The sequence below is a fragment of the Stomoxys calcitrans genome, chromosome 2 (genome assembly GCF_963082655.1).
Source record: "Stomoxys calcitrans chromosome 2, idStoCalc2.1, whole genome shotgun sequence".
In the NCBI taxonomy this organism is placed as follows: Eukaryota; Metazoa; Arthropoda; class Insecta; order Diptera; family Muscidae; genus Stomoxys; species Stomoxys calcitrans.
In genome coordinates, this window is record NC_081553.1 from 127,481,893 (window position 1) to 127,769,237 (window position 287,345).

At 39.2% G+C, this 287,345-nt stretch overlaps 2 protein-coding genes and 1 long non-coding RNA gene across 4 annotated transcripts; 1 reads left to right on the forward strand and 2 right to left on the reverse strand.

Annotated features, from left to right (window-relative positions):
* Positions 1-20,043: 20,043 nt before the first annotated feature.
* Positions 20,044-153,402, reverse strand: LOC106083518 (uncharacterized). Of its 2 annotated transcripts, XR_009397197.1 has the most exons (3): positions 153,200-153,402; positions 20,634-20,766; positions 20,044-20,323 (listed from the first exon to the last, which is right to left on the reverse strand). It is a non-coding gene; the product is annotated as an uncharacterized LOC106083518 (long non-coding RNA). The 2 variants fall into 2 exon arrangements; XR_001220673.2 differs by lacking the exon at positions 20,634-20,766.
* Positions 32,225-41,211, reverse strand: LOC131995142 (uncharacterized). The gene is made up of 2 exons (XM_059363196.1): positions 41,124-41,211; positions 32,225-33,220 (listed from the first exon to the last, which is right to left on the reverse strand). The coding sequence occupies exons 1-2, from the start codon at positions 41,132-41,134 to the stop codon at positions 32,317-32,319; spliced, it is 915 nt and encodes a 304-aa protein (XP_059219179.1). The 5' UTR covers positions 41,135-41,211; the 3' UTR covers positions 32,225-32,316.
* A 124,469-nt stretch (positions 153,403-277,871) lies between the features above and the next one.
* On the forward strand, positions 277,872-283,971 carry LOC106083944 (nucleosome assembly protein 1-like 1). The gene is made up of 6 exons (XM_013247272.2): positions 277,872-278,052; positions 278,105-278,271; positions 278,346-278,472; positions 278,539-278,770; positions 283,510-283,589; positions 283,658-283,971. Exons 1-6 carry the CDS (start codon positions 277,969-277,971, stop codon positions 283,841-283,843), a joined length of 876 nt encoding a protein of 291 aa, XP_013102726.2. The 5' UTR covers positions 277,872-277,968; the 3' UTR covers positions 283,844-283,971.
* Positions 283,972-287,345: the final 3,374 nt, after the last annotated feature.

A 287,345-nucleotide genomic window follows, 5' to 3' on the forward strand; every position in this document is an offset into this window, starting at 1 on the left:
TTGTCGTGATTGGTCTAAATATATGTTTGGTAGGTTTTAGGGTGGGGCAGACCCCTAGGTACCCCATCCGAAATTTGGATACCAAAATTTTTTTTAGGGTACTATATAAGAGCACACAAAATTTCGCTTAAATCGCACCACTCATCTCCGAGATCTGACGTTTCTGAAAATTAGGGTAAGGGGGAGGGTCCGCCCCCCTTCAGATATCAAAAAATGTAGTACCCTATTTTCACCACGGGGTCATTATGCACCATCTGTGAAAATTTCAAGAAAATCGGTTCAGCCGTTTCTGAGTCTATAAGGAACACGCAAACAAAGAAAGACAAATTGATTTTCATATATAAAAGTTACACCTCTTTGGGGAAAATTTCTTATATGACAATGCATGGCATTGTACGTCGCACAGCATTGTAGCACCACAGCTTTGCCAGATGTTCTCGCCAGGATTCGAACGCGTTCAGCGCCATAGGCTACAATTGCACGAATTCGATGTTCGCAATCAGGGCGAAGTGTCCCCACCCTAAAAAGATATTACATATTAGAGAGTTAAAGAAGGCGCAGCGGAGCTGGCCCGGTTTGGCTAGTGAAGTAAAGAGTGATTTTTTTGAGGTTAGGATTTTCATGCATTAGTATTTGACAGATCACGTGGGATTTCAGACATGGTGTCAAAGAGAAAGATGCTCAGTATGCTTTGACATTTCATCATGAATAGACTTACTAACGAGCAACCCTTGCAAATCATTGAATTTTATTACCAAAATCAGTGTTCGGTTCGAAATGTGTTCATTCACCGTTCAGCGATGAGGCTCATTTCTGGTTGAATGGCTACGTAAATAAGCAAAATTGCCGCATTTGGAGTGAAGAGCAACCAGAAGCCGTTCAAGAACTGCCCATGCATCCCGAAAAATGCACTGTTTGGTGTGGTTTGTACGCTGGTGGAATCATTGGACCGTATTTTTTCAAAGATGCTGTTGGACGCAACGTTACGGTGAATGAACACATTTCGAACCGAACACTGATTTTGGTAATAAAATGCAATGATTTGCAAGCGTTGCTCGTTAGTAAGTCTATTCATGATGAAATGTCAAAGCATACTGAGCATCTTTCTCTTTGACACCATGTCTGAAATCCCACGTGATCTGTCAAATACTAATGCATGAAAATCCTAACCTCAAAAAAATCACCCTTTATATATATTCTTTATCGTCTTAAAATTCTAGGTCCGTCTGTCAAAGTCACACAGTGGTACAACGAATTAATCCGATATATGGAAATTTTGCACAGATACTTTCTAATGAGGTAGGTTGTTGGAGATTACAAATTGGACATATCGGTTTAGACTTGGAAAATGATCCCACGCAACATGTCGCCTCGACTTGACTTCACGATTAGGGGCTCAAGAAGGCAACTATTATCCGAGTTGGCTGAAATCTTTAATATACGAATCGTATGTAATTTTTATAAATACCAAGAAATATTCTCCATCATTTCATCATTTGAAACACTGTGACCATGCACATGCTGTTACGAATTAATAAGAAAGAATCACAAAATGTCCTCCGTAAATGTACAAAATAAAGGAGCCTAAGATGGGCAAATGGTGAAGGATGCGGCAAAATAAAATCCACTGGCTGTTACTTGAGTAACCAAAACTACCACAGACCATATTCTGCAGCACACCACCGCCCAAATGAGAACACATGACATGCAGACTGTTGACCACATGTCAGCAGCATAAATGGGACGCGTTTATGACTCGGCCGCAACTTAAATTTGTATCTTGAAAATTAATGTCAGGTTGAAGTTGGTGTACGAACGAACGTTGAACGTGAACAACACAGAACAGGACACCTAATATGAAAGCAATACGCTTGTGGCCTACCGAGCAAATGTCTGCTGCAATTACCTCCAAAACAGTGAAATTAAGCCTCAGCATAAATTTGGTCAAATTTTTGTGGAGCAAATTATAACATTTGTGTGCCAAATTACTTCACAAAAAGCTCATTTTGTCGTCGTATATGACTTCATTGGCCGCAAATGCAAAATGGACTCATAAAAGAGGACTTTCATAGCCACACGCCAGATAAGTACTTAAGGGAGATATAAATGAGTAAGGACGAACCACACTGCTGGTATCATTTATTGCTGCCTTTTTTGGTGGTATGGTACAAGCACAAAAATATTTTAATTAAACATAACATACCTTTAAATGAGAATAATTTCTTTCGGATATGAGCAAATAATAAAAGCTAGAAACGCAACAAAAATCGCGCTTGTCAAGTTTCATGATGATTTTTCCCCACAGGCAGAAACATAGAATTGAAAAATTCCTAACGAAGACTATTCTTAAATATAACGTTAGCCTCAAATCGTTCCAACAGCTGTTCCAAGTTTTATTTTGTATTGCTCCATTACTTGATATAGCTCACATATAAGCCGATCTCCCGATTTCTTCAGCCACTAAAGAGCGAAATGTTCATCTGATTTGGCTAAAAAAATTGCCTCCAACTGTTTAAACAGCCCGAACCATTTTTATACCCACCACCGAAGGATGGGGATATATTCATTTTGTCATTGCGTTTGCAACACATCGAAATATCCATTTCCGACCCTATAAAGTACATATATTCTTCATCAGCGTAAAAATCTAAGACGATCTAGACATGTCCGTCCGTCTGTCCGTCTGTCTGTTGAAATCACGCTACAGTCTTTAAAAATAGAGATATTGAGCTGAAATTTTGCACACTCTTTTTTTGTCCATAAGCAGGTTATGTTCGAAGATGGGCTATATCGGACTATATCTTGATATAGCCCCCATATAGACCGATCCGCCGATTAAGGGTCTTAGGCCCATAAAAGCCACATTTATAATCCGATTTTGCTGAAATTTGGGACAGTGAATTGTGTTAGGCCCTTCAACATCCTTCGTCAATTTGGCACAGATCGGTCCAAATTTAGATATAGCTGCCGTACAGACCGATCTTTTGGTTGAACAATGACTTGTACTTATAAGCATTTGGTCTAAATCGGATGATATGTCTACATAGCTGCTATGGGGCATAAGGTATGCATTTTCACTGGATTTTGACGAAAGGTTATTCACATATATACCCGAGGTGGTGGGTATCCAAAGTTTGGCCCGGCCCGGCCCATTTTTATGAAGCCCCTTTTTGCCCCTCCTTTTACTATAGCCATACTTGCAATATATCGAACATCGATTATCAATAAAGAGTGATTTTTTAGCTATTATCTTTTTGTCAACACTGGTTTAAACAGCTCACGCATGTTTCGTGTTTGGTTTCACGGTCAAACATCTTCAGTTTGGTCTATAATTTAACCATGAATGTCTTACAAACGAACAACTGTTGCAAAATATTTTATTTTATGATAAAAATGCGAGCTCTGTTAAGAAAGTTTATCGCGCGCTCATTTGTTCTCTCATGTGTTCAGCGACGAAGCTTATTTTTGGCTCAATGGGTACATAAAAAAGCAGAATTGCCGATTTTGGAGTGTAGATCAGCTATAAACATTGCAGAGGCACCAATGCATCCAGAAAAAGTTATAGTTTGGTCCGGTTTATGGGCTGGTGGCATCATTGGACCATACTTCTTTAAATATGATGCTAATCCTAACGTAACTGTGAATGGTGAGCGTTATCGTGAGATAATATTCAACTTTGTTTCACCCAAAATGCAAGAGCTTAACTTGTATGACATGTGGTTCCAGAAGACAGTGCCACATGCCACACAGCACGCGTAACTTCGCCACCGGTAAATTGGCCGCCTAGATCATAAGATTTAACGCATTTAGACTATTTTTTGTGGGCTATGTTAAAGCTCATGTCTATACAAAAAAGCCCGCTTCAATTGACGCATTGGAAAACAACATTGAAGTCTTTATTAGTGAGATATTGGCCGAAATGTTTGAATTTGGACTAAGCGGAGGGACCATTTGAGACGCAGTCACGGTTAAAATTTGCGTGAAATAATCTTCAGATATTAAATTATATGGACCGTACTATCGATTCAAATAAAGATTTCATGCATATTTCTGAATTTTATGTGTTTTATTTTTGTTTTGAAAAATTTTCCTATCACTCTTAAAAAATCACCCTTTACTTGTCAAAACACTTTCGGTGAAAATGATGTAAGCGACATAACCCAAATTTTACAGGAGACGGTTTTTACTGAATAACGCATCGTGTTGTGCCCTTGTGGCTTTCGCCCTGTTGAAGAGTTTTCTGCGACCCTTCCTTAAACCAACCAGTTCTGGGTTTTGCCACAACTTAGGACCCCCGATATTGAAAACAAATGTGAATAAACACTTTTTCCTCATTCCAGCTCCGAGTCCTGATTTTCCATTCGCTAACTCTGTTTACTGCAAGTGTAAGCAGCAGCCAAAATGTTTTCCCATTTGATAAAAAGTACTGTACCACTTTTCCTGATAGAATCGATTGGAACTACGATATCCCTGATAATAGAAAGTACATAGACTTCTATATGGATGGTTCTAAATAAGGTGGGCTTTGGGGTGTACGTTACCCGACCACTGCAGTGTGTGTCAAGCGGAGATCCTTGCAACTAAGGAAGTGGTGGAATGGCTAAAATTTAATGTCATAAAGACGATTGGCATAAATATCTTCTCAGACAGCCAGGCAGCCATCAAATTCCTGGTGAACGTATTTCTTAACACGAAAACCGCCCTCGACTGTCTCAGATATCTCAATGAGATGGCTGAACAGTTCAAAATTCACCTGTTCTGGGTACCGGGCGACAGATATTTCCTAGGCAATTGTAAAGCAGACGAGTTTGCGAGACCAGGAACTATCGTACATATTCAAGGGAAACTGGAATCTGTGGGTATGCCCCTAGCGACATGTAAGCTTAGTTTTCAGCACCAGGCCCGGAGGACAACGAAGGATAGATTGTCACAAAGAGGGAGCTGTGAGCATTCCAAATCTAAGTGGCCTAATCAAGACTTGAAGAGGTCTACCGTTTAGCTGTCACTGGCTAGAACAGACTTCTCAGTCATTGTCTCCGGCATGGCAGGTCACAGTCTAATCGGAAAACATGCTGACAGACTAAAGGTTGCCAGCAGCGACATTTGCAGAAGCTGTGAGGACATCGAAGAAGAAGTGACTACAGAACACCTTCTGTGGGTATGTGTTCCGCACTGGCAGGAGTTCCACCTAAGGTTCTCATTTCTTTGAGAATCTGTTTGATTTAGTGTAAACGTTGGCAAGTTGTTGGGCTTTTTAAACAATCTGGATGGTTCGATGGTAGGAACTAGAAGACATTTTCCTTCTTCTGTTCCTATGGTATCACAATGAACGAAACCGTCTAAGGGAGTCTGATGGCAGACTGCCCCTTAAACCTAAGGGGTCTGATGGCACTTACTTTGACTTCAGGCTCAATGAAAAAGATTGAAGAGCGGCTATCGATAGTCACATCTGCCCACACCATCACTTCTCTTACGTGCTCTCGGCTAGCTTAACACTATAATTTAGATAGTTTACGATTTACTCGGTTGGGAAATTTTTCTCGTCAGAGAACGCGATATTCATTGCATTGATAACTTATCGAAATATTGAACTGAGAACCAGCAAAGTAAATATACATTCTTCATTAATCTCCCAAGGGGGAGGGATACGGGCTGTAGACTATGAGAATGAATATAACTAGAATGAAAGGTTTTTATTGGTTACAGAAAACAAGTAAAACGGCGTTAAGTTCAGCCGGGTCGAACTTTGGATACCCACCACCTCGGGTATATATGTAAACCAACTTTCATCAAAATCCGGTAAAATTTGCATACCTTATGCCCCATAACAGCTATATCGAAATATGTTCCGATTTAGGCCAAATACTAATAAGTTCAAGTCATTGTTCAATTATGTATAATAAAATATTGATCTTTTTAGTAGCTATATCTAAAAATAATCCGATCTGAACCATATACGGATGTCGAAAAGCCTAACATAAGTCACGTTGTCAAATTTCAGTGAAATCGGATTATAAATGCGCCATTTATGTGGCCAAGACTCTAAATCGAGATATCGATCTATATGGCGGCTATATCCAAATCTGGACCGTTTTGGGCCAAGTTGCAGAAAAATGTCGAAGAGCCTAACACAACTCACTGTCCCAAATTTCGGCGAAATCGCATTATAAATGCGCCTTTTATGGTACCAAAACCTTAAATCTAGATTACGGTCTATATGACATCTATATCCAAATATTTACCTATCTGGACCAAATTGCAGAAGAATGTCGAAGAGCCCAACACAACTCACTGTCCCAATAGCCCATCTTCGAACTTCGCACCTGCTTTTGGGCAAAAAAAGAATCTGTGCAAAGTTTCTGCTCAATATCTCTATTTTTAAAGACTATAGCGTGATTTCAACGGACAGACGGCCGGACGTGGCTAGATCGTTCTAGATTTTTACCCAGAACAAGAATATATAACTTTATAGGATCGGAAATGGAAATTTCGGTGTGTTGCAATCGGAATGACAAAATGAATATAGCCCCATCCTTCGGTGGTGGGTATAATAAATCGCCAGACAAACAGGCGGAATGGACACAGACAACACACCACTGGCGGACATTTCGGATGCCTGGTTAAGTTCCCATCATCACTGCCATAGTATTCACTTTCTTCCGTACGACGGCTCACAGTTCTTGGCGTGCTTGTCTCTGGTATTTAAGCTTAAAATACAAAGGAGATTTCCTATGTAAATATGTAGCCATGTCCGTCCTTCCAGTTGTCTGTATGTCGAAAGGACGCTAACCTTCGAAGGAGGACTAGAGATAGTCGCTTAAAATTTTGCACAATCGCTTCCGACCCCATAAAGTATATATATTTCGGCTCGTCGTAAAATTCCAAGGCCAAATTGAACGGCTTAGATTGGATCATATTTGGATATAGCTGCCATATAGATAAGCTGCTGAAATACCACAGGCCGATCTGCCGTAAAGGGTCTGCATCCCGATTTCACTGAAATTTGAAATAGTTAGTTGTTTGAAGCCTCCCGACATATGACTTATATATAGTTCAAATAGGACTAGGTTTAGACTAGGTCCCATATAAACCGATCTATCAATTTGGGGTCTGAAACCCATCAAAGCTGCATTTATTACCCGATTTTGATGAAATTTGAAATAGTGAGGAGGTTCAGATCGAACTATATTTAGATATAGCTGCTATATAGACCGATCAGCCGGTTGTGGGGTTGAAGCCCATAAAAGATGCATTTATTACCATATTTCCCTGGAATTTGAAACAGTTTTGAAACAATAAGTTGTTTTAAGCCTCCCGACATCCGACCTTAAGATTAAGGGTCTGAAGCCCATAATAGCTTAATTTATTACCCAATTTCGCAGAACTTTGAAAAAAATGATTTTTTGTTAGCCTCCCGACATCTGCCCCAAATATGCGTAAGATATAGATGCCAAAAAGAGAGATTTTCCTATTAAGGGTCTGAAGCCTATAAAAACCTTGTTTGTTACCCGATTTCGCTGAAATTGGCGACATATGACCCAAATATGGTTCAGATCAGAAATGTTTATATATATCTACCATATAAACGGATCTGCTGACTAATGATCTGAAGCCCATAAAAGATTCATTTATTTTGTTAAGCCTCCTGTCATCCGACCCAAACGTGATTCAGATCAGCTTATAAATGCTAAATAGACCGATCATTTTATTTAGGGTCCTAGTCCCATAAAAAGCGGATTCATTGCCTGATTTCGCGGAAACTGCGACATGCAAAGGAGTTCTCGGGACCTCAATAAAACATGATCCAGACCCTTTTAAGAGAGATCCAGCCCCTTTTAAGATATAACTAATGATATGTAGCGGAGTTATAATAAACAAGTAAAAGCGTGCTAAGTTCGGCCGGGACGAATCTTATACACCCTCCACCATGGATAGCATTTGTCTAGTTCTTTTCCCGGTATCTTTTTTTAGGCAAACATATGATAAAAGAAAAAAATTGCTATGATGTTGGAGCTATATCAACATATGGTCCGGTGGACCTGACCATAACTGAACCGAATATTGAAGACCATAGTGGAAGTCGTCGCCCTTTAGGGGCTCAAGAAGTAAAATAATGAAGGAAAATTAAGGTCATAAGAGAATCCGTCGTACAAAATTTTAGCCAAATCGGATAATAATTGCGACCCCTAGAGGCTTAAGAATTCAAGATCCCAAATCGGTTTATATGGCAGCTATATCAGTTTATGGACTAATTAAAACCTTATTTGGCACAACTGTTGGAAGTCATAACAAAACCCCTCGTACAAAATTTCAGTCGAATCGGATAGGTATTGCGCCCTCTAGAGGCTCAAGAAGTCAAGACCCAAGATCGGTCTATATGACAGCTATATCAGGTTATAGACCGATTTGAACCACGCTTAGCACAGTTATTGGAAATCATAACAAAACACCTCATGCAAATTTTCAGCCAAATCGGATAAGAATTTCGTCCTCTAGTTGGAGAGTATACCAAATAAAACCGTGCTAAGTTCGGCCGTGTCGAATCTCATATACCCCCCACCATGGATTGCACATTTCAAATTCTTTGAATGACTATTTCAATATATATGAACTATATCAAGTTTTTGACCGATGTAGACCGTACCTGTCATGGCTGTCAGAAGTCGTAAAAAAATATAACCACCAAAATTTCAGGCAAATCGATCAATGTTTCAAATTGGGAGATCGATTTATATGACAGTTATGGTTTAAATCAGTTGATAACCTGATATTAACTGATTTAAACCATACTTGGCACAAATGTTGAAAGTCAAACCAAAACGACATATATGAAAAATTTAACCAAATTGGATAAGAATAGCGCCCTTTTGAGGCTCAAGAAGTCTAATCGGGAGATCGGTTTATACAGCCGCTATATCAGGTTATGGATTGATTTAGACCATAGTCAACAAAGTTGTTGGAAGTCATTCCTCAACGATATGTGCGAAATGTCAGCCAAATCGTTATAACTTCCAATAACTATGCTAAGCATGACGCAAATCGGCACATAACTTTATATATCTGCCATATAAACCGATCTGGGATCTTAACTTCTTGAGCCTCTAGGGTGTGCAATTCTCTTCTGATTTGGCAGAAATTTTGTACAACGGCTTCTCCCATGACCTTCAACATACGTGTCCAATATGGTCTGAATCGATCTATAGCTTGATACAGCTCCCATATAAAAAAAAACTCCCGATTATGCTTCTTGAGCCCCTACAAGGCGCAATTCTTATCCGAATGGGCTGAAATATTACCCAATGTCTTCTACTACAGTCTTTAACTTTCAATTCATTAACAGTCCGATCCGGACTATGACTTGATAAATAGCATAACAATTCTTATCTATTATTCTTTGTTTGCCTAAAAAGAAACAACGCGCAAAGTACTCGACAAATGCGATCCATGGTGGAGGGTATATAAGATTCGGCCCGGCTCCCATTAAGTAGGGATGCGTACACCCCATAGTTTGAACTAAGGAGGGTTAGAAGACGCTTAGGATAATACTGGCTACAGAAATTTCAAAGCCAGTTAAACACTATAGTAAGATCAACATCTAAGGCAACATGGATATTACACAACAATGAAAGGACAATAAGATGAGCAGTCTTCTCTGGCAACTTCTACAACAAACTTCAGACGAAGGATCGATTTCTTCATTACATGAATAGGATCGGCGAAGGATATACTATTATACAATTTGTTATATACATCACACAAAGAGCGAAACGGATTGTTTAATTCGTAATTAGATCTCACCAAAACTAGTCTAAGAGGTATGTAATGCCGAGTATTTTGCAGGGAATTACGCCACAAAAATATGTCTATGTTTAATGACATCTTTCAATTGCATTTCTTTTGAAAGCCTTTTTCTTTATTGCTTTATTTGAAGAAAAAAGAATTGTTCCAAGCACTAAAAAGCACCTGGCCATGTTGGCGGTATCTCACCATATGAAACTAAATAATTCACAAAAATATCCTTGCAACATACCACAACACGTGTCGCCGATAAAGTACAATAACACTCTTCAATCTTTCATGACCATGTTTTTGCGGTGGCTCCACACACTTCGAAATGAGGGAAACACCTCATGCCCGCACACACACATACATATTATGCATCCACACCCTCAAAAACAATAAACCAAAGAAAGTCCTGCCACTATCACCGACTAATCCCCATTGTTACTGGTTTTGCGTTAGTTTGTAGACTCGTTGTTGTGAAGCTAAACAATATGCGGACTATCAACGTTGCACAATGAAATTTAATCGGCCATTGTCCTTTTATTTAATGCACGTAACCCGATTTAACTGTCAGCGATAGTGGAAGAAAATTAACAAGTTATAACACGCCGAAGTCAATATTTAATGAAGTGTAGCGAATGGACTCCATTCTTGAATACAGTGGATGTAAAATATGAAAACCAGATTGCTGTACTGATGAAAGGTCAATGAAGATTTACTTATCCGATACTTTTTTGCCCGCCATTACAGAATGTGGATATACACCTATTTACAAATAGCGAAAACAGGTAAGTATTTGGACTTATATAACATTTTTATTTGCTCAACCGTTATCGTGAATTCGGGAATGAAGCGGATAAATATATGGAAATGGCTAGATGAATATGGAATATTAAGGGGTTAGTATACCCCAATCCTATGGTGAACGGTAAACTCAAAAAATTGTTGTCCTTATTTTAAAGATTTGAGCCAAAGATTGGCAACTTAGTTTAAAGATAATCAAATTTTCAACATTTTGATGAAACTTTCCCTTTGGTGAAAAATATATTCCTTCATATTAAGGATTTTTATTGTAAATGGAAGGTTTACAAATCTTTCACTTTGCATCTTGTTATTAAAAACACAAATCTAAAATAATGGTCAAAATGTCGTTGAAAGTTAGGAAATTGGGCTTGGGTCAAGACTACAGTGAACCGTAGCTAAAGACGTAAAATAGCCTTACAAATAGGAGCGTCTTTAAATGTTAAATTTTTATACCAACAACCATAGGATGGGGGTATACTTATCTAGTTATTCCGTTTGTAACACTTCGAAATATTCGTATAAGACCCTATAAAGTATTTATATTCTGGATCGTCTCGATATTCTGAGTCGATCTAACCATGTCTGTCCGTCCATCTGTTGAGATAACTAACCTACACTAATGGGAAGGATTTGGGCAAAATTTCAAGCGACTAGCTTAACTCCTTCGAAAGTTAGCGTGCTTTCGACAGGCGGACGGACGGACATGGCTGGATCGAGTTAAAATGTCACGGCGATCAAGAATATATATACTTTATGGGGTCTTAGACGCATATTTTGAGATGTTACAAACGGAATGATGAAATTCATATACCCCCCATCCTATGGTGGAGGGTATACAAATAAGTACCATCTACGCCCTTTTAGTTTGTATCTCACGAAAAATGGAAGGGCTTTTATTCGATCGTATGGATAAATTTGTTGCTTAAACGGGGTAACAAACTCAAAGTTTGAACATCAAACAACTCATTTTGTTAACTGCAACGCAAAAACCCATCCGTTCTAATGCATTTCAGTGTGTAGCAAACACATTTCAAAATTAAAGCCAAAATGTTGGTTTAACCCCCAACCGATTAAGGGGGGCCTAAAAGGATGAAATGTTGTGTGCTCCTTTCTTTAATGTTTTCTCCAAAATGGAAAATGGCCACGATTGCTAATGCCATCCCTTTTAAAAGTATCCCCATTATACTGGCTATGCCATCACTTCAGTCCCATTCTATGCGTTAAGCCCTGCAATCAGTTTGGAGTCAGCGACTTGCGTGGGATTCTGAAGGGATTATGCATCTTTGTTGCCTGTCCCTTTGTCTTCCCCATTGGCCCTTTACAACGAGATCTCGTTGGTCTAGCCTCCCTTATTTGTCTGGCATGTAAACATGCTTAGATGCTGACAACCATAAATATTTTTGACTTTTTGTTTGTAACGTATTGTCCCCATTTCTTTTCATTCATTCTTTTGGCGAGTTTTTAGAAAAGAAAAAGAATATAGAGAACTGACATAGAGGAGAATGGACACTAAATAAAAACGCACGCAATAAAGCTTTAAATGCCCGCAATAGTGTACGTATGTATATTTCCTTTTGTTATTGTTATATGTCGTTCAAAGAATATATTACGATAAAAACAAGTAAAAGCGTGCTAAGTTCGGCCGGGCCGAAATTTATGTACCCTCCATCGTGGATGGCATTTGTCGAGTTCTTTTCCCGGCATCTCTTCTTTGGCAAAAAAGGATAAAGGAAAAGATTTGCTCTGCTATTGGAGCGATATCAAGATATGGTTCGGTTCGGACCATAGGTAAATTATATGTTGGAGACCTGCCAATTCGAATAAGAATTGCTCCCTTTGGGGGCTGAATGAGTAAAATAGAGAGATCGATTTATATGGAAGCTGTATCAGGCTATAGACCGATTTAAATCATAAAAAACACATATGTTAATGGATCCGCCGTACAAAATTTCAGGCAAATCGGATAATAATTGCGACCTCTAGAGGCTCAAGAAGTCAAGTCCCCAGATCGGTTTATTTGGTAGCTATATCAGGTAATGTACCGATTTAAACCATATTTGGCACAGTTGTTGGATATCATAACAAAACACGTCTTTCATTCTAGTCGGATAAGAATTGCGCCCTCTAGAGGCTCAAGAAGTAACCGATTTGAACTTAACTTAGAACAGCTATTGGAAGTCACATCGAAACATGTCGTTCAAAATTTCATTTCAATCGGATAAGAATTGCGCACTCTAGAGGCTCAAGAAGCCAAGACCCAAGATCGGTTTATATGGCAGCTATATCAAAACATGGACCGATATGACCCATTTACAATCCCAACCGACCTACACTAATAAGAAGTATTTGTGCAAAATTTCAAACGGCTAGCTTTACTCCTTCGAAGGTTAGCGTGCTTTCGACAGACAGACGGACCGTAGGTTGGACGGATGGACGGACGGACGGATGGACGGACGGACGGACGGATGGACGGACGGACGGATGGAAGGACGGACGAATGGATGGACGGACGGACGGATGGACGGACGGACGGACGGATGGACGGACGGACGGACGGACGGACGGATGGACGGACGGATGGACGGGTGGACGGACGGGTGGACGGACGGACGGATGGACGGACGGACGGATGGACAGACGGACGGACGGATGGACGGATGCACGGACGGACGGACATTGATATATCGACATAAAATGTCACGACGATCAAGAATATATATACTTTATGGGGTCCCAGATGAATATTTCGCGTAGTTGCAAACAGAATGACGAAATTAGTATACCCCCATCCTATGGTGTATGGGCAAAGACAACAACACTTAATAGGTTCTTGAATGCTTTTTGTTTGGCCATAGTTACAGTTAAGTGCGTTTAAGTAGCACTATTTAACTGAACAAACTATATAGCACCAAAAACGATGATCTTTAGATCTGCGAATTTGCCAGGGGAATTCCGGAGCTCTCTTTATAAAAATTGCATTGTCCGAGCTCTCTATGAGAGCTCTTCATGGAGATGGGTGGTGCGATTTAAACGAAATTTTGTGTGCTCTCATATAGTACCCTAAAAATAAACATTTGGTATCCAAATTTCGGATGGGGTACCTAGGGGGGCTGCCCCACCCTAAAACCTACCAAACATATATTTAGACCAATCATGACAATATGGGACTCAAATGAAAGGTATTTAGGGTAGGAAAACGTATCTGATATCCAATTGTCGGACCAAGTGCTTGGGGGACCACCCTAAGCCGCAAAACACCCCTAAATCGGCCATTTTTACCGACGATGGCAATATGGGACTCAAATGAAAGGTATTTGCGAGTAGAATACGAATCTAATATCCAAATTTGGGACCACGTTTCTGGGGATCCAGCCCTTCCCAAAACACCTTTAAAGTGGAACACGAATCCGATATATTTTTTCAAGGCCAACTCACTGAGTGGCCGCCCATCCCCCAAAACACCCCCCAAGCCGGTCATGTTTGCCGACGATGGAAATATGGGGCTCAAATGAAAGGTATTTGGGAGTAGACCACGTATCTGATACCCAAAATAGGTTATCAAATTAGTTTTCTAATCTCAAATACCTTTCATTTGAGACACATATTAACATGGTCGAAAAAATTTTTCCCTTTGGGGGTGTTTTAGGAAAGGGGTGCTGCCCTAAATACATGGTCCTATATTTGGATATCAAATTCGTATTCTACTCCCAAATACCTTTATTAGAGCCTCATATTGCGATGGTCAAAATAGCTGTTTGTGGGGTATTTTGGGGAAGGGGCAGACTCCCAGAAAATTGGTTCCGAAAATGGGTATCAATTCTTGCTCTACCCCCAATACCTTTCATTTAAGCTCCTCATTAACATAGTCGGTTTTGGGGTGGTCCCTCAAACACTAAGCCCGAAAAATATATCAGCAACGTGCTCTATTCTCATATACCTATATGTCATTTATTTGAACCCCATATTGCCATTGGCCTCAAAATTGGATATCAAATTCGTTTTCTAATCTCATTTAAACTCCTTATTGCAAAAGTCAGCAAATATGTCCGGTTTGGGGTATTGCCCTAAAAACTATAAATATTTAATTCTACTCTCTTTAAGTCCCAAATTGTTTTGGTGAGCAAATACGTCCTATTTGGGGGTTGTTATGGTGGTGGGACGTCGCCTAGACAGTTGGTCCCCAATGTTGATGTCAGATACGTGGTCTACTCCCAAATATCTTTAATTTGGCAAACATGACTGGCTTGGGGGTGTTTTGTGGGATGGGTGGCCACTCAGTGAGTTGGCCTTGAAAATATATATCGGATTCGTGTTCCACTTTAAAAACCCACTTATTTGAGCCTCATATTGCAAAAGTCAGAAAATTCTTACTATTTGGGTGGTGTTATGGGGGTGGCGTGGCCCCGTAGACACTTTTCCCGAATATTGATATCAAAGTCGTGCTTTACTCCCAAAGACCTTTCATTTGAGCCCCTTATTGCTATGGTTGTAAATTTATCCCCTTTGGGTGATGTTTTTGGTGAGAGGCGGCCCCCAAACACTTGGTCCCATATTTGGATACCGGATTCGAATTCTACACTCAAATAACTTTTATTTAAGCCCCATTTTCTCATGGTCAGTAAGTAAGTTCTGTTTGTGTTTGGAGGAAGGGGTGGACCCCCAGAAACATGGTCCCACATTTGGATATTAGATTTGTATTCTACTCGCAAATACCTTTCATTTGAGTCCCATATTGCCATGATCGGTAAATATGTCCGATACGTTTTTATACCCACCACCGACGGATGGGGGTATATTCATTTTGTCATTCCGTTTGCAACACATCGAAATATCCATTTGCGACCCTATAAAGTATATATATTCTTGATCAGCGTAAAAATCTAAGACGATCTAGACATGTCCGTCCGTCTGTCCGTCTGTCTGTTGAAATCACGCTACAGTCTTCAAAAATTGAGATATTGAGCTGAAACTTTGCACAGAGTCTTTTTTTGTCGATAAGCAGGTTAAGTTCGAAGATGGGCAATATCGGACTATATCTTGATATATCCCCCATATAGACCGATCCTCCAATTTAGGGTCTTTGGCCAATAAAAGCCACTTTTATTATCCGATTTTGCTGAAATTTGGGACAGTGAGTTGTGTTATGTCCTTCAACGTCCTTTGTCAATTTGGCTGAGATCGGTCTAGATTTGGATATAGCTGCCATATAGACCGATCCTCCGATTTGGGGTCATTGGCCTATAAAAGCTACATTTAGTATCCGATTTCGCTGAAATTTGGGAAAGGGAGTTGTCTTGGGCCCTTCAACATCCTCCGTCAATATGGCTCAGATCGGTTCAGATTTGGATATAGCTGCCATATAGACCTATCCTGCAATTTAGGATATTAGGCCCATAAAGCCACATTTATTATCCGATTTTGCGGAAATGTGGGGCAGTGAGTTGTGTTAGACCCTTCAACATCCTCTGTCAATTTGGCTCAGATCGGTCCAGATTTGGATATAGCTGCCATATAGACCGATCTCTAGGTTTTAGGTTTCGGGGCCATAAAAAGCGCATTTATTGTCCGATGTTGCCGAAAATTTGGGACAAAGAGTTAAGTTAAGCCCTTCCACATATTTCCGCAATTTGGTCTAGATCGATCAAGATTCGCATATAGCTGCCATATAGACCGATCTCTCGATTTAAAGTCTTGGCCCCATAAAAGGCGCATTTTTAATCCGATTGCACTGAAATTTGACACACTGACTTATGTTATGCTTTTCGACATCCGTGTCGTATATAGTGTTTTGTTATATACAATTGAACAATGACGTTTACTTAATAGTATTTGGTCCAAATCGGAACATATATTGATATAGCTGCTATGGCGCATAAGGTATGAGTTTTGCACCGGATTTTGAAGAAAGGTGCTTCACATATATATCCGAGGTGGCGGGTATCCAAAGTTCGGCCCGGCCGAACTTAACGCCTTTTTACTTGTTCAGATACGTTTTCTTATCCTAAATACCTTTAATTTGAGTCCCATATTGTCGTGATTGGTGTAAATATATGTATGGTAGGTTTTAGGGTGGGGCAGCCCCGCTAGGTACCTCATCCGAAATTTGGCAGCCATATCTAAATCTGAACCGAATTCCATGAAAAATTCTTCCTTCTCGACATTGCTAATTTAGATATTGCTCCCATATGTTATATATTTCACCCGATTTTCGATTCTAAAGCCACTGCAAGCACATTTATTCACCAATCTTCCCAAAATTTTGATCAACGTTTTTCTCGACGACTACCACGATATCTAAATAGATAGGTTGAAATCAGTTTAGATTTAGATATAGCTCCCATATATATGTTCGTCCGACTTTGAGTAATTTGCAATAATGTGGTCATTTGTGGCCAATTATCACGAACATTTTTACATATAATTCTTTTATGACTACTGACATTTTTGTCAAATTTTATCAAAATTGGTTCAGATTTTGCTTCTGTTGGGTTGCCCAAAAAGTAATTGCGGATTTTTCATATAGTCGGCGTTGACAAATTTTTTCACAGCTTGTGACTCTGTAATTGCATTCTTTCTTCTGTCAGTTATCAGCTGTTAATTTTAGCTTGCTGTAGAAAAAAAGTGTAAAAAAGTATATTTGATTAAAGGTCATTCTAAGTTTTATTAAAAATGCATTTACTTCCTTTTAAAAAAACGCAAAACTATTTGGGCAACCCAATATATGCAAATGTACATCGTCCGTAGCTAGTACGATTTTGAACGCATTTGCTCGCAATTTTATACAGATGGTTCTATTCAATCCATTTATTCAGTAATATTGGTTGTTTCTTACATTGGCAATTAGTGAGTAAAGAGTTATTGTTCCTTTTCTACTTTATATTTTTATACCCTCCACCATAGGATGGGGGTGCACTAATTTCGTCATTCTGTTTGTAACTCCTCGAAATATTCGTTTCAGACCCCATAATGTATATAAATTCTTGATCGTCATAACATTTCGATGACATGTCGATTTAGCCATGTCCGCCCGTCTGTCCGTCCGCCTGTCTGTCTGTCAAAAACACGCTAACTTTCGAAGGAGTAAAGCTAGCCGCTTGAAATTATTCACAAATACTTCTTATAGGTGTAGGTCGGTTGGGATTGTAAATGGACCATATTGGTCCATGTTTTGATATAGCTGCCATATAAACCGATCTTGGATCTTGACTTCTTGAGCCAATACAGGGCGAAATTTTTATCCGATTTGGCTGCAATTTTCATGAGGTGTTGTCTTATGATTTTCAACAACTGTGTCAAGTATGGTTGAAATCGGTTTATAACCTGATATAGTTGTCATATAATCCGATCTGGGGTCTTGACTTCTTGAGCCTCTAGAGGGCGCAATTTCTATCCGGTTTTGCTGAAATTATGCACGACGTGTTTTGTCGTGACTTCCAACAACTGTACCAGGTATGATTTTAATCGGTTCATAACCTTATATAGCTTCCATATAAACCGATCTTTAATCTTGACTTATTGAGCCTCTATAGGGCGCAATTATTATCTGATTTGGGTGAAAATTTGTACAACGGCGTCTTCTTCAACATACGTGTCAAATATGGTTTGAATCGGTCTACAACGTAATACAGCTTCCCTATAAAACGATCTCCCTATTTTACTTTTTGAGCCATTAAAGGGCGAAATTTTTATTCGATTTGGCTGAAATTTTACACTTCTACTGTGGCCTCCAACATTCTTTCCATTATGGTTCGAATCGGACCATAACTTGATATAGCTCCAATAGCATAGCCATTATTTTCTTTTATCCTTTCCTTTCCTTTGTTTGTCTAAAAAGAGACACTGGGAAAAGAATTCGACAAATGCGATCCATGGTGGAGGGTATGTAAGATTCGGCCCGGCCGAACTTAGGACGCTTTTACTTGTTTAAAGTTGTTTTCGTCAAAATTTGCATATTTTTTATTAATTCAAAGGAAAGAAATTTGGGCTGGTTACACTAATCTCCACACTGTCTGAGATGTCGGACTTCATATCAAGGATAACATAGTGAACTGATTAAGAGCTTCCTCAATCTAACGGCAGTAGTCACAACAAGGCATTAAGTGTAGTAACAAATTCAGTACGTCAAAAGGTGACGTCCTCAGGGCCGCTATGATGTCATTCTTTCGAATCGATTCAATGTGAAACAGAAGATTGTTCTTAGAAGTGCTGTTGATCAGATCACAACGCCATATAACATTCACAACCTTTCCACAAATTCCAAGCCCACCATTATTTATCTTTTAGTCATTTATTGATGCTTACCTACGGTAGTATTGATACATAGAGTTATAGGCTCTTTGACACTCTGAATGTTAAAATATATTGTCTATTCCTTGACAGCGTTCCCTATCGCTTTATTTTTTAACGATTTCGCGACATCTGTATCGAATATGGTCCAATTAGTATTAAAGTTGGACCTAGGTGCTATATAAAAAATTCTCCAGGTTGAGAATTTTGCTCATTAAAAGGGGTTTATACCCGATTTTTTTTTCAAATTTCAAAGAATGAGAGAATTATCCCGGATCGCCCTGGTGTTGCCATATGGCAACGCAAAGTTTTTAATGAGTTTTTACAGTATAATTTTATAGTTAAAATTGCAAAGACATAATTTTACATGTTTTTGACAGGTGAGAAGTGCGTCTCATGAAGAAGTTATAATTTGTTGTTTTTGGAATAGTTTATGTCCAAAGCATAAGTCGCTGAAATAGAAATCGCTTAAGTTTATCAAAATTTACCAAAAAAATTGTAGGGCGATTTAGGTTAAATTAATTACTATTCATGCATTGCATCTTGGTCTTGTTTGTTAATAACTTCTGATAACAGCTATAAATTCGACTGGTTAATTTTTTAAATCTAGGTAGATAATAAACAGCAGTCATGCATCCTAAACTTCTTTCGAGTGGTAGATCCATCATGCATACCCAAATCTTTATAGGTGGATGGAGCTCATTCTTCGAGCTCATTGTTTCATATATGGGAAATAGTGTAAATTGTATTCTTTTTCCATAAGCATGTTGTGGTTTATCATTACACACACTAAAACATAAAGCAACACATACCCACAACCACACATGCAACTCTCCCGTCTTCTCTTGTTTCCATTTTCGCTTCCACCACAATAGCATCAGATAAACTCGGAGTGTTGTAGTCATAGACTCCAACTACTCCTTGGATCGCACACTTAAACCGACCGAAACAATACGCAGTTAAAATGGATTAGTTACATTGTTAAGTGTGGCTGTATATGTGTGTGGGAGTGTAAGTGTATTTGTGTGGGTGCCAAAGTAACTAGTCTTCGGACAGGAGGCAGACGAGGGGCGAAACTCATAGTAATACATACAACCACCAGAGACGAGGCTACAAACACATCGGCATTCACACCGATGTCTGCCAGACAAAGGAAGAATAACGGACAGCTCCATGAGCAGTGCTCTTTTTATTAAAACATTACCAAAGGAGCATAAAAGCAAATTTATATTTTTACACCAGAAACTCGTTCCAACACAGATTTCACCGTCTAAGTGAGTTTTTTTTTTTTTGGTTCTCTCTGACGAACTCTAGTCAGTCCTGGGATTCCGTCGCTCGGTTGCCAATGTGGCCAGTGGGTGTTAATGGTTTTATGAAGAGCCACCATTCAAGACCCATGTTTTCAGTCGCTTGCTCGACGGCTCTCGAGAGGCGGACAATAAAGAAACCACTGTAAACGAGAGCAAATTAAAATATGAAGAACGGAAAGCGAAAGTTAAAAGTTTTATTTTAATAAAACGAATAGAAGAACATCAATTACGAGGCAACTAGGAGAAAGGATGCGCAATGGAGGGTGTAAACGCTTAAGAGGCAATAACTGACAAAATTGGATTATTATCAATGGAATGAATGAACCAAATGAAATTTTTGTCACAGATTTGTATAAGCGATAGTGAAAGGCACAATGGGTGAAGACATTTTCAACATGGTTGTATTTTAGGAAGATGAAAGAGTTGTATGAGCAAAAGCACAGGTCTTACCATTAGTTTTGGAGGTGAATGTATTGGCGATGTAAAATATGGCGTTGCATAGTAAAACATTTTTATACCCTTCACCATTGGATGGGGGCATATTAATTTCCTCATTCCATTGGTAACTCATCGAAATATTGATCTGAGACCGCACAAAGTATTTATATAATCTTAATCGTCTTGACATTCGTCCGTCCGTCCGTCTATCTGTCGAAGCCACGCTAACTTTTGGTGGAGCAAAGCTAGGCGCTTGCAATTTCGCTTGGTTATATCGCTTGATGTTTCGATATAGCTGCCATTTAAACCGCTTATGGATTTTGACTTCATGAGGATCTAGAGGGCGCAATTCTTATTCAATTTGCCAAAAACATTTTGTTAGATGTTTTGTTATGACTGTGCCAAGTATGATCAAAATCGGTTCATAATCTGATATAGCGGTCATATAAACCAATCTAAGATCTTGACTTCTTGACTTATTAGATTTGGCTGAAATTTTGCTTAAAACATTTTGGTTTGCTTTCAGTAACTGTGTAAGGTATGGTTCGAATCGGTTCAAAACCTGATATAGCTCCCATATAAACCCATATCCCGATAATAATACTTGAACCTCTAGAGGGCATAATTCTTATTCGATTTGGTTGAATTTTTGCGGTGGCTTTTTTTTACCATTATCATATGTCTTAAATATGATTTAATTTGGATCATAATCTGATATAGCTCCCATATAAACCGATCTCCAGATCTTACTTTACTGCGTAAATCGTATCCGATTTGGCTGAAATTTTGCACAGTGACTATTTTTATGACCTGTTACACTTATGCCAAATATGGGCTAAATCGATCTATAATCTTACATAGCTCGCATAAAAACCGATTTTCCGATATTATTTTTTGAGCCTCTATGAGGCGCAATTTGTATCCAAATTGGAGTGGCATCTAAATATTATGGACTCCAACATCCAAGCCAAGTATGGCTCGAATAGGTTCATAACATTATATAGCTCCAATAGCATAGCAATTGTTATCCAATATCTTTTTTGTCCAGAGATGCCGGGTAAAGATTTTGATATATGCGATCCATGGAGAGGGTATAAAGACTCGGCCCTGCCGAACTTAGCTCGCTTTAAAACTGTATTTAGACATGTGCTTTTAAAAGAAAGACATTCCTCCTCCCAATATCATTTCTAGTACCACCGTCTGGAAGATTGATAAATTGAATGAGGATGATGGTAATCGGAGACAAGCAGTATCCGTACTTAACTCCGGCTGTCTCTCAGGGGATGGAAAGTCGTTGACAAGGGACAAGTTCTGTGTGGGTGAGTCATCCCTTTGAATTTGGTCAGGGTATGCGCCAGCGGGATAGGACAGAACTCAAAAGTTACTTCGACAGCAGCAGCAAGTGAAGCATCTAAGGAGGGATCGTCCAGCGCCCTAAGAAGTAGTGGTTCCAATGCTTTCTCAACTACCCTTGCATGCGTAAGGAAACTCATCATAACAAGTTCGAACGAATCTTGTGAGGATGAACTCCTGGCGGACTTAAAATACGAGGCAACAGTGGTGAAAATTATGAACCCTGAATCACCATTCGGACCGCTTCGACAGCAATAAAAGTCATTTGGATGGCAAAAGAATTTGACGTTGTTCTTACTCAGGAAACATAGGGGTTGAAAAGTGGTTTATGGAGTACGAATTTCTGGATTTAAACTAGAAGAGTATACGGGAAATGGGAAACACAAAGCCAGTATTCTTACAAATTAACTACTCGAAATATTCGTCTGAGACGCCATAAAGTATATATATTCTTGATCGCCGTGACATTTATGGCGATCTAGCCATGTCCGTTCGTCTGTCTGTCGAAAGCACGCCAACTTTCGAAGGAGTTAAGCTAGACGCTTGAAATTTTGCACAAATGTAAATGTAAATGGGATTATAAATGGGCTATATCTGTCCATGTTTTGATATACAACAGCTGCCATATAAGCCGATCTTGGATCTTGACTTCTTCAGCATCAACAGGGCGCAATTCTCATCCGATTGGAATGAAATTTTGCACGACGTGTTTTGTTATGACATCCATGCCAAGTTTGGTTAAAATCGGTCCATAACCTGATATAGCTGCCATATAAACCAATCTTGGGTCTTGACTTATTGAGCCTCTAGAGGGCGCAATTTTTATCCGATTTGACTGAAATTTTGCACGTCGTATTTTGGTATCACTTATACTGGGCTAAGTATGGTTCAAATCGGTTCATAATCTGGTATAGCTGTCATATAAACCGATCTGGGATCTTGATTTCTTGAGCCAATAGAGCGCGCAATTATCATCCGATTTGGCTGAAATCTTGTATGAGGTGTTTTGTTATGTCTTCCAATAATCGTGCTAAGTATGGCGCCAATCGGAATATAACCTGATATAGCTGCCATATAAACCGATCTTGAGCCTCTAGAGGGCGGAATTCCGATTTGGCAGAAATTTTGTACAACGGCTTCTCTCATGACTTTTAACATACGTGTTTGATATGGTCGGAATCGATCAATAGCTTGATACAGCTCCGATATAAACTTATCTCTCGATTTTGCTTCTTGAGCCCCTAAAATGCGCAAGTCTTATCCGAATGAACTGAAATATTACACAGTGACTTCCACAGTGTTCAGCATTCATTTATGGTCCGAATAAGACTACAACTTGATATAGCTCCAATAGCATAACATTTCTTATTCAATATTCTATGATTGTCTAAAAAGAGATACCACGCATAGAACTCGACAAATGCCCGACCGAACTTAGCACGCTCTTACTTGTTTTTTATACCCTCCACCATAGGATGGGGGTATACTAATTTCGTCATTCTGTTTCATTTTAAGTCGATCTAGCCATGTCCGTCCGTCTGCCCGTCTGTCTGTCGAAAGCACGCTAACTTTCGAAGGAGTAAAGCTGGCCGCTTGAAATTTTGCACAAATACACCAATTAGTGTAGGTCGGTTGGTATTGTAAATGGGCCAAATCGGTCCATGTTTTGATATAGCTGCCATACAAACTGATCTTATGTCTTGACTTCTTGAGGGTGTAGAGGGCGCAATTTTTATCCGATTTGGCTGAAATTTGGCACGTCGTGTTTCGGTAATACTTCCAATAACTGTGCTCGAGCCTCTAGAAGTCGCAATTATCACCAAATTTGGCTGAAATTTTGAACAACGGCTTCTCCCATAACCTCCAACGTACGTGTCAAATGCGGTCCGAATCGGTCTATAGCCTGATACAGTTCCTATATAAACCGATCTCCGTATTTTACTTCTTCAGCCTCTAGAGGGCGCAATTCCTATCCGATTTGGCTGAAATTTTGTTCAACGGTTTCTCTCATTCCTTCAACACAAGTGTCAAATATGGTCTGAATCGCTCTATAGCCTGAAACAGCACAACAGAGATACCAGGAAAAGAACTTGACAAATGCGATCCATAGTGGAGGGTATGTAAGAATCGGCCGAACTTAGCACGTTTTTACTTGTTTTTTATCAGTTTTCATTTGGTCATTTTGTCCATTTCGAAGAGTATTTAGGAATTTAGTTTCACAAAAAAATTGTTTAAACAATTATATCTTAAATGCAAATTCTGAATTGATCATTTTTGTTCCCATAACAAATTCAAACGAATCTGATAAAGTTTTATAGCTCTCTTAAGGCTGTAGTATGGTCAGACCATGTCCGCTACCATCCCAAGGTAGGATACGGCTCCAATGCTCTTTGGAACTGTTTCAAGACGAGTTATGGAATTTTCTCAAAGAATCAATCTCAGTAAAGCGAAGATTGTGAGATAGGAAACAGTCACATCATGGCTTATAAAATACAGTAAGAAAAAACTGCCTGCCGGGAATGTAAAAAACAGATAAACTAGCCAAAGCTGGATCTTCTTCTTACAAACTCCAGAAGGCGAAACCCGCAACGCTGCTGGTAGTCGTGTAAAGGGTCAGCGATAAGCCTGAAACATGTCGTTCAAATATCTTCATTACACTAAAACATTTGGACTCAAATATGTTGCTCTGCACGCACTTAGATCCACCCCAATACGTATCATGCTTACTTTGCGGAAATATAAAGTATTTAAGAAAACTTTCTAAGAAATTAGATCTTCTAGTGTTCAAAATCATCATTGAAACAGAAATGTTTACAATAAAATTTTAAAACTTTCCTTGCAATCGCAAACATTCTTTCCCATTCCAGGGCCACCCCCAGAAAAACAAAGGTAGACATCAGGGTATGAATCAAATAAATCTTACTACTGCTCAAAGAAATGAAAGAAAAACAAAACTCAAATCTACAGGTGGCCCTGAGGGTATACTGCGCCACTAAATCTTCAACAAAAAGCACTCACTCCACCCACACCTGAGAGATGGGAGAAGGGAGGGAAATCCTCTTAAGAAAAGGTTAAAATAAATACATTTTCCAAAAGAGCATCTCATATGAAATGCGGGGGGAATTCAAATACTGAAAAGTTTTGCTTTCGCAGCGACCTTGAAGATTGCACAACAAACATTCGACTAACTTCATATCATTTGGTTTCTCATGACATGGGTAAGTCAGAGGCAGAGTGGGCTATGCAGGTCGTGGGGCTGGTGGTTTATTTTACCCCCAACCGCCAGGTAACAAATAACACGATTAGTGGAGTATGAAACAGCATTTAAATATTTACGCATTCATAAATCACAGTAAGGAAAAATGTAAACACAATAAAGATTTGCGTAAGACACCGAAGTAAGGAAACAACTTTTTTTGCCACATCCTCATGCGGACAAAGAAGAGTGACGAAATTGGGGCAAATGGCAAAGTAAAGTTCACGTTCGTTCCGCTGCAAACGTGAACTCATTCAATCACGTTGGCGGCAGGTGTTTTTTTGCATGACTGCTGGTGTGCGGTAAGCGCTGCTGATGATGACTTAATTCCATCCATGCCAGCAGCAAGGATATCTGCCACGTTTGTTGCAAAGATTAGATTTGTAACAAGCATATCCACAACTTCAAAAATAACAAATGTGAATCCTTTACATTTTCATTTCCATGGCAACCACACAAACACACACACATACACTCATATAAATCAAAGATTTAAGCACTTCCTAAGTAAATGAAACGTTTGAAAAATTCATGGAAATTGGTTTTGAATGAAATGGTGTTTTGGTTTATGTAATTAAATACGATTTGAAATCTAAAACTAAAACGCTATTCTATTTAGATCTGCATTTTAAGCAGAGAATATTCGGAGCGGAGCGGAGCAGTCCTATTTTTTGTCGAAGCGGGAATGGAGCGGGAGCGGGCCGGTTTCCAATCTAAAAAACCCGCTCCGCTCCGACAAAAAATCTTTTAAATACACACCACCACCGAAAAATGGGGGTATATTCAATTTGTCACTCCATTTGCAACACATCGAAATATTCATTTATAATGAACTAGCTGACCCGGGCCCGCTCCACTGCGCCTTCTTTTACTTTATATGAAACAAAAGTTTCCTTGGAATATTTATTTTCGACAATTAAAGATCTTTTAATGAAATACCATGCTACGAAAATAGTATATCGCTTGACTAACAGTTTAACAATATAAGTGTCTTTATGAGAATCCCATATGATCTTTATTGATCTACGAATTAAGTTTGGATGTAAGGTGTACTCCATTTTGATTTAGTGGTGTTTTCGGGGGAAAGTGGTCCCCCACATACTTGGCCCTGAAAAAATATCAGCATCGTGCTCTTGTCTCAAATACCATTTATTTAAACCCCATATTGCCATTGGCTGAATAGGATGAGGCGTCCCCCAAACACATGACCCCAAAATAGGTTATCTAAATCCTTTTCTAATCTCAAATACCTTCCATTTGAGCCACATATTGCCATGTTCGAAAAATTGTTTCCCTTTGGGGGTGTTTTGGGAAAGGGGTGATGCCCTAAATACATGGTCCTACATTTGGATATCAAATTCGTATTCTACTCCCAAATACCTTTATTTGAGCCCCATATTGCGATGGTCACTAAAAAATTGCTGTTTGTGGGTATTTTGGGAAAGGGGTAGACCCCCAGAAAATTGGTCCCGAAAATGGGTATCAATTCTTGCTTTACCCCCCAATACCTTTCATTTAAGTCCCACATTGACATGGTCGGTAAATATGCTCGATTTAGGGGTGGTTTGGGGATTGGGGTGGTCCCCCAAATTCTAAGCCCTGAAAATATATCAGCAACGTGCTCTATTCTCATATATCTATATATCATTTATTTAAACCCCATATTGCCATTGCCCTCAAAATTGGATATCAAATTTGTTTTCTAATCTCATTTAAACTCCTTATTGCAAAAGTTAGCATATATGTCCGGTTTGGGGTATTGGCCCTTAAAACTTTAAATATTTAGTGTCACTCCCTTTAAGACCTAAATTGTCTTGGTGAGGTGGGACGTCCGGTAGACAGTTGGTCCCTAATGTTGATATCAGATACGTGGTCTACTCCCAAATACATTTAATTTGAGCATCATATTTCGATAGTCGGCTAACATGACCGGCTTGGGGGGTGTTTTGTGGGATGGGCGGCCACTCAGTGAGTTGGCCTTAAAAAAAATATACATCGTATTCGTGTTCCACTTTAAAAACTCTCTTATTCGAGCCTCATATTGCAATAGTCAGAAAATACTTACTATTTGGGTGGTGTTGTGGGGGTGGATCCCTCAATTACATATCAGATTCGTATTTTACTCACAAGTTCCTTTCATTTGTTTCCCATATTGCCATGGTCGGTAAATTGTTTTGTTTGTTTTAGGGTGGGGCAGCCCCCCTAGGTACCCCATCTGAAATTGGATACCAAACTTTTATTTTTAGAGAGCACACAAAATTTCGCTTAAATCGCACCTCCCATCTCCGAGATCTGACGTTTCTGAAAATTAGGGTAGGTGGGAGGGTCCACCCCCCTTCAGATATCAAAAAATGTAGTACCCTATTTTCACCACGGGGTCAATATGTGCCATCTGTGAAAATTTCAAGAAAATCGGTTCAGCCGTTTCTGGGTCTATAAGTAACACACAAACATACAAACAAACACAAATTGATTTTTATATATATAATGAATATATATTCTTGATCAGAGTAAAAATCTAAAACGATCTAGCCATGTCGGTATGTCTGTCCGTCCGTCTGTCTGTCCGTCCGTCTGTCCGTCCGTCCGTCCGTCCGTCTGTCCGTCCGTATGTCCGTCCGTCTGTATGTGCTACAGTTTTGAAAAATGGAGATATTGAGCTTACACTTTGCATAGATTCTGTTTTTGTCCATTAGAAGGTTAAGTTCAAAGATAGGCTTTGTCGGACTATATCTTGATTAGCCCTCATATAGACCGATCCGCCGATTTAAGGTCTTAGGCCCATGAAAGCTACATTTATTATCCGATTTTGCTGAAATTTGGGACAGTGAGTTGCGTTAGGGCCTTCGACATCCTTCGTCAATTTGGCCCAGATCGGCCCAGATTTGGATATAGGACCCATATAGACCGATCCGCCGATTAAGGGTCTTAAGCCCATGAAAACCACATTTATTATCCAATTTTGCTAAAATTTGGGACAGTGAGTTGTGTTAGATCATTCGACATCATTCTTCAATTTGGCACAGATCGGTCCAGATTTGGATATAGCTGCCATATAGACCGGTCCTCCGATTTAGGGTCTTAGGTCCATAAAAGCAACATTTATAATACGATTTTGCTGAAATTTGGGACAGTGAGTTGTCTTAATCCCTTCGACACCTTTCTTCAATTTTGCTCTGATCGGATCAGATTTGTATATAGCTGCCATATAGACCGATCCCTCTAATTAAGGTTTTGGGCCCATAAAGGTGCATTTATTGTACGATGTTGCCGAAATTTGGGTTAGTGAGTTAAGTTTAACCCCTTGACATACATTTGCAATATGGCAGAGATCGGTCCAGATTTGGATATAGCTGCCATATAGACCGATCTCTCGGTTTAAGGTTTTGGGGGCCATAAAAAGCGCTTTTATTATCCGATGTCGCCCAAATTTTTGACAGTGAGTTGTGTAGGGCCTTCGACATCCTTTTTTAATTTTACACAGATCGGTCCAGATTTGGATATTGCTGCCATATAGACCGATATCTCGATTTAAAGTCTTGGCCCCATAAAACGTGCATTTATAATCCGATTTCACTGAAATTTGACACAGTGACTTATGTTAGGCTTTTCGACATCCTTGTCGCATATGGTTCAGATCGGTTTATTTTTAGATATAGCTACTAAAAAGACCAATATTTTGTTATACACAATTGAACAATGACTTTAACTTATAAGTATTGGCTCCAAATCGGAACATATTTCGATATAGCTGCTATGGGGCATAAAGTATGCATTTTTCACCGGATTTTGACAAAAGGTGATTGACATATATACCCGAGGTGGTGGGTATCCAAAGTTCGGCCCGACCGAACTTAACGCCTTTTTAATTGTTTTAGTTTTCTTGGCGAAGGATAACAAACATTTAAAACAATTTGTCGGAAATTCGATAACGATGTCTGCGTGTCTGTCCGTCTGTTGTAATAACGCTTCAGTCTTCAAAAATTGAGATATTGTGCTAAAGTTTGGTGGAGATTCGTAGATTGTCTAGGTGAAGTTTTTGAACGAGCAAGATAGCATCATATTTAGATACAGCTTCAATATAGACCCATCTCCCGGTTAAGAGTCTTAAGACAATAAAATCAGTATTTGTTATCCGATTTCGTTGAAATTATGAAACGCGAGTTCTACTAAAGCCCCCCATATCCCAAACGAAATAGTCCATATCGGGCCATAATTAGATATAGCTACCATATAGATCGACCTACCGATTTAAGGACGCGCTTATCACCAAATTTTGTTGCCATTTAGAACAGTGACATTCTGTCGGCATTCGCAACGAGTTTGGTCTAGCTGCTATATGTACCTATCTGCCGATTAAGGTTCTTAAAAACATTAAAGCCCCATTTTTTACCCGATTCTCTAAAACTTTTAACAGTGAGTTACACTAAGCCTCTTGTTGTCCCACTCGAACATGGTCCAGAACGGACCATATTTACATATAGCTGTCTTATAGACCTATCTGCCAAATTAGGGTTTTAAGCCAATAAAAGCCCCATTTGTTTCGCGATTTCGCTGAAATTCAAAACAGTGTGTTGCACTAGGCCTCCCATTGTTCAATCTGCATATAATCCAAATCGGATCAAATTTGAATATAGCTGCCATCTACTGCCCGATCTACTGATTTAGAGTATTAAGCTCATAAAGAAGCCATATTTTCCTATTTTGATAAAAATTTTGAAAATAGAGTTGCACTAGGCCACCCGATATCTGTATCGCGTATGGTCCAAATCAGACCAAATTTGGATATATTTGCCATGTGGACCGATCTGCAGACCTAGCATCATAAGCCATAAAATCCTCATTTATAACCTGATTTCCTTAAAGTTTTAAACTGTGTCTTATATAAACTAATGGCTACCTGAACCGAATATGAACCAAATCGGTCCATTCTTGGACATTAATATAGATATAGTAGGTTTTTAATAGTGAAGGATAATAAATATATCTATTGTGATGGATATCCAAAGTTCGCCGCTACCTAATTCAATACGTTTTTACTCGTTTTTTATACCCACCACCGAAGGATGGGGTATATTCATTTTGTCATTCTGTTTGCAACACATCGAAATGTCCATTTCCGACCCTATAAAGTATATATATTCTTTGATCAGCGTAAAAATCTACGACGATCTAGCCATGTCCGTCCGTCTGTTTGTTGAAATCGCGCAACAGTCTTTAAAAATAGAGATATGGAGCTGAAACTTTGCACAGATTCTTTTTTTTGTCTATAAGCAGGTTAAGTTCGAAGATGGGCTATATCAGACTAAATCTTGATATAGCCCCCATATAAATCGATCCGATTTAGGGTCTTAGACCTTTAAAAGAAACATTTATTATCCGATTTTACTGAAATTTGGGACAGTGAGTTATGCTAGGCCCTTCGACATCCTTCGTAAATTTGGCCTAGATCGGTTCAGATTTCGATATAGCTGCCATATAGACGGATCCTCCGGTCTAGCGTCTTAGGCCCATAAAAGCCACATTTATTATCAGATTTTGCTAAAATTTGGGACAGTGAGTTGAGTTAGGTCCTTCGACATCTTTCGTCAATTTGGAACAGATCGCTTCAGATTTGGATATAGCTGCCGATGGACCGATCCTCCGATGTAGAGTCTTAGGCCCACAAAATTTGGATATTGCTGTCATGTAGACCGATCTCTCGGTTTTAGGTTTTGGGGCCATAAAGGGCGCATTTATTATCCGAATTCGTCGAAATTTGGGACAGTGCGTTGTGTTAGGCTCTATGACGTCGTTCTGCAAATTGGCCCAGATTTGAATATAGCTGCCGTATAGCCCGATCTCTCAATTTTATGTTTTGGGCCCATAAAAGGCGCATATATTGTCCGATTTCGTCGAAATTTGGGACAGTGAGTTGTGTTAGGCTCTTCGATATTTTCCTTTAACTTGGCCCAAATCGGTCCAGATTTGGATACTTTTACTTGTTTTATTTCTTATAGCTGAACCCGGCCCGCTCCGCTGCGCCTTCTTTTACTTTATATAGAACAAAATCAAAAAAAGCGACCCCAAACACTTGGCCCCAACAATTGATTAGGAAATTAGTTTTCCAACCTCAAATACTTTTAATTTAAGCCACATATTACCATAGTTGGTAAATTTGTTCTCTTTGAAGAAGGGGCGGTGCCCTCAATACATAGTCACACACTTGGATATCAGATCCGTATTCTACTCCCAATTACCTTTATTTGAGCCCCATATGTGAAAGGGGTAGACCTCCAGAATATTGGTCCCGAAAGTGGGTATAAATTTTGCGGAGCTCTTAGCCCTAAAAACTATCAGCATCGTAAAATACTCTCAAATGTCGTTTATTTGAACCCCAAATTGCCATTGGTCTAAAAATTGGATATCAAGTTCGTTTTCTAATCTCAAATACCTTTCATTTAAGAGGTATGGGCCCTAAAACTGTCAAAAGCGAGCTCCACTCTCTTTAAGACCCATATTGTCATGATGGGATAATACGTCCTATTTGGGAGTTGCTATGGTGGTGGGACGTCCCATTGACAGTTGGTCCCTATTGTTGATGTGAGGTTCATGGTCTACTCCCAAATACCTTTTGTACAAGTCCAGTAGATCCTTCTGTAAGAAAGTGGACTGTATTTAAATGTAGAGTGAATCTCCCAGACAAGTAGCAGCAGAGGAAAAAACCAAGAAAAGAAAAAGGCCAAGTTTCAGTTTTTTTGGTGTTACAGTGTATTTGGGTGTGTAAGCTCTTACCGCCTTGGATGGTTTTGCACAAGTGTTTTAGGCAGTGTTAAAGGCAGCATGGACATAATTAATGCCTAAACATAAAATTCTATTTCAGCATATGCAATTGATGGGGAAGTGAGACAGATAGGGGTGCAACTTAAATGATTAGGGTAGCCAGGTGTCAGATTGCAATCTGTTATACTAATAATTAATTTCAAATAACAATTCAGGAATTCATTAACTTATATCTAAAGTGGTAGGTATAGTGGTTGAAGATAGTTGTTGTTGAACCGGGTTGAACTAGGTTCAACATGCCGCCCGCCTTGCAAGGATGCAATTTCAATATTGACAAGCTCCAGAGATAGTCCAGCCAAAAATTGTACTCTGCGCAATGGGCATGTTAGAGGAGGTTTGGATCATTCCTGCTCGCAGAATCTTAGGTATATTGTCGTTGGCCAATATGATTTCCACATTGGAAGGCTTGTAGAAGTGAGGGTCAGCTAGATTGGTGAGGTGGTTATAGATACTTTGTAGTTTTGGCGTATCGGTTATCGATGGTAGAGTTGTACGAAAACTCTTTTGTACTAAACCAACTATTTGAATTTTGGCTTGAGCGTCATAGTAAGACTCGAGATTTAACGTACAATATTCCTTATTGTCTCTGCGCGTAGTGCGCAGGTGTAATCGATCCACTAAAGTCTTTAATATCACCGTCTGTGCCTCTCCAGAATTCAGTAGTAGCCTCGCCTTTTCTGGATCGGTTGAGGTCTGGACCCGGGCAAGAGCCGTTGGTAAAAATATGTGGGCTCGAGCTTTGTTGCTCAGCCGTTCCTTAAAATGCGTTCGAGGTCGACCGAACGTAGAGCTGGGTTTAGATTGTGCGCGTCGCTGCGTTTGGTTTCTCTCCTTATAATTCTGCGAACGGGAGCCTGAACCATATCGTTCAGTTGGGTCTGGAGATTTTTTAGATGATTTTAAACGGTGTTGATGTGATGTTTTAGGGGAATCAAGTTTGTCCATATGAACCATGGTATGGTGGTTTAGCCGACAGACCATACATTTATTTCTGGACGGGCACCAGTTGCGTTTGTGTGCTGTACATAGACAGTTAAAACAAAAACCCTTTTCACGTATGACATCTCTGCGTTCTGATACGGTCATTCTTTGGAAAGTTGGGCAGTTTTTTAAGAAATGTCGGTCTTTACAGATGCGACATTTTGGGATGCCAGATTTGGTAAATGAGCTGAAAATGTAAGGGTTATTGGTTATGTGAACAGATTTTGTTGATGCTAATAACTAGATGCAAGGCAGTATACACAGCTTGACTAAGGGGCGTGTCAAGATTCCGTTCTGTGTGCGTATCTCAGCAACACGAACGTTTGAATCCTGACCGGTGAAAACTTTCACCACCCTCCCCAGACACCATTCAGTGGGGGGGAGGTTGTCATCTTTGACAATGACAAAATCGTCTTCGGCTAAGTTCTGTTGAGCGGATTTCCACTTATACCTTCGTTGTAACTCGCACACATACTCATTCTTCCATCTCCTAGCAAACAATAACTGTATATTTTTAAGTCGCTGCCAGCGGTTCATCAATGAAAGGTTATCCGTATATTCCTCAGGAATTGCCATCAAAGGAGCACCTCTGAGTAAATGGCCAGGAGTCAGAGGAATCAAGTCATTCGGATTCTCACTGATCGGAGAAAGAGGTCTTGAATTCAAAACACTTTCGATTCGGACTAACAGGGTGGAAAACTCTTCAAATGTAAATTTAAGGTTAGAGGCAACTTTCCTCAAATGAGCCTTCATGCTCTTAACTGCAGCCTCCCACAAACCACCCATGTGTGGAGCGTGAGGAGGTATAAAATGCCACGAGAAATTATGCATCCCATACTTTTCGGCAGCGGACTTCTCAGCAACCTTCAAAAATTCTCTATACTGAGCCATAAGCGATCTGCTTGCCCCTACAAAGTTAGTCCCATTGTCAGAGAAAATCTTTTTCGGAAATCCACGTCGTCCGACAAAACGATTAAGGGTGGACAAAAACGCCTCAGACGTCAAGTCAGAACAGACCTCCAGATGAACAGCCCTGGTAGACAAACAAACGAAAATTGCCGCATATCCCTTTTGCAACTTTGCATTCCGCAGTCTAGACGTTTTCAATTCGAAAGGACCTGCAAAGTCCAGTCCGGTGTTGGTAAAGGGTAGGGAGAATGTGCACCGTTCCGAAGGTAAAGCAGCCATCAACTGATTCCTTACTCTGTGTTTATACACGGTGCATATCTTGCAGTTTCGGATACAGAAGCGGATAGCACTTTTCACACGAATTATATAAAATTCCTGCCTAATTGCGCGCAGCATTGTCTGATGTTCAGCATGTAGTAAGATTCTATGAGTATATTCAATGAAAAGTTTGCAAAATCTCGAGTTTTCTGGCAGTATTAAAGGAAATCTTTCATTATAACTCATATCGGAATTAGCCAAGCGGCCGTTAACCCTGAGCAATTTGTTCTCATCGAGGCAAGGGTTAAGCGTTAGAAGTCTGCTTTTAGAACTTATAGGCTGACCAGATTCAAGTGCTCGGTATTCAGCGGGAAAATGTGAAATCTGTGCCAGTTGGATCAGCCTTAACTTGGCGCATGTAATTTCTTGGGGAGTAATAAACCCTTCTTGTACTTTGGTGTCGTTGATTTTTCGGCAATTTCTAACGAATCTTAATATGAAACAAACAACACGAAGTGCTCGGTCAAGAGAAGAGAACCGATCCAAAACATCTTCCAGTTGAATCTGTGTCTGACAGACTGTGATTTTCTTCTCTAGGGCTGGTTCCTTGTATGTGGTTTGTTTCGGCCAAAATTCAGCGGATTTGAGTAACCAGTGAGGACCTTGCCACCATAGAGAATTTTTTTCGAGTTCAGCAGCGGTGCATCCCCGAGTTCCAATATCAGCCGGATTTTCATTGGTTGGAACATGCCTCCAATTCACATTCCCCACGTTGTCTAATATCTCCGAAACTTTGTTTGCCACAAAAGTCTTCCAGTGAAATGGCGGCTTCTGCAACCAGGCCAGCGTTATGGTAGAATCTGACCACAGGTGAATATCAGATACGGTCAAGGGCATATTGCGGCAAACAGACTTCAACAATTTCGAGAGTAAGGCTGCCCCGCATAACTCTAGTTTCGGCAAGCTTATAGTTTTCAATGGCGCAACCTTGCTTTTTGAAACCAATAAAAACGATGTAGTAACATTCTCAGAAGTAGAAAGGACATAAATGCAGGCACAGTATGCTTTTTCCGAGGCATCACAAAATCCATGAATTTGAAATTTGCACTCGGGCGAGTAATGAATCCAACGAGGAACTCTCAGATTCTCAATATCAGAAAAATTCGATATAAATGTATTCCATTTTTCGGAAGAATGTTCTTTGACCTCTTCATCCCAGTCTGTCCCGTCTATCCAAAGTTGTTGCACTAACATTTTTGCCACGACAATAATTGGGGCTAACCAGCCCGCTGGATCGAAAATTTTTGCCACAATGGATAGAATCTTGCGCTTGGTAATAGGTGTGGAGGGAACAGTTATGCTTGATACTTTATAGAAAAATTGATCTGTCATAGCATTCCAGCGAATGCCCAATGTTTTTGTGTCGCTGGCTTCCTCAAATTTAAGGAAATCTTCGGTTAGAAGATCCTCGGGGGGCAAATGTTTCAATATTTGCGGATGATTCGCAGTCATCTTTTTGAAAGGAAATCCTGCAGTGGCCAACAAATCTATCAGTTCCAGGATGTATGACCTGGCTTCAATTACAGTGTGTCCACCGGAAAGTATGTCGTCTACGTAAATTTGGTTTTGTAAAATAGAAGAAGCCGCAGGATGAGTATTTTTTCCATCCTCGCTTAATTGTAACAATGTTCGTATGGCCAAATATGGTGCACAGTTCACACCAAATGTAACAGTTTTCAAGCAATAATCAGAAATTTCTTCAGTTGGGGAAGTTCGAAACAGTATTTTTTGAAACGATCTGTCATTCGAATGAATATAAATTTGGCGGTACATCTTCTCGATGTCGCCGTTAAAAACGTATTTGAAAAAACGCCAGCGAAGAATGACATTCATCAAATCATTCTGTAGTGTTGGACCAGTATATAGAATGTCGTTTAAGGAAATGCCGGTGGAAGTTTTCTTTGAAGCATTGAATACCACTCTAACCTTAGTGGATACACTTTCAGGTCTAACCACAGCATGATGTGGCAAATAGAAAGAACAAAAGCGAGAGTTTTCGCAGATTTCAGTTGGTTGCGTAGGTTCCATATGATCTAATCGTATATATTCAGCTAACACTTTTGTATACTCTGCTTCTAATTCTGGAAATTTCCTCAAAGTCTTCTCCGTACGTAGATATTGTCCTAATGCTGCACGGCGTGAAGATCCCAGTATCACTTCAGATGAAAGCTCCTGTCGGAAAGGCAATCTGACTTCATACTTCCCGTCTGGTAGACGCTTCGTTGTCTTTCGGTAGAACTGTTCACAGTAAGCATCCTCTTCCGTAATAGGAATTGAGGTAGGAACTTCCTCGATTTCCCAGAATCTTCGTAGCTCTTCGTTCAGTGTGTCAGGAGAAGTCACCCAGGTAGCAGACGCGGTTACTGTGCGCGTTCTGAGAGGACCACTAATTAACCAGCCAAATGCGGTCTCTTGCGCCAACAGATCCCCTGAAATGTTAGGTTTAACCCCAGGCCTAATAATGGACGGTAACACGTCACTTCCCAGAAGCATATCTATTGGACCTGGTTTAAAAAATTTCGGATCCGCTAGATCCAGATGGTTCAAACCAGACCAGTCCGAAATTGGTGTAGGAAGACCTGGCATTAAATGCTTCAAACTCGAAACAACAATAACTGATGTGCTCAGTTTAAAATCAGAAGTGCGAGCCTTTAACGTAAGGGAGCATAGCTTGGAGGAGTTTTCGAGTACAGTACCTCCCAGTCCTGAAATCCTCGTAAAGGATTTCTTAGTCGGAATAGACAGTTTGTTAACTATTCTGTTTGATACGAAAGATTCCTGTGATCCTTGGTCCACAAAAGCTCTGATAGTGAACAGAGTACCCAAATGTTCTATGTCGACCAAGGCAGTGGGCAGGACAGTTTCCTCCCCCGATTCTGTGAAATGTGACTGGACATTGTACGTTTCATCATACGCGGCGTCAGATGTCGAAGGCTGGTCCTCGTATTCTGTATCTATATGAAAAGTCTCCGTTCGATATTGAGTAGTTGCGGTTCCTGCCTTTATTGGTCCAGGATTTCGCTCATGGCTTGATGTATTACCGGAGTCAGGATGCAGCACTGTGTGATGTTTCTGTTTGCACTTCTGACATACATTCTCACTTTGACAGCTATTGTCAACATGTCCGTAAGAAAGACAATTTGCACAAATCTTATTTGCAGTCACGAATTTCATCTTTTCATTATGTGGCCAGGACTTAAATGTAGGACAGCCCCGCACTGCATGGTTGAGGCGACAGACTCTACAAGGACGATAAGTGGCATCGGTCTTAGCGTGGAAACTTTGAGTTTTCTGTGTACTGGAAGACGCATTGGAAGGTTTTCTCATATCGGAAATCGATTCCAACATACTCAACCGTCTTGATATGAAGTCATCCAATTGAGACCAACTGGGCATCTGTTTATGATCGTGAATAGAGTTCTCCCAGGCAGCTAAAGTTTCCTCGGGTAGTTTGGAGGAAACCCAAAAAACAAGAAATGGGTCCCATGATAAAACGGAGATGTTATACGTCCTTAGGACTGCAAGACAATTATTCATGGTATATTGCAGATTTCTCAAAGCTTTTCCTCTCTCTGAGGAAACATTCTCGATTTCAAAGATTCTCCGTAGTTGGTGGTTGATGAGGATGCGTTTATTCTCATAACGCAGGCGCAGAGCCTCCCAGGCCAAGTTAAAATTGTCATCGGTTAGAGCGAACTGTTTAACGATCTGATTAGCTTCACCCCGAGTTTTTGCCCTGAGGTGGAACAGCTTCTGAGCAGGGGATAACTTGGGGTGTTTGGTATAAATGGCGGTAAACATGTCTCTGAAACTGGGCCACTTATCGTAGCCGCCACTAAAGCATTCGGTATCACACGGTGGAACTTTCAACGCAAAGCCGTTGTCATTTACTATTCCTGCCTCCGGCATCTCGCGTGGTCTAGCCTTTTCAAGCTTTTGTCGTTCAATCTGAACTAGATCGAGAATCGAAGCTTTACAATTCTTGTACGATTTACATGATTCCAAAAACTTGGCATGAATTGATGCCCGAATAGTTTCAGTGTCTTCCGGTTTCTCGGAAGTCATTTCCGTCTCATAAATCTGGACTAGTTGGCGCCAACGACGCTCCAAATCGTCGAGTTCGACTTGTAGACTGGAAGACGTATGGTCCTCAATGGGAATATCAGCAAAATTTGCACAGAATGTGACCACTTGGTCCGAAAAAAAAATGAACTTCTGCGAACTCATTTCAATAAATTCAGAAGCGGAATACAGTAAACCTCAATTCACCAAGGAATTAAAACGGGGCGAAAGAAAACAACTAGCAATTCAAGTACCCAAATTTCAAGGTAATTCAATGGCCATACAGATAGTATCCTGATTAAGAGAATGCCAATCAGCTATCCGACTATCCTCTTAAATGTAGCAATAGATGACAGTCCCACAAATGCCTCTGGTACCTAAGGATTGGTGCACGATTCCTAACACGAATGAGAGAGAAGTCGCTGAATTGCTCGGGGAAAGGGAATGTGTCTAGAGTTGGAGAAAACAATGGGCCAGACTTGAAACCGACGTAGGCAATTCCCTTACAACAGGAATAAAAGGGATTCTGAAAATTCCAACTTATTCGTCCGAACCTTTTTCTATATAGGATCCCCACCAAATCCAATGCGACTAAAATCCATATGCGAATCTCGCAATATATATCTCACAATTGTATAACTCTATCAAAATTTTAATAAACCAAAATTCCAAAGATAGATATGAATTCAGAATTTAATATTCAACATAAATATTAGATTTACAGATGACATAAATCCATGCATACATATATAACTCCACTCTCCCTTTCAATCGCAGGTGAGATGGGCATAGAAAGCAATTCCAAAGATCTTTCCTCTCTTAAATTCTTAGGAGGGTAGGAACAAATAAGAAGTCCTAATAGGTTCTCTCCTATAGCCTCATAAAATTTTATTCAGTTATGAAAAGGATGCAGTTTTCCTGGTTTTTCTTCAGATAGAAATTCACAAAATTAATTCCTATAACAGACATTCACGAGCATGCGATACAGTAGGGTAAAATTCCAAAAATATTAAAATTGTAACAAAGTATTAAAATTGCAACAAATAATAAAATTCCAAAATAATAGATATTTCCGAATATGAAAAAAAAGGAACTCAGTCTTTGTGTATAATCAGTAGGAACGGTTTTCTAGCTCGTCTCTTTTTTAGACACAGAGCTGATATAAACATTCATCAACCTTTCGAATTCCATGCATGAGGTATTTAAGTACAATCAAATAGGTATGTATTCAAATATAAATCTGGATATAATTTCCAATAAATCTCGATATAGATCAGGAGTCTGTATTCCTTAGATTGTGTGATCCATAAAGCTGAGTATTCCTATACGAATATCTTAGAGGGTTTTTTTTTTCTTAGCCACCAGAACTAATTCCTCTTTAAACCTACCGCTTTATGTGCATTACTTTTTTTAATTTGGCCTCTTCTACTTTGTCACAAATACATGCACTCACCATACCAATCGCCTTTTTAGAACAGGTTTCAATCACTCCTCCCAGCCTTCGTCTTCGCACTGAACGCCTTCAATACCATGTGAACTCCAACGTGCTTCTTTGCACCATTGACTTTAAATCTCTGCCCAGATTTTAATTCGAATTTGTGCACAAATGATACTCGAATTTTGTTAAAAAATTATCACTTTTTGATAAATCAACTTTCCTTAAACCAAGTGGTCTTAAATCTTATTCGATATTATTAACAAATTCTCCTTCTTTTTTTTTTTTTTTTAAAAAAATATCACATTCCAATTTCATATTTTCCTCTTATATTCCTGTCATGCCAAATTCATCTTTGTTTAATAACTATTAATATCGTAGAACCAGTATATTTCAACAATGTTTCCTGTAGAAATTTTTCACTTATTTTCAGTTGTTCGATTCCAAATAATTTAAATTCTTGTTGCTGTAAACAATATGCATTCATTACATGCTTCTTCGTACACACTTAGACTAGAATGATGGGTCGATGACAAAATTGCATGTAGCTAACCTGTTCCTCTGATAGTCGAAACAAGTTGTTTGTTGGTGGAGCCAAGAATTTGGAGAGTCAATGCGTCAAAGCATGCGTGGGTGAATCGAATCGATCTTTATCCCTATAAGCGGATAAAAGAGAGTCTCGTAGAGTCAACTGCGATGTCCGGGCGCTGCAGCGGCAATGTTGGTATTTGCAGAACTCGTCGATGTGCCTTTGACTGCGGCGTCGTTGAGATAGCAGTCGCGCCGGTTAGATGAATGTTAGTGATGAGAGCCACTAGATTATGACTCCAAGAGTACATAGAAGTCGATTTTCAAAGAGACAGTTCTGCAGGGAATTTAAGTGCTATGAACTTATGCAGAGTATTCTGTTTCAAGAGTACAGACACTCTTTTCTCATAAAATGCATATGCAAAGTAAGTATTTACAACGAACCATAAAGCAAAGAGAGATGTAAACCAAACTTCGGTCTTCGTCTTTCCCCCTTCCTTCCTTGACGCAATTATTTCAAGGTTATGCCAATAACCATGTAAAATGTAATCATCATGCTCGTGAAGCAATAACGTTATTGTACTTCTCGATCAAATAGTGTCAAAGCGCTTTCGTGAAAAGCAGATCTTGTACAAATCGAATAGACAACAAAAACTCTTACTCTTACAGAAGCTGTGCCAGCTCAAGGCATAAATATGGGGATACCGTGGCAAAATTCCCCAGAGTAGAAACAAAATCTATTTCCTTCAAACAGTTCTCCAAGTAAAAGATTTACTTTCAATCGAAATTCTTACTTAACACAACCCTGTCTGTTCACACACCAAAAACTCTTACATACCTGTTTTCCATAGTAGTCTTTTTAGAATATGCGAAAGGTGTTTGTTTTTTTTTTTTGCGGTGGACGTGATCCGAATTACTTCATTCGCTGATTGAAAATCCGGTTCGAAGGACCATGTACAAGTCCAGTAGATCCTTCTGTAAGAAAGTGGACTGTATTTAAATGTAGAGTGAATCTCCCAGACAAGTAGCAGCAGAGGAAAAAACCAAGAAAAGAAAAAGGCCAAGTTTCAGTTTTTTTGGTGTTACAGTGTATTTGGGTGTGTAAGCTCTTACCGCCTTGGATGGTTTTGCACAAGTGTTTTAGGCAGTGTTAAAGGCAGCATGGACATAATTAATGCCTAAACATAAAATTCTATTTCAGCATATGCAATTGATGGGGAAGTGAGACAGATAGGGGTGCAACTTAAATGATTAGGGTAGCCAGGTGTCAGATTGCAATCTGTTATACTAATAATTCATTTCAAATAACAATTCAGGAATTCATTAACTTATATCTAAAGTGGTAGGTATAGTGGTTGAAGATAGTTGTTGTTGAACCGGGTTGAACTAGGTTCAACACCTTTCATTTGAGCCGCATTTTTCCATAGGGGCGGCCACTCAGTGTCTTGGCTTTGAAAATATATATCAGATGCGAGTTCTACTCTGAAAAACCTCTTTTTTCAGCCTCAAATTGCAATGGTCAGCAAATACTTCCTGTTTGGGTGGTGTTATGGAGGTGGGGTGGCCCCATAGACACTTTTCCAGAATATTGATATCAGATTCTTGCTTTACTTCCATAGACCTCCCATTTGAGCCCCATATTGCTATGGTCGAAAATTTGTCCTCTTTGTTCTCGGGGATGGGCGCCCCCAAACACTTGGTCAAACATCTGGATATCAGATTCGTATTCTACACTCAAGTACCTTTTATTTAAGCCCCATATTGCGATGGTCAGTAAATAAGTCCGTTTTGGGGAAGGGGTGGACCCCCAGAAACTTGGTCCCACATTTGAATATCAGATTCGTATTTTACTCGCAAATACCCTTCATTTAAGTCTCATATTGCTATGGTCGGTTTATATGTCCGATTTGGGGGTGTTTTAGGGGTTGGGGTGTTTGGGTTTGGGTGTATATATATATGTGGTAGGTTTTGGGGGTGGAGCGCCCCCCTAGGTACCCCATCCGAAATTTTGATATCAAATTTTTGTTTGTACGTAACTATAAGAGAGCACCACCCATCTCCGAGATCTCGCGTTTCTGAAAATTGGGGTTAGGGGAAGGGTCCGCCCCCCTTCAGATATCAAAAAATTTAGTACCCTATTTTCACCACGAGATCTGTTAAAATTTCAAGAAAATCGGTTCAACCGTTTCTGAGTCTATAAGGAACACACAAAAAAACAAACAAACATACCTACAAACAAACACAAATTGATTTTGATACCCTCCACCATAGGCATTCTGTTTGTAACACCTCGAAATATGCGTCTGAGGACCCCATTTTAAATCGATCTAGCCATGTCCGTCCGTCCGTCTGTCTGTCGAAAGCACGCTAACTTTAGAAGGAGTAAAGCTAGCCGCTTGAAATTTTGCACAAATACTTTTATTAGTGTAGGTCGCTTGGGATTGTAAATGGGCCAAATCGGTCCATGTTTTGATATAGCTGTCATATAAACCGATCTTGGGTCCTGACTTATTGAGCCTCTGGACGGCGCATTTTGAACGTGGAGTTTTGGTATCACTTCCAACAACTGTGTTAAGTATGATTCAAATCGGTTCATAATCGTGTATAGCTGCCATATAAACCAATCTGGGATACGGACTTCTTGAGCCCATAGAGTGCGCAATTCTCATTCAATTTGTCTGAAATTTTGCACTAGGTGTTTTTTTTTTTGTGACTTCCAATAAATGTGCTTAGTATGGCGCAAATCGGTAGATAACCTGACATAGCTGCCATATTAACCGATCTGGGATCTTGACTTCTTGACCCTCTAAAGGGCGCAATTCTCATCCGATTTGTACAATGGCTTCTCTCATGACCTTCAACATACGTGTCTAATATGGTCTGAATCGATCAATAGCTTGATACAGCTCCCATATAAACCGATCTGCCGATGTTGCTTCTTACCCGAATGAACTGAAATATTACACAGAGACTTCTACAATGTTCAGCATTCATTTATGGTCCGAATCGGACTATAATTTGATATAGCTCCAATAGCATAACAGTTCTTATTCAATATTCTTTGTTTGCCTAAAGGAGATACTGCGCATAGAACTCGACAAATGTGATCCATGGTGAAGGGTATACAAGATTCGACCCGGCCGAACTTAGCATGCCTTTACTTGTTATATATAAGATAAATATTTACAAACTTTTAAATACATGTTGCCTTATCACATCTTAATGCTTTAAATTCACTTGCCAAAGTTAGACATCAAACAAAGAATTATTTCAATTTCACACTGTTTTCAAATGAAAATTTCATTCTGCCATCTCTTTCTCCCTCCAGCATTGAATAATCTCGTCTTGCCTCACCACATGCAGGATATCGGACCAAAAGAAAGCCCGCGCTGAAATAACAACATGTTGTCGAAAAAGTTTCCACGAAAAAAACATGGAGAATAAACTCTAAATTAAATCAAAATAACAAAACCCCTTAAAAAAGGAAAATATCATATTTTTTATTCATAAGTTAAATATTGCGTAACATGAGAGACACACGAACGATGCCAGAACTGAAAGCAAAAATCATCTCAACATGAAAATGAAATCTATGCGACCAACTGCCGTGGGAAATTGTTTGTTGAAAGCAAAAACCATCAGCGAAACTGAAGCGTCGCAAAATTGGAATGACACAAAAAAGGATGACAAACAATTTAACAGAAGTTTCGAGGGAAATATGGAAGGTAAATGACCGTTCTGACTGCAGGCAAACGAAAACAACAGAAACAATAACAACAATAGAGATGTCGGTAAAAACAAAAATAAATATCCGGGTAGCAGAGTGCGAACAATTCATGGGGCCTTTTTTTTGGGGAGAATGTAGTAAACCTTCCGACCATATGACATTCTATGTAGATTTAGCGAAGTCTGACCGTCAGACTATCTCTCTGTTAAAAGAAAACCAACACCAAGACTAAGATGTTATGGGTTCTTCATTGACCGAAAAACAGATATGTTTATTGGTAGCTTCTAAATAAACAGATCAATCGATTTGGATTCTTGTGAATCTCAAAATGGGGAATTCCAATATTATTTGGATTAAAGTTGAAAAGCGGTGGTTCTTCCTACATCCATAATAGAAATAAAATAAAAAATAACTAAATAAATACAATGAACTGATTTTCCACTTATGAGTAGTTTTGAGCCCCTATTCCTGTCCGATTTGGCTTGAGTTATAGGTTGAGTTATGTTATGACTTTCAAGATCTACGCTTCAACCACGTTTCAACATTCACACTTACTATTTTTCCATCGATCACTAACCTTGTTATTTTATACTGATGAAGGTTGGCAATACATATAATACTTTGGTCTCCTTCTATTCTTTAAATTTTAAAAATGTCAAGGCCTGCCAAATTTCTCCGCTGGTTACATAAACATGAATGTCGGTGCCTTTTTGGGAAATACGAATGGGAGTTTTTGTGTGGTTGACGCAGTCGAAAAGAGCACATAGCAAACCACCATATTTGTAGGCATTGTTAATGCTTGTCAAATTAAATAAACTCTGAACCGATTACGAAAACGTTGTATATGTTCTTCATAAATCATCAATTTAGGAGCCCATTGTATAATTCATGAATTTTCCGCAATCAAGTGTCAAAAATTACGTGTTAGACGTCTTAAAAATTCAAACAAAAGAAAGGCTCTGGGCAATTCAACTTGCGCTGTAAAGTTATTATATTGTGGGTTGAACATTTTTATGTGAATGAACTTAAATGTGCTCAAGAACAATTATATTTCATTTTGTCCCACAGAGAGGGGCCGAGGTCCACGGACTTTACTCATTTTGTAATTTCAGATAATATGAAAGTCAACGATTTTTAAAAATGTTTCCAAATTATGATTGTTTAATTGTGAAGATGTTTCTAAATAGTTGCAATTAACTGACGGCTAAAAGAAGGACAAAATACGTATGTTCAAACTGTAATAACTAAGGTTCACAAATGACAACACTATTGCAAATTATCCAAATTTGATCATGTGGTACTCGTCCAGAAAAGCGTTTTGCAAAATTTTGGCAAGATTGGTCAAAAAATGCTTTTGCAGTGGCTCTAGACGTGAAAATCGGGTGACATACATATATGACAGCTATATCTAAATCTGGGCCAAATTCTATGAAATTAACCAGTAAATTAACCCTGCCAAATTTCGAGAGAATCGGTTAACAAATGACCATTTTATTGCAGTATTACTGCAAATCGGACGAACATATATTTGGGAGCTATATTCAAATCTGAACCGATTTTATCCAATTTCAATAGGCTTCGTCTCTAAGCCGAAAAACTTGCCCATACCAAATTTGAAGACGATCGGACAATAATTACGACCTGTAATTTGTGCGCAAATTAACATGGACAGACGGACAGACAGACAGACGGGCAGACGGACAAAGCAAAATTGAATCAGGAAGTGATTCAGGCCGAAAAACTTGCCCATACCAAATTTGAAGACGATCGGACGACAATTACAACCTGTAGTTTGTGCACAAATTAACATGGACAGACGGACAGACAGACAGACAGATGGACGTAGCTAAATTGAATCAAAAGGCTATTATTCTGAGTCGATCGGTATACTTATTAATGGGTCTATCTCTCTTCCGTTTGGGTTTTACAAATTATTTCATTAAGTTATAATACCCTGTACCACAGTAGTGGTGTAGGGATTTCATTAAATTTTTATACCCACCACCGAATGATGGGGGTATATTCATTTTGTCATTCCGTTTGCAACACATTGAAATATCCATTTCCGACCCTATAAAGTATATATATTCGTGATCAGCGTAAAAATCTAAGATGATCTAGACATGTCCGTCCGTCTGTCTGTCTGTTGAAATCACGCTACAGTCTTCAAAAATAGAGATATTGAGCTGAAATTTTGCACAAATTCTTTTTTTGTCGAAAGCAGGTTAAGTTCTAAGATGGGCTATATCGGAACATATCTTGATATAGCCCGCATATAGACCGATCCGCTGATTAAGGGTCTTAGGCCAATAAAAGCCACATTTATTATCCGATTTTGCTGAAATTTGAGACAATAAGTTGCGTTTGGCCCCCCAACATCCTCCGTCAATTTGGCTCAGATCGGTCCAGATTTGGATATAGCTGCCATATAGACCGATCCTCCGATTTATGGTCTTAGGCCCATAAAAGCCACATTTATTATCCGATTTTGCTGAAATTTTGGACAGTGAGTTGCGTTGAGCCTTTCGACATCCTTCTTCAATTTGGGCAAGATCTGTCCAAATTTGGATATAGCTGCTATATAGACCGATCTTCCAATTTAGGGTCTTAGGGCCATAAAAGCCACATTTATTATCCGATTTTGCTGACATTTTGGACAGTGAGTTGCGTTCGGCCCTTCGACATCCTTCGTCAATTTGGCTCAGATCGGTCCAGATTTGCATATGGCTGCCATATATACTGATCCTCCTATTTAGGGTCTTGGGCCCATAAAAGCCACATTTATCATCCGATTTTGCTGAAATTTGGGACAGTGAGTTGCCTTAGGCTCTTTAACATCTTTCTTCTATTTGGCCGTGATCGGTTCAGATTTGGATATAGCTGCCATATAGACCGATCTCTCGATTTAAAGTTTTGGGCCCATAAAAAGCGCATTTATTGCCCGATATCTCCGAAATTTGGGACAGTGAGTTGTGATGGGCCCTTCGATATTTGTCTTCAGTTTGCCTCAGATCGGTCCAGATTTGGATATAGCTGCCATATAGACCGATCTCTCGGTTAAACAATGACTTGTACTTATAAGCATTTGGTCTAAATCGGATGATATGTGTATATAGCTGCTATGGGGCATAAGGTATGCATTTTTCACTGGATTTTGACGAAAGGTGGTTCACATATATACCTGAGGAGGTGGATATCCAAAGTTCGGCCCGGCCGAACTTAACGCCTTTTTACTTGTGTTTTATAAAAACTACAATATATTAAAATCGAAAATTTATTTTTCAACACTTTATACCCACCACCGTAGGATAGGGGGTATCTTCATTTAGTCATTCCGTTTGCAACACATCAAAATATAAATGTTTAACCCTACAAAGTATATATATTTCGGATCGTCGTAAAATTCTAAGACGATTTAACGATGTCCGTGTGTCTGTCCGTCTGTCCGTCCGTCTGTCCGTCCGTCTGTTGTAATCACTCTAGAGCCTTCAAAAATTGAGATATTGTGCTGAAATTAGACACAGATACACGCTGGTTAAGTTCTTGAACGGGCTAAATCGGACCATATTTGGATATAGCTGCTAAATAGACCGATTTTCCGATAAAGGGTCTAATGCCCATAAAAACTTTATTTTTCATCCGATTTCGCTGAAATTTGAAACAGTGAATAGTTTAAGGCTTGCCGACAACTGACATAGATATGGTTCATATCGGACTATATTTAGATATAGCTACCATATAGACCGATTTCCCGATAAAGGGTCTGAAGACTATAAGAGCTTTATTTTTTACCCGTTTTCGCCGAAATTTGCAACAGTGGGTTATTTAAAGCCTTCCGACATCTGACCTTAATATGGATTAGATCGGTCCATATTAAGATACAGCTGCCATATAGACCGATCTCTCGATAAAAGGTCTGAAGCCCATAAAAGCTTTATTTTTTATTAGATTTCGCTGAAATTTAAAACAGTGGGTTATTTTGAGCCGACATCCGACGTAAAAATGGTTCAGATCGAACTATATTTAGATATAGCTGTCATATAGACCGATCTACCGATAAAGGTTCTGAAGGCCATAACAGCTTTATTTACTACCCGATTTCGTGGAAATTTGAAACAGTGAGTAGGTTAACACATCCCAATATTCAACCTAAATATGGTTCTGATAGGACTATATTTAGACGACATTTTGATAACCTACACCACACAGGCTAATTGTCGAAGTTGAAATTTGTTTTAATAAGATATGTAGTATTTCGAACAAAATCTATGTGCGGATATTGCGAGTATATAAGTTAATAAATGCGTTTCCAAAGGACCTAAAAGTGATAAACGGGTGAAACATATATGTGCGAGCTATATCTTAATCTGAACCGATTTCTATAAAATATATCAGTGATCGTACTTCGTACTTCACAGATTCCGATGAAGCTTCGCTTTAGATGGGTTTCAATGACCAATTTATTGCAGTGTTAGTCAAAGTCTGACACAAATATATACTGGAGCTATATTTCAATCCGAACTGATTTCAACCAAAATCGGCACACATAAGAAAAGACATTGTGTGAAATTTAAAAAAAAAAAAAAACAAGTAAAAGCGTGTTAAGTTCGGCCGGGCCGAATCTTATATACCCTCCACCATGGATCGCATTTGTCGAGTTCTTTTCCCGGCATCTCTTCTTAGGCAAAACAGGATATTAGAAAAGATTTGCTCTGCTATTAGAGCAATATCAAGATATGGTCCGGTTTGGACCACAATTAAATTATATGTTGGAGACCTGTGTAAAATGTCAGCCAATTCGAATAAGAATTGCGCTCTTTGTAAGCTCAAAAAGTAAAATAGAGAGATCGATTTATATGGGAGCTGTATCGGGCTGTGGACCGATTCAGACAATAATAAACACGTTTGTTGATGGTCATGAAAGAATCCGTCGTACAAAATTACAGGCAAATCGGATAATAATTGCGACCTCTAGAGACTCAAGAAGTCAAGATCCCAGATCGGTTTACATGGCAGCTATATCAGGTTATGAACCGATTTAAACGATATTTGGCACAGTTGTTGGATATCATAACAAAATACTACGTGCCACAATTCATTCAAATTGGATAAGAATTGCACCCTCTAGAGGCTCAAGAAGTCAAGACCCAAGATCGGTTTATATGACAGCTATATAAGGTTATGGGCCGATTTGAACCATACTTGGCACAGTTGTTGGATATCGTAACAAAACACGTCGTGCAAAATTTCATTCCAATCGGATGAGAATTGCGCACTCTAGAGGCTCAAGAAGTCAAGACCAAAGATCGGTTTATATGGCAGCTATATCAGGTTATGAACCGATTTAAACCATACTTGGCACAGTTGTTGGATATAATATAGAAACACGTCGTGCTAAATTTCATCCCAATCGGATAAGAATTGCGCACTCTAGAGGCTCAAGAATTCAAGACCCCAGATCGGTTTATATGGCAGCTATATCAGGTTATGGACCGATTTGAACCATATTTGGCACAGTTGTTGGATATCATAACAAAACACGTCGTGCCAAAATTCATTCAAATCGGATAAGAAATGCGCACTCTAGAGGCTCAAGAAGTCAAGACCCAAGATCGGTTTATATGGCAGCTATATCAAAACATAGACGGATATGGCCCATTTACAATACCAACAGACCTACACTAATAAGAAGTATTTGTGCAAAATTTCAAGCGGCTAGCTTTACTCCTTCGGAAGTTAGCGTGCTTTCGACAGACAGACGGACGGACGGACGGACAGACGGACGGACATGGCTAGATCGACATAAAATTTCACGACGATCAAGAATATATATACTTTATGGGGTCTCAGACGAATATTTCGAGTAGTTACAATCAGAATGACGAAATTAGTATACCCCCCATCTTATGGTGGAGGGTATAAAAAAACTGTTAAGAAATACCCTGAAAAGGTGACACATCTAGTGAGACATAAATGGGAGCTACATCTAACTCTGCACCGATTTCTATGAATTTCAACAGTAATTGCGGATGTCAAAAGAGAATACCTTGTGCCAAATTTCGTAAGAATCGGTTAGCAAATGACCACATTATTTCAATGTTAGTCCAAATCAGCTATATCCAAATCTGAACCGATTTCTTCTTCCTGTACTAAATTTTGACGAGTTGATGAAAATTACGACCTGCACTTTGTTCACAAATTAACATGGACGAAAGGACAGACGGACAGACAGGCGGAAGGACATGAATAATCGAATTAGAAAATGATTCTAAGTCGATCGGTATGCTTTTCAATGCTTCTATTTCTCTTCCCTGTGCCACAGTAGTGGTGTATAAAAATATTAAAAACTTCCACCCGTTTTTGGAACAGTTCAGTCTTCGAACAGTTTAAAATTCGGTACCCAAAAAAGTTGTGTGAAATAATTTTAAAACTTTAAAAAATTGTTTAAGTATTATAAACTCAAATCAATCTGAACAAAATAGCCCATTTGCAACAGCCCACGACCTATATCAATAAGAAGTGTCTATGAAACAAATATGGATAGACTTTAAGTCAGCCTATGTGCAGACGATTGAGAATAAGTACGCTCTGTAAGGCCAGAGATAAATATTTCGGGGTGCTACAAACGAAATAGCAAGATATGCAAGATATTATACCCACACCTCCATTCTATGGTGTGGGTATAAAAACATAACATATTTAAGGGTTCGGAGTCGAGACGTTTTATACAAGTTTATATCGTTTTCGAAGTTAACAACTTTTTGACTGTCGAAAACTTAAAAAAATGGTTTTACGGGCCATCTCTGGTTAAGATCAAATTATATATCCGACTGAAACTTTTGAGCTTTTATAAAATAAATATATCAAAGTTCGCCTCTTTCGAGCATAATAACATTTATAATATGACATGATATTTTTGAATTGTTAGCACTAATACTCGTATCTGTACACTTTGACAATGCTGATTTCTATTATATTTTGTTATTTTCGAAACGCTACCGTTGTTTTCCCCCATTTATTATTGTATTATTATTATTTTCCTTTTACTTCAAGAAGCTTTATTCATTGGGTCCTTCTGTATAATCGGTTTCTCAATAATGCATTGTACTGGCACTTATAGAAAGTATGTTTACTCCCTTTATGAAAAAAGGAGAAACATATTTGAAAATGAAAATGTTGCGGTTAAAAAAATTTGTAAGCGACAAAGAATAGGTACACGATGTGTACACTTAAAAAAATTATTGCTGTTTTTATGAAATTTTCCAGGGAATTACGAAGCCGACAAAGATGGTTAGTTTATGTTACAGATGTTTGGCGTATTTCTTTTTAATTTTTGGAAAAAATACACTTTAATTGGGTTTTCTTAAAAATTTTAAGTATTGGAAAACGAGTACACGGAAAACAAGTAAAGAGGCGTAAAGTTCAGCCGGGCCGGGATACCCACCACCTCGGGTATATATGTAAACCACCTTCCATCAAAATCCAGTGAAAATGCATATCTTATGCCACATAGCAGCTATATCGAAATATGTTCCGATTTGGACCAATTACTTAAAAGTAGAAGTCATTGTTTAGTTGTGCATAAAAAAATATTGGTCTTTTAAGTAGCTACGGACGCCACCGTAGCGCAGAGGTTAGCATGTCCGCCTATGACGCTGAACGCCTGCGTTCGAATCCTGGCGAGATTATCAGAAAAAATTTTCAGCGGTGGCTTTCCCCTCCTAATGCTGGCAACATTTGTGAGGTAATATGCCATGTAAAACTTCTCTCCAAAGAGGTGTCGCACTGCGGCACGCCGTTCGGACTCGGCTATAAAAAGGAGGCCCCTTATTATTGAGCTTAAAGTTGAATCGGACTGCACTCATTGATAGGTGAAAAGTTTGCCCCTGTTCATGGGTAAAATTTGCAATTTGCAATATTTAAAAATAAACCGATCTGGACCACATACGACACGGATGTCGAAAAGCCTAACATAAGGCACTGTGTCAAATTTTAGTGAAATCGAATTATAAATACGCCTTTAATGGGGCCAAGACTTAAAATCGATAAATCGGTCTATATGGCAGCTATAACCAAATATGGACCGATTTGGGAAAAGTTTCAGATGTCGAAGAACCTCACCAACTCACTGTCTCAAATTTCGATGAAATCGGACAATAAATTCGCCTTTTATGGCCCCAAAACCTTAAACAGAGAGATCGGTCTATATGGCAGCTATATCCAAATCTGGACCAATCTGAGCCAAATTGAAGAAGGATGTGGAAGGGCCTAGCACAACTCACTGTCCCAAATTTTGGAAAAATCGGATAATAAATGTGGCTTTTATGGGCCTTAGACCCTAAATCGGTGGATCGGTCTATATGGCAGCTATATCCAAATCTGGGCCGATCTGAGCCAAATTGAAGATGGATGTCGAAGGGCCCAACATAACTCACTGTCCCAAATTTCAGCAAAATCGGATAATAAATGTGCCTTTAATGGGCCTAAGACCCTAAATCGGCGGATCGGTCTATATGGGGGCTATATCAAGATATATTCCGATATAGCCCATCTTCGAACTTAACCTGCTTATGGACAAAAAAGAATCTGTGCAAAGTTTCAGCTCAATATCTCTATTTTTAAAGACTGTATCGTGATTTCAACAGACAGACGGACGGACATTTATAGATCGTCGTAGATTTTTACGCTGATCAAGAATATATATACTTTATAGGGTCGGAAATGGATATGATGTGTTGCAAACGGAATGACAAAATGAAGTTGGACGAAAATTTAAGATTTTTCCTTATTCGTAGGATTTTCATTTCTTGAGCAGTTAAAAGCCTCAATTTTTTTTTGCTTTGGCTAAAATTTTGCATGTTGTTCTGCTATGACTTCCCACTACTGTGCCTAGTATGGTCCAATTCGGTCTATAACCTGATATAGCCCCCATATAAACTGATCACCCGATTTGACTTCTTGAGTTTTTACAATTTTTACAAATTTTGTATGATGTGGCTGAAATTTTACATGCGGTCTATAATCTGATATAACTCGTATATAAACCGATCTCCTGATTTGACTTCTTGAGCCCCTGGAAGCCGAAATTTTTGTCCGATTTGGCTGAAATTTTGCATGTAGTGTTCTGTTAAACACTTCCAAAAACTGTGCCAAGTACGGTCTTAATTGGTCTCTAATCTGATATAGCTCCTATATAAACCGATCTCCCGATTTGACCTCTTGAGTCCTTACAAGCCGCAATTTTTGTCCGATGAAGGGCACCCCGTTAGCCGATATGATAGCGTACTTGGATTACCAGTGCAGGGGTCGTGGGTTCGATTTCCGCCAGAAGCCTTAGTCTGTCGCTACTGTGGTGTCACAATGGACTTAAAATTGTCTAAGTGAGTTTGTTAAGGACAGCCGCTCTTACTTAACCTAAACTAACGGACATGAACCTTCGTTTCAAATTTCGATCGCTGATTGATTCTTGGTTTACTTAACGGAAAACTGTCCAATTATAATTTTTGGGAAAATTCTTTAATTTAAACTTAGCATCTTAACCCAAAGGGTGACTTGGGGATGTTGGAAACCAAGCAACGGTTCTGATTGGTTTTGACTTGCCAAAGTCCACTCTTATCTTAGTCTTGCTCATCTTCAATGCGGACACAAACCTCCCTGCGGTGTCACCTGGTTAGCTACCTTTAACATCCGTTAAAGGTATTGAGCTAAAATGTGCCACGAGTTCACCTAAAGATCGATACTTTTATCGTTTGGGGCGTGGCGTTAGTAGCCCTTCGGCCAGAAAACCTGAAAAAATTTCTTTGAAAAAACAAAGAAGAATAAAAACGGATACCCCTTTGCTGACGACCCCCCAGATGTTTTAAGGACCATGATTTGCGTATCTACATCTAGTATTTCCGCTTTATAGAGAGGTTGCAGTGCGATGACTCGAGAAGAGCTCCACACAACACCAAGTAGTGACGCTCTATATTATATTTGCCATGAGAAGAGGCATGCATTTGGCTGTGGATATGTGGCTAGTCGGAGAATGAAACTCCTTGTCGTCAGGTTTACTCTAGTGGATGAGATGCTAGCCACAATCTGCATAAAGGCCAAATTCTTCAACATCAGCCTTATTTTCGCATATGCCCCGACGGTAGACAACTATATTTTCTACGAGCGCCTAGAAATGGAATATTAACGCTGTCCCAACCGATGATATTAAAATAGTTCTGGGAGATTTTAATAAGAAAATAAGGAAGGAAAATATCTTTGGCCCAACAGTCGGAAAATTTAGCCTACACGAAAAAAATTCCGATAACGGATTGAGGCTTATAGACTTCGCCGCGGTATAAACCATGGTAGTTAGCGGTTTCAGATTCCAACATCGAGGGAATCACACGGCTTCATGGCTGTCACCCGATCAAAACACGAGAAACCAAATAGATCATGTTGTGATAGATGGAAGGCATTCAACCCGTTATTAGATGTGAGATCGATCCGAGGGGCGAACATCGATTTGGATAATTACCTTGTTGCAGCAAAAGGTTCACATACATCTTAGTGTGTCGAGAAAAGTACGACTTGACACTGCACGGAAGCTGCAAGCGCAACAGGTGGCAACGGCATACTCAACTCGGCTGACCCAAGAAACTTGAAGATAGACTTGAAAAAAACTATCCCTGGCCTGATTTTTAGCAGCCCAATGGCTTACCATTGCCCACTCCATGCAAAGAGCTGCTACATCCGTACTTGAGTACCAAAAGCCTCCCCCAAGGAACCCATGGTACGACCAGGAGTGCCAAAAAAAGCTTCTAAAGCCAAGAACGCGAAATACAAGGCAACGTAACAGTCAGTAGCAACGCAACAGGTAAAGGAGAAGTGTAGGGAGAAAAGTAGAGAGGAAAAACCATTTTTCTGCGAGAAGAAGAAGGAAATGACAATACTTGAATGTGAGCGAATCAATATGTTCAGGGGCCAGAATGATGTCCGAAAATTCTACCAAAGAATAAACCATCAAACCAATGGCTTTATTACAGGCACATTCCTGCAGAGACAAAGAAGAAAATCTGGTAACTGACACAGATAGTGCGCTAGTGGAAAGAACACTTCCCACTAGCTGGTACCCATTAAGGGTTGCCATGAGTATACCGCAGAACCAATCCCTGATGATGGTGTACAATACCACCTAGTCTTAATAAGGTCCATGTAGCAGTAACCCGGATGAAAAACAATAAGGCAGCCGGAGCCGTTGGTTTGCCGGCTGAACTTTGTAAAGCCGGAGCCGATATGCTGATAAGGCGTGTGTATAAGCTCATGTGCGCAATTTGGCTAAAAGAACTTACCCGTACACAAGACAGGGGAATAGATGGTATGTGCCAACGACAGAGGAATAAGCCTCCTCTCCATTGCATACAAGATACTATCGACCGTACTTTGTGAAAGATTAAAACCTAAAGTAAATAAGTTATTTGGGCCCTATCAATGCGGCTTTAGACACGGTAAATCCACCCTAGACCAGATATTCATACTGCGCTAAATCCTAGAATAGACTCGAGAAGGACAAGTCAACACCTACCCTTATTTCGTTGACTACAAAGCTGAATTCGACAGCCCTATACGTTCAAAGGTATTTCAGGCCATGTCCGAGTTTGGTATCCCTGCAAAACTGACGTTTGCTGATACAAGCTCGCCGAACCGTTCAGTAGCATACGAGATTTCATCTCTCGACAGACAATAATTACACTATTCACCGAAGCTCGCCGAACCGTTCAGTAGCAAACGAGATTTCATCTCTCGACAGACAATAATTACACTATCACACCGTTCTGTTATATGTCTCCGAAGCATGGGTACTTACCAAAGCAGATAAGGCAGTACTTGGAGTGTTAAAGGGAAAAAATCTTCGCAAACTGGAGAATATAGGCGTCGTATGAGCCTCAAGCTGTATGACCACGATAGCATAGTTAAACGCATCAAAATAAAACGTTTGCGTAGGCTAGGTCATGTTGTCAGAATGGATGATGAAGATCCAGCAAAGAAGTACCGACCATAAAGAAAAACCTTTTGCGTTTGGAAGAGCAAACCTCCGCTGGAATGCCCAAGTGACATCTCGAAACTGGGTGTCAGAAATTGAAGAAGAAGCGCAGAAGATGGAGGTGATTGGGCATCTATTCTACGTTCGTCTAGAAGAATACACACTGTTGTCTTGTCCCAAAATCAATTTCCTACCTTTTAACAATATTTTGACATTCATTTTAGATTTTTGTCTTTAATAACCAGACGCAAAGTTAAGTATTTATTACCATTTTGAAAAAACAATCCTTAAAATAAAAGAAACAAACGAAAATTGTGAAATTTAATGATTTTCGGCCTAACAGGCAAAGTAACTTGAAAATGAAAAAAAAATCGGCAGAGCCCAACCGGGATTCGTACCTGGACACACGGAGCAACAGCAAGAGCCGTTGTCTAGCGTTCGAAGCCATCTATACAACTTCCTACAGATGCACGGTATCATGCAAGTAGCATGGAAGTAGTGTAATTACTTCAGACAAAAAATCTGTCATTGTACGAAAACATATGCATTGGGAAAAGCCAGGATTGTAGAGCAGACCTGATATGGTTGATAAGTCTTCCAACCAACGACGAAACGCGTCCGATAGTGGTTGGTGTGTGTTGCGATCTCTGGCTTTCCTTTTGCATTTGCAAAGAAAATCTCCGATCATTGAGCTCGTCTCGAAAGGGAAACAAACGAAAATATATTTCACTAAACGAAAAGTTTTGTTCAAAATTTGAGAAATTGTTCATCTTTAAATTAAGTTTGCTTATCTTTGGCTACAATCTATGAAATTAGGACAAACATTTTTTCCATGTAATCTACTTTGAGAATTTTGCAAAGTCATTCCACTGTGCAATAACCAGCACCAACAACTTTGATCCTTTTAATACCCACCACCGAAGGACGGGGGTATATTCAATTTGTCATTCCGTTTGCAGCACGTCGAAATATCTATTTCCGACCATATAAAGTATATATATTCTTGATCAGCATACAAATCTAAAACGATCTAGACATGTCCGTCCGTCTGTCCGTCTGTCTGTTGAAATCACGCTACAGTCTTCAAAAATAGAGATATTGATCTGAAACTTTGCACAGAGTCTTTTTTGTCCATTAGCAGGTTAAGTTCGAAGATGGACTATATCGGAGTATATCTTGATATAGCCCCCATATAGACCGATCCGCCGATTAAGGGTCTCAGGCCAATAAAAGCCACATTCATTTTTAGATTTTGCTGAAATTTGGGACAGTGAGTTGTGTTATGCCCTTCGACATCCTTCGCCAATTTGGCCCAGATCGGTCCAGATTTGGATATAGCTGCCATATAGACCGATCCTCCGATGTAGGGTCTTAGGCCAATAAAAGCCACATTTATTATCCGATGTCGCTGAAATTTGGGACAGTGAGTTGCGTTAGGCCCTTGGACATCCTTTGTCAATTTGGCTCAGATCAGTCCCGATTTGGATATAGCTACCATAGAGACCGATCCTCCGATTTGAGGTCTTAGGCCCATAAAAGCCACATTTATTATCTGATTTTGCTGAAATTTGAGACAGTGAGTTGTGTTAGGCCCTGCGACATCCTGCGGCAATTTTGCCCAGATCGGTCCAGACTTGGATATAGCTGCCATATAGACTGATCCTTCGATTTCGGGTCTTAGGCCCATAAAAGCCACATTTATTATCCTTTGCTGAAATTTGGGACAGTGAATTGTGTTAAGTCCCTTGGCATACTTCTGCATTATGTCACGTATCGGTCCATATTTGGATATAGTTGCCATATAGACCGATCACTCGGTTTTAGAATTTGGGGCCATAAAAAGCGCATTTATTGTCCGATGTCGCGGCAATTTGGGACTATGAGTTGTGTTAGGCCCATCGATATCCTTTTTCAATCCAGATTTGGATATAGCTGCCAGATAGACCATTCTCTCAATTTAATGTTTTGGGCCCATAAAAGGCGCATTTATTGTCCGATGTTGCCGAAGTTTGGGACAGAGAGTTAAGGTAAGCCCCTCCACATATTTCTGCAATTTGGTCCACATTGATCAAGATTTGCACATAGCTGCCATATAGACCGATATCTCGATTTAAGGTCGTGGCCCCAAAAAGGCGCATTTATAATCCGATTTTACTGAATTTTGACATTTTTGAATTTTGTCGGGCATTTCGACATCCATGTTGTATATGGTTCAGATCGGTTTATTTTTGATATAACTGCAATGGGATATAAGGTATGCAATTTTCACCGGATTTTGATGAAAGGTGGTTTACATATAACGTAACGTCTTTTTACTTGTTCAACAATTAAAAAAAATCACATTTGAACTTATTTATCCTGATTCACGGTGACCGCATGGTTTCGGCAATAAAAATAACTTCTTTTTATTGACCAACGTAAACTTATATAAGGCTGCTGCCCTTAAAATAGGAGCAGTTTCCTACTGCCTTACTACAATCGTATAAATACATATGTATGTGTCATGTTAAATTCTGTAAAAATATTTTGAACAAAAAATATAGAAACATTGAATCTCGGGCTCCCACTCTGCCAACCGAAGGAGAACTTAAAATTTTGATTAGAAAAGGTAACACTGATCGCTGATAGTCAATGTTCACACCCACTAAATGTATTCTGCTCTTAGTTTAGAACTTAAGTTTGCAGTTCGGCTGTAATACATAGACTTGCCAATTGCCATTTGGCACTCGAATTTACCCATTCAACTGTGGCAATGTCGTGTCAGGCTTTTAGCCATTTCCCTGTACCGTTTTCTCAGTGTACTTTGTCCTAAGTTCTCTGAAAGGCTCTTTTCTTGTAAATAAGAAAAAATTAAAAATGCCGCATTCAGCCTGCTTAAGGAAGGAAACGCATTTTGTTTTCCCCTGCAGTGTTAAGATTTCCTTCTCCCTTTTCACCGGTCACAAATTGTTCAACACAAAATTCACAAGAAACAACAATAGTCGTCGAAATGAAAACATGATGACGGCGATGGCAAGCCGAAACGGAAGTTATCTTAAGAAAGCAAAAAAAACAATCTGCATTTTTCCTAGCGAGGGGGACCTCTTCCGTAAGGTTGACGCCGTTGTTGTACGCGTTGTTTGCGAATGCGAAAGTAGGAAACAGATAATAAACGCGACTATTAAAAGAAGATCTACCGCCACAAAATCCCACTTATAACAATGTGAAAAACAGCTCCAATCCGGGACAGACAACAAAGACAAGAGTGCCACAGAAATGAGAAAATATGAAAGCGTGTGTGTGTGACATCAAAAGTGAAGAATAAAGAAAACACCAACGAAAAGGAAAACATTTAGCTTTTTTGCCAGCCAGCCACCACCTAGCCCACCACCGTGTTAATGACAGCAACACTCTGCAGCACTTTAAAGTCATCATCACAGTTCAGGGAACTTAAAGTGAGTGAAATGCCATGAATGCTCCAATGGCATACATACGAGTATATTAAATGCATCGTTGGATGTGTTTAGAGCTTCATAATCGCTTTACTGTCTCTGGGGAGTTAGAAGAGTTTTATGGCAAACAATTTTTTGTTCTTCTTCTAAAGTTTTTAGAAGAATAATTACAACTAAGTGGAGTTATCTTTGGGCTACAAAAATTTGTTCTGCTATTAAACACACTGAAGCGTAATATATTAAAGTTGAATATCTCTATGAGTTTTTGGTATCGACTTGATTTCAATACTTAAAGATGTCCCAAATTCCCCGTTTATAGGCTAGCTGGTCGATAATGATGAACGTTTCCTTATTGTGTATGGCCAACGTATGTAATTACGTTCAACCACAAGTTTGTGGGCCACGATGGTGCATTAGTAAGCCCGTCCGCCTACAGCGCAGAAAGCATCATGACAAAATGGCATTGCTGAAATCGCCCAATTTCATGAAATCCTTTCATCCATGTTGATAAGACATAATGTGAAAAATCTGTATAATGGAAAAGGCTTCTAATGACTCAAGTAATCAAATCGGTGGTTTTGTTTGTATGGGGACTATATCTACCTAAAGAGCTATCTGGACCGTAGCTGCGAAGCTAGCCTGTCCGCATTTGGCGCTGGACGACTAGGCCGAAATCCCGGCGATAACAATAGACATATTCTTCGGGGGTTGTTATCCTCCCTACTGATGGCGTAATCGGTTTGGTTATTCCCTAAGGTTATCAGCCATGTAAACTTCTCTGCTAATGTGGTGTCGCTCAACGGCAAGCCTTCCAAACTCAGCAATGACAAGTAAAAGCGTTCGGCCGGGCCGAATCTTGGCAACCAACCACCATTAATTCCGCTAAAAGTTTACACAAAGGATTGGGACCTTACATGAGACGATTGTTGAGAGTCATAACAGAAAACTAAGTATAAAATTTCAGCCCCATCGGATAAAAATTGAAGCTTCTAGGGGCTTGAGGCGTCAAATCAGGAGATCGGTTTATATAGAAGCTAAACAGGTTATACACCGATTTGGACCATATTTGTCACTATTGTTGGAAGTAATGGCAGAACCCTATGTGCAAACTGTCAGCTCAATCGGATAAAAACTGCGGCCTTCAGGAGCTGAAGATATAAATCGGGACATCGGTTTATATGGAAGCTACTGGCTGACCCGGGCCCGCTCCGCTGCGCCTTCTTTTACTTTATATGGAACAAAAGTTTCCTTGGAATATTTATTTTCGACAGTCAAAAATCTTTTAGTGAAATACCATGCTACGAAAATAGTATATCGCTTGACTAATTGTTTAACAATATAAGTGCCTTTGTCTAAATCCTATATGATCTTTAATGGTCTACGAATTTAATTTTGGATGTAAGGTGTATTCCACTCTTAAAATACTTCATTTCAGACCGATGTCTGATTTGGTGGTGTTTTCGGGGGAGAGGTGGTCCCCCATATACTTGGCTCTGAAAAAATATCAGCATCGTGCTCTTCTCTAAAATACCATTTATTTAAACCCCATTTTGTCATTGGCTTAAGAGGAGTTTACAGGATGAGGCGTCCCCCAAACGCATGGCCCCAAAATAGGTTATCAAATTCGTTTTCTAATCTCAAATACTTTTCAATTGGAAGGGTTGATGCCCTAAATACTTGGCCTTACATTTGGTTATCAAATTCGTATTATACTCTCAAATACCTTTATTTGTCCCGAAAATGGGTATCAATTCTTGTTCTACCCTCCAATACCTTTCATTTCAGCTCCACATTGACATAGTCGGTAAATATGCCTGATTTAGGGGTGTTTTGGGGATTGGGGTGGTCCCTCAAACACTAAGCCAGGAAAATATATCAGCAACGTGCTCTATTCTCATATATCTATATATAATTTTTTTGAACCTCATATTACCAATGCCCTCAAAATTGGATATCAAATTCGTTTTCTAATCTCATTTAAACTCCTTATTGCAAAAGTCAGCAAATATGTCCGGTTTGGGGTATTAACCCTAAAAACTATGAACATTTAGTTCCACTCTCTTTATGACCCAAATTGTCTTGGTGAGCAACTACGTCCTATTTGGGGGTTGTTATGTTGGAGGGACGTCCGCTAGACAGTAGGCCCTTAATGTTGATATCAGATACGTGGTCTACTCCCACATACCTTTAATTTGAGCCTCATATTTCCGTAGTTGGCAAACATGACTGGCTTGGGGGGTGTTTTGTGGGATGGGCGGCCACTCTGTGAGTTGGCCTTGAAAATATATATCGGATTCGTGTTCCACTTTAAAAACCCTCTTATTTGAGCATCATATTGCAATAGTCAGAAAATATTTACTATTTGGGTGGTGTTGTGGGGTGGCCCCATAGACACTTTTCCCGAATATTGATATCAAATTCGTGCTTCACTCCCAAAGACCTTTCATTTGAGCCCCATATTGCTATGGTCGTAAATGTGTCCCCGTTGGGGGATGCTTTTGGTAAGAGGCGGCCCCCCAAACACTTGGTCCCATATTTGGATATCAGATTCAAATTCTACACTCAAATACCTTTTATTTTAGCCCCATATTCCCATGGTCAGTAAATAAGTCATGTTTGGGGGGTGTTTTGGGGAAGGGGTGGACCCCCTGAAACGTGGTCCCACATTTGGATATCAGATTCGTATTCTACCTGCAAATACCTTTCATTTGAGTCCCATATTGCCATGGTCGGTAAATATGTCCGATTTAGGGGTGTTTTGGGGCTTGGGGTGGTCCCGCTAGCACTTGGTCTGACAATTGGATATCAGATACGTTTTCTTATCCTAAATACCTTTCATTTGAGTCCCATATTGTCAAGATTGGTCTAAATATATGTTTGGTAGGTTTTAGGGTGGGGCAGCCCCCCTAGGTACCCCATCCGAAATTTGGATACCAAATTTTTATGTTTAGGGTACTATATGAGACCACACAAAATTTCGCTTAAATCGCACCACCCATCTCCGAGATTTGGCGTTTCTGAAAATTAGGGTAAGGGGGAGGGTCCCCCCCCCCCCCTTCAGATATCAAAAAATGTAGTACCCTACCTCACCACGGGGTCATTGTGCACCATCTGTGAAAATTTCACGAAAATCGTTTCAGCCGTTTCTGAGTCTATAAGGAACACACAAACATACAAACAAACACAAATTGATTTTTATATATAAGATGTGAAATCTTTCCCAGAATTTTGGCATCTTTTCCCTTGCTACTTATTGCACGGGGATATATTAAATGTTTCACCACTTATTGGCTACTCCATTTCTGTGAAAAAAAAAAAACCAAGCAACAATCATTTGTTATAAATAAAACCGAGGTTTATGTTTATGATAAGTCATTAACGTCCAATTTGTGTCAAAATCAGACACGCATATGTCCGCCACTGAGTTCATTATTATTAATTTAAATGTAATGAGAGAACCCATACTAAACGCTCGGACTTCGTATGAACGGCAATTGAATGCAAGGACACAATGTAAATTTTAAAGTGGCACATTAATAGACCAGAGATTATTTCTGTGAAAAAAAAAACTGAAACAGAATATTAAATTGCTGCAATCGCTTGAATTTAAACGAAATCGGATAAACATTAAAGACGCCCAGAAGTCAAACAATCAGAATTTGTTGTTGGTGTTTGACATTCATACTTAAACTTACTCAAACCAGGCTTAACCTATTTACAGACATATTGGAATCGTTTTTGATTTCAATATTGAGGGTCATGTGTAAGAATAAGTTAGACTATAGTGGCTTGAGTGATTTCTCACTCACGCTCACGATCCAAAAAAAAATATACACGCACGACTCACGTTCACGCAAAAATTTTACTCACACGAAAAAAACACTCACGAAAAACTTGCAAATCACAGTTAAAAAATATCTTTCCATGAAATGAATAATTTATTTTTGCAAACGTTGGCGAAAATTGAGAAACAAATTTCGGAAAAAGTAATAGTACTTCTTATAGTGAGGGAAATGTGCATAAAACATTATATTAGCAACCCTTGAAACCATTTTAGCTACCATTGCCGGTATCTCTTTATACCAACCGCCATAGAATTGGGGTATACTAATCTAGTCATTCCGTTTGTAAATGCAAATGCAAATTTCGCCCATGAACATTCCACCAAGGAACAGGGGCAAACTTCCCACATATCAATGAGTGCAGTCCGATTAAAATTGAAGCTCAATGATTGGGAGCCTCTTTTTATAACCGAGTCCGAACGGCGTGCCGCTGTGCGACATCTCTTTGGAGAGAAGTTTTACATGGCATAGTACCTCACAAATGTTGCCGGCAGGAGGGGAAAACCACGGCTGAAAATTTTTTTTGATGGTCTCGCCAGGATTCGAACCCAGGCGTTCAGCGTCATAGGCGTACATGCTAACCTTTGTGCTACAGGGTCTTTGGACGAAATATTCATCTAAGACCCCGAAAAGTATATATATTCTTGATCGTCTCGACGTTCTGAGTCGATCTAGCCATGTCCGACCGTCCGTCCTTGTGTTGAAATCACGATAGCGCTCGAACGCGTAAAGCTAGCCGCTTGAAACTTTGCACAGATACTTCCGATTTATATAGTTCGTTAGGGATTGCAAATGGGCCATATCGGGTCAGATTTAGATATATTATTTTTTTGCAGCTATATCCAAATATAGACCGATCTTAACCATATACCATATGGATGTCGAAAAGCCTAACATAAGTCACTGTGAAAAATTTGGGGACAAGACCTGAAATCAAGAGATCGGTCTATATGGCAGCTATACCCAAATCTGAACCGATCGGGGCCAAATTGAAGTGGGATGTCGAAGAGCCTAACACAACTCGCCGTTAAAAATTTCGGCGCAATCGGGCAATAAATGCGCCTTTTATGGACCCTAAACCTTAAATTGAGAGATCGGTCTATATGGGGGCTATATCAGGATATAGTCCGTCCGTCCGTCTGTCTGTCGAAAGCACGCTAACATTCGAAGAAGTAAAGCTAGCCGCTTGAAATTTTGCGCAAATACTTTTTATAAGTGTAGGTCGGTTGGGATTGTAAATGGGCCAAATAAGCCTATGTTTTGATATAGCTGCAATATAAACCGATCTTGGGTCTTGACTTCTTGAGCCTCTAGAGGGCGGAATTCTCGTCCGATTTGACTGAAATTTTACACGTGGTGTTATGATATCACTTCCAACAACTGTGCTAAGTATGGTTTAAATCAGTTCATAATCTGCAATAGCTGTCACACAAACCCATCTTGGATCTTGACTTCTTGAGCCATTAAAGGGCGCAACTCTTATCCGATTTTGCTGAAATTTTGCATGAGGTGTTTTGTTATGACTTCCAATAACTGTGCTTAGTACGGTACATAAACTGATATCGTTGCCATATAAACCAATCTGAGATGTTGACTTCTTGAGCTTCTAGAGGGCACAATTCGCATCCGACTTGGCAGAAATTTTGTACCACGGCTATTCTCATGACCTTCAACATTCATTCCCAATATGGTCTGAATCGATCTAAAGCTTGATAGAGCTCCCATATAAACCGATCTCCCGAATTTGCATCTTGAGCCCCTACAAGGCGCAATTCTTATCCGAATGGACACATTTATGGTCCGAATCGGACTATAGCTTGATATATTGGGTTGCTCAAAAAGTAATTGCAGATTTTTCATATAGTCGGCGTTGACAAATTTTTTCACAGCTTGTGACTCTGTAATTGCATTCTTTCTTCTGTCAGTTATCAGCTGTTACTTTTAGCTTGCTTTAGAAAAAAAGTGTAAAAAAAGTATATTTGATTAAAGTTCATTGTAAGTTTTATTAAAAATGCATTTACTTTCTTTTCAAAAATCCGCAATTACTTATTGGGCAACCCAATAGCTCCAATAGCATAAAAGTTATTATTCATTATTCTTTGTTTGCCTAAAAAGAGATACCGCGCAAAGAACTCGACAAGTGCGATCCCTGGTATAGGATATATAAGAACTTAGCACGCTTACTTTTAAAAAAAACAAGAATTTTTCAAAAAATAATAATTGGACAGTCATTTTTGAAGTAAAATGAGAAATAATCAGCGACCAATATTTGAAACGGAGAGTCATGTCCATTAGTAAATAGGAATTTTAATTTAAAGATAACATCTTTATTTTAAAGTTTTGTTTCTTTGGCTCATTTTCATTGATTAAATCCTACGAATAAGGAAAAATGTTGAATCTTGGGCCAACGTTTTTTTCAGTGTATAATGGGGAGTATACTAATCTAGTCCCTCCGTTTCTTTTACCTCGAAATATTTATCTGCGATCCTATAAAGTATATATAAATTGATCGTCTTGAAATTCCAAGTCAACCTAGCCATATCCCTATGTCTGTCCCTCTGTCGAAATCACGATAGCGGTCGTACGAATAAAGGTATCTTTAAATATTGTACTTATTAAGTCCTTGGAAGCCGCCATTGTTATCCGATTTAGAAAATTTCCACGTAGTGTTCTGTTATGATTGTGCCAAGAATAAATTATATGTTGGAGACCTGTGTAAAATGTCAGCCAATTCGAATAAGAATTGCGCCCTTTGGGGGCTCAAGAAGTAAATAGAGAGATCGATTTATATGGGAGCTGTATCGGGCTATAGACCGATTCAGACCATAATAAACACGTATGTTGATAGTCATGAGAGGATCCGTCGTACAAAATTTCAGGCAAATCGGATAAGAATTGCGCTCTCTAGAGGCCCAAGAAATCAAGACCCAAGATCGGTTTATATGGCAGCTACATCAGGTTATGGACCGATTCGACCCATACTTGGCACAGTTATTGGATATCATAACAAAACACTTGGTGCAAAATTTCACTCTAATCGGATAAGAATTGCGCCCTCTAGAGGCTCAAGAAATCAAGACCCAAGAACAGTTTATATGGCAGCTATATCAGGTTATTGATCGATTTGAACCTTATTCAGTACAGTTGTTGGAAGTAATAGCAAAACACGTCGTGCAAAAATTCATTCCAATCGGATAAGAACTGCGCCCTCTGGAGGCTCAAGAAATCAAGACCCAAGATCGTTTATATGGCAGCTATATCAGGTTATTGATCGATTTGAACCATACATGCCACATTTGTTGGATATCATAACAAAACACGAAAATTTGTGAAAAATTTCATTTCAATCGGATAAGAATTGCGCCCGCTACAGGCTCAAGATGTCAAAACCCAAGATCGGTTTATATGGCAGCTATATCAAAACATGGACCGATATGGCCCATTTACAATCCCAACCGACCTTCACTAATAAGAAGTATTTGTGCCAAATTTCAAGCGGCTAGCTTTACTCCTTCGAAAGTTATCGTGCTTTCGACAGACAGACGGACGGACGGACGGACGGACATGGCTAGATCGACATAAAATGTCACGACGATCAAGAATATATATACTCTATGGGGTCAGACAAATATTTCGAGTAGTTACAAACAGAATGACGAAGTTAGTATAACCTCATCCAAAGGTGGAGGGTATAAAAATAAAGAGTAAGCGATATATAACCAATCTGGAATGTATTCGTTGGAAGTTGTAACAAGTTTCTTATGATAAATTCATGAGGTCGTTTGAAAGAGGTGGATACAATTTTTATACTATCGGTAAAACCATACTTCACCACCCACACCTGCTAAGATGCAGTACCCTAAAAACTACAATCAAAACATGAACGCCATAGAATCAAAGCTTAACAATTCTAATGAAAATCACATTTTCTTCTTCTTCATGGGTAAAGGACTTTTAAGAAAATCCATAGAACAGACTTCTTATTATAATGCAAAATCTTTGTCTTATCAAAAATAAAAGCTCACTTTGATACTCTGTTGTCACTCCAAAGTCCTGAGAAAACAAACACTGATGTTCTTTTAATTTCCACGTATTTCACAAAAAATGGGTCACAACTTGTCATTGTGTTCTTCTACTGGCAGCAACAACAATCACAATTCCAAATGACCCCAAAATAAAACGCACCTACCCAGACACACCAACACTTTTTACAGAAGTATTCATAAATAGGCCTTCTTAATTGGAACATCCCATGGCTTGGATTAAAAAAAAAAAGAACCAAAACTTCTCCGTCTCCGTCTTCCCACAAACGGAAACACACAAATGGTCTCCTCAATTGTTTTGTCGTCTTGGTGAAGCGCCTGCCGAAGACAAAAGACGACAGCATCGAATGGAAAAGGGGTGAAAAAATAGGAAGAAAAGAAACGTTTTTCTGAGTTTTAATGAAAAACATAAACAAAACAAAAATACAACGAAGAAAGAGGATTAAGGCAGAAAAAGGACTGAATGTAACCACATGACACAGTTGCCTTTGTTTGAGCAACAAGATAAAATGTCCTTTCTAAGATGTACTCTAGACGACCCTGAAATACCCTTCACGCGCTCTCCTTTGTCTCCTAAAACTATGAAATGAAAATAAATATTTTAACTTCTGAGAAAATTAAATAAGGACTGCTGGAGTACAAGGTTCAACGTTAGTGAACATTAGACATCTGCAAATAAAGTAACATAAAACGAATTGAAACTAATGCCACTGGTCATATCCATTTGTAGCTGCACAACAAATTGATCTGATATGAGATTTAATATTTTACAGTTTTTAATGATGTGGTACTACGAATGTCCTGTTTTAGTAATGATTCGATATATCCTGGGAAAAGCAGGAGACTTCATATCGAAATCGCCAAAGATCTAAATTATTTGAAAATATCCCTCGGCCATTTTATTAAGGAAACGAGAGGTATTTCCCCCAAATCAATAAGTACTATCCGATTGAAATTGTACTTAATGACAAGCGACCATCGATCTATAGTCTGCAATGCGACACCTATTGGTACCGCTAACGAGGAGAAAACCACTGTTGACTAAATTTTCTGATATGCTCTCCAGTTATATAAACCGATCCTCTAACTTGAATAATTTTATATATATACAAAAGATTTGCAAACAATTTGTTGCAAAGTATTTTCATGTGGAACTTAAATTTCCTCTTAACCTTTGAGTGGAGCGGACGTTTTGCTATTTCGCTCCACAAGAAATTTTCTGTAACTCGCAATAAATCATTATTTTTGGAAGAAAAATTAAAGTCACTCAAGGATAGCTACAATTGGCGGTTGATGATCTGCGTCAGTTTCCAGTGGAGCGGCAGATCTATAGCCCGGGAGTAGGCTTAGAATGAACTCCAAAGACCCAACAGCTGCGGTGGTGGTATCAGGCCGTAGCATGTTGTCTGCTACTGAAACCTCGACTGATGGAGCGGCTGCTCCAGGCTTCGCATGCCTATAAATTGCCTAGGCCAATGGCGATCAGCGGCAAACCAACATGCTCTTTAAGAGGTTTAAATATAGAAGGCGCATCACTTTCAAACCTAACCTAGGTCCTATAGTAAGAAAATCCTACAAGTTTATATTCAATACTTCAAAAAGTATGCAAAATTAAAGTCAGACTAGATTTCAACAGACATACCATATATTAGAAGTAGTACGTAGACTCGGTGGTGTAGGGTATTATATAGTCGGCTCCGCCCGACTTTTGACTCTCTTTACTGGCTTTTATGTAGAAACTTTTTCAAAAAGAAGTGTTGCACTGCGGCACACCATTGAATCGAAGAAAACTTATATAAATTCTGCCATTTTTGAGACCTATTGTTTTGGGCTGCATAGTGCTCAAATATCCCTACAAAAAATCCGCAATATCTCTTCTGGTCTCCTGGATATTTGATATTTAATTTTTATAACCTACACCATAGGATGAGAGTACACTTAATTCATCATTCCGTTTGTACTTCATGGAAATATTTATCTGAGACCCAACAAAGCATATATATTCTTAATCGTTTTAAAATCAAGGCATTGTCGTCTTTCTGTCAAAAGCACGCTTACTCTCTAAAGAGTGCAGCTATTGGGTTGCCCAAAAAGTAATTGCGGATTTTTTAAAAGAAAGTAAAAGCATTTTTAATAAAACTTAGAATAAACTTTAATCAAATATACTTTTTTTTACACTTTTTTTCTAAAGAAAGCTAAAAGTAACAGCTGATAACTGACAGAAGAAAGAATGCAATTACAGAGTCACAAGCTGTGAAAAAATTTGTCAACGCCGACTATATGAAAAATCCGCAATTACTTTTTGGGCAACCCAATATGTGCTTGAAATTTTGCAAAACTACTTCCAACTAGTTGTAAGTTAAGATTATAAATGAGCCAAATTGGTTAATATTTGGATATAGCTCCCATATACACGGATATCCCGATTTGACTTTTCCAGCCTCTAGAGGCCGTATTTGTTATGTGATTTGACTGAAATTGCACGTAATGTTTTGCTGTGATTTTACAAAACCGTGCCAAGTATGGTTCAAATCGGTTCATTACCAGATATAGCTGCATATATAAACCGTTCGCTCTGATATCTTGTGTCCGATCGCCTAGTGGATAATACTATACTAGCTATCCTTGAGTGACGAAATAATAAAAAACGTCCGAATAGTTCAATCAAGAATCAAAAAAATTAAAAATTAAATATAATTGGTTCTTAACTTGATATAGCTTCCAAGTAAACCGATCTTTCGATTTGACTTTTTGAGCCTCTGTATTTTACTTCAACCCTGGACAGTCATTCTTCGACTAAATTTATTTTCGACAAAAATATGTTTTTATACTCTCCACCATGGGAGGGGGTTTATACTAATTTTCCCATTCCGTCCGTAACACCTCGAAATACTCGTCTAAGACCCAATTAAATATATATATTCTTGAACGTCATGACATTTTAAGTCGATCTAGCCATTTCTATACGTCTGTCCGCCATCCGTCTGTCTGTCGAAAGCACGGTAACTCTCGAAAGAGTAAAGGTAGGCGCTTGAAATTTTGCTCAAATACTTCTTATTATCGTATGTTGTTGGGATAGTAAATGGGCCATATTGGTCCATGTTTTGATATAGCTAACATATTAACCGATCTGGGATCTTTGCATGAGATGTTTTGTTATGACTTTCAACAACTGGGCAAAGTATGGTCTAAATCGGTGCATAACTTGATATAACTGCCATATAAACCGATATGGGGTCTTCTTCTTCTTGAGCGTCTAGAGGGCGCAATTAGTACCCGATGTGGCTGAAGTTTTAAATAAAGTATTTCGATATGTCTTGCAGCAACTATGGCAATCGGTTCATATCCTTATACAGCTCACATGTAAACCGATCTTCCGATTATAATTCTTAAGCCTCTAGAGGGAGCAATTCTTATCCGATTTGGCTGAAATTTTGTACAACAGTTTCTCCCATGACCTTCAAAATACGTATCAAATATGGTTTGAAACGGTATATAGTTTGATACAGCTCCCCTATAAATCGATCTCCCGATTTTACTTTTTGAGCCTCTAAAGAGCGCAGTTCTAACCCGAGTTGGCTGAAATTTTTTCAACATTCAATTCATTTATAGTCCAAATCGGACCATAACTTGGTATATCTCCAGTAGCAAATCAATCATTTTTTTTATCCTTTATTTGCCGAAAAAGAGCTGCCGGGCACAGAACTCGACAAATGCGATCCATGTTGGAGGATATATGAGATTCGGCCTGGCCGAATTTAGCCCGCTTTTACTTGTTTAAGATTTTCGGGTGCGGGTTTAGTGGCCCAGCGCTTCAACAGCAAGGCTTATGAGGGATCGCACATGTATCCTTGGATATCGGAGCCACTTGCTTCAAGATTCGACGATCGTTTTTAGCCTCTCCTAACCTGGGAACAGACACCGATTTGTGCCATTGGTTATTTAAAGACGCCAATATCTCGTGTTGTCACTTCGAGTATCATTGGCACTCGGTATTTAAGTAAGAGTCTGTGCCCCCTAACCGCTCATTGAGACTCTCCTCTCCAAATCGTTGAATGCCCGCTGACGCATTTGCAGCTACACCGCGAAAATACGAAGCTTTTCACAATAAGCAACCAATGAACGAACCTGGAAGCTTTCAGCTAAGCTTCCCCAGAAGTCGGAGCTCAAAGTTACATCCTGTGTGGTGCTCACAGTTAGCACGTTTTGAGCCTCTAGATGACGAAAATTTGGCTGAAATTTTCAACGTGGTATATTTCCACTTAATAAAGCTCCAATATATTTGAAAAAGTAATTTCAAGAACTTATCCCATGTGATCGGTAAAGGGTAAATAAGATTCCGCCCGGCCGAACCTAACGCACGTTTACTTGTTATACCCTCCACCATAGGATGGGGGTATACTAGCTTCGTCATTCTGTTTGTAACGCCTCGAAATATTCCTCTGAGACTCCATAAAGTATAGATATTCTTGATCGTCATCTCATTTTAAGTCGATATAGCCATGGCCGTCTGTCTGTCTGTCGATAGCACCCTAACTTTGGAACGAGTAAAGCTAGCCGCTTGAAGTTTTGCCCGAATACTTCTGGTTAGTGTAGATCAGTTGGGATTGTAAATAGGTCATATCGGTCCATGTTTTGATATAGCTGCCATATAAACCGACCTTGGATCTTGACTTCTTGATTCACTGGACGGCGCAATTCATTACCGATTTTGCTGAAATTTTGCAAGAAGTATTTTGTTATGACTTCCAACAATTGTGGCCAAATATGGCTTTAATTGGTCCATAACCTGATATATCTGCCATATAAGCCGATCTGTGTTCTTGACTTCTTGGGCATCTAGAGGTCGCAACTATTATCCGAATTGGCAGAAATTTTGTAAAACGACTTCTCTCATGAATTATGGTCTGAATCGGTCTATAGCCTGACACAGCTCTAATATAAACCGATCTCTCTATTTTCCTTAAAGGGCTCAAGAAGTAAAATTCGAATTGACTGAAATTTTACACAACGACTTCTACTATGGCCTCCAACATTGAATTCAATTCAATCATCCGAATCGGACGATAACTTGAGATTATGACTCCAATATTATAGTAATTATTTTCATTTATTAAATGTTTGCCCAATAAGAGATACCGGGAAAAGAACTCGACATATGCGATCCATGGTGGAGGGTATATAAGATACGGCCCGGCCGAACATAGCACGCTTTTACTTGTTCGTCCGTCCGTCTGTTCGTCCGTCCGTCGGTCTGTCGAAACTGTGCCAAGTATGGTTCAAATCGGTCCATAACCTAATATAGCTGCCATATAAACCGATCTTGGGTCTTGATTTCTTGAGCCTCTAGAGTGCGCAATTCTCATCCGATTTGACTGAAATTGTGCACGACGTGTTTTGTTGTGATATCCAACAACTGTGTCAAGTATGGTTGAAATCGGTTCATAACCTGATATAGCTGCCATATAAACCGATCTTGGGTCTTGACTTCTTGAGCCTCTAGAGTGCGCAATTCTTATCCGATTGGAATGAAATTTCGCACGACGTGTTTTGTCATGATTTCCAACATCTGTGCCAAGTATGGTTCAAATCGGTTCATAATCTGATATAGCTGTCATATAAATAGATCTGGGGACTTGACTTCTTGAGCTTCTAGAGGGCACAATTCCTTTCCGATTTGGCTGAAATTTTGCAAGACGTATTCTATTCTTATTTGCAACAACTATGTCAAATAAGGTTCAAATCGTTCATAACCTGATATAGCTGCCATATAAACCGATCTGGGGACTTGACTTCTTAAGCCCCTAGAGGTCGCAATTATTATCCGATTTGCCTGAAATTTTTTACGACGGATTCTCTCATGACCATCAGCATACGTGTTTATTATGGTCTGAATCGGTCTATAGCCCGATACAGCTCCCATATAAATCGATCTCTCTATTTTATTTCTTGAGCCCCCAAAGGGCGCAATTCTTATTCGAATTGGCTGACATTTTACACAGGTCTCCAACATATAATTAAATTGTGGTCCAAACCGGACCATATCCTGATATCGCTCTAATAGCAGAGCAAATCTTTCCTTATATCCTTTTTATATCCTAAGAAGAGTTGCCGGGAAAAGAACTCAACAAATGCGATCCATGGTGGTGGTGGTGGTGGTGGGTATATAAGATTCGGCCCGGCCGAACTTAGCACGCTTTTACTTGTTATACCCTCCACCATAGGATGGGGGGTATACTAATTTCGTCATTCTGTTTGTAACTACTCGAAATATTCATCTGAGACCCCATAAAGTATATATATTCTTGATCGTCGTGACATTTTATGTCGATCTGGCCATGTGCGTCCGTCTGTCCGTCCGTCCGTCTGCCTGTCGAAAGCACGCTAACTTCCGAAGGAGTAAAGCTAGCCGCTTGAAATTTTGCACAAATACTTCTTATTGGTGCATGTCGGTTGGTATTGTAAATGGGCCATATCGGTCCATGTTTTGATATAGCTGCCATATAAACCGATCTTGGGTCTTGATTTCTTGAGCCTCTAGAGTGCGCAATTCTTATCCGATTGGAATGAAATTTTGCACGACGTGTTTTGTTATGATATCCAACAACTGTGCAAGTATGGTTCAGATCGGTCCATAACCTGATATAGCTGTCATATAAACCGATCTGGGGTCTTGACTTCTTGAGCCTCTAGAGGGCGCAATTCTTATTCGATTTGACTGCAATTTTATACATAGTATTTTGTTATGATATTCAATAACTGTGTCTAGTATGGTTCAAATCGGTCCATAACCTGATATAGCTACCATATAAACCGATCTTTGGTCTTGACTTCTTGAGTCTCTATAGTGCGCAATTCTTATCCGATTGGAATGAAATTTTGCACGACGTGTTTTGTTATAATATACAACAGCTGTGCCAAGTATGATTCAAATCGATCCATAATATTTATTTGTGGTCCAAACCGGACCATATATTGATATCGCAAGAACTCGACAAATGCGATCCATGGTGGAGGGTATATAAGATTCGGCCCGGCCGAACTTGTTATACCCTCCACCATAAGATGGGGGGTATACTAATTTCGTCATTCTGTTTGTAACTACTCGAAATATTCGTCTGAGACCCCATAAAGTATATATATTCTTGATCGTCGTGACATTTTATGTCGATCTAGCCATGTCCGTCCGTCTGTCCGTCCGTCCGTCCGTCCGTCTGTCCGTCCGTCCGTCCGTCCGTCTATCTGTCGAAAGCACGCTAACTTCCGAAGAAGTAAAGCTAGCCGCTTGAAATTTTGCACAAATACTTCTTATTAGTGTAGGTCGGTTGGTATTGTAAATGGGCCATATCGGTCCATGTTTTGATATAGCTGCCATATAAACCGATCTTGGGTCTTGAGTTCTTGAGCCTCTAGAGTGCGCAATTCTTATCCGATTCGAATGAAATTTTGTACGGCGTGTTTTTTTATGATATCCAACAACTGTGCCAAGTATGGTTGAAATCGGTCTATAACCTGATATAGCTGCCATATAAACCGATCTTGGGTCTTGACTTCTTGAGCCTCTAGAGGGCGCAATTCTTATCCGATTGAAATGGAATTTCGCACGACGTGTTTTGTTATGATATCCAACGACTGTGCCAAGTATGGTTCAAATCGGTCCATAACCTGATATAGCTGCCATATAAACCGATCTTGGGTCTTGACTTCTTGAGCCTCTAGAGTGCGCAATTCCTATCCGATTGAAATGAAATTTTGCACAACATGTTTTGTTATTATATCCAACAACTGTGCCAAGTATGGTTCAAATCGGTTCATAACCTGATATAGCTGTCATATAAACAGATCTGGGGATTTGACTTCTTGAGCTTCTAGAGGGCGCAATTCCTATCCGATTTGGCTGAAATTTTGCATGACGTATTTTATTTTTACTTTCTACAACTGTGTCAAATAAGGTTCAAATCGGTTCATAACCTGATATAGCTGCCATATAAACCGATCTGGGATCTTGACTTCTTGACTCCTAGAGGTCGCAGTTATTATCCGATATGCCTGAAATTTTGTACGACGGATCCTCTCATGACCATCAACAAACGTGTTTATTATGGTCTGAATCGGTCTATAGCCCGATACAGATCTCATATAAATCGTTCTCTCTATTTTACTTCGTGAGCCCCAATGGGCGCAATTCTTATACGAATTGGCTGAAATTTTACACAGGTCTCCAACATATAATTTAATTGTGGTCCGAACCGGACCATATCTTGATATCGTTTTAATAGCAGAGCAACTCTTTTCTTATATCCTTTTTTGCCTAAGAAGAGATGCCGGGAAAAGAACTCGACAAATGCGATCCATGGTGGAGGGTATATAAGATTCGGCCCGGCCGAACTTAGCACGCTTTTACTTGTTTTAAGATGATCTTGACTTGTCCGTCCGTCCGTCTGTCTGTCGAAAGCACGCTAACTTTCGAAGGAGTAAAGCTAGGCGCTTGAAATTTTGCACAAATTCTTTTCATTAGGGTATGTCGGTTGGGATTGTAAATGGGCCAAATCAGTCCATGTTTTGATATAGCGGCCATATAAACCGATCTTAGGCCTTGACTTCCTGAGCCTCTAGAGGGAGCAACTCTCTTACGATTTGACTGAAATGTTGCACGTAGTGTTTAAGTACCACTTCCAACAACTGTATTAAGTATGTTTCAAATCGGTTCATAATCTGGTATAGCTGTCATATAAACCGATCTTGGATCTTGATTTCTTGAGTCAATAAAGCGCGCAATTCTCATCCGATTTGGCGCAATTCTTATCCGAATGAACTGAAATATTACATAATGACTTCTACAATGTTCAGCATTCATTTATGGTCCGAAACGGACTTTAACTTGATTTAGCTGCAATAGCCTAACAGTTCTTATTCAATATTGTTTGTTTGCCTAGAAAGAGACACCGCGCATAGAACTCGACAAATGCGATCCATGTTGGAGGGTATATAAGATTCAGCCCGGCCGAACTTAGCACGCTCTTACTTGTTTTAACTTTAGGGAGGGGCTATCTGCTTCGTATTTTGACATTTACGAAGGCATTTGTGATTCGAAGCCTCTAAAGTGCGCAATTCTTATCCAATTGCCTAAGAAGAGATGCCGGAAAAAGAACTCGATAAATGCGATCCATGGTGGAGGGTATATAAGATTCGGCCCGGCCGAACTTAGCACGCTTTTTTTAAGTTTATTTCCCACAAATATTGAAAAGAAAAACTATTTGTATCAAGCACTCGGCATCTGCTTCGCAATTCAAACCCGAAATCAGAAGTGATATCAGTGTCTTGTGGAGGAAACAAGTACTGAGTTGTAGCTAACTTGCACAAGCAAGCTTTACAAAAGGAAGCGTATTTAAATGTTTAAATTTAAAAGGTAATGATGTTATGGTCTTTTTTGCATTGAATCTTTAATAATTTGTACTCCTCTTTTTTTTTTTGTGTATACCAATGCCAATTATTTGGAACAATAACCCTATTAGGAAAATCTATTCAATAATGTAGGTTAATTATACCATTTAAGTTACGGCCTAGTTCCTAAAAAATTTTGCCAATTGCTGTTTATTTCATGCGACACCCTACCGCATAATCTTCTTAACATTACCCACAATGCTTCAAATTGAATGAATGTACAATCGAAAATGTCCCTTAATCTCGCACAGAGCTATAATTTCTTTTTATAAACAAATGTAACAAGTAGCCGACATTTAACAGTCATTTAGAAAGCATTAGGCGTGATTCTCTTCGGCAAAACAATGGCAACAACAACGCCAACAACAGCTGAAAGAAGAAACAAAAACACATTATAAGCCATTGTTTGTGACCAGCCTTTGTACGAGCATAACACCAAAATAATTTTCTTTTTATGTAGGACGAATATGCCTTCGAAATTACAGGGAAAGAGAAGAGAAAGGCGGACAATGTAATTATTCGGACATAACAACGATAAAGGGTGTATTTACAATATAATTAACGAGTTTGTTTTGTTCATACTTATTCAAGGTCAAATGAAATGTGTAGGCTTTTTCTCTGCATGGGAATTTAGATACAAGTCTGATAGTGAAAAAGCGCTTCAGAACGACTTGTTTGTAAAAATGTTGAAACTTAAAGATTATCCGGACTGGGACTAAGTGATGATTAGAGATAGGAAGCTATCATACAATGTGACTAATGAGGCTTGCGCCGTCTATACCTAACATAAGTGTTGTAAATAAAGGATAAACACGCATTAGACATGAGCTAAATTTTAAGGCGTGAGTTCCCAAAGAACAAAAGTATATATATATTTTTTTTTTTTGAAACCCATACCATCCATTTTTTTCCTTTCCAATAAGATAAGAAGAATTATGGCTATCAGTTAACGATAATCTGTGCCCACATTAATTCTAAAGTTGGATGTAGTGCTTTCTAACGAATCAAGTTGAGAGCATTTTATGCCTTAGCATGAAATTGATAAACAAGGTACATATTTATATGAAATCTAAATGTAGTGCAATCGAATCCGCTTTATTGAAAATAGCAAAATTCAAGAAATTTGTTCCAATAATCCGATATTTTCAATTATGCGAAGTCCGGATAATTGAAATACGTTTCAATTAACCGAAGTTTCTTGAAATGAGAATGATTTCTATTATCAGAACTTCAGATAAGGTAAAGGCTTTGTAATTAAAAGTTTTGTAGTTACAAAAATTATGGGTAATAAATGGTGTGAAGCTCAATAGAAACTAGTTCAATTAGTGAAATCGTAACGCAAAAAATGTATAATGCATGTTTTCAATTAATGGGAATAGAAATCTTTGAATTGGAAAAAAAATTTATTTCAAATAAGCGATTTTTCAATTATGCGTGTTTTTAATAAAGCGGAGTGAAATATGTTAAAAAGTCCTTAAAATCAATTGTTTCAAATGATTTTTTGATTTGATTTTTTCGATTTTTATAAAGACTGTTGACCTTAAGAAAATTTTGCAATTTTGTATATTTTCAAATTTCTATTGGTTTTTGATCTGTTTTTATTCCAATATTTCGGCTGATGTCGTCTAGGCTTCCGCAAGGACTAATCTTATATATAAAAATCAATTTATGTTTGTTTGTAGGTTTGTTTGTTCCGTAAAAATTCAAAAACGGCTGAACCGATTACCTTGAAGTTTTCACAAATTGTGGAGGTTGGCCTGGAAGGAAACATAGGATATATAATTTTTTGATATCGGGTGGGGGCGGACCCTCCCCCTTATCCCAAAAGTACTACCCAAAAATAAAAGTGGACCAATCGAGACAATATGGGATTCAAATGAAAGGTATTCAAGAGTAGAGTACGAGTTTTATAATAAATCTGGCATGCGAATTCATGTCGAAGTATAGGGGGTCACCCCACTAACACAAAAATGCCCAAAATAGGCACATTAGCCAATCACGGATATATGGGACTCGGTTTGTTTGACTGAAAAACGACAGAACCGATTTTCTCGAAATTTTCACATATTGTGTAGGTTGGTCTTGAAGGTAACATAGGCTATATGATTTTTCTGTATCGGTAGGAGGACGGACCCTCCCCCTTATGCCAAAAACACAACCCAAAATCAAAAGTGGACCCATCGGGACAATATATGTATCAAATGAAAGGTATTGGAGAGTAGAATATGAATATGGTATTAAAATTTGAGTCTCAGTATCCATCGGGCCGCCCCAACCCCAAAACTCACCCCAAACAGACATATTGGACGTTCATTTAAATATGGCGCACAAATGAAAGGTATACGGGAGTATATTTCGAATCTGGCATACAAAATCAGATCGAATTATAGGGAGTTACGCCACTTCTCAGAAACGCAATTAGACCCGACTATATGACTGTATGATATTTGGCTGAACCGATTTTCTTAAAATGTTCATAGGAAACATAGGCTATATAATTTTAAGATATCGGGTGGAGGCGGACCCTCTCTATTACCCCAAAAACGCCACCCATATCCGAAAGTGGTCCCATGGGCACAATAAGGGTATCAAATGAAAGGTATTGGAGACCAGAAAACGAATATGGTATTAAAATGTGGGTCCAAGTACCCAGCGGGCCTTCCCCCCAACCCCAAAACTCTAAACAGATGTATTCGAATGTCAATATGGGACTCAAATGAAAAGTATTAGGCAGTAGATTACAAATATGGTATAAAACATTAGGTCCAAGTAATAGGACGTCGTCCACCCCCTAATACCTCAAAATAGACATATAAGCCGACAATGGCTATATGCGACTCAAATAAAAGGTATTTGGAAGTAGATTACGAATATGACATTAAAATTTGCGGTCAAGTCTAGGTGGCGCTTTTCTTCCTCAAGATATTTCAAATGGGTGATTTGACCCATTATTACAATATGGGATTTAAATGAAAGATATTTGAGAGTAGAAAACGAATTTGATTTCCAATTTTGGAGCCAAGTGTTTTGGGGTACGCCCTAAAGCTTAGGGGGTGCTTTAACTTCATTTCCGTTGGGAATAAAGGACGAATTTAATATTTAATAATTTTCAGTGCAAAGTACTGGTGGCCGCCCAAAACACCCTCCAAACCTTTCATATTTACCGGCCGTGGCAATATGGAGCTCAAATTTAATTGATTTATAAGTGCAGTACGAATTCGATATCCACATTTGAGTCAAAATGTCTGAGGTGGCATACCACCAAGTACCGAGAAGGGGCAAATTCTCACACATCAATGAGTGCTTTCCGATTCAAGTTTAAACTCAATGGTAAGGGATTTATTTTATAGCCTCTTCCGAACGGCGGCCCGCAATGCGATAGCTCTTTGGCATGAATTCGATATCTGAATTCAGGGCGAAGTTTCCCCACCCTAAAAAGATATTAAAGAGTAAAGAAGGCGCAGGGGAGCGGGCCTGGTTCGGCTAGTAAATAAATAAAATACAAAAGTAAAATTAAATTTTAGTAACAAAATCTTTAAATCTGTCAACATTGATAAACGCAAACACAAACCAGTAAGGAAAGGCAAAAGTCGGGCGGTGCCGACTTTATAATACCATATAGCTACCCTATAGGTAAAAAATGGGAGCTATGTTTAATACTGAAAAAAATTGGGGGACCTCGCCGGATGTTTTCAGATGGGTTGTTAGACAATCTGTATCACATTTCGAGCAAATAGGTTCAAACTGTAATAACTACATTTCACAAATGACAACATTATTTGCAAAGTACCCAAAATTTTACGAAAATGTATATGGAAGCTATATCTAAATCTAAACCGATTTCGAGTAAACTTCTCAGATAATGTATACAATATCAAGATCAGATAATGTGTTACAAGATACAAGGTCAAAAAATGTAATTGCAATGGCTCTAGAAATGAAAATCAGGCGATATACATATATGACAGCTATGTCTAAATATGAGCCGATTTCCACGAAATTCACCTGTAATGTCGAAAGTCAAAGGGAACTCTTCCTGCCAAATTTTTAGGGAATCGGTTAATATATGACTATTTTATTGCATTATAACTGCAAATCGGACAAACATATATATGGGAGCTGTAACCAAATCTGAACCGATTTTTATGAAATTCGCCTGTAATATCGAAAATCGTAAGAAAATTCTTCCTGCCAAATTTCGAGAGAATCGGTTAACAAATGACCATTATATTTTAGTATTACTGAAAATCGGACAAACATATTTATGGGAGCTATATCCAAATCTGAGCCGATTTTTTTCAATTTCAATAAATTTTGCCTCTAGACCGAAAAACATGCCCATACCAAATTTGAAGACGATCGGATGAACATTACGACCACAGTAGTGGTGTAGGGTATAAAAAAGTTTTCCTCCACATAGTTAGCAAATTTCCACAAAATTTGACTTTGATATGCCACACGAGGCCACCGTAGCGCAAAGGTTGGCATGTCCACCTATGACGCTGAACGCCTGGATTCAAACTCTGGCGACACCATCAGAAAAATTTTCAGCGGTGGTTTTCCCCTCCTAATGCTGGCAACATTTGTGAGGTACTATGCCATGTAAAACTTCTCTCCAAAGAGGTGTCGCACTGCGGCCCGCCGTTCGGACTCGGCTGTAAAATGGAGGCCCCTTATCATTGAGCTTAAACTTGAATCGGACTACACTCATTGATATGTGAGAAGTTTGCTCCTGTTCTTTAGTGGAATGTTCATGGGCAAAATTTGTAAATTTGCACGCCATAACTAAGCACCTAAAAGGAGTAGCATCCCATTCAAACATTCATTTTATAGGCTGAACATTTATCTGTCATATGCCGTTGAAATTTAAGATAAATATTCGATTATCCTATTCGATTCAAAAGATATGATTTTTGCAATGAATAAACTAAAACCACACCACTGTGCGACTGAGCTAAATATGGAGTGTGAACATGCGGACGGAAGCCATGTCAGCTGAACGCATGGTTTCAAATCCTGCTGAGAACACAAAAGAAATTCTCCCATCCTAATGCTGGCGACATTTGTGAGGTACTATGCCATATAAAAACTTCTCTCCAAGGAAGTGTCGCACTGCGGCGCGCCGTTTGGACTTGGCTATAAAAAGGAGGTCCCTTATCATTGAGCTTAAACTTGAATCGGACAGCATTCATTGATGTGTGAGATGGTTGCCCCTGCTCCTTAATAGAATGTCCATGGGAAAATTTGCCATTATCAATTTTAATGCGGTTGATCGGGGATCGGTCTTTATCCAAACATAATGAAATTTGGACGTATTTAGCAAGAATATTGATGATTCTAATACAACTCACTATATGTTGTTGTTGTTATAGCCACATTTTTATGTGGAGGTGGCGATCCTTGTCAATCTCCCATATGTTAGCAAGCTCGTTACAGTCCAAAGCACCGATCGCCGCGGGAACAAGGTGGCCTTTGGTTATTTAAAGGCGCCAATGGCTCGCCTTATTAAATCGAGCATCATAGGCACTCAGTATTTATGCAAGAGCCGGTGCCGCCCGGCATCTCACTGAGCCCCTTCGCTCGCTGATTGTCCTCGACAGCCGTTGCAGCTACTCCGTATGGAGCAGCATTCCACTATACGCAACCTGTTGATGTGCCCGGTAGCCCTCAGCTAAGCTATTCGTCACCGCAATGAACGCCACACAGATTGGACCTCAATTTTTTAGTCTGTGTGGTGCTCACAGCTATTCCGTGCCGTGCCAACTCACTACAGCTAATCCGCGAACTGCCTCGATGTGTAGCAAACAGAATTATAAAACTGTTATATCCCACATATTTCTGTGGTGGAATAAAAGGGTTTTCAAACATTCAGATCGTATCATTGTTTTGTTATGGGAACTATAAAAGTTTATGTAAATTCAGATACATAATCGACTACTAGGGCGCTCTTATGTTTAAAATGTCGTTGAACAAACTGAAAAAGTATGACAAAAGCAAAAAATGTGCACAATGCTTATGGTTAACCATAAGCATTGCCGGAATACTCTGCAAAGTGAAGCAAACTCATTCATATTTATAAAAGCAAGAACAAACAAATTGATTAAGTTTCCCTTGTTACACCTCAGTTCATCAAAGAACAGAATCTCAACTCTCCATCTTAGAAATTAGAAATTTCGTACATTAAAGACATTCTTTTGAGAGGAATTCTAAAGAAGAAAAAACTTGAAATCTTGAACAATGCTTCATCATTCATGCTCTCTAATGATAATCCTTTAAGATGTCCTTATAATTTATTGAAAACTCAAGCCAAATGAAAACCAAAGAAACATCGCAAACAAAGACTCAAAGAGGGATAAAATCACAATGTGAGTGTGCAGAACAACAACGAAAAGTCAATAATAAGTGGGCACACAAAAAAAGTAAGACAGCAATGAATAAGAACAAGGACCCTTTCGAAGGGAGTAATTTCATACAAAAACAAAACTAAACAATTTGTGAAAAGATGAGGGAAACAAACAATGGGAAAAAGCTTTAAAGAAATTGATGACCGGTCAACATGGAACAAAAGTAAAATGATGCTGCGAGCTCTCTTAAAAATTGCTCAAAGGTGAATGGCCACATCTAGGGAAAGACGTCAATCGATTTTATTAAGCTCGGATGATACGCGTAATTTATATTTTAACAATAATGAACTTACGCTTGTGGGTGGGCAGTTGTTTCAACCAAAAATAGTTTAACAAAGGCTTTGTTCTTTGCATAAGCACAACCTATTCCCAATTAGACATATTAGAGGCTTCCTTGGCGAAGCCCCCCCCCCCCCCCCCCCTGTTCCTTGAAAGAATGTTCGTGGTCTCATTTACAATTTTACTTGGAAAATAATGAGAATACGATATCAATTTGGTTTATTAAACATTGCAATGTAAATATTGCGCTGGGCCCTATACAGTATATAAAGGGTAATTTTTTTGAGGTTAGGATTTTCATGCATTAGTATTTGACAGATCACGTGGGATTTCAGACACGGTGTCAAAGAGAAAGATGCTCAGTATGCTTTGACATTTCATCATGAATAGACTTACTAACGAGCAACGCTTGCAAATCATTGAATTTTATTACCAAAATCAGTGTTCGGTTCGAAATGTGTTCATTCACCGTTCAGCGATGAGGCTCATTTCTGGTTGAATGGCTACGTAAATAAGCAAAATTGCCGCATTTGGAGTGAAGAGCAACCAGAAGCCGTTCAAGAACTGCCCATGCATCCCGAAAAATGCACTGTTTGTTGTGGTTTGTACGCTGGTGGAATCATTGGACCGTATTTTTTCAAAGATGCTGTTGGACGCAACGTTACGGTGAATGAACACATTTCGAACCGAACACTGATTTTGGTAATAAAATTCAATGATTTGCAAGCGTTGCTCGTTAGTAAGTCTATTCATGATGAAATGTCAAAGCATACTGAGCATCTTTCTCTTTGACACCATGTCTGAAATCCCACGTGATCTGTCAAATACTAATGCATGAAAATCCTAACCTCAAAAAAATCACCCTTTATATATCCTTGATCGTCTTGGCATTCTCAGTCGATCTAACCATAGCCGTCCGACTATGAAAATCACGACAGCCGTCAAACGCGTATAGATAGCCACTCGAAATATTGCAAACAAGCCATATCGGTTCAAAATTGGATATAGCTCCCATATAATGTGGTCCTTCGACTTGACGTCTTAAGCCCCTAAAATCTATAATTACTATATTGGTCTTAAATTAAGCATATAGCGATTTTTTACGACTTCCAACGATTTTGCCAAATATGCCCCAAATCGGTGTATGACCTGTTAAAGCTCCAATAAAAACCGATCTCCTGATTTGTCAACTAGAGCCCCTAGTAGCCGCCATAGTTATACGAAATGTTGAACATAGACTTCTGTCATAAATTCCAACAATCGTGGCAAGTATGGTGCAGATTTGACAACTTGGAACACTAGAATTTATTCTATTGGTCTGAAATTGTGTACGTAGTTTTATGTTACGACTTCCAACAACCGTGTCATGTACGGTCCAAATGGATCCATCACCCGATATAGCACCCATACAAACCGTCTTGTATGAGAGCCGCCTTCTTTCGAATTGACGTCTTGAGCCGTCGTTTTAATTGAAATTTTGCAGCCAATGTTTTGTAATTATTTCCAACATCCTTGGTAAGTATATATCCAAATCGGCCTAAAACCATATAAGCCGATCTCCCTAAATTTTCCAAGAACATTCCATTAAGGAACAGGGCCTACTTCTCTCATATCAATGAATGCAGTCCTATGAAAGTTTAAGCTCAATCACACATTTTGAGCTAAATTTATTCGGTTTTGCCATATTGTATGAAATTGGATATTGTCCGGCTGCCGACCGTAGGTTGTTTCTATTACAAAAAGAAATACAACAATCGAGCTAAGTTGGCCGGGCCGAATTTATTATACCCTCCACCATGGATCGCATTTGCCAAGTTCTTTGAATGAATATTTCAAATATATATGAGCTTAATCAAGCTTTTGACCGATATGGACCGTACTGGCCGTTAGAAGTTATAGAAGAACACCACCTCCAAAATTTCAGCCGATCGGCTAATAATTGCGCCCTCAAGAGGCTCAGAAAATCAAATTTGAAGATCAATTAGTACGGCAGCTATATCAGGTTGTTTTGCGATTTAAACCAGACTTAACACAGTTGTTGGAAATCATACCAAAACGCAAATGCAAAATGCGAATTTTGCCCATGAACATCCCACTAAGGAACAGGGGCAAACTTCTCATATATCAATGAGTGCAGTCCGAGTGCCGAGTCCGAACGGCGTGTCGCAGTGCTACACCTCTTTGGAGAGAAGTTTTACATGGCATAGTACCTCACAAATGTTGCTAGAATTAGGAGGGAAAACCACCGTTGAAAACTTTTTTTCTGATGGACTCGCCTGGATACGAACCCAGGCGTTCAGCGTCATAGGCGGTCATGCTAACCTCTGCGCTGCGGTGACCTCCAAAATGACATGTAGAAAATTTCAACCAAATTGGATAATAATTGCGCCCTTTAGAAGCTCAATGAGTCTAATTGGGAGATTGGTTTATATGGCGGCTATATCAGTTGTCGGAAGTAATATCAAAACAAGTAAAAGCGTGCTAAGTTCGGCCGCGCCGAATGTTATATACCCTCCACCGTGGGTAGCATTTGTCGGCTTCTTTTCCCGGTGTCTCTTTTTAGGCAAACAAAGTAAAGGATAAAAAAAAGAATTTCTATGCAATTGGAGCTATATCAAGTTATGGTCCGATTCGGACCATAATGGAATGAATAATGGAAACCACAGTAGAAGTAATTGTGTACAATTTCAGACAAATCGAATAAGGATTTAGCCCTTTAGGGGATCGAGAAGTTAAGACCCCAGATCGTTTTATAGCGGAGCTGTATTAGGTTATTGGCCGATTCAGACCATAATTGACAAGTATGTAGAAGGTCATGGGAGAACCCATTGTACAAAATTTTGCCTCTAACCAGGTAATAATTGCGCCCTATAGAGGCTAAAGAAGTCAAGACCCAAGATCGGTTTATATGGCAGCTATATCAGGTTATGGACCGATTTAAAACATATTTCCCACAGTTGTTGAAAGTCATATCAAAACACCTCAGGCAAAATTTCAGCCAAATCCGATAAGATTTGCGTCCTCTAGTGGCTTAAGAAGTCAAGATTCAAGATCGGCTTATATGGCACGGCTTGGCACAGTTATTGGAAAACATACCGAAACACGTCGTACAAAATTTCAGCCAAATCGGTAGGAATTGCGCCCTCTAGAGGCTCAAGAAGTCAAGATCCAAGATCGATTTGTATGGCAGCTGATATAGGTTATGAACCGATTTCAATCATACATAGCACAATTGTTGAAAATCATAAAAAACACCTGACGCAAAATTTCAGCCAAATCAGATTAATCAGATTTGCGTCCTCTCTCTATTTACTTCTTGAGCCCCTTTGGGGCGCAATTCTTATTTGAATTGGCTGACATTTTGCACAAGTCTCCAACATATAATTAAGTTTTGGTCCGAACCGGACCATATCTTGATGTCGCTGTAATAGCAGAGCAAATCTTTTCTTTTATCTTTTTTTGCCTAAGAAGATATGCCGGGAAAAGAACTCGACAAATGCGATCCATGGTGGAGGGTATATAAGATTCGGCCTGGCCGAACTTAGCACGTTTTTACTTGTTGTACTTCTATTTTTAATAGAAACAGAAAAACCTTCGGTCTACAGCCGGACAATATCCAATTGTTTAAGCTCAATGACAAGGGGACTCTTCTTTTATGTCGAGTTCGAATGGCGTGCCGCATAGCGACACCACTTGCACCGTCACGACGGAAACATTGGCTGAGTTGTTGAAAGTCATATCAAAACACCTCAGGCAAAATTTCAGCCAAATCCGATAAGATTTGCGTCCTCTAGTGGCTTAAGAAGTCAAGATTCAAGATCGGCTTATATGGCACGGCTTGACACAGTTATTGGAAAACATACCGAAACACGTCGTACAAAATTTCAGCCAAATCGGTAGGAATTGCGCCCTCTAGAGGCTCAAGAAGTCAAGATCCAAGATCGATTTGTATGGCAGCTGATATAGGTTATGAACCGATTTCAATCATACATAGCACAATTGTTGAAAATCATAAAAAACACCTGACGCAAAATTTCAGCCAAATCAGATTAAAATTGCGAAAGTTAGCGTGCTTTCGAAAGACAGACGGACGGACATGGATAGATCGACATAAAATGTCATGACGATCAAGAATATTTAATACTTTATGGGGTCTGAGACGAATATTTCGAGGAGTTACAAACAGAATGAGGAAATTAGTATACCTCCATCCTATGGTGGAGGGTATAACAATATGTGAATAATTTCAGCCAAATCGGAAAACAATTGCGCCCTCTAAAGCTCAAAAAGGCTAATATGTAGATCCGTTTATATGGCAGCTATATCAGGTTATGAACCGATTTAGACCATATCGATTTTCAGCAAAATCGGATAAGAATAGTGCCCTCTCTTGGTAATGCTTAGAGTAGTAGTTGGCAAGTGTGATTTGTTGTATAATAATTGGATGCCTTCATTTGGTTGAAAAATATGAAGGGGAGTTATTTTCTTTCTCGCTGCGCTCCAAAAGAAAAATACTTTTAAGAACATAGTTTCAGAAGGATTTTGACAAATCCTTCTGACGAGTTTGGTGGTACCAAACGAAATTGCTATATAGGAAACCAGTCAAATGCTATTGCAAAGCAAAAGCACATTTTCTACATAACATTAAAAACGGTTTTTTTTATACCCTCCACCACAGGATGGGGGTGTACTAATTTCGTCATTCTGTTTGTAACTACTCGAAATATTCGTCTGAGACCCCATCAAGTATATATATTCTTGATCGTCGTAACATTTTATGTCGATCTAGCCATGTCCGTCCGTCTGTCTATCGAAAGCACGCTTACTTCCGAAGGAGTAAAGCTAGCCACTTGAAATTTTGCACAAATTTGCCTGAAATTTTGTACGACAGATCCTCTCATGATCATCAACATGCGTTTTTTTTTATGGTCTGAATCGGTCTATAGCCTGATACAGCTCACATATAAATCGATCTCTCTATTTACTTCTTGAGCCCCTTTGGGGCGCAATTCTTATTTGAATTGGCTGACATTTTGCACAAGTCTCCAACATATAATTAAGTTTTGGTCCGAACCGGACCATATCTTGATGGCGCTGTAATAGCAGAGCAAATCTTTTCTTTTATCTTTTTTTGCCTAAGAAGATATGCCGGGAAAAGAACTCGACAAATGCGATCCATGGTGGAGGGTATATAAGATTCGGCCTGGCCGAACTTAGCACGTTTTTACTTGTTGTACTTCTATTTTTAATAGAAACAGAAAAACCTTCGGTCTACAGCCGGACAATATCCAATTGTTTAAGCTCAATGACAAGGGGACTCTTCTTTTATGTCGAGTTCGAATGGCGTGCCGCATAGCGACACCACTTGCACCGTCACGACGGAAACATTGGCTGAGACGTCCGTTACAGTCAGTGACATTAAAGTGGTAGACTTCTTCAAATCTAGATAAGGCCACATAATTTTGACGTGTTCACAACCCCCACTTTGTGACCATCTTATATTGGTTGCCCTTCGGTCGTAATCCTGAAAACTTAGCTTACATGTCGCTAGAGACATACCAACCGATTCCAGTTCCCTTGGAATGTGTTAGGTTGTTCCTAGTCTCGAAAACTCGTTTGCCCTACAATTGCCACTGCGCCGGCTGGTTTAAAGATATGACAGTCGAGAGCGAATTTTTAATGGCTACCTGGATGTCTGAGAAGATATTTAATCCAGTCGTCGTTATGGCATTATAATGAAGCCATTCCACCACTTCCTTAATTGTAAGGATCTCCGCTTAATATACACCACAGTGATCGAGTAACCTTCCCGATACGACCAGTCCTAGTTCTTCAGAGTACACCACAAAGCCCACCTTATCGTCTAGTTTGAAGACATCCGTATAGATGTATATGTAAATTCTACTACCAGTTCGAATCTATTCTATCAGGAATAACATCACTTTCTATAAAAAAACGGCTCAGGCAACGTGAAATCCACAATGACAGGAACATAAAGCCCACCTATTTTGGAGCCACCCATATAGAAGTCTACTTAACCTTCAGAAGTCTATTTTATTATCTAGAGATATTGTACAATAGTTCCAATCGATTCTAACAGATATAGTGGTACAATAACTTTAATCAACAAATAAAAAGGGCGTTAAGATCGTTAAGTATATATGTAAACCAACTTTTGTCAAAATCCGGTGAAAAATGCAAACTTATGCCCCCATAGCAGCTATATCGAAATATGTTCCGATTTGGACCAAACATTACTAAGAACAAGTCTGAACTATATACGACACGAATGTCGAAAAGCCTAACTTAAGTCACTGTGTCAAATTTCAGTGAAATCGGATTATAAATGCGCCTTTTATGGGGCCAAGGTTTTAAATGGAGATATCAGTCTATATGGCTGCTATATCCAAATCTGGACCGGTAGGGGCCAAGTTTCAGAAAAATGTCGAAGAGCCTAACGCAACTCACTGTCCCCATTTTCGGCGAAATCGGACAATACATGCTCCTTTTATGGCCCCAAAACCTCAAATCGAGAGATCGGTCTATATGGCAGCTATATTCAAATCTGAATCGATCTAAGCCAAATTGAAGAAAGATATCGAAGGGCCTAACACAACTCACTGTCTCAAATTTCAGCGATATCGGACAATAAATGCGCCTTTCATGAGCTCAAAACCTTAAATCGAGAGATCGGTCTATATGGCTGATACATCCAAATCCGGACTGATCTGTGCCATATTGCAGAAGTACATCGGGGTGCTTAACTTAAATCACTGTCCCAAATTTCGGCAACATCGGACAATAAATGCGCCTTTTATGGCCCCAAAGCCTTAAATCGAGAGATCGGTCTATATGGCAGCTTTATCCAAATCTGGACCGATCTGAGCCAAATTGACGAAGAATGACGAAGGGCCTAACGGAACTCAATGTCCCAAATTTGGCCAAATCGGGTGACCGATCGGCGGATATATCCAAATCTGAGCCGATCTGAGCCAAATTAAAGAAGGATGTTGAAGGACCTAACATAACGGCCAATAAATGTGGCTTTTATTGGCTTAAGACCCTAAATCGGCGGATCGGTCTATATGGGGGCTATATAGAGATATAGTCCGATATAGCCCATCTTTGAACTTAACCTGCTTGTGGACAAACAAAAGCATCTGTGCAAAGTTTCAGCTCAATATCTCTATTTTTAAAGACTGTAGCGTGATTTCAACAGACAGACACACGGACATGGCTAAGGCGTCTTAGATTTTTACGCTGATCAAGAATATATATACTTTATAGAGTCGGAAGTGGATATTTCGATGTGTTGCAAGCGGAATGACAAAATTAATATACCCCATCCTTCGGTGGTGGGTATAAAAAGCGGCACAATCAATGTGTAATCCATATTTGACACGTATGTTGAAGGTCACAGGAGAAGCCGCTGCACAAACTTTTAAATTTTCCATTCAAACCGATAACGGATCTTGAATTCTTGAGCCTCTAGAGAGAGCAATTATTATCCTATTTGGCTGAAATTGTACAATTACTTCTTAAAAACCTTAAACCTACGTGCTAAATATGGCCGGAATCAGTACATAACCAGATGTAGCTCCCATAAAAACAGATCTCCCAATTTTATTTCTTGAGCCACTATGTGAAGCAATTGTTGTTCGATTTGTCTGAAAATTTTATCCATTATTTTCACTTTGGTCTCGAACAGCCAAACCAAATACGGCCCCAAATCAGTTCATAACTTGGTATAGCTCCAATAGCATGGCAATTCTTATCCATTATCATTCGATTGCCTATAAAGAGATATCCGGCAGAGTATATAAGATTCGTTCCGGCTGAACTTAGCACTCTTTTAATTGTTGATATCTTGTAACATGAATGTCGTATGTTAAGCCGGTGTACATGTATAACTGTTGTTCCAGAATTCACATTTTTATACCCACCGCCGAAGGATGGGGGTACATTAATTTTGTCATTCCGTTTGCAACACATCGAAATATCCATTTCAGACCCTATAAAGATTTTATATTTTTGATCAGCGTAAAAATCTAAGACAATCTAGCCATGTCCGTCGGTCAGTCCGTCTGTCTGTTGAAATCACGCCACAATCTTTAAAAATAAAAAAATTGAGCTGAAATTTTGCACAGATTCGTTTTTTTTTTAAGCAGGTTAAGTTCGAAGATGGGCTATAGCGGACAATATATTGATATAGCCTCCATAAAGACCGACCCCCGATTCAGGGTCTTGGGCCCATAATGGGACACATTTATTGAACGATTTTGCGGAAATTTTGGACAGTGAGTAGTGTTAGGCCACTCGACATCTTTCTTCAACTTGGCCTAGATCGGTCCAGATTTGGATATAGCTGCCATATAGACCGATCTCTCGATTTAAGGTCTTGCGGCCATAAAATGCGCATTTATTGCCCGATGTCGCCGAAATTGGGACAGTGAGTTTAGTTAAGCCCCTCGACATACTGCTGAAACAGGGAACAGATCGGTCCAGATTTGGATATAGATGCCATATAGACCGATCTCTCGATTTAAGCCTTGGGCCTATAAAAGGCGCATTTATTGTCCGATGTCACCGAAATTTGGGGCAGTGAGTTGTGTTAGGCCCTTCGACTTCATTCTTTAATTTGGCCCAGATCGGTCCACATTTGAATATAGCTGCCATATAGATCTATCTTTCTTAAGGTTTTGGCTTTTCGACATCCGTGTCGTATATGGTTCAGATCTGTTTATTTTTATATATATTGGGTTGCCCAAAAAGTAATTGCGAATTTTTTAAAAGAAAGTAAATGCATTTTTAATAAAACTTAGAATGAACTTTAATCAAATATACTTTTTTTACACTTTTTTTCTAAAGCAAGCTAAAAGTAACAGCTGATAACTGACAGAAGAAAGAATGCAATTACAGAGTCACAAGCTGTTAAAAAATTTGTCAACGCCGACTATATGAAAAATCCGCAATTACTTTTTGGGCAACCCAATAGCTAAAGAGTCACAAGCTGTTAAAAAATTTGTCAACGCCGACTATATGAAAAATCCGCAATTACTTTTTGGGCAACCCAATAGCTACTAAAAAGATCAATATTTTGCAATACACAATTGAACAATGACTTGTAATTATTGGTGTTTGATCCAAATCGGAACATATTTCGATATAGATGCTATGGGGCATTAGGTATGCATTTTTCATACGATTTTGACGAAAGGTGGTTTACGTGCATACCCGAGGTGGTGGGTATCCAAAGTTCGGCCCGGCCGAACTTAATGCCTTTTTACTTGTTTATTCAAGCAAATGCAATTTGTTATCAACAAACGCACTACGTATTGTAGTGAAGTATTGGTAAAAAGTCTAACATTTCAATTCCAGAGATATCCCATGGAAGAAATAAAAACTACCACAAAAAGACCACCCTGTGCCACATCCCGCCTAATAATCACCATAATTTCAAATATTGTTACGCTGAAGTAATATCCTGTTAATATTTCCTAATGTACAACGTAAAGAAAACAACAAGAAAGTCATGAAAATCAGTTTAAACTTGGCGAGAGGAAAACGCCACCAACTCTAAGAAAGTAAAAAAGTTTCAACAAAAGGACGAAATAAAAATAAAAAAAGAAACTTGGAAAAACCCCACAATAATAACAATAAAAAATCATAACAAAATAATGTAAAATCATAAATTGAAAAAAGAAAAGCAACGCATCCTGTCGTCTGCGGGACTGAACAAAGATGTCTGTCTGTTTGTTAGTCGATCGGTCTGTCGGTCAGATGTTTTTTTTTTTTTTTTTTTTCTTAAAGCTTTTAACGTCAAACACGAAATGATGTGACATCGCCACGTACATCAACGACAAGCCTCAACGGCGCAAGGCAATGACAACAATGACAGCATCGTCAACACCAAACGTCAAGCGACACACAAACTACAGGACATTCTCATATTCCGGTATAGACACCATCTCCAAACATCCTGCTAAACATAAAACGTTTTCAGGGAAAAAGCGAAGGGAGATGAAAACCTTCTTTTTCATGCCATGGCACAGAACGAAATGATTGAAGCAGTCCCCATAAAATATTAAGCGGAAATTCTTAACATAAAGAAATTCTATGAATGCTATTTATGTGGAATAAATCAAAGTACTATTGCCATAGCTATTGCAATAAAAATTCATACACAGTATTGTTCCCACTATTTAAAACGCTATCCATTTTTAAATGCTCCAACACACATCTATACTTTTTATATGACTCCCAGTCTGCCAATATTTGATCGCACTACTATAATATTTAATTAAATTTCCAAAATGGCCAATATCAGCATATTTTGTAGTGATTTAAATACATAATGACAATGTTTTATGTGATTTTTCCAATTAAAATTACTTTAATTTAGTTAACAATAAATGGATTATTTTTATATTGTGAATAATTTGATATTTGTACATTTCGGGTTTTCGTGGTTGATTAAAAGCAGCGCACCAAGCAAAAACTGCTTAAAACACAAGTTAATTTCGGCTAAGACAAACGTTGGTAACCAACATCCATGGTTGAGATATAAAACTTAAACATGTTACCTCAGTCTTTGTATGAAATATTTCGAAGGTAGCCTTTATCAATTTGTAAATCTTCCTCCACATTATTTTTTACACGGCATAAAATTACTTTGGGTACTAGATTTCAGCCATATAATTATACCCTATACCATAGGATGGGGGTACACTAATTTCGTCATTCTGGGGGTAAATATTCGTCTAAGACCCCATAAAGTATATATATTCTTGATCGTCATGACATTTTAAGTCGAACTAGCCATGTCCGTCAGTCCGTCTGTCTGTCGAAAGCACGCTAACTGTCGGAGTAAACCCAGCCAATTAAAATTTTTCACAAATACTTCCTATTAGTGTAGGTCGGTTAGAATTGTAAATGGGCTAAATCAGTCCACGTTTTGATATATCTGCCATATAAACCGATCTGGGATCTTGACTTCTTGAGCCGCTAGAGACCACAATTCTCATCCGATTTGGCTAAAATTTTGCGTGAAGTGTTTTATTATGACTTCCAACAACTGTGCTGAATACGGTTGAAATCGGCCCATAACCTGATATAGCTGGCATATAACCGATCTGGGGTCTTGACTTTTTGAGCTACTAGAGGGCACAATTCTTGTCCGATTTGGCTGAAATTTTGCATGAGGTAGTTTATTATGACTTCCAACAACTGTGCTGAGTACGGTTGAAATCGGTCTATAACCTGATATGGCTGCCATATAAACCGATCGCGGGTCTTGACTTCTTGAGCCACTAAAGGGCACAATTCTTATCCGATTTGGCTGAAATTTAGCATGAGGTGTTTTATTATAACTTCCAACCACTGTGCTGAGTTGGGTTGAAATCAGTTCATAACCTGATATAGCTGCTATATAAACCGATTTGGGCCTTGATTTCTTGAGCCACTAGAGGGCACAATTCTTATCCGATTTGGCTGAAATTTTGCATGAGGTGTTTTATTATGACTTCCAACAATTGTGCCGAGTATGGTTGAAATCAGTTCAAAACCTGATATAGCTGCCATATAAACCGATCTGGGGTCTTGTCTTCTTGAGCCTCTACAGGGAGCAATTCCCATCCGATTTGGCTGAAATTTTGCATGACGTGTCTTGTTATGACTTCCAACAACTGTATTAAGGGATCAAATCGGTCCATAACCTGATATAGCTCCCATATAAACCGATCTGGGATCTTGACTTCTTGAGCCTCTAGAGGAAGCAATTATTATCCGACTAAGCTGAAGTTTTGCATGAGGTGTTTCGTTATGACTTTCAACAACTGTGCTAACAATAGTTCAAATCGGTTCATAACCTGATATAGCTGCCATATTAACCGATATGGGATCTTAACTTCTTGAGCCTCTAAAGGGAGCAAGTATTATCCGATTTGTCTGAAATTTTGTACAACGGCTTCTCTCATGACCTTTAACATACGTGTCGAATATGGCATGAATCAGTTTATAGCCTGATACAGCTCCCCTTTAAACCAATCTCCATATTCGGCTTCTTCAGCCCCTAAAGTGTGCAATTCCTACTAGATTTGGCTGAAATTTTACGCAATGACTTCTACTATGGTCTCCCATATGGTCGGAAATGAACCATAATTTGATATTGTTCGAATAACATAGCAATTATTTTCTTTTATCCTTTGTATACCTAAAAAGAGATACCGTGGAAAGAGCTTGACAATTGCGATCCATGGTGGAGGGTATATAAGATTCGGCCCGGCCGAACTTAGCACGCTTTTACTTGAGTTTTTTTTATACCCACCACCGAAGGATGGGGGTATATTCATTTTGTCATTCCGTTTGCAACACATCGAAATATCCATTTCCGACCCTATAAAGTATATATATTCTTGATCAGCGTAAAAATCTAAGACGATCTAGCCATGTCCGTCCGTCTGTCCGTCTGTCCGTCTGTCTGTTGAAATCACGATACAGTCTTTAAAAATAGAGATATTGAGCTCAAATTTTGCACAGATTCGTTTTTTGTCCATAAGCAGGTTAAGTTCGAAGATGGGCTATATCGGACTATATCTTGATATAGCCCCCATATAGACCGATCCGCCGATTTAGGGTCTTAGGCCCATAAAAGCCACATTTATTATCCGATTTTGTTGAAATTTGGGACAGTGAGTTGTGTTAGGCCCTTCGACATCCTTCGTCAATTTGGCTCCGATCGGTCCAGATTTGGATATAGCTGCCATATAGACCGAACCTTCGATTTAGGGTCTAAGGCCCATAAAAGCTACATTTATGGTCCGATTTCGCTGTAATTTAGGACAGTGAGTTGTGTTAGGCCCTTTGACATCTTTCGCCAATTTGGCCCAGATCGGTCCAGATTTGCATATAGCTGCCATATAGACCGATCCTCCGGTTTAGGGTCTTAGGCCCACAAAAGCCACATTTATTATTCATTTTGCTGAAATTTGGGACAGTGAGTTGTGTTAGGCCCTTCGACATCCTTCGTCAATTTGGCTCCGATCGGTCCAGATTTGGATATAGCTGCCATATAGACCGAACCTTCGATTTAGGGTCTAAGGCCCATAAAAGCTACATTTATGGTCCGATTTCGCTGTAATTTGGGACAGTGAGTTGTGTTAGGCCCTTTGACATATTTCTTCAATTTGGTCCAGATCGGTTCAAATTTGGATATAGCTGCCATATAGACCGATTTCTTGATTTATGGTTTTGATCCCATAAAATGCTCATTTATTGCCCGATGTCGCCGAAATTTGGAACAGTGAGTTAAGTTAAGCCCCTTGACGTACTTCTGCAATATCGCGCAGATAGGTCCAGATTTGGATATAGCTGCCATATAGACCGATATCTAAGTTTTAGGTTTTGGGGCCATAAAAGACGCATTTATTGTCCGATCTCGCTGAAATTTGAGACAGTGAGTTTGGTTAGGCTCTTCGACGTCCTTCTTCAATTTTGCCCAGATCGGTCCAGATTTGAATATATCTGCCATATAGACCGATCTCTGGATTTAAGGTTTAGGGCCCATAAAAGAGGCATTTATTGTCCGATTTCGCCGAAATTTGGGTCAGTGCTTAGTGTTAGGCTCTTCGACATGTTTATGCAACTTGGCTCAAATCGATCCAGATTTGGATATAGCTGCCATGTAGACCGATATCTCGATTTAAAGTCTTGGCCCCATAAAAGGCGCATTTATAATCCGATTTCACTGAAATTTGACACAGTGACTTATGTTCGGCTTTTCGACATCCGTGTCGTATATAGTTCAGATCGGTATGAGGTATATGAGTATGAGGTATGAAATTTTCACCGAATTTTGATGAAAGGTGGTTAACATATATACCCGAGGTGGTGGGTATCCAAAGTTCGGCCCGGCCGAACTTAACGCCTTTTTACTTGTTTTAATATGTATTGATGTGTTTTAGATTTCTTTCCTTCTGAGTAAGAGATGGATCTCTTGGAAAGTTAGTAACGCCCATGTTTTGGAAATTTGATTTGATAGTTGTGCCATTTTGATATGTATGGAACATAAGTGACCAGGGTGGCGTATGCTTTTTGCCGCAATTATCGAATAGTACTCATATGCACCCAGGGCTCATTAGTTAAATTATTATTTTATATGATTTGTGGTAAGTTAGTTACCCAGCTGTCACATATTATTTTGTCGTCCTTCTGTACCGAGCGTAGTATGCTGGGATTGCAACCGTCGTGCAGCTATTTTAATACCCTCCACCATTGAATGATCAGTTCCGTTTGCACAACATCGAAATATTCAGCCCAAAACACATACATATTCTTAATAGTAATAAAATTCTAAGACTGTTTAAAAATTCAGTATTTCTGGTCATCTGTCAGTTGTAATCTCGCTAGAGCCGTTAAAGTTGCGATATTGTAATGAAATTTGACACAGATTCGTATTTATTTTGGTTACTGTCTAAGGGTCTTAAACCAATAACGCACAATAGAAAGGAAAAAAAAATAATAACAAGTAAAAGCGTGCTAAGTTCGGCCGGGCCGAATCTTATATACCCTCCACCATGGATCGCAATTGTCGAGTTCTTTTCCCGGCATCTCTTCATAGGCAAAAAATGATATAAGAAAAGAAAGCAAGAAAAATCTGCTATTAGAGCGATATCAATATATGATCCGGTTTAAACCACAATTAAATTATATGTTGGAGACCTGTGTAAAATGTCAGCCAATTCGAATAAGAATTGCGCCCTTTTGGGGCTCAAAAAGTAAAATAGAGAGATCGATTTATATGGGAGCTGTATCGGGCTATAGACCGATTCAGACCATAATAAACACGTATGTTGATGATCATGAGAGGATCCGTCGTACAAAATTTCAGGCAAATCGGATAAGAATTGCGCACTCTAGAGCCTCAAGAAGTCAAGACCCAAGATCGGTTTATATGGCAGCTACATCAGGTTATGGACCGATTTGAACCACACTTCGCACAGTTATTGGATATCATAACAAAACACGTCGTGCAAAATTTCATTCAAATCGGATAAGAATTGCGCATTGTAGAGGCTCAAGAATTCAAGACCCAAGATCGGTTTATATGGCAGCTATATCAGGTTATGGACCGATGTAAACAATACTTGGTACAGTTGTTGGATATCATAACAAAACACTTCGTGCAAAATTTCATCCCAATTGGGTAAGAATTGCGCACTCTAGAGGCTCAAGAAGTCAAGACCCAAGATCGGTTTATATGACAGCTATATAAGGTTATGGACCGATTTGAACCATACTTGGCACAGTTGTTGGATATCATAACAAAACAAATCGTGGAAAATTTCATTCCAATCGGATAGGCATTGCGCACTCTAGAGGCTCAAGAAGTCAAGACCCAAGATCGGTTTATATGGCAGCTATATCAAAACATGGACCGATATGGCCCATTTACAATACCAACCGACCTACACTAATAAGAAGTATTTGCGCAAAATTTCAAGCGGCTAGCTTTACTCCTTCGGAAGTTAGCGTGCTTTCGACAGACAGACGGACAGACGGACGGACGGACGGACGGACAGACGGACAGACGGACGGACATGGCTAGATCGACATAAAATTTCACGACGATCAAGAATATATATACTTTATAGGATCTCAGACGAATATTTCGAGTAGTTACAATCAGAACGACGAAATTAGTATACCCCCCATCTTATGGTGGGGGGTATAAAAAAATATCCCATTTGCCACGGGTAAAAATATTTTTTTAAAAAGCTCAGGTGCTAGCGGGAATATTTGCAAAATTTCAAGATCAGGATTAAAAAAAAACAAAATGAGATATCTTAATAATACTTTTTTGCAGATAAAAGTGTCTTTAAAAAACAAAAATACATTCTGCCCAATTCGTTTTTTTTTACAAAAATCCCCAAAACACCCATTTTGGGTAAAGATTGATTCAAAATCTGCAATTTTAGTTGTAATTTGTTGTGGAGGCTACCAATATAGTCTTGTGCAATCAATTTTTTGCATGTGTTTAGGGGACATATGGAGTAAAAAACATAAGCCCGAACGGGGGTTCTCGACCATGCATTTTGAGAACTCGATGGCTTTTTAAAACATTTTTACAAAAAATTGCATATTTTACACCCGTTTAACTTCAATAACTTGTTCAAACTGTACATAAAACGAATTTAAAATATCTCTTCTTTCCAAAACAAAAGAAAGGAAAAAGTTAAAAGCATTAAAGTAACTTTTTTCAAAAAAAAAAAAAAAAACAAATCAATAGAAATATTTGTTTTTACTAAAAAAATCCAAATAAAAACACTCTTCCACACCAATTTACTTCCAAACTTTATAACTTTTAGGTGAAATATCGTGTGCTTACGCATACTACAGCAAAGTTATTGTAAATTTTGTCACTAATCCAAATCATGCACCAAAATTAAAATCAAACCACAAATGCCTTCGTAAATCTCAAAAAAGGAAACCAATCTCGGCCAAAATTTTAACAATTTTAACAATCAAAACTAAACCAGTGCTAATATTGTACACATCAAACAAACTTTTTTGTGAGGGATTTTGAGCAATATCCAGAAAACCAGAATTTTGAAAATATGACCACAAATGACGATTGGCAACCCGAACAATTTTTCAAAATGCAGAGGTCACCAAACTTAGAGGCCTGCCAAGAGGCGCCCATAAAATCTAGGGCTTGATTCCCGATAACACCTCATCATCTGATATTGCAAAAAGTTATCCGTATCCATTCTCAAATGGCATATTGTTTCACTATTTTTATACCCTTCACCATAGGATGGGGGGTATACTAATTTCGTCATTCTGTTTGTAACTACTCGAAATATTCGTATAAGACCCATAAAGTATATATATTCTTGATCGTCGCGACATTTTATGTCGATCTAGCAATGTCCGTCCGTCTGTCTGTAGAAAGCACGATAACTTCTGAAGGAGTAAAGCTAGCCGCTTGAAATTTTGCACAAATACTTCTTATTAGTGTAGGTCGGTTGGGATCGTAAATGGGCCATATCGGTCCATGTTTTGATATAGCTGCCACATAAACCGATCTTGGGTCTTGACTTCTTGAGCCTCTAGAGTGCGCAATTCTTATCCGATTGGAATGAAATTTTCCACGACGTGTTATAATATCCAACAACTGTGCCAAGTATGGCTCAAATCGGTCCATAACCTGATATAGCTGCCATATAAACCGATCTGGGATCTTGATTTCTTGAGCCTCTAGAGGTCGCAATTATTATCGGATTTGCCTGAAATTATGTACTACCGATCCTCTCATGACCATCAACATACGTGTTTATTATGATCTGAATCGGTTTATAGCCCGATACAGCTCCCATATAAATCGATCTCTCTATTTTACTTCTGGTTTTTTTTTGTTTCTATCCCACTGTATCCAATAGTGAATATGTGGTGCCAGCTGACACAGGATACCTGTAAGCACAACGCGGACTGGAACTTAGGGCTCCGACTTGTGTGGTGTTCATCGTTACCACGGTAAGATTAACGAAATGCTACCGGACGCGTCCGCAAGTTGTGGATATTGCAAACCTTCATTTTTATGCGGAGTAGGTGTGGGCAGTCAGCGATTTTGCGAGGTGAGTCTCAGTGAGGAGTCAAGTGGCACTGGCTTTTAATTTAATAATGAGTGCCAATGAAACTCGAAATGACAAGACGAGTTATTGACACCTTCATCAATGGCCAACATCAGCGTCTGTTCCCAGGTTAGGGGCGGCTGGAGGCGAGCATCAGATCTTAAAGCGAGTGGCTCACCACATCGAGAGATGTATGTGCGACCTCACAAAACAGATGCGGTTGGGGCGCTGGGCCAGTAATCCGCTCGGACAACTAGAATAGAAAAAAATAGTAAAAACGGACTCCCATAACGATGATGGCCCATGCAAAACGAAAAAAGGACAATGATCTGCGGATCTGCACCTGGAAAGCCGAAAGGTTAGGTTAGGTTGAACAGAGGGTGCAGATATTCATCCGCCCCATGCCACTATGGACATACACCTAAGCCAACAATCGGCTTGTTGTGCGCTCTAAAAACTATAAAGTGACCTCTAAAAAGAAAAATTTTAGTTAGGAATTCCGTGCTACTTACTAAATCCTTAATTGTGTTCAATACCACTCCCCTAAGTTGGTTCATGTCTGGTATTGTGTCTTCACCTAAGTGTCGGTATCTGTTGGACGCGAAAGCCGGGCAATGACAAAGCAAATGCTTCAACGTCTCATCATCTTCCCCGCATGCCCTACACATGCTATCACTTGCCGCACCGATTTTATATGAGTGAGATCGTAGTCCTATGTGTCCCGTTATGATACCGAGAGCTATACTGACCTCCTTCTTGCTTCTATCAGTAATAGCCTCGTCTTCTCATGATCTGGATCCCCTATAGAATTTTCGCTGTCCTACCGACCGTTTCGCTATTCCACAATGTTGCATGCGCATTCGTCGCCCACTCCCTTAACTCGGACTGCGTCGACCCGAAAGGCTTGGGGTAAACCAAATTTATTGACGGTAGTCATCTGGCCTTCAGCGCCAAATCGTCTGCCCTTTCATTTCCCCTTACTCTATTATGGCCCGGCACCCAAACGACGCGGATTTTGCCATCCTCAGAAAATGCGTTAATCTCCTCCTTACACTGCAAGACTGGAAAGCCGAAATGTTTATAGAGAAGGTGCAGTATACGCAATGACGGATGTGTTAAAATTTGGCTATGGATTTGTGGTTAGTCGAATACTAAAACACCTTGTCTCCAGCTTTACTCTGGTGGATGAGGGGCTAGCCACAATCCGTATACAAGAAAAGTTTTTCAACATCAGCCTTAATTATGCCCATGCCTCGACGTAAGACAAGGACGAGCAGACCAAGGATATTTTTCACAAGCGTCTGGCCCCACCCATTACATTAAAGTCTTTCTAGGAGATTTTAATGCGCAGATAGGGAAGGAAGTCATTTTTGATCCAACAGTCGGAAAGTTTAGCCTCCATGAGATAACGTCCAGTAATGGGTTGAGGCTGATAGATTTCACCGCGGCAAAAAACATGGTAGTAAGCAGCACCAGATTTCAACATATAAAAAATCATAAAGCCACATGGTTGTCCCCAGACAAGAAGTAAGGATCTAAATTGATCACGTTATTGTAGATGGAAGGCATTCATCCAGCGTGTTAGATATACGATCGATCCGTGAAGCGAATATAGATTCGGATCATTACCTTGTTGCAGCATAGGTTCGAACCCATTGGAGTATGATCTACGATCTGATACTGGACATCGAAAAGCTGCAAATACAACAGATGGCAATGACATACTCAACTCGACTGACCCAACTGCTTGATGAAAGCACTCCTTGTCCCGATGATATAACGGCGCTGTGGCCATTGTCAATTCCATAGAAAATGCCACGAAATCCGTACTTGGGTACCAGAAGCCTCCCCCAAGAAACCCATGGTAAGACCAGGAGTGTCGAGATGCTACTGAAATCAAGAATGCGGCGTAAGGAGCTACCCAGCAATCAGTAGCAACGCGCCAGATGAAGGAGAAGTATCGGGAGAAAGAAGAGAGGAGAAACGCCTCTTCCACAGAAAGAAAAAGGAAATGAGTGTGATCGAATTGAGATGTACAGGAGCCAAAACGAAGTCCGGAAATTCTACCAAAGTATGAAGCAACAAAACCGATGGCTTTGGTACAGACACATCCTCCTGCAGAGACAAAGAAGGAAATCTGGTAACTGAAACAGATAGTGTGCCAAGGATATGAAAATAACACTTTTCCCAGCTACTGGTATCCGATGATGGCGGCGAAAGGGATACCGCATGTTATCCTCTATACCTAAGGAGGGTATAGAAGGTTTACCTCCTAGTCAGATTGAGGTACAAGTAGTCGTGACCCGACTGAAGAACAACAAGTCAGCAATAGCCGACGGATTACCCGCCCGAACTATTTACGACCGGAAGAGGCACGCTGAAAAGGCGTTTGCATCAACTTGCCTGTGCAATCTAGGTGGAGGAACGCATTCCCGATTGTTGGAACCTCAGCTAACTATGTCCCATATACAAGAAAGGAAATAAGACGGAATGCGCCAACTACAGAGGGATAAGTCGCCTCATCGCATACAAGATACTTTCAAGCGTACTGGCCAGGTATTTACACTGCGCCAAATCCTGGAAAAGACCCAAGAAAGACAAATCGATACCCACCATCTCTTTGTTGACTACAAAGCCGCTTTCGATAGCCCAATACGTTCTAAGGTATTTCAAGCTATGTCTCTGTTGATCACTGCAAAATTAATAAGACTCCTCAGGATGACACTTGCTAACACACGTTCCTCAGAAAGAATCTCTCCGAAACATGCAATACCAATAGAAGTTTTAGACAAGGAGACAGCTTATCATGTTATCTCTTTAATATTCTGATGGACAAGATTATACGAAATGCAGATGTGAATAAGTATGGCACACTAATGTATCTACTTCCCTATGCCGACGACATCGATATCATGGGTCGGTCATCGTAAGAAGCAATTACTGCCTTTGAAGCAACCGGAAGAGAATCAATGAAAATTGGTCTGGCAGTAAATGAAGATAAGTCAAAGTATATGGTGTCAACTCCCACAAAGCCTTGTACGCCGGAAACCACAACTATTAGATGGTCAGCAACTTTATCTACCTCAACACCGCCGTGACAGTAAGGAATGACATCAGTTTTGTAATAAAACGAAGAATAATACAAGCAAAGAAATGCTACTTTAGATTAAGCAACAGAGGAAAATTACTCTATACAAAACACTGATACTACCAGTAATGCTATATGGTTCCAAAACATGTAACATGTAAAACATGGTAACTTTGCACTATCTCGAAAAAAATACAACACCAATTCCACAAAAAAAAAATTAAAATAATTCTCAGTTGTTTTGCCAAAATTATGCAAAACTCAAAATGTGTTTGTTTGTCTATTTGTTTGTTTGTTCCGAATAGACTCTTAACGGCTAAACCGATTTTCTTCAAATATTCACAAATTGTGTAGAATGGTATGAATGGAATAACAGGCTATATAAATTATTTGCTGATATCAGATGGGGGCCGACCCCGTTTATGTAGCTATATCTAATAAGTATTGGGTTGCCCAAAAAGTAATTGCGGATTTTTTAAAAGAAAGTAAATGCATTTTTAATAAAACTTAGAATGAATTTAATCAAATATACTTTTTTTATACTTTTTTTCTAAAGCAAGCTAAAAGTGACAGCTGATAACTAACAGAAGAAAGAATGAAATTACAGAGTCACCAGCTATGAAAAAATTTGTCAACGCCGACTATATGAAAAATACGCATACCATATGTCCCATAGCAGTTATATCGAAATATGTTCCGATTTGTACCAAATACTAATAAGTACAAATCATTGCTCAATTGTGTATAACAAAATATTGGTATTTTTAGTAGCTATATCTAAAAATAAACCAATCTGAACCAAATACAACTTGGATGTCGAAAAGCCTAACATAAGTCACTGTGCTAAATTTCGGTTAAATCGGATTATAAATGCTCCTTTTTTGGGGCCAAGACTTTAAATCGAGATATCGGTCTATATGGCAACTATATGCAAATCTGGATCGATCTAGACCAAATTGCAGATATATGTGGAGGAGCTTAACTCTGTCCCAAATTTCGGGGACATAATATAAATGCGCTTTTTATGGTCCCAAAACCTAAAACCGAGAGATCGGTGTATATGGCAGCTATATCCAAATCTGATCCGATCTGTGCCAAATTAAACAAAGATTTTGAAGGGACTAACGCAACTCACTGTCCCAAATTTCAGCAAAATCGGACAACAAATGTGGGTTTTATGGGCCTAAGACCCTAAATCGGAGGATCGGTCTATATGGCAGCTATATCCAAATCTGGACCGATCTTTAGTCAAATCGACAAAGGATGTCGAAGGGCTTAACACAACTCACTGTGCCAAATTTCGACGACATCGGACAATAAATGTGGCTTTTATGGGCCTAAGACCCTAAATCGGCCGATCGGTCTATATGGGGGCTATATGAAGATATAGTCCGATATAGCCCATTTTCGAACTTAGCTTGCTTATGGACAAAAAAAAAAGAATCTGTATTCCCCTAAGAGGCATATTGGAAGATAATGACAATATGGGACTCAAATCAAAGGATTTCGGTAGGAGATTACGAATATGGTCTGAAAGAAGAAATAGGCTAAGAATTTCTTGATACCTTTACCACAAAAGCACCACCCAAAAATAAAAGGAGACTGATTGGAACGATATGCGATACAAATGTAAGATATTCGAGTTGGATATTAAAAACTGGTCCAAATACCTACGGGGTCGTACCCGAAAACCCACTTAAATGGAAATTTTGAGCGATCATTACAATGTGGGACTCAAATAAATTAATATGGTCTGGAGGGAGCAAAAGGCTAAAAAATTTGTGGATATCGGACTCTCACCCTTACCCCAAAAATACCACCTAAAAATAAAAGTGGGCTGGTCGAGACAAGATGAGACTCAAATGAAAGGTATTTGGAAGTAGAGTTCGTGGTTCCAAATATCTAGGGGCCGCCCTGACCAGAAAACCCCCCAAAAAAGGCATATTGAACGATCATAACAATATGCGATTCAAAATCAAGTAAAAGCGTGCTGAGTTCGGGCGGGTCGAATCTTATATACCATTCACCATGGATCGTATTTGTTGAGTTCTCTTCCCGGGGTCTTTGTTTAGGCAAACAAAGGATTAATGAAAAGAATTGCTATGCCATTAGAACTATACCAAGATATGGTCCAATTCGGAGCATAACTGAATCGAATGAATGTTTAAGTCCATAAGAATTGCGCCCTATAGGGGCTCAAGAAGTAAAATAGAAAGATCGTTTTATATGGGAGCTGTATAAGGCTATAGAACGATTCAGACCATATTTTACACATATATTAGCGATCATGGGAGAAGCCGTTGTACAAATTTCAGCCAAATCGGATAATAATTGCGCCCTCTAGAGGCTCAAGAAGTCAAGATCCCAGATCGATTTATATGGCAGCTATATCAGGTTATGAGCCAATTCAAACCATATTTGTCACAATTGTTGGAAGTCATAACAAAACACGTCATGCAAAATTTCAGCAAAACGGAAAAAATTTACGCCCTTTAGAGGCTCAAGAAGTCAAGATTCAAGATCGGTTTATATGTCAGCTATATCAGGTTATGGGCCGATTTCAACCTTACTTAACAAAGTTGTGGGAAGATATAACGAAACACGTCATGCTAAATTTCAGCTAAATCAGGTAGGAATTGCGCCATCTGGAGCTTCAAGAAGGCAAGACCTCACATCGGTTTATAAGACAGCTATAACAGGTTATGAACCTATTTAAACCATACTTTGCACAGTTGTTGCTCAACAAAACACCTCATGCAAAATTTCAGCCAAATCGGATAAGAAATGCGCCCTCTATCTGCTCAAGAAGTCAAGATCCAAGATCGGTTTATATGACAGCTATATCAAAACATGTACCGATGTGCCCCATTAACAATCGCCACCGACCTACACTAACAAAAAGTATTTGTGCAAAATTTTAGCGGCTAGCTTTACTCCTTCGAAAGTCAGCGTGCTTTCGACAGACAGAGAGATGGATGGACATGGCTAGATCAACTTAAAATGTCATGACGAATAAGATTATGTATAATTTATGGGGTCTTAGACGAATATTTCGAGGAGTTACAAACAGAATGTCGAAATTAGTATACCCTCATCCTATGGTGGAGGTTATAAAAAGTATAAAAGTATTCGGGGGTAGATTAACAATTTGGTTTGGAAGGAACAATAGCCTAAATAATTTGTTCATGTCCGAAAGGGGGCGGAACCTGCCACTAACTCCATAAACATCACCCAAAAATAATAGATGGCCAATGTGGATATTATGGGACTCAAACAAAAGGAATTTCGAAGTAGAATACGAAACGTATCATAAAATGGGTTCACGTCACAGGTGGGTCGCCCGACCCAAAAACCTACCCAAATGGACATGTAAATCGACTGGTGCAATATGTGGGCCTCAAATGAAAGGCAATTAGGAGTATAATACGAACCAGATATTAAAACTCACCATAAGTCCAAAAGTTGCCACCCCAACCCAAAAACCTCTCAAAAAACCATCCCAAACGGACTTGGAGACCGATTGAGATAATATGGAACTCAAATGCAAGGTATATAGGAGTAGAATACGAATCTGATATCAAAATTTGGCGCCCTGCCCCTTCCCACTCAAAAAAAACCCCAAGTGAAAAGTATTTGAAAAAAGAATACAAATTTGACATTAAAATTTGATACATATCAGGGATCCACCATCAAAATCCTCCCTCCTCCAATAACCGCCCTCCCTTAAAAGCCTCCCAAAAGAAATGGGAAATATGAGACTCTATGGTAAGGTATTCGGGTGTAGAGTAAAAATTTGGCTTTCAACTAAGGGAATGTGTGGGTGGTGGCTTAATAATCCCCAAAAAATATATAGGCCGTTCGAGACAATTTTGGCTCTAATAAGAGGTCATTGAAAGTGGAGTATGCATTTGATATTAATTTTGGACAACAAATGTCTAAGAAGTCGACCAGGACAATATGGGTCTTAAATGAAAGGACTTTGACAGCAGAGAGCGAATAAAAGGGACCAAGTGTTTGGTGTCCACGAAATATCACCCAATCGCTCAGGCAATACCAAATCAAAAGTGGACCAGTATTGGTATCAAATAAAAGGTATTGGAGAGTAGAATACGAATATGGTATTAAAATTTGAGTCTAAGTACCCATCGGGACGCCCCAACCCCAAAACTACCCCAAACAGACACTGAACGTTCATTTCAATATGGGGCCCTAATGAAAAGTATTCGGGAGTAGATTTCGAATCTGACATACAAAATCAGATCGAAGTATAGGGGGTCATGCCACCCCTCAGTAACGCCATTAGACCCATTATGACTATGTGATACTTGGTTGAACCGATTTTCTTAAAATGTTCATACACTGTGTACGTTTGTCTCGAAGGAATCATAGGCTATTTAATTTTTAGATATCAGATGGAATTACGAATATGACATTAAAATTTGCGTTCAAGTCTAGGTGGCGCTTTTCCTCCTAAAGATACGTCAAATGGGTTATTTGACCCATTATGACAATATGGGACTCAAATAAAAGGTATTTGAGGTTAATTAATATCCAATTTTGGAGTCAAGTGTTTTGGGTTGGGGTACGCCCTAAACTAAACTTCATTTCCATTGGGAAAAAAGAACGAATTTGATAAGGGCCGGTAGCCGCCCCAGCCCTAAAACACCAAATTAAAGGGTGTGGGAGTGCAGCACGAATTTGATATCCATATTTGAGTCGAAATGTCTGAGGTGCCATTCCCCACCTAATAAGGACATTACCCTAAGGAAGAACATTACCACCAGGATCCGAAAAGAGGCATATTCTCACACATCAATGAGTGCTTTCCGATTCAAGTTTAAACTCAATGATAAGGGACCTTGCATACATGGCATTGTACCTCGCAAATGTCGCCAACGTTAAGAGGGGATACATACCGCTTTGTCCGATGTTCTCGCCTAGATTCGAACGCGTTCAGCGTCATAGACTACAATGGCACGAATTCGATATCCGCATTCTAGGCGAAGAGTCCCCACCCTGAAAAGATATTGGAGACTTAAAGAAGGCGCAGCGGAGCGGGCCCGGTTCGGCTAGTATATTAAATATTTGAATTTTGGTTCTTATTGACTAATAGTAAAATTTGATAGGGAAAACCTTTTTGTCTTTGACATCTAAAGTACTTTCAATATTTACTAATTTATGGCGTTTAGGTTTAATTTTGGGTTTTGGTGCATTCAGAATGACATTTTATGGCGAATATTTTTGCAGAATATTTTGATCCGCTACACATCCATACTCAAAGAGTTTTGAGCTCTTTTTTTAAAAGAGAACTAAAAACCCCTTTATTGAGTCGTTTGAGGGTTAAAATGTTCGACAAAAATATTTCTCGTTTTTGTGCGATTTTTCCTGTTATTTTGGAAAAAGTTGAATTTTGTTCTAAAGTGTACATTAGTTTTAAATTAGTCATATATTTTCAATTGTAACATATTTTATGGAGAAGAAAATGATCCTTATAAGTACTTTTATTAGTGAACAAACCCTTTGAGAAAGGAATTCCTTTGAAATCTTTCGATTAAGGTAACAAAAAACAAAAACCGGAAAAGATCTAACATTTCCATAAACTCTATTTCGAATACCTTGCCTCCCCTTGTAATTATACAAATACGAGAATGCATGGCAAAAAACTCTTTGTTGGGCTCCAAAAGTATGAAAAGCCAAAGAAACGGCAGTTGTTAAAAAAAAAACACACTAATCATTAAACGAAGAAAACTGTAGAAGTTCCCTTTTAATACTCTCTTAATGACATTGAAAGTGGACTGGGTGTGTTTTTTGTGCTGCTGTCTTGTCCTTTGCCTTTTTTTATGCCCGTTCACATATTTCATTTTACTTTTTATTCATTCTATTCATTCGTATTAAGCTCTAAGTTTTTTGGTTAATTTGCGTTTTTCCACATCGTCATCGTAATTGACTAATTAAAATTACAAAACTGGACATTTGAAAGAAGGAGGACGAACAAAAAGCACCACACAAAAACGAATGTAAATGACTTCAGGGATATGAAGGCTACTGTCATCAAAGCAGAAGCCTTTGCCACTAACGACAAAATAAGTACGCTACACAATAAATGCTCGACCTTTTACAATAAAACGTTGCAATTTTTTTCTTTTTTCAAAAAAATCTAGCCGAACCGGGCCCGCTCCGCTGCTCCTTCTTTAACTCTCTAATATCTTTTTAGGGTGGGGACACTTCACCCTGAATGTGGATATCGAACTCGTGCCATTGTAGCCTATAACGCTGAACGCGTTCGAATCCTGGCGAGAACATCGAACAAAGCGGTGTTTATCCCCTCTTATTGTTGGCGACATTTGCGAGGTAAAATGTCATGCATGGTCATTCAAAAAATTTACCAAAAATAGGTGTCGCAGTGCGGGGCGCCGTTCGGACTCGGCTATAAAAATAGGTCCCTTATCTTTGAGTTTGAACTTGAATCGGAAAGCACTCATTGATGTGGAAAATTTGCCCCTTCTCGAATCCTGGTGGTAATGTTCTTCCTTAGGGTAATGTTCTCATTAGGGGAGGGGTGAAACTTCAGACATTTTGACTCAAATATGGATATCAAATTCGTGCTGAACTTCCAAATCCCTTCAATTTGAGCCCCATATTGTCATGGCCGGTAAATATGAACCGTTTGGAGGATCTTTTGGGGCTGGGGCGGCCACCGGCACTTTTCACAGAAAATAGATATCAAATTCGTTCTTTATTCCCAATGGAAATCTAGTTCAGTTTAGGGGGTGCTTTACGGCGTATCCCAAAACACTTGGCTCTAAAACTGGATATCAAACTCGTTTTCTACTCTCAAATACCCATATTGTCATAATGGGTCCCATATGAGTCCCATATTGTCGTAATGTGTCAAATAACCCATTTGACGTATCTTTAGGAGGAAAAGCCCCACCTAGACTTGAACGCAAAATTTAATGTCATATTCGTACCTTTCATTTGAGTCACAGGGCTAGTATGCCCATTTGGGGTATTTGGGGGTGGGCGACCTCCCATTACTTAGACCTAATGTTTTATGCCATATTTGTAACCTGCTGCCTAATACTTTTCATTTGAGTCCCATATTGACATGGACTTCGAATATATCTGTTTAGAGAAGTATTTTAATACCATATTCGTTTCCAATACCTTTCATTTCATACCTTTATTGTGCCCATCGAACCACTTTCGGATATGGGTGGCGTTTTTGGGATAACGGGGAGAGTCCGCCTCCACCCGTTATCTAAAATTATATAGCCTATGTTTCCTTCCAGACAAACGTACACAATCTCTGAAAATTTTATGAAAATCGGGTCAGCCAATATCATATAGTCATAATGGGTCTAATGGCGTTTTTGAGGGGTGGCGTGACTCCCTATACTTCGATCTGATTTTGTATGCCAGGTTCGAAATCTACTCCCGAATACCTTTCATTTGAGCCCCATATTGGAATGAACGTCCAATATATCTATTGCTTATGTTTCCTTCCAGCCTATGTTGCCTTCCAGACCAACCTACATAAAATGCGAAAATTTCGAGAAAATCTGTTCTTCCGTTTTTCAGTCTATACAGAACAAACAAACCGAGTCCCATATATCCGTGATTGGCTAATGTTCCCATTTTGCGCGTTTTTGTGGGGGTGGGTTGACCCCCTATAATTCGACACGAATTTGTATGCCAGATGCGTTATCTACTCCCGCATACATTTCATTTGATACCCATATTGTCCTTATCGGTCCACTTTTGATTTTGGGGGGTGTTTTGGGAGGGTCCGCCCCCTTCCGTTGTCAATAAATTATAAAGCCTATTCCTACTTTCTTACCATTTTCGTAATCTACTCCCGAATACCTTTCATTTGAGTCCCATATTGCCATGATCGTCAAATAAACCTATTTTAAGGGGTTTTGGGGATGGGGCTGTCCGCCAGGTACTTGGACCCCACTTTTATTTCGAAATTCATATTCTACTCTTGAGTACTTTTTATTTAGCCCAGATCGGTCCCGACCCGCTGATTTAGGGTCTTAGCCCTATTAAAGAGGCAATTATTATCCGATTATGCTGAAATTTGAGACAGTGAGTTGTGTTAGGCCACTCCACAATCTTCTTCAATTTGGCACAGATCGGTCCAGTTTTGGATATAGCTGTCATATAAATCGATCTCTCGATTTAAGGTCTTGAGCCCATCAAAGGTGCATTTATTGTCCGATATTGCCAAAATTTGGGACAGTGAGTTGTGTTAGGCCCTTCGACAGCCTTCTTCAATTAGGCTCAGATCGGTCCAGATTTGGATATAATTGCCATATGGACCGATCTCTCGATTTAAGGTTTTGTGCCCATAAAAGGTGCATTTATTGTCTGATGTCGCCGAAATTTTGGGCAGTGAGTTGTGTTTGGCCCTTCGACATTCTTCTTCAATTTGGATTAGATCGGTTCAGATTTGGATATAGCTGCCATAAAGATCAATCTCTCGATTGAAGGTTTTGGGCCATAAAGGACGCATTTATGGAGATGTTTTGTTATGGCTTCCATCAAATGTGCTAAATGTACGGTCAAAGTCGGTAAATAACCTGATATGGCTGCCGTATAAATCGATCTTGGATCTTGACTACTTGAGCTTCTAAAAAGAGCAATACTCATCCGAATGAGTTGAAATTTTGCATGAAGTGTTTTGTTTTGACACTCAGTAACTGTGTTAAGTATGGTCCGAACCGGTTCGAAACCTGATACAGCTTGCTTATACACCGATCAGCTGATAATAATACTCGAGCCTCTCGAGAGCATAATTCTTATCAGATTTGGTAGATATTTCGCACAGTGACTATTTCTATGACCTCCTCACATACGATACATCATTTATTATGTATGGTCTCCAACATCCAAGCCAAGTATGGCCCGAATCGGTTCATAGTTCCAATAGCATAGCAATTCTTATTCAGTATCATTTGTTTTCCCATAAAGAGATACCGGACAAAGAACATTATATATGCAATCCATGGTAAAAGGTATATAAGATTCGGCCCTACCGAACTTAGAACGCTTTTACTTGTTATAGTAACGTATTAATATCTCTATTCACTGTTGAACATTTGTCACGAATTCAACACCTATTGATGTAAAAGTCACTTTGTTTATAGTAAAACTTTAAGGAACTTCGTCTGTGGTAAAGGATGGCTCTATTACGCGAAAATTGAAAATGTTTTTGAGTCAATGTATTTTATTTTTAGCAAAAGACGCTTCGTTACACGAAAGGATGATTTAATGATTCGATTTGTTTATCTATTGTGTCTCCATAAGACATAAGGAATACAAGAGAGCATAACCGGATTTGTTCGAAAATGAATAGCTTCACAACTACTTTGTTATTAAGAGTATATCATAACTTAGTACATCTGTTTGAATCGCACAGAAGAAAGAGAGATATCTCCATTGATGCACTCAAAAAATGTTGAACCTCAACACTAGTTAAAATGAACAAAATTTGGGAAATATTGAACTTCCTATGGCGCTAAAGAATAATATGCTCGTTGCGAATTCGACAATTTCTTTATAGCTACAAAATTGTTTATACATAGTAATAGCCCACTTTCAAATTCCCGCAGGTAAAATATTAACTAAAGAGCATTGAAAATAAAAGATAAAATTATTGAAGAATCGCTTTTTCCGAAAACTCCGGAGCATCCAATTGGACACATCTAAATTACTCAACCCATTTCTTTTCGCCAGTCTCCCATCCCCACGCAGTCAATAGCTTTGCTATTGTGAAGAATGCAAATTTAATATGAGACATTGTAGTAATAAATTAAATGAAACTTTACCTTTTGTCCCAACTGAGTATTGAACCAAGCAGACGCTCTACGCATTCATCCACATCAGAATTGTTTGAGTCTTCCCCTCTTAATATTTACTAACAACACAAAGGCAAAACATTTTATCTCTTCTTTTCATTAAAGAAGGCCTTGCTTATTTTTTTCAGCTTTGTCAAGTTCTATTTATAGACACAATGTCTCACCATTAGAAGTGTGTTTATTAAATTGTTCTTAATTTCCAGCATGTATTAGTGAACTCAATAAAAGGGAATGGGAGTGAATGTTCTAGTTATATTGAACTAAGAATCTTTAGTTCCTTAAGTAGTTCATTCATTCATAAATTTCACAAAAGTTATTGTCAACCATGATATGCTTATTTCAAAAATAATAGTTTAAGGATAATTACTTACTCCACCTGTAATGCAAGCTATTTTATCTATACTCACTAATAGTTAGTTTTATTCGTAAAAAAAAAAAAATATATTCTCACTCTTTAGGAATTTTTAACTAATCGTGGGTAAATATAATGGACTAACGAGTGTTATGTAATTAATTCCTATTTACGATAAGCATTTATCTGAGTGTAGGTATACGGATCAATTCAGTTTCATTAAAATATGAAATGATAGTAGAGAACTGGTATTAGTTTTAATATCAATCTGTAGCTGGTTTTTATATCAAACCGTAATTAAATATTCCACACCCCTAAAAACCAAAATCAAAATTCATTAAAAATAATTTTAATTCTTTTTATACCCACCACCGAAAGATGGGGGTATATTCATTTTGTCATTCCGTTTGCAACACATCGAAATATCCATTTCCGATAAGGTATATATATTCTTGATCAGCGTAAAAATCTAAGACGATCTAGCCATGTCCGTCCGTCTGCCTGTTGAAATCACGCTACAGTCTTTAAAAATAAAGATATTGAGCTGAAACTTTGCACACATTCTTTCTATCTCCATACGCAGGTAAAGTTCCAAGATGGGCTATATCGGACTATATCTTCATATAGCCCCCATATAGGACCATAAAAGCCACATTTATTATCCGATATTGCTGAAATTTGAATCAATGAGTTGTGTGAGCTCACTCGACATCCTTCTTCAATTTGGCTCCAGGTACAAAAATATCAATATTTTTTATACACAATTAAACAATGACTTGGACTTATTAGCATTTGGTCCAAACCGGAATATATTCCGATATAGCTGATATGGGGCATAAGGTATGCATTTTTCACCGGATTTTGACGAAAGGTGGTTTACTTATATACCCGAGGTGGTGGGTATCCAAAGTTCGGCACGGCCGAACTTAATGCCTTTTTATACCCTCCACCATAAGATGGGGGGTATACTAATTTCGTCATTCTGTTTGTAACTACTCGAAATATTCGTCTGAGACCCCATAAAGTATATACAGGGTGGCTGATGAATATTGCTACAATGATGAATATTGCTACATTTTTTTTTCGGTGTATGGAATACATTTTTCTTTTATTCATGTTAAATTAAATTATTAAATTAATTATTAAATTATTATTAATTAAATTAATTAATTAATTAATTAAATTAATTATTAAATTATTATTATTAAATAGAAAAAAAGTTATTACATTTTTTTTTGGTAGCGGCTTTCATCAGCCACCCTGTATATTCTTGATCGTCGTGACATTTTATGTCGATCTAGTCATGTCCGTCCGTCTGTCCGTCCGTCCGTCCGTCTGTCTTTCGAAAGCACGCTAACTTCCGAAGGAGTAAAGCTAGCCGCTTGAAATTTTGCACAAATACTTCTTATTAGTGTAGGTCGGTTGGTATTGTAAATGGGCCATATCGGTTAATGTTTTGATATAGCTGCCATATAAACCGATCTTGGGTCTTGACTTCTTGAGCCTCTAGAGTGCGCAATTCTTATCCGATTGGAATGAAATTTTGCACGATGTGTTTTGTTATGATATCCAACAACTGCGCCAAGTAAAGTTCAAATCGGTCCATAACCTGATATAGCTGCCATATAAACCGATCTTAGGTCTTGACTTCTTGAGCCTCTAGAGTGCGCAATTCTTATCCGATTGGAATGAAATTTAGCACGACGTGTTTTGTTATGATACCCAACAACTGTGCTAAGTATGGTTCAAATCGGTCCATAACCTGATATAGCTGCCATATAAACCGATCTTGGGTCTTGACTTCTTGAGCCCCTAGAGGGCACAATTCTTATCCGATTTTAATGAATTTTTGCACGAAGTATTTCGTTATGATATCCAACAACTGTGCCAAGTATGGTTGAAATCGGTCCATAATCTGATATAGCTTTCATATAAACAGATCTAGGGATTTGACTTCTTGAGCTTTTAGAGGGCGCAATTCCTATCCGATTTGGCTGAAATTTTGCATGACGTATTTTATTTTTACTTTCAACAACTGTGTCAAATAAGGTTCAAATCGGTTCATAACCTGATATAGCTGCCATATAAACCGATCTGGGATCTTGACTTCTTGACCCCTAGAGGTCGCAATTATTATCCGATATGTCTGAAATTTTGTACGACGGATCCTCTCATGACCATCAACAAACGTGTTTATTATGGTCTGAATCGGTCTATAGCCCGATACAGATCCCATATAAATCGTTCTCTCTATTTTACTTCGTGAGCCCCAATGGGCGCAATTCTTATACGAATTGGCTGAAATTTTACACAGGTCTCCATCATATAATTTAATTGTGGTCCGAACCGGACTATATCTTGATATCGTTTTAATAGCAGAGCAACTCTTTTCTTATATCCTTTTTTGCCTAAGAAGAGATGCCGGGAAAAGAACTCGACAAATGCGATCCATGGTGGAGGGTATATAAGATTTGGCCCGGCCGAACTTAGCACACTTTTACTTGTTTTTTGTTTTATTTTGATTATTTATGTTAATAGTTTCACTTGGAATGAAGTCCTACAAAAATGACATATCCAAATTTCAACGAAATTGAATAGGAATTGCGACCTCTAAAAGTGCAGGAGTTCTAATCGGGAGATCGGTTTTTATGGCGGCTATATCAGATTATGGACTGATTTAAACCATACTTGACACACTTGTTGAAAGTCATACAATATGTGCTAAATTTCAGCCATATCGGATAAGAATTGCCCACTCTAGAAGCTGAAGAAGCCTAATCGGAAGATCGGTTTATTTGGCAGCTATATTAAATCATGGGCCGAATTGGCTCAACCGGCCAACACTGCAAATGAAAATTTACCCGCGAACATTCCACTAAGGAACAGAGCGTACTTCTCACATATCGATAAGTGCTGCCCGATTCAATTTTTAACTCAATGATAAGGGGTCTTCTTTTATAGCCGAGTCCGAAAGGCGTGCCGCACTACGACACCTCTTTGGGGAGAAGTTTTTGCATGGCAAAGAACTTACAAATGTAGCCAGCATTAGTAAGGGGATAACCACCGCTGAAAATTTTTCTGATGTTTACACGGTGTTTGTCATAGGAGGACATGCTAACTTTTGCGCTATGGTGGCCATCGGTCTACACTAACAAGAAGTATTTGTGAAAAATTTCAAGCGCCTTGCTTTACACCTTCGAATGTTAGCGTGATCGATCGATCAAGAATATATAAACTTTATGGGGTCTTAGACACCTATTTCGAGGTGTTATAAACGGGATGACGAAATTAGGTTGGAGAAGGGTATAAAAATAATATTACACCACAACCAACCATGATTCCTTGTTGTTGTTGTAGCAGTTTGTTGTGTTCTATCTTTCATCTGCTTGATTCTGTTGAGTGCCAAGATTCAGGAACTCTAGGAGGGGATGCGTTCAGAGGGGTCTGGGTCTGAGTCGAGTGACTCTGGCTGGGCAGTTAAACGGGTGACGTGCATCGTGTGGTCCCTATACACAATCGGGACATACACCTTGCACGTTGGCATCAATCCTTGCACTGTTGGAGTTGAAGCGTCTGAATCTGCCGGAACGTTATTGAGCCAAAACTACTCTGATTTGCCGGGGGAAGTCAATTTCTTCGGGTGCAATGGAAGGCGGTCGATCTCCAAAGACTACATTCACCCGGTAGCTATTTGTAGCATCTGCTGCCGTGTCTGCATGAATGTTGTATAGACCCGCTTAATATTCCGCTTTATCTATAGGTTCTCACTTGTAGCGTTGAACCTCACGCTCTAGATCATGTAGATCTAGCTTAAAGCTTCTGGGCGGTGGATATCTATCCACAAGATGATGATTTGGATGGTCTCTGCGATAACAGCCCAAAAGGAATTGCTTAGTTTCGATTCCTTGTTTTCAGCAATTGATTCCATCTCCATTGATACCCATTTTCCATATAGGAGATTTTATCATGTTTTTGATAACGTCCTTAGGGTTTGTACTATTTCCATTTTCGCCTTGTCGATTATATAAACACGTTTCTAGGCGCACAAATCAAATTAAAACATTTTATTAAATTAAAACAAATATTTCATAATTGCCTCAATATTTTTATGCGTTGCCAAGAATAGAAATGTGACGCCATCAACTTTCAATAGCCTCCTTCGTCTGGTGTTAAATTGATACCAAATGCTGTTAAAAATATTTGCCTACAACGCGAATAAAATAAAACCACCCGGAATTGACAAAGTAGCGTCGTTTTTCTATCAGTGCACTTTTCAAAAAGTTAATTTTGGTTAATGATTTTTTTTTTAGCGTGTACGATTCGAATTGGTATACATCTCGATATAGTCTAAGGAAGGTGTTTAAAGTTTACCATCTCTCACAATTGTTCATTTAAAGGCACCTATAATTGCAAATCCATTGTTTTGATAAACAACGATGCATGTATTAACCTCTTTAGTGCTATCGCTGTAGGGTGCTGTGCGCAGTTTTTATGTGTGGTTCATGCAGGACGAAGGCAAAGAAATAAAATTGCATTTAAATGACCTCATAATTTAACACTTAACTATTTTTACTTGTAATTTTCCTTTCTTTGATGCTGGCACTTATTGTGTGTGTCCATGTTCATGGATACACTGCTTAATAAAGAATTGCCAAAAATTATTTCCCAGCACTTCCCCCAGCCTTGCTCGCCCTTATGGCATTCCTTTAGTTGATTTGTCCTCCTTTGGCCATACAACATCAACAAAACGATCCGACTTTTGCCAAAAGGGGCAGTAACATCAAAAGATATTAAATATTAGTGGCCATAACATAAAGATATTCCATGGAAAAATATTCCACAAAAAGAAACGAAGAATAAGTAGGAATAAGAGAAAGACAAATAATGGAACTTTGCAAAAGTATTCTTTTAAATTAATTTATTTAAAGTTATAAGAAACAAATTCTAGGTTTAGGCAAATTCCCTTACACATCAGCAGATGGGGGCATAATGGGTGGTTGTTAGTTAACAGTTGCTTCTGTCGTAACAAACGAGAAAATAGAAAAGTATTATATAGGAGAAAATGTTTATATATAGTTTCTCAACTTCATAACCCCAAAATATTTTCAAATCAAATATTTTCAGAAATCCTTGAGGAATATAATCAGCACCCTATGTTATCGTCAATGAAAATTCCCTATGTTATCGTCAATGAAAGAGAAATAGAGACCGGACATATACAGGGCATTTTTTCAAGGACGCTAAAAGAGTAAGCCGATAGGAACAGCAAACGACGCCATATTTTTTACCGTTCTTTCGACATTTCTCTTTTTTTCTTCAGTAAGGTTTGCCATTTAATGATGGAAAGATATACCAGCCAACAATGAGTCTAAATTATTAGAATTAACTACCGAAATTCGAAGTCAGTGGCCTCAACGTTAAGAGCGCTACGTCCAATTTAGCGACGAGGCTCATTTCTTCTGACTGAATGGCTTTGTCCATAAGCAAAATATGCATAATTCGTCAGACAACAATCCACACGTAATCCATGAGTCATCATTGCATCCCAAAACAAGTAAAAGCGTGCTAATTTCGGCCGGGCCGAATCTTATATACCCTCCACCATGGATCGCATTTGTCGAGTTCTTTTCCCGGCATATCTTCTTAGGCAAAACGGGATATAAGAAAAGATTTGCTCTGCTATTAGAGCGATATCATGATATGGTACCGATTCAGACCATAATAAACACGTATGTTAATGGTCATGAGAGAATCCATCGTACAAAATTTCAGGCAAATCGGATAATAATTGCGCACTCTAGAGGCTCAAGAAGTCAAACCCCCAGATCGGTGAATATGGCAGCTATATCAGGTTATGGACCGATTTCAACCATACTTGGCACGGTTGTTGGATGTCATAACAAAACACGTCGTGCAAAATTTCATTCCAATCGGATAAGAATTGCGCACTCTAGAGGCTCAAGAAGTCAAGACCAAGATCGGTTTATATGGCAGCTATATCAAAACATGGACCGATATGGCCCATTTACAATACCAATCGACCTACACTAATAAGAAGTATTTGTGCAAAATTTCAAGCGGCTAGCTTTACTCCTTCGGAAGTTAGCGTGCTTTCGAAAGACAGACGGACGGACAGACGGACGGACATGACTAGATCGACATAAAATTTCACGACGATGAAGAATATATATACTTTATGGGGTCTCAGACGAATATTTCGAGTAGTTACAATCAGAATGACGAAATTAGTAAACCCCCCATCTTATGGTGGAGGGTATAAAAATTACGGTTTGGTGCGGTTTATGGGTCGGTGACGTCATTGAGCCGTACTTCTCCCGTGATTATGAAGACCCGCACTTTGCTGTGAATAGGAAGTGCTACCGTTCAATGATAACACAATAGCTTTGGTCCCAATCGGGACAAACCACACAGCACATCAATTTATTGGAAAAAAAGTATCTCACGAAATAGTCCAGTCGATTGGCCACCTCGTTCATGCGATTTGTCCCCGTTATACTATTTCCTGTGAGTCTAAGTTAAGCCTATGGTCTATGCCAGCAAGCTAGCGACGATTTATGGACTTCGTGAAATTTAGTGAAATACCATGCTACGAAAATAGTTTATCGCTTGACAAACAGTTTAACAATATAATAAAATATTTAATAAAATACTTTATTTCAGCCCGATATTCTCATGATGTTTGATTTAGGGGTGTTTTCAGGGGTGAGGAGGTCCCCCAGACACTTGGTCCTGAAAAAATATCAGCATCGTGCTCTTCTCTCAACGACCATTTATTTAAGCCTCATATTGCCATTGGCTTTGAGGGGAGTTTACGGGACGGGGGGTCCCCCAAACACTTGGTCTGACAATTGGATATCAGATGCGTTTTCTAATCTTAAATACATTTCATTTGAGTCCAATATTGTCGTGATTGGTGTATATATATATTTGGTAGGTTTTAGGGTGGGGCGCCCTCAAATCGCACCACCCATTTCCGAGATCTGACGTTTCTGAAAATTAGGGTAAGGAGAAGGGTCCGCTCCCCCTTTAGATATCAAAAAAGTAGTACCCTATTTTTATTGTGCACCATCTGTGAAAATGTCAAGAAAATCGGTTCAGCCGTTTCTGAGTCTATAAAGAACACACAAACAAACCTACAAACAAACACGAATTAATTTTTATACCCTCCACTACTCCACTACTACTCGAAATATTCGTCTAAGACACCATAAAGTATATATATTCTTGATAGTCATGACATTTTATGTCGAACTAGCCATGTCCGTACGTCTGTCCGTTCGACCATCTGTCTGTCGGAAGCACACTAACTTTCGAAGGGGTAAAGCTTGCCGCTTGAAATTTTGCACAAATACTTTTTCTTAGTGTAGGTCGGTTGGGATTCGATTTCGCTGAAATTTTAAATAGTGAGTTGAATAAAGCCTCCCGATATCCGACTCAAATATGATTTTGATCGGTCTTTATTCAGATATAGCCGCCATATAGAACGATCTGCCGATTAAGGGTCTTTAACCTATAAAAACTGCATTTTATGCCAGATTTCTCTGGAAATTGACGAAGATACCCTCCCGTCATCCGACCAGCATATGGTCCAGATCAGAGTATATTTAGGTATAGCTAATATATAGACCGACCTTCCAATAAAGGGTCTCAATCCTATCAAAAGCGAATTTGTTGCCCGATTTCGCTGAAACTGTAACTTGTGTAAGAGTTCTTGGGACCTGTATCAATTATGATTCAGTCCAGCCCCATTTGCATATTACTATGGAAATGGTAATGGAGTTGTACTAAAAGAGTATGGTTATTTTATCGAAGGTGTTCGGTATCCAAAGTTCGGTACGGCTGAACTTAACACATTTTTCTTTGTTATACCCACCACCGAAGGATGGGGGTATATTCATTTTGTCATTCCGTTTGCAACACATCGAAATATCCATTTCCGACCCTATAAAGTATATATATTCTTGATCAGCGTAAAAATCTAAGACGATCTAGACATGTCAGTCCGTCTGTCCGTTGAAATCACGCTGTGGTCTTTAAAAATAGAGATATTGAGCTAAAATTTTGCACAGATTCTTTTTTGTCCATAAGCAGGTCAAGTTCGAAGATGGGCTATATCGGACTATATCTCGATAAAGCCCCCAGGTAGACCGATCAGCCAATTTAGGGTCTTAGGCCCATAAGTTGTATTAGGCCCTTCGACACCCTTCGTCAATTTGGCTCAGATCGCTCAGGATTTGGATATAGCTGCCATATAAACCGATCCTCCGATTTAGGGTCTTAGGCCCATAAAAGCCACATTTATTATACAATATCGCTGAAATTTGGGATTGTGAGTTGTGTTAGACCCTTCGACTTCCTTCGTTTATTTGCCCCAGATCGGTCCAGATTTGGATATAGCTGCCATAAAGACCGATCCTCCGATTTGGGATCTTAGGCCCATAAAATCCACATTTATTATCCGATTTTGATGAAATCGATGTGTTAGACCCATCGACATCCTTCGTCAATTTGGCCCAGATCGGTCCAGACTTGGATATAGCTGCCATATAGACCGATCCTCCGATTTAGGGTCTTAGGCCCATAAAAGCCACATTTATTATCCGAATTTGCTGAAGTTTGGGACAGTGATTTGTCTTAGGCCCTTCAACATTCTTCGTCAATTTAGCCCAGATCGGTTTAGATTAGGATATAGCTGCCATATAGACCGATTTCTTGATTTAGGTTTTTGGGCCCATAAAATGCTCATTTATTGTCCGATGTCGCTAAAAATTGAGACAGTGAGTTAAGTTAGGCTCTTCGACGTCCTTCTTCAATTTTGCCCACATCGGTCCACATTTGAATATAACTGCCATATAGACCGATCTCTCGATTTAAGGTTTTGGGCCTTTAAAAGAGGCATTTATTGTCCGATTTCGCCGAAATTTGGGACTGTGCTTTGTGTTAGGCTCTTCGACATGTTTCTGCAACTTGGCCCGAATCGGTCCAGATTTGGATATAGCTGCCATGCAGACCGATATCTCGATTTGGGGCCCATAAAAGGCGCATCTTAGCTGCATTTATAATCCGTTTTCACTCAAATTTGACACAGTGACTTATGTTAGGCTTTTCGATATATGGTTCAGATCGGTTTATTTTTAGATATAGCTACTGTACTTATTAGTATTTGGTCCAAATCGGAACATATTTTAATATAACTGCTATTGGACATAAGGTATGAAATTTTCACTGAATTTTGATGAAAGGAAATTCCTATATATGCCCGTGGTGGTGGGTATCCAAAGTTAGGCCCGGTCGAACTTAACGTCTTCTTACTTGTTTTAATTGAATTTGCAATTTTTGCCACTTTGAATTAAAGAATTAATTGATTCACTCATTTTATAATTGAATCTGAATTTTTATGCCCACCACCCGATGATTTATTGTCTAAGGCCCATAAAAGCCACATTTATTATCTGATTTTGCTGAAATTTGGGACAGTGAGTTGTGTTATGCCCTTCGACATTTTTTTTCCAAATTGACCCAGATCGGTCAAGATTTGGATACAGCGGCCATATAAACCGATCTCCCGATTTAAGGTTTGGGCCCATAAAAGGCGCATTTATTGTGCGATTTCGCCGAAATTTGGGACAGTGAGTTGTGCTAGGCTCTTCGACATTTTTCTGCAACTTGGCCCAAATTGGTTCTGATTTGGATGTAGCTGCCATATAGACCGATATCTTGATTTTAAGTCTTGGCCCCATAAAAGGCGCATTTATAATCCGATTTCACTGAAATTTGACACAGTGCCTTATGTTAGGCTTTGCGACAACCGTATCGTGTATCGTTTAAATCGGTTTATTTTTAGATGTAGCTACAAAAAAGACCAATGTTTTGTTATACACAATTGAATAGTGACTTGTACTTATTAGCATTTCATAAAAGCTTTATTTATTGCCCGATTTTGATGAAATTTGAAATACAAAATTCAAGTGACTTATATTTATTAGACAACTCAATGTCCGTGCTGCATTTGGTGCATAAGTTATCCAATTTTCACCGGATTGTGACGAAAGGGGGCTTTCATATATACCCGAGTTGGTGGGTATACAAAGTTCAGCCCGGCCGAACTTATTGCCTTTTTACCTTTTCTTATTGAATATGCAATTTTTATACCCTCCACCATAAGATGGGGGGTATACTAATTTCGTCATTCTGTTTGTAACTACTCGAAATATTCGTCTGAGACCCCATAAAGTATATATATTCTTGATCGTCGTCACATTTTATGTCGATCTAGCCATGTCCGTCCGTCTGTCCGTCCGTCCGTCCGTCCGTCCGTCCGTCCGTCTGTCCGTCCGTCCGTCCGTCCGTCCGTCCGTCCGTCCGTCTGTCCGTCCGTCCGTCCGTCCGTCCGTCCGTCCGTCCGTCTGTCTGTCGAAAGCACGCTAACTTCCGAAGGAGTAAAGCTAGCCGCTTGAAATTTTGCACAAATACTTCTTATTAGTGTAGGTCGGTTGGTATTGTAAATGGGCCATATCGGCCCATGTTTTGATATAGCTGCCATATAAACCGATCTTGGGTCTTGACTTCTTGAGCCCCTTGAGTGCGCAATTCTTATCCGATTGGAACGAAATTTTGCACGACGTGTTTTGCTATGATATCCAACAACTGTGTCAAGTATGGTTCAAATCGGTCCATAACCTGATATAGCTGCCATATAAACCGATCTTGGGTCTTGATTTCTTGAGCCTCTAGCGTGCGCAATTCTTATCCGATCAGAATGAAATTTTGCACGACGTGTTTTTTTATGACGTCCAACAACTGTGCAAAGTATGGTTCAAATCGGTCCATAACCTGATATAGCTGCCATATAAACCGATCTTGGGTCTTGACTTCTTGAGCCTATAGAGTGCGCAATTCTTATCCGATTGAAATGAAATTTTGCACGACGTGTTTTGTTATTATATCCAACAACTGTGCTAAGTATGGTTCAAATCCGTCCATAACCTGATGTAGCTGCCATATAAACCGATCTTGGGTCTTGACTTCTTGAGCCTCTAGAGGGCACAATTCTTATCCGATTGGATTGGAATTTCGCACGACGTGTTTTGTTATGATACCCAACAACTGTGCCAAGTATGGTTCAAATCGGTGCATAACCTGATATAGCTGCCATGTAAACCGATCTTGGGTCTTGACTTCTTGAGCCTCTAGAGGGCACAATTCTTATCCGATTTGAATGAATTTTTGCACGAAGTATTTCGTTATGATATCCAACAACTGTGCCAAGTATGGTTGAAATCGGTCCATAACCTAATAGCTGTCATATAAACAGACCTGGGGATTTGACTTCTTGAGCTTCTAGAGGGCGCAATTCCTATCTATTTTACTTCGTGAGCCCCAATGGGCGCAATTCTTATACGAATTGGCTGAAATTTTAGACAGGTCTCCAACATATAATTAAATTGTGGTCCGAACCGGACCATATCTTGATATCGTTTTAATAGCAGAGCAACTCTTTTCTTATATCCTTTTTTGTTTTGCCTAAGAAGAGATGCCGGGAAAAGAACTCGACAAATGCGATCCATGGTGGAGGGTATATAAGATTCGGCCCGGCCGAACTTAGCACGCTTTTACTTGTTTAATAATGATTTCAATTTTTTAATTGAAAATTTTTTCGAGCATCTTTATCAAAAACAATGATTCATATTATCATTTTCGTGATTAAAGCAGTTTCAATAAAAAAGAAGAGAAAAAAATTAAAAACTTAATTGGATCAATTAATTTCGTGATGGAAACTGATTTTGTAAATATCTGTCAATATCTGCGCCTTAGTCATAATTACAAATAACGTCCTTGTTTTCCCCGAACACATATCTAATTTTAAAACACTATATTAAATTTAATGTGTTCAATTAAATGAATACAAAAAGGTTATTGTGAAGAGAGCAATAAAATGTCCCTCCTTGGTCCCTTTGAGCTGGCCAACAAAGCAATCATTCGATAATAGAAAAATATATAACGAATTAATGCATCAGAAAAACAAAGACAGTTTATGCGCTGGTGCTGGCGTTGGCATTGGCGTTCGCGTCAAGCAGCGCACGCTGAACAAGGCCCTTAAAGGCAGAACGCAAAGCGATTTTAAAAGCTAATGAATTTTTTTATTTGCATTTAATTGCTACTTTTACACCAAATGAAAATAATGGACGTATTTAACAGAAAACAATTTTTAATTACGGAAATGCTGCCATTAAATGTTGGCTTTTCATCACGAATTGTGAGCATATGTGCGTGCAAGATACAAGCTTCCGCGGGAGGCGACGGACACAAAGGACGAGCGGAAGGACTCGGAGGGGCACTTTGTGTAGTGGCATTCAGTTAAACCTTTGATATTTTCACACTCATTAAACAACAGACATTAATGGCAAAAACTGCAGCAAGCAATTATTGTTTTCGGGTTTATTGTTCTGCTGATATGTGTCTGAATGGGCTCGATGGTGTTTATTAAATTGTTTACACTTTTAAATTTTTTTGTCACACTTTAAATATTATATTAAAAAAAAATGTGTGTAATTTCACTTTTGACGGGAATCAGACTATAAAAGAAATTCCATTGACTCAAAATACTTGAGTGTTTACTGGACAAAAATAAAATTTCAAATCCAACACTCTGCAAAGGGTAAAATGAGACTTCTCTTACCCTATACAAATGACCATTGGAAATTATTAGAGGTTTAAAATACCGAGCTTTATACTGCAGTTGTCAGATTTTGCTATATGGTCAGTGGTCTAGTGATAGCCACTTTATTTCAGTTCTATTAAAAAATTCGGTATTAATTTCTTATATTCGTACGATACGGGTTTGTTGACCTTATTCTAACTAAAAATATCGTTAAAATCTTTCTACTCTCTTTGACTGCTACTTTGAAGTTGAAGTGTCAGTTTCTGACGAGTAACTAATCCTTTTTCTAAAGTTTGGCCAGCTGCTTTTCTACACATTATTTTTATTCGCTATAGATCGTTCTAATAGTCCATAGTCCATAATTTATCGTGGTTTTATTACATACTGTTATAATAATCCCATTACTTGTTATCCTGTTTTTGAACTTTAATCGAATGTTAAATATATTGTACTGCTATCCTCAATTGCATATTACATAGGCCCAACCTCATCGGGATTTCGGAGCCTGTCTAAGAAACAGCGCCAATCGGCAATAAATGCTAGGATCAGATTGGTATTCAAAAATACTTGTTACTGGTTGTTTACAAAATGTGACAGACTCGTTAATAGCACAAACAAGTAAAGCGTGCTAAGTTCGTCAGGGCCGAATCTTATATACCCTCCACCATGGATCGCATATGTCGAGTTCTTTTCTCGGCATCTCTTCTTAGGCAAAAACGGATATAAGAAAAGATTTGCTCTACTATTAGAGCGATATCAAAATATGGTCACGTTTGGATCACAATTAAATTATATGCTGGAGACCTGTGTAAAATGTTATCCAAATCGAATAAGAATTGAGCCCTTTGGAGGCTCAAGAAGTAAAATAGAGAGATTGATTTATATGGGAGATGTATCAGACTATAAAACGATTCAGACCATAATAAACACGAATGTTGATGGTTATGAGAGGATCCGTCGCACAAAATTTCAGGCAAATCGGATAATAATTGCGACCTCTAGAGGCTCAAGAAGTCAAGATCCCAGATCGGTTTAAATGGCAGCTATATCAGGTTATGAACCGATTTGATCCTTATTCGACGCAGTTGTTAGAAGTAAGAATAAAATACGTCATGCAAAATTTCAGCCATATCGGATAGGAATTGCGCCCTATAGAAGCTCAAGAAGTCAAGTCCCTAGATCTGTTTATATGACAGCTATATCAGGTTATGAACCGATTTGAACCATACTTGGCACAGTTGTTGAATATCATAAAAAATACTTCGTGCAAAAATTCATTCAAATCGGATAATAATTACGCACTCTAGAGGCTCAAGAAGTCAAGACCCAAGATCGGTTTATATGGCAGCTATATCAAAACATTGACCGATTTACACCATACTTATCGCAGTTGTTGGAAGTGATACCAAACCACCACTTACAAAATTTCACTCAAATCGGACCAGAATTGCGCTCTCTAGAGACTCAAGAAGTCAAGACCCAAGATCGGTTTATATGGCAGCTATATCAAAACATGGGCCGATATGGCCCATTGACAATATCAACCGACCTACACTAATAAGAAGTATTGGTGCAAAATTTCAAGCGGCTAGCTTAACTCCTTCGAAAGTTAGCGTGCGTTCGACAGACAGACGTTCGACAGTCACGACGATCAAGAATATATATACTTTATGGGGTCTCATACGAATATTTCGAATAGTTACAAACAGAATGTCGAAATTTGTATACCCCCATCCTATGGTGGAGGGTATAAAAGGTGCTTTCAGCTGAACTCTATTGATGAGGTGCTGTATGCACACTGGCGAATGTATTGGAGAAGTACAAGACAGATATTACAGCCTTACAGGAAGTGCGATGGCCCGGGAATGGCGTCACAACAACACCAAACGGTGACAAACTATACTGGCTGTGGATTTGTGGTGAGTCGGAGGTTGAAACACCTTGTCTTCAGAATTACTCCGGTGGATGATATGTTAGCCACTATCCGCATAAAATCCAAAATTTTCAACATCAGCCTTATGCCCATGACCCCAACGGAACACAAAGATGAGCAGGCCAAGAATATTTTCTACTAGCATCTAGAGAGATAATGTCCGATAATGGATTGAGGATAATAGATTTCGCTGGAAAAAAATATGGTAGTAAGCAGCACCAGATTTCAATATAAAAGAGTTCACAAAGCCACATGGTTGTCACCAAATCAAGAAATAAGGCACCAAATTGATCAAGCTGTGATAAATGGAAGGCATTCATCCAGCGATTTAGATATTCGATCTATCAGTGGAGCGCAGTGGCAAACTATTGCCCACTCCATGAAAAATACCGCGAAATCCGTACTTTGGTACCAGAGCCTCCCCCAAGAAACCCATGGTACGACCAAGAGTATCGAAATGCTACTGAAGCCAAGAATGCGATATACAGAACAAACCTTTTCCGCAGAAAGAAAATGGAAATGGAAAGACGTGAGTGTGAGCGAATTGAGATATGCAGGAGCAGAATGAAGTTCCGCAAATTTATCAGAGAATCATACATCAAACCGATGGCTTTGGTGCAGGCACATCCACCTGTAGAGACAAAGAAGTAAATCTGGTAACTGATACAGAACCGTTTGAAACGTTGAGTGGAGCAGACATTTTTTTATTTCGTTTCGCAAGAATTTTTTTGTAACTCATAATAGGTCATTTTTTTTTTTTTGAAAAAAGAAATATTTAAGTCACTCAAGGATATCTACGATAGTGGTATCCTTTAGGTGGCTGATCTGCGTCTGTTTCCAGTGGAGCGGCAGATCTAGATCCCGGGAGTAAGAATGGACTCCCAAGACCCAACAATGGCGGTGGTGGTATCAGCCAGTAATATGTTGTCTGCTACTGAAACCTTGACTGGTTGAGCGACTGCTCCAGGCTCTACTAACCGACTGACAGCAGGAGCTTTTGGAAAAGACACCTGGTTCGAGTCTTAAGAACAAGGCCGAACCTATTCTTTCTTCGCATGCCTATAATTTGCCTAGGCCATTGGCCTTCCCCGGCAATCCAATACGCTCTTTAAGAGGTTGGAATAAGAGAAGACACATCGCTCTCAGGTTTATTGAGAGGCTTGGTGCGAATGATCCTAAGACTTTCCCTAAAAGGGAGAGAGACTCCCTAAAATAGGCTCGGTGATTCGCTGAACAGGCTATCCCAAAGACTACACGTGTAGATTCAGAAACTGCACCGCAGTCATCCAAAAGGCTGCAGTCACCTGGAGGGCATCCCATACCTTAATGAACTAGGGCGAACGATAGTAAAATGGGTCCAAGAACCTTTGTTAATGTAGCTAGGACAGTTTGGTGATGGTAGTTGTCGACAAAGGAGAAGAATAGGGCCGCATACCTAGGAATAATTGGAGTGGGATAGTCAATGGATTGTCATCAGTATACTCCGATGTCATTGCGAAATTTCCTGGATCTCCTACAATGTGTGACAATGCAGGCTAGCATCGGGGCCGATACAGACTAATTGCCTTTGGCGATTAATGCTCAATGCTCAAAAAGAGTGGTCAGATCTGGCCAGGTGCAGCACTAGATTTAGTCAAGAAGGAAGATATTCATTCTCGCCCAAGACGCATGCTTGGATACCGACGATTGCCTCAGATCCTGAATCGATACTTGGAAGACTAAGGGAATATAATCCCAATCTTCCAACCACCGACTGGAATATTGGTAGACTGGATGAGGCTGATGGTGATCGAAGACATGCAGTATTCGTACTAAACTCCGGCTGTCTCGCAGACCTCAACAAGTCTGAAGGCCACAAACCCTGTGTGGGTGATTCATCCGGTTGGACTGGGCTCAAGGTGTTCGCCAGCGGGGAAGCACAGAACTCAAAAAGTACTTCGACAGCAGCAGCTAGTGAAGCATCTAAGGAGGAATCATCCACACCGCAAGTGTCTAGTGTCCTGAGGAAGAGTGGTTATACAGCTTTGTCACCTACCCCTGGATGCGTACGGAAGCTTATCATCACAAGATCTAACGAAACTTGTGAGCATGAATTCCTGGTCGAATCAGAAAACGAGGCTAACACTGAATCCTGACTATGGTCTGTTTTCGAGAGATTTGGATAAATTTCGGCACAAATTCTGCACGTCTATTCATTCTAGACTAGAAAAAGAAGTGGCAAACTGCGCTGGATATAGACATAATGATCAAGCGGATCACGAAGGCCCTAAATGGCTCGCTTGTGTCAGCATGTCGGAGGTTATTAGGGAAATTGTGTCTGTGCCGAAAATTCTCTGGGCGATAAGAAGTTTCGCCTCATTTAAGTCGCCAGGCCCAGATGATGTATCACCGGTTGAATTATAAGCTGGTTATTTTCATTCCGAAAGAAGGAAAACCTTGCCACACGAAAGCGAAAGATTTTCGTTCTGTTAGTCTGTCATTCTCTATGCTGAAGAATCCTGAGAGGTTGATTGAAACATTCTTAGGGCAAAGATCCCTGCAGATCGCCTGTCGCGGCAGCAGCATGCATATTGTAAAGAAGAAACAGCCCTTCACGACCCAGTCGGCTACATAGAGGGATCGCTCGCTGTCAATGAATATACAATGGTAGCATTTCTTGACATTGAAGGTGCTTTCAATAATGTATAACCGAATCATGAAGGAGTTGGAGTTCCTAGGCATCAACAATCCCGTAAAAAAATTTATTAATAACTTACTTACTAAAAGATGCATTACGGCAGGCTTGGGATCTGTGGATCTAAAAAGATGGGTCAGCAGAGGAACACCTCAAGGACGTGTACTGTCTCCTCTACTTTGGAATATAGCCATTAACAATATATTTTTGTCTCTGGAAGGAAACGGTGAAAAAGTGTTCGCATACACTGTTGGCGTGGCACGGTTGGGGGAAAGTTTCCCAGCACTCTTACAACAGCGAAGTGCGCCACCGAAAGTGTTCTAAGTATAAATCCGTGCAAGACAGATGTAGTTCTTTTCAGCAGGAGATACAAGATGCCTACAGTAGCACCTATGTCCTTGGGAGGAGTAAACGTTCCTTTTACAGAAAACGCAAAATAACCTGGTGTTTTACATGAACCGGAAATTGGAATTCAAATCCAACATTTTGAAACAGGCAAAAAAGGCAACTCTTATCTTATACACCTGCAAGAGAGCAATTGGCAAAAGTTGGGGGTTTATACCGAGTGTCATGCATTGGGCATACACTGCAGTTGTTAGATCTATAATGCTATATGGTGTTGTGGTCTGGTGGACGGCGCTTCAAAAGTCCACCTACTGCTCAATACTCAACCGGATCTAAAGGATGGAATGTTTGTGCATCACAGCCGCACTGAGGACGACACCATCTAATGCTCTAAATTTAATGCTACATCTTATGACTCTGGCCATTGTGGCTGGACAAATTGCTGCGACAAATTGGTCATGAGGTGGCTACAGACACTCTGTTATTCTTGATACATTATCCGTTGTTCCAGGCAGTGTGGATTATACCCTACCTGGTATATATATTATACCCGCTTTTTGATAAAAAGTACTATGCCACTATTCGGATTATTCCAAACTAGACAACCAGGTGTATTCTAAAGATCTAGAACTGGTCATATCGAAAAGGTTACCCGACTACTGCAGTGTGCATCAATCGGAGATCCTTGCAATTAAGGAAGTGGTGGAATGTCTAAGATTTTATGTCATTATGGCAACCTTCAAATCCCTGGTGAACGTATTTCTGAACACATAATCCGCTCTCGACTGTCGCAGATCTCCCAACGAGATGGCTGAATAGTTCAACAATTACCTGTTCATGATGCCGGGCTACAGAGATATCCCTGGGAATAGTAAAGCGGACGAGCTTGCGAGATTAGGAACTACCTTACACATTTCAGGGAAACTGAAATTGGTGTGTATGCCTCTAGCGACATGTAAGCTAAGTTTTCAGGACCAGGCCCGAAGGACAACGAATGATATAGGGTCACAAAGAGGGGGTGAGCATTCCAAAACTATGAGGTCTAATCTAGACTTGAAAAGGTCTACCGCTTTGCTGTCACTGGCTAGAACAGACGTCTCAGTCAATGCGTCTGTCATGACAGGTCAACATGCTGACAGACAAGGTTGCCATTACAACTTTTGCAGAAGCAGTCAGAACATCGAAGAAGAAGATACTATAGAACACCTTCTGTGTGTGTGTCCCGCACTAGCAGTCAGAAGGAGTTCCACTATAGGTTCTCATTTCTTTGAGGTCCTGTCTGATTTAACGGATGTGAATATTCGCAAGTTGTTGGGCTTTTTAAAGCGATTTGGATGGTTCAACGGTAGGAACTAGAAGGCATCTTTCTTCTTCTGCTCCTGTGGTATCACAATGGACAAAAACCTCTAAGTGACTTTGATGGCAGACTGCCACTTAAACCTAACCTAACCTAACTGATACAGAAAGTGAGCTTGGGATATGGAATGAACATGTTTCCCAGCTGCTAGTGCCCGCCGATGGTGACGAAGAGGTTACCGCAGACCCAATCCCTGATTATGGTAAAGAATGTTTACCTAATAATATGATTGAGGTCCAAGTAGCCAGACTTAAGAACAACAAGGCAACAGCAACCAATGGGTTGCCCGCTGGACTATCAAAGGCCGGAGGCCACACGCGTTTATTGTGGATTTACCAGGTATAAAGCCGCATTGATAGGTCCCAATAACATAATCTTTCCTTTGTGGTTGGCACATTCCGTCCGTCTTCTTTCTTGTGTACGGGACAATCATCGGGTATGCCTTCTTCTAGCCTGATCTCGCAGACGACCTGTTGTATACGCCTTATTTCTAAACTGCTTACTGAACCCAAAGTAGCATCTGTTTGCCAGTATTATTCTTCGCTTAATCTCAAAACTGGTGTCATTGGTTTCGGTTACGGCGGTGCCGGGGTAAAAAAGTTACTGACTGTCTCAAAGTTGTGGATCTCAACTTTCTTCATTTTCTTTATCTGCTCGGTTGTCAAGGTTGGGAGTTGAAACCATCCATTTCGTCTTATCTCCATTTAACTGCCAGACCCATTTTCACTGACTCTATTTCGATTCTTTCAAAGGCTGCAGTTTCTACTTCCGGTGACCGACCTATGATATCGATGTCGTCGGCATAGGCTAGTAGCAAGTGTTGTCTTGTGATTAGTGTGCCATATCTATTCACATCTGCATCTCGTATAATCTTCTCCAGCAGGATATTAAAGAGATAAATGGTTCGGAGACATTCTTTCTTATTCTTACTGAGGAACGCGTATCAGCAAGTGTCATCCTGCAGAGTCTTATTAATTTTGCAGGGATACCAAACTCAGACATAGCTGCGTTGTTATATGGTTTCGAGATATGGGCACTTGTGAAACAGATTAGGCAGTGTTTGGAGTGTTTGAGAGAAAGATTCTTCGTAAAATTCATAGACCAGTTTGCATTGGCGTATGAACCACGAAGTGATATGCTGTTTTTGTACGCTATCCTGCTCTTGAGCTTGGGTGCGCTCACAAATGTAAATGTTATATGCAGTTGCGAAGGGCTGTGTTTGCTATTGTATTTGTACGACTTTACCTAACAACACAGTGGCATGCTGTCATGGGTTCATTAAATTTAGCTTGTGCTCTTAGTTATAATACCCTGTGCCGCAGTAGCGGTGTAGGATATAGCAATTTCCGGATATTCTTCTCCCTCTTTTTGTATCATCTATGTGTTCTAGGGTCTTGATTAGTCATTGGCACATTGTTTGCCGTATTTAGGAACTAGTACCGCGCTGCCCCCGACAGGGCCAGGCTGAGCATATAGCAGCTAGATTAGACCAATGTTAGGGTGTATATTTTTTAACTTACTTCTGAGTTGTATTGCAATACACATTTATTTTATCTGATACTCCAACCTTGTTGTAAAATAAAATTCATCGAGAAAAAAGACATGACTTAAGCTTCAAAAAAATTCTTATTAGTACAAAGCAAAACTATTCCATTGACCTTGAAGTGAACAAAAACCAAATGCTAAAAGGACGACCCTTAATTAAAATATCTTTCTGTCTTTCATTGCACCATGTCACCTTGACAGCCATTGTTAAACAAGACATTCATCGATAGCCAAGATATGATGAAAAATATTCAATATTGAAACAAGACAACAAAACAAATGAAATGATACGTATTGTTCAACTCAACATTCAAAATGTATGCAGTGGATAGAGGCATCCTTGCCTCCTTGCAGGGACTTGCATTTAAATAATTAATTTATTAACTTCATAGACCGTTTCGATAAAAGTCATTCACCTCAGACACCTGATATCGTTGGCAGTCACCAATGTTGTAGCATTGTTGTAACCTTTATGTGTGTGGCAGGGCTCCCAGGCTCATTCAACTCTTTCAGTTGTCCCAGAATAGTGAAAAACGATCCACATTCTTTTTTTTGGTAAATTTTTTATGGGCAAACGTTATTTGAGGTTAATTTTTTGGCTTTTTGCCGGATTCACTTTCGTTTATGAGGGGTTTATGCGGTAAATAAATATTGCATCCATGTTTATTTCATCTGTCTTTACAAGTTGCCCAGAATGCGAAGTACATATGTGTGCATAAAGGTATCAAAGAGTTTCTATATGCAAGGGCAGTATTATAATTTCGGTTTAACGAATTGGCATCTAATTATCCCATAACAAATGAGCTCTCAAATCGGTGCTGTTATCAGTGATAAACAGTGCACGAATTGAACCATACTTGTCATAAATGTTTAAAATCATAACAAAGACTTCTTGCAAAATTTCAGACTAATCGAATAATATTTTCGCCCTCATGGCTCTCAGGAAGTTAATTCGGAAGATCGGTTTATATAGAAACTATATCAGGTTATACATCGATTATGGTGGTATTTTTCTGATTTGCGATATACTCATACAAATGCGGTGCTAGTATCTAACGCCGCTACAAATGATGCGGTGGTATGCTCAGCACACTGATATGAGTGGCGATCGCATGAATACTCGTACATTCATTTGCTTCGAGTACCACCGCTATTACCATCATCAGTGTTTTGAGTGAATTTAAAACGAGAATGGAAACACCACGAAAACACCGCATCAACACAACACATTAGCTCGAATCATAATTGCGGTGTTGCTTTTACGATGGTGGGAAAACGGTTTATTATAACATACATATATTTTCATATCGCAAATATTTAATTTCTTTACTGAAAAAGGAATTTAAATAAGCTTTCCAAAATGGGTAACAACAATAAAATCGGTTAAAAAATAGTTGACTTATACAATTTTTTTGTGTTTAAACTTTTTGGTTTTTTGTTTAAAAATATTTTGTTTTTCTGTGTTTTTTATAAATTTCGCTGTAAGTATGGCGCTTAAAGAACCAGCAGTAGTTAAAAAGCATACTGATTTTATTCTTATACCCACCACCGAAGGATGGGGATATATTCATTTTGTCATTTTGTTTGAAACACATCCATATATCTGTTTCCGATCCTATGAATTATATATATTCTTGATGAGCGTTAAAATCCAAGACAATCTAGCCATGTCCTTCCGTCTGTCTGTTGAAATCACGATACAGTCTTTAAAAATAGACATATTTAGTTGAAACTTTGCACAGATTCTTTTTTTGTCCATAAGCAGGTTAAGTTCGAAGATGGGCTATATCAGACTATACCTTGAAATAGCCCCCATATAGACCGATCGGCCGATTTAGGGTCTTAGGCCCATAAAAGCAACTTTTATTATCCGATTTTGCTGAAATTTGGGACAGTGAGTTGTGTTAAGCCTTTCGAAATATTTCTTCAATTTGGCCCAGATCGGTCCAGATTTGGATATAGTTGCCATATAGACCGATCTCTCGATTTAAGGCTTTGGGCCCATAAAAGGAGCTTTTATTGTCTGATGTCGCCGAAATTAAGACAGTGAGTTGTATTAGGACCTTCGACATCCTTCTTCAATTTGGCCCAGATCGATCCAGATTTGAGTATAGCTGCCATATAGACCAATCTCTTGATTTAAGGCCGATGTCGCCGAAACTTGGGACAGTGAGTTATATTAAACCCCTCAACATATTTTTGAGTATAGCTGCCATATAGACCGATCTCTTGATTTAAGGCCGATGTCGCCGAAACTTGGGACAGTGAGTTATTTTAAGCCCCTCGACATATTTTTGCAATTTAGCCTAGATCGGTCAAGATTTGCATACAGCTGCCATATAGACCGATCTATCGATTTAAGGCCCATAAAAGGCGCATTAATTGTCCGATTTCGCCGAAATTTGGGACAGTGAGTTGTGTTAGTCTCTTCGACATTTTTCTGCAACTTGGCCCAAATCGGTCCAGATTTGGATATATCTGCCATATAGACTGATATCTAGGTTTTAGGTTTTGGGGCCATAAAAGACGCATTTATTGTCCGATGTCGCTGAAATTTGAGACAGTGAGTTTAATTAGGCTCTTCGACGTCTTTCTTTAATTTTACCCAGATCGGTCCAGATTTGAATATAGCTGCCATATAGACCGATCTCTCGATTTAAGGTTTTGGCCCTATAAAGGCACATTTATTGTCCGATTTAGTCGAAATTTTGGACTTGTTAATATTATTATGAGACCTAAGGTAGGGTAGAATTTGGATACGATTTCTATATTAAATATCATCAAAACTCACACATTGTGTTAACCAGAAAAATCAATTCGATTTATTTGAAAATTTTTTGAAGCCATCACACCTAATATGGTTGAAAAGTTTTCTAACCAAAGACGAAACGCGTCCCATTGTGGTTGGTGTGTGTTGCTACCTTTGGCTTTCCTTTTCCATTTGCATCCCCGACCATCCAGCTCGTCTCGAAAGAGAAACAAACAAAAAATTTTAACTTTTTCTCTAATCTACCCATAAATCATGAAAATATCACTCATTAAAGTTCTAAAATACTCGAAGAAATATAAAAATATATAAAAAAATTATATACATTTCGAACCGAACACTGATTTTTCAATGATTTGCAAGCGTTGCTCGTTAGTAAGTCTATTCATGATGAAATGTCAAAGCATACTGAGCATCTTTCTCTTTGACACCATTTCTGAAATCCCACGTGATCTGTCAAATACTAATGCATGAAAATCCTAACCTCAAAAAAATCACCCTTTATATGAACACATTGAGGCTATATCGAAATATAGTCTAATTTGAATCTAATTCGACATGGACATTAAGTGGTCTAACTTGTGTCACTATTCAAGGTTGGTTCAATATTGGTCTTTTTGGCAGCTATATCCAAATATAGACCGATCTGAACCATGGATGCTGAAAAGCATAATATAAGTCACTTTATCAAATTTCTATGAAATCGGATAATAAATGCATATTTTACGGGGCCAAAACCTTAAATCGAGAGATCGGTCTGTACGGCAGATGAATCCAAATCTGGACCGATCTAGGCCGTCTTCAAGAAGAATATCGATGGGCCTTACACAACGCAAAGTCAGAAACTTCAGCGAAATCGGACAGAAAATGAGCCTCTTATGGCCTTAATTCAATTGTCATGTCTGTTAGAAGTCATAGAAAAATACCATCTCCAAAGTTTTAGGCAAATCAAATAATAATTGCGTCCCCAGTGGCTCAGAGTGTCAGAGCGATCGGTTAATATGGCAGCTATATCAGGTTATCAAGCGATTAAGATCATACATGGCAGAGTTCTTGGAAGCCATACCAAAACGACATATGTTAATTCAACCAAATCGGATAAGACTTGCGCCCCTTAGGAGCTCAAAAAGTCTAATCAGGATATCTGTTTATATGGCGACTATATCAGGTTATTTATGTCAAGGTTATGTCAAGGGACTTAACCTTACTCACTGTCCCAAATTTCGGCGACATCGGACAATAAATGGACATTTTGTAGGCCCAAAACCTTAAATCTAGGGATCCGTCTATATAGCAGCTATAACCAAATCTGATCCGATCAGGGCTAAATTTAAGAAAGATGTCGAAGGGCCTAAGACAACTCACTGTCCCAAAATCGGATAATAAATGTGGCTTTTATGGGCCTAAGACCCTAAATCGGAGGATTGGTCTATATGGCAGCTATGTCCAAATCTGGACCGATCTGAGCCAAATTGACGAAGAATGTCGAAGGGCCTAACACAACTCACTGTCCCAAATTTCAGCAAAATCGGATAATTGTGGCTTTTATGGGCCGAAGACCCTAAATCGGAGGATCGGTCTATATGGCAGCTATAACCAAATCTGGGCCGATCGGGGCCAAATCAGTGAAGGAAGTCGAAGGACCTAACACAACTCACTGTCCCAAATTTCAGCAAAATCTGATACTAAATGTGGTTTTTATTGTCTTAAGACCCCAAATCGGCGGATCGGTCTATATGGGGCTAAATCAAGATATAGTCCGATATAGCCCATCTTCGAACTTAAACTGTTTATGGACAAAAAAGAATCTGTGCAAAGTTTCAACTCAATATCTCTATTTTTGAAGACTGTAGCGTGATTTCAACCGACAGACGGACGGACATGTCTAGATCGTCTTAGATTTTTACGCTGATCAAGAATATATCGGAAATGGATATTTCGATGTGTTGCAAACGGAATGACAAAATGAATATACCCCCATCCTTCGGTGGTGGGTATACAAATTTTGTTGTTCAGCAGAATTTAAAAAGGAACCGATCTCCCGATAGAGGTCAAATTGGGAGAAATCTGAACCGATATAGCCCATTTCCAATTTCCAACGACCTACATCACTAGTAAGTATCTGTGCACATTTTCAAGCGGCTAGCTCTACGCGTTCGACCGCTATCGTGATTTCCACAGACGGACGGCCATGGCTAGATCGACTCTAAATGTCAAGACGAACAAGAATATATATACTTTATGGGGTCCTAGTTCAATATTTCGAGTTGCTACAAACGGAATGACCAGATTAGTATACCCCCATCCTATGGTGGATATAAAAATGTTACTTAATTGTACTTTATATTGCTAGTGATTTCGAGCGTTTGAATTGACGTTTTTTCAGAGACCTAAAGTATAATTCTATGGAGAACATATTTTGATCAGCCTCAAATGAATTATTTAAGAGTTTTTGACCATTTCAAAAAAAAAAACCATAAAGACCTCTTTGATTGAGGGTTAAAATTTTCCACAAAAATATTCCTCGTAGTCTTTTCAGTAATATTGTCGAAGGCTCTGAGATTCTAAAAAGAAAAGATAACGGGTAATCGTAAACCGAATTTTTACAAAAATTTCCTGAGAGGGGAACTTCCCTTCTCTTGTTAGCTTACTTTTTGATGTTAATGTTTGTTGTCTTTCTGATCTACGGTAGATTTAACATGTTAACCAAAGCCGCATAAATGTGGCCCAATTATTTTGATGGCTTTTGATTTCAATTTCTTTTATAGTACGCTCCTCTGAAGTTGCCACTTTTGCCACAGTTTCCTCATCGTGGCTACTATCGGAGCTGGGAAATATATGTGTTTTCTATATTCCAATCACATTATCTGCATGTTTAACCAGATTTCCTTTTTACACCCTACACCACTACTGTGGTTCTGGGTATTATAACTTGAAATGAATTAGTTTGGAATACTCAAAAGGAAGAGAGATGGACCCTTTGATAAGTATACCGACCGACTCAGAATCGCTTTCTGATTCGATTTAGCTATGTCCGTCGGTCTGTCCATGTTAACTTGTGTACAAACTACAGGTCGCAGTTCTCATCTGATCGTCTCCAAATTTGGTATGGGCATGTCTTTTGGTCTAGAGACGAAGTCCATTGAAATTGGAAAAAATCGGTTCAGATTTGGATATAGCTCCCATATATATGTTCGTCCGATTTGCAGTAATAATGCAATAAAATGGTCATTTGTTAACCGATTCTCTTGAAATATGTCAGGAGGAATTTCATCTTGACTCTCGACATTACTGGTGAATTTCATGGAAATCGGTTCAGATTTAGATATAGCTCTCATATATACATATTGCCCAATTTTTACTCCTACAGACACTGCAAGCGCATTTATTGGCCAATCTTCCCAAAATTTTGTACAACGCTTTCCTCGACGACATCCACAATGTCTATAAAGTTTGCTCGAAATCGGTTCAGATTGAGACATAGCTCCAATATATATATGTTCGTCCGATATCTTGAAATATAGTAAACTAAAGCACAATACCAAAGGGCTGGAAATTATTTCTGGTTTCGTAATAAGCAATAATTTTCTTATACCTAATAGCCATTATGGCAAATATGATTATTTTTTGAAAAAGACCCACACACACTTGGTCATATTTTATAAATTTAGTACAAGTCATGGTGGTAACATTAAAAAATACTTTGGCCCTACCAAATATAATGCTACTTTCCCTGATTTTCTTCTTTGTTGTTGTGTATTTTCCTTGAATAAAGAAATTCTCAATGCAAAGGGCTCTTTTGGCTTCATTATAGCTTAATATCATAAAAAATTGAATTCATAATTTATATGGGTTTCTTGCGAAATTTATCATACTAACTTCGAAATGTACACAGACCTACAAACACATGCAAACAAATGCATACATATATACATACAGGGTGGCTGAATGAATATTGCTACAATGATGAATATTGCTACATTTTTTTTTTCGGTGTATGGAATACATTTTTCTTTTATTCATGTTAAATTAAATTATTAAATTAATTATTAAATTATTATTAATTAAATTAATTAATTAATTAATTAAATTAATTATTAAATTATTATTATTAAATAGAAAAAAAGTTATTACATTTTTTTTTGGTAGCGGCTTTCATCAGCCACCCTGTACTTGTGCTACATCATGTAAGAATGTTCAAACCGAATATGTGGTCCATTGTGTCATGGTCACAACATATTTAATGTGATTTTATTTCCGTTATATTGTCCTGTGACGTATGTCTGTGTGTGTGTGTTAGTAAGCTAGCACACACATAAACACAGTATAAGCATATATCAATATATCCGTATGCCCATAAACAAATGTTCGCGTGTATTGGTATGTATGTCAAAATTTACATACACACATATAATATTATTTGACTTTACTTGTGTTCACCGTGGATTGGTGGAGCGTGGGGAGGGAAGAAATTTTTTAAAATGGTTTTCGTAAATAAATTACACAAAACAATTGACGTGAATGTGTTGCCAAGATTTATTTGAGGTAACCAAATTGGTAAATATTCGCAAATGGTTTTTGGTTGATTTTTTATAATACATATATATATATATATATATATATACGTATACATGTATGTGTGCGCACACCAACGTATGTACTGTTGTATATGCATGCTTGTATATTTATATGCGGGTGGCTATTTATTTTATGCATAAATACGATGAGCAAGCACAAACACAAAATCATATAATGGTCACACAATAGACTGGACTGAAAGTACTTTTGTTTACTATTGTCGGAAATTCATATCATACCATATCACTTATAGCATTATTAAATTTGATGGAATCTTTTTATACCCTCCATCATGGTACGGGGATATGCTTATACCGTTTGTAACACTTTGAAATATTGTTTTGCAACCCCAAAAAGTATATGCATGTATATATAATCGTCTTGACATTATAAGTCGATCTAGCCCTGTTCGTCCGCCCGTCCCTCCTTCTGTCGAAATCACTAAAGTAGTCGGCCGAATAGAGATACGTCCTTCGGTCCTTCGATTTCATCTCTAGAGCTCTTAGAAATCTCAATTTTTGTTTGTAACAGCCAAAAGGAAGAGAGATAAACCCATTCAAAAGTATACTGATTGACTCAGAATCACTTTTTGATTCGATTTAGCTATGTCCGCCTGTCTGTCTGTTTGCTTGTCCGTCTGTCTGTCCGTCTGTCCATGTAAAATTGTGTACAAAGTACAGGTCGCAGTATTCATCCGATCGTCTTCAAATTTGGTACAGGCATGTTTTTCGGTTTAGAGACAAAGCCTATTGAAATTGGAAAAAATCGGTTCAGATCTGGATAAAGCTCCCATATATATATAATCGTCCGATTTGCAGTAATAATGCAAAAAATGGTCATTTGTTAACCGATTCTCTCAAAATTTGGAAGGAAGGATTTTTTTACGGCTCTCGACATTACTGGTGAATTTCATGAAAATCGGTTCAGATTTCGATTCCACTAAGGAAGAGGTGCAAACTTCTCACATATCAATGAGTGCAGTCCGACTCAAATTTTTAAGCTCAATGATAAGGGGCCTCCTTTTGTAGCCGATTTCGAACGGCAACACCTCTTTGGAGAGAAGTTTTACATGGCATAGTACCTCACAAATGTTGCCAGCATTAGGAGGGGAAAACCACCGTTGAACCTTTTTCTGATGATCTTGCCAGGATTCGAACCCAGGCGTTCAGCTGGCTTGAGAAAAACCGCTGTACAAAATTTCTTTCAAATCGTATGAGAATTGCGTCAAGATCCCAGATCGGTTTATATGAGAGCTATACCAGATTATGAACCGATTTGAATCGCACTTAACACATCACACTTAACACATCATTTGAATCACACTTAAAAAGATATCAAAACACTACGTGCAAAATTTCAGTCAAATCGGACAAAAATTGCGCCCTCTAGAGGCTCAAGAAGTCAAGACCAAAGATCGGTTTATATGGCAGCTATATCAAAACATTTACCGAGTTAAACCATACATAGCGCAGTCGTTGAAAGTGATACCAAAACACCACGTTCAAAATTTAAGTCACATCGGACGAGAATTGCGCCCTCTAGCGGCTCAAGAAGTCAAGATCCCAGATAGGTTTATATGGCAGCTATATCAAAACGTGGACCGATATTGCCCATTTACAAACCGACTAACACTAATAAGAAGTATTTGTGCAAAATTTCAAGCTGCTGGTTTTACTCCTTCAAAACTTAGCGTGCTTTTGACAGACGGACGGACGGACGGACATGGCTAGTTGGACTTAAAATGTCATGACGATCAAGAATATATAAACTTTATGGGGTCTTAGACGGATATTTCGAGGAGTTACAAACAGAATGACGAAATTAGTATTCCCCATCCTATTGTGGAGGGTATAAAAATATTCAGGAAGAAATGGTCATGATTTAGTTCTATATTTTTGGCTTAGGAAATTTTAAGGACGCTGTAATTTGGGGTAAAAGCGTGGTAAGTTCGGCCGGGGCGAATCTTATATACCCTCCACCATGGGTCGCACTTGTCGAGTTCTTTTCCCGGCATCTCTTCTTAGGCAAAAAAGGATTTAAGAAAAGATTTGCTCTGCTATTAGAGCGATATAGAACGATAAATGCGACCTCTAGAGGCTCAAGAAGTCAAGATCCCAGATCGGTTTATATGGCAGCCATATCAGGTTATGAACCGATTTAAACCATACCCACAGTTGCTGAAAGTAAAAATAAAATACGTCATGCAAAATTTCAGCTAAATCGGTTAGGAATTGCTCCCCCTAGATGCTCAAAAAGTCAAGTCCCCAGATCGGTTTATATGACAGCTATATCAGGACCGATTTGAACCATACTTGGCACAGTTGTTGGATATCATAACAAAACACGTCGTGCAAAATTTCATCCCAATAGGATAAGAAAAGAATTGCGCACTCTAGAGGCTCAAGAAATCAAGACCCAAGATCGGTTTATATGGCAGCTGTATCAGGTTAAGGACCGATTTGAACCGTACTTGGCACAATTATTGGATATCATAATAAAACATGTCGTGCAAAATTTCATTCCAATCGGATAAGAATTGCGCAGTCTAGAGGCTAAAGAAGTCAAGACCCAAGATCGGTTTATATGACAGCTATATCAGGTTATGGACCGATATAAACCATACTTGGCACAGTTGTTGGATATCATAAGGAAACACGTCGTGCAAAATTTCATTCCAATCGGATAAGAATTATGAACTGAATTACGAATTAGAGGCTCAAGAAGTCAAGACCAAAGATCGGTTTATATGGCAGCTATATCAATACATCGAGCGATTTAACCCGATTTAATGGTCTAATAAATATAAGTCACCGTTGCATTTTGTATTTCAAATTTCAACAAAATCAGCCAATAAATAAAGCTTTTATGAGCTTCAGCACCTTATCAGCATATAGGTCTGTAAGGCAGCTATATCTAAATAGAGTCCGATCTTTACCATATTTGGGTCAAATGGCTGGTGGCCTAAAACTACTCATTGTTTCAAATTTCAGCGAAATCTAATAAAACAAGTAAAAGCGTGCTAAGTTCGGCCGGGCCGAATCTTATATACCCTCCACCATGGATTTCATTTGTCGAGTTCTTTTCCCTGCATCTTTTCTTAGGCAAAAAAGGATATAAGAAAAGATTTGCTCTGCTCTTAGAGCGATATCAAGATATGGTCCGGTTCGGACCACAATTAAATTATATGTTGGAGACCTGTGTAAAATGTCAGCCAATTCGAATAAGAATTGCGCCCTTTGGGGGCTCAAGAAGTAAAATAGAGAGATTTATATGAGAGCTGTATCAGGCTACAGACCGATTCAGACCATAATAAGCACGTATATAGATGGTCATGAGAGGATCCGTCGTACAAAATTTTAGGAAAATCGGATAATAAATGCGACCTCTAGCCAAATCGGTTAGGAATTACACCCTCTAGAGCTCAAAAAGTCAATTCCCCAGATCTGTTTATACGACAGCTATATCAGGTTATGGACCGATTTGAACCATACTTGGCACAGTTGTTGGATACATTAACAAAAAAACAATTAAAAATTTCATTCCAATCGGATAAGAATTACAAACTCTAGAGGCTCAAGAAGTCAAGACCAAAGTTCGGTTTATATGGCAGCTATATCAATACATCGACCGATTTTAACCATATTTAGCGCAGTTGTTGGAAGTGATACCAGAACACCACTTGCAAAATTTCAGTCAAAACCCTATGTGCAAAATTTCAGTCAAATCGGATGAGAATTGCGCCCTCTAGAGGTTCAAGAAGTCAAGACCCAAGATTGTTTTATTATGGCAGCTATATCAAAACATGGACCGATTTGGCCCATTTACAATCCAATTCACCCTACACTAAGACTCAAAAACCCCAACCTTCTATGAACGATTATTAAATTTGGCTATTTATTGACACTTACTTTGCATAAACTAAAGAAATCTTAAAATCGAAAAAAAGTCAGAAGGAGTTTCTCTTTAGGATGTGAACATTCGCAAGTTATTGGGCTTTCTAAAGCATGCAGATCGCTTCAACGGTAGGAGCTAGAAGGCATATTCCTTCTCCTGTTCCTGTGGTATCGCAATGGACGAAAACGTCGAAGAGAGTCTGATGGCAGACTGCCACTTAAACCTTACCTAACCGAAGCTACATAAATATTCCGAGATAATGCTATCTGAATCAAATTCAAATATGAAAAACCAATTAAAACTCTTGTTATAGCTTCTGTGTAGCAATACATCAACATCAATAAACATTTCGACACATCCTTATATTCCTACATATTGACAATACATACTCACATTTAAATACTAACACAAATGTTGCATTTGATTTGTGTGCCAAAATAAACATCAATTGAATATATTACACGAAGGTCCCGTCAATTCGTTGACTATGGCCATGAAATAAAAACTGCTACTCAAGAGCAGACTAAAGAGAATGAAAACAAGAGGGCAAAATATTTAAATTGTCATCAAAGAAAAAAAGATAATATGTAATGACAGTGAAATTTTATAGAAAAATACATTAATATAAATGTTAACTCGTTCCACCATTGGATGCAAGATATATATATACTCATTCGTTTTGATATTGGACAAAGACCCCTAACCATAAAGAATCGAAATACAATTTGGAATGCACGATGAGACGTAAACGAGAGAAAATGGATTTAGGTTTGGTTAAGCAGACTATACAGCTATCTCACAACGTGTATCATTCATACTTTGCACAAATATAGAAGGAGCTACGACACTCAACGAAATTTGTTATTCCAAATAGCCGAAATGTTTATTAAAACAGCAGTTTTTGTCTGCTGAAAAATGGAAAAGTAAATATGACCGCTGCTATTTGGGCCTGCTATTTTAACCCCAAAATCTGCTTAAATATTGAAAACATAATACTGACAAACAATAGTTGCTACGACAGCAAACAAATTGATCCGTTATGAAAGAATATATTGTTTGTTGTTGCAAACATATCTGTGTTAAATATTGACAGTTTTCACTTAAAATCTCGGCTGTAATAAGGGGCTCTCCTATCTTTGAAAAAACTTGTATCGGATATCACTCAATAAGGATAGGTTGAATGGGTTGCGCACCATAAGTAAGTTCACTCAGATGCCAGTTTGGCCCATTGAAATACCCTGGAAAGAAAGGAAGTGTGAAACCTCGGACCATATCCAGAGGTTATACACGAATAAAAGTAATATGAAGAATGGAGAACCAGAGCGGAGGTTGAAACGCCTATCCTTTAGGCAAGCTCGTATGTGCCTTCGCCGGAACATATCGCACCCTCCGTCGGAACAGTCCTATCTAGTCCACAAATATCAAGAGACCTCCCTGAGTATTCACACAGATTGCAGAAGAACCACAGAAAGAAGACCCTGCGTTCCTGCCGAACCGGACATGAATAGAGCAAGAGGTCGATAGTCTCCCCCTTTTCCTCATTAAGACAACTCCTGCAAAAGTCATTGTGCGGTATTTCCATGCGTGCCGTCATGCGGCATATAGCACAGAGTCCGTTATGACCCCTATCAATGTACTCAGCGTCCTCTAATCAAAAGCCAGTAACTTATTCGTCCTCCTCTGGTCGATGAGAGGGTAGATGGCCTTAGGGGCCCGGCAACCACCGGCTGGGTCCAATCTCGCCACCGACCCTGATCTGGCCATCTCATCTACTATGTTCTGTAGCCCAAATAAATGGCACATAGGCTACGCCGGTGATTGGTTCGCCCTTCATGTCCGGGAATACATATCAGCGTCCCATCGTGGACCCGACGTCTATCCAGGGACTCCAAACAATCCGCCGACCCCACCGTTCTCGAACCCAAGACCATGGGCGCCACCATTTTGTCCATAAAAATCCTGAGTTTTTATGGCGGTGGATCGCATATCAGAATTTTTTTGCGGCTACTATAATGACACAGATCTCTGCCTTTAAGACCTTACAATTCGTCCGGTAGGCGGAGTAGACCACCAATCAAGTCCCTGACCCTGTCTTGGGGCCATCGGTGAAGATCGATGTCTCATCCTCCTCAAACACAGCATTCGCCCTCCTTTCATCCCTCACGGGAAAACTAGCCCGGAATGGTCGGAATTTCTCATCACTCTATGACCCCTGTCAATGTGCTCAGCGTCCTCTAATCGAAAGCCAGTAACTTATTCGTCCTCCTCTGGTCGATGAGAAGCCAGATAGCCTTAGGAGCCAAGCATCCACTCACTGGGTCCAATCTCGCCACCAACCGTGATCTGGCCATCTCATCTACTATGTTCTGTAGCTCGAATAAATGGCACGTAGGCTACGGCGTTGACTGGTTCGCCCATCATGTCCGGGAACACATATCAGCGTCACATCGTGGACCCGACGTCTATCCAGGGACTCCAAACAATCCGCCGACCCCACCGTCCTCGAACCCAAGGCCATTGGCGCTGCCATTTTGTCCACACAAATCCCGAATTTTTAGGGCGGTGGATCGCTTATCAGCATTTTTCTTGCGGCTACTGCAATGACACAGACCTCTGCCTTTAAGACGTTACAGTTCGTCCGATAGGCGGAGTAGACTGCCAATCAAGTCCCTGACCCTGTCTTGGAGTCATCAGTAAAGATCGAGGTCTCATCCTCCTCAAACACAGCATTCGCCCTCCTTTCATCCCTCACGGGAAAACGAGCCCGGAATGGTCGGAAATCCTCATCAGTCTAACCTTCTCATCAATAGCACCCAGAAGGAAACTGTGGCTGCACCTGACCTCCTTCAGCACGCCGAGCTCATTCATCCAAAGCGCAACCTTGGCGGCGCAGTTCCGAATATAAGCCTCAATGGGCTGCATATCCATCATCGCTTCTAGACCTGCCTGCGGTGCGGATCTTAATGCTTCTGTGACTTTGATACAGGCCTGTCTCTAGACCTTCTCGAACTCGCTGGTACGAGTCCTCTTATCCATGGCCCTCCACCATACCAGTGACCCAGAACTGGATTCACAATGGCCGTATACAACCAATAAATCATCCTGGGGGTTACCCCCCAGGAGTAAAAATCGGACAGTGCCTTAGGGCTTTTTTCCTCCGTATTCGCCTTCCAGTACAGCCTCGAATCGAGGACAATGTCAAGGTATTTCGACTCTTCGACAACTGCAGGGTGATCATGTCCAAGGACGAGAGTCTGAACTTCGGCATCTTGTATCTGCGAGTGAAAAGCACCAAATCCGTCTTACTTGGGTTGATTCTCAAGTTCTCGACAACCTTCTCAGTGCCCCTTTTATGATATCGCTAATCGTCGAAAGAAGACTGCCTTGGACCAGCAACACTATCTTCATACAATTTCCGCCGAGATCCAAAACGATTCCATTCATCACGAGGTTCCACAGAATCGGAGACAACACCCCCGCTGGGGCGCTCTTTTTGTCACCCGCATTCTGACCATAATATTGCCACAAAACATATTATTAGTCCACTGGGAGATAAAAAGGTGGATCCCAGCGCGGAAACTATTGATCCTATCTCCAAGAAGGTATTGATGGTCCCCTTAATATCCAACAAGGCCGCCATAGTGCACTCTTCCTGCCTGTGGGACATCTCGACCTTCCGTACTACTTCGTGACTGGCCGTCTTCACCGACCAGCTTTTCAAGTATGCATCTCTCACTTTCAGGTCTATTAGTCTCCCAGAATTTTTAATAAAAACGATGACAGACTAATGAGCCCATCGTAGTGCTGTGGTTTATTTAACCCGCCTTCGGGACCCAGACCTTCCTACATGGCCTTGGTGTGTAGGACCAACCCAGGTCCGTAAAATCAGTTCTATCCTGGGCAAGGTGACCTCAAGGGACTCCTGCAGCTGTGCAGTGATAATACCGTCAGATCCGGCCCATTTAAATGGCCGGAAAATGCGGACTGCCTACAGTATCTTCTTGTTAAACATGTCCGTTATGAGCTCATTCACTAAGGTCGCATATGAAGGTTCTACGATATCTTGATGGCCGACATCTTTTTGGCTGCGTCTCCATCAGAAGATCCACTGTCTCCTGACCACTCTCGGTATTAGTCCCGTCATCCTTTCTCAGGGGGCTAGGCTCGCTAGTATCCTTCGAGAGCTTCGTGGCCTTATTAAAAAGCCTCCTGGTTCGTTCTCCCTAAGTACCTTCAGTTCCGGTGACCACCATGTCCAGCATGTTTTGAGCGGCGGTACTCATTTGGGACATGACCTCATAATATATGAGAATTTCCCTCTTTACTTTATTACCCAAAAATTATTAAAAATCGGACAAAATTATAAATCGATGGTTGTCGTCATCTTGTAGCCTACACAACTATTTTCCAGTGGAGACATAAATGTCTTGGCTTCAATCGAAAAATTAGTTTGAGGTGCGTACTCTACTTAAGACAAGAATTGGAGATGCCAGTTTTTACAAAACATATCTAAGGCATCTTGGAACTTGACATGATTATACAAATTATTTTCGACTCCCAGAAACCAGAAAAAAACAATAAATCCAAATTTTGATTTTTTTATACCCTCCACCATAGGATGGGGGTATACTAATTTCGTCATTCTGTTTGTAACACCTCGAAATATGCGTCTGAGACCCCATAAAGTATATATATTCTTGATCGTCATGTCATTTTAAGTCGATCGAGCCATATCCGTCCGTCTGTCCGTCCGTCCGCCCGTCCGTCTGTCTGTCGAAAGCACGCTAACTTTCGAAGGAGAACAGCTAGCCGCTTGAAATTTCCATATAAACCCATCTTGGGTTTTGACTTCTTGAGCCTCTAGATGACTCAATTCTCGTCCGATTTGACTGAAATATAGCACGTGGTGTTTCGGAAGTATTTTTGCCAAATTTCAAGAGGGTAGCTTTACTCCATCGAAAGTTAGCGTGCTTTCGACAGACAGACGGACGATCGACTAGCTAGATCGACTTAAAATGACATGACAATCAAGTATATATACTTTGTGGGATCTTAGACGCATATTTCGAGGTGATACAAACAGAATGACGAAATTAGTATACCCCCATCCTATGGTGGAGGGTATAAAAATCGGGCGATATATATATATGAGAGCTATTTCTAAATCTGAACCGATTCTATGAAATTCATCAGTAATGTCGAGAGTCATTAGAAATTCCTTTCTGCCAAATGTCAAGAGAATCGGGTAACAAAAGACCATTTTATTGCAGTATTACTGCAAATCGGACGAACATATGTAATATATGGGAGCTATATCTAAATCTGAACCGATTTATTCCCATTTTAATCTTCTCTAGGCCGAAAAACATGCCTGTACTAAATTTTAAGACGATCGGATGAAAATTGCAACCTGTAGTTTGTACACAAATTAACATGGACAGACGGACAGACAGACAGATCGACATAGCAAAATCGAATCAAAAGGCGATTATTCTGAATCGATCGGTATACTTATTAAATGGGTTTGTCTCTCTTCCGTTTGGGATTTACAAACAAATTCACTAAGTTATGATACCCTGTACCACAGTAGTGGTGTAGGATATAAATAGTAATTACTCTTCTAACGTAATTTTACTTTGGGGATCCAGATAAGTTGAAAACTTGGTTTCCAAAGTTGATGGTGATGGAATGGCTCGATACTATGGTGGTTTTAACAAGACATTTGCTCAGGCTGTTGGCTCCGGCTGTTTTTATACCCGGGCGTTTTTATACCCTCTACCATAGGATGGTGGGTATACAAATTTACTCATTCCCTTTGTAATACATCCAAATATTGATATGAGACCCACCAACGTGTATATATTCTTGATCGTCTTAAAATTCTAAGTCGATTTCGCCTTGTTCGTTCTTCTGTCCGTCTACAGAAAGCATACTAACTTTCGAAGGAAGAAAGCTAGACGCTTGATATTTTGCACGATTACTTATTATTAGTGTGAGTCAGTTGGGATTGTAAATTGGCTATATAGCTCCATTTTTTGATATAGCTGCCATATAAACCTATCATTAATCTGGACCTCTTGGGCCTAAGAGGGCGCAATTCTTATCGGCTTTAAAATTTTGCATGTGGTGTTTTGATATCACTTCCAACAACTGCGCTAAGTATGGTTCAAATCGGTTCATAACTTGATATAGCTGCCATATAAGCCGTCCTGGGGTCTTGACTTCATGAGCCTCTAGAGGGCGCAATTCTCGTCCGATTAGACTAAAATTTTTTACGTAGTGTTTTGGTATTATTTCCAACAACTGTGTTAAGTATGACTAAAATCGGTTCATATTCTGGTAAAGCTGTCATATAAACCGATCTTGGATCTTGATTTCTTGAGCATCTAGAGGGCGCAATTCTCGTTCGATTTGACTGAAATTTTGCACGTGGTGTTTTGGTATCACTTCGAACACCTGTGTTAGGTATGATTCAAATCTGTCCATAATCTGGTATAGCTTTCATATCAACCCATCTTGGAGCTTGACTTCTTGAGCATCTAAAGGGCGCAATTCTCGTCCGATTTGGCTGAAATTTTGTACAACGGCTTCTCTCATGACCTTCTATGCCGATTTGGCTTCTTGAGCCCCTACAAGGCGCAATTCTTATCCGAATGAACTGAAATATTACACAATGACTTCTACAATGTTCAGCATTCATTTATGGTCCGAATCGGACTATAACTTGATATAGCCCCAATGACATAACAGTTATTATTCAATATTCTTTGTTTGCCTAGAAAGAGATACCGCGCATAGAACTCGACAAATGCGATCCATGGTGGAGGGTATTGAATCTGAATTTGGCTTTTTCAAGCAATCAGGTTCAGCACTAAAACTAGAAGGACTAAAATTTGGTAGTAAGTCTTAAAATATCGAATTCTTGTTGTTGATCTATCAAAATACGTAAATTTGAATTCATTTTATAATTGCTTTTAACAATGATAATTTGTTAATTTAAAATTTAATTATTTTACATACAATATGACATGGTACACGCAACAGCGCAATTTGGTATGTTCAAATCTTTGTTTGTTCGTTTATTTATAGCTTACTACTCGCAAACTTTGTCTACATAAGTTTGTGACACAATTTTACTTTCGCTTTTTTATTTTCATATACAGACGAAAACTTTAATTTTGTAAATTTGAACAATTTAAATGTTTACCCAATTCTCAGCTAACTTTAACTGGATGTGCCAGCAGCTTTTGTCATATTGCAACTTTAAAAGTTTATCAAAAAGTATCTTTGTCATGCGGCTGGAAATTGTTTCGTGACACAGTTGACGCTGAATTTAATCAATTAGTTTACAGCACGACATTTGGGAGAGAGGATGGTTGATGATGAAGTGTTTGTCTGGGTAGTGACGGTTCGTTTTGTTTACAGAATTTGCCGGCATTTTGTTAATTCTTCAGGGATTAATAGAGGGCATAGTGTGATGAAAAACAGTTAATTTTCCCATATGGGGACTCTGAGCTAAAAAAAAATGATAATTGTTGTCTTTAGTTTAAAAACACAAGGAAATTTTGATGAAATTATTACAAATAAACCAGTAAGGAAAGGCAAAAGGCGGGCGGTACTGACTTTATAATACCCTACACCTACCCAATAGGTACAAAGTCTAATTCTGAAACAATTTTAATGGACCTCACCGGATGTTTTCAGATGGGTTCTTAAACAATACGTATCACATTTCGAGCAAATGTGTTCAAACTATAATAACTTCAGTTCACAAATGACAACTTTACAGCAAATAACCCAAAATTTGACGAACATATTTATGGGAGCTATATCTAATTCTAAATCGATTTCGAGCAAAAGCGTTGTGGAAAAATTTTGGCAAGATTGATCAAAAACTGCCATTGCAATGGCTCTAGAAGTGAAAATCGGGCGATATACATACATGGCAGCTTTATCTATATATGAATCAATTTCTATGAAATTCATCTATTATGTCGAGAGTCAAGAGATAATCCTTCCTGCGATATTTTGAGAGAATCGATTAAGAAATGACCATTAGCATATATATCGCCCAATTTTCACTCCTAGAGCCACTGTAACCGCATTTATTGACCATTTTATTGCATTATTACGGCAAATCGGACGAACGTATGTATGGGAGCTACCTGTAATGTCGAAAGTCATAAAAAAATTCTTCCTGCCAAATTTTGAGAGAATCGGATAACAAATGACCATTTTATTGAAGTATTGCTGCAAATCGGACGAACATTTATGTGGGAGCTATATCCAAATCTGGACCGATGTTCTCAAAAGGCTTCGTCTCTAGGCCGAAAAACATGCCCATACCAAATTTGAAGACGATCGGATGAAAATTGCGACCTGTAGTTTGTACACAAATTAACATGGACAGACGGACTGACAAACAGACGGACGGACATAAATAAATCGAATCAGAAAGTGATTCTGAGTCGATCGGTTTACTTATCAATGGGTCTATCCCTCTTCCTTTTAGGTGTTACAAACTAATTCACTAAGTAATAATACCCTGTACCACAGTAGTATTGTAGGGTATAATAAACAAGTAAAAGCGTGCTAAGTTCGGCCGCGCCGAATCTTATATACCCTCCACCATGGATCCCATTTGTGGAGTTCTTTTCCCGGTGTCTCCTTTTAGGCAAACAAAGGAAAAGAAAGGATAAAAGAAAATAATTGCTATACTATTGGAGCTATATCAAGTTATGGTCCGAATCGAATGGAATAAATGTTGGAGACCATAGTAGAAGTCATTGCGTAAAATTGCAGCTATATCGAATAAGAATTGCGCCCTTTAGGGGCTCAAAAAGGAACATAGGGAGATCGTATTATAGGGGAGCTGTGTTAGGCTATAGACCGATTCAGACCATATTGGACACGCATTTTGAAAGTCGTGGAAGAAGCCGTTATACAAAATTTCATCCAAATCAGATAATAATTGCGCCCTTTAGAGGCTCAAAAAGTCAAGATCCCAGATTGGTTTATATGGCAGCTATACCAGATTACGAACCGATTTGAATCATACTTATCACAGCTGTTGGAAATAATACCAAAACACTACGTGTAAAATTTCAGTCAAATCGGACGACAATTGCGCCCTCTAGAGACTCAAGAATTCAAGACCCAAGATCGGATTATATGTCAGCTATATCAAAACATGGTCCGATATGGCCCATTTATAATCCCAACCAACCTACACCTATAAGAAGTATTTGTGAAAAATTTCAAGCGACTAGTTTTACTCCTTTGAAAGTTAGCGTGCTTTTGACAGACGGACGGACGGACATGGCTAGATCGACATTAAACGTCATGACGATCAAGAATATATATACTTTATGGGGTCTGAGATGAATATTTCGAGGAGTTACAAACAGAATGACGAAATTAGTATATCCCCATCCTATGGTGGAAGGTATAAAAACAAGTTAAGCTAAAATATGGGAGCTATATCTGGGTATAGACCGATTTTAACCGTTGACCGACTTGCACCGTACACAGCACAGTTGTTGGAAGTCATACTAAAACAGTATGTGCAAACTTTCAGCCAAATCGGACAAAAATTGCGGCTTCCAGGGGCTCAAGAAGTCAAATCGGGAGATCGGTTTATATGGGAGCTATATCCAAATCTGAACCGATATGGCCCATTTGCAATTCCCAACGACTTACATCAATATTAAGTATCTGTGCAAAATTTCAAGCTTCTAAATTTACGCGTTCCACCGCTATCGCGATTTCGGCAGACGGATGGACGGACGGACTGACGGACATGGCTACTTCGACTCAGAATGTCGAGACGATCAAGAATATACATACTCTATGAGGTCCTAGGTCAACATTTCGAGGTGTTACAAACGGAATGACTAGATTAGTATACCCCATCCTATGGTGGGTACAAAAATGAGCTGAAATATTGAAGTGTTTCGTTTAAATGAAGTTTTATCCAGCAATACGCTTAAAACTACCTGGCAATATGATGGATTCCTTGGGCTATTACTTGTACACTTAAATTGTTTATTCATACGTATTTTCTAGCGCTTACTTTTGTTTCGCCTTATTCCCTTTTCGTTTTCTGCAGTTAACATTTATTTAGGATTACGTTCAGAAATTTTAAAATTTTTTGCCCAAGGAAAATCTTGACTTGACACAATATTTTTGTTTCCCTCCGCCGCGTTTGCTTATGCTGTGATTTTTTATGTTATTGTTCATTCAACTCGAATTATTCATTAGGGTGCTTAGACGGATATTAGCATTAACCTTTGAGCAAAAGTGTGGACGTCACACTTCAAGCTTTGCTTGCTTACACTAACACTTCACCAAAGCGTTGGGAAGGAGGTATACAATAATGGGACGAATGAACGAACTTACGCCATATACTTGTGATTGCTCATAATTATTCTCCATGAAAAGTTATCATTTGCCAATACGCTTACTTTTCTGCGCCTTAAGGTATGTTGAACAAGTAAAAGCGTGCTAAGTTCGGCCGGGCCGCATCTTATATACCCTCCACCATGGATCGCATTTGTCGAGTTCTCTTCCCGGCATCTCTTCTTAGGCAAAAAACGATATAAGAGAAGATTTGCTCTGCTATTAGAGCGATAGAAAGATATGGTCAGGCTTGGACCACAATTACGGCTAATTTGAATAAGAATTGCGCCCTTTGAGGGCTCAAAAAGTAAAATAGAGAGATCGATTTATATGGGAGCTGTATCGGGCGATAGACCGATTCAGACCATAATAAACACGTATGTTGATGGTCATGAGAGGATCCCTCGTACAAAATTTCAGACAAATCGGATAATAATTGCGACCTCTAGAGGCCCAAGAAGTCAAGATCCCAGATCTGTTTATATGGCAGCTATATCAGGTTATAAACCGATTTGAACCTTATTTGAAAGTAAAAATAAAATACGTCATGCAAAATTTCAGCCAAATCGGATAAGAAGTGCGCCCTCTAGAAGCTCAAGAAGTCAAGTCCCCCGATCTGTTTATATGACAGCCATATCAGGTTATGAACCGAATTGAACCATACCTGGCATAGTTGTTGGATATCATAACAAAATACTTCGTGCAAAAATTCATTCAAATCGGATACGAGTTCTGCCCTCCAGAGGCTCAAGAAGTCAAGACCCAAGATCGGTTTATATGACAGCTATATCAGGTTATAGACCGATTTGAACTATTCCTAACACAGTTGTTGGAAGTCATAATTAAACACCTCGTGCAAAATTTCAGCCAAATCGGATAAGAATTGCGCACTCTAGAGGCTCAAGAAGTGAAGACCCAAGATCGGTTTATATGGCAGCTATATCAAAACATGGACGGATATGGCCTATTTAAAATACCAACCGACCTACATTAATAGGAAGCCCAATTGTGCAAAATTTCAAGCGGCTAGCTTTACTCCTTCGAAAGTTAGCGTGCTTTCGACTGACAAACGGACGGACAGACGGACGGACATGGCTAGGTCGACATAAAATATATACTTTATGGGGTCTCAGGCGAATATTTCGAGCAGTAACAAACAGAATGACGAAATTAGTATACACAAAAATGTTCAACCAATAGTGTTGAAAATGTTAACGAAATTTAATGGCTCTGGCACTATATTGATTAAATTCATATAAATTGGTGCATATAAAAATTCATGAGCATTGTTAAAGTCTTTGAAAATTGGGAAAAATGGTAAATTCTGTATAATTGGGAATGCTCAATATTAGGCATAGACAACGACTTTAAACAGCGTTATGGTAAAAGAAGCCTAAAGGAAATTTTCCCGCATAACTACAAAGGAGGCGGTCTTACTGGCGCCGCCTGCATACGGTTGTACATAAGATAGAAGAATCCTTCAATGCCAAAGAGTACATGTTGGCGGCTGAATTGACATCGTGGCGGCTTTTAAAAATGTGTGATACTGATGTAGTCCTTAGATCAGTAACGGGTGGGTCGAGTCAGGAGACTGGAGAAAAAAATCACAGAGAAAACAAAAACATATATGCAGATCAAAAGTAAAAGTGCTATTACACGACATGTGCTTTGCATATGCGCTGTCACTTTCTATATCCAGAAGACTTTCCTTTAATTGGCAATGACTAGCTTTCCAAGCGGCTCGATCTTCTGCGATGTTAGTATCGATAAAGTCATCGATATTTTACCAGCTCAGGCGATGAGAAAGTTAAGGTCAAGTTATACCATACCGGAATAATGGAGGCGACTAAATGAAACCTGACTGGATGGGAAGAGTTTTCGGATTGGATACCTAAGACAGTACTTAAGGTCGACTGCGAGACACTGACGAACGTAACTCTCTTGTTTTGTCATTTGGTAGTTCATGCTACATGAATGGCTTAAAGATAGAGGGGAGAACAAGTCTAAACGGCTACACTGGAAACGAGTTCTGGTTTCGCCTGCGTGAACATAACACGGTCCTGCGGGCGAAATTCCAGGCTATCACGGAATGCTTGATGAACAGCAATTTGAACATTTAGCAGGTAAGGGTCACCTGCAGTGTTGCCGTGGGTTGGTAGACTGACCTAAATTTTTTGTTGGTTTTCCCATAAAAGCCGATAGCTGTAGAGTGATTCCAGCAAACAGACAAACGGACATGTCTAGATTGCCAATGAATATTACGACGATCTAGTACATATACTGCTATATAGGGATGGATATTTATCATTTGATGTATTGCAAATAGAATAGCAAAATAACCAACTTCTCGATGGTGGCTAAAAAGACATATACCGCATTTTTAGTTTATAGAACATTTGGTAGGTTTTTGGTCGGGTTTGGAAGGATTTTTCCTAAATTTTGGTAGAAAATAATTTTCTCAAGTAGCAACACTGGTTATCAGTACGTTAGGGTAAAGAACGTTGAGTGTGGCAAATTCTGTATAATTTCGTTGATGGGCCATAGCGGAGTAAGAGAAAGTGAATCCGGCACGGGATAGCTGTCAGCACCACACAGACCGGAACATTGAGGTATGTCCTGTATGATGTTCATTGTTATCCCGAAAAGCTTAGCTGCGAGCTCCCGTGTGCGTCTTCAGGTTGCGGATAGTGAAATGCTCCATACGGAGTAGCTGCAACGGCAGTCGCAGGAGGTCAGCGGTGACGAGCGGAGAGTCTCTATGAGAGGTCGGGTGGCACAGGCTCTTGCACAAATATTGAGTGCCTATGATGCTTGATATGACAAGGCGAGTTATTGGCGCCTTTAAATAACCAATCACGCCTTTTATTGGGCCAAAACTTTAAATCGAGATATCGGTCTATATGACAGGAATATCCAAATCTGGACCGATATGTGCCATATTGCAGAAGTATATCGAGGAGCTTAACATAACCCACTGTCCCAAATTTTGGCGACATCGGTCAATAAATGCGCCTTTTATGGGTCCAAAACCTCAAATCGAGAGATTGGTCTATATGGCAGCTATATCGAAATCTGGACCGATCTGAGCCAAATTGAAGAAGAATATCAAAGGGCTTTTCATAACTCACTGGGCCATACACAACTCCCTGTCCCAAGTTTTGGCGACATCGGACAATAAATGCGCCTTTTATGGGTCCAAAACCTCAAATCGAGATATCGGTCTATATGGCAGCTATATCCAAATCTGGACCGATCTTGGCCAAATTGAAGAAGAATATCAAAGGGCTTTTCATAACTCACTGTCCCAAATTTCAGCAAATTTAGATAATAAATGTGGCTTTTATGGGCCTTATACCCTAAATCGGCGGATCGGCCTATATGGCAGCTATATTCAAATCTGGACCGATCAGGGCCAAATTGAAGAATGATATCGAGGGACCTAACATAACTCACTGTCCCAAATTTCAGCAAAATCGCATAATATGGCTTTTATGGGCTTAAGACCCTAAATCGGCGGATCGATCTGGGAGCTATATCAAGATAGAGTCCGATATGGCCCATCTTCGAACTTAACCTGCTTATGGACTAAAAAATAATCTGTGCAAAATTTCAGATCAATATCCCAATTTTTATAGACTGTAGCGTGATTTCAACAGACAGACGGACATGGCTGGATCGTTTTAGATTTTTACGCTCATCAAGAATATATATACTTTGTAGGGTCGGAAATGGATATTTCGATGTGTTGCAAATGGAATGGCAAAATGAATTTAAAAATAAAATCCATACGAATACTTCATACACATTTTAAATTTCAGTGTCAGCTTAAATTATACATAAAGTCGGTCAACAAAATTACGTATAGTTTTCATCCCAAAAATAGATGTAAATCACAAAATACGCCCGAGCTCAATGTTTACAAACGAGAATGAAATGTGAATGAAATGCAAAGTTGTAATCCAATTGGAAAAGAAGCATTCAGTTCAATACAGGACTATTCAGTTTGTTCGACAGATGCACTTCGCACAGAGAGTAAAATAAAGGACGACCATTTTTTATGTCATCTGCACATGCAGAAGGGACAACAGTTATAAAAAAAAATATTCAAAAAGGCAAATTGTGATGCAACTTCAATTCAAACCTGACCTTAGTAACCAGCATCAGACTCATACAAAGGGACATTTATGCATCAGACCTTAAAAATGGCAAACACCAAACATTGGCAACGAAATGACGCAGGAAACAAGCATAAAATCCTAACCATACACATCTACTTGTATCATGACGTTCCACAAGCACACGTTGTTTCTTGCTTCATGCTCAGTTCAGTTGCAACAATAGTGGCAGCAACAAACAACAACAAAACGTATAGCTAATACAATACGACTATTCATCCATTCACCTTCAAGTGTCCGCATGAACTAAAATGCCTTTACAGGCGCACACACATACACACACAGGCAAGTATTTACTACGCCAAACTCTCATTGGGAAGCGCAAATACACAACAAGTCCTGTTATACCCATTTGAACCACTCGTTGATTCAACAGTTTCCTTCCTCCCTTGCTTTTGTACAAACAAACACACCATGTACTTCCTGACTCCTTAATGTCATCCTTTTTTTTTTGCTTTCTAACCCCACGCGCAAACAAAAGTAAGTCTCAAAACACACGATTTTGGGTTATGTTTGCGAGAGCTTTCATAGAGCGTGAAACCTACATTTTAAAGTAATGCCCCAACATAACAAGATAGTCTTACTTTATGGGCTCAGAGAATCTGAATATTCTCTCTCTCTCTCTCTCTCACTCTCTCTATTTTAGACAACATTAAGAGAAAAGGTTAATTATTCTCTCTGTCATGGATCCTGTTGCTTGAAGAAAATTGCCCTTCAATTGAGAAATTCCACCTTTGCAGGACTACCCCAAAAAGAGATGGAGAGGGAGAGAGGAATAGAACAGACACAAAAAATAGATAGAGAGTAGAAAGAATAAATACAGGGATTTTTTCCCCTTTTCAAAGTTTCGTTAAATTTCCTGCAAATATTGGGATATTTTCTGTAGTAGCAGATTCCCCTTTTTGTGTTGTCTGCACAATACTTGTTTCCCCAAGACATTGTTTTCCTATGCAAGGAGCAACAATATAATGTTCCCGCTCTTTAAAAAATTGTTGAGATTTTTATAAAGGAGAACAACTTTTAAGGATATTTTCTCTTTCATATATTAAAAGAGATTGGTTGACTTGCACTTTATGCTAAAAAATAGATTTTATAAGATATGCTTGCCATTTAACGAATATCATAGGAGTAAAATAGGAAAAACCATATATTAGAAATCATCCTCCAATATAACAAGTAAAAGTGTGCTAAGCCAGGCCAAATCTTATATACCCTCCACCATGGATAGCATTTGTCAAGTTCTTTGATTGACTTTTTCAAATATATATTAGCTATACCAAGTTATTGACCGATATGGACCATACTTGTAAAGGCTGTTAGAAGTCATTGAAAAATACCACCTCCACATAATCAGGCAAATCGAGTAATAATTGCGCCCCCAGAGGCTCAGAAAGTCAAATTGGGAATTCGGTTTATGTGGCAGCTATATCAGATTGTCAACCGATTGAGGTTTTTGTTGGAAGTTGGAAGTCACCCAAAACGACATATGCAAAATTTCAGCCAAATTGGATAAGAATTGCGCCCTCTAGAAGCCCAAGGCCACCGTAGCGCAGAGGTTAGCAAGTCCGCCTATGACGCTGAAAGCCCAGCGGTGGTTTTCCCATCCTAATGCTGGCAACATTTGTGAGGTACTATGCCATGTAAAACTTCTCTCCAAAGAGGTGTCGCTCTGCGGCACGCCGTTCGGACTCGGCTATAAAAAGGAGGTCCCTTATCATTGAGCTTAAACTTGAATCGAACGGCACTCATTGATATGTAAGAAGATTGCCCCTGTTCCTTAGTGGAATGTTCATGGGCAAAATTTGCAATTAGAAGCCCAAGAAATCTAATAAGGATATCGGTTTATACGGCGGCTGTACCAGGTTATGTACTGATTCAGACCATATTTGGCACGCATGTTGAAGGTCATAGGGGAAGTCGTTGTTTTTTCAGCTAAATCGAAAACATTTGTGTCCTCTATAGGCTCGAGAAGAATAATTGGGAAATCATTTTATACGGGAGTTATATCTGTTTGCGAACCGATTTAGACTATACTTCGCATAGTTGTTGGAAGTCAAAAGAAAAAACTTCATTCAAGATCTAAGATCGGATTATGTGGCAGCTATATCAAAACATGGACCGATATGGCCTATTCACAATCGCAACAACCTACACTGATAGGAAGTATGTCTGCAAAATTTAAAGTGCCAAACTTGATTTCCGTGATTTCCGCAGACAGACGGACAGGCGTATAAACGTTCGATATTCGTACGAAGTTCATCAATCGTCGCTGGCATGTTGGGATAGACCATAGACTTGATACAGCCCCTCAGGAAATAGTCTAACGGCATCAAATCGCACGACCGAGGCGGCCAATCGACTGGACCAATCCGAGAGATAATGTTCTCCAAATTTAGTTTCCGAAAAATTGATTTTGACTTTCGCTGTGTGGGTTGTGGCGCCGTCCTGTTGGAACCACATGTCCTCCAAGTCCATATTATCCAATTGGGCCCAAAAATATTCTGTTACTATTGAACGGTAGCGATTCCCATTCACAGTAACGTGCCAGTCTTGATCATCATGGAAGGAGTACGGCCCAATGACGCCGCCGGCCCATAAACAGCACTCAACCGTATTTTTTTCGAGTTGCAATAATGACTCATGGAGTAAGTGTTGTTTGCTTTCTGACCAATAACGCATATTTTGCTTATGACGAAGCCATTCAGCCAGAAATGGTAGGACGTCGTTTGCTGTCCCTACCGGTCTACTTTTGTAGCGACTCTGATGAAACCCCTGGATTTGATTTAACTGACGAGAAATTTAGCCTAAACGAGATAACGTCCGATAATGGATTAAGGCTAATATATTTATTTCGGAAGAAGTAACTGCAGCAAAAAGTGTCGTAAAAGAATCAGTGAATGTAAGTCCATCAGTAAAAGGAGATAAGAAATCTATTTTTTCTATCAACGACCACAACTTTGAAATAGTAAGCCACTTTATCTACCAAAACAAATGACATCAGTTTTTAAATAAATTGAAGAACAATATCGGCAAACAGATGCTGCTTTGGATTGAGCAAGCAGCTAAGACAGCCAACTCTAGACAGACGAAAATTAAACTTTACAAGACACTGATACAATTCGTTTTGTTACATGGGTACTTGTCAAAACAGACGAGGCAGTGCTTGGAGTGTTTGAGAGAAAGATTTTTCATAAAATGTATCTACCAGTTTGCATTGATTATGGTTATCGGTGTAGTATGAACCACAAAATGTATGAGCTGTGTGACGATAACATCTCGATTGTCATATCTGAGTGAGGAGTTCCCTGGAGACCTAATTTGCTATAACGCCAACACTTTTCAGCTATTGATCTGAGCGGTACAACATTTGGTGTCTGACCATTTGAAAAAAATGAAAAATTGTTAACACAAAAATATATATACACATAAAAATAGTGTAGTGTTTTGTTTTTTAACGTGAAAGTTTTTTTTGTGTTGATGCTTAGTAAAACAAGTAAAAAGGTGTTAAGTTCGGCCGGGCCGAACTTTGGATACCCACCACCACGGGTATATATGTAAACCATCTTTCATCAAAATTGGGTGAAAATTTCATACCTTATGTCCCATATCATTTATATCATACCATATACTAATAAGTACACTAGCTATATCTAAAAATAAACCGATTTGAACTATATACGACACGGATGTCGAAAAGCCTAACATAAGTTACTGTGTCAAATTTCAGTGGAATCGGATTATAAATGCGCCTTTTATGGGGCCAAGACTTTAAATCGAGATATCGGTCTACATGGCAGCTATATCCAAATCTGGACCGATTTGGGCCAAGTTGCATTAAAATGTCGAAGAGCCTAACGTAAAGCACTGACCCAAATTTCGGCGAAATCGGACAATAAATGCCTCTTTTATGGTCGTAAAACCTTAAATCGAGAAATCGGTCTATATGGCAGCTATATTCAAATCTGGACCGATCTGGGCAAAATTAAAGAAGGACGTCGAAGAGCCTAATCAAACTCACTGTCTCAAATTTCAGCGACATCGGACAATAAATGCGTCTTTTATGGCCCCAAAACCTAAAACCTAGATATCGGTTTATATGACAGCTATATCCAAATCTGATCCGATCTGTACTATATTGCAGAAGTATGTCAAGGGGCTTTACTAAACTCCCTGTCCCAAATTTTGGCGACATCGGACAATAAATGAGTATTTTATGGGTCCAAAACCATAAATCAAGAAATCGTTCTATATGGCAGCTATACCCAAATCTGGACCGATCTGAGCCAAATTGACAAAGGATATCGATGGGCCTTCCACAATTCACTGTCCCGAATTTCATCAAAATCGAATAATAAATGTGGCTTTTGTGGGCCTAAGACCCTAAACCGGAGGATCGGTCTATGTGGCAGCTATATCCAAATCTGAACCGATCTGGGCCAAATTAACGAAGGAAGTTGAAAGGCCTAACAAAAATCACTGTCCCAAATTTCGGCAAAATCGGATATTAAATGTGGCTTTTATGGGCCTTAGACCCTAAATCGGAGGATCGGTCTATATGGTAGCTATATCCAAATCTGGGCCGATCTGAGCCAAATTGACGAAGGATGTCGAAGGGCCTAACACAACTCACTGTCCCAAATTTCAGCAAAATCGGATAATAAATGTGGCTTTTATAGGCCTAAGACCCTAGATCGGCGGATCGGTCTATATGGGGGCTATATCAAGATATAGTGCGATAAAGCCCATCTTCGAAATTAACCTGCTTATGGACAAAAAAAGAATCTGTGCAAAATTTCAGCTCAATATCTCTATTTTTAAAGACTGTAGCGTGATTTCAACAGACAGACGGACGGACATGTCTAGATCGTCTTAGATTTCTACGCTGATCAAGAATATATATACTTTATAGGGTCGATGTGTTGCAAACGGAATGACAAAATAAATATACCCCCATCCTGCGGTGGTGGGTATAAAAAGAAAGAATAATAACAAGTAAAAAGGCATAAGGTTCCGCCGGGTCGAACTTTGGATACCCATCACCTCGGGTATAAAACACAATCCGGTGAAAATTGGATAACTTAAGCACCCAAATTCGGCACGGACATTGAGTGGTCTAATATATATGTCACTATTCAATTTTGTAGAATAAAATATTGGTCTTTTTGGCTAACATACCCAATTATAAATCGATCTGAACCATATTAAGGTCGGATATCGTAAAGCTCAGAAAAACTCACTGTTTAAATTTCAGCGAAATAGGGTAATAAAACCAGTAAGGAAAGGCAAAAGTCGGGCGGTGCCGACTATATAATACCCTACACCACCTAGTGCATGCAGTACCTTTTATATGTAGAACTATTCTCGAAATCTGGTCAGACTTTAATTTGGATACCAATTGAAGTAGCAATTTAGGACCTTGTAAGATTTTCCTACCATAGGACAAAAGATTTGGATTTCACATCTTTAAAAGGCCATATCGGAGAAAAGATTATATAGGAGTTATATTGATGGTGGTTTTTAATGCCTTAAAGTCCATATCGGATGAAATATACACATTGGAGCTATATCTAAATTGGGACTGATTTTTATGAAATATTGCACATACATTGAGACTTCACAAAAACGTCTCCACGCCAAATTTGGTAAAGATCGGACCAAAATTGTGGCTTCTACAGCTTTAATAGTTCAAAACGGATGAAAGATATATATGGGAGCTATATCTAAATCTGAACCGATTTTTATGAAATTTTGCACTCATATGAAGACGTCAAATGAAGCACCTCATGCAAAATTTTCTAAAGATCGGTCCAAAATTGTGGCTTTTATAGCCTTAAAAAGCTAAATCGGATGAAAGATATATATGGGAGCTATATCTAAATCTGAACCGATTTTTATAAAATATTGCACATACATTGAGACTTCACAAAAACGTTTCCACGCCAAATTTGGTAAAGAAATTGTGGCTTCTACAGCTTTAATAGTTCAAAACGGATGAAAGATATATATGGGAGCTATATCCAAATCTGAACCGATTTTTATGACATTTTTAAATGTCATTTTTAAATGTTGGCACGATAAACAGTCCGTGCCAATTTTTGTGCAGATCGGTTGAAAATTGTAGATACTACGGCCATTTAAGTGCAAATCGGGCGAAACATATATATGGGAGCTATATCTAAATCTGGACCGAGTTTTATGAAATTTTGCACACATGTGGAGACGTCAAACAAAACACCCCATGCCAAATTTTGTGAAGATCGGACGAAAATTGTAGGTCCTACATGGTTCCCACCATGGATCGCATTTATCGAGTTCTTTTCCCGACATCTCTTCTTAGGCAAAAAAAAGGATAAAAAAAGATTTGCTCTACTATTAGAGCGTTATCAAGATATGGTCCGGTTCGGAACACAATTAAATTATTTGTTGGCGACCTGTGTAAAATTTCAGCCAATTCGAATATGAATTGCGCCCTTTGGGAGTTCAAGAAGTAAAATAGAGAGATCGATTTATATGGGAGCTGTATCAAGCTATAGACCGATTCAGACCTTAATAAACACGTATGTTGAAGGTCTTAAGAGGATCTGTCGTACAAAATTCCAGGCAAATCGATAAAAATTGCGACCTCTAGGGGCTCAAGAAGTCAAGATCCCAGATCGGTTTATATGGCAACTATATTAGGTTACAGTTGTTGAAAGTAAGAATAAAATACGTCATGCAAATTTTCAGCCAAATCAGATAGCAATTGCGCCCTCTAGAAGCTCAAGAAATCTAGTCACCAGATTGGTTCATATGACAGGACAGTTGTTGGATATCATAACAAAATACTTCGTGCAAAATTTCATTCAAATCGGATAAGAAATGCGCACTCTAGAGGCTCAAGAAGTCAAGACCCAAGATCGGTTTATATGGCAGCTATATCAAGTTATGGACCCAAGATCGGTTTATATGGCAGCTATATCAAGTTATGGATCTATTTGATCTACTTAGCACGTTTGTTGTATATCATAACAAATCACGCCGTGCAAAATTTCATTCCAATCGAACGAGAATTGCGCCCTCTAGAGGCTCAAGAAGTCAAGATCCAAGATCGGTTTATATGCCAGCTATATCAAAACATGAACCGATATGCCCATTTACAATCTCAACCAACCTTCACTAATAAGAAGTGTTCGTGCAAAATTTCAAGCGGCTGACTTTACTCATTGGAAAGTTAGGGTGCTTTCGACAGACAGACGGACGGACGGTCAGACCTGGCTAGATCGACATAAAATGTTACGGCGATCAAGAATATATATATACTTAATGGGTCTCAGACGAATATTTCGAGTAGTTACAAACATAATGACGAAATTAGTATACCCCCATCCTTTGATGGAGGGTATAAAAATAGCGTGAAGGCCAGTAATAGTTTTCCAGCAACCATTCTAAAGACATTAGAAGACCGCAAACCATCCGATTCTAAAGGCCAGAAGGGGGTGAAAGTTGTAGGAAACCCGTCGTTAAGTCACACATCTGAGCAAACTTGGATGATGGAACTCAAGAAGGACTCAGATGGGGCTAGTGTGTTCCCCTTATCCACATTAGGCGTGGGTGCTATGCAAACCCAGGAAGAGCGGAATAATAAATTTGGGCAAATCAAACAAATGCGACTGGAATGGCCGGCTGATGTTAGTAAGAACACCGGTCTGAATCGGAAATTCTAATATGTATTAGACGATCAAGAAGCCAAGACTGAGGGTTTGAGGAATAAAAGGGTCTCTTCGGATGTAGTAAAGGAGAAGTACAGGTTAGCTTAAACTGTATTTATGCAGTACATGGAAGAGTTTCCGGACGATGAGTTGACGGAAGTTTTGTTTTCCTTGAGGGATTCCTACTCGGACATTCCAGGAATAGAAAATAAGGCTACAAATCTTCCATTTGCATTGCCCTCTATAGAAATTCCTGTATTTACCGGAAAGTCTGTAGATTGCGAAACGTTTCATGTACCTCTAGAGTGCGCAATTCTTATCCGATTGGAATGAAATTTTGCACGACGTGCTTTGTTATGATATCCAACAACTGTGCCAAGTATGGTTCAAATCGGTTCATAGCCTGATATAGCAGTCATATAAACAGATCTGAGGACTTGACTTCTTGAGCTTCTAGAGGGCACAATTCCTATCCGATTTGGCTGAAATTTTGCATGACGTATTTTATTCTTACTTTCAACAACTGTGTCAAATAAGGTTCAAATCGGTTTATAACCTGATATATTTGTCATATAAACCGATCTGGGATCTTGACTTCTTGAGCCTGTAGAGGTCGCAATTATTATCCGATTTGCCTGAAATTTTGTACGATGCATTCTCTCATGACCATCAACATCATACGTATTTATTATGGTCTGAATCGGTCTATAGCCCGATACAGCTCCCATATACATCGATCTCTCTATTTTAATGCCGGGAAAAGAACTGGACACATGCGATCCTCTGTGGAGGGTATATAAGATTCGGCCCGGCCGAACTTAGCACGTTTTTACTTGTTTTTCTTTCCTTTCTCTCTTTAGGGTACCACAATGGGACAAACTGGCTTCCGAGTGAACTCACCTTTTATGGGCGACCCATTCAACCTAACCTAAGGTAATTCGTGTTTCTGCACAATTATGAGAAGTCCTCTATATATAGCATCTGCTAACATAGCATGGACAACATCTGCTTAATTTTTTCGCCATAACTTAACTTTTCAAAAAAACAACTGCTGATGATGACGAGTACATGAAACTTCAGCAGAAACAGCAGACGAAACCATGACAATGGGATAACTTTAAGTGTAAGTCTTATTGCAAACTTCTACTACATTTTACTTATCCCCTTGAATATCACAGTTTCCTAGTCGGCATTGGTTTTTTAAGACCACCACTGGTTTTTAATGCGACCACGATCTAACCTTTTTGAAGCTCCCTCTATTGTATTCAAGAGTCCGACAAAAGTCGATACAATGCCATAGTCGGCAGTGGCGTGTCCTAAAGAAAACTTAGCGGTTCGTTTTTACTTCCTGTTTACATTTTCATTTCCCAACGTACATACACAATATTAACGATTATGATTGCGACTTTTGACGTAATTTATGTTTTTTTTTTTTTTGAAAAACCTTTAATGGAAGCATTTTTGGTTCCATTAGTCATTCCATTATGTGTTGTGTACATATGATATGGAACATTTTAATGTATAAAGCTACCAAATGATATTTCCACATTTGCTTAAGAAGGAATTAATAAACGCAACAATTGTGATTTTCCTAAAAAAAAGAAGCTGAAATGCAATTAGACATTTAGATAAGTTCTTTCTATTAAATTTTAGATTATTAAATTTTTGACAAACAAAAACGTCATTTGCCTTTTTTTAACATATACACCTGATGGACCGTTTATAATGAAGCTTAATTCCTGTGAGTTAGATCTAAAAAATTCAAAGCTTAGGATGACAGGTAGTATGCTCCTACAATGTCGAAATATGATATGATTTGGACCAAACACTAATCTTGACCGATCTGTGCCATAACACAGAAGTATGTCAAGGGGTTTAACTCAACTCACTGTCCCAAATTTCGGTGACATCGGACAATAAAAGCGCCTTTTATGGGCCTAAGACCCTAAATCGGTGGGTCGGTTAATATGGCAACTATATCCAAATCTAGACCGATCTCAGCCAATTGACGAAGGATGTCGAAGAGCCTATCAAAACTCACTATCCCAAATTTCAGCAAAATCGGATAATAAATATGGCTTTTATTGGCCTAAGATACAAAATCGGAGGATCGGTCTATATGGCAGCTATATCCAAATCTGGACCGATCTGAGCCAAATTGAAGAAGGATGTCGAAGGCCATAACACAATTCGCTATCCCAAATTTCAGCAATATCGGATATTAAATGTGGCTTTTATGGGCCTAAGACCATAAGTCGGCTGATCGGTCTATATGGCAGCTATATCCAAATCTGGGCCGATCTCAGCCAAATTGAAGAAGGATGTTGAAGGGCCTAACACAACTCACTGTCCCAAATTTCAGCAAAATTGGATAGTAAATGTTGCTTTAATGGGCCTAGGACCCTCAATTGGAGGATCGGTCTATATGGGGGCTATATGAAGATATAGTCCAATATAGCCCATCTTCGAACTTAACCTGCTTATGGACAAAGAAGAATGTGTGCAAAATTTCAGCTCAATATCTCTATTTTTAAAGACTGTAACGTGATTTCTACAGACAGACGGACAGACGAAGGGACTGACGGACGGACAGACGGACGGACATGGCAAGATCAAGAATATATATACCTTGTATGGTCGGAAATGGATATTTCGATGTGTTGCAAACGGAATGACAAAATGAATATACCCCCATCCTTCGGTGGTGGGTATATTTAACGCCTAAAATTGAAAATTTTTATACCCACCACCATATGATGGGGGTATACTAATCTAGTCACTCCGTTTGTAACACCTGAAAATATTGATCTAGGAACCCATATTCTAGATCGTGTAGACATTCCGAGTCGAACTAACCATGTCCGTCCGTCCGTCTGTCCGTCTGTCGAAATCACGATAGCGGTCGAACGCCTAGAGCTAGCCGCTTGAAATATTGCACAGATACTTTATATTTATCTAGATCGTTGAAGATTGTAAATTGGCCATATCGGTTCAGATTTGGATATAGTTCCCATATAAACCGATCTTCCGATTTGACTTCTTGAGCCCTTGGAAGCCTCAATTTTCATCCAATTTGGGTGAAACTCTGCACAAAGTGAAGACTTCCAAAACTGTGAAAATCGGTCAAGAACGTGATATAGCTCCCATATAAACCGACCTCCCGATTTGATTTCTTGGGCCCTTAAAAGCCGTGATTTTTATCCGATTAGGCTGAAATTTTGTTTTGTTATGACTCTCAACAACTGTGTGAAGTACAGTCCATGTCGATCTATAGCCAGATATAGCTGCCATATTTTAGCAGAATCCATGGTGGTGGGTTCCCAATATTCGGCTCTGTCGAACTTAGCACGTTTTTACTTACTTTTATATCCTCCACCATAAGATGGGGGATATACTAATTTCGTCATTCTGTTTGTAACTACTCGAAATATTCGTCTGAGACCCCATAAAGTATATATATTCTTGATCGTCGTGACATTTTATGTCGATCCAGCCATGTCCGTCCGTCCGTCCGTCTGTCTGTCGAAAGCACGCTAACTTCCGAAGGAGTAAAGCCAGCCGCTTGAAATTTTGAACAAATACTTCTTATTAGTGTAGGTCGGTTGGTATTGTAAATGGGCCATATCGGTCCATGTTTTGATATAGCTGTTATATAAACCGATCTTGGGTCTTGACTTCTTGAGCCTCTAGAGGGCGCAATTCTTATCCGATTTGAATGAATTTTGGCAAGACATGTTTTGTTATGATATCCAACAACTGTGCCAAGTATGGTTCAAATCTGTCTATAACCTGATATAGCTGCCATATAAACCAATCTTGGGTCTTGATTTCTTGAGTCTCTAGAGAGTGCAATTCTTGTCCGATTGAAATGAAATTTTGCACGACGTGTTTTGTTATAATATCCAACAACTGTGCCAAGTATGGTTCAAATCGGTTCATAACCTGATATAGCTGTCATATAAACCGATCTTGTGTCTTGACTTCTAGAGCCTCTAGAGTGCGCAATTCTTATTCGATTGGAATAAAATTTCGCACGACGTGTTTTGTCAAGATATTCAACAACTGTGCCAAGAATGGTTCAAATCGGTCTATAACCTGATATAGCTGTCATATAAACCGATCTTGGGTCTTGACTTCTTGAGCCTCTAGAGGGCGCAATTCGTATCCGATTTTAATGAATCTTGGCACAACGTGTTTTGTTATCATATCCAACAACTGTGCCAAGTATGGTTCAAATCGGTTCATAACCTGATATAGCTGTCATATGAACCGATCTGGGATCTTGACTTTTTGAGCCTGTAGAGGTCGCAATTATTATCCGATTTGCCTGAAATTTTGTACGCCGGATTCTCTCATGACCATCAACATACGTGTTTATTATCGTCTGAATCGGTCTATAGCCCAATACAGCCCCCATATAAATCGATCTCTCTATTTTACTTCTTGAGCCCCCAAAGGGCGCAATTCTTATTCGAATTGGCTGACATTTTACACAGGTCTCCAACATATAATTTAATTGTGGTCCAAACCGGACCATATCTTGATATCGCTCTAATAGCAGAGCAAATCTTTTCTTATATCCTGTTTTGCCTAAGAAGAGATGCCGGGAAAAGAACTTGACAAATGCGATCCAAAAATGTTGAATGGATTTATACAAAAGTTTGAAATTTTTTATTTAATATCGGCAGACAGTGTTATTGATATCAGCAGACTAATTTTTCTGGGTGTAATTTATAATAACTGCACTACCGTTTCCTTAGTCATATCCAAATCTGGGCTGGTCAAGAACATATTTTATTCAGGTCCAAAGAATTCCTATACAAGAAAATGTTTCGGTGATCAACTTTGAGGATCCACCAATAGGTCCCCGGGATTTAAGGGTACCTGAAACTCGGCATGTACTATGTCTAACAACTAAGCTTAAATCACTTAAAATGTCATGAATGTATCTCTAATCGCAAAGAAAAATTACAGAGTTCAACCTGAAAACTTTGTTCCTATCCCACTGTGCGTGGGAACAGCGAACATGCCGACTTATGCGCAACGGTGGCCTCTTAACACAAATATGAGGATTCAATATCGAATAAGAGACAATTAGAAATTTCGAAATTTCTTTTTTATCCATAAAAACGTATCATTCTTTCATTTTAGAAAATGTGAGTCTTCCAAATTATCTGCATGTTGTCCATAAAATAAAATTAGAGAAGAAGAGCTTAACCTTTGGAAATGTTTTTAATTATTCCAACAACTTTAAAGCAACCAAATATAGAATTGACCATCCTTCAAGGAAACTGGACCGGTAGAACTCAAACTGTATTACCCCCCATGCCAAACAGTTAGCATTTGGTTTCAATTCCCTATGGCCATTACTTTTTACAAGCGGTATCTGCATTCCACATCTGCATATTTTGTCCTAACTTTTTTTGTGTTTTATTTTTTTAATAATTCTCGTTAAAAGCTATGTTGTTTTTCATTCGCATTCGCCACGGGTGTAAATTTATTGATAATATTTTTGTTCCGAACTTTCTTCCATTCCCCCACCCCGTCGAAAAATGTTTGATGACATTTGCTGTGGTCCATGGGATGATGATTGCTGATGTCGTTATTGTTTTCGTTTTAATTCCATTTGATTTCCATTTTTTGGCATTTTCTTTGTTTATCATTTATTGCCTTGTTTGTTTATTGTATTTAAATTGGTCGTGGGCACTTCTATGACTGACTTCCCGCTAGGACGGCCAAGACCCATACGCCCACGCTGCTTCCGCCCTTGAAGAAAGGCAATTGTTGGCCACCTCTATCCAACACGCCATTGTGGTTATTTACAAGGTTTGTTTTGTGTTTTGGCGGTTTTCATTGCGCTGTTGCCTGCTTTTTTATTCGAGAATATATTTGAATTTTAAAAGCATTCTATGTGTCTACCCCCCACCAGGAGAGGCAACTCTAGGACAGCCTGCCCACCAGTCAACCAGCAGCTGGAATCAATTCAATGGCAAAAAGCAATAAGAGCAAGTTATTGTTTTCTTTCTTCGGCAATTGTCTTGGAATTGCTTGATTTGCTCTTCAATGTTGTTTTTTCATGTTCGACGCATGTTTATGGTTTTGTTTTTCCTGTCGAGCTTAAGGACTTGTCATGCCATCCATGATGACGGTATTGGTCCTGGCGTTTGTGTACATCTTTCATGCGCAACTTCTAGGTTAATACCATCTTTGCATAACATCTAGAAATAAGAGTTGTCTTCATAGATGGACATCGCCTGCAAGATAAGGAAGAGCCCTCAAAGAATACTTTAACAAAACCAACCATCTAAAATGTATCGATTAAGTCATGTGGCAATAGCATTCTACAATTTCCTTAATACATCGCTGCGCCTCGCAAACAAAACAGGTGTATTTTCAATTGTATAGCAAGCATGACATAGAACCCCCCCTTATGCATAAAACATTTTTCTGTTTCATATTAAAAACGGCTCCCTTGAAATTTTCACAGATTGTGTAGCATGGTCTTGAAGAAATAGAAGGTTATATATAGTTTTTTGATATCTGAAGGGGTGCAGACCCTCCCACTTTCACAAAATCCCGGTGAAGTTGATTCAGACCATAGTTGAAACGTATGTTGGAGATCATAAGAGAAATACTTGTGCGAAGTTATAGACAAATCGGATAAGAATTGACCCCCTATAGGGGTTCAAGAAGTAAAATCGGGAAATCGGTTTATATATTTGGGTATATAGCGTTCAAGATCACACTTGGCACGTTCCAAATCCGTCCATTGTCTGACATAGCTCCCATCTTAACCTATCTCCGGTTTGACATCTTCACCCATGCCTGAAATTTCACACGCAGTGTTTGGTTATGACTTTCAACAACCATGCCAATTACGGTTGTAATCCGTCTATAATCTGATATAGGAGGAGCAGTTTATAAAGACATATCCAAGTACGATGATTCAAAGAGCTCACCTGTCTTGCCAACTACTACTACAAAATTTCCCATGAACATTCCGTTAAGAAGCAGCGAATACTTCTCTCATATCAATAAGTGCAGTCCGATTAAAGTTTAAGCTCAAGGATAAGGGGCCTCCTTTTTATGCCAAGTCCTAACGGCATGACGCATAGCGACACCACTAGATAGATAAGATTTAACATTGCAGGATATCTCTCAAATGTCGCCAACATTAGTAAGGGGAAAACCACGGCTGAAAGTTTTTCTGATGTTCACACCGGGATTTGAACCCAGGCATTCGGCGTCATAGGCGGACATTCTAACCTCTGCGCCCCGGTGGCATCCTTGCCAACAGCACGCCCAAAAGTAAGGGCATGGCCTCAGTTGGGAACATAGAAGGTACTCCGGCTGCCAATGAATATACAATAGAAACTGTTTTTATACCCTCCACCATAGGATGGGGGGTATACTAATTTCGTCATTCTGATTGTAACTACTCGAAATATTCGTCTGAGACCCTATAAAGTATATATATTCTTGATCGTCGTGACATTTTATGTCGATCTAGACATGTCCGTCCGTCTGTCTGTCTGTTGAAATCACGCTACAGTCTTTAGAAATAGAGATATTGAGCTGAAATTTTGCACACATTCTTTTTTTGTCCATTAGCAGGTTAAAGTCGAAAATGGGCTATATCGGACTATATCTTGATATAGCCCCCATATAGATCGATCAGCCGATTTAAAAAGCCACATTTATTATCCGATTTTGCTGAAATTTGGGACAGTGAGTTTTGTTAGGCCCTTCAATATCCTTTGTCAATTTGGCACAGATCGGTCCAGATTTGGATATAGCTGTCATATATACCTATCCTCCGATTTAGGGTCTTAGGCCCATAAAAGCCACATTTATTATCCGATTTTGCTAAAATATAGGACAGTGAGATGTGTTAAGCCCTTCGACGTCCTTCGTCAATTTAGTTCAGATCGGTCCAGATTTGGATATAGCTGCCATATACACCGATCCTCCGATTTAAGGTCTTAGGCCCATAAAAGCCACATTTTTTACCCGTTTTTGCTAAAATTCGGGACAAGATTTGTGTGAGGCCCTCTGAAATTTTTCGTCAATTTGGCCCACAAGGGTTCAGATTTGGATATAGCTGCCATATAGACCGATCCTCCGATTGAGGGTCTTAGGCCCATAAAAGCCACATTTATTATCCGATTTTACTGAAATTTGGGAGAGTGTGTTGTGTTAGGCCCTTCGATATCCTTCTTCAATGTGACCCACATCGGTCTAGATTTGGATATAGCTGCCATATAGACCGATCCTCCGATTTAGGGTCTTAGGTCCATAAAAGCCACATTTATTATCCGATTTTGCCGAAATTTGGGACAGTGAATTGAGTTAGGCACTTCGACATCTTTCTTCAATTTGGCCCACATCGATCCAGATTTGGATATAGACCGTTCCTCCGATTTATGGTCTTAGGCTCATAAAAGCCTCATTTATTACCTGATTTTGCTGAAATTTAGGAAAGTGAGTTGTGTTTGGCCCTTCGACGTCCTTCGTCAATTTGCCACTGATCGGTTTAGATTTTGATATAGCTGCCATATAGACCGATCTCTCGATTTAAGGTTTTGGGCCCATAAAATGCGCATTTATTGGATATTGCATATAGCTGTCATTTATACCGATATCTCGAATTACAGTCTTCGCCCCATAAAAGGTGCATTTATAATCCGATTTCACTGAAATTTGACACAGTGACTTATGTTAGGCTGTGCCGTATATGGTTCAGATCGGTTTATTTTTAGATATATTGGGTTGCCCAAAAAGTAATTGCGGATTTTTTAAAAGAGAGTAAATGCATTTTTAATAATGCTTTGAATGAACTTTAATCAAATATACTTTTTTTACACTTATTTTTTTGTCAACGCCGACTATATGAAAAATCCGCAATTACTTTTTGGGCAACCCAATAGCTACTAAAAAACCACAATTGAACAATGACTTGTATTTATTAGTATTTAGTCCAAATCGGAACATATTTCGATATAACTGCTATGGGCTATAAGTTATGCAATATTCACCGGTGAAAGGTGGTTTACATATATACCCGAGGTGGTGGGTATTCAAAGTTCGGCCCGGCTGAACTTAACGCTATTTTGCTTGTTGACATTGCGAGTGTCTTCAACAATTTTAAACCAAGGAAAAAAATTGAAACAGAACGTATCCAGCAAGGAAAGACAAAAGTGGTGCAGGGTATTATTAGTAGGTGATGTGAAGTTGGTCGATGAGACATTGGTGTATTAACCTAGGTTGGCATAAATATCTTATTAGACAGATATAAAATCTCAGATATGTCAGGGCATTGCAGGGTAAACGGTACAGACTTGGAACTGATTATGTCTGTGGTCAACATGTAAGCAAATTCTTCGAGAAAAGCATGACGTATGAATGTTCATTTTTGCGTGCGTGTTCTGCACTGGCAAGCTGAACAATTTCTTTAGTTTCTAATTAATCGCAATTGTACCTTATACTGTCAAATGCTATAAAGTAGAGTTTCTTTTTTGAAAATAGTCAATGTTGAGGTATTTTCCAATAAATATGCAAATTGGGGGATCCTAGTGGGTCTAGAGACTGATCCGTAGGGCTTGAAAGTTGGTCACCTCGAGCATGTCAAATTTTGAATTGCATGCCAAACTCTCGTTAATGGACCGAATGTTGATTATTATACCCTTCACCATAGGATGGGGGTATACTAGTTTCGTCGTTTTGTTTGCAACTACTCGAAACATTCGTCTGAGACCCATTAAATTATATATATTCTTGATCATCGTGACATTTAATGTCGATCTAGCCATGTCCGTTCGTCCGTTTGTCGAAAGCACGCTAACTTTCAAAGGAGTAAAGCTAGCCGCTTGAAATTTTGCACAAATACTTCTTATTGGTGTAGGTCGGTTGGGATTGTAAATGAGCCAAATCGGTCAATGTTTTGATATAGCTGCCATATAAACCGATCTTGGGTCTTGACTTCTTGAGCCTCTGGAGTGCGCAATTCTTATCTGATTGGAATGAAATTTTGCCTATATCTATATCTATATCTATAACCTGATATATCTGTCATATAAACCGATCTGAGGACTTGATTTCTTAAGCTTCTAGAGGGCGCAATTCTTATCCGATTGGAATGAAATTTTGCACGACGTGTTTCGTTATAACTTTCAACAACTGTGCTAAGTATGATTCAATTCGGTTCATTACCTGATATAGCTATCATATAAACCGATCTTGGGACTTGACTTCTTGAGCTTCTAGAGGGCGCAAATCCTATCCGATTTGGCTGAAATTACTGTACGACGGATTCTCTCATGACCATCAACATACGTGTTTATTATGGTCTGAATCGGTCTATAGCCTGATACAGCTCCCATATAAATCGATCTCTATATTTTACTTCTTGAGCCCCCAAAAGGGCGTTATTCTTATTCGAATTGGCTAGCATTTTACACAGGTCTCCAACCTATAATTTAATTGTGGTCCGAACTGGTCTATATCTCGATATCGTTCTAATAGCAGAGCAAATCTTTTCTTTTATCCTTTCTATACCCACCACAGAAGGATGGAGATATCTTCATTTTGTCATTCAGTTTGCAACACATCGAAATATCCATTTCCGACGCTATAAAGTATATATATTCTTGATCAGCTTAAAAATCTAAGACGATCTAGACATGTCCGTCCGTCTGCCTGTTGAAATCACGCTACAGTCTTTAAACATAGAGATATTGTGCTGAAACTTTGCACAGCTTCTTTATTTGTTCATAAGCAGGATAAGTTCGAAGATGGGCTATATCGGACTATATCTTGATATAGCCCCCATATAGACCGATCCTTCGATTTAGGGTTCTGTTTTTACACCCTACCATGAATGACAGGGTATTATAACTTAGTGAATTAGTTTGTAACACCTAAAAGGAAGAGAGATAGACCCATTGGTAAGTATACCGATCAACTCAGAATCACTTTCTGATTCGATTTAGCTATGTCTGTCGGTCTGTCTGTCTGTCCGTCTGTCTGTCTGTTCGTCTCTCCGTGTTAACTTGTGTACAAACTACAGGTCGCAGTTTTCATCCGATCGTCTTCAAATTTGGTATGGGCATATCTTTTGCCTTATAGACGAAGTGCATTGAAATTGGAAAAAATCGGTTCAGATTTGGATATAGCTCCCATATATATGTTCGTCCGATTTGCAGTAATACTGCAATAAAATTGTCATTTGTTAACCGATTTTCTCGAAATTTGGCAAAAAGGATTTTCTTATGACTCCCGACATTTGGGGTGAATTTCTTAGAAATCGGTTCAAACTGAAACCACTGCAAGCGCATTTATTGATCAATCTTCCTAAAATTTTGTACAACGCTTTCTTCGATGACATCCACAACGTCTATACAGTTTGCACGAAATAGGTTCAGATTTAGACATAGCTCCCACATATATATGCAATCCCACATATTGCAATCAAATGGTCATTGTTTTAATTTTCTCTTGACTCTCGACATTATAGATGAATTTCATAGAAATTGGTTCATATTTAGATAAGCTGTCATATATGTATATATCGCCCGATTTTCACTTCTAGGGCCTTTGCAATCGCATTTTTTCCCCAATCTTGCCAAAATTTTGCACAACGCTTTTCTCAATGAGTACCACATTATCTGAGAAGTTTGCTCGAAATCAGTTTATATTTGGATATAACTACCATATATATGTTCGTCAAATTTTGGGTAATTTGGAATAATGTTGTCATTTGTAAACCGTAGTTATTATAGTTTGAACATATTTGCTCCAAAAGTGATACGGATTGTTTAACAACCCATTTGAAAACATCCGGCGAGGTCCATCAAAATTGTTTCAGAATTAGACATAACTCCCACTTTGTACCTATAGGGTAGGTTTAGGGTATTATAAAGTCGGCACCGCCCGACTTTTGCCTTTCCTTACTGTTTTTTTCCATTTAATACTTGTACTAAGTTTAGTTTAAGTTGTATATGTCTCCGAATTTAAAAATCCTGCACTTTAATTTATAAGATATTTGTCTTGTTGTGTAAGATAAAAAAAACAAATAAAAAGGCGTTAAGTTCGGCCGGGCCGAACTTTGGATACCCACCACCTTGGGTATATATGTAAACCACCTTTCATCAAAATTCGGTGAAAATTTCATACCTTATGTCCCATATCAGTTATATCAAAATATGTTCCGAATTGGACCAAATACTAATAAGTACAGTAGCTATATCCAACAATTAACCGATCTGAACCATATACGACACGGATGTCGAAAAGCCTAACATTTGTCACTGTATCAAATTTCAGTGAAATCGGATTATAAATGCGCCTTTTATAGGGCCAAGACTTTCAATCAAGATATCGGTCTACATGGCAGCTATATCTAAATCTGGACCGATTAGAATGTCGAAGGTCCTAACACAAAGCACTGTCTCAAATTTCACCGACATCGGACAATAAATGCGTCTTTTATGGCCCCAAAACCTTAAACCTAGATAACGGTCTATATGGCATCTACATCCAAATCTGGCCCGATCTGTGCGATATTGCAGAAGTTTGTCAAAGGGCTTAACGAAACTCACTGTCTTAAATTTCGGCGACATCGGACAATAAATGAGCATTTTATGGGCGCAAAACCTTAAATCAAGGAATCGGTCTATATGGCAGCTATATCCAAATCTGAACCGATCTGGGCCAAATTGAAGAACGATGTCGAAGGGCCTAACACAACTCACAGTCCCAAACTTCAGCAAAATCGGATAATAATGTGGCTTTTATGAACCTAAGACCCGAAATCGGAGGATCGGTCTATATGGCAGCTATATCCAAATCTGGGCCGATCTGGGACAAATTGACGAAGGATCTTGAGTGGCCTAAGATAACTCTCTGTCCTAAATTTCAGCAAAATCGGATAATAAATGTGGCTGTTAATGGGCCTTAAACCCTAAATTGGCGGATCGGTCTATATGGCAGCTATATCGAAATCTTAACCGATCTAAGCCAAATTGAAGAAGGACTTCGTGTGGTCTAACATAACTCTCTGTCCCAAATTTCAGCAAAATTGGATTATAAATGTGGATTTTATGGGCCTTAGACCCTAAATTGGCCGATCGGTCTATATGGCAGCTATATCGAAATCTGGACCGATCTGGTCCATAACTTAACTCACTGTCCCAAAATTTCAGCAAAATCGGATAATAAATGTGGCTTTTGTGGACCTAAGACCCTAAATCGGCCGATCGGTCTATATGGGGGCTATATGAAGATATAGTCCGATATAGCCCATCTTCGAACTTAACCTGCTTATGGACAAAAAAAAAGGATCTGTGACTGTAACGTGATTTCAACAGACAGACGGACGGACATGTCTAGATCGTCTTAGATTTTTACACTGATCAAGAATATATATACTTTATAGGGTCGGAAATAGATATTTCGATGTGTTGCAAACGGAATGACAAAATGAATATACCCCCATCCTTCGGTGGTGGGTATAACAATAAATAAACTTTCTGTCTGGTTTCAACTCGTCTACAAAGGCCATCTTTATGCAGCCTTCACTTCACACATTGGGTTAGTTATCGGTTTCATGAATATGGTGCCATTAGCTTAAAATGTGTCCTTCGTTATATAACGCTTAATGCGTACTTCTTCGAATTCGAATTCCAACCCTTTGGAATTTCAATCAGTTTGTCCCGACTGATCCTTGTATTCTGGTAGAGATGGTCTATTCCCTCCTTGTATTCATCTTTAACTTGTACGGTTATGACTAGATCGGTGAATTTACATACACCCTTTCATGCGTGTATATACCGCTCCGGCTATAGCTAGAACGGCCATAAGAGCATAGCAAGTTCATAATTAAATAGTATTGGAAATATTTCAATGATGGTTGATGTCAGCATTTTTATACAGAATTTTTACTTTTTATAGTGTGGTTTGATAGCATAACTGCATTTTTCTTGGGATACACTCAAACTGAACATCCCCGGAGTTTGAAAAGTTCACCGTGTTCAACCAGCGGGTGTATAGTTCATTACGTAAGTCAATTGGTTTGTGGGTCAATCGTAAAATTACATAAAATAATATTGTGTTTTCCTTCTTTCGCAAAAGAGCCGAGGCCACAACTACAGCCACACAAGAGGAATGAGGCATGGCAAATTGTTTATTTTCTCCATTTGTTTTCCATTTCGCTGTTATCTTTGTTTTAAAATCTATATGATTATATTATGGCCGGCCCTTGCTCAACAGCAGGCAAGGCCAACGGCAGCAGCATCAGCATCAATATTTGTTTGTTATCGGACCCTCACCCGAACCGCAGGAAGGCGGACTACCAGATCCCCAGTCAGCCAGTCAATCATTTTTTACATTTCCATACTGTGCTAGCAATTGACCCTTCAATTTCTTCCACATTGTTGGGAAATCCTTTTTTTTTTTTCTACTTTTATTCTCATTGATAAATCATAAATATGTATAATCCTTAATTAAAATTGAAAAATCCCGTTTGGTTATTCCGTTTTGGGGTTCAGCGAATGCTATCACCTTGCTCGAAGGATACAATTCTTGAAGTACAATATCGAAATCAAAGCGGTAACTTAACGAAACAAATAACGAACGGAATAAATATTCTGCTGTATGCCAAATCAATTGTGTAAATAATTTAATTACATATTTTTATGTTTGGTTTCTTGCTTTGGGAGTTTATGCCGACGTTAATTGAAGTTGGCTTCTTGCCTTCCACAATTATCAAAGATTAAAAGCATTCCAAGAGAAATGCATATCTTACGAGATGATTGGACGCTCTCGAAAACCCCAATTAGAGCAAAGGAAAAAAACCTCTTTGGTCTGACGGTCAAGTTCTCTGCAACCTATCGCAGCACGCAATTTGGAATATGTTAGCCCGTAAAGTTCAAAAAGCTTAGAAAATAAACTGTATTTTTCAGACATAACAGGAATAAGTTCAAAGTGTGCTTCGTATCTTCTTCTTATATATAATAAGTAAAAAGGCGTTAAGTCTCGGGCCGTACTTTGGATACCCACCACCTCGGGTATATATGTTAACCCACCTTTCGTCAAAATCGGGTGAAAAATGCATATCTTATACCAATATGTTCCGATTTGGACCAAGTATTATAAGTAAAAATATTGGTCTTTTAAGTAGCTATATCTAAAAATAAGCCAAACTGAACCATTTATGACACGGATGTCGAAAAACCTAACATAAGGCGCAGGGTCAAATTTCAGTGAAATCGGATTATAAATGGGGCCAAGGCTTAAAATCGAGATATCGGTCTATATGGCAGCTATATCCAAATATGGACCAATTTGGGAAAAGTTTCAGTATAATGTCAAAGAGCCTAACCCAACTCACTGTCCCAAATTTCGGCCACATTGGACAATAGATGCGCTTTTTATGGCCCCAAAACCTTAAACAGAGATCGGTCTATATGGCAGCTATATCCAAATCTGGACCGATCTGAGCCAAATTGAAAAAGGATGTCGAAGGGCATTACACAACTCACTGTCCCAAATTTCAGCAAAATCGGATAATAAATGTGGCTTTTATGGGCTTAAGACCTTAAATCGAGAGACTCGGTCTATATGGCAGCTGTATCCAAATATGAACCGATCTGGCCAAATTGAAGAAGGATGTCGAAGGGCCCAACACAACTCACTGTCCTAAATTTCAGCACAAAATCGGATAATAAATGTGGCTAAGACCCTAAATCGGCGGATCGGTCTATATGGGGGATATATCAAGACATAGTCCGATATAGCCCATCTTCGAACTTAACCTGATTTTGGACAAGAAAATAATCTGTGCAAAATTTCAGCACAATATCTCTATTTTTAAAGACTGTAGCGTGATTTTCAATAGACAGACGGACGGGCATGTCTAGATCGTCTTAGATTTTTACGCTGATCAATATATATTGTATATACTTTATAGGGTCGGAAATTGATATTTCGATGTGTTGCAAAAGGAATGAAAAATGAATATACCCCCATCCTTCGGCGGTGGGTATAAAAATCCATTTGTGTTTGTTTGTCGGTTTGTTTGTTTAGACTCAAAAACGACTGAAACGATTTTCTTGAAATTTTCACAGATGGTGCATTATGGACCCGTGGTGAAAATAGGATACTACATTTTTTGATACGCCAGATCTCGGAGATAGGTGGTGCGATTTAAGCGAAATTTTGTGTGATCTCTTACAGTAATCTAAAAACAAAAAATTTGGTATACAAATTCCGGAAGGGGTACCTAAGGGAGATGCCCCACCCCAAAACCAACCAAATACATATATAGACCAATCACGACAATATGTTACTCAAATGAAAGGTATTCACGATAAGAAAACATATCTGATATCCAATATTCGGATTAAGTCTCTGGAAGTCCACCCCTTTCCCCAAAACACCCCCAAACAGGACTTATTTACTCACCAAGGCAATATGGGGCTCTTATAAAAGGTATTTGAGTGTAGAATACGAAGGCGACATCCAAATATGGAACCAAGTGTTTGGGGCCGCCCCTCCCAATACACCCTCAAAGAGGACAAATTTATTACCATAGCAATATGGGGCTCAAATGAAAGGTCTTTGGAAGTTAAGTACGAATCTGACATCAATATTCGGTAAAAAGTGTCTATGGGTCCACCCCAACCTCATAACACCAACCAAATAGGACGTATTTGCTGAACATTGCAATATGGGGCTCAAAAAAGGGTTTTAAAAACACGAATCTGCTCTATTTTTTTAGGGCCAAGTCACCGAGTGGCCGCTGCTTCAACTAAAACACCCCCCAAACCGGACATGTTTGCAGACTATGGAAATATGAACTCAAATGAAAAGTATTTGGAGTAGTCCACCAATCTGATATTAACATTGGGGACCAGCAGTCTAGGAGACGTTCCACCCCATTACAAATAGGACATATTTGATTATCCATAACAATTTGGGTCTTAAAGATAGTGGAGTTTGATATATGATAATTCAGAGTAGAACTGATCTATTGCTGATATATTTTCAGTGCTAAGTACTTGGGGACCATCCCACTGCCCAAACACCTCTGAATCGTACATATTTACCAACCATGTCATATTAAAGGTATTGGGAGTAGAGCACGAAATTGATAGCCACCAACTTGCTGGGTGTCTACCACTACCACCAAACACCTCACAAGCAGGAATTATTTATTGACAACCGAAATATGAGGCTCAAATAAAGGTCTTTTAGAGTAGAATATGAATCTTACTAAAAGCTCTTTTATTGTCGAAAATAAATTTTCAAAGGATAATTTTGTTCCATAGAAAGAAAGAGAAGGCTTAACGGAGCGGGCCCGGTTCAGCTAGTATTGGTATTAAGACAATCGCCAAACGGGCAACTTTGGCATCAGCACAATATATGCAACACGCAAGATATGGTTGGCACTGTACGAAATGATGTCATATTTATCTTGAAAAGTTTGATTGGATGTACACTAGTGTGGGCCAATTTTTTGGACCCAAAAAAACACTTTCTATCATATTCTTTGAAGAAGGGACTAAATATTGTGACATTATAAATGCTATATGGTTCCCAAATAAACTTCGTATGTTATATTTAGGAAATTTTGGATATAGTTTAATAAAGAGTTTATCTTCACCTATGGCGTACGGAAATACGTCCGAAACGTCTCAAAATAAAACAGTAAATACAACAAGAGGATGAAAAAATAAATTAAGTGCTTAACTTGAGTGTTGCGATAGAGTTTTGAAACTTCACACATAGCAGGAACAATCTAAAACAAGTGAAAAGGCAGGCCGGCCCGAACTTTGGATACCCACCACATCGGGTATATATGTAAACCCCCTTTCGACACAATACGGTGAAAATTGGATAACTTATGCAACCAAATTCGGCGCGGACATTAAATGGTCTAATAAATATAAGTCACCGTTGAATTTTGTATTTCAAATTTCAACAAAATCGGCCAATAAATAAAGCTTCTATGAGCTTCAGACCCTTAATAAGCATATCGGTCTGTAAGGCAGCTATATCTAAATAGAGTCCGATCTTTACCATATTTGGGTCAGATGGCTGGTGGCCTAAAACTACTCATTGTTTCAAATTTCAGCAAAATCTAATAAAACAAGTAAAAGCGTGCTAAGTTCGGCCGGGCCGGATCTTATATACCCTCCACCATGGACCGCATTTGTCGAGTTTTTTTTCCCGACATCTCTTCTTAGGCAAAAAAGGATATAAGAAAAGATTTGCTCTACTATTTGAGCGATATCAAGATTTGGTCCGGTTTGGACCACAATTAAATTATATGTTGAAGACCTGTGTAAAATGTCAGCTAATTCGAATAAGAATTGCGCCCTTTGAGGGCTCAAGAAGTAAAATAGAGAGATCGATTTATATGGGAGCTGTATCAGGCTATAGACCGATTCAGACCATAATAAACACATATATTGATGGTTATGAGAGGATCCGTCGTAAAAAATTTCAGGCAAATCGGATTATAATTGCGACCTCCAGAGGCTCAAGAAGTCAAGTCCCCAGATCTGTTTACATTACAATGATCAAGAATATATATACTGTATGGGGTTTAGACGAAAGGACTCTTTCACTGACCATGGTAAAATGGGGCTTAAATAGAAGGTATTTGAGTGTAGAATTAGAATCTGATATCAAAATATGCGACCAAGTGTTTGGGAGGACGCCTCTCCCCAAAAATCTCCCCCAATGGGGACAAATTTACGACCATAGCAATGTGGGGCTCAAATGAAAGGTCTTTGGGAGTAAAGCACGAATCTGATATCAATATTCGGGAAAAGTGTTTATGGGACTTAAATGAAAGGTATTGGGTGGTCGAGCAAGAATTGATACCCATTTTCGGGAACAATTTTCTGGGGGTCTGCCCTTTTCCCAAAATACCCCACAAACAGCAATTTTTTACTAACCATCGCAATATGGGGCTCAAAAAAAGGTATTTGGGAGTAGAATAAGAATTTGATATCCAAATGTAGGACGATGTATTTAGGGCATCACCCCTTTCCCAAAAACACCCCCAAAGGGAAAAAATATTTCGACCATGTCAATATGTGGCTCAAATCAAAGGTATTTGAGATTAGAAAACGAATTTGATAACCTATTTTGAGGCCATGTGTTTGGGAGACGCCTCATCCTGTAAACTCTTCTTCAGCCAATGGCAATATGGGGTTTAAATAAAAGGTATTTGAGACAAGAGCACGATGCTGATATATTTTCAGGGCCAAGTATCTGGGGGACCACCTCTCCCCCGAAAACACCACTAAATCAGACATCATAAGAATTTAAGTTTGGAGTACACCTTACATCCAAACTTAAATTTGTAGACCAATAAAGATCATATGGGATTCACATAAAGGCACTTATATTGTTAAACTGGTAGTCAAGCGATATACTACTTTCGTAACATGGTATTTCAATAAAAGATCTTTAATTGTCGAAAATAAATATTCCAAGTAAACTTTTGTTCCATATAAAGTAAAAGAAGGCGCAGCGGAGCGAGCCCGGGTCAGCTAGTAAAGTATATATATTCTTGATCATCGTGGCATTTTAAGTCGCACTAGCCATGTCCGTCAGTCTATCCATCCGCCTGTCTGTCGAAAGCACGCTAACTTTTGAAGGAGTAAAGCTAGCCACTTGAAATTTAGCACATATACTTCTTATTAGTGTAGGTCGGTTGGGATTGTAAATGGCCCAAATCGGTCTATGTTTTGATAAAGCTGCCAAATAAACCGATCATGGGTCTTGACTTGACACGTAGTTTTGATATCACTTCCAACAATTGTGCGAAGTATGGTTCATATCAGTTCATAACTTGATATAACTGCCATATAAACCGATCTTGGGTCTTGACTTCTTGAGCTTTTTGAAGGCGTAATTCTTATCCGATTTAGCTGTAATTTTGCACGTCGTGATTTGGTACCATATTCCAATATTTGCGCGAAGAATGAACTTTAATCAAATATACTTTTTTACACTTTATTTCTAAAGCAACCAATTCTCATCCAATTCTCATCTACAAAGACCAATTCTCATCCGATTTAGCAAAATTTTTTTACAACATCTTCTCCTATGGCCTTCAACATACAACTATATAAACCGATCTCACGATTTTGCTTCTTGAGCCCCTGCAAGGCGCAATTCTTATACGAGTGGACTGAAATATTACCTTCCTTTTTTTAAAGTCGACAAATACCAAATATAAAAGGAAGCGCCATTCGGCATATTGTTCCAGTATTATTCGCAGAGTATTATCCTGGTCAACACAATTTCGGTGCGGATGAAATCTTGCCTTTTCATCTCGAAGCGATCGCTCAACAACTTGAATTCTGTTACTAATAAGGGTTGCTTCTAAACTCACAAAATTTCCCATGAACATTCCATTTAGGAATTGGACATACTTCTCTCATATCAATGAGGGCAGTCCAATTATAGTTAAAGCTCAATGATAAGGGGCCTGCTTTTTTATGACGAGTCCGAACGGCACGCCGCATAACGATACCACTTGGTAAAGAAGTCTTAACATCGACAGAGTGCCTCACAAAAGCAGCTAGCATTACTAGGGGATGTTAGATTTGGTTAGGTAAGAGTGGCAGTCTTTACAGACTCACTTACTTACAGAAAGTTTTCAATCCATTGTGATACCACAGTAGCGACAGACGAAGGCTTCCGGCGGGAATCGAACCCACGATTCCTGCACTGGTAATCCAAGCACTTTAACAACTTGGCTACCGGGACGCCCTACAAAAGGGATAAATATCGCTGAAAATTTTTCTGGTGTTCACTAGGTTTGCTAGGTATGTTATACCCCTCCAATTATTGTCGTCTGTGAGGTAAACTTTTGGGGGTGTATCTCTATTATTATCCCCTCCGTCCACTCCGATGATAGCTGTTCTGAGCTCTAAACTGCAGTCTTGTACGGAGGTATAATTTCGGCAAAAATCGCTGGTTTGGTTTGAAGAATTTCGGCTACTATTCCATCTCTAGCCTGGTGCTTTGTTTTTCCCTAATGTCATTATTTCTTCGGATATATCTTCCATTATTGGAGGGTCCTCATTTATATCATTTATTGTTTGTGCAGGAGGGTAACCGTAGCGCAGAGGTTAGCATGTCCACCTATGACGCTGAACGCCTGAGTTCGAATCCTGGAGAGACCATCAGAAACAAGTCAAAAGGCGTTAAGTTCGGCTGGGCCGAACTATGGATACCCATCACCTCGGGTATAATATGTAAACCACCTTTCGTGAAAATCCGGCTCAAAAATGCATACCTTATGCCACATAGCAGCTATATCGAAATATGTTCCGATTTGAACCAAATACTAATAAGTACACGTCATTGTTCAATCTTATATATAAAAATCAATTTGTATTTGTTTGTAGTTTGTTTGTTTGTTTGTTTGTGTGTTCCCTATAGACTCAGAAACGGCTGAACCCGATGTTCTTGAAATTTTCACAGATGGTGCATAATGACCACGTGGTGAAAATAGGGTACTACATTTTTTGATATCTGAAGGGGGGGCGGACCCTCCCCCTTACCCTAATTTTAAGAAATGCCAGATCTCGGAGATGGTTGGTGCGATTTAAACGAAATTTTGTGTGATCTCATATAGTACCCTTAAAATAAAAATTTGATACCCAAATTTCGGGTGGGGTACCTAGGGTGGCTGCCCCACCCTAAAACTTACCAAACATATATTTAGACCAATCACGACAATATGGGGCTCAAATGAAAGGTATTTAGGATAAGAAAACATATCTGATATCCAATTGTTGGACCAAGTGTTAGGGGGACCACCCCAAGCTCCAAAACACCACTAATTCGGACATATTTACCGACCATGGCAATACGGGACTCAAATGAAAGGTATTTGCGAGTAGAATACGAAACACCAAACACACCCCAAACTGGACTTATTTACTGACCATGGGAATATGGGACTTAAATAGAAGGTATTTGAATGTAGAATACGAATCTGATATCCAAATGTGGGACCAAGTGTTTGGGGGGCCGCCTCTCACCAAAAACATCCCCCAAAGGGGACAAATTTACGACAATAGCAATATGGGGCTTCAAATGAAAGGAGTAAAGCACGAACTCGATATCAATATTCGGTAAAAGTGTCTATGGGGCCACCCCACCCTCACAACACCACCCAAATAGTAAGTATTTTCTGACTATTGCAATATGAGGCTCAAATATGAGGGTTTTTAAAGTGGAACACGAATCCGATATCTATTTTCAAGACCAACTCACTGAGTGGTCTCCCATCCTCCAAAACTCGCCCCAAGCCGATCATGTTAGCCGACTATGGAAATATGGGGTTCAAATTAAAGGTATGTGGGAGTAGACCACATAGTTGATATCAACATTAGGGGTCAACTGTCTAGCGGACGTCTCACCACCATAACAAGCCCCAAAATAGGACGTATTTGCTCACTATGACAATTTGGGTCTTAAAGAGAGTGGAACTAAATATTCATAGTTTTTAGGGCCAATACCCCAAACCAGACATATTTGCTAACTTTTGCAATAAGGAGTTTAAATGAGATTAGAAAACAAATTTGATATCCAATTTTGAAGCCAATGGCAATATGGGGTTCAAATAAATGATATATAGATATATGAGAATAGAGCACGTTGCTGATATATTTTCAGGGCTAAGAATTTGGGGGACCACCCCACTCCCTAAAACACCCCTAAATCGGTCTTTTTTTCCGACCATGACAATGTGGGGCTTAAATGAAAGGTATTGGGAGGTAGAGCAAGAATTGATACCCATTTTCGGAACCAATTTTCTGGGGGTCTACCCCTTTCCCAAAATACCCCACAAACAGCAATATTTAGTGACCATCACAATGTGGGGCCCAAATAAAGGTATTTGAATTTGCTATCCAAATGTAGGACCATGTATTTAAGGCATCACCTCTTTCCCAAAACAGCCTCAAAGGAATAAAAATTCAGGGCCCAGTATCTGGGGGACCACTTCTCCCCCGAAAACACCACTAAATCAAACATCATGAGAATATCGGGCTGAAATGAAGTATTTTAAAAATGGAGTACACCTTACATCCGTACTTAAATTCGTAGACCAATAAAGATCATGTGAGATTCAGATAAAGTCACTTATATTGGTAAACTGTTACTCAAGTTTGCATGGTATTTCACTAAAAGATATTTAATTGTCGAAAATAAATATTCCAAGGAAACTTTTGTTCCATATAAACTAAAAGAAGGCGCAGCGGAGCGGGCGCGGGTCAGCTAGTTAAACATAAACCTGAATTGGCAGATTTACATACTCCTGGTATGCTTTGTACAGCTGAACAAAGCACATCTCCCCTCGTTCTTATAATATTTATTAAATATCTACAAATTTTATAGACTCAATTCACACGGGCGGTAATTTATTTCCTAATGGAACATGCATACCTTAGATTTGTTAGGCTGGGGCCTGCGAATAAGCTAAGCCAGCCTACAGCAAAAATCAAATTATAGCTAGGGACATCTGAAGAAATTCCGAAGGCATAAAAAATAAGTCACACGTTAAATTTTACAAAACATACAATAATCTTCTTCCTCATTTTGGGCACTACATACTCACACAACCATTGCCTAATTGAATTTAAATTCATAATTTACTTATTAGATATGAGGATGGCATGGCCCAGGGCAATTCCACAATTATCGTCGAACACATCATTGTGGAATTTCAAAAGATTTGCACGTGCGAAAAGTTCAGCAGAAACTTTTCTTGATAATTTAATTATGTTTATTATCGGTAATTGAACAATCAGCAGCGACAGAAACAATTCTCAACTTTTCATTTTCTATGCCCGGCAGATTGGTTTTTTTTTTGTCCATGTATGTCAGCTGGCCTTTAGGGATTTAAGTTTCTGGCGGATAAAAAACAACTGTTGATAGAGTTAAATTGAACTTTTCTATTTTCTAGTTTGCAAACATTTTTGATTTATTTGGAAAACACTCATTGCAACTGATGTAAATGCAATTTATGCATGCAACACACAGAGAAAAAAAGTAAAATCATAGCTCAGTTTAAATACCAAAACGTGTGTCGAGGGAAAAGAAGACAATGTAGACATCGAAATGAAATTAATACTGCAATTGAATTTTTATATAAAAACTATCCCAACTGGGCCCGCTCCGTTGCCCCTTTTTTAACTCTCTAATATATTTTTAGGGTGGGGACACTTCGGCCTGTATGCGGATATCGATATCGTGCTATTGTAGCGCGTTCGAATCCTGGCGAGAACATCGGACAAAGCAGTGGTTATCCCCTCTTAATGTTGGCGATATTTGCGAGGTACGATGCCATGCATGGTCATTTAAAAAATGTTCGCAAAAGAGTTGTCGCACTGCAGGACGCCGTTCGGACTCGGCTGTAAAAAAAGGTCCCTTATCATTGAGTTTAAACTTGAATCGGAAAGCACTCACTGATGTGTGAGAAGATTGTCCGTGCTCGGTTCCTGGTGTTTTTAAAAATTGGTGCTTTTTGGGAGAGGGATGGCTCCTCAGACATTTCGACTCAAATATGGATATCAAATTCGTGCTGCACTTCCAAATCCCTTTAATTTGAGCCCCATACTGCCATGGCCGGTAAATATGAACCGTTTGGATGGTGTTTTGGGGCTGGCGCGGCCACCGGCACTTTGCACTGAAAATATATATCGAATTCGTTCTTTACTCCCAACGGAAATAAAATTCAGTTAAAGAGGTGCTTTAGGGCGTACCTCAAAACACTTGGCTTAAAAATTGGATATCAAATTCGTTTTCTACTCTCAAATACCTTTCATTTGAGTCCCATATTGTCATAATGGGTCAAATATCCCATTTGGCGTAGCTTTAGGAGGAAAAGCGCCACCTAGACTTGAACGCAAATTTTAATGTCATATTCGTAATCTACTCTCTAATATCTTTCATTTGAGTCCCATATAGCCATGGTGGGCGACATCCCATTACTTGGACCTAATATTTTATGCCATATTTGTAATCTACTGCCTAATACTTTTCATTTGAATCCCATATTCACAAGAACTTCGAATATATTTGTTTACAGGAGTTTTGGGTTTGGGAGGGGGGGGGGGGGGGGGGGGGGGTGCCCCTAAACTGGGTACTTGCACCCAAATTTTAATGCTATATTCGTTTTCTGGTCTCCAATACCTTTCATTTGATACCCTTATTGTGAACATCGGACCACTTTCGGATATGGGTGGCGTTTTTGGGGTAAAGGGGAAAGTGCGCCTCTACCCCATATCTTAAAAAATATATAGCCTATGTTTCCTTCCAGACAAACGTACACAATCTATAAAAATTTTAAGAAAATGGGTCTAATGGCGTTTTTGAGGGGTAACGTGACCCCATATACTTCGATCTGACTTTATATGCCAGGTTCGAAATCTACTCCCTAATACCTTTCATTTGAGACCTAAATTGAAATTAACGTCCAATATGCTTGTTTAGGGGAGTTTTGGGGTTGGAGTTTTGGTTGGACTCAAATTTTAACTCCATATTCGTATTCTACTCTTCAATACCTTTCATTTCATACCTATATTGTCCCGATCGGTCCACTTTTGATTTTTGGTTGTGTTTTTGGCATAAAGGGGATGGTCCGTCCCCCGTACGATATCGAAAAATTATATAGCCTATGTTACCTTGCAGACCAACCTACACAATATGGAACAAACAAACCGAGTCCCATATATTCGTGATTGGCTAATGTGCCCATTTTTGGCGTTTTTGTGGGGATGGGGTGACCCCCTATACTTCAACAAGAATTTGTATGCCAGATTCGTTATCTACTCCCGCATACTTTTCATTTAATACCCATGTAGTCCTTATTGGTCCGCTTTTGATTTTGGGTGGTGTTTTTGGGGTAACGGTGGAGGGTCCGCCCCCTTCCGTTACCAATAAATTATAAAGCCTATTGCTACTTCCTGACCATATTCGTGATCTACTCCTGAATACCTTTTATTTGAATCCCATATTGTCATTATCGTCAAATGAAGCTATTTGAATGGGTTTTGGGGCTGGGGCGGCCCCTCAGGTACTTGGACTCAACTTTTATTATGAAATTCGTACTCTACTCTTGAATACCTTTAATTTTAATCCCATACTGCACCGATCGGTCCACTTTTATTTTTGGGTAGTTCTTTTGCGGTGAGGGGGAGGGTCCGCCCCCCTCCCGATATCATAAAATTATAAAGCCTATGTTTCCTTCCAGACAAACCTACACAATCTGTGAAAATTTCAAGGAAATCCGTTTACATGTTTTAGAGTCTTTACGGAACAAACCGACAAAGCTGGTGTCATTCGTTTCGGTTACTGTCTATCTCAAAGTTGTGGTTCCCAACTTTCTCCATTTTCTTTATCTGCTCGGTTGTATAAGGCATTTTGGGAGTTGAACCCATCCATTTCGTCTTATCTTCATTTACTGTCAGACCCATTTTCACTGACTCTCTTTCGATTCTTTCAAAGGCAGTAGTTACTACTTCCGGTGACCGATCTATGATTTTTATGTCGTCGGCATAGGCGAGTAGCATGTTTTCTCATGTGATTAGTGTGCCATATCTATTCACATCTGCATCTCGTATAATCTTCTCCAGCAGGTTATTATAGAGATCACACGATAGGCTGTTTTCTTGTCTGAAACCTCTTTTGGTATTAAATGGTTCGGAGAGATTCTTTCCTATTCTTACTGAGGAACGCGTATCAGCAAGTGTCATCTTGCAGAGTTTTATTAATTTTGCAGAGATACCAAACTCAGATATGGGTTGAATTACCTTTGAACGTAAAGGAGTATTGAGAGCGGCTTTGTGGTCAACAAAGAGATGGTAGGTGTTGATTTGTTCTTCTCGGGTCTTTTCCAGGATTTGGCGCAGTATGAATATCTGGTCCAGGGTGGATTTACCAGGTCTAAAGCCCCATTGATAGGGCCTAATTATCTCATTGACTTTAGGTTTTAATCTTTCACACAGTTCGCTCGAGAGTATCTTGTATGCGTTGGGGAGGAAACTTATTCCTCTGTAGTTGGCACATTCCGTCTTGTCTCCTTTCTTGTGTACGGGACATAGTATGCTGAGGATCCAATCATCATCCAATCAAACGCCTAATCAGCGTGTCGCCTTCGGTCTTAAATAGTTCAGCGTGTAACCCGTCGGCTCCTGTTGCCTTGTTGTTCTTTAGTCGGGTCACTGCTACCTGGACCTCATTCTGACTAGGAGGTAAACATTCTGTACCATCATCATTGATTCCTCTTCGCAACCAATGTAGAGCACTAGCAGTTGGGTAAAATGTTCTTTCCATATCCTCAGCATGTTATATGTGTCAGTTACCAGATTTCCTTTTTTGTCTCTGCAGGAGGATGTGAGTATATAAATAATAATATTATTTTGAAAATCGGACCACAAATAAAGATTTGGCAGGCCGAAAAAATTTTCGAAATTGTCACTTGCCGCACCTATTCTGCATTAGTGACCCGTAATGATTCTGAAAGCCATACTGACCTTCTTCCTCTCGGTAATAGCCTCATCTTTGCACGATCCGACTCCCCTATAGGGGCTTCGTCGCCCTACCAACCATTTTACTGTCCCACAGTGCTATGCGTTCCATTTCGTCAAACGCCTGGTATATTTTTGACCATACCAATTGACCCACATTCATGTGCATATGCATAAATAATGGAATACAAAAGAATCTGAATTCATTTTCTTTTCTGCTTACCTTTTGGTGATTATACAACAATAAGGTTCGGTTTCTCAGAAAGCTTAATTATACATCCGCACAAGCCAAATAAATTCGCAGAAAATATTGGGAGAAAAAGAATAAATCTGCACGTTTATCCACTTCCACACTTGGGTATTCATTCATAGTTTTGGACATGATTTGAAATACAATAAATAAGCACATACTAGTAAAATACTATATTGTATCGTTTATGTAGGCAATGAAGATTTAAAGTAACAGAAGGACCTTCAACGGATAATTTTCAGATTTAAAATTGTTATACATAAAAACGAAACTAAGCTTTTTAGATAAATTCTTCTTTACTTTACAATCAAGCTCCCAGCATAGCTAACTTTGAACCAGTCGTTCACTAGCCCAAGAGGAGATATGAAGCCGCCACTGAAATTTGTATTTTAAATGAATTTTTTGTTGCCATAAGAAGTTTTCACACCATTTGCTTGCTAACGAAAACTTCAGTTTCCATGCTACTTATAAAATCTTTAATTGTTCTCCATGTCACACCTCGAAGTTGGTTTGGGTCCCCACCTATGTGCCTATATCTGTTAGACGCGAAAGCCGGGCAATGACATAGGAAATGCTCGAACGTCTCATCATCTTCCCTACATGCCCTCATGCTATCACTTGCCGCACCAATTTTACATAAGTAAACTCGTAGTCCTATATGTCCCATTGTGATACCAAGCTCGTAGTCCTCTATGTCCCATTGTGATACCGAAAGCTATACTGACCTCCTTCTTACTTCCTTTTAGTAACAGCTTTGTATTCTCCCGATCTGGGCCTCCTCATAGGATTTTCGCCGTCCTACCGACCGTTTCGATGACATGCGTATTCGTCACCCTCTCCCTCAACTTGGACTGCGTCGACCCGAAAGGCTATTGGTTAACTAAGTTTATTAAATGCAGTTATCTGGCCTTCACTGCCAACAAATAGTCTGCTTTCTCATTCCTAGTTACCCGCTATGGCCCGGCACCCAAACAATGCGGATCGTGCTATCCTCAAAGAAGGCGTAAATTTACTTCTTAAATTCCAGGACTGTTCGTGATCCTACCGTCCCGGTTGTTATTGCATTACTCGATGTCGTCGTGTTGGCACTACACCACCTCACGCATTCCGCCTGCAGGATCGTAGTATAGTCAGGCAGTCTAAAACAGATGTCAGTCCCGGAGATATCAGTGTAGACCCCCAGGCTCACTCTGTCCTCTAGCTTTGATCTATCCATGTAACATGATCTTCCAGATGTCAATAATAGGATTAACTCAATCCAAGACTGTGCCGCTGGCAGCAGTGCCTCGCACTCGACCTCAAGTGTCGTTGAAGGTATCCGATCGGAAACCTCTTCCATTCCTTCCGGGTTTCCTATCGTGGCCTCGATTATACAGCGATGGTATGAGCTGCTCCTATCCTCAATCCTTTTTCACATCGCCTCAAGTCTCATAGCCGCAGTGGCTGCCTTAGCGCCCAGAGCCCTAGTGAGCGTGGTCCTCATCGTTCCGCCTATGCCAAGACAACGTGTTCTCTGAACCTGCAGTATTATTCTTACGTTGCACTTTTTCTCCATCGCTGTCCTCCAAACTTCTGAGGCGTAAGTAAGTATTGATCTTATCACGCTCCTGTAGAGCCAGTGGACTATGCTCGGATTCAACTTGCCTTACCTGGCTTTGGTAAAAATACCACCCTTGCCAGGCTTTCGGAGCATATGCAAGTCCAAGGCACGTTGTGAAAATATTGGCCAGTTGGGGAGCCAGATAGTCCGCATTCTTCTGTAGTAACGCCGGAAATATTCTATCAAGTCCGGGTGACTTAAATGGTTTGAAGCTCCTCAAAGACTCCTTCACCATAAATTCTGTAGTGATAAGCCATCGATCAACATCATTATTTCAAGATTCCGGTGTCTCCGTGAGTGCCGTCGTATCCTGTGGAAAATGCTTTTTCATCAAAAGGCTCAACATGTCCTCCACTCCCATGTCGTCTCTAACGTTTCAGTTTGGACTTGGGTTTTTGAGAGAAACTTTTTTGCCGGCGTCATTAACGCTATCGAGCTGCTCGCAGAAAATCTTCCAGAGGGCACGTTTTACGGCTCTGGTAATTTTATTGTGTTCCTTGAGCCGTATGTAATACACACACCGATATACTTCCGTTTTTTTACGACGTGCTCTGTCAAAAGTCTGCGAATCTCCCCGGTCATCCAGGTTTTTTTCGCGGCGGATTTCCTTTCCCGAAGATCCCACCAGTACAGTCGTAATCCTGTTGACATCTTGTCCAATTCTTTTTCTGAGTAGTCTTCGGAATTTTGTCCAGTTGTTTTTCAACTTATTCCGGAAACTTATCGGATTCGGTGCTGGCCGTGCTATTCTAAATCTGATGTAGCGATGGTCAGATAAAGAGTGTTCCATGGAGACCTTCCAATCCTGAACCTCATCGATTAAATTTTACGAACATATCGTCACATCTAATACCTCCTCCCTAATCCTATTAACAAAAGTAGAGGTGTTACCAATATTAAGTATTATTTGGTGGGTTAGTATTCAAGAACTCTGCCAGGGCTTGACACCGCTTATTAGTGTTGGTACTACCCCACGAAATGTGATGAGAGTTCTCATCGCACCCTATAAGTAACTCGTTTCCTGTCTGTTTTGCTTTCCTCACCAGTCGTTGCAGCTCCGACGTGGTTGGCGGTGTCGGAGAGTCGAAAGTCTCATCACTGATGCATCTGACGTTGACAACTTTTTGGAAAATACTTAATTTAAATTTTGTATCACAAATCACGCAGGTCCTCGCCCGAGTACCAGTGTTAGCATAGAATAATTAGTAGTTGATATGCTTCAGTCCAGAAACTTTGTTCCAGGTCGTCCATGGCTCCTGAATTAAGGCAATATAAATCTTGCCCTTCCCGATTTTCGCTTCGTTGGCGTGTGTAGAAGGAGAAGAGTTGGACTCATTTATAAGTATACCGATCGGCTAAGAATAGCTTCCTGATTCGATTTAGCTATATCCGTCTGTCCAAGTATTCTTGTGATCCAGGTGCAGGTCGCATCTGTTGTCGGATTATCATGAAATTTTGCAAAATTAAATTTTTTCCAGAACCACGGACGAACGCTATTGATTTTTAGCAAAATCGGATCAGATTTAGATATAGCTCTTATAAATAGCTTTCATCCGATATGGCCTATTAAGGCCTTAGTAGTCACATTACTGGTCCGATCTTTACAAAATTTTGGGCTGAATCTTATATACCCTCCACCATGGATCGCATTTGTCAAGCTCTTGCCACGGTATCTTTTTTTAAGTAAACAAAGTATAAAAGAATATAATTGCTATGTTATTGGAACAATATCAAGTTATGGTTCATTTCGAACCAGAATTGAACTGAATATTGGAGACCATAGTAGAAGTCATTGGGTAAAATTTCAGCCAAATCTAGTAAGAATTGCGCAATTTAGAGGCTGAAGAAGTAAAATAGGGAGATCGATTTATAGGGGAGCTGTATTAGGCTATAGACCAATTCATGCCATATTCGACACATATGTTAAAGGTCATGAGAGCAGCAGTTGTACAAAATGTCAGCCAAATCGGGTAATAATTGCGCCTTCTAGCGGCACAAAAAATCAAGACCCCAGATCGGTTTATATGGCAGTTATATCAGGTTATGGACCGATTTGAACTATTCTTAGCATAGTTATTGAAAGTCATAATAAAACACCTTATGCAAAATTTCACTCAATTCGGATAAGAATTGTGCCCTCTAGCGGCTCAAGAAGTCATGATCTCAGATTGGATTATATGACAGCTATATCAGGATATGGACCGATTTAGCACAGTTATTGAAAATCATAATAAAACACCTTATGCAGAATTTCACTCAATTCGGATAAGAATTGTGCCCTCTAGCGGCTCAAGAAGTCATGATCTCAGATTGGATTATATGGCAGCTATATCAAAACGTGGACCGATATAGCCTATTTTCAATCTCAACCGACCTACACTAATAAGAAGTATTTGTGCAAAATTTCAAGCGGCTAGCTTTACTCCTTCGAAAGTAAGCTTGCTTTCTACAGACAGACGGACGGACGGACATGGCTAGTTCGACTTAAAATGTCATGACGAATATTTCGAGGAGTTACAAACAGAATGACGAAATTAGTATACCACCATCCTATGGTGGAGGGTATAAAAAAGTCCCAATAAGTGTGCAAAACTTCATCAATAGCATGTTTTAGCATGTGGTGTTTTATTTGACGTTCCATTACGTGTGCACAATTTCATAAAAATCGGTCTAGATTTAGATATATCTCCCGTATATATATCTCCGATATGGCCTTTTAAGGCTGTAAAAACTATAATTCTAATCTCATCTTTACAAAATTTTACGTCCTAGTAAAATGAAATAGGGGCAAATTTCACACATATCAATGAGAGCTGTTCGATTCAAGATTAGGCTGAATGATAAGGGCAAAGTCCGAACGGCGTGCCGTAACGCGACACCTCTTTGGGAAGAAGTTTTTAACTGCCTGCCATACCAGGGGGTATATTCATTTAGTCACTCCGTTTGCAACACATCGAAATAGCCATTTGCGACCCTACAAAGTATATATATTTCGGATCGTCGTAAAATTCAAAGGCGATTTAAGTATGTCCGTGCGTCTGTCCGCCTGTCCGTAGGTTTGTTGTAATCACCCTTCAAAAATTAAGATATTGAATTGAAATTTGTCACAGATAAGTTTTTTTGCTGCACGCATCAATGGGCCAAATCAGACCATATTTAGATATAGCTGCCATGTAGACCGACCTGCCGATAACGGATCTGATGTCCATAAAAGCTTTACTTTATACGCGATTTACCTGAAATTTGAAACAGTGAGTTATTTTAAGCCTCCCAACATCCGACCCAAACATGGTTCAGATCGGACTGTATTTAGATAAAGCTGTTCTATAGACAGTGAACAGGAGTGACGTGAAGTGGGGTTAGAGTGGCTGTTGCTTTGAGAAAAGAGAGGCGGTGACGTCACTGGCGGAATTCCCTCAGTCGATGCTGTGTGGACTGTAATAATATGCGATGAACTAGTCTTATTATTCCTCATAGAGCGAGGAATAATTAGTTAGATGACGAGAAGGTAAACCCAACGAAAAAGAGTTAGAGAGAAAAAAAAAATAACGCAATGGTAAATTTTGGGTATTGATATAGAGACACTGGTTTTATTATGAGAGAAAGAGTTGAGATGTGTTGCTCACCTTGCTGCGGTTGTAGAAGAAGTGGGCAGTTCATTAGTAAAAGAATTGCAGATGAGCTTAAGTACTAAAAATGGCTTAAGATTAGAAATTCACAATATGTACACTTAGTGCTAATAGATATTTTCTTACGTGCTACAAATTCATTTACAATTCACAATTTGACTTCATATACTTCGACTTATTCTACGATAGATATGTACTTAAATTAAAGGGACAAATTCAAATTTGTCCATGGCGCCGGCCTTGCGCTTGCGCAAGATTTGGTGAAGCGCATAACACTGTTGCCAACGACTTGATGGCTTCAGATAAAATTAAGTAGTTGGGTTGTGCAGTTAGTGGGCGCTCCTTGTTGGCCTTTTGGGCCTTCGATTTTCGTTGGTGCTTGGGCTTGGGTGGTTGTTGTTGGTGGCTTCTTTGACCCTTTGGGTTGTTGTACCTTTTGGCTCGCCTTTGTTATTGTTGGCCAGCCGAAGCTGAGTGCTGATGTTGGCCAAGGCGTGATTTGGCTGTGGCATTGGACTGTGCTGCTGGATTTCTTTGGGGCCGAGATGAAGTTGGTTGGTTAGATAGGTGCGACTTGGAGGCGGCGTTGGAGTTTTTTGACTTCAGTACAAGTTTTCGTGGGTGCAGCATTGTGTGATGCTGAAACCCACATTTGCGGCACGTATCCGTCGACTGACACTCTACTACAGAATGGCTTTTTGCCAGACAATTTCGACAGTAATGGTGTTGTCGAACGGCGGCTCTCCTGTCTTCTACAGTCATCAGTATAAATTGTGGGCAGTACCTGAGGGCATGACGTTTTTTGCATAGCATGCACTTGTAGAAATCTTGGGCATTCATATTTGACCTGAAAGAAGGCAGATGTTAATGATTTGGTAATGCAATCAACAAGTGACACAGAGCATGTGAGAACGAGATAAGATGAGTGATAAGATGGTTTAGCAAACACAATGATGCATCGAGATAGTATTATACTAGGATTTCTATTGGGGTTGATTGAGCAAAGGTAAGTGGCATAATTTAACAATCGGTCGCGTAATGACTCCCGATGCAATTCTTACGTCGGCTACCCTAATGTTCTTGTCCGAACCATTGTGAGTCTTGGCCACTCTTCCTAATCGACATTCGCTAGGCGGTAGTAGATCATCCATTACGACCACAAGATCGCCGACCCTTATGTTGGGTGAAGTGGTTCTGCCGATTTGGGGTCTGAAACCCATAAAGCTGCATTTATTACACGATTTCGCTTAAATTGAAACAGTCAGTTGTAAGCCTCCGATCCAAATATGTTACATATTGAACTATATTTAGATATAGCTGCCATATTGACCGATCTGCTGATTAAGGGTCTGAAGCCCAGTTAGGCTTTATTCGTTACCCAATTTCGCTGAAACTTGAAACATTGAGTTGTAAGCCTCCCGACATCCGATCCAAATATGGTTTAAATTGAACTACATTTAGATATAGCTGCCATATAGACCGATCTGCTGATTAAGTGTCTGAAGCCCATAAAAGCTTTATTCGTAACCCAATATCGCTGAATCTTGAAATGGTGAATTTTTTTAAGCCTCCCGACATCTGGCCATTTAGACCGGTCTGCCGATTAAGGGTCTGAAGCCCATAAAAGCTTTGTTCGTTACCCGATTTTGCTGAAATTTTAAACAGATAGTTGTTTCAAGCCTCCCGACAGCCCACCTAAATATGGTTGAGATCGGATTTTTTTTTGGATATAGCTGCATATAGACTGATCTGTCGATTAAGGGTCTGAATCTCATAGAAGCTGCATTTATTATCCGATATTGCTAAAATTTGAAATAGTGAGGAGTTTTAAGACTCCCGACGATCGACTCAAGTATGGTGCAAATTGGACTATATTTAGGTATAGCTGCAATATAGATCGATCTGCTGATTAGATGTCAGAAGCTCATAAAGCTTTATTTATTACCAGATTTCGCTGAAATTTGAAATCGTGAATTGTTTTAAGCTTCCCGACATCTTACTCAAATATGGTTCAGATCGGAGAATAGTTATAACTGTCATATAGACCGATCTGCCGATTATGGGTCTGAAGCCCAGCTAAGCTTTATTCGTTACCCAATATCGCTGGACCTTGAAACAGTGAGTTATTTTAAACCTCCCGACATCTGATTCAAATATAGTTCTGATCGGACTATAGTAAGATATAGCTGCCATATAGACCGATCTGCCGATAAAGGGTCTGAAACACATAAAGCTACATTTATAACATGATTTTTCCTGAAATTCGAAAAGGTGAGTTGTAAGCCTCCCGACATCCGATCCAAATATGGTTCAAATTGGACAACATTTAGATATAGCTGCCATATATACCGATCTGCTGATTAAGTGTCTGAAGCCCATAAAAGCTTTATTGGTGAATTGAAATGGTGAATTTTTTTAAGCCTCCCGAAAATTTAGACCGATCTTCAAATTTAGGGTCCCTATCCGATAAAAAGCGGATTTATAGCTTGATTTAGTTGAAACTGTAGCTTGTATAAGAGTTCTCGGGATCTGAATAAAAAATGATCGAAGCCAGACCTAACTTTTTATACCCTCCACCATAAGATGGAGGGTATACTAATTTCGTCATTCTGTTTGTAACTACTCGAAATATTCGTCTGAGACCCCATAAAGTATATATATTCTTGATCGTCGCGACATTTTATGTCGATCTAGCCATGTCCGTCCGTCTGTCTGTCGAAAGCACGCTAACTTCCGAAGGAGTAAAGCTAGCCGCTTGAAATACTTCTTATTAGTGTAGGTCGGTTGGTATTGTAAATGGGCCATATCGGTCCATGTTTTGATATAGCAGCCTTATAAACCGATCTTGGGTCTTGACTTCTTGAGCCTCTAGAGGGCGCAACTCTTATCCTATTTTATTGAAATTTTGCACGTAGTGTTTTGGTATCACTTCCAACAACTGCGCTTAGTATGGTTTACATCGGTCCATGTTTTGATATAGCTGCCATATAAACCGATCTTGGGTCTTGACTTCTTGAGCCTCTAGAGGGCTCGATTTATCTGAAATTTTGCACGTTGTGTTTTGGTATCACTTCCAACAACTGTGCTAAATATGATTCAAATCGGATCATAATCTGGTATAACTGTCATATAAACCGATCTGGGATCTTGACTTCTTGAGCCAATAGAGCGCGCAATTCTCATCCGATTTGGCTGCAATTTTGCACGAGTTATTTTGTTATGACTTCGAATAACTGTGATGAGTATGGTGTAAATCGGTATAGAACCTGATATAGCTGCCATACAAACCGATCTGGGATCTTGACTTCTTGAACCTCTAGAGGGCGCAATTCTCATCCGATTTGGCTGAAACTTTGTACAACGGCTTCTCTCATGATCTTCAACATACGTGTCTAATATAGTCTGAATCGATCGATACCTTGATACAGCTCCCACATAAACCTATCTCACGATTCTGCTTCTTGAGCTTCTACAAGGCGCAATTCTTATCCGAATTAACTGAAATATTATTCAATATTCTTTGTTTGGCTAAAAAGAGATACTGCGCATAGAACTCGACAAATGCGATCAATGGTGGAGGGAATATAAGACTTGTTATATCTTTAAGCAGAAGATTTTTACATGGACGCTATGCAAGTTAGACATGTCATAGTACCTCACAAATGTTGCCAGCATTAGGAGATGTTCTCGCCAGAATTCGAAACAAGGCGTTCAACGTTAAAGGCGGACATGCTTACCTCTGCACTACGGTGGCCTCCACAGTATGAGAGAAATGGAAGGACGACAGTGTAAGCAAATGGAGATGTTCAGGTATAAGAATGAAGTCCAGTTATTCTGCCAAAGAATTAAACATCACATCAAAAGCTTTGGTAACGGCACATCTTCCTGCAGTGACAAATAAGAAAATCTAGTAACAGATACAGTTGTGCTTAGCATATGTTAAAAACATTTTCCCAACTACTGGTATCCGATAGTGGCGGCGACGAGGATATCCCGCCTAGTGAGAATAAAATCTACAGAGTAGTAACCCTTTGAACCAACTTAGGGGAGTGGTATGGAAAACAATTAAGGATTTTCTTTTCGATTTTGTTTCGAATTTTGTTTTTCGAGATCACTTTTTAGTTTTTAGAGCGCACAACAAGCCGATTACTGGCTTAGGTGTATGTCCTTAGTGTCATGAGACGGATTAATATCTGCATCTGCATTTAAACCTAACCTAACCATACCTAAACCTTTGGCAGCAGGGGCCAATGGTTTGCCGACTAAACTTTTTTAAAGACGCATACCCGATTATTGGACCCTCAGCTTACTATGACCTGTATACAACAAAGGTGCCAAGACAGTATGTGTTTGATACAGAGGTATATGTCTCTTTTATATCGCATACAAAATACTTTCGAGGGTATCATCAAATCTAAAGTCATCAAGATGTTTGAGCCTTATCAAAGCAGCTTTAGAACTAGTAAATCCATCATAAACCAGATAATCGCACCATGTCAAGTTCTGAAAAAAACCAAAGAGAGAAACATGAATACATACCTTCCTTTTCCTGAACTACCGATTTCGACAGACCTATAAGTTCAAGTCAAGTCCTCAGTTACAATAGGAAAGACAGGAGACTGATTTTCAATAATTGTGATGCAGGTGTGAATAGGTATGACAAACTATACACAAAATAAATCATGCTGCTCGCCTATGCCCACGACATCGATATTATGGGCCGATCATTGAGGACAGAAACTGCAGTCTTTAAAAAAAAGAAAAGGGAGGTCAAACAAATTTTTTGGAAAGTACTGCTTCCTGTAGGTGCTGAAGAAGAGAGAGGTTTGCATTAAATCCATTTACTCTTCATCCAACTTTACCTCCAACTTGGCTTCAGACCAAAAATCATTGATCCAAATAATATCATTGTCAATACGAGTTTAATGTTTTTCAAAGTATTCCCCAACAAGATATGAAGACTTTTGCATGGGCTCAAAGCATTTCTCTAAGCACGATTGAGACACCTCCAAAACATGGTTATTGAACGGTTCAACAACATTTTCTGCACACCAAAACATTTACCATGCATTGTTATCTTAATATGCTGGTATAAAAGGAAGTCATTGTGTGCCAAGTCAAGGCTGTAGGGCAGATAACCCATCAATTCGACGTTTTGGCCTATCAAAAAGGCGCTAGTTTGAGCCTATGTAAGAGGGCTCGCATTTTCATGGTGAACAATAATTCGTCTTTTTTGAGCGATTTTCAAATTTTTCGGAGTCTAGCTATAACAAACCTTTTTACGGCAAGATGTTCATACAATATCGAATTTATGCTGGTAGAACAAATGCCCAGCATGACGATCTTGCATTAAAAGTTTATGACCGACATCAAAGTTCTCTGATACAACAACCGTTTTTGGACGACCTTCATGGAATTCGACTTTGAGCGAGCGGCGGACACGACTGAATTCATTAAACCAGTTTTTTACAGTGCTATAGGATGGTGCTTCGTCGCCATTCAGGGATTAAACTACTTCAATGCACTATTGTCGTGAAAATACACGCCAAAAGTTGTAAATAATGGTTGCTCAAAATTTTTCATGTGTTAATTCAATTTGTTTGTGAATTAATTTGTTAACAACATAAATGATTGGGCGCCCCGGTGTCCGAGTTGGTAGCGTGCGATCCCCGCCAGAAGCCATGGCAGTATCATAATGGACTGTGGTATTACAATGGACTTAAAATTGTCTAAGTGAGTCTGTAAAGGACTGCCACTCATACCTAACCTAATGATGGTCGAACGTCAAAATGTTCTGAGTACGATAATTCTTAACAATGTCAAATTAAACCTTGCAACACTTGGTGTTGCCTAGGCCAGAAACTTATATAGCAGCTCTTGTAATAATCATCCATCCAACACTCAACGGATAAGCAATGATTTTGGCTATTTATGGCATAGATGGGCAACAAAACACAACCACACATAAATTCCTGTACCCGCGGACATAGGCAAAATGAACAGAAGCACACATATTGTGTAACAATTCGTGCACCTTCGTTCGGTCGACGCATTGTTGTTATTGTACCAACCATCGACCGATGGGGGTTTAATCATTTTGTCATTCCGTTTGCAACACATCGAAATATCCATTTCCCACCCTATAAAGTATATATAATCTTGATCAGCGTAAAAATCTAGGACGATCTAGCCATGTCCGTCCGCCTGTCTGTTGAAATCACGCTACACTCATTGAAAATAGAGATATTGAGTTGAAATTTTGCACAGATTATTTTTTTCTCCATAAGCAGGTTAAGTTCGAAAATGGGCTATATGAGACTATATCTTGATATAGCGCCCATATAGACCGATCCGCCAATTTTGGGTCCTAGGCCCATAAAATCCACATTTATTATCTGATTTTGCTGAAATTTGGTACCGTGAGTTGTGTTAGGCCCCTCGACATTCTTCCTCAATTTGGCCCAGATCGGTCTAGATTGGGTTATAGCTGTCATATAGACCCATCCGCCGATTTAGGGTATTAGGCACATAAAAGCCATATTTTTTATTCGATTTTGCTGAAATTTGCGACAGTGAGTTGTGTAAGGCTCTTATACACCCTTCTTCAACTTGGCCCAGATCGGTCCAGATTTGGATATAGCTGCCATATAGACCGATCTCTCGATTTAAGGCTTTGGGCCCATAAAAGGCGAATTTATTATCCGATGTCGTCGAAATTTGGGACAGTGTGTTATATTAAGCCCCTCGATATACTTCTGCAATATGGCACAGACCGGTTCAGATTTGGATATAGTTGCCATATAGACCGATCCGTCGATTTAGTGTCTTAGGCCCATAAAAGCCACATATATTATCCGATTTTGCTGAAATTTGGGACAGTGCTTTGAGTTAGGCTCTTCGACATTTTTCTGCAATTTGACACAGATCGGTCCATGTTTGGATATAGCTGCCATATAGACCGATCTCTCGATTTAAGGTCTTGCCCCCATAAAAGGCGCTTTTTTTGTCCGATTTTGCCAAAATTTGGGGCAGTGAGTTGTGTTCGACATCCTTCTTCATATTGGTTGAGATCAGTTCAGGTTTGGATATAGCTGCAATATAGACCGATCTCCCGATTTAAGGTCTTACGCCCATAAAAGGCGCATTCATAGTCCGATTTTGCCAAAATGTGGGACAGTGAGTTGTGTTAAGCCCTTCGACCTCGCTCTTCAATTTGGCCCAGATCGGTCTAGATTTGGATATAGCTGTCATATAGACCGATATCTCGATTTTTAAGTCTTGGCCCCATAAAAGTCTTGGTCCACTGAAATTTGACATGTGACTTATGTTAGGCTTTGCGACATCTGTGTCGTATATGGTTCAAATCGGTTTATTTTTAGATATAGCTATTTAGAAGACCAATATTTTTTATACACAATTGAACAATGACTTGTACTTATAAGTATTTGATCAATATCCGAATATATTTCGATATAGCTGCTATTTGGCATAAATATGCATTTTTCACCGGATTTTAACGAGAGGTGGTTTACATATATACCCGAGGTGGTGGATATCCAAAGTTCGGCCCGGCCGAACGTAACGCCTTTTTAGTTGTTTTACATAGCATTGTTGTTATTTTCCACTTGATTGATTGGTCGGGTTTGCTGCCCCCCTAACAAACACAATTTATTTTTTTCAAATGTGTTAGTATGCCCATCACAGATTTATGGTATGGTTGGTCATAATAGAAGCCACCGTTCCAAATTTCAGCTAAGTTGGGGGAGAATTGCTACCTCTAGAGGCTCAAGAAGTAAAATCGGTAAAAGATTTATATGTATTGGGTTGCCCAAAAAGTAATTGCGGATTTTTCATATAGTCGGCGTTGACAAATTTTTTCACAGCTTGTGACTCTGTAATTGCATTCTTTCTTCTGTCAGTTATCAGCTGTTACTTTTTGCTTGCTTTAGAAAAAAACTGTAAAAATGTATATTTGATTAAAGTTCATTCTAAGTTTTATTAAAAATGCATTTACTTTCTTTTAAAAAATCCGCAATTACTTTTTGTGCAACCCAATACTTATATATACAAAAATCTTACCCACGTTATGAAAAAAGATCATTTCACTTTAGTTCCGAAACACCTTTAATAAAATAAATGTTGTATTAGTTTCTATTTCGAAATTTAGATGTCTTAATAATAACTAGCAAATGTTTACCCTATCCATGAAATTGAGTATAGAATTTCCCTATTTTTGTCCCTTGTCCCAAATTTTAAATTCCTCCTTTATGATAGATTAAACTCATGTGAATTAGAGGGCACTTGAAATTCGTTATATAAACTGTTTGAATTTTCTTCCATCCTGCTTTCGCTGAACAAAACGACAAAACTCAGAGAACAGAAATTGGGAAAATGCAATTTTATGCTAAATTAGTTTTAGTTCCGTATTCGGAAATTATATGATTTCCGCTGCTTGTTTATTCATTGGAAATTATTGATTCTACGGTGAATGTGCTGTAATGACATCTTATAACAAAAATAGGATAATGAAGCAATGAAAGTTTATTGAACAACCAACTAATTGATGACACAAAAGTGCAACGAATAAATTACATACTCGTATGCATGGTTGAATAAAATTAATATTTTAATATTAGTTTAGCCTGCTCGTATGCTTCAGAAATTATTAAATGAACATCCCAACAAAAACTAGGCAAGCACATGTCATTACACACTGACATATCAGTAAGCAAATTCTTGTTACTCGTAGGAATACCTAGCAATGGGAAACCTATAATGAATTAAATAATTACTTATTGGTAGTAAAAAGTTAAAGAATACCTAAAGATGGGTTTCTACCGGTTAATAAATACCCAACCTTTGGGTATTTATTGGGTAAATTCCCAATAAATACCTTTTTTGGGTATTTTACAAATTTGCAAATATCTTGGATATAAAAACATTTTGCAAAAAATTTTTGATGATTTCGTATTCTTTGTATATAAACCGGATCTTCTGATCTCATAAAATTGGATTTTAGTTATATATAGCCGCTATATTGACCGATATCCAGACTAAAAGTCTTGAGGCAATAAATTGGTAATTTTTCATCCGATTTCGATGAAATTTGACACAGAGAATTCTGGCAGACCCCTACCCATCTCTATGAAGTGTGGATCAGATCGAACTATATTTGGATATAGATATAGCTGATCCAGATTTAGATATAGCTACCATGTAGACCGATCTCTCAATTTAAGGTTTTGGGCCACTTGGGCGCATTTATTATCCGATGTCGCCGAAATTTGGGACAGTGAGTTAAGTTTGGCCCCTCGACAGCTTTCTGCAATATGGCCCAGATCGGTCCAGATTCGAATATAGCTGCTATATAGACCGATCTCTCGATTTAAGGTCTCAGGTTCATAAAAGGCATATTTATTGTCTGATTTCGGCGAAATCTAGGACAGTAAGTTGTGTTACGCCACTTCACTCTTCAATTTGGCGCCGATCGGTTAAGATTTGAACATATCTGCCATATAGACCGATCTCTCGATTTAAAATTTTGGCGCCATTAAAGGCGCAATTATTGTCCGATTTCGCCGAAAATTGGGACAGTGAGTTGTGGTAGGGCCTTCGACATCCCTCTTCAATTTGGCCCAGATCGGTGCAGATTTGAGTAAAGCTGCCATATAGAGCGATCTCTCGATTTAAAGTCATGGAACATTTACAATTGGATTTAGCCGAAATTTGACACAGTGACTTATGTTAGGCTAGTCGACATCCGTGCCGCATATAATTCAGATCGGTCTATATTTGGATATATGAACAATGACTTGTACTTATGAGACCACTCAATGTCCGTGCCGAATTTGGTCCAAATCAGACAATATTTCGATAAAGCTGCTATGGGGTTATAAATTATCCATTTTTCACCGGATTATGCCGAAAGGTTGTATGCATATATACCCGAGGTGATGGGTATCCAAAGTTCGGCCCGGCCGAACTTAACACCTTTTTACTTGTTTAAATTGATTTTTCACCAATTACATTTAAAATCTTTTCGAAAAAAATGTGTGCTTGATAAGTGAAAAAATCTTTCAACTTTAGCACTAAACTTATTCTACGATGTGAAATAATAAAATTATTTTTTATTACCTGTATTCCATTAAAGCTATAAAACCTTCTTCATGTAATCAAAGCACCGCATAAATAATCGACATCAGTGGTATTGTCATTAAATTTGGATAAATCCAATTGCGTTCGTTTACCGCACCCCTTACCAAACGAATAAAATGCATTCAAAAATGTGTTTACAGTCTCTTTCTAATATTTATAGACTAAATTGGATTTAATTATAATATGAATTAGCTTTAGGAGCATTTTTTCCCCTTAAACTGCGAATTAAATTTATAACAATTCCCCATTAAAGGTTGAATATTGTCTGATTAAATATTCATATTGACGTCATTTATAATGGTAAACAATTAAATTAAAATAAATAATAGGCCATAATAATAAATCATTGTTTTCCATAGTTTTTGTTAGTTAATGCACGCACGTACATTTGCCCTCAGATGGAATTTACATATATACACATACATATGCAAATAGATACCATAAACATATATGCCAGACTAGATATTGCACTAAAGAGGAAACAGTTGCAATTATGTGTATGTTAAATGAGACACTATTTATTTAGGTTAGGAAAGGTTGAATAGAGGTTGCGGATATTTATCCGCGCCATACCACTATGGACATACACCTTAGCCAGTAACGCTTAGGTGTCGAATATCCCCAAATCCAGGAGATATATTGTAAACCTCAAGCTGACTTTTTTGTAGGGATTTTTGAGAACTATACAGACTATTTTGGAAATCGGAGATCGTATAAACAACAAGTAAAAGCGTGCTAAGTTCGGCCGGGCCGAATCTTATATACCCTCCACCATGGATCGCATTTGTCGAGTTCTTTTCCCGGCATCTCTTCTTAGGCAAAAAAATGATATAAGAAAAGAATTGCTCTGCTATTAGAGCGATATCAAGATATGTTCCGGTTTGGAGTACAATTAAATTATATGTTGGAGACCTGTGTAAAATGTCAGCCAATTCGAATAAGAATTACGCCCTTTGTGGGCTCAAGAAGTAAAATAGAGAGATCGATATGGAAGCTGTATCGGGCTATAGACCGATTCAGACCATAATAAACACGTATGTTGATGGTCATGAGAGGATCCGTCGTACAAAATTTCAGGCAAATCGGATAATAACTGCGACCTCTAGAGGCTCAAGAAGTCAAGATCCAAGATCGGTTTATACGGCAGCTATACCAACTTATGAACCGATTTGAACCATACTTAGCACAGTTGTTGGATATCAAAACAAAATACTACGTGCCAAAATTCATTCAAATCGGATAAGAATTGCGCACTCTAGAGGCTCAAGAAGTCAAGACCCATGATCGGTTTATATGACAGCTATATCAGGTTATGGACCGATTTGAACCATACTTGACACAGTTGTTGAATATCAGAACAAAATACGTCGTGCAAAATTTCATTCCAATCGGATAAGAATTGCGCAATCTAGAGGCTCAAGAAGTCAAGACCCAAAATCGGTTTATATGGCAGCTATATCAAAACATGGACCGATATGGCCCATTTACAATACCAACTGACCTACACTATTAAGAAGTATTTGTGCAAAATTTTAAGCGGCTAGCTTTACTGCTTCGGAAGTTAGCGTGCTTTTGACAGACAGACGGACGGACGGACGGACGGACAGATGGACGGACAGACGGACGGACAGACGGACGGACATGGCTAGATCGACATAAAATGTCACGACGATCAAGAATATATATACTTTATAGGGTCTCAGACGAATATTTCGAGTAGTTACAATCAGAATGACGAAATTAGTATACCCCCCATCCTATGGTGGAGGGTATAAAAATAAGTTGTGGAATGGCTAAGATATAATGTCATAACGACGATTGACATAAATATCTTCTTATACAGGCGTTAAATGTCTGCGAACATATTTCTGAACTCAAAAACAGCCCTCGACTGTCGCAGATCTCTCAACGAGATGGTTGAACAGTTCACAATTCACCTGTTCGGGGTGCCGAACCACAGAGATATCCTAGGGAATTGCAGAGCAGACGAGATGGCCAGACTAAGAACAACCTAACATATTCCATGGGAACTGGAATCTGACTTAAGCGACATGTACGCTAAGTCTTCAAGATCAGGCCCGAAGGGCAACGAATAACAATTGGTCAGAAAGTGGGGGTTATGAATAGTCCAAAATTACGAGTATGGCCTAATCAGACCATGAAAAAGTCATTCTGATAGACTGAAGGTTGCAAGTAACGACTTCTGCAAAAGTTGTGAGGACGTGAAAAAAACAAGTAAAAGCATACTAAGTTCGGCCGGGCCGAATCTTATATACAATCCACCATGGATCGAGCTCTTTGTCGAGCTCTTTCCACGCTATCTCTTTAAGGCAAGCAAAGGATAAAAGAAAAGAATTGCTGTGTTATTGGAACAATATCAAGTTATGGTTCATTTCGGACCAAAATTTAATTGAATATTGGAGACGATAGTAGAAGTCATGTGTAAAATTTCACCCAAATCTAGTAAGAATTGCGCACTTTAGGGGCTGAAGAAATAAAATAGGGAGATCGGTTTATAGGGGAGCTGTATTAGGCTATAAACCGATTCGTACCATATTCGACACGCATGTTAAAGGTCATGGAAGAAGCCGTTGTACAAAATTTCAGCCAAATCGGATAATGCTTGCACCCTTTGGAGTCTCAAGAAGATCCTAGATCGGTTTATATGGCAGCTATATAAGGTAATAGACCGATTTCAAGCATTATTAATACAGTTGTTGGAATTCATAACAAAAAATCAGCATGCAAAATTTCAGTCAAATCGGATATTGCTCACTGTAGAGGCTAAAGAAGTCAAGACCCCAGATCGGTTTATATGGCAGCTAAACCAGGATATGGACCGATCTGAACCATACAAAGTACATTTGCTGAAAATCATAACAAAATACCTTATGCAAAACTTCAGCCAAATCGGATAACAACTGTGCCCTCTAGTGGCTCAAGAAGTCAAGACCCCAGATCGGTTTATATAGCAGCTATTGGTTGCCTAAAAAGTAATTGCGGATTTTTTAAAAGAAAGTAAATGCATTTTTAATAGAACTTAAAATGAACTTTAATCAAATATATAATTGCCATTTTGTTCGATAACCTTTTGCCATCTTCCTGGCAAATTTAGTATTCCACGCTCTTAGAACTTCTGGCCTTTATCTGCAAAAAACTGAACCAAGTGCGATTTTATAGCCTCATTATTGCCGAAAGTTTTACCATTTAAGGAGTTCTGCAAAGATCGAAATAAATGGTAGTCTGATGGTGCAAGGTCAGGGCTATATGGTGGATGCATCAAAAGTTCCTAGCCAAGCTCACTCAGTTTTTGGCGAGTGACCAAAGATGTGTGCGTTCTAGCGTTGTCCTGGTGGAATATGACACCTTTACGATTGACCAATTCTGGTCGCTTCTCCTTGATGGCTGTATTCAATTTGTCCAATTGTTGACAGTAAACATCCGAATTAATCGTTTGGTTCCTTGGAAGCAGCTCAAAATATAACACACCCTTCCAATCCCACCAAACATACAGCATAACCTTCTTTTGGTGGATATCAGCCTTTGAAGTGGTTTGAGCTGGTTCACCATTCTTGGACCATGATCGTTTTCGACTAACGTTGTTGTAAACAATCCATTTTTCATCTCCAGTTATGATTTGTTTTGAAAACGGATCGAATTCATTGCGTTTAAGGTGCATATCACAAACGTTGATTCGGTTTGTTAAATGAATTTCTTTCAATACATGTGGTACCCACATTTAAATTGACGCCAAACAAACAAATGTAAACAAAATTTCGCGCACTTTTTTTCTAAAGCAAGCTAAAAGTAACAGCTGATAACCGACAGAAGAAAGAATGCAATTACAGAGTCACAAGCCGTTGAAAAACTTTGTCAACGCCGACTACATTACTACTATATTACCGACAATTACTGTCGGTACAGTAATTGTCGGTAAACAATTACAAATAATTGTGGGCAACCCAATATATCAGGTTATGGACCGATTTGAACTATTCTTAACAAAGTTGTTGAAAGTCATAACAAAACACCTCTTGCAAAATTTCACCCAAATTGGATAATAATTGCGCCCTCTAGTGGCTCAAGAAGTCAAGATCCCATATCGGTTTATATGGCAGCTATATCAGGTTATGGACCGATTTGAACTATTCTTAACGCAGTTGTTGGAAGTCATAACAAAACACGTCGTGCATAATTTCAGCCAAATCGGATAGGAATTTCGTACTCTAGACCCTCAAGAAGTCAAGACCCCAGATAGGATTATATGACAGCTATATCAGGTTATTGACCATACTCAGCACAGTTGTTGGAAGTCATAATAAAACACCTCATGCAAAATTTCAGATCCCAGATCGGTTTCTATGGCAGCTATATCAAAACGTTGACCGATATAGCCCATTTACAATCTCAGCCGACCTACACTAATATGAAGTACTTGTGGAAAATTTCAAGAGGCTAGCTTTACTCCTTCGAAAGTTAGCGTGCTTTCGACAGACAGACGGACGGAGAACGGACTCACGGACGAACGGACGGACGAACGGACGGACGAACGGACGGACGAACGGACGGACGAACGGACGGACGAACGGACGGACGAACGGACGGACGAACGGACGGACGGACGAACAGACGGACGAACGGATGGACGAACGGACGGGCGGACGGACGAACGGACGGACGGACGGACGAACGGACGGACGGACGGATGAACGCCAGACGGACGGACATGGCTAGATCGACTTAAAATGTCATGACGATCAAGAATATATATACTTTATGGGGCCTCAGACGAATATTTCGAAGAGTTACAAACATGACGAAATTAGTACACCCCCATCCTATGGTGGAGGGTATAAAAAGGCCCGAAAGGCAACCTTCAACAGATGGTCAGAAAGTGGGGGTTATGAATTTTTTTTATGAATTATGAGTATGTGGCCTAATCAGGTCATGAAGAGGTCATTCTGATAGACTGAAGGTTGCAAGTAACGACTTCTGCAAAAGCAACACAACAAATGGCAGAGGCATACTCCACTCGACTGAACCAACTGCTTAATGAAAGCACTTCTTTCTCCGATGATATAATGTCGCAGTGGCAAACTATTGCCCACTCCATGGAAAATGCCACGAAATCCGTACTTGGGTACCGGAAGCCTCCTCCAAGAAACCCACGGTACAACCAAGAGTGTCGAGATGCTACTGAAGCCAAGAATGCGGCATGTAGAGCAACGCTGCAATCAGTAGAACCGCGCCAGATGAAGGAGAGGTATCGGGAGAAAAGGAGAGAGGAGAAACGTCTATTCCGCAGAAAGAAAAAGGAAATGGAAAGACATGAGTGTGAACGAACTGAGGTGTACAGGAGTCAGAATGAAGTTCGGAAATTCTACCAAAGAATTAAACATCAAACCGATGGCTTTGGTGCAGGCACATCCTCCTGCAGAGACAAAGAACGAAATCTGGTAACTGACACAGATAACATGCTGAGTATATGGAAAGAACATTTTACCTAACTGCTAGTGTCCGATGTTGGCGGCGAAGAGGATACCGCAGAACCAATCCCTGATGATGGTATAGAATCTGCTTTTATGTGCAATCTGGCTAGAGGAACGCATACCCGATGATTGGAACCTCAGCATACTATGTCCCGTACACAAGAAAGGAGACAAGACGAAATGTGTCAACTACAGAGGATTAAGTCTCCTCCCCGTCGCATACAAGATACTCTCGAGCATACTGTGTGAAAGATTAAAACCTAAAGTCAATGAGATAATTGGGCCCTATCAATGCGGCTTTAGACCCCAAATCCTGGAAAAACCCGAGAAGGACAAATCAACACTTACCATGTCTTTGTTGACTACAAAGCCGCTTTCGATACTACTTTACGTTCAAAGGTACTTCAAGTCATGTCTGAGTTTGGTATCCCTGCAAAATTAATAAGATTCTGCAGGATGGCACTTGCTGATACGCGTTCCTCAGTAAGAATAGGAAAGAATCTCTCCGAACCATTTAATACCAAAAGAGGTTTCAGACAAGAAAACAGCCTATCGTTTTATCTCTATAATAACCTGCTGGAGAAGATTATACGAGATGCAGATGTGAATAGATATGACACACTAATCACAAGAGAACACATGCTACTTGCCTATGCCGACGACATCGATATCATAGGTCCGTCACCGGAAGTAGTAACTGCAGCCTTTGAAAGAATCAGTGAAAATGGGAAAGAATCAGCAAATGGAGATAAGACGAAATGGATGGTTTCAACTCACAAAAAGCCTTGCACAACCGAGCAGATAAAGAAAATGAAGAAAGTTGGGAAACACATCTTTGAGACAGTCAGTAACTTTATCTACCTCGGCACCGCCGTAACCGAAAGGAATGACACCAGTTTTAAGATTAAGCGAAGAATAATACTGGCAAACAAATGCTACTTTGGACTAAGTAAGCAGTTTAGAAACAAGACCACCTCTCGACAAACGAAGATTACACTATACAAGACACTGATTCCATCCGTGTTGTTATATGGTTCTGAAGCATGGGTACTTGTGAAAGCAGATGAGACAGTGCTTGGAGTATTTGAGAAAAAGATTCTTCGTAAAATATATGGACCAGTTTGCGATAATGGAGAATATAGGCGACGTATGAACCACGAGCTGTATAAGCTATAAGACGACGATAGCATAGTTACTCGCATCAAAATACAATGGCTGCGTTGGCTAGGTCATGTTGTCAGAATGGATGAAGAAGCTCCAGCAAAGAAGTCTTTTGAAGGCATACACGGTAGTACACGCAAACCGGGAAGACCAAAAGCCCTATGGAAAGATGAAGTGGTGGGAGACACCTCGAAACTTGGTGTCAGAGATTTTAGAATGGGCGCAGAAGATCGAGGCGCTTGGAACGCTATTCCACGTTCGGCTAGTGAAACAAATATTCTGTCATAGCCAATTAAAGTAAAGAAAAGTAAGTATAGAACAACCGCTGTGTACGTGTGTCCCGCACTGACCATGAGATGGTTTCCCACATTGTGTTCTAATTTTTTTGTGAACTTGTCAGAATTGACGGATGTGAACATTCGCAATGTACTGCCTTCAAAGCCACCAGGTCTAAGGCTTTCCGACTTTCCTTTTCCATTGGAAAAATCATAAACCTCGTCCTAGAAAAGAAATAAACATACAGTTCATTATAATTCCCATACTATGGTGTATGCCTTTGAACTACTTTTAAAGTTATTATGGGTATTGTTTGAACGCCACTATTAACTATTGCACAGTTTGACCTTACCCAATGTTCGATTTCATTAGTGAATAACATTTACAATCCGAATCCTATGTAGTTATCCATTTATATGATTTATAGCAATTAGTAATGGTAATGTTTTAATTGAATTAAATTTAGAATTTTGATAATTAAATGCACTTTAATCTTTAAACCAAAAATGCATGTGGTGGTCTTCAAAATTAAATACATTAATAAAGCGAAAAGCATAATGCGATAACCCATATAACAAAGTTAAATCTTTGTGACACTACGAACAAAATATTTCAACTGAGTTGCACTATAACAGCTAAGATGTAGTGAGGAATAAATTATGAATATTTAGGAGTAAGATGTATAATTGGAAGTTCGACGGAGCCGAACTTTGGTTACGCACCACCTCGGTTATATATGTAAACCACCTTTCGTCAAAATCCGGTGAAAAATACATAACTTATGCCCCATAGCAGCTATATCGAAATATGTTCCGATTTGGACCAAATACTAATAAGTACAAGTCATTGTTCAATCATGTATATCGAAATATTGGTCTTTTTAGTTGCTATATCTGAAATTAAACCGATCTGAACGATATACATTACGGATGTCGAAAAGCCTAATTAAGTCACTATATAACATTTCAGTGAAATCGGTTTACAAAGCCGCATTTTATGGCACCAAGACTTTAAATCGAGGGATCGGTCTATATGGCTGCTAAATTGAAATCTGCACCGATGTGGGCCAAATTGAAGAAGGATGTTGAAGGTCCTAAAACAACTCACTGTCCCAAATTTCGGCGACATCGGACAATAAACTCGCTTTTATGGGCCCAAAGCCTTAAATCGAGAGATCGGTCTATATGGCAGCAATATCCAAATCTGGACTGATCTAGGCAAAATTTAAGAAGGAAGTTGACGGGCCTATCGTAACTCCCTGTCCCAAATTTCAGCAAAATCGGATAATAAATGTGGCTTTTATGGCCCTAAGACCCCAAATCGGATAGGTCTATATAGGGATATATGACGATATAGTCCGATATAGCCCATCTTCGAACTTAACCTGTTTAAGGACAAAAAAAAGAATCTGCGCAAAGTTTCAGCTCACTATCTCTAGTCATCTAGAGATCTAAAAGTCATCACCCTGATATATAAACTTTATTAGGTCTCAGATCAATATTTCAATGTGCGACAAACGGAAATACAAAATTAGTATTCCCCCATCCCATGGTAGATGGTAAAAAATAGCCTATATGCCCAACCTTTAGGTTCAGATTATTACAGCGTAGTTCTTTATTTCATATCCACCATAAAATGTTGGCAAATGCAAATGCAAATTTTGCCCATGAACATTCCACTAAGGAACAGGGGCAAACTTCTCACATATCAATGAGTGCAGTCCGATTCAAGTTTAAGTTCAATGATAAGGGGCCTCCGTTTTATAGCCGAGTCCAAACGGCGTGCCGCAGTGCAACACCTCTTTGGAGAGTAATTTTACATGGCATAATACCTCACAAATGTTGCCAGCATTAGGAGGGGAAAACCACCACTGAAAATTTTTTCTGAAGGTCTCGCCAGGATTCGAACCCAGGCGTTCAGCGTCATAGGCAGACATGCTAACCTGTGCGCTACGGTGGCCTCCCTTGAAATGTTGACAGATTAGTCTTATTATACCCTCATTGGATGGGGGAATACTTACTTCGTCATTCCGATTGTAACACATCGAAATAGTTGTTTAAGACCTCAATGACTTCTTCATTGTTAATGCCGTCTACGTCTAAAGCAAGTACGCCCCCAATGGGTCCATAAAGCTCCAACAGTACAGCGATTCTTATCCATTATCTTATGTTTGCCTATAAAGAGATACCGGTCAAAGAACTTGACAAATGCGATCCATGGTGGAGGGTATGTAATATTCGGACCGCAAAACATACCACGATTTTACTTGTTTGTTTAAATATCAAAAGAAGTTCAAATACCATACATTTTTATACCCGCCACCGAAGGATGGGGGAATATTCATTTTGTCATTCCATTTGCAACACATCGAAATATTCATTTCCGACCCTATGAAGTAAATATTCTTGATCGTCGTAAAAATTTAAGACGATCTAGCCATGACCGTCCGTTTATCCGTCTGTCTGTTGAAATCACTTTGCACAGATTATTTGTTTGTCCATAGGCAGGTTAAGTTCGAAGATGGGATATATCGGACTATATCTTCATATAGCCCCCATTTAGACCGATTCGCCGATTTAGGATCTTTGTCCCATAAGCCACATTTATTAGCCGATTTTGCTGAAATTTTAAACAGTGAGTTGTGTTAGGCCCTTCGATATTCTTCTTTAATTTGGCTCAGATCGGTCCAAATTTGGATATAGCTGCCATATAAACCGATCTCTCGACTTACGGTCTTGGACCCATAAAAAACGCATTAATTATCCGATTTTGATAAAATTTAGGAGAGTGAGTTGTGTTAGGTCACTCGACATCCTTCTTCACTTTGGCCCCGATCGGTCCAGATTCGGCTATAGCTGGGCCCATAAAAGACCCATATATTATCCGATTTCGCCGAAATTTGGTATAGTGAGCAGTGTAAAATCCTTCGACATCCCCCTTCAATTTGGCTCAAATCGGTATAGATTGATATAGACCGATCTCTCGATTTATGGTCTTGGACCCATAAAAGACGCATTTATTATCCGATTTTGTTAAAATTTGGGACAGTGACTTGTGTTAGGCCCTGCGACATCCATCTTCAATTTGGCACAGATCGATTCAGATTTGGATATAGCTACCATATTGACTGATCTCTCGATTTAAAGTCTTGGTCCCATAAAAGACGCATTTATAATCCGATTTCGATGAAACAACACAGTGCCTTATGGTTGGCTTTTGAACATCCGTGTTGTATATAGTTCAGATCGGTCTATATTTGGGTATAGCTACCAAAGGCAAATATTTTGTTCTGCAAATTTGAACAATGACTTCCACACACAATGTTCGTGCCGAATTTGGTCCAAATCGGATAATATTTCGATATAGCTGCTATGGGGGCATAAATAATAGATTATTTCACCGGATTATGACGAAAGGTTGTTTACATATATACCCGAGGTGGTGAGTTTCCAAAGTTCGACCCGGCCGAACTTAACGCCTATTTACTTGTTAAATATAAATAATGTGTATGCTAATACGCTTTCTTTTTATAAAGGTTTAGGAAAACCCCATTAAATAGATGAGAGTAAATAATGGCCATCAGAACCGATTATTTGAAACTTAAGTAAACTTTATTTACAACTACCTACGTTAAATGTTTATTCTAATTTATAGTTTGCATTTTTAAATGCGAAACATTTTCCCAAAATGCGCACCGGAAAGTTCATCAACAGCCAGACACCATGCATCTACTCGAGTAGCCCTGTCACACTGGTGTTTGGTGGTTGGGGTAGTCTTGCTCTAATCTGTGAAAATTCATTTTGGAAATAAAAATAAATGAAATGATATTTAAATACAAAATACTGTTACAGTCTCCATGCACTACTCCGAAATGACTTGCAAACTTGATGAAAATAATAATAAACGAAACCCAACACCAACAACGAGAATGTTAAATTCACCAAACCGGTTATATTTTACAGAGATATGTGCATAAAAGAGGATACCGTTGTCTGTTAATTTCGCAATCTGTTGAGAGATACCTAAGCTGTGTTCGGGAACCCAAAAATTTGTGCAAATTTGCACAACATTAGAAGGTAAGGACAAAATTTGCGGAATTATTTGGAAAATCTTGAAAAATTAAACACCAAGAAAAGATCAGTGATCGGTTTCTTGAGAGTTTTGATGGAATCATCCTCATAAGAGAGCTACGATGAAAACAACAACAATTTGTCTAGCCACAATATGCAGAAGCATTAGGTGGTTAGTCCAAGCTTCCTTTGTCAACCAAGTGATGCCGACAAGGGACATGAGAACGTTGTTTGCACTTTTGTCTGCGTTGATAGAATGTAAAGCAGTTGTAGTCCTTGCAGCCTTCGAAATGCATGCTGATGCTCGGCGAGTGAAAATTGTCCAACGGGAGGATCGGAAGGAGTAGTCACTCATGCGTCTTGGCTACTGATGAAAGAAGACAGATGGGTCTGTATGTTTCCCCCTTGCTCGTGTCCAGGTTTCAGTAGCGGGATCACACTGCCCATCTTCCAAACATCGGGTACTATAAGAGTGTCCAAACAGGCTGAGGACAGTTGTAAGGTACTCGACTTCAGGCAGATCCAAATTCTTCAGCATCGGTGTAGAGCTTCCGTCTGGGACCAGCGCCTTGCGCGACGACGTCCTCATCTTTTGCACAAGTCGTTACTGACAACCTTCAGTCTGTCAACATGTTTTTCAATTAGACAGTGACAGCAAAGCGGTATACCTCTTCAAGTCTAGCTTGGGCCACATAATTTTGGCGTAATCACAACCACAATGTTGTCATTCGTTGCCCTTCGAACCTCTTCCTGAAAACTTAGCTTACATATTACTACATGCATACCCACAGATGCCAGTGTCCCTGAAATGTGTAAGGTATTTCATAGTTTCGCAAACTCGTCCGCTCTACAATTCTCTGGGATATCTCTGTGCACGGCACCCAGAACAGTTGAATTTTGAACCGTTCAGCCATCTCGTTGAGAGATCTGCAACAGTCAAAGGAGATTTTTGAGTTTAGAATTATGTTCCGCAGGAATTTAATGTATGCCTGGATGTCTGAGAAGATATTCTATTGGGTTGCCCAAAAAGTAATTGCAGATTTTTTAACAGAAAGTAAATGCATTTTTAATAAAACTTAGAATGAACTTTAATCAATACTTTTTTTACACTTTTTTTTCTAAAGCAAGCTAAAAGTAGCAGCTGATAACTGACAAAAGAAAGAATGCAATTACAGAGTCACAAGCTGTGAAAAAATTTGTCAACGCCGACTATATGAAAAATCCGCAATTACTTTTTGGACAACCCAATAATAGTCGTCATGACATAACATCTTAGCCATTCCATCACTTCGTTAATTGCAAAAATCTCCGCCTGATAGTGGTCGGGTAATAACCTTGCTATGACCTGTCCTAGTTCTTTAGAGTACACCCCAAAGCCCACCTGGTGGTCTATCACCAGGGATATCGTAGTTCCAATCGGTTCTTTTTGGAATAATGGTACAGTACTTTTATCAAAAAGCGGTTCAGACAATGTGTACTCCACACTACCGGGAATATCGGATATTCTTGCACTTTCCAAAATGTTTGATTTGAATTTCAATTCCCAGTCCAGCAAAACACCCATGAATTTTGCACTTTCAGTAAATGGAACATTCTCTCCTCCCTAGGAGACAGGTGCCACTGTGAGTAACCTGTGTATACTGCTGAAAAGAACCACTTCCGTCTTGCACGGATTTGAGCCTAGACCACTTTCCGTAGTCCACTTTGCTGTCATACGTATAGCTTCCTAAAGTATTTCTCTAAGAGTTCTGGAAAGCTTTCCACTTACCACAATTACCAAGATACCAGAATTTGTTACAACTTTTACACCTTTTTCTTCCAGAGACAATAATATATTGTTAATAGCTGTGTATGTTCCAAAGTAGAGGAGACGGTACACCTCCTTGAGGAGTTCTTCTGCTGACCAATCTTTTTGTCTCCATAGATCCTAAGCCTGTCGTAATGCATCTTTAAATAAGTAAGCCTAGAAACTCCAGCTGCTTCATGATTAACGTTGGTTTTACATTATTGAAAGCACTAATCGCCTATTGGAAACCCGTTATAAGTGGCAATCCGAAATCATACTCACTTAGATATTTAAGTCTCTTGTGATACCAGAGGAGCAAAAAAAATATTCGCTTCTAGTTCCTACACTTGAATCAGTTAGATTGCTTTATTGCATAATGACCTGCGAATGTTAAAAAATGCGAATTTCCCATGACCATTTCATCAAGGAACTGGCAAACTTCTCCCATATCAATAAGTGCTGTCCTTTTCAAGTTTAAACTCAATGAAAAGGGGTCTCCTTTATTGCCAAGTCCGAACGGGGTGCTGCAGTACGACACCTCTTTGGAGAGAAGTTTCTACATGGCGTAGCGTCATAGGCGGGCATGCTAACCTCAGCGCTACAGTGGCCTCCATGGCGAATCCTCACATACGCTTATTTATTCAAGTCCTCAAAGAAGTGATAAACTAAAGTGGAACCACTTGGCTTGCCAATTCAAAACAGGCATACAGCAGATGTTTTATTGTTTCCTCTTCCTCGACGTCCTAAAAGCTTCTGAAGAAATCGTTACCTGCAACCTTTAGTGTATCAGCATGTTTTTCAGATAGTATTACCATGATGGATACGATGAGTGAAACTTTTGATCTAGTCAACCACAAGAAAACGTCTGATTTTTACAATTTTAAACTTATCCACGTTCAAAGCCACTTTATATGTGACCATCCTTTACCCATGATCTCCGCCTGCAGAACCGTATTTTGGTCAGGCAGTCGAAACAGATCTCAGTCTTGGTTCTGGGTTCTCAATGAATAAGGTGATTTTTTAAGAGCTTAAGGGAAGTTTTTCAAAAAAAAAAACACATTAAATTCAGAAAAATGCATGAAGTCTTTATTTGAAGCGATCGCACAGTTCATTAATTTAATGTTTGAAGATTATTACATGCAAATATTGACCGTTACTGCGCCTCATACAGCCTGGTCCATCCGCTTAGTCCAATTTTGGCATATTCTTTCCGACATTTCGGCCAGTATCTGACGAATAAATGCTCCAATGTTGTCTTCCAATGTGTCAATTGAAGCGGGCTTGTCTGTATTGATATGAGCTGTAACATAGCCCCACACAAAATAGTCAAAGGGCGTCCCGAACGTAAAATAAAATCTTCACCGAACTCGCCTCTCAATAAGTCCATTCATCCATGCAAGTCAAGCTCTTGCATTTTGGGCAAAAAAAGTTGGATGTCATCTCACGGTAGCGCTCACCACTCACTGTTACGTTACGATTCGCATCATCTTTGAAGAAGTACGGTCCAATGATGCCACCATACCATAAACCGCACCAAACTGTGACTTTTTCTGGATGCATTGGTAAATCTTGCAATGCTTCTGACTGATGTTCACTGCAAAATCGACAATTCTGCTTATTTACGTACCCATTGAGCCAAAAATGAGCTTCATCGTAAAGTGGAGGAAGCGCGCGATGAACTTTTTTAACAGAGCACGCATTTTGATCATAAAATTCAATGATTTGAAAGCGTTGCTCGTTTGTAAGAAGATTCATAGTTAAACTATAGACCAACCTGAAGATGTTTGACAGTGAAACAAAACACGAAACATGCGTGAGCTGTTTAAACAAGTGTTGCCATAAAGATTAAAGCTAAAAAATCACCCTATAGAACCCCAGGTATAAGAAAAATGGCGAAGAGCCTAACACAACTCACTGTCCCTAATTTCGGCGAAATCGGACAAAAAATGCGCTTTTTATGGCCCCGAAACCTTAAATCGAAAGATCGGTCTATATGGCAGCAATATCCAAATCTGGACCGAAAGAAGAAGAATGTCGAAGGGCTTCACTTAACTCACTCTCCCAAATTTCGGTGTAATCGGACAATAAATGCGCCTTTTATGGGCCCAAAACCTTACATCGCGAGATCGGTCTATATGGCAGCTATATCCAAATCAGGACCGATCTGGGACAAACTGTAAAAAGATGTCGAGGCGCCTAACACAACTTGCTGTACCAAATTTTGGCAAAATCGGATAATAAATGTGGCAAAATGTGTGCAAAATTTCAGCTCAATATCTCTATTTTTAAAGACTGTAGCGTGATTTCAAGAGACAGACAGACGGAGATGGCTAGATCGTCTTAGAATTTTTCGCTGATCAAGAATATATATAATTAATAGGGTCGGGAATGGATATTTCGATATGTTGCAAACGGAATGACAAAATGAATATACCCCCATCTTTCGTTGGTGGTTATAAAAAACCAACATCAATTTTGTATCAGCCCAGAAGTCTGCTCTGCAGAAATCCCAATAGTTACCGTTCGACTTATAAAACTGTTAATATCGGCGGGTCTTGCTCCATCTACATTGTGGTTTGTTAACCGGGATTTATTAAAACTAATAAAAGCGTGCCAAGTTCGGCCGGGCCGAATCTTATATACCCTCCACCATGGATCGCATTTGTCGAGTTCTTTTCCCTGCATCTCTTCTTGGGCAAAAAAGGATATAAGAAAAATTTGCTCTGCTATTAGAGCGATATCAATATATGGTCCGGTTTGGACCACAATTAAATTATATGTTGGAGACCTGTGTAAAATGTCAGCCAAATCGAATAAGAATTGCGCCCTTTGGGGGGTCAAGAAGTAAAATAGAGAGATCGATTCATAGCTGTTTCGGGCTATAGACCCATTCAGACCATAATAAACACGAATGTTGATGGTCATGAGAGGATCCGTCGTACAAAATTTCAGGCAAATCGGATGAGAATTGCTCCATCTAGAGCCTCAAGGAGTCAAGATCCCGGATCGGTTTATATGACAGATATATCAGGTTATTGACCTATTTAAACCATACTTGGCACAGTTATTGGATATCATAACAAAATACTACGTGCCAAAATTTCAGTCAAATCGGATAAGAATTGCGCCCTCTAGAGGCTCAAGAAGTCATGACCCAAAATCGGTTTATATGGCAGCTATATCAGTTTATGGACCGATTTAAATCATACTTGGCACAGTTCTTATCCGATTTCATTCCAATCGGATAAAAATTGCGCCCTCTAGAAGCTCAAGAAGTCAAGACCCAAGATCGGTTTATATGGCAGCTATATCAGTTTATGGACCGATTTGAACCATACTTGCCGCAGTTGTTGGATATCATAACAAAAAACGTCGTGCTAAATTTCATTCCAATCGGATAAGAATTGCACACTCCAGAGGCTCGAGAAGTCAAGACCCAAGATCGGTTTATATGGCAGCTATATCAAAACATGGTTTGATATGGCCCATTTACAATACCAACCGACCTACACTAATAAGAAGTATTTGTGCAAAATTTCAAGCGGCTAGCTTTACTCCTTCGGAAGTTAGCGTGCTTTTTTTTTTTTTTTGATTTGACGGACAGACGGAGGGACGGACAGACGTACGGACATGGCTAGATCGACATAAAATGTCACGACGACCAAGAACATATATACTTCATGGGGTCTCAGACGAATATTTCGAGTAGTTACAAATAGAATGACGAAATTAGTACACCCCCCATCCTATGGTGGAAGGTATAAAAATTGATTTTCTTGTAATACATTTGTGAACAAAACCCGGTTCCTGCTCCATGATGTTGATGACTCCAAAACCATCACCAACACATTCTTCTAGAGTGTGTACATGGTCTTTGGGCCTTCATTCTATGCTTCATAAGAACACGAATTAAGATTGCAAGTAACTACAGCTTGAATTTAATTAAAACTAAAATTTTATAAGCTTTTTTGATGTTGTTGTTTTTGCCGTTACTGCCTTGCCAGGAAGCAAAATGGTACTAAATCATTGTAAAATTCCATGAATGTGTTGACGTTGCTGTTGTTCCTATACAGGTACAAGGTAGCACAATGTACATATTGCAAAAACATCACAATTCTAACAAAAATATTCGCATCCTCCCATACATATCCGGAGAGACTCCAAGCCGACCGTCGGCTGGATGCCGAGATGAAAGACTTCACCTTCAGTCCTACCTTGCAAGGGTATTTAACGCCTCTTGCAAGCAAACGAGACAGGCAACAACCAACCGACAAGAGTCATTGAGCATTGGGAACACCAACCAGACCATGGCCTTATAAAAGGAGGGCGAGAAAGCGACCGAAGAATACAAGAACACCATCATAGCCGAAAATTAACAAAATCCAACTTCATGCCAAGCATTAAAGATGGAAAACCCCTTAGAAAATAAACAATAAAACCAAAGCAGAATTGCATTCCTGGCAACTGGAAATGTCCTGGCAAACACAAACAACCCAGAAGCCTCAACCACCACCAGTAAGTCAAGTGTAAACAATTGGTCTAGCAACCGGGGAACGAACCTGCAGAGAAATGGAATCATGGCTCAATGCTTTCGGATTAGTTTAACCACACCAAAGTCGATCATAGTTTGTAATCGTTTAAATATCGATTGCAAACGATTAGGGCAGCAACCGAACAAGCATTGAAAATCCGATAAAACATGAAAATGTAAGCAAAGAGAATTCCGTTACGTTAACGAATATACCTTTAGCACAACTCGGAATGAATTAAAAGCTTTGGTAAGCTAACGCTTTGAAAAGTGTGTGAATAGTTTTAGGTACAATGCAAATGTGGGAGGCCAAGGATATTTCAATGGCATTCTTGAAAAAAAGTAAGAAAGGGATCACTATGGTTTTCAGTATCATATAGCACTACGGACGCACTTTTGCACAATGGGTGCAGCAAGTGACTATTGCATATGTAGGGCATATGTAGGGCAGAAGATGACCTCAATTTTCTAAAACTCCAGATCTCAGAGACGGGTGCACCGATTTAAGCTGCTCATGGTAACCCAAAAACACAAAATTGGTGTAAAATTTTGGGGTCAATAAAGCTGGAGGACGCCTACCCTAAAATCCACACAAACGGACATGTTTAACGATTGGCACAATATGGGTCTAAAATGAAAGTATTTAAGAGTTGAAAACGAATTGATGTAAAAATTTAACACCAAGTATGTGAAACAAAGTGAGGACTAATAAAAAGTATGCCAGTATGGACGCAATGAAGAAAGCCATTGTACTGGAATAGGCCAAAATACCAGCAAATTACATTCGTACAGTTTGCAATTTGTTATACCCTACACCTTAGGATGGAGAATACTATCGTCATCATTCCGTTTGTAACACATCGATATATTGGTCAAAAACCCCATAAAGTATATATACTCTTGATCGTCATGACATTTTAGGTCGATCTAGCCATGCCCATGTCATGACTGTCGAAAGCACGCGAACTTTCGAAGGAGTAAAGCTAGGCGCCTAAAATTGTACACAAATACTTTTTATTAGTGTAGGTCGGTTTCGATTTTGCGTCTTGACGTTTTGACTTCTTGAGCTACAATTCTTATCCGATTTGGCTGAAATTTTGCACGTTGTGTTTTGGTATGAGTTCCCACAATTGTGTCAACTATAGTTCAAATCGGTCCATAACCTGATATAGCTGCCCTATAAACCTATCTCCTGATTAGACTTCTTAAGCCTCTAGCCGCCGCAATTCTAATCGATTTCGCTGAAATTTTGCATATGCCGTTTTGGTATGACTTCCTATAACTGCTTAAATCGGTTCATAACCTGATATAGCTGTCATATAAAGATCTCCCTATTTGACTTTCTGAGCCTCTGGTGAGCGCAATTATTACGCGATTTTATTTTAAAATTTTGGAGGTGGTATTTTTCTATGACTTCTGACAGCCATGACAAGGACGGTCCATATCGGTCAATAACTCGATATAGCTCATATATATTTGAAAAACTAAATTCAAAGAACTTGACAAATGCGATCCATGATGGAGGGTATATAAGATTCGGCCTGACCGAACTTAGCATGCTTTTACTTGTTATATCCACCACCATAGGATGACGGTATACTAATCCAAAGCTATCCACTTGAAATTTTGTACAAATACTTAATATTGGTATAGGTCATTGGGGATTGCAAATGACCATATCGATTCAAATTTGGATATAGCTCCCATATAAACCGATCTCCCGATTTAACTTCTTGTGCCCTTAAAAACCGCAATTTTTGTCCGATTTGACTGAAATTTTGCATGCGGTGTTCTGTTAAGACTTCCAACAACTGTGTTAAATACGGTCCAAATCTGTCTATATCATAACCTGATATAGCTCCCATGTAAACCGGTCTCCCGTTCATCCTTTTTCGGTTCCTAGAAGCTTTACTTTTTGCTGGTTTTACAAAATTTTGGTAATGTAGAATAAAGTGAATGGATTACTTCCACACATTTTTATACCCACAACCATAGGATGTGGGGGTACACTTATCTAATCATTCCTTTTTTAAAACCTCGAAATATTTATCTGCGACCCTATAAATTATATATATTCTTGATCGTCTTATCATTCCAAGTCGATGTAGCGATGTCCGCCGTCCGTCTGTCCGTCTCTCGAAGTCACGATGATTGTCTATCGGATATTATGTTTGTGATGCAGGTTGTTGGGGATTGCAAATGGGCACTATCGCCTCATATTTGGATATAGCTACCGTATGAATCGATCTCCCGATTTGAGAACTTGATCCCCAGGAACCGGCAATAGTTATCCGACTTGCAACAACCGTGCCAAGTACGGTTCAAATCAGACTATGACCTGATATGGCACACACACACGCAAACAAAATTATACGTTTGGGGCATTTTTACGACAAACAAGTAAAAGCGTGCTAAGTTCGGCCGGGCCGAATCTTACATACCCTCCACCATGGATCGCATTTGGCGAGTTCCATTCCCGGCATCTCTTCTTAGGCAAAAAAGGATATAAGAAAAGCTATTAGAGCGTTATCAAGATATGGTCCGGTTTGGACTACAATTAAATTATATGTTGGAGACCTGTGTAAAATGTCAGCTAATTCGAATAAGAATTGCGCCCTTTGGGGGCTCAAGAAGTTAAATAGAAAGATGAATTTATATGGGAGCTGTGTCAGGCTATAGACCGATTCAGATTACACGTATGTTGATGGTCATGAGTGAACCCGTCGTACAAAATTTCAGGCAAATATAATAATAATTGCGACCTCTAGAGACTCAAGAAGTCAAGATCCCAGATCGGTTTATATGGCAGCTATATCAGGTTATGATCCGATTCGAACCTTATTTGACACAGTTGTTGAAAGTAAGAATAAAACACGTCTAGCTAAATTTTAGCCAAATCGGATAGGAATTGCGCCCTCTAGAAGCTCAAGAAGTCAAGACCCCAGATTTGTTTATGACAGCTATATCAGGTTATGGACCGATTTTAATCATACTTGGCACAGTTGTTGGATATCATAACAAAACACGTCTTGCAAAATTTCAATTCAATCGGATAAGAATTGCTCCCTCTAGAGGCACAGAAAGTCAAGACCCAAGATCGGTTCATATGACAGCTATATCAAGTTATGAAACGATTTGAACCATACTTGGCACATTTGTTGGATATCATAACAAAACACGTCGTGCAAAATTTTATTCCAATGGGATAAGAATTGCGCACTCTAGAAGCTCAAGAAGTCAAGACCCAAGATCGGTTTATATGGCAGCTATATCAGGTTATGGACCGATTTGAACCGTACTTGGCACAGTAAACCGATCTTGGGTCTTGAATTCCTGAGCCTCTAGAGTGCGCAATTCTTATTCGATAGGAATGAAATTTCGCAGGACGAGTGCCAAGCATGGTTCAATCAGTTCATAACCTGATATAGCTGTCATATAAACCGATCTTAGGTCTTGACTTCTTGAGTCTCTAGAAGGCGCAATTCTTGTCTGATTTGAATGCATTTTTGCACGAAGTATTTTGTTATGATATCCAACAACTGTGCCAAGTATGTTTCAAATCGGTTTATAACCTGATATAGCTGTCATATAAACAGATCTGGGGACTTGACTTCTTGAGCTTCTAGAGGGCGCAATTCTTATCCGATTTGGCTGAAATATTGCATGACGTTTTTTTTATTTTATGGTCTGAATCGGTCTATAGCCCGATACAGCTCCCATATAAATTTTTCTTCTTGAGCCCCCAAAGGGCGCAATTCTCATTCGAATTGGCTGACATTTTACACAGGTCTCCAACATATAATTTAATTGTGGTCCAAACTAGACCCTATCTTGATATCGCTCTAATAGCAGAGCAAATCTTTTCTTATATCCTTTTTTGCCTAAGAAGAGATGCCGGGAAAAGAACTCGCCAATTCGATCCATGGTGGAGGGTATATAAGATTCGGCCCGGCCGAACTTAGCACTCTTTTATTTGTTTTCCTTTATTTTGACAGAGCAACTTCAGTTAGTATGTTGCGCAGCTCGGTTGAGTAAGAATAGTAAACTCAGATAGTGACAGTTTTTAAGATTTCGCCTTAGATACAAAAATGCTGGTACGTCTAATGATAAAAATCATTAGAGCGACAGACAATTGGCTGCCAGGTACAAGAAAACATATATAAGGCCACTTTTTTATATATACGGGTTTTCCAGGTATTTGAACTAATTTTAAATTGGCTTACTTCCCTACTAATGAGCGCAAAAGTCATTGCTAATAATTTCCTTTTAAATAATGTAGCATTTTTAAGCAACTTGAAAATCCGCTGACATGGCATCATTCCCTAGAAGCAATGAAATTTCCACCCTTCTTTTAAATTCCGGTTTAGATGATGGAACGATGTGTTAATTAAGGTCAAAATAATTATGGAAAAATTGAAAACTTCATTTAGCAAACACTCTGCATTATTTACTCATGTTGCCATAGAAGATGACAGCAAAAGCAGGACATACCCCATACCCTACTGAGACTTAGCACACCTGTCCTGCCAAATTGTTGACTGTTGGCTGGCAAGTGCTCTTGCAACCTCGATTGGCGCGAGAAATTTTTAACAGGAGCTTAGTGTAGCATTTTAATCTGATTACTACAAATACTCATGGCATGACACTAGAAAACTCCTTGGCATTTCTTTCTCAAGGCCCAGTCAGTTTTAGTGCATGGCCAAATTCCAGACATATCTGAAGTTTCAGCCGGCAGCAAAGCGAGCATCCATCTATCTAACAGTTGCTGGGTTGGTTCATTCCTTCGTCCAGTCTTGCATCCATTTATCCATCCATCCCTGTCCCATCCTGCGCTGCCGCTATATGAGAAAGTTGTACTCAAGCAGAAAATTTAAATAAATTCATATTTTGCAAGACACAGATAAGAAAATTTATTATTATTGTTGACCAAAGTTGTTGCTTTTGCAGTTTGCTTGCTTGCATGTCTGTCGGATGTTTGGCATTTGGTAAGAAAGTGGAAGTGGAAATGGAAGTAGAGGACGACAATGATGATGTACGACCACCAAGTTGTTGTGAATATTTATGGTGAGGGACAGTTTAGCGTTTTAAGATAGCATCAAGCCAAGCCTGTAATTTGCTTAAGACAATGCCAAGGTAGCAAATGAATCAACATCTAATGAATGGGAATTCCGAGCAAAAAATTTCATAAAATTGGAAGCACTACCATTTTTGTGTGCATACTGTAAGCATTGTAATGAATCGCAATTGTTGTTTTCCTTGAATTCAGCGTTTTTACCTAGTAATTCCCATATTCAAAAACTTATTGCAACTTAGAAGAACCGTCAAATAAACCTACTTTAAATCTGCAATAAGTTTTGTGAATATGGGCATAACTGTGTAGGTAAAAATGTACCGATTCTAACGCGGGGAACTTGTAGTGCTGAATGAAGGGCATTTTCAGTGCACCAACGTAAGCGGGTGCTTCCTACTAATACAATTTCAAACGAACATGAGAGTAATATAGTGATTATTTTTCTCCATTTTGTGCTTTTAAAAGCGCTATTGATAGCGCTTTTAAAACGAAATTCTTCGTGCAAAAATTCATTCAAATCGGATAAGAATTGTGCCCTCTAGAGGCTCAAGAAGTCAAGACCCAAGATCGGTTTATATGGCAGCTATATCAGGTTATGGACCGATTTGAACCATACTTGGCACAGTTGTTGGATAACATAACAAAACACGTTGTGCGAAATTCCATTCCATTCGGATAAGAATTGCGCCCTCTAGACGCTCAAGAAGTCAAGACCCAAGATCGGTTTATATGGCAGCTATATCAGGTTATGGACCGATTTCAACCATACTTGGCACAGTTGTTGGATATAATAACAAAACACGTCGTGCAAAAATTCATTTCAATCGGATAAGAATTGCGCACTCTAGAGGCTCAAGAAGTCAAGACCCAAGATCGGTTTATATGGCAGCTATATCAAAACATGAACCAATATGGCCCATTTACAATACCAACCGACCTACACTAATAAGAAGTATTTGTGCAAAATTTCAAGCGGCTAGCTTTACTCCTTCGGAAGTTAGCGTGCTTTCGACAGACAGACGGACGGACGGACATGGCTAGATCGACATAAAATGTCACGACGATCAAGAATATATATACTTTATGGGGTCTCAGACGAATATTTCGAGTAGTTACAAACAGAATGACGAAATTAGTATACCCCCCATCTTATGGTGGAGGGTATAAAAAGAAATGCCTGTGTGCAATTTCTTGTGGAAAGATTTAAACTTAATTACTTTCCCGCTTCATATTTAGCAAAAGCTGAAAACCAAACTTTGAAACTGTTTACATATTTAAAGGCAAATGATTTTTTATTTTCTTAAACAAGTTGTTTTTTGCCCATATCTCCACTTCAGAGTAAGATGACGTCAGGGTGAAATAAAAAATTTTAGCACACATTCCCTCTCCAAACTTAAAAGATGCATAACCTGATATAGCTCCCATATAAACCGATCCCGCAATTATTTTAAAACCATCCCCGCGGTGGAGTTCATGTCCTTAGAAAGCCTCTTTTCCGGCCTGTTCTAGAGATCTGCCGAGCACATTGTATTTTCCTTTCCATGGTATATAGGATGAAGCAAGAATTCAGGCCTTATCGAGGGATTCCATAAAAAGGGTCTTCACCAGCCCTTTACATAGATACACTCGAATTTCTCCATAACGTAGTAGTTGGAGACCGACGAAATATTACGTTTAAGTCGATATTAAGTTCGTTTACTGTAAAAAGTTTCCAAAAACATTGTTTAACTTATTGTAGAAATCTTCAAAAAAGTGTTTTTCAATAAGAAACAAAACCATTTACTATTTTGGTCATTTGTGTTGTGTGAGCATTACTATCATAAAACAAGGAAATATGAGCCATATTCGAACATTTCTAGATGGAATTTTCCAAAAATTGTATATCTTTGGAGAGCTAAAAGGACTTTCTATCAAGAAATCTCCAAACTGAGGATCGAGTGCCCATTCAGAAAAATTTTAATATCTCGATTTCTGTAATGAGTTCAGTCACCATCAGTATATTGACGGATTCTGCTCCCTTGGCGCTTTCATTTGAGGGCCCCTATTCTGTTTTATCTTCCTCTAGAAATGTCCAAAATATGGCCCCTAAAATTTCTAAATATGTATGACTATATTTTGTGTGTGTGTGTTTCAGCAACAGAAAAGCTGCTGTTGCTGAAACACGGTGAAATAGTACTCCCCCATACCTTTCCATACATACCAATATTAACAAGTAAGAGCGTGCTAAGTTCGGCCGGACCGAATCTTGCATACCCTCCACCATCAGTCGCATTTGTCGAGTTCTTGCCACGGTATCTCTTTTTAGGCAAACAAAGGAAAAAGTAATGAATTGCTATGTTATTGGAACAATATCAAGTTATGGTTCATTTCGGACCATAATTGAACTGAATATTGGAGACCATAGTAGAAGTCATTGTGTAAAATGTCAGCCAAATCTAGTAAGAATTGCGCACTTTAGCGGCTGCAGAAGTAAAATAGGGAGATCGGTTGATAGGTGAGCTGCATTAGGCTATAAACCGATTCATGCCATACTCGACACGTATGTTAAAGGACATAAGAGAAGCCGTTGTACAAAATTATAGCCAAATCGGGTAATACTTGCGCCCTTTAGAGGCTCAAGAAGTCAAGATCCTATATTGGTTTACATGGCAGCTATATCATGTTATGGACCGATTTGAACTATTCTGGTTGGAAGTCATAACAAAACACCTCATGCAAAATTTCAGCCAAACCGGTAAGAATGGCGCCTTCCATTGGCTCAAGAAGTCAAGACCCAAGATCGGTTTATATGGCAGCTATATGAAAACATGGACCGATATGGCCCATTTACAATCCCAACCTACCTAGAAGTATTTGTCCAAAATTTCAAGCGGCTAGCTTTACTCCTTCGAAAGTTAGCGTGCTTTCGACAAACAGACGGATGGGCGATCATGGCTAGTTCGACTTAAAATGTCATGACGACCAAAAATATATATACTTTAGGGGGTCTTAGACGAATATTTCGAGGAGTTACAAACAGAATGACGAAATTAGTGTGCCCCCATCCTATGGTGGAGGGTATAACAAGAAGCAAAATTAGGAGATAGGTTTATATGGGAGCTGTTTCAAGCTATTGATCGATTCAGACCATATTAGACACGAATATTGAAGGTCATGAGAGAAGCCGTTGCACAAAATTTCAAATATCATAACATGGACCGATTTAGCCCATTTGCAATACCAACCGACCTACACTAATAAAAAGTATTTGTACAAAATTTCAAGCGGTTAGCTTTACTCCTTCGAAAGTTAGCGTGCTTTCGACAGACAGACGGACGGACAGACGGACGGACATGGCTAGATCGACTTAAAATGACATGACAATCAAGAATATATATACTTTATGGGGTCTCAGACGCATATTTCGAGGTGTTACAAACAGAATGGCGAAATTAGTATACCCACATCCTATGGTGGAGGGTATAAAAAGGCTTTCCATCCAGAAATGTCTAAACTGAGGATCGAATGCCAATTCAGAAAAATTTAAATATTTCGATTTCTGTAATGAGTTCAGTAAACATCAGTATATTGACGAATTCTGCTCCCTTAGCGCTTTCATTTTAGGGCCCCTATTCCGTTTTATTTTCCTCTAGAAATGTCCAAAATGTGGCCCCTTAAATTTCTAATTATGTATGCCTATATTTTGGAATAGTATTCCACCATACCTTTCCATACATACCAATATTAAAAAAAATTCCAGAAATGTTCAAACTGCGGTTCGTATGACCAACCTTAACAAATAAAATATCTCGACTTCTATAATGGTTTTGGATTTTTTTTACTTTGGGGAATTCTGCTCCCTTAGGGCTTTCTTTTGAAAGTCACTTTTCTGTTTTAGCCTTTTCTAGAAATGCCTGAAAAACGCTTTTCACAATTTTTTGCCAAAGTTAAATGTCGGTCAACAGCTGTACAAATGAAGCTATAGAAGTGAGATCAATTGTAAAGGAAAATTGTAGCAGATCACAAGGTGGAACAGTACTCCCCCTTATCTTTCCCTGCATACAAATATTAAAAAAAAGTCCTTTCAGAAATATCCAAACTGCGTTTCTTATGACCAACCTTAAAGTTGAAATATCTCCATTTCTATAAAGATTTCGGAATTTTGTTTACTTTGGGGAATTTTGCTCCGGACAGACGGACGGACATGGCTAGATCGTCTTAGATATTTACGCTGATCAAGAATATATACACTTTATAGGGTCGGAAATGGATATTTCGATGTATTGCAAACGGAATGACAAAATGAATATACCCCAATCCTTCGATGGTGGGTATAAAAAGATAGGGAGAAAGGACAGAACCTTGTGGTACTCCTGCGGTCAATCTATATTTGTCAGATGAGAACCCATTTACAACAATCTTATAGTGCGATCTCTGAGAAAACTCGATATAAATCGAGCGAAGTTATTACTGACACCAAAAGAGCCACGACCTTACTATCCGCAAAATGGTAAATAAATTGACTCAAAAATTCAGACAGAAATGCCATCAAGTCATCCGTGGAGCAATTTCTGCGGAACCCATATTGTCGGCGGTTCATTGAACTCTAAGTATCTCACAAGATGGTAATTGACCATGCTCTCTCATGCGGAGCATTACGGAATTAATTCGCAGGGCCGGTTCGCAATCTTCCAACGGGAAAACACCTGCACGGTAAGCAAGGTCGAAAAGATTGCGCAAAAGACGAGCGAGGGTCGAAGAATACAAGTGACTATATGCCATCCGGGTCCGGGGATTTATTGACGTGGAGATCAGCAAGAACGCTTTTGACTCCACGTGTTCGAAAATATATCTAAGGCAATGTATAATATGTGTTCCAATCCTTTTGGGGGTAATGACATTTTCTCGAATTGGGTTTTATGATTGGGCTTAGTAACATAGTTGTTTTTGAATATTAGGACATATTGGAATCTTAAAATGTCACAACACCCAAATCCAAAATTTTGATTTTGTGACATTTATTTGGGGTTACTGTCATTCCAAAAAATCGTTTTTGGGCCTTGTGACATCGTTTGGGCCCAAAGGACGATCTATCGTTCTTGTGTTTACCAGGATTTGGGGAAGGGTACATATATGGCTGAAATTGTATTAATCTGATCTGATTCACCAACTTTAGGCTTAAAACTCTCATACAAAGCGTTTGCTTAAATATTGAATAGCGAAAGGTTTATTCCTGTATAAAAGACGTATATTGTTGTCTACTTTCTTGGGGACTTGGCATTGTAAGTTGAGTGTTGAATCATGGGGACATTCTTTTCGTTTGTTTTAACACGTTGCTGCTATTTTAAACCACACAACTGTCAAACTTTTTAAAGTGTTTGCCCATAAAAAGTGTCTCCATTTTTCATCTAAGATACATTGCAACTTTGGTTATTTTGTCTCGGTATATTCAGTAATAATTGTATCGTCTTGAAAGAGCATCTTAGCACAACAAAAAGGCAAGAACCTTGCCATAATATATTAAATTAAAAACTCATTCATTCATTCTGATAGCTTATTCCTGGTTAGCTGTCCTCTTCCCTTTATCTGTTTTTTGGTATCTTCTTGTCATAGAAAGGCACACTTGGTTGAAGATAATAATATCTGCTTCGCAGATTCGTATGTGCCCGAATGGAATGAAGCCATACTTAAAGTAATGCATGTATGTAAGAGTAAATGGTAATATATTTGGCTTCTTTCTTTTAAAGTTCGGAAACATTTTTATACCCTCCACCATAGGATGGGGGTATACTTATTTCGCCATTCTCTTTGTTACTACTCGAAATATTCATCTGAAACCCCATAAAGTATATATATTCTTGATCGTCGTGACATTTTATGTCGATCTAGCCATGTCCGTCCGTCTGTCTGTCGAAAGCACGCTCACTTTCGAAGGAGTAAAGCTAGCCGCTTGAAATTTTGCATAAGCACTTTTTATTAGTGTAGGTCGGTTGGGATTGTAAATGGGCCATATCGGTCCATGTTTTGATATATCTGCCATGTAAACCGATCTTGGGTCTTGACTTTTTGAGCCTCTAGAGGACGCAATTCTTATCCGATTTAAATGAAAATTTACACGACGTGTTTTGTTATGATATCCAACAACTGTGCTAACTTATGTTCAAATCGGTCTATAACCTAATATAGATGCCATATAAACCGATTTGAATCTTGACTTCTTGAGCCACTATAGGGCGCAATCCTTATCCAATTTTAATGAAATTTTGCACGAAGTATTTTGTCGTGATATTAAACAACTGTACCAAGTATGGTTCAAATCGGTTCATATCCTGATATAGCTGCCAAAGAAACCGATCTTGGGACTTGACTTCTTGAGCTTCTAGAGGGCGCAATTCCTGTCCGATTTGGCTGAAATTTTGCATGACGTATTTCATTATGACCTTCAACAACTGTACCAAATAAGGTTCAAATCGGTTTATAATCTGATATAGCTGCCAAATAAACCGTTATGGGATCTTGACTTCTTGAGCCTCTAGAGGTCGCAATTATTATCCGATTTATCCTATCCTATCCGATTTGGCTGAAATTTAGCATGACGTATTTTATTCTTACTTTCAACAACTGTGCCAAATAAGGTCCAAATCGGTTTATAATCTGATATAGCTGCCATATAAACCGATCTGGGATCTTGACTTCTTGAGCCTCTAGAGGTCGTAATTATTATCCGATTTAGTTTGTACGACGGATCCTCTCATGACCATCAACATACGTGTTTATTATGGTCTGAATCGGTCTATAACCTGATACAGCTCCCATATAAATCGATCTTTCTATTTTACTTTTTGATTGATACGGTTCATAATCTGGTATAGCTGTCATATAAACCGATCTTGGATCTTGACCTCTTGAGTAATAGAGCGCGCAATTCTCATCCGATTTGGCTGAATTGAGCATGAGGTGTTTTGTTACGACTTCCAATAACTACGCTAAGTATGGCGTAAATCGCTATAGAACCCGATATAGCTGTCATATAAACCGATCTACGATTTTGAATTCTTGAAGTTGTGTACAACGGCTTCTCTCATGACCTTCAATATACGTGTCTAATATGGTCTGAATCGATCAATAGCAAAGAGCAAATTTGGTATCACTTCCAACAATTGTGCTAAGTATAATTCAAATCGGTTCATAATCTGGTATAGCTGTCATATAAACCGATCTTGGATCTTGACCTCTTGAGTAATAGAGCGCGCAATTCTCATCCGATTTGGCTGAATTGAGCATGAGGTGTTTTGTTACGACTTCCAATAACTATGCTAAGTACGGCGTAAATCGCTATAGAACCCGATATAGCTGTCATATAAACCGATCTACGATTTTGAATTCTTGAGCCTCTAGATGGCGCAATTCTCATCCGATTTGGCTGAAGTTGTGTACAACGGCTTCTCTCATGACCTTCAACATACGTGTCTAATATGGTCTGAATCGATCAATAGCTTGATGCAGCTCCCATATAAACCTATCTCTCGATTTTGCTTCTTGAGCCCCTACAAGGCGCAATTCTTATCCGAATGAACTGAAATATTACTCAATGACTTTTACAATGTTCAGCATTCCTTTATGGTCCGAATCGGACTATAACTTGATATAGCTCCAATAGCATAACAGTTCTTATTCAATATTCTTTGTTTGCCTAAAAACAGATACTGCGCATAGAACTCGACAAATGCGATCCGTGGTAGAGGGTATATAAGATTCGGCCCGGCCGAACTTAACTTGTTATATATAAGATTTCATAAAATACTCAACTGGATTCCTTAAAAGGCACTATATCCAACTTTGGACGTCGTGGCCGCACATGTTATCGTTAACGATATCGAAAGGAAAATATGGAGGATATGCGTTTAAAAAAAATTGTTTTTTAGGACACTATTGTTCACATATAACAGGTCAACAGGTCTGTAAGAAATATGAAAACACGTAAACGTTCTGTTCTGGCAGCGTCATTGGACATCCCTTCTTCGAAATTAAGTCGGTTAAGCAGTAACCATAAACTTTTATAACAAAAGATATTATGATAGTTCTCTGAAAATTTTTGTTTACACATAACATCGTGCATTAAAGTTGGGCCACCCGTAATGGTGATATGAAACATTCAGACAAATCTTCAACATTTCATCTAACGATTCCCCTGGATTATGAGCGCTATCGATGCTATACACCTGACAGAATGCCTTCGAGGGCACCGTAGCGCAGAGGTTAGCATGTCCGCCTATGACGCTGAAAAGAATATGACGGTTCGAATCCTGGCGAGACTATCAGAAAAATTTTTCAGCGGTGGTTTTCCCCTCATAATGCCTCTTATCAATCAGCTTAAACTTGAATCGGACTGCGCTCATTGATATGTGAGAAGTTTGCCCCTGTTCTTTAGTGGAACGTTCATGGGCAAAATTTGCATTTGAATGCCTAGCATACCACTTCCATAGACTTATTAAAGTATTTGGGTCAGGTTGGAGTTCACCATATCTCCTATCAGCCTTGTGGATCTATCAATCATTTGATCGGTGAAAAGATCGATATTCTTCCAGTCCTTTGCTGTCAACTATTGATTCGGGCTCTGAAGTATTTTCAAAATCCATGTAGGTAAGCTTTTTAACTTCACAGAGGGTTTTCATTTTCATACATTTCGATGGAAGAAGTCCAATCTTCCACCACCACCACATCGAAAAGTTTTGGTTGATCACTTCGTTGCTGAAAATAATCTTATGATAGAATTGATTTATGATATCACTGTAATTATATCTAATAAAACACCTCTTCGATATTTTTGAAATTTCCCACAAAAATTTACTTTCATTTGACACAATGACAGCAAACATCAGAAGATTATAAATGCTCACTTAAGGCCGACCGTTTCAGAAGAGCAAAATGGTAAATGATCAACTTTAACGGGCCGTTACTTTTCAAACACACAAAAAGGAAGAAGAAGAAAAGTTTATTATAAATGTTATTTGTTTGTTGGTGGCTGGTTGGATGGCTGCTTGGCTTTCAGCTTTGGGCCCTTAGATTCATGGCGAGTGGCTCACTGAAGCGGCAAAGTGCAAAATAATGTTCTAACTCCATATTTCATACTGTGGCCAGTTGTTAGGTGATGTAGGTGGCTGCGGCCTTTGGTTATAACACCGAAGAAACTTTTTCAAGTGCCAGTGTAAATACACGCACACACACTAACCACACCAGTCAGGGTCCTTTCCGATGATTCATTTAACGCCAACATTTAGAAGGCACGTTTAAAATAAAACAAAACAATACAGCAAAGCGTACTCTCATTCATCGTCACTTTTGCAGTATTCTCATTTAATGGTTTTTTAAACTTTTCCTTTCAATGTCGTTCATAATTATGCGCCTTTTCGACCGTATATTGTTGTTGACATCGAGGAGTTTTTTCTTTTTTTGCCGGTAGATATGTTGTAGGTGGATACTCCCATGGACAACTTCATCATAGCAAAAACCACCATGTGATGTGATGTTGGGGTCTCTCGCTCTCTCTGTTTATTTTATTGATATTATGTTGTGATACCGGGCTAATATTTACTTTTTTTTTCAACATTTCCACATTTTTTCCCAAGCGCACATCCGGCATTGAGAACAATTATTCAACAACGAAAATGGGAAATAAAGTTATGCGAAAAGTTTTGCTTCAATTTAATGCTTTTCACACAAGTAATGCCTGCAGTATTTATTTCTAAGACCTGACTGGAAAAGTAACAAATGACATTTTTCTATTTTAATTATGATAATAAATTTTGAAGACGGTTCGCATGGAGTTCGGATACAAGTAGGTGATAGGTATAGCAAATATGGTGTAAAAATATTTCACAGTAATACTACGATTGGTAAATGATGTGGTTCTCTCAACTTTTATACCCTACAAACCTACTGTGGTACACTGCTTAGTGAATTTGTTTGTAACACCCAGAAGGAAGAGAGATAGACCCATATACCAATCGACTCAGAATCACTTTCTGATCCGATTTGGCTATGTCCGTCTGTCTGTATGTCCGCCTGTCTGTCCATGTTAATTTGTGTACTAACTACAGGTCGCAATTTTCATACGATCTTCTTCAAATTTGGCACAGGCATGTATTTCGACCTAGAGACGAAGTCTAATGAAATTAGAAAAAATCGGTTCAGATTTAGATATGGCTCCCATCTACATGTTCGTCCGACTTCCAATAATCTTATAGATAACAAGTAAAAGCGCGCTAAGTTCGGCCGGGCCGAATCTTATATACCCTCCATCATGGATCGCATTTGTCGAGTTCTTTTCCCGGCATCTCTTCTTAGGCAAAAAAGGATATAAGGAAAGATTTGCTCTGCTATTAGAGCGATATCAAGATATAGTCCGGTTTGGACCACAATTAAATTATATGTTGGAGACCTGTGTAAAATGTATTCAGACCATAATAAACACGTATGTTGATGGTCATGAGAGAATCTTTCGTACAAAATTTCAAATCGGATAATAATTGCGACCTCTAGAGGCTCAAGAAGTCAAAATTCCAGATCGGTTTATATGGCAGCTATATCAGGTTATGAACCGATTTGAACCTTATTTGACACAGTTGTTGAAAGTAAGAATAAAATACGTCTTGCAAAATTTCAGCCGAATCGGATAGGAATTGCGCCCTCTAGAAGCTCAAGAAATCAAGTCCCCAGATCTGTTTATATAACAGCTATATCAGAATATGAACCGATTTGAACCATACTGGGCACAGTTGTTGGATATCATAACAAAATACCAAGTGCAAAATTTCATTCCAATCGGATAAGAGTTGGAATGAGGCTAGAGGCTAAAGAAGTCAAGACCCATGATCGGTTTATATGACAGCTATATCAGGTTATCGACCGATTTGAACCATACTTGCCACAGTTATTAGATATTATAACAAAACACGTCGTGCAAAATTTCATCGCAATCGGATAAGAATTGCGCTCTATAGAGGCTCAAGAAGTCAAGACCCAAGATCGGTTTATATGGTAGCTATATCAAAACATGGACCGATATGGCCCATTTACAATACCAACCGACCTACACTAATAAGAAGTATTAATGCAAAATTTCAAGCGGATAGCTTTACTCCTTCAGAAGTTGGCGTGCTTTAGACAGACAGACAGACGGACGGACGGACATGGCTAAATCGACATAAAATGTCGCGACGATCAAGAATATATATACTTTATGGGGTCTCAGACTAATATTTCGAGTAGTTACAAACAGAATGACGAAATTAGTATACCCCCCATCCTATGGTGGAGGGTATAAAAATTAATTTGTGTTTGTTTGTAGGTTTGTTTGTTTGTATGTTTGTGTGTTCCTTATAGACTCAGAAACGGCTGAACCGGTTTTCTTGAAATTTTTACAGATGGTGCATAATGACCCCGTGATGAAAATAGGGTACTACATTTTTTGATATCTGAAGGGGGGGCGGACCCTCCCCCTTACCCTAATTTTCAGAAACGCCAGATCTTGGAGATTGGTGGTGCGATTTAATCGAAATTTTGTGTGCTCTCATATAGAACTCTAAAAATTAAAAATTTCGATCCAAATTTCGGATGGGGTACCTAGGGGGGCTGCCCCACCCTAAAACTTACCAAACATATATTTAGACCAATCACAACAATATGGGACTCAAATGAAAGATATTTAGGGGGACCACCCTAAGCCCCAAAACACCCCTAAATCAGACATATTTACCGACCATGGCACGTTTCTGGGAGTCCACCCCTTTTCCAAAACATCCCCCAAAAAGCACTTATTTACTGACCTTGGGAATATGGGGCTTAAATAAAAGGTATTTGAATGTAGAATACGAATGGGGACCTAGTGTTTGGAGACCCGCCTCTCACCAATAACATTAACCAAAGAGGACAATTTTACGACCATAGCAATATGTTGCTCAAATGAAAGGTGTTTGGGAGTAAAGCGCGAATTTGATATCAATATTCGAGAAAAGTAGTAAGTATTTTCTAACTATTGCAAATAAGAGTTTTTAAGGTGGAACACGAATCCGATATATATTTTCAAGGCCAATTCACTGAGTGGCCGCCCATCCCCCAAAACACCACCCCAACCCGAGCATGTTTGCCGACTATGGAAATATGGGGCTCAAATTAAAGGTATGTGAGAGTAGACCACGTATCTGATATCAACATTAGGGGTCAACTGTCTAGCGGACGTCCCACCACCATAATAACCCCCAAATAGGACGTATTTGCTCACCAAGACAATTTGGGCCTTAAAGAGAGTGGAACTAAATATTTATAGTTTTTAGGGCCAATACCCCAAACCGGAAATTTTTGGTGACTTTTGCAATAAAGAGTTTAAATGAGATTATAAAACGAATTTGATATCCAATTTTGAGGGCAATGGCAATATGGGGTTCAAATAAATGATATATAGATATATGAGAATAGAGCACGTTGCTGATATATTTTCCGGGCTTAGTGTTTGGGTGACCACTCCAATCCCGAAAACACCCATAAATCGGGCATATTTACTGACCATGCCAATGTGGAGCTTAAATGAAAGGTATTGGGAGGTAGAGCAAGAATTGATACCCATTTTCGTAACCAATTTTCTGGGGGTCCACCCCTTTCCCAAAGTACCCCACATACTGCAATTTTTTAGTGACCATCGCAATATGGGGCTCAAATAAAGATATTTGGGAGTAGAGTACGAATTTGATATCCAAATGTAGGACCATGTATTTAGGGCATCACCCCTTTCCCAAAACACCCCCAAAGGGAAAACAATTTTCGACCATGCCAATATGAGGCTCAAATGAAAGGTATTTGAGATTATAAAACGAATTTGATAACCTACTTTGGGGCCATGTGTTTGTGGGACGCCTCATCCTGTAAGCTCCTCTTAAGCCAATGGCAATATGGGGATTAAATAAATTGTATTTGAGAGAACAGCACGATGCTTTAATTGTTGGAAATAAATATTCCAAGGAAGCTTTTGTTCCTTCTTTGTAAAAGAAGGCGCAGCTGAGCGGGCCCGGGTCAGCTAGTAATGCAATAAAATAGTCATTTGTTAACCGATTCTCTCGAAATTTAGGATTTTCTCTTGATTCTCGACTGGCTCATATATATATATATATATATATATATATATATATATATATATATATATATATATATATATATATATATGTATATATATATATATATATATATATATATATATATATATATATATATATATATATATATATATATATATATATATATATATATATATATATATATATATATATATATATATATATATATATATATATATATATATATATATATACATATATATATATATATATATATTCTTCCGATTTTGAGAAATATTGGGATAAAGTGCTCATTTGTTAACCGATTCTCTTTAAATTTAGCAGAAAGGATTTTCTTATGAATTTCGACATTACTCGTAAATTTCATAGAAATCGGTTCAGATTTAGATATTTTAACCATATATGTATATTACCCCATTTTCGCTCCTTGAGCCTCTGCAAGCGCATTTATTGACAATTTTGCCAAAATTTTGCACAACGCTTTCCTCGACGACGTCTACAATATCCATAGAGTTTGGTCGAAATCGGTTCAGATTTAGATATAGCTCCCATATGTTTGTCCGATTGCAATAATGTGCTCATTTGCTAACCGATTCTCCCGAAATTTGGCAGGAAGGATTTTGTCTTAACTCTCGACTTTCGACATTACTCGTAAATTTCATAGAAATCGGTTCAGATTTAGATATTTTAACCATATATGTATATTACCCCATTTTCGCTCCTTGAGCCTCTGCAAGCGCATTTATTGACAATTTTGCCAAAATTTTGCACAACGCTTTCCTCGACGACGTCTACAATATCCATAGAGTTTGGTCGAAATCGGTTCAGATTTAGATATAGCTCCCATATGTTTGTCCGATTGCAATAATGTGCTCATTTGCTAACCGATTCTCCCGAAATTTGGCAGGAAGGATTTTGTCTTAACTCTCGACTTTACTGATGAATTTCAGAGAAATCGGTTCAGATTTAGATGTAGCTGCCATATATGTATATCACCCGATTTTCACTTCTAGAGCCACTGCAAGCGCATTTATTGACCAATATTGTCAAAATTGGGCATAACGCTTACCTTGATGTCTACCATAATACCTAAGAAGTTTGGTCAAAATCGGTTCATATTTAGATGTAGCTTCCATATATATGTTCGTCAGATTTTGGGTAATTTGCAATTATGTTGTCAGTTGTCAACTGTATGTAATACAGTTTGAACGTATTTGCTCAAAATTCGACACGGATTGTTTAAAAACTCATCTGAAAACTTCCGCCGAGGTCCATCAAAATTGGCTCGAAATTAGATATAGCTCCCACTTAGATGTAGGGTATTAAAAAGTCAGCACCGGCCGACTTGCTTTCTCTCATTGATTGTATTTGAAAAGGGATGATGGACGTATACAACCTTTTTTGACCACATGGGTACGGATCACGATGCGCTGCGCCTTCTGTTTTATGGGTAGTTCTAAAGTCTTTTTGATATCTATGTATTATCAATAATTTTAAAGACAGTTAATTAAACCCAACTTAGGGGAGTGGTATTGAAAACAATTAAGGATTTTGTAAGTAGCACGGAATTCCTAACTTAAAATTTTCTTTTTAGAGGTTACTTTATAGTTTTTAGAGCGCACAACAAGCCGATTACTGTCTTAGGTGTATGTCCATAGCGGCATGGGGCGGATTAATATCTGCAGCCTCTTTTCAACCTAACCTAATTAGACCCACCGCTATAGGATGGGCGGTATGCTAATCCAGTCATTCCATTTGTAACGTCTAAAAATATTGATCCCTTTAAAGTTTATATATTTTTGGTCGTTCGTCTGTCGAAATCACTATTGCATTGAAATTAATGAAGATATCCGCATGAAATTTTGCACAGACACTTCTTATTGGGTATTGAAAATGGGGCATGTCGGTTTAGATTTGAATATAGAACTCACGTAAACCGATCCCCCGATTTGTTTTCTTGAGTGCCTAGACGCCTCACTTTGGCGGAATTGGCGCACACTTGTGTCCTCCTCCTGGCGGAATTGGCGCACACTTGTGTCCTCCAACACTCATACCAAATCCCACCCAGACAAATCCATAAAAAGATGTTACCCGATCCCCGAATTTGACTTCTTGGACCACTAGAAACCTCTATCAATATCCGATTTTATTGCCACAAACAAAATCAAACTAAAACTGAGTTACTACAAGGTTTTTTTTTCAGGGACGCTACAAAAATAGACCGATAGGGACCGCAAACGACGCCATATTTGTTCCCGCTATTTTGCCATTTCCCTTCAGTAAGGTTTGCAATTCTATGATGGAATGATGTACGAGCCAACAACGAGTCATAATTATTAAAATTTTCTACCGAAATTCGGAGTGAGTGGCTTCATCGTTTTCATTGAAAAATCATCTTCAGCGATAGAGCTCATTTCTGATTGAATGACTTCATCAATAAACAAAATATGCATTATTGGTCAGACAGCAATCCACACGTACTCCATGCACGTGAAAAAATTACGGTTTGGTGCGGTTTATGGGCCGGCGGTGTCATTGGGCCGTACTTCTTCCATAATTATCAAGACCGGCACGTTACTCTGCAGGATGACGCTTGCTGATACGCGTTCCTCAGTAAGAATAGGAAGGAATCTCTCCGAACCATTTAGTACCAAACGAGGTTTCAGACAAGGAGACAGCCTATAGTGTGATCTCTTTAATATCCTGTTGGAGAAGATTATACGAGATGCAGATGTAAATGATATGGCACACTAATCACAAAAGAACACATGCTACTCGCCTATGCCGACGACATCGACATCATAGGTCGGTCACCGGAAGTAGTAACTGCAGCCTTTGAAAGAATCGAAAGAGAGGCAGTGAAAATGGGTCTAGCAGTAAATGGAGATAAGACGAAATGGATGGTTTCAACTCCCAAAATGCCTTGCACAACTGAGCAGATAAAGGAAATGGAGAAAGTTAGGAACCACTTTGAGACAGTCAGTAACTTTATTCACCTCGGCACCGCCGTAACCGAAACGAATGACACCAGTTTTGAGATTAAGCGAAGAATAATACTGGCAAACAGATGCTACTTTGGACTATGTAAGCAGTTAGGAACAAGGCCACCTCTCGACAGACCAAGATTACACTATACAAGACACTGATACTACCCGTGCTGTTATATGGTTCTGAAGCATGGGTACTTGTGAAAGCAGATGAGGCAGTGCTTGGGGTATTTGAGAGAAAGATTCTTCGTAAAATATATGGACCAGATTGCGTTAACGGAGAATAAAGGCGACGTATGAACCACGAGCTGTATGACGACGATAGCATAGTTACACGCATCAAAATACAACGGCTGCGTTGGCTAGGTCATGTTGTCAGAATGGATGAAGAAGCTCCAGCAAAGAAGTCTTTTGAAGGCAAACACGGTGGTACACGCAAACCGGGAAGACCAAAAGCCCGATGGAAAGATCAGGTTGTGGGAGACACCTCAAAACTTGGTGTCAGAGATTTTCGAATGAGCGCAGAAGATCAAGTCGCTTGGAATGCTATTCTAGGTTCGGCTAGTGGAACAAATATCCTGTCGTAGCCAATTAAAGTAAGTAAGTATAGTATTGGATGATATTGACTTGGAGGAGATGTGGTGCCAACAGGACAGCTCCACAAGCCACACAGCGAATGTCAATTTATTGAAAACCAAGTTCTGAGAACGTTTTGAGAACGATTTCCTGTGAGGCTACATCAAGTTTATGGTCTTTGCCAACAAGCCAGTGACGATTGATGATCTACGTACGAATATTGAACGAGAAATTGCAGCAGTAGTGGCTGATTTATGCTTAAAAACCGTCGAAATTTGGCAGCAACGTCTGGACTTCTGCGAGCGTGCCCGTGGTGGCCATGCAAAAGAAATCGAGTGTCACACATAATGGCATCGAACGTACTTTCACAAAAATAAAGAATTGTATTGATAACCGCAACCGGTTTCGTTTTATTTGGAAAAACTTCTGTAGCGCTTTTATTGAAAACCCCGACTCATATATTAAAATACTTGTCAACGGAATGAAGCAATCGTTTATGGTGGGTATGAAAACACTTATTTCTAATGCACAGGGTACAATAACCCATCATCTCCCAATCCTTTATTATTCATCTTCCAAATTTCTGCTATTTGAAACAATTAAAAGCGTACTAAGTTCGACCGAGCCGAATCTAATATACCTTCCACCATGATCGCATGTGTCAAATTCTGAAATTTAGCAGAGATATGTTTTTTGCTGCACGCAGGTTAAGTTCTTGAACGGGCAAAATCGGACCATATTTTGATATAATAGCTGCCCTATAGACCGATCTGCCGCTTAAGGGTCCGAAGAGCTGCATTTATTATCCGATTTCGCTGAAATTTGAAACAGTGAAATGTTTTATGCCTCCCGTCATCCGAGCCAAATATGGTTCAGATCGAACTCTACTTAAATATAGATGTCCTATAGACCGATCTGACAATTTAAGGTCTGAAACCTTTAAAAGCTGCATTTATTACCCCATTTCGTTGAAACTTGAAACGGTGAGTTGCTGTAAGCCTCCCGGTATCCGACCAAAATATGATTCAGATCGGACTATATTTAGATATAGCTGCAATATAGACTGATCTGCAGATTAAGGATTTGAAGCTTATAAAAGGTTTATTATTACTCGATTGCGCTAAAATTTGCAATAGTGAGTTGTTTTAAGTCTCTTAACATCCGACCCAAATATCTGAACCATATTCGGACTATATTTAGATATAACTGCCTTTTAGACCGATCTGCAGATTTAGGGTATGAAACCCATAAAACCTGCATTTATTACCCGATTTAGTAGTGGAGTTATTATAAAATACAAGTAAGAGCGTGCTAAGTTCGGCCGAGCCGAATCTTATATACCCTCCACCATGGATCGCATCTGTCGAGTTCTTTGCGCAGTATCTCTTTTTAGGCAAACAAAGAATAATGAAGGCCATGGGAGAAGCCGTTGTACAAAATCTGTGCCAAATCGGATAGGAATTGCGCCTTCTAAAAGCTCAAGAAGTTAAGACCCAAGATCGGTTCATATAGCAGCTATATCAGATTATGGACCGATTTAAACAATACTTCGCAAAGAATTCCGCCTTCTAAAAGCTCACGAAGTCAAGACCTAAGATCGGTTTATATGGCAGCTATACCAGGTTATGGACCGATATGAACCATACTTAGCACAGTTGTTGAAAGGGATATCAAAACACTATGTGCAAAATTTCAGTCAAATCGGATGAGAATTGCGCCCTTTATGGGCTCAAGAAGTCAAGACCCAAGATCGGTTTATATGGCAGCTATATCAAAACATGACCCGATTTAAACCATACTTGGCACTGTTGTTGGATATCATACCAAAACATGTCTTGCAAAATTTCATTTCAATTGGATAAGAATTGCGCACTCTAGAGGCTCAAGAAGTCAAGACACAAGATCGGTTTATAAGGCAGCTATATTAAAACATGGACCAATATGGCCCATTTACAATACCAACCGACCTACACTGATAAGAAGTATTTGTGCAAAATTTCAAGCGGCTAGCTTTACTCCTTCGGAAGTTAGCGTGCTTTCGACAGACAGACGGACGGACGGACGGGCATGGCTAAATCGACATAAAATGTCGCGACGATCAAGAATATATATACTTTATGGGGTCTCAGACGAATATTTCGAGTAGTTACAAACAGAATGACGAAATTAGTATACCCCCCATCCTATGGTGGAGGGTATAAAAATGATAGTAAAAATAATAGGCCCCTCGACATCTTTCTGCAATCGGTCCAAATTTGGATATAGCTGTCATATAGACCTATCTCTCGATTTAAGGTTTTGGGCCCATAAAAGGCGCATTTATTGTCCGATTTTGCCGAAATTTGGAACGATGAGTTTTGTTAGGCTTTTCGACATCCCTCTTCAATTTGGCTCCGATCGGTTCAGATTTGGATATAGCTGCCATGCAGCCCAATATAGTCCAAATCGGATCATATTTTGATATTGCTGCTAAGGGGATATAAATTATGCATTTTTCATTGGATTATGACGAAAGGGGGTTTACATATACACCCGAAGTATCCAAAGTTCGGTCCGACCAAACTTAACGCCTTTTTACTTGTTTTAATGTCATTTGGGATTGTAAATTGGCTTAAACTATGGACAATACTTTTAGATGATTAACTCTCCTTCTCATTTCAAGATATATTTATGTATATTGTTCTCGTACTGACTGATTGACTGATAAATTCACCACCAACGATATATTCATACATTGTCAAATCAAAAAGGACATCAATAGTTACCATCTATTTATCTATTACAAGGTTCCAATGTTCCACCATAGGATGGAGGGCGTTCTTATATTCGTGACAAACATATCGCATAGCTAAACTAATACCATTAGTCGAATTGTCTTATCGCAAAATTAAAATTTAAATTAATTTACTAAATAGTTTTACCATCTAGGTAACATGGGTCTTGGCCACATTTGTAGTTTTCACCCCATATGCATACGAATGAAATTTTGCATTCATTTGCAGCTGAAAAATGGACAACTCATTAAAGTCACCAAAGTCCCCATAATGAAATTGTGCAACTCCAGGTCAGTTGGACAACGCGAGCATGTACAAAGCAAACAATACCGGATTCCAACTCATGTGAGATGCCCTAAACTGGCGATGGACAATGTGTTTGCATGTGAATACAAGTATGTGCATGTGTATGTTTGTGTTTGTGTGTTTGTTTACCTAAGTCCAGAGCTTAGGAATCAACAAAGCCGAAACTTAAGTGAAATTATGTAAGGGAATACAAACGAGAGTAATGCAGGGGCCTGAGACCACAAGGCAAACACTCTGCTCATAGTCCCTATAAACACATCTGGCCAAGTGGAAATGTATAACGAATGGCGTCGCCAGCAATGGTAATGTTTACTCACACATTGTATGTTGTTTGCCTGTGAGTATCGTTGCTGGAGATGAAGTCGAAGCTGGACTATGAACGTCAAAAAAAAAATTTTAATTTCACTACTAACAGTTTGACCCCATGCCTAAGTCAATGATATAGAACTGTGTGCTTATGAGGGAACAGGGTGAGACAAAAATCACTGTATCAAATATACGCCCAAGGTTAAAATACTCACCTAACTCATCCTAGAGCTTAGTTTTGCATGTTTTCGTAATCAATGAAAATGTTTGCCAACCTAAATGGACAGCCCTTTATCTTTTTTATACATAACAAGTAAGAGCGTGGAAACTTCGGCCGAGCTGAATCTTATATACCCTCCACCATGGATCGCATTTGTTGAGTTCTATGCGCAGTATCTCTTTTTGTCAAACAAAGAATATTGAATAATATTTCAGTTCATTCGGATAAGAATTGCGCCTTGTAGGGCTCAAGAAGCAAAATCGGGAGATCGGTTTATATGGGAGCTGTATCAAGCTATTGATCGATTCAGACCATATTAGACACGTATATTGAAGGTCATAAGAGAAGCCGTTGTACAAAATTTCTTTTAAATCGGATGAGAATTGCGCCCTCTAGAGGCTCAAGAAGTCTAGATCACAGATCGGTTTATATGGCAGCTATATCAAACAATCCCAACCGACCTACACTAATAAAAAGTATTGTGCAAAATTTCAAGCGGCTAGCTTAACTCCTTCAAAAGTTAGCGTGCTTTCGACAGACAGACGGACGGACATGGCTAGATCGACTTACGATAACTTATGGGATCTCAGACGCATATTTCGAGGTGTTACAAACGGAATGACGAAATTAGTATACCCCCATCCTATGGTGGAAGGTATAACAAGTAAAAGCGTGCTAACATACATCAAAAGGATAAAAGAAAAGAATTGTTTTGCTATTGGAGCTATATCAAGTTATGATCCGATTCGGACCATAATGGAGTGAATGTTGGAGACCATAGTAGAAGCCATTGTGTAAAATTTCAGCCAAATCGAATAAGAATTACTCCCTTTAGTGGCTCAAAAAGGAAAATAGGGAGATCGTATTATAGCGGAGCTGTATTAGGCTATAGACCAATTCAGACCATATTTGACACGTATTTTGAAGGTCATGGAAGAAGCCGTTGTACAAAATTTCACCCTAATCAGATAATAATTGGGCCAATAGAGCCTCAAGAAGTCAAGATCCCAGATCGGTTTATAGGCAGCTATATCAGGTAATGGACCGATTTGAACCATATTTTGCACAGTTGTTGAAAGTCATAACGAAACACGTCACGCAAAATTTCAGCGAAATCGGATAGGATGTGCGCCCTCTAAAGGCTCAAGAAGTCAAGACTTCAGATCGGTTTATATGACAGCTATATCAAGTTATGCACCAATTTCAACCACACTTGACACAGTTGTTGGGAGTCATAACAAAACACCTCATGCGAAATTTCAGCTAAATCGGATAAAAATTGCGCCCTCTAGAAGCTCAAGAAGTCAAGACCCGAGATCGGTTTATATGGCAGCTATATCAAAACATGGACCGATATGGCCCATTTAGCTAGCTTTACTCCTTCGAAAGTTAGCGTGCTTTCGACAGACAGTCGGACGGATATGACTAGATCGACATAAAATGTCACGACGATCGAGAATATATATACTTTATGGGGTCTCAGACGAATATTTCGAGTAGTTACAAACAGAATGACGAAATTAGTATATCCCTATCCTATGGTGGAGGGTATACAAACACTAACCATAATTTATATTGTTATAATCACGTTCCTGTAGAGCCAATGGACTGTCCTCGGATTGAGGAAACGTGGTGGGTCAAATTGTCCCACCTTCGTCTTCTTCGCGAACAAACAGATTTCAGCCTTCTCTGCGTTAACATTGAGACCCCTAGGTATTTATGCCATGGGATTCACGATGTATCCACCTTTTGCTTAGCATATGGTTTATTCAGTCTCTAAGAACCTGGTCCACCCGGTACTGGTCTACGAATTGGATCAGACTGTCGGTCCGCACATTGTTAAAAACCCTCTCGATGTCATTGCATATCACCAGTGTTTACGTTTTGGCATCGAAGGATTCTTTTATTTTATGCACAACCTCGTGCAGGGTAGTTTCCAAGGACCTTGCCTTGATATAGGCGTACTGTGTGTACTTGAGCAGTTCACTGTATGTCTTACTCTTTATCATGGTATCCACGATACGTTCCATGGTTTTGAGTAGAAAGGACGTAATGCCTACAAACCTAAAGCCTTTGGTGTCGCATAACTTGCCTTACTGGGAATTAATACTGTAGTAACACCAGATATATTCCATCAGGTCCGGGTGACTTAAATGGTCTGAAAGCTCCTCAAGGCCTCCTTTATCATAAATTCTGTAATGATAAGCATTCGATCAAACTAATTCCTAAATTCCGGTGACGGCCAAAGAAGTCCCGTCGCATAATGGGTTTTCATCAACATGTCCTCCGTTGTCTCTGCTCTCATTCCCACGTCGTCTACTAAAGTTTCAGTTTGGACATGGGTTTTTGAGAGAAACTTTTTTATCTTGGCGGCGTCATTAACGCTGTAAAGTCTATGGCTCTCTTTTTCAAGAACTCCGCCAGAGCTTGGCCCTGATTATTAATATTGGTACTATCCAGAAACTTTGTTCCGGGTCGTCCATGGCTCCTGAATTAAGGCAATATGAATCTTACCCTTGCTGATTTTCTCCATTAGAGCTTGTGTAGCTGTCTCGCTCCGGTGGAGGTTTATCTGAATAACCTCAATCACTGGTCCTCCAGTAAATGAGCTGCTGGGAGTGGGTGAAAATCTCATCCTCCGCACCCTACTCATTAGCCTGCGTTGAGTTTCCTGTCACTGCACTGCCTGATGTTTTCGTACAAGGTACTTTGCCTATCCTAGTCTTCCGAATCTTTATAAAGTCGGCAATGGTTTCATCGTCGGGTCCCTATTCGTTAGGCTGTATTGAGTTTTCCGTCCCCGTACTGCCTGATATTTGGATCTCCGTCTATCTTAGTCTTCCAAATCTTAGGCAAAAATGGGCTTCTTGGCAGATGGTTCCACCGTCGGCTTTTTGTTCGTTAGGCTGCATTGGGACTCCTGTCGCTGCGCTGCCTGATGTTTCAATATTAGGATCTTTACCTATCCAAGTCTTTCGAATATTGAAGTGGGTGATGGGTCCGTCGTCGCGGCCCCTGCACTGCCTGTGGTTTTAGGATCTATGCTTATCCTAGTCTTCCCAATATGTGTTCTGTAGTAAATTTACCAGCCCATCCGTCCGACCGTCACCTTTGTGATCTGTGGGTTGTCCATCTTTCTCACAAAGTCAAGCTTTGCGCCATCCCAGGGAGCGTGGATATCTCTGACGAGCTGTTTGACGGTATCAATACATTCCGCCGACGCAAAATGCAGCGTAAGATGTCCTCTATATACTCGCAGCTCATCATTTGTATGGGTGGACCCTCTACAAAGTTTCACATATATTCGAAAATCCGCTGGTTAGCATACCGGATGCACAGCCATTATTGATGACTGCATAAGTCAGGTCATCTCTGTTGTGCTTCCTTTGCACTCTGGCGGCTCTTTATCATTCTCAGCGACCATCTTCCCCTTCCGTGATGGTTGTGGCCTCCTTTTGGAAGCCACAGAACAGGAACGAAGGAAGCGCGCACGGCACTATCTGGAGTCTCCATTGCGGGAGGGCTGGCTTAGTTTCCCAAAGTACTTGAAAGCGGGGAGCTCTTTTTATTCTTCAGCATTTTAGCAGTGTTATGCTCTTCGGGAGATCTGATTTTGTTTCCACCTCCCCTAGAAGTGCTTGGAATATCAGTTCTATCCCTTCCAGCATCCTGCACTTTCGCCCGATTGAGCTGCCGGTACATACTCCTTTGTCTCCTTCGTCTTGCCCCGAATCGCTTTCTCGGTCTGCTTGTGATCTTAGCAAAGCCATCGCTCGTTAATGCCGTTATCCCGCTGCCTTCATCTCACGATTCGGCTGCGATGACTGTTTCATTGACACTGTCGCTGTCTGAATCCGAGTCGGAAACACCACCTTTACTTAAAGGCTGGGGACGAACTGGTTTATCCGTCTGTTTCTCATTTGTTAACCTGACGATTGGTTGTGCGCTTGATTCATTATTCTCGAAGTAATGAATCGCGTCGCAGCTGTTGGATCTTTGGAGTCCATTTTGAGCCTACTCCAAAATATGTACCCATTCCGAGATAGGATATTTTTCTTCGAGGAGCGTAATGAAAACATGTCCGCTCCACTCAATAGTTACTAATTGAAAACGTCTAACTACATACAAAATTTTTGGCTATTTTCAACTTTTACCATCTGAAAACTGCAAAAATTAATTGCTGTTTTAGCAAAAAATTTCTAAATATTGGGTTGCCCACAAAGTAATTGTCGGTAATATAGTAGTAATATAGTCGGCGTTGACAAATTTTGTCAACGGCTTGTGACTCTGTAATTGCATTCTTTCTTCTGTCAGTTATCAGCTGTTACTTTTAGCTTGCTTTAGAAAAAAAGTGCGCGAAATTTTGTTTACATTTGTTTGTTTGGCGTCAATTTTAATATGGGTACCACATGTATTGAAAGAAATTCATTTAACAAACCGAATCAACGCTTGTGATATGCACCTTAAACGCAATGAATTCGATCCGTTTATAAAAAGAATCATAACTGGAGATGAAAAATGGATTGTTTACAACAACGTTAGTCGAAAACGATCATGGTCCAAGCATGGTGAACCAGCTCAAACCACTTCAAAGGCTGATATCCACCAAAAGAAGGTTATGCTGTCTGTTTGATGGGATTGGAAGGGTGTGGTATATTTTGAGCTGCTTCCAAGGAACCAAACGATTAATTCGGATGTTTACTGTCAACAATTGGACAAATTGAATACAGCCATCAAGGAGAAGCGACCAGAATTGGTCAATCGTAAAGGTGTCATATTCCACCAGGACAACGCTCGACCGCACACATCTTTGGTCACTCGCCAAAAACTGAGTGAGCTTGGCTGGGAACTTTTGATGCATCCATCATATAGCCCTGACCTTGCACCATCAGACTACCATTTATTTCGATCTTTGCAGAACTCCTTAAATGGTAAAACTTTCGGCAATGATGAGGCTATAAAATCGCACTTGGTTCAGTTTTTTGCAGATAAAGACCAGAAGTTCTATGAGCGTGGAATACTAAATTTGCCAGGAAGATGGCAAAAGGTTATCAAACAAAATGGCAATTAAATATTTGATTAAAGTTCATTCTAAGTTTTATTAAAAATGCATTTACTTTCTTTTAAAAAATCCGCAATTACTTTTTAGGCAACCAATAATTGCTGTCCCACTTTCAGCAGACTTTCTGGTGTTTTAGCGAATACTTTTTGCTGTTTTACCAACTAATTTCTGAGAGTGTAACCTAATCAAACACATCCTTAATTCGCCATTTCTCTACAAATCCAATCAGTTTATGCAGAAACCTGGGGAAATTTCGCTAAGAAGACCGATGCCATCTACATGGGAAAGATAGCTAAGAAGACCGTTGAACTCCAAATACCTCTCAAGATTGTGGTTAACAAAGATTATTCATTTCAGCTTTTTAGAGATCGCATGTGTTTTGATTATTTTGGTATTTTTCTCATTTTCTTTTCCAAAACTAAAATCTTCTCCTTCATGTCTTAGTTTGGTTGTGTTTACTTTCCTTCTTACAACCCCAACATAAATTAAACAACAGTCAACCAGCTGTTCTAAAATTGCAAACATTTAGCCATAATAGCGGAACTACTGCTGTTTGCTATTATCACCAGACTTTGTTATACCATTCTGTACTTCCTACCTCCAAATCTTTGTACATGCTATATATCTTTTTAACACAATCTTTTTAATGTAAGAAGAATTCTTATCCCACTTCACAGAATCATAAAAACTATGGAACCTGGATATCTCAAGTGTGATAGCACATCTTGTTGAGGTGATATCACAAAAAAATTCAAATTAAAAATTTGTGCACTATCTTTCGACACACTCTATTTTTGTATGTTTGTAAACCCTGTATGTACTATATTCACATGTTTATATTTACTCTTCCTAGGACTGCAAGTGAAAGAGTAAGAGTGATTCGTAAAAAAATGGCGACACATTTATAATATTAATAACGACAAATAGTACAACATAGAAGAACGTTGGATGGGAATGGACGCGGCCATCCTTCACATTCACTGCTATTTCATCACATCTTTAGTGGCAGAAAGTGCCACAGCGTTCCATCGAGGATCTGCTCTGCAACAAAACATCATCCAATGAATACCTGTGGGAAATCAGCATAAATAAATACACAGCAACGAATATGTTGCTGCTTGCTAGCTGGTGGCCGCAGATATGGTCCAATGTACATTTGTCTGCAATACTGTAGTCATCTACCTTCTAGTAAGAGTAGCTGCAATGGTACGTCAGTCATCATTCATTTGCCGTTCTCATATTTATTTATGATTGTTAAAGAAAATTTTGATGTTTGGGTGATGTAAGGACATGACATTATTGTTCTTGGAATAGCCTATGTATGGTTTCAGTCTCTCAGCAAACACTCAATCGGAATCATAAATCCCAGTACAGCCACAAGTGGCAGAAAGTTTATAAATGGTTTGGAATGGATGTAATTGAATACGAAGCATTCTTTTCAGTAAAAAAATCATTTGAATTTCTATGGAAAATCACAATGTTTTGATGGCTAGGTTATGTTCAAAGTAGATGCGGATGTTAATCCGCCCATGCGACTATGAACATACACCAATGCCAGTAATCGGCCTGTTATGCGCTCTATATACCAAAAATTAATCTCGAAAAAAAGAAAATCTATTCAGGAGTCCAATTTTTTTTTGTATACCACGCCCCTAAGCTGTATCATGTCTAGTATTGTGTCCCTACCTAGGTGCCGGTGTACGGCATAAGAAATGCTCGAACGTCGCATCATCTTCCACACATGCTGTCGCTTGCCGCACCTATTTTGCATAAGTGAGCTCATAGTCCTATGGGTCCCGTTAGGATACCGAGAGCTATACTGACTTTATTCTTACATCCTTTCAGCAATAGCCTCGTCTTCTCACGATAGGGATCTCCCCATACGATTTTTCGTCGTCCTACCAAACGTTTCGCTGTTCCACAGTGTTAAATTCGCATTCGTCGCTCACGCCCTTAACTCGGACTGATGGTTTACTCGGATTTTAATGATAAAGAATTTAAAATTTTATACCAAAATTCATTATCCTATTTTGAAACGGAACTCGAGTTAAATTTCTCTTAGAGTACACTGATAGAAAAATTGATATCAAACATGATAACTTCAATATTGTAAGGCATTGATACTGTATGGTATCAAAGAAAAACAGCCTGGTATGGTTAATATTTAAAACGAAAAGTACCGTTTGGTATTAGATTTATTACAAAACATGTATTGCTTTTAATACCAAACGGTTATCTGCTTAATTACCAAACTGAGATTATATTAATACCATTCTCGTTATCACTTCAATATTCAACCCCCAAATTAATATAAAACAAATAAGAGCGTGCTAAGTTCGGCCGGGCCGAATCTTATATACCCTCCACCATGGACTGCATTTGTCGAGTTCTATGCGCGATATCTCTTTTTAGGCAAACAGAATAAGAACTGTTATGCTATTGGAGTTATATCAATTTATAGTCCGATTCGGACCATAAATGAATGCTGAACATTGTAGAAGTCATTGTGTAATATTTTAGTTCATTCGGATAAGAAATGCGCCTGTAGGGGCTCAAGAAGCAAAATCGAGAGATAGATTTATATGGGAGCTGTATCAAGCTATTGATCGATTCAGACCATATTAGACACGTCATGAGAGGAGCCGTTGTACAAAATTTCTGCCAAATCGGATGAGAATTGCGCCCTCTAGAGGCTTAAGACAGTTATTAGAAGTAATCACAAAACACCTCATGCAAAATTTCAGCCAAATCGGATGAGAATTGCGCGCTCTATTGGCTGAAGAAGTCAAGATCCCTGATTGGTTTAAAAGGCAGCTATGTCAGATTATGTACCGATTTGCGCCATACTTAGCACAGTTATTGGAAGACATAACAAAACTCCTCATGCAAAATGTCAGCCAAATCGGATGAGAATTTCGCGCTCTATCGGTTTATATGACAGCTACACCAGATTATGAACCGATTTGAATCATACTTAGCACAGTTGTTGAAAGTGATAACACCACGTGCAAAACTTCAGTCAAATCGAACGAGAATTGTGCCCTCTAGAGGCTCAAGAAGTAAAGACCCAAGATCGGTTTATTTGGCAGCTATATCAAAACACGGACCGATATGGCCCAAACGACCTACACTAATAAAAAGTATTGGTGCAAAATTTCAAGCGGCTAGCTTTGCAAATGCGAACGGGCAGGCGGACGGACATAGCTAGATGGACTTAAAATGACATGACGATCAAGAATATACATATGTACTTTATGGGGTCTCAGACGCATATTTCGAGGAAATACAAACAGAATGGCGAAATTAGTATACCCCCATCCTATGGTGGAGGGTATAACAAATGCCATAAATAATTACAAACAATTAAACAAGATTGGGCAGAACTTTCCATATTCCCACCTCAAATATTAGCTACATTTTCTCAAAATCGGTCGAAAACCAAATATGAAGCCAAAGCAGCAACATTGAAATATGATCTTATCTGGACCAAACTCGGCACAAACATCGATCGTTCAAGACCATAATACGAGGGTTGCCTTTTATTTTTCGGGATTAAAAACAAATATTAATCATCGAAAATTTCTTAATTTTTTTCCAAAATATTCCGCATTAAGATTTATACACTTTGTCACTCTGATGGAGGTATCTCCAAAACATACATTCTGATCGAATCAACCGCTTCTTCAGATGTCGAAAAACCTTGACCTCTTATTTTATGTTTTACGTACGGGAATAAAAAGAAGCCATTCGGTGCCAGAACTATACGGCGGATGGCTCATCAAATCGATGTTTTGAGTGTTCAAAAATGAAGTTGTTTCTTTCGACCAATCGACACAAGCCTTTTTTTTTTTTTGAGCGATTAACAAATTGTGTGGAATCCAACGCGAATAAATTGTTGTAACGGTCAAATATTCATGCAATATTGAATGTAGGCTTGTAACACTAATGCCTAAGGTTGTCTCAATCTCACTATAGGTCGCATGACGATCTTGCGATATCAGTTGGCGCACAACATCAATGGTTTTTGGAACAACAACTGATTTTGGATGACCTTCACGAAATTCGTCTTGGAATGAACTAAGACTGCTGTTGAATTCAACATATCATCGATAAACACTGGTTCTTGACTAATCGATAAACACTGATTCTTGATTAATTAAGTTAATCGATGCACTGTTATTGAGTTAATCCACGTCGAAAGTTGTAAAAAATAATCGCACGAAAATGTTCACGCTTTAATTCAACACCCAAAAGGGCGAAATGAATCTTTTAAGTTACTGTAAACAACACAAATAGCGCTCGTATGTCAAAACGTTATGAGTACGTATAACCTCAAAAATGTCTAGCTTTACGATAGAGCTGTCAGTTGGCATATTGCAACACAAGGGTTGTGCAATCCCACAATATTAAAGGCAACCCTCGTATATCAGTCTGAAATCAAATATTGCAATAATGAGGTCATTTTCAATATGTTTTTTTAAAATTTGACTCGAACGATTCCCTTATAACTCTTACCATTACTGGTGATTTTCATGGAAATCGGTTCAGATTTAGATTAGACCGATTTTCACTTCTAGAGCCACTACAAGTGCATTTATTGACCAATTATCTCAAAATTTTGCTCAACTCCTGTGCGACCACCCAAATACCTAAGAAGTTTTATAAAGATATAGCTCCCATATTTATGTACGTTCGACTTTGAATAATATTGCAATCATGTTGTCATTTGTTAACCGATTCTCTCGAAATTTGGTAGGGAGAATTTTTTATGACTATTGACATTACTGATTTAGATGGAAAGATCAAGTGGTGGGAGACACCTCGAAACTTGGTGTCAGAGATTTTAGAATGAGCGCAGAAGATCGAGGCGCTTGGAACGCTATTCTACGTTCGGCTAGTGGAACACATATTCTGTCAAAGCCAATTAAAGTAAGTAAGATTTAGAGATATGTAGCTCCCAAGTACGAGTATACTCGTCCAATTTTGAGTAATTTGCCATAATGTGGTCATTTGTCAACCGATTGCCATAAAAATTTGCCCACATAATTCTCTAATGAGTGTGGAAATTTTTGCTACATTTTGTCAAAATCGCTTCCAATTACTATTTAGATTTCATCGCCCCATTGCAACCATAGAGCGGTGGTTATTGCTTCTTATACAAATTGTGTTGGCAAGTACAAAACATGGCTCTGTCTTTATGATCAAATGTCACCGCCGATGGTCAGTTCCTCTAGTAGCGATCACAATTTTTATACTCTACTACACCACTACTGTGGTACAGGGTATTATAACTTGGTGAATTAGTTTATAACACCCAAAAGGAAGAGAGATAGACCCATTGATAAGTATACCGATCGACTCAGAATCACTTTCTGATTCGATTAAGCTATGTCCGTCTATCTGTCTGTCCATATTAATTTGTGTACAAACTACATGTCACAATTTTCATCCGAAAATTTTGGCATCTGAGTGAACTAATTCCCATGAGTGAACTAATTCCCATGAACATTCCATTAGGGAACAAAGGATACTTCTCTCATATCAAAGAGTGCAGTTCAAATAGAGTTTAAGTCTAAGCCAGTATTGGTAGGCAGATAACCCTCAACTCTTAATAGCCCCCTTCGCCTGGTATTAAATTGATAGCAAATGGTATTAAAAATATTTGCCAGTAACGCAAATAATACCAGCCGGTTTTGGCAAAGTATTGCCTTTTTTCTATCCTTGTACATAAATGCTTGCAGTTTTTGTCTGTTTGCGCTCTTTTTTTCGCACTGTTAGTGAAAAATGTCTTCTTGTTCCAGCAATGACCATATATCAAAGATGAGACCAAGTTTACCCCTGCGACAACTTAATGTTTATGAAGAAACAGAATTTACACAAAAATAGTGTCATTTACACCGGCAACATGCTGGACGTCTCTTAATTTTCTTATTGTTCTATTTCATTGTACTCCCTTTCTCTTTCCCTATATCATTTGTGTTCAACGTATTGGACTTTCTAATTACTAAAACCATCCACGCTTAATATGCTACTCTGAAATGGCACAACATATTTAAATAGTTCTGCCTTTGCCTGGCGACTGGAATGCGAAGCACATGCTTCCATATCAATTATTCGCATATCCTTCAAAAATGGCCGAGTGGTACGTGTCAGCGCATTTCTAGAATATTTTTGCCATCAAGCTCGCTCAAACCCCAATCGTTTCCTTCCACGCCCACTCCTTTCCAAAAAATATACATAAGGGATTAATTAAATGTAAACCATAATTAGCGGCCCTTTTTCTAGATGTTTTTGGTGTTGTTCACACAATTTGTATTTGTCTGAGACTGGGGGCGAGTGTGTGTATGTGTGCCTTCTTCCTTCCACTCTAATTTCAGGCCATCAACCTTTGTCTAACTAGCACGTTCCACACAGTCTGCGACACGGTATTGAAGTTTAAAGATTGCCAAAAGCGACAAAGCAGCACATTTACCCCAAAACATAGTTGTTTAAATAATCAAAATTGCTAAAAGCGCATTTTTATGCAAGCCCAACAAGAAATCATTTAGAAATATTACAAAATCGTGTTTGGAATGTTTAAATTATCAGTTAATTTACAAACTCTTAAGTAAGGCATTGCTGTGGTAGCTCACTGTAAAGATTTTATTTAGAACTGAAGAGTTGGTCGCATTCGTTAATGATAGTGGCCCGAAAAATTTTTATTAATAAGACTTTGGATTTTAGTCTTTCAGAAAGGACTTGAACAAAATATTTGTCAAAACTGAGCATATTGAACATAAACAGCACGATCTAAAGGACCTTTCGATTCCAGTTATAAACTCAATGATAAGGGGCCTCATTTTTAGAGCCTAGTACGAACGGCGTGCGGCAATGCGACACCTCTTTGTGGACAAGTTTTTACATGGCATAGTACCTCACAAATGTTGCCAGCATTAGGAGTGCATAACCACGGCTGAAAAATTTTCTCTGATATTTTCATGAGGATTCGAACCCAGGCGTTGAGCGTCATAGACGAACATACTATCATCTGCGCTACGGTGCCCTCTTCTTAAGAATATGATAAGTTGGTATTTCCGCGAAATCAAGCAAAATAAAGCTTTATCAAAATATGGAACTTACTCCAGAAAGTTAGAGTTACGAACCTCAGTTGTTCTCAGAGAAACTTTTCTGGATGGGGTAGATCTGCCCCTCTCTCTGGAGGCCAAGTGCTTGTATGTTATTCTTGACCAGAAACTAAGCCGGAGAAGGAACCTCAAGGAAAGGGTCAAAAGGGGACTGAATACACTCTACTTCTGTCGGAATTCGAAAGGAAGGTGGTGGGAGCTTAGACCGGGAACATATGTCTGATGTGGCATCGGGCTTTGGAGTAGTGATCCAAAAACAAATTTTATGTGCAATCGAATGTAAGGCAAACAAGTAAAAAGGCGTTAAGTTTGGCCGGGCCGAACTTTGAATACTCACCACCTCGGGTATATATGTAAACCACCTTTCATCAAAATCCGGTGAAAAATGGATACCTTATGCCCCATAGCAGCTATATCAAAATATGTTATATCAGCTATATCAAAATTTGGACCAAATACTAATAATTACAATTCATTGTTCAATTGTGTATTACAAAATATTGATCATTTTATAAAATAGTAGATATATCTAAAAATAAACTGATCTGAACGCTTTTATGTGCTTTAAATCGAGTTTTCGGTCTATATGGCAGCTATATCCAAATCTGGACCGTTTTGAGTCAAGTTGCAACTCACTGTCCCAAATTTTAGCAACATCGGACAATAAATATGCCATTTATGGCCCCAAAATCTTAAATCGAGAGATCGGTCTATATTGCAGCTATATCCAAATCTGAACCGATCTGGACCAAACTGAAGAAGGATGCCGAAGGCCATATCACAACCCCCTGTCCTAAATTTCGGCGACATAGGACAATAAATGCGCCTTTTAAGGGCTCGAAACCTAAAATCGAGAGATCGGTCTATATGGCAGCTATATTCAAATCTGAACCGATCTGGGACCAAATTGAAGAATGGTGTCGAAAGGCCCAACACAACTCACTGTTCCAAATTTCAGCAAAATCGAACAGTAAATGCACTTTTTATGGGCGCAAGACCTTAAATCGGACGGACCGCTCTATATGGCAGCTATATCCAAATCTGGACCGATCTGAGCCAAATTGAAGAAGGATGTCGAGTGGCCTAACACAACTCACTATACCAAATTTCAGCAAAATCGGATAATAAATGTGGCTTTTATGGGCCTAAGACCCTAAATCGGCGGATCGGTCTATATGGCAGCTATATCCAAATCTGATCCGATCTGTGCCAAATTTACGAAGGATGTCGAAAGGCCTAACACAACTCACTGTCCCAAATTTCAGCAAAATCGGATAATAAATGTAAACCTAAATTTCAGAGAAATCGGATAAAAAATGTGGCTTTTATGGGCCTTAGATCCTAAATCGGAGGGTCGGTCTATATGGCAGCTATATCCAAATCTGGACCGATCTGAGCCAAATTGAAGAAAGATGTCGAAGGGCCTAACATAACTCACTGTCCCAAATTTCAGCTAAATCGGATGATAAATATGGCTTTTATTGGCCTAAGACCCTAAATCGGCGGATCGGTTTATATGGGGACTATATCAAGATATAGTCCGATATAGCCCATCTTCGAACTTAACCTGCTTATGGACAAAAAAATAATCTGTGCAAAATTTTAGCTCAATATCTCTATTTTTAAAGACTGTAACGTGATTTCAACAGACAGACGGACGGACATGGCTAGATCGTCTTAGATTTTTACGCTGATCAAGAATATATATACTTTATAGGGTCGGAAATGGATATTTCGATGTGTTGCAAACGGAATGACAAAATGAATTTACCCCCATCCTTCGGTAGTGGGTATAATAAAAAACTTTGTTTTACCCACCACCATAGGATGGGTTTATACTAATCTAGTCATTCCGTTTGTAACACCTCGAAATATTTGTCTAAGACCCCAAAAAGTATATATATTATTGATCGTCATTCTGAGTCGGTCTAACCATGTGCGTCCGTCCATCAAAATCACGATTGAGGTCGAACGCGTAAAACTAGCCGCTTGAAATTTTGCACAGATACTGAATATCGGTATAGGTCGTTGGGGATTGCAAATAGGCCATATCGATTCAGATTTAGATATAGCTCGCATATAAACCGATCTCCCGATTTGACTTCTTGAGCCCCTGTAAGCCGTAAATTTTGTCCGATTTGGCTTAAATTGAGCATGTAGTGTTCTGTTATGACTTCTAACATCTGTGCCAAGTACGGTCCGAATCAGTCTATAACCTGATATAGATCCCGAATAAACCGATCGCCCGATTTGGCTTCTTGAGCCCCTGGAAGCCGCAAATTTTGTCCGATTGAGCTTAAATTTTGCATATAGTATTGTTATGACTTCCAACAACTGTGCTAAGTACGGTTTGAATCGGTTTAAACCTGGTATAGCTCCCATATAAACCGATCACCCGATTTGGCTTCTTGAGCCCTTACAAGACGCAATTTTTGACCGATTTGGCTGAAAGTTTGCATGTGATGTTCCATTATGACTTCCAGCAACTGTGCTAAGTACAGCCAAAATCAGTCTATACCCTGATATAGCTTCCATGTAAACCGGTCTCTCGATTATCTCAAACTGGGCCGCCTTTTTTTCTAAAAGACGATATTTTATTGAAATTCTTAGTAAAAACAAAATTTTAATGAAATTTTTCCTAAGACAAAATTGCCAAACCGGACATATTTGCTGACTATTGCAATAAGGGGTTCAAATGAAAGGTATTTGCGATTAGAAAACGAATTTGATATCCATTTTTTGATATTTGGCCCACTTTAACCAATGGTAATATGGGGTTCAAATAAACGATATTTGAAAGTAGAGCACAATGCTAATATTTTTTCAGGGCTATGTGCTTGGGGGACAAACCCACCAAGCCATACATATTTATCGGCCATGGTAATATTAGGCTCAAATGGAAGTTATTTGGGAGTTGATACCCATCATCGGAAACACGTTTCTGGGGGTCCACACCACCCCCTAAATCCACCAACTACCACTCTGGGGCCCTTCTTACTCCCAAAATCCTCATGAGAATGTCTGGCTCTAATAAAGTGTTTTAAGAATGCAGTACATCTAACATCCATTCTAAATGGCCTTTAACACTCCGAACGAATTCATAGACCAATACAGATCAAATAGCATTCACATAAAGACATTTATATTACTTAGAGCTCGCATTTATCAACCCATCTTCTCAAAATTACCAAATACTGCATCTATGGCTTCCACTATGTGTATGGAATTTGGTCGAAATCGGTTCAGATTTACATAACCGTTCCATACGAAATTTGACCCAAGGCACTCTCATGTATCTGTTAATATTTCTAGCGGTATATTCATTTTGCCATTCCGTTAACAACACATCGAAATATCCATTTCCGACCCCATAAAGTATATATATATTCTTGATCAGAGTAAAAATCTAAGACGATCTAGCCATGTCCGTCCGTCTGTCTGTTGAAATTACGCTACAGTCTTTAAAAATAGAAATATTGAGCTGAAACTTTGAAACACAGATTCTTTTTTTTTCATAAGCAGGTTAAGTTCGAAGATGGGCTATATCGGACTATATCTTGATTTAGCCCTCATATAGACCGATCCGCCGATTAAGGGTCTTAGGCCCATAAACGCCACATTTGTTATCCGATTTTGCTGACATTTTGGGACAGTGAGTTGTGTTAGGCCCTTCGACATCCTTCTTCAATTTGACCCAGATCGGTACAGACTTGGATATATTGTAGCTGCCATATAGACCGATCCGCCGATTTGGGGTCTTAGGCCCATAAAAGCCACATTTATTTTACGATTTGCTGAAATTTGGGACAGTGAATTGTGTTAGACCCATCGACATTCTTCGTCAATTTGGCTCAGATCGGTCCAGATGTGAATATAGCTGCCATATAGGCCGATCTCTCGATTTAAGGTCTTCCATCCATAAAAGGCGCATTTATTGTCCGATTTTGCCAAAATTTGGGACAGTGGGTTGTGTTAGGCCCTTCGATATGCTTCTTCAATTTGACCCAGATCGGTCCAGATTTGGATATAGCTGCCATATGGACCGGTCTCTCGATTTAAGATATTTGGCCCATAAGAAGCGTATTTATTATCCGATTTCGCCGAAATTTGGGAGAGTGAGTTAAGCCCCTCGGCATACTTCAACAATATGGCACAGATCGGTCAGATTTGGATATAGCTGCCATATAGACCTATCTCTCGATTTAACGTTTCGGGCCCATAAGTGGCCCATTTATTGTTCGATTTCGCCGAAATTTTGCGACAGTGAGTTGTGTTAGGCCCTTCGATGTCTTTCTTCAATTTGGACCAGATCGGTCCAGATTTCTGTAGACCGATCTCTCGATTTAAGATTATGGGGCCATTAAAGGCTCATTTATTGTCCGATGTCGCCAAAATTTGGAACAGTGAGTTTAGTTAAGCCCCTCGATATATTTCTCTTGATTTAAGATTTTGGGCCCATAAAAGGCGCATTTATTGTCCGATTTCGCCGAAATTTGGAACAGTGAGCTGTGTTAGGCTTCTCGACATTTGTCTGCAACTTGGCCCAAATCGGTTCAGATTTGCATATAGCTGGCTTGGTGCCATAAAAGGCGCATTAATAATCGAATTTAATTGAAATTAAACACAGTGACTTATGTTAGGCTTTTCGACATCAGTGTCGTATAAGGTTCAGATCGGTTTACTTTTAGATATAGCTACTAACAGACCAATATTTTGTTATACACAATTGAACAATGACTTGTCCTTATTAGTATTTAATCCAAATCGGAACACATTTAAATATAGCTGCTATGGGGCATAAGGTATACATTTTTCACCGGGTTTTGACGAAAGATGGTTTACATATATATCCGAGGTGATGGGTATGCAAAGTTTGGCCCGGCCAAACTTAACGCCTTTTTACTTGTTTTAGATAATAGATTGGGATTTTTGTAGTGTTTCAAAAAGAGGAATTGTAAAAAACTTGGGTTTTAACTGTGAAAAACGAACATGATACTTCTACCCGCTGCAATTTGCGTTTTTGCTTTCTTCGTGTAAATAGATAAATAACCATAAATTACACCGTTCATTTCAGCTTCCATAAGTATTTGCCAAGAAAACTATTTGCCTTAGAGCTATTTGAAATGTTAATATCGCTTTGGAGATGGGTAACGCGCTCTAGAGTTTTCTATTTTTGCGCGTCTTGCTAATAACGGTCAGCAAGCATTTAATTTAAGTTTAACTCAACATTAAGTTTGTAAAATCACCTAAAGCGAGTATAAGCAAAACTCAAATGGAAACCGCATAAAAATAATAAATTTTGCTAGGACTCTGCGAACAAGGATATGCAAACCATGTCGAAACACACCATCTCTCTCTATCTCTAAGTTTGTTATTTGGGTGGTTGATAGAATGCTTGAACCAGCAGCTTAGGAGTTTATCGCGGATGAATGCGAGACACTGAAAGGATGCCTGAACTTGAGTTTAAAAACTAATGGGGCAAACTTGAAAGTGTTGGCTGAACTGCTGGATAATTATGTCGGCACGTTGCTTGCATTTTAAGCGAAAAATTCCATTGAATTTAGTGCAATTTAAAGCAGAAACATGCTTCAAAGCTCATATTACACACTTACCAAGAAAATCTTCTATTATTGGTTACATCAAAATAAAAGCGTTTGTCGAACTTTTCACGAAAACTCTTCTTATATACTAATAAGCTCCGTTAAATTGCCCTCCGCCATAGGATAGGGGGTATACTGATTTCGTCATTCCGTTTGTAAAACCTCGAAATATTCGTCTAAGACCCTATCTTCTTATTCCGTATATATTGTTCTGTATAGACTCTGGAAGGAAACATAGGCTATATAATTTTTTGATATCGGGAAGGGGACCGATCGGGACAATATGGGATTCAAATGAAAGGTATTCAAGAGTAGAGTACGAATTTCATAACAAAAGTTAGGTCCAAGTTCCTGGGGACCCAAAACCCCTTAAAATAGGTTTATTTGACGATCATGACAATATGGGACTCAAATAAAAGGTATTCGGGTGTAGATTACGAATATGGACAGGAAGTAGAAATAGGCTTTAAAATTTTATTGATAACGGAAGGGGGTGGACCCTCCACCGTTACCCCAAAAACACCACCCAAAATCAAAAGTGAACCCATAAGGACAATATGGGTACCAAATGAAAGTATGCGGGAGTGCATAACGAATCTGGCATACAAATTCATGTCGAAGTAAAGGCCCAAAATGGGCACATTAGCCAATCACGGATATATGGGACTCGGTTTGTTTGTTCCGTATAGCATGAAAAACGGCAGAAACGATTTTCTCGAAATTTTCGCATATTGTGCAGGTTGATCTGGAAGGATACAATTTTTCAGGAACGGAAGGGGAACGGGCCCAAAAACACAACCTAAAATTAAAAGTGGACCGATCGGAACAATATAGGTATCAAATGAAAGGTATTGGAGAGTAGAGTTCGAATATGGTATCAACATTTTAGTCTTAGTACCCATCGGATCGCCCCAACCCCAAAACTACCCCAAACAGATATATTGGACGTTCATTTCAATGTGGGGCTCAAATAAAAGGTATTCGGGAGTAGATTTCGAATCTGGCATACAAAATCAGATCGAAGTATAGGGGGTCACACCACCCCTCAAAAACGCCATTAGACCCATTATGACTACATAATACTTGGCTGAACCGATTTTCTTAAAATGTTCATAGATTGTGTACGTTTGTCTGGATGGAAACATAGGCTATATAATTTTTAGATATCGGGTGAAGGACCCTCCCCCGTACCCCAAACACGCCACCCATATCCGAAATTAGTCCGATGTTCACAATAAGGGTATCAAATGAAAGGTATTGGAGACCAGAAAACGAATATGGTATTAAAATTTGGGTCCAAGTACCCAGCGGGACCACCCCCCAACCCCAAAACTTCCCTAAACAGATATATTCGAAGTTCATGTCAATATGGGACTCAAATGAAAAGTATTAGGAAGTAGATTACAAATATGGCATAAAACAATAAACAAACAATAGGTCCAAGTCCGAATACTTGGTCGCCCACCCCCAAATGGGCATATTAGCCGACCATGACTATATGGGGCTCGAATGAAAGGTATTAGAGAGTAGATTACGAATATGACATTAAAATTTGCGTTCAAGTCTAGGTGGCGCTTTTCCTCCTAAAGATACGTCAAATGGGTTATTTGACCCATTATGACAATATGGGACTCAAATGAAAGATAAATTATTTGAGAGTAGAAAACTAATTTGATATCCAATTTTGGAGCCAAGTGTTTTGGGGTACCCCCAAACCACCCCCTAAACTGAACTTCATTTCCGTTGGGAATAAAGAACGAATTTGACATCTATTTTCAGTGCAAAGTGCGGGAGGTCGCCCCAGCCCCAAAACACCCTCCAAACGATTCATATAAATATGAACCGGTCATGGCAATATGGGGCTTAAATTAAAGGGACTAGAAAGTGCAGTACGAATTTGATTTCCATATTTGAGTCGAAATGTCTGAGGTGCCATCCCTCCCCTAATGAGAACATTACTCTAAGGAAGAACATTACCACCAGGAATCGAGAAGGGGCAAATCCTCACACATCAATGAGTGCTTTCCGATTCAAGTTTAAACTCAATGATAAGGGACTTTTTTTATAACCGAATCCGAACGGCGTCCCGCAGTGCGACATATCTTTGGCATTGACATTGTACTACGCAATTGTCGCCAACATTAAGTGGGGATATACACCACTTTGTCCGATGTTCTCGCCAGGATTGGAACGAACGCGTTCACCGTCAAAGGCTACAAAGACACGAATTTGATATCTTCGCATTCAGGGCAAAGTGTTCCCATCCCAAAAAGATATTAGAGAGTTAAACAAGGGGCAGCGAAGCGGGCCCTTCATTAACTTAATTGAACCGTTGAGTGGAGCGGACGTGTTTCATTTCGCTCCTCGAAGAAAAATATCTGTATCACGTATTATGAAATTACAAAAAATTACGGAAAATTTTACTCGTAAAGCCTTTCGGAAGTAGGCTCAAAATGGGCTCCAAAGACCCAACAGCTGCGGTGGTGACATTAGACCGCAGCATGTTGTCCGCCTCTCCTATAGGTGTGTGTACCTTGGCAGCTGTAGTCGAGACCAATGCTTCAAGCACATAATGAGTCGTCAGACTAATAAACGAGGAAGAGAGGGAAAAGCCAGAGGTAAGCGCAGTTCTTCCCCAGCCTTTAAGTAAAGGTAGTGATTCCGATTCAGACTCATACAGCGACAGTGTCAATGAAACCCTCATCGCAACCGAATCGAGAAACGATTACAGCGGGAAGACGGCAGAAGTGAGCGAGGGCTTTGCAAAGCTCACAAGAGGACCGAAAAAGCACGACGAAGGAGATAGAGGATAGAGTATGCACAGGCAGCGCAATCGGGCGAAAGTGCATGATGCTGGAAGGGATAGAACTGACATTTCGAGCACTTCTACGGAAACTGGAAAGAGAATCATATCTCCCGAAGAGGATAACGCTGAAAAAGAGAAAGAGCTCCCCGCTTTCAATTACTCTGGGTAGAGCACGCCAGCCCTCCCGCAATGGAGACTCCAGACAGTGTTCTGTTGAGGGAGACAAAGTCGGAAGAGAAAAGAAGGAGTCTTCATGGAGGACTGTGACATCCAAAAGGATGCCCGAGCCATCGCGGAACGGAAAAATGGTCGCTGAAGAAGGTAAGGAACCGCCCTCTTACTCCAAAGTGGCAAGGAAGTACAACAGAGTTGACATGACTCACTCTTCGATATACTGAACCATATCAACTACCAATTATTCTATGCTAACACCGGTACTTGGCCGAGGACCTGCGTTATTTGTCATAAAAATTTTAATTATGTATTTTTACCAGAGTTGTCAACGTCGGATGCAACAGTGATGAGACAGGGAGATTTTGGATCATATCTAGCATCACTTTATCTGTGTTTCGACTCTCCGACACCCACGTCGGAGCTGCAGCGACTGGTGAGGAAGGCAAACAGCCGGAAATGAAGTAAAAGATGCGATGCGAACTCTCACCACATTTCGTGGGGTAGTACCAACATTAATAAGCGGGGACAAGCTCTGGCGGAATTCTTGAATACTAACGACCTAGTAACACTTAATATTGGTAGCACCGCTACCCTTAATAGGATTATGGAGGACATTGACATCGAGGTGGCTTTTAAAGGCAGAAAGGGTCTTGCAGATGGCATACGACTGGGCCAGACCCCTGGATCTCAATGTTAACCCAGAGAAGACTGAAATCTGCCTGTTCACGAGAAATACGAAGTTGCGCCAATTTGACGCACCAAGTCAATACCGATTTCGATATCTGACAAGGTCAAATAATTAAGAGTGATCTTGAACAGGAAACTTAATTAGAAGTGTCACATTCTGGAGCGTACCGAGAAGGCTGACAGATGTTGGGCACTACGTAGACAGGCCGAAGACTCGAAATGGGGCCTCAATCCCTGGCTCTTCAAGAGCGTGATAAGACCGATACCTACTTACGCCTCAGTAGTTTAGTGGACTATGGTGGAGAAAAAGTACAATTTAAGGATAATACAACGGAGCGAGAACATGTTGTCTTGGCATAGATGAAGTGATGTGGACCCACTAGGAGACCATTCTAGATATTCGACCCATTGACATACAGATTAAGTGTGAGACAGCCACTGCGGCTATGAGACTTAAGACAATGGGAGAATGGATTGAGGATAGGAGCACGTGGATTGACGGAACTCTGATATTGCCATCTGGGAGATCATGCTGTGCAGATGGATCAAAGCTAAAGGACAGGGTGGGCCTGAGAGCCTGCATTGAGAACTCAGGGACTGAAATCTATTTTCGATTGCCTGACCATAAAACTTTCCTGCCGGCAGAGATCCTGACGACCACGGAATGAACATCTTTACCGACAGTAAAATTGCCATAAGGGCAATAACAACCAGGACTATAAGGTCACGAACAGCCTTTTGGTGTAAGAAGGAGATTAACACCTTCTCTGAGGATGGCAAAATCCGCAACGTTTGGGTGCCGGGGCATAACGGAGTAAGAAGAAATAAAAGGGCACACGATTTGGCGGTGAAGGCCAGAGCATTTCTTTTGTCATTGCCCGGCTTTCGCGTCTAACAGATACCGGCACTTAGGTGGAGACACAATACCAGACATGAACCTACTTAGGGGAGTGGTATTGAAAACAATTACGAATTTTGTAAGTAGCACGGAATTCCTAACATAAAATTTTCTTTTTATAAGTTACTTCATAGTTTTTAGAGCGCACAACAAGCCGATTACAGGCTTAGGTGTATGTCCATAGTGGCATGGGGCGGATTAATCAGAGTAAAAATCTAAGACGCTCTAGACATGTCCGTCCGTCTGTCTGTTGAAATCACGATGCAGTCTTTAAAAATTGAGATATTGAGCTGAAATTTTGCACAGATACTTTTTTTGTCCATAAGCAGGTTAAGTTCGAAGATGGGATATATCGGACTATATCTTGATATAGCCCCCATATAGACCGATCTGCCGATTTGGGGTCTTAGGCCCATAAAAGCCACATTTATTATCCGATTTTGTTGATATTTGGGACAGTGAGTTGTGTTAGGCCCTTCGACATACTTCGTCAATTTGGCCCAGATCGGTTCAGATTTCGATATAGCTGCCATATAGACCGATCCTCCGATTTAGGGTCTAAGACCCATAAAAGCCACATTTATTATCCGATTTCGCCGAAATTTGTGATAGCGAGTTGTGATAGGCCCTTCGACTTCCTTCATAAATTTGGCACAGATCGGTTCAATTTTAGATATAGCTGCCATATAGACCGATCCTCCGATTTATGGTCTAAGGCCCACAAAGGCCACATTTATTATCCGATTTTGATGAAATTCGGAACAGTGAATTGTGTAAGGCCCATCAACATCCTCCCGTCAATTTGGCCCAGATCGGTTCAGATTTGGATATAGCTGCCATATAGACAGATCCTCCGGTTTAGGGTCTTAGGCCAACAAAAGCCACATTTATTATTCGATTTTAATGAAATTCGGGACAGTGAATTGTGTAAGGCCCATCGTATATGGTTCAGATCGGTTTATTTTTAGATATAGCTAGTGTACTTATTAGTATTTGGTCCAAATCGGAACATATTTTGATATAACTGATATGGGACATAAGGTATGAAATTTTCACCGAATTTTGATGAAAGGTGGTTTACATATATACCCGAGGTGGTGGGTATCCAAAGTTCGGCTCGCTCGAACTTAACTTAACGCCTTTTTACTTGTTCAACTCATTGTAATTTCCAATTAAAATTACTTGCTTAAAAAAAATTAATATCAACATTTCCTTGTTGACGTTTGATATTGTTATTTAAAATTTGCTCCATTGGTTTCCCTGACTTCCATAAAGCATTTGAATTCTAATTTGTGTGAAAATAGTGAAGAGACATTTTTAAACAATGGACGTAAAACCGCGTGTAACTTCGAAAGCTTCCAAAGCTTTACCATTGTCTGAGAAAATGAAGCAATTGGAATCTCAAAATGTAAATTTCGGATTTGGCAGTTTGACTTTTTTGCTCACATATTTTTTTCCAGAAACCAAAATATTCGGATAAGGAAATCCAATGCATTGCCGATTTAAAGACGCTCTATTTGGATACCATAAAACTAGACGTTGAACTTCAAGAGAGCATTCATAAAATGGAAAAAGCCTTTGAAAGCAAGCATGATGAGATATTTGACAAGAGGTTAAAGTTATTGGAGTAGGTTTAATAGAGCTTTGCTTGCCTTATGAATTTGCGTGAACCATATTAAACTATTCTCCATATATTTTTAGACATTTTAAGAAACAAAATCAGGGAGGTGATGCTACAAAGGAGGATGGCATGGCCAACTTTTGGTTGAAAGTTCTTAAAGCTTCATACACAGAATTCATCAGCAAGAAGGATGAAAAAATATTGGTGGTAACTAGTTCGAACATTCGTTCTTTCCCAATCATCCTTGAAAATTATTTCATATTTCCATTTTAGTACTTAAAAGACATACGGGCTAGGCTTTATAATGAACCCACTGCTAAGTTCGTTATAGAGTTCCATTTCGAACCCAACGTATTTTTTACTGATTCCATTTTAACTAAGACCTACTATCTCAACTGTTTGCCTGATGCCACTGATCCTTTCTCTTATGATGGTGCTGAGATTGTTAAGTGTGAAGGATGTAAAATCAATTGGAATCAGCTAGAGAAAGAAAAAAATAAGAAAGGTAATTAGAAATATTAAAATGTATTAAATTAAACTAAATGAAAAATGTTAAAAGAAAATAAGAATTAGGGAGTACACGTGCATCCAAATACGAGCATTACCTCCGTGAATGTGCGTGTCCCCTCTTAAAACCACCCCATCCTATAAGCTACATTTGCAAGGACTTTCATATCCAAATATCGCCTGATATCCTCCATACTCGGACATGAACTCGTGCTTAATCATCCTCATCAAGAAAGCTTCTAAAGTAATCCCTTTCGTGTTGTTCCCTTAACGCCTTTTGAGCAGTGTCTAGTTAAGACTCCCATTACAGTACTCAAAGATCTCTTGCCGGCAAGGTAAGCAGTTCGTCCCTGTTTTTCTTTCGGATGACATTCCTAGGGCCCCGGTAATACGCCTTTTGATAGATTCAAACCTTGATTCCGTGTCTAAACTGACCGTCTCATATTTAAATTCCAGTAATTCGACGAAAGGCACATATATGTGAACTTAGTGACCTTAAATTAAGGAAAATATGAGTAGAAAGTCATCACTATGATACAGACCTTTGCATACGTATAGAAGTCCTACGAAATTACGAGATCAAGTCCTTCGGTGTAGACCCCCAAACATGTTTCCGACTCCATTTGAACCCATTTCGAAAGTCGAGATCTTATTGTCCTCAAGCGGCCAAATGTTTTCTTTTGAAAATTGACAACCTGAAGTTTCTACCATTTATGGTAGGACATTGTCAGGTAGTCTGTGTTCTTTCGAAGTAATTTATAAGAATCTGTGTAATTCAAAATTGAACTGTGGTTCTAACGGTCCATTCTCAGTCTAAGCCCAATGTAATTGTTGCTATTGTAGTCATATTTGCATGTGCAGGTGGCGTTTCTATTCAATTTTCCGTAGGTGAGCAAGCACGTTCCGGTCCAAAGGAGCAATCGCCGCGGTAACAGAATGGGCAAAATTTCATGTGGCTAGCTTTACGCTATCGTGATTTCGATAGACGGACGGACTGACATGGCTAGATCGACTCAGAACGTCGAGACGATTAAGAATATATATACTTTATAGAGTCTTAGACGAATATTTCGAGGTGTTACAAACAAAATGACTACATTAGTATACCCCAATCCTATGATGGTGGGTATAAAAATTCATCAAAATACAGAAGCCGATTCGCCAAACCTATCACTATAAAATTAAGATATTTGCAAAGACAACCACATTTTGAAGGCTTTGAAAGATTCAGATTGGCCCATAAATAGTGTGTTAGCAAGCAGGTCAAAATTCAGCTCTGACTTTAACCAAATGTCACCGCCGCCAAATGGCCTAGTTCCTGCACGCTGCAGCTATCACAATTTTCAAAAAAAAAGTTTGAGTTATCTACCAATTTTACAGTAACAGAAGAATTTGACTTCGATTTGGAAAAAGTAAGGACGGCCTAAAGTCGGGCGAAATGACGATATTATTGCAGTATTAGTCTAAATCGGGCGAACATATATATAGGAGTTATATCCAAATCTGAACCGATTTCGACTAAAATCCTCATAATTTGTTGTAGTCGTAGAAAAAAGCGTAGTGCAAAGTTTTGAGAAGATTGGTTGATACATGCGCTTGGAAATGCTCTAGAAGTTGAAATCGGGCGGTAGATTATTATCGAAGCTATATCTGTATCTGAACCGATTTCTATGAAATTCACCAATAATGTCGAGACTTATAAGAGACTCCCTTGCGTGAGAATCAGTTCACAAATGACGATTCTATTGCAGTATTAGTCCAAATCGGACGAACATCTCTGGCCCGAAAAAGATGCCTGTGCCAAATTTGAAAACAAGTGGATGAAAATTGCGACCGTGAGAATCGGTTCACAAATGACGATACTATTGCCAAATTAGTCAAATCGGACGAACATATATATGGGAGCTATATCCAAATCTAAACCAATTTCTCAATTTCCATAGGCTTTGTCTCTATCCCAAAAAAGATGTCTGTGCCAAATTTGAAAACAATTAGATGAAAATTGCGACCTGTACTTTATTCACAAATTAAGATGGACAGACAGATGGACAGACAGACGGACAGACAGACGGACATAGCTAAATCGAATCAGAAAATGTTTCTCGATCGGTATACTTATCATTGGGTCTAGCTCTCTTCCTTCTTGATGTTATAAACAAATTCACTAAGTTATAATAAAAATGTGAGATTGCAACTATATATATGGGAGCTATATCTAAATCTTAGCAGATTTTAATCAAAATCGACACACGTAGTAAAAGTCATAAAAAAAGACTTTGTGAAAAATTAAGAGAAAATCTGTTTAGAAATGCGCTGACAAAAGCTCTCAAAGTGAAAATCGGTTGGTACATACATATGAGGGCTATATCAGATTACGAACCGATGAAAGCTATATTTGCATCCGAACCTATCAAATTCACCAGTAATGTCGAGACTCAAAAAAGACTCCCTTGTGCCAAATTTCGTGAGAATCGGTTCACAAATGACGATATTATTGCAGTATTGGTCAAAATCGGACGATCATATATGTATATGGGAGCTATATTCAAATATGAACCGATTTTTTCCAATTTCAATGCCGAGCTTGAAGACGATCGGAGAAAATTGCGAACTGTACATTGTATTACAATATAACATGGACAGACAGACGGACATAGCTAAATTGAGTCATAAAGTGATTCTGAGTCGATCAATGTCTCTAGCTCAATTCCTTCTGGGTGTTGCAAACATATGCACTAAGTTATCATTCTTTGTACCACAGTAGCGTTCGAGAGTATAACAAGTAAAAGCGTGCTACGTTTGGCCGGGCCGAATCTTACATACCCTCCACCATGGATCGCATTTGTCGAGTTCTTTTCCCGGCATATCTTCTTAGTCAAAAAGGGATATAAGAAAAGATTTGCTCTGCTGTTAGATTACATGTTGGAGACCTGTGTAAAATGTCAGCCAATTCGAATAAGAATTGCGACCTTTGGGAGCTCAAGAAGTAAAACAGAGAGATCGATTTATATGGGAACTGTGTCGGACTAAAGACCGATTCAGATCATAATAAACACGTATGTTGATGGTCATGAGAGGTTCCGTAGTACAAAATTTCAGGCAAATCGGATAATAATTGCGACCTCTAGAAGCTCAAGAAGTCAAGATCCCAGATCGGTTTATATGGCAGATATATCAGGTTATGAACCGATTTGAACCTTATTTGACACAATTGTGGAAAGTAAAAATAAAATATTTCATGAAAAATTTCAGCCAAATCGGATAGGAATTGCGCCTTCTAGAAGCTCAAGAAGTCAACTCCCCAGATCTGTTTATATGACAGCTATATCAGGTTATGAACCGATTTGAACCAAACTTGGCACAGTATCAAAACAATTCGTGCAAAATTCCATTCCAATCGGATAAGAATTGCGCACTCTAGAGGCTCAAGAAGTCAAGACCCAAGATCGGTTTATATGGCAGCTATATCAAAACATAAACCGATATGGCCCATTTACAATACCAACCGACCTACACTAATAAGAAGTATTTGTCCAAAATTTCAAGCGGCTAGCTTTACACCTTCGGAAGTTAGCGTGCTTTCGACAGACAGACGGACGGACATGGCTAGATCGACATAAAATGTCGCGACGATGAAGAATATATATACTTTATGGGGCCCAGACGAATATTTCGAGTAGTTACAAACAGAATGACAAAATTAGTATACCCCCCATCTTATGGTGGAGGGTATAAAAATTAATTTGTGTTTGTAAGTAAGGTAACGATTTTCTTGAAATTTTCACAGATTGTGAAGGTTGGTCTGAAAGGAGCAATAGGCTAAATAACTTTTTCATATCTGAGGCGGGGCGAACCCTCCCCCTTATCCCAACAGCACCTCCAAAATCAAAAGTTGATCTATCGGGACAATTTGGGACTCAAATGAAAGGTATTCGAGAGAAGAGTATAAATATGATATTAAAAATTGGGTCCAAGTACCTAGGGGCGCCCAAGGCCTAAAACCGCCCTAAAAGTAGCGCCCAAAATCAAAAGTGGACCGATTGGAACAATATGGGAGTCAAATGAAAAGTATTCTGGAGTAGAGTATGAATATGATATTAAAATTTTTGTCAAACCACCGTCCCAAGCCCAAAACCGCCACAAAAGTACCGCCGAAAATCGAAGTAGACCAATCGGGAAAATATGGGACTCAAATGAAAGGTATTCGGGAGTTAAATACGAATATGATGTAAAAAATTGGCCCAAAACCAGCCCAAAAGCACCGCCCAAAATCCAAAGTGGACCGATTGGGACAATAGGGGACTCCAATGAAAGGTATTCGAAAGTAGAGTACGAATATGATTAACTAGGGCCAACCAAGCCCAAAACCGTCCCAAATGGGCATATTAGACGATCATGGTAATATAAGACTTAAGTGAAAGGTTTTCGGGAATAGATTACAAATATGCTATTAAAAATAAGATTAACTTCATAAGAAGTTGCCTACCCCTCAAAAAACCTCTCAAAATGTGAATATTTGTCAATAATGACTATATGGGGTTCAATGAAAGCTATTTGGTAGTAGATATCAAAAGCAAATTTTAGTTTCGACGGCTAGGTTTGTATGCCCAATGTGGTGTAGGGGTTCGCTTTCGCCTAACGTTAGCCCGTCCTTACTAGGTTTTATTTGAAATTAATAAAAATCAAAAAATTTGTATTTAAAATTGAAAAAAATAATATTCATATTGGTTCTTGCAGCTTTACCATCATTTTTCGACTTCTTTGATCCTCCTAATTTGCCAGACAATAACGATGATCCCATTTATGCCGATATCAATGTATGATTTCAATACCAAATTTAGAAAAATATATAAAATTCCATTAACTAATAAACATTTTTCAACAGGCGATTTTACAAAACGACTTCGAGTTGGGGTTCTATTTGAAAGAGCGCGTCATACCAAAAGCCATTCTATTTTTTACTGGAGAAATATCCGATTGTGTAAGCTCTGATTCCGAAACAGACGACGATGATGATGAAGAGGATCAAACAAAGGATGATGAAATCCATGGAGCCGTCGGAGGCAATTGACTTATTTTTGATAACTTTTTTGTTTAATTTTCTACTTTGATTTAATTTTTGAGACAATTGTGGAAATTTAGCTTTAAAAAACTAACTGTACTAATAATAACTAGCCCATCCAGGCGCATTCCCCTGTACCCTCTTTTAAAATACACAAAGCAAAAATTTCTTTAAATTTGCAATCTTCACCTTAAGGGTTCATGGTTGCATTTTGGCTTTAAAGGCTAGTGTACAATATTGCAAAAAAGTTACACTTAGAGAAATTTGTTACTAAAATAAACAAAAAATTTTGTAGTGACAAAAGATAGTCTGCTGGAAATGGGACAGCAATAATTTGTTTCAAAATCGCATTCTACTGATACTTGATCTAAAATGTTTATGTCCAGACTTCTTAATGACTTTCATTAAAACCAAAATCTTACGATCGGGTTAAAGATCCGTTAACTAGCATTTTAAGAAGAAGTGGATGCTCAGATACTTGAATTAACATGCTCAATGTCAGTTCGCACTCTACTCCTAAAACCATTTTATTTGATACCAATATTGACAGCCTTTGACCTACTTGGCCCTAAAAGTTAGATATTAAATTCGTACACTGCTCTCAAATATCTTGAATGTGAACCCCATATTGTCATTATTAGGTTACATGTCAGTTAAGCCCTTTTAGGGTTAAGGCTCTCTGAAAGATGAGTCCATATTTTAATGTTTGGTTGATACCTTACTTCTAAAACCCTCGCAATTGAGTGCTGACCCCCAGGCACATGACGCCATATTTATATGTCAGATTCGCTACACCTTCGATTTGAGACACCATATTGCTTCGATCACACCTTTCGAAGCATTACCTTTAACATTCCCAAAGTGGACATGTACTTTTTGGGAAAGTTCGTGGAAAGCCATTTCAAGAAAATAGATTAATTCGACTATTGATATGTTAGTACTGGATAGATATGCCGTGAAGGGCAAAAATATAACGCAAAAAAAGTTTGCAGTGCAAGTCTGTTTGTTTGTCATGAAGTGATAACGCCATTTGCCAACCTGTCACACAATACGAGTAAAAAACAAGGCAGACTTAACAAGTAAATAGGCGTTAAGTTCGGCCGGGCCGATCTTTGGATACCCACTACCATTGATTTATATGTAACCACCTTTCGTCAAAATCGGGTGAAAAATGCATACCTTATGCCCCATAGCAGCTATATCGAAATATGTTCCGATTTGGACCAAATACTAATAAGTACAAGTCATTGTTCAATTGTCTATAACAAAAGATTGGTCTTTTTAGTAGCTATATATAAAAATAAACCGATAAATCGGTTGAAATTTCAGTGAAATCGGATTATATATGCGCCTTTTATGGGCCCAAAACTTTAAATCGAGAGATCGGTCTGTAAGGCAGCTATGTCCAAATCTGGACCGATCTGGGCCAAATTGAAGAAGGATATTTAAGGCCCTAACACATCTCACTGTCCCAAATTTTGACAAAATCGCACAATAAATGGGCCTTTTATGAGCGCAAGACCTTAAATCGAGAGTTCGGTCTATATGGCAGCTATATCCAAATCTGGACCGATCTGTGCCATATTGCACAAGTATGTCAAGAGGCTAAACTTAACTCACTGTCCCAAATTTCGGCGACATCGGACAATAAATACGCCTTTTAAGGGGCCGAAACCTTAAATCGAGAGATCGGTCTATATGGCAGCTATATGCAAATCTGGACCGATCTGAGCCAAATTGACGAAGGATATCGAAGATCCCAACACAACTCACTGTTCCAAATTTCAGCAAAATCGGATAATAAATGTGACTTTTATATGCCTAAGACCCTGAATCGGCGGATCGGTTTATATTGCAGCTATATACAAATCTGGACCGATCTAGGCCAAATTAGAGAAAGATGTCGAAGGGCCTAACACAACTCACTGTCCCAAGTTTCAGCAAAATCGGATAATAATTTTAGCTTTTATGGGTCTAAGACCCTAAATCGGTGGATCGGTCTATATGGCAGCTATATCCAAATCTGACACCAAGTTTCGAGGTGTGTCCCACCACTTGATCTTCCGTCGGGCTTTTGGTCTTCCCGGTTTGCGTGTACCACCGTGTTTGCCAACAAAAGATTTCTTTGCTGGAGCTTCCTCATCCATTCTGACAACATGACCTAGCCATCGCAGCCGTTATATTTTGATGCGTGTAACTATGCTACCGTCGTCATACAGCTCCTGGTTCATTCGTCGCCTATATTCTCCATTAACGCAAACTGTTCCATATATTTTACGAAGAATCTTTCTCTCAAATACTCCTCATCTGCCAAGCACTGCCTCATCTGCTTTCACAAGTACCCATGCTTCAGAACCATATAACAACACGGGTGATATCAGTGTCTTGTATAGTGTACTCTTCGCCTGTCGAGAGATAGCCTTGTTTCTAAACTTCTTACTTAGTCCAAAGTAGCATCTGTTTGCCAGTATTATTCTTCGCTTTATATCAAAACTGGTGTCATTCGGTGACTATCTCAAAGTTCTGGTTCCCAATTTTCTCCACCTTGTCGTTTAGTTTGGAGCCATCCGTATAGAAGTCTACTTAACTTCTGTTACCAGGGATATCGTTGTTCCAATCAGTTCTATTAGGAATAGTGGTACAGTAATTTTTATCAAAAAAGCGGCTCAGGTAGTGTGTAATCAACACTGCCTGGAACATCGGATATTGTATCAAGGATAACACAGTGTCCGTAGCCGCCACATGACCAATGAGAAAGCTCCCTTTATCACACGGCAGTGGTCGCTGTAATTTGTCTAGCCACAATGTTCAGAGGCATAAGATGTAGCATTAAATTCAGTGCATCAGACGGTGTCGTCCTCAGTTCGGCTGTGATGCACAAACCAACCATCCTTTGGATCCGGTTAAGTATAGAGCAGTAGGTGGACTTTTGAAGAGCCATCCACCAGACCACAACACCATATACCATTATTGGCCTGACAACTGCAGTATATACTCAATGCATGACACGCGGTCTAAACCCTCATCTTTTGCTAATGACTCTCTTGTATAGGACAAGAGTTGCCTTTCTTGCCCTTTCCAAATGTTTGATTTGAAGTTCAATATCCTGTCCCGCCAAACACCCAGGTATTTTGCGCTTTCTGTAAATAGAACATTCTCTCCTCCCAAGGAGACAGGTTCCACTGTAGGCAATTTATATCTCCTGCTGAACTACTTCTGTCTTGCACGGATTCATACCTAAACCACTTTCGGTAGCCTACTTTGCTGTTGCACGGAGAGCTCCCTGAAGTATATCTCTTAGAATGCTGGGAAACTTTCCCCTAACCGGAATTTCCACGTCATCAGCATACGCTACCACTTTTACATCTTTTTCTTCCAGAGACAATAATATATTGTTAATGGCTATATTCAAAAGTAGGGTAGCGACCCATCTTTTAGACCCACAGATCCCAAGCCTGCCGTAATGCATCTTTTGGTAAGTAAGTTATTAATAAACTTTCTTACGGTAGAG

Coding starts and splice junctions, on each gene's coding strand:
- LOC106083944 (XM_013247272.2), top strand. CDS start 277,969: ATGGACGTAAAACCGCGTGTAACTTCGAAAGCTTCCAAAGCTTTACCA. Junction 278,272..278,345: donor AAGAGGTTAAAGTTATTGGA/GTAGGTTTAATA, acceptor ATATATTTTTAG/ACATTTTAAGAAACAAAATC. Junction 278,771..283,509: donor GAAAGAAAAAAATAAGAAAG/GTAATTAGAAAT, acceptor TGGTTCTTGCAG/CTTTACCATCATTTTTCGAC.